Below are 288358 nucleotides of genomic sequence, written 5' to 3'. Positions count from 1 at the left end.
GTTTTTAACATTTTTTCATAAATTTGAAAATTTCTTATTAATGGAATATAGCCTAACTGTGTAACGTAAAATGTATTTTTTTAATAATATGCTTTCTTTAAATGTATATATATATATCTCATGTTAGAATCCATTTAACTGCCTGTAACACATTGAGGGCTGCTTTAATAAAACAAGAGACAAAAAGATCCCTAACGGGTTCTTATAATAATAATTATTTTTGACACCCGTCAAATGATGATAATTCAATCAAAATTGAATATTTTCTTTCTTCCATCTGTGTATTTTAGTAAGTATATATAGCATATATTATGTATATAAACCGTGTGATCATAGTCTTCTCATGAAATTTATTAACCTATACATTTAAAACATGTAACATGTGGTATTTATCCAGACGTGAAAGTGGAAGTTGTTCAACGGTCTATATCATTTTACTTTCATCTTAAATGGGCTAATCATTCTTTTGAAGTTAATCTTTCTTGATCCCGCAGATATCCGGCTAATATTTTAAAATTCAGTTTCACAAGGAACTTTGTATGAAGAAAAGAAAATATACATGAACAGGATGGTGAAATATAGAACATACATACATTTCGTACTTTCCTGTTCTGGTGTTACTTTCTCTCATGACATTAATGACATCAAGAATTTCGAAGTACCGGAAATCTGTGCATGTTAAAAATATAAAGTTTGTCTCGTTGAACAATTTTTAAATCTTCATGGGAAAACCGACATGGTAGGATATCAGAAGGAAGTTAATTGCATCGATTCTTTTCCGATCATAGATACATCTTTCGTCCCTTTTGCTTGGTATAATGAACTTTGCGAGGATCAGGGGAACGGTGAGGGGATAAGTAGTGGTGAGAAGGGCATAGTATAGGGTTAGATATAAGGGGAGATAGGAGGGAAGTGGTAAGGATCCACTTTTAAGCTTAAACGTTCTATGATTGTAAGTTCAGAGTAAACACTAGGTTCTTGTTTATGTTAACAGTTACGTTATACCCTGGATTGGCCTAGCGGCATACTGGCTTCAAACCGGACCGCCGCTTGACCAAATGCAACTTAGCTGTCAGAGGTAGGTGTCGACGGAACGAATTTCTTCTTGTTGCAAAAGGTGTTAGTTTCGGCCGAGTTGCAAAAAGCGCCGCCTGCTTTAAAGGCCCTCATCGTCACCTGTTGGACCACTAAACCGGTGACAATGTATGGCACTGTCGATCGGATACTAGCCGACTTGCTATGAAGGTATCATTTGAAGCAAATTTTGAATCTTGAGACATTCGTAAAGATTCCAAAATACTATCAGAAAATATAGTAAAAAACAAAAGAAAAGGAAAAAAACAAAGGGGAACGGAAAAACCGAACAGAGAAGGTTGCATGTTATAATTCCTGCCTTCCGAATGAGCACAAAACGAATCTTTAAAACCAAGAGATTGCATTGAATTAGACTCGATCATGTGGTACTTCGTTTCTCGAAATTTAATGGAAAGATGGGGGAAACTAGCAGACCGTGCAGTGTACTCGTGACCCGTATTCTAGAATTGTTGAATGTTCTTGCATGTAATCTCTCTCACGGATATTCACTCTCACTCGGGGTATTCTGTAAATCAATAGTACAGATACAAGTGTACAAGATTGAGTATACCCGCAATCTAGCCGGCTTAGAGAATTAGGAAAATTATCAATAAATAAAAAATATATATATATATATATATATATATATATATATATATATATATATATATATATATCCACATAGGCCTATGCTTAATTGGATGGAACAAGGCTTGCTCAATTGAGACATGCAGTCTTCGAGTTGTAATTCAACTTCAAAGTGTTGAGAAACGTTTCCTAATTCTATAATGACCAGTCCGTGAGATTATTTATTTCCGATATGCCATTTCTTCAACACGGACACATGTGCTTAATCTTTAACCTCGCCTAACCTATTTTAAATGGGAAATCTCTTTAAAGGAACATATTGTATCGCCAGGTTGTGAAATGTTAGACTTCGTGCTAACTGAGGCTATAGTTGCAATATTTCGCATGTAAATTCTCTATAAATTGTTCTTCAGCAATGTACAGTAATAAGTTTAAATGCATGACACGTTTTTTTTTATTCTTCCAAGCAATCTGGAATAAAATACAATACGGTGGCCTCTGCTTGTAAGTTGTATTGTGTTTCCTTCCCGAGGAAAGAAATTTGGCTTTGTAAGAATACATCGTTATGTCAAATCTTCAGACAGATGCTATAGTATATTAGTAATCCACATTGAACAGATGAAATTTAATTGTTGTTGTTTTATAAGCTTAACTTTACAGTATATTCAAACACGTTAAATAAACATCTGCTTGAACTGAATCACAAATGATGAGTCTTAGCAGGGAGTTGTTGGTCTTAGGGGACACTTTGGTCTATCCTTTCCGTTAAAAGTGTAGATCTTAATCATGAATTGCAATTAGGTCAACTGTGAAACAAACGGAAGGACCTTTACTGCTAATTATCCAGTTAATTTGTGTTATGGCTTCCCGTATAGGAACCTTTCACAGCCTATACATTCGTTTACTGAATACGAGATATCTAACCTGGCAAGGTCGTTTAGAAATTATTAAAGAACTCCATTGAATTTGTTGACCAATTACTATCAAGCGTTATTTACCGGTACCGATGCAGAATAAGACCGAAATGGATCATTGAAACTAAAGACGTCCTCACATATTTTTACACGATATCAGAAGAGAATTTTTGTTTATTCCTTGCACCAAGCAAAAGTAGTCTACGATGGTGATGTGTGTGTTAGGTGTGCTTACGTATCTGTGTGTGACGCCTTAAAGGCATTGAAGACTCGCCCCAAACCGAGTGCGGCCATCTGAAAAAGTTAACTTTCTGTTGCTTGCAAGTGACGTTTTGTTCGTGTCGCTACAAAATGCAGACAGTAATGAAACGTGATACCTTGTTATCTTTAGCTGGACCTGAGATGTCCATCGCTGTATCGTTTATACACTGTGCTGTGGGTATTGACCGCAGCTGTATGTACTGACTGTACACTATAGTGTTTAATTACCGACGGTAGCAAGCTGTGTGTGCATTTTCTGGGATCGATAGTGGTGTCTAACACTTTTGTTACACCTCATACGAAACTAGGTCAAATTACCGGCATTAGATGGGTTTTTGCGCGAGTCTTCACACCCTTTAACACGATAACTCAATAACTTTATGGTGCGTGAACTTCATATTTTGGCATTTGGATGCCGAAGATCCATTTTATTTTCTACAGAGGTCAAATAAGATCATTTGAAGTCAGCAGAGGTGAATCGGTTCAAAACCTTGTAAAACCGACAACCATTAATCACCGTATAAAGAGAAGATGTCAACATTTCTAATATCAGAGTAATGTTTTTATCCAACCATAACGTAACTAATAAAATGAACTTCACCAAATGGCCGGAAGGAAAAATATGAAATATATAGGGCCTACTCAGTGTAGTGTGGTAGGATGTTTCAGCATAAAATATGGACGATGAGCATGTAGAACATTATAATCTTTAATTTACACCTAATGTATTATTTCCATGTTTGCAGATTGCATATAACACTTCACTGGGGCCCGCAAGATCGCCGTCGCGCCCACCCCACAAAAGAAAAATACGCAACGAAAGCCATTTAAGTGTTGTACATCCACTTACACATGACGTCATCGTAAACACGATATGTAGTAGTTACGCGATATCCATGAGAAATGATGCAAGATTAGGTTAAGAATGACGTGTCTGTGAGCTTTTTTAGCACTTACTTTTGTAAGCTTGATGAAAATGTTCTCAAAGTTAAGCAACTATTAATATACACGATCGTGATTCAGCAAACGTCCACAATTTTTCGACTGCATTTAAGAGAACGAAATAGTTCTTCGCTCACTTACTTGCTAGAATAGAAGGTGCAACTTAACGTGGGCATAGTATTAATAAGCCTAACTGTACAACTAGCCTACTGTACTGTAGGCCTACTACAAGTTTCAGAGTTTGACAAACTGCAACCAGTACTGTATCCTCACCAGCTGTAAAAGTGTTTTAATAAACGATGGAAGTGTGTTATTTTCTATACGATTAGCGGACCATGTTTTGATCTACATGTACAAGTAGGCCTACTTATGCAATGTAATGAATGCGATGTTAATTAAGTCTCTCCTCCATAGAAGAGAAAGTTAGGAAAAATAGTACAAGTCAAGCTTAAACTTACTTGTTAGTATCAAGTGTCAAAGTATTTGATGCATTGAATGGAATGGTTAAATGTATTTCCATTACCAGGAAGTCATTATTTGTCAGGAAACATCGACTACAGACAATCTTCGCAGCCTATTTCAACAGTTCTAGTAAAAATTACTTTAACAAGTATTAGCGATATTTGTGTTACTAAGCTGAGATTGGCAAGAACATAGTGGTAAAGGTACTACATCTAACATGTTCAGACCTCGCAGGAGACACGGCCATCATGGAAGACGGAGAGAGGGATTGGGGCTGGCCCTCCTGGCCATGCAACTCTACCAAGTCGGTATTAATCGGATTCCGCCAACCACCTTAGTTACAATTGGCCTCAATGTTGCTATCTATATGCGTGCTCTCAATTCCTTTTTCAAGTCATTCATTAGACATCCCGGCATCAGTAACATATGTGTTAGCACAAGCCACGTTCTCTACCGCAGAGATTGGCCTCGCCTTCTTCTGGCAGCTTGGTTTCACTTGGATGAGTGGCACCTTTATTACAATATGGCATCTTTCCTTTGGAAAGGAATTCAGTTGGAAAGGAGACTTGGTACTTTATACTTTGCATATCTCATTGCTGTATTTTCGGTTTTGACAAATATTGTCATGGTTGGTGTGAACATTGCTGCTGCTGAGGTGCTTAGTGATGACTCATACCTAGTTAGCTGCGCAGCTGGATTTTCTGGTAAGTCACATATCTTATTTTTCTTGTTTTTTTAATTTTTGCTTTATTGTATGATGTAGGTCAGCAACTTTGAACTTATATACTATGGACTCACTATATACAGTCAGTGTTTGTACTATTACATATTTTGAATATTTATGGAACACAACTAACTCAAGTTGTAGAATTAGTCTTGACAGACATTTCTTGTGAGAGAAAATGTAGAATAAAAATGCAGTTTCAGCTGCCATCAGGAAATGCATTTCAGCCTTCCACAGCGATTTAAACCTGGGCATAAGTGGCTGGGGATTCTTACGTCCAGTGGTTCCAAACCAGGTCAGAAGGTTTCCAAATGTCTTAGATTGTGCTCTTTGCCTGTAATGCTATCTAAAGGTCAACGATGATTAAGTCCAGCTTGCAATAATTTATTAATTTCTGAACTTCCAAATGAAATTATCTCTGACTTAATTTGATTACCAATAACTTTAAATTGAAACTATGTTACTAAGGAGAAATCTCATAATAAATATCAAGGAAGACTTGGATATCATGGGTACCTAAATGTTTATCAACTAGAAGTTAGAATGCATATTATTAAGAAAAGAAATAGGCTACTTAGAATTTTACTCTCTTTTTCAAAATATTTTTGAACAGTATTTATGCAGTTTAAAGTATACTGCTAAATGCCAAAACAAAAAATGGTAAACTTATATTTTCAGACAAAAAATAAATGAAATTAACAAAATAAAAAAACACTTGAGACAAATTTGAATGCAAGTTACCAAATACCATGACAAAACTTTCGAACTACAGTACTTTTCTATAGAAGGGAACCAATCTTATTTACTGTATTGTCTATTTTGGTACAAACACACACTAACTTACCAGCAAGCAAGTTTATGATTCCCATCTTCTATAAGACGAGAAACCATTATACTGTACAGTCTGGACTCAAATCCAACCATTGTCATTGACCTAGGTCATACAGTAGATAAAACTGTCATGCAGAGCATACCCACACAGCTAAGAAAAGTTTAGTTTCATTTAGGAGATATCACATATATAATGTTCCTTCACACACAAGGCGAAAGAATTGATCTAGACTATGACATCATCAAGCCACATGTTTTCATCTTCTTCTTCCTTTCATTACATTGTTTTTGTTTTCCTGTAGGATATCTTCAAAGAAAACAAGATTTTTGTTGGAATATAAAATATTATAAAATATATGATCTAATAATAATATATAATATAATATATAGTATGATGATAATATTTTTGTTGGAATATAAATATTATATCTGTTTTGGAGTGTCGTTCTTCACAAAGATATATGTCATATATTCATTAAGCTAAAGATAATGGTTAGTTTTGAGTATTCTTTATAGCTCTGTCCTCAAATTTAGTGTTTGTATGCATGACCTTTCTCCATTTTGGTTTCTTGACTCTTTCTATCAACAGGTGTCATCTTTGCCTTGAAGGTACTCTCCACTCACTATTCTCCGAGAGATTCCCAAAGAATCATGGGATTTATCAATGTGCCGTCACGATGGGCCTGTTGGATCGAATTGGTTGTCATACAGTTGATCGTACCGAGAGCGTCTTTTACTGGTCACTTAGCCGGGATCCTAGTTGGTCTGGCGTATGTCAAGGGACCTCTGAAAAGTATCATGGATATTGGGAGCAATGCAATTATCAGTATTGGAGGTAAGCTTTATTTCCACAATCTTAATTTCCTTGAGCAAACAGTTTTGGGTAATTTCAAGTATTCAGTCTAGTGGCTAGTGCATTGTTCCAGATCAGGGAATAGTTTTTGTTTTTTGCAATTTAATAGTATCCCTATTTTCTCTTCCAGATGGCTTCCACAATATTGATGCTCATCATAGAGAGGAAGCCAGATCATACAGGTATCAAGCAGGAACCTCTGGGTACTCAGAGAGACACCAAGATGATGATGATGATGATGGGTACAGAGGGCAGTCTGAAGAGGAAAAGATCCAGGAGGCAATGAGACGCAGCAGGGAGACAGGTCCGTAGAACTATTATATAAGTCATTCATACCATTACTGGACATTTAGATTTATATCTAAGTTTTTATGAAGGGAATAGTTGAGGAGAGAATGAGAAGGGGGGAGTGTGGGTCCTCTTTTGCCTTTAACTGCACTAATACATATCCACTGATTCTGGAACCATATGATACAGATGAGAAACAAGTCAGTACACAATATAATGATTAAATCAGGTGTTGGACATACCTTTTGGCTTGTATTAGATATTGTTTGGGGTGATATTAAGCAATTGAGATGATGGTGGAGGAGGGGGGAGTGTTGGGTTGAAGGTCCAGGTCATCAAATTCAGGTCTACTGATGCATGGGGATGCAGTAGCAGAAGAGGGGCAGTAGTAATGTTACTATCATCTTGGCACAGAACCAATTAAATTGAAATGCCTGATGTAGTTTACATAATGATGGTTATCTATACATCATTAAATAGGGCACACTTAGGACAGTGAAGAGAAAAGTTGAGGATTCCAGCTGCAGTATTGAAGTATAAATGTATGGCAGCCTATAAGTGCCATATACTGTTAAATTAATATCAAAATAGGGAGTGTTGGGGAGGGGGGGGCGCATAATTTCAATAGCTTTATGATGATTCAAAGTTTGCTACAATAACGTAAAGTTGGATTAAGAAGTAGATACAGTATCTGTTCTCCAATTTACAGCCTACCCTCAGCGAAACGGCTATCAAAACGACAGTGGTGGTCAGCAGAGAAATGAGGAACCCCCCAGCAGTGGCAGGGATTATCAGAGGCTTTATCCAGATTTATCATCTCATCAAAGACAGGATAATCTCCCATATCCGGAAGAGGATGGCATGCCTTTACCTCACAGTCAAGATGAAATACGGAGAAGAAGATTGGCAAGGTTCGATCAGTGAATAAACAAAGTCTTAAAAGCAGTAGTAAATATGTCAGTGTGATATTAAAGGGATATTCCTGTGGCTTGAAGTTGATGGCTTAATTCAACTGCTGAGAATTTTCTGGTCAAAACCAGATCCCAGTGGCATTTCTGAATGGCAAATATGATATTTAACTGACTTATTCACAGAGGAAGTAACATTTTCATCAGAAAAGAAGTTGAATGTTGATAGAGAGACCCTTGACAGCTAAGCAAACATCCCAAATGAATCAGTTTTCAAGGATAAACAAGGAAATTATGGAAAGAAAAAGAGCTCTTAGCAAACTGCTTATCTACTGCAGAAAGCTGTGTAGGTAAATATTTAAAAGTTACCTGTTAGCCTCTGAAGAAGATCTTGCTAGGATCGAAACATCAGGTCCCTTTTATTTATACAAAAGGTACTGTAAGCATGATAGAAAAGTAAAAGTTTTTGATAACCACTTGCCGATATGACATCACAAACCACCTACTGGGATCCACTCCAAGGACAAATCAAGGGTTTAACCTATAAAATCGGTTTTATTCCATCAAACAATATCTTAAGTTACGGACAAGATATTGTGGTGGAGTTTTCCAACAAACAGTATGGAATATTTTGTCTTTTCTATATAGGTGTCACTTTGTCTGCAATTAGAATATCCCTTTAAAAAACAAATGCTAACCCACAAAATAATAGTAATCTTTTATAATTTTTTGTATCAACTTTTATATCTACATATTGAAGTATTGCTCAGGAATATTAACACATGAAATCTTGTCACCATACTCTATAATTTTCTTGTCAGTAGATTTAGGCGTATTTTGGTACACTATGAGCATACTACAAGTTACTAAATATTACCATAGGATTTGAAGGCAATTTGCAATAGTTTTTAATGCAAATTCAAGTGACTCAGCTAATTTCAAGAATCAAACACTTATTTTCACTGTTAGACTGATCCGTATCAATATATTCATTTGTTGCAATGTTAGAAATGTTGCAAAAAAAAGTCTTTATATTGGGCAAAATATTATATGACTAAATTATTGTGTCCTTAGGTAAGGCATTGCCTCTCTTTATTCAGGTGTATCAATGGGGTCCTGCAAGTTATTTTGTTAATATAGTTGCATGAGAAAGTTTGCATCCTATGGGAATTCCCCCCAGAAGACAAGTAGATGAGTGCACTGTAGTGGAGCAAAGAAGAGGAATTTTGCACACTTGGGTGGATGCATGGGTTGGTGGGTGTGACAAGTTACCAATGAACAGGCTTAAATGTTGTTAAGGAGTGTAAGAAGACCACTTCTTGATACAAAACTGAAAACCTTCAAATTTGAAATTACCATCCAGATTTATGATGCTGCTGAAAAAAAAAGGATCAACCAATGTTTTTTTTTTTCGCGTTTGAATTGAAACATTGCAGTGATTGTTCTTTCAACAACTCGTTAGGGTCAAAATGTTTATCTTGGATAATTTGATGGATTTGCATTAATTTTGTTGTTTTCCTATATCAGATGCTCCACAGAGACTCAGTATGTCGATGTCTTTTTTAATGAATTTGCTTGTAGAAGTAGAGACACACACATGCACAGTTGCACACATATCTGCCCACGCACACACATACATGCACGCACGCCCACCCAAACACAAACGTTCCATACATCCTCACATGCCCCCACACACATGCACAAACAGAAGAAAACAAAACAGAAAAAAGAAAGGCAACAAGTAAATGAAGCTTTTGCGTCCATTTTATTTGCTTTCTCTTCATCACTGGTAAATTTTGGAATTAGGTGCTTTGAAAGCGAAAAAATTTATTGCATTTTATACTTTGATCATCTGGTAATTTTGTTCCATAAAAATGTAATTAAGATTTTGTTGGTTTGTACAATGTAAATATGCATGTAGAAAGAAATACTGTAACATAGCATTACTCCACAAAGGAAGAATGAAAAATAAATTAAACAAGAAAAAATGCAAGCAAAACTCTTTTTATCCAAAGCTGGGATTGCAAGGTACTTTAGTTACAGAATTTTACAGAATAAGCAAACAAAATGCAAACTCCATTGCAGCGATAAGAAAAGAGTAAACATTTGCTGGCCGGGAAATCTTGACTCTCTCTCGCTACTGTATGCTCAATTATTTTAAAAGATCAATTAAACTTTAGCATGTACAAGCTAAGAAAGTCAGCATTTCTATAATACAAGTATAATGTTATGAGACGGCCTGGGGTCGCCACTGTTTGGCTTATACAGTTGTAACATTGACTCACAAGTTTCCTAATAGTCTGGGTCTGGTATCAATTGAAACAAATCATGCAAGACCCAACATACCCTTGTTTGAGCACTACATTTACAACCACTCTGGACTGTGTTTATGCCCACCATGTACACTTAGGGGCGGCTACAGATACTCATTTGTGCCTAATTCTATCCATATATTTAATTCGCGAGTGAGAAGATAAGTTTCTTATTTGTAAAACTTGCTGTATAAATGTTTGTATAACTGTATGTGTATCACAGTCTATTGATACTTCTACTATTGCTTTTTTTTTTCGTTTTTTCCGTTTACGACCTGTGTAAGCCGAATTTCCGAATGTGGACAATAAATTCAATTCAATTCAATTCAGTTCACTAATAGGAAATCCTTGTCTATACCTAGGCCCATGGACAGGAGTTCTGACTTGGAAGGTCACTAACAATTCAGGAGGGGCACAATACTTATACTCGTGAGGGGTTGGGTGGGGTAGCGAGGTGACTCCTGGGGGTGGGCACAGCTCCTTGTGGTTCAGCCTGGCTATGGGCCTGCCTATTCCCAGGAGGCTTATAATTGGATATGTATATAACAAGAAAAAAGTTGAAATTAGTATCATAGAGAAAGTAAACTTTGAAAAGTAAGAAAGCAAATTATACATTTATAATGCTTAAGCTGTAACATGCCATATTCAATATAGAGCAAGAATAGAAAGAAATTAAGAAAAAAAGCTGATAAGAAATTGAACAGATATTTCCAAAGTAATAAATGAATGAAAACTTGACAGGCAGCATCTTTTTTACTGTTTTTTAAGAAAAGATTTGAAAGAAATCAAAAAAATTGAAAGAACAAATGATGAAATATCTGTTTACAAATTGTTCAATATTAAAAGCCTTTTAAGTTATGCTTGTACTGTGGTATGCCAATGGGAAAAAAAGGCAAAATAATGTCAGATATTTACAGTTTTTCAACCAAACCTAAAACGGTTGGAATATTGAATAACTGAAGTTACTCACTGTTTTGCTTTAATCTTTATTGATATGTAAAAACACCTTACCCCATTGGGAAATTTTTTATCAAAATTATACTTACAATTAAACTTGATTTTGAATTCAAACTTAGGCAGCATGTGGAACTGATCTGATCACAGCCCTAACCTGATACATCAGGATAATGACTACTGTAATCATATTGATGATAACAGAGGGCAAGGTCCCTCCACAATCCTCCACCCACCCCCTCCCCCTTCCACTCAAACTTCTCCACGGTTTAATAATTCTTCGTTTTAATTATTCTGTCTTATTATGTCACAAAGGACGAATGAATGAATACAAACAGCTGCAACAATAAACTATGATGAATGAACAAATGAATCTTAACAGTAATACAAGGAAGAATTACTTATATAACGAATTTTTAAATTTGATTTACAATGTAGGTGATACCCAAAGGTGACCAACATATTACCGTAACCTATGTTAGTCACCACTTTATGGAATTTATTGATGAAATGTTTACACTCGAGGGACAACATATTTTTAGTCCAATGTGTTACTTTCTATATGAAGAGACAGAGATACATGCATGTCACTCTTAGCCCTAAAATTTTGAACCGATTTTCAGTAGCAATGGCATTTGACCTTCGACCCAATTGTACAAAATGTCATGCGGTAAAACCTACCTAAGGTATGTACTTTTCAATCGTTACACACCCATGTTCGGATAAGGGGTGCGGCATGGTGCCAACTAGCCCCCAAATATCCAGCGCAGGGTCGTAGCAGTAGACATGTGGCACATTGACGCTTGCATCGAGTCTGCTGCCCCCAGCAACGTATATCTTATCACCGACGATAGTTGCGCCATACGAATAGAGATATTTCCCATCAGGCATCCTGCTGCCTTGAACACACTCGCTCACTTGTGGGTTGAATACCATCACGAAGTTGTCAAAGCCTCTATATACCAGGAAATAAATAAGGTCGTTTAATACAACGGCTGTTTCAATTCCATCACCCTGTACTCGCTCAAAGCTAAACATGGGAGACCAGGAATTATCGGCCGGTTCGTAGACGTGCATAATATCAGGCTCTCTGTAGAAGTATCCATTGATGTACAACTTGTCTGTTTAAAGAGAAAAACAAACAAGAAGAAAAAACAAAGAAAAGGAAATATTATATCGGTATAGGCTAGCCGAATTACTTAAACGAAAAGAATTTCGTAACTGAGCATTAGGCCTGAGATGGTGTAGGTTTTTGCTGAGGTCGACAATCATGTAGAAGCTGTACCTCGATCCGTCAAACCCAACCCATTTTCAACAACATGTGCTTTGCATTACTATTTCTGTTGTGATAAAAAGAGTTTACTTCCGTGCAAGAGACAAAGCTGCCTAGTCAGAAACTGTCTGAAGTTAGCGCAGACTACACTTCCGTAACTTAGTCGTCACAATTAGTCAAATTCATGCGATATCATATCAAAACGACAGGAAGATATATTGAGAGAAATTTGTGTAAGTTTTCGCATTTAAATATGCATGTATTCCCAAATGATAACCCCCCAAAAAAGTATTATTGGAAAGGAAATGGATTCCCGATAGCCGTATATTAATAATTTCAAATGAGTAAATTAATAGAATAAATGGCTTGCTATCACTGGGTCACTGGGTCAATTCATTTCTCCCATTTCTTAGCCAACAAAGTTTTTGCTCTTTCAAGAGTTGCTTGCTAAAGTAATTCCTCATATGTTGCTTCTATCGAATGATTTTAATGTTTACAACATGATTAGCAAACAAAGAAGGAAATGATAATTCGAGGTACACCTTCAACAACTGTAGCTACTGGTTTCTCCAAATAACTTCCTTTAATGCGAGTAACACTGGTCCAGATATTCAACACTGGGTCATAACGCTCGATGTCGTTGAATTTCTTAGCCCAACCACTTTTACCACCGATGACGTAAATCTTCTGACCCAATATCGCGACGCCATGTCCGTGACGTGGTTTGGTCATACTAGCCACCTGAAAGAGTAGGTAATCCAAAATAAGATCATATGAGAAATACAGCAACGTAAGGCTGTATTAATGTTTGTGTTGAATGTCTGTCAGTGGGGGTGGGGGTTAATCACTCAGTTGTTATCTGGGGTGGGTGGGTGGGGGGGGGGAACTGAAACCCCCTAGAAGTATATGCATTTGCGTCCCTGCGGTTATTACTTAGGTAATTGATATCTCTTCATATTACCCTAAGTACCACTATAGTGCGACGATGGGACAGCATCCATAGCTTAATTAGAAGATAGACGACGGGTGTGTGTGTGTGGGGGGGGGGGGGGGAGCTGTGATAAGTGAGAGAGAGAGAGTCTCGTATATACGGGGATGAATGTCATATTTACCTGTGTCCACGTATCTGTTAGCGAGTTATAGCGCCAGACATCCGCCAATGTTTCAGCCATTCTTCCATGATCCACCTGACCTCCGATGACGTAAATGTTATTATTCATAGCGACGGTAGCAAAACGTTGATTCCTTCCAGGGAAGGATGCCAATGCGTGCCATGTATTTTCCATGGGAATGTAACACCATACTTCTCGAACCCACTGCTGTGCATCATCGTAACCACCAACGATAATAATCACCTGGAGAGAAAAATGGTACCAATTCAGTGGGGATGAGCATTAGAGGGCTGGTGACACAGGTGGTTCACATATCAAAGGGCACAATAACTATAAATAGCATGTCACATGTGTAACAGGTCTTTCTTATCACGCAGTCATAAACGTATCACTGAGTAGATTTTGGCAGTTCGAATGAACTCCATTCGAACTTTATGTGTATTCCACAGGCTTTGACGAACATGACGTACACATTATGTGAGTTTCTAAGAGCATCTTTAACGTATATATTCCATATATACACTGTTGAGTCGTGTAAAATGAATAGATAGCTTTAAACAATGGTAGTTACTTATGACGTCACATCAAATAAGTTAATGTGTTTTTGTGAGGAGTGCACGGGGGGGGGGGGGGTAAGAGGTGGTTACCGGGTATCGACATATGATTTACAAGCTTACCTCTTTCGTCATTGAAAATCTAAGCTTCATTCTAGGATCTTTCATCTGTGAACGGGTTTGCACGGATTTTTCACGAAGTTGTTCGGCTTCCTCGATCAATACACGACAAGCTGGATCGTCCAACAATAACTTCTTTGCCTTGACCAAGCCTCTGAAGAGAATCGGCTCTATCAAGGGTAGACGAATGTTTTGCAAGACGAGCGCCGCCAATGGCAGACGTGTCTCGACGTCTTGATGTAACCACCTCCAAAAGCAGTCGAAAACTACTTCTTCTTTCTTCGCGTTCAGTCTGTCGTCTGCGAAATATTGCGCCAAAACTTGAGCTTCGAGGTTAAGGAACTCTTCTTCTTGGATTATTTCGCAGAAATTCACCAAAGCAAAGTTAAACGCGTCTTCGTAAAGTTGTTCATTGTCGAAGATTCTAGCAAAGTTGAGTAACTCGAGACAATTATAAATATCCAATCTCGCACTGAGGAATTTACTGCCGGCGGTAATGACCGGTTTAATCTGCAGGAAACTCGCCGTCTCGAGTAAATCTTGTGCATTTTCCTGATCGATTTGAAGTTGACAAGTGTACAAGAAATCCACCAACAACGAGAAAATATGAGCGGGAACATTACGAAGTGTAATTTCGTTCGCTTTCTGTTCGAGCATATCGCTCGTTAACATGGCGCGAAAGTAGGGGCTAACGGCTACTAAAATAGCTTTGTGACAGTGGAAAACACAGTCTTCGACTTTCAGGATGAGATCTGTGAAACATCCTTTCTTCCGATCCTGGTTGAGAACGCGGAGAACTTCCAGAGGGTAGTTATTTTCGGTGAAGGTACATTCTGCAGGAGGCTGGCTGTTATCCTCCTCCGTACAAAAAATCGACGAACTTACAGCACTTAAAGAGGATGTATCACTTCCGGTGTCCAAACAGAACTGTCCAACCAAAATTTCACTACATGCCAATTCTACAGATTTGCCGAGCAACATCTGCTCCGCAGAACACAATTGATGAAGATCATGCGCGTTAAGTTGTCCCAACTTAATTTTATGTGTGTAGATATATTCTATAACGTCAGAGACGGTATCTGGGTTTACTGTCAGTACCTCGATTTCGTCGCATAAACTTGGGATGGTGTCGAGAAGTGCTCGGAAGTAAGGACTACCGGCGGCGAGGATACCGCGATGACAGTTAAGCTTCCACGGTGCTAATGTCTTTACCTTTAAATCCACCATGTCGTTGCTCTCTCTCATTTCCGAGAGGGCATCAAACAACTCGAGCGAATGTTCTGGGTGAATTGTACCGGGTTTACTGTCGACACCGACACCGCCACTCTCCGTAGATATGCTCCGCCTGAGAAGATCCTTTGCATGACGCCTTGATTTGTGACGCGAACCACTCGTATCTTTGGAAACATCGTTCTCGATACCGGATACAAGAATACTCGGTACGTTTTCTCGGTCGTAGCGCGGTTCAGCCCAAAACCCTGAACCAGAATTGCTGTCGTTCCATGACGGCACGGAATCGTCAGAATTCGATACATCGGCCACATCCGATTTTCTCCATCCTAGGAAGGTCTCATTACCTTCCATAGGTAGGTCCACAGGAATTCCACCAACTGCCCCTTGTAATTCCAAACTTGAGTTGAAAGAATCCGCGGTGTCGGTAGCCATTATTTTCGATGTCGATTGCGTTAAGTCATAATGAAAGTTCCCCGGTTGATCAAGGTCAACAATAGTCGGTCCAGGAAGACATTTGTGTGCAGATTCCGTCTCCGGACTATCTGGAGTGACCTTTGCCCTCTTGGCGGTGTTCCGTTCGCTATCAACATGAACAACCGACGAGCTCCGCTGTCGTCGTACAGAGCTACTGTCGCTAGAATCCGATTCATCCATAGCGTATAGGAGTCTCAATATCCTGAAATAAACGGAGGAAACAGTAATCAAGGTTGTGAAGGTCATTCATTTTATAGAACAGAGAGAGCCGTATACATAGAGACAAGGGGTAGGAGCGGGGGGGGGGGGGGGCACGCCCCCCCCCATTTTTTCCAAAATAGCACTACTGGCAAATAAAATATGCCCCTTTGATGAAGAACTGTGTTTTGGAAATCTTAAGCATTTGTTAATTTTAATATCTTGTTTTAATTATTTACGTGCACCATAGTAGTATTGATACTAACACATCATATATTTTAAGTGATGGCCGGTGTGTATCGGTTTAGAGCATAACGAGTGGTAGTTGTGGAATGAGAAAGTGCCCATCTGATGTTGTGCCCCCCCCCCCCACTTTTTGGAAGCTTCCTACCCTCCCCCCCCCCCTGTATAGAGTGTATTATATAACTCTTACAGAATATACAAAATGGCACCACCAATCACGTGACAGTAAACCATAACGTCGCAATTCTCTCTAGCACTGCAAAGAAATTGCAGCTGTTTTCTTGAATTTTATATCCTAACAACAAATGTCTCCACTGATAGTAACGTCCAATTATATGCGTAACACATTTCCATGTTGTAGTTTCGTCTATTATGTCATCCCAAACTAAGCAGCCATCCTTCTAAGCTCATGGGAAGAGGTATCGAAGGGGGGGGGGGGGTTATGATACCAGACGTTGGTATAATCAGTTAAGAGATAGACCCCCATTCCCCGATTTGTACAGAAAACTATTTAAAAAATACAACATTACCCCCCCAAAAAACATCGTCAGTTTACCTGTACCATCCCTCTAACTGCTCTCTCCATCTATGGTGAACATAAATCCTATAGTTGTAACACGCCGTACCCCGAATATGCGATGGAAGATGTATATCCCAAATAAAACCGCTACTAAATGGTTAATTCTTTAGTTAAATGCATGGCTGGCTCTACGCGATATATCTCAAACTGGAATTGTTCATCCTCCTACAGTATACTGTATAGGCCTATATATGTATATGACATAAGCACAAATTTATCAGATAAACACTAGCCACACAAATGATTCAATTGATAAAATTCCTTAATAAATGAGTAATGTGTTCGCAATTGACATATAAAGTTTCCGTAATTAACGAAGACAATTAACCCATATACCTGTGTTACAAATGTCTGCAAATACAGCCTACTTGTCAGCAAAATACAAAGGTTTGTACTTGGTTGTGGAAGTAAAACTATGGCTACGATTGTAAGGTAGTGCGTAGATGCCGACATCGAAAGGACAAAACAGTTTCCATTCTCAACGCATATGAGATGATGTGACATTTTAGCTTGTAACAAACCGCCTTTTAGTGCACAGGCTAGGCCTTCTGTTGTCGATTACAAATGCGTTTATGTGTGTGTGTGTGCATATAGGCATATCGTGTACAGGACAAGTCCACACAATATGTGCTTAGTCTTAAATGACCAGACATATTCAAACAGGTAAATAAACACGTTAGGCCATGTTTATACAGTTTGTCATCGGGTAGCCGACTCAAAACAATTGCCATTTTGCATGGTCTGGAACCAACTGGAGGTCGGTAAGCTGATATTTACACACGAACTGGTTTGGTTTTAATTCAAGGATTAGATATTCCCTCATAATCGAAACTGAAAACACATACGCAGTGCAACGATATGCCATTAAAACCCGTTCAGGTTGCCAGCTTAACAATGCTTTACTGAAAATCTGGCAAACTGGTTGGAGTCCCTTTGTCCATTGTGGACGAGATTACCAACAACATACGACTCAGCGGTGAATGTACCTTTCATTACCGTATCCAAAGGTTATAATCATTCATACGTACCCGGGAAACAGCACTTAGTAACCGGGTCCAAAATAAAAATAGTTAACCGACCAATCACATTCCAGATACAATCTGACGTTGGCACTTATTACTAACGCAATAAACAGAAAAACTAAAAGTGTATGCTTATAATGATGCCAGTTAGCCTAAATCGCTTCCCTAAAATAAAATAATCGGAAACGATCATGCCAATAACTTTGAACATGCTAGCTAAATTAACAAATTAAATGCTTCCAAAACACAATTTGAATCCACTGAAGTTAAGCTTTTGAGACCGTTGTGGTCTTATATTTACATTGTCTCAGTTAGGTATCTTCAAAATCTAAATCACGGATTACGAACCACATTAGCAAATAAAACGGGAGAACTTGAGAAGGAGAAAAAAAAATCCAACGTCAAAAGATTGACTCTCATGCATTGAACCTACCTTTCAAAATGAGGTTTTCCGATGGTTTAGGTTCTACAATTGTGTACAACGAAAAGTGAAAGAAAACAATCCTTGATGATAACAAAATATTAATATGCTCAGGTAAAGTCACTTGGTATACTGCGATAGACATGCAAGTGCTTGCTTTATTTGATCTCCCATACAGGCATCAAATTTCAAAACAAGAACCCCAGTACATAAAACGTTCCAAGAATTGATGAGTACATCACGTGCACTCATCATCTGACAAGCTTGCTGCGCAACAGTGAGAAATCATTATACGGTCTGACCATTTTAACAGTATATAGCAGATATCCAAATCAACTTTGTTCTATTGATATGATGATCAGATATATCCTATAGCCTGAGCGTCCTAGATAGTGTATGGTGATATAGTAGGCTATACATATGTCATATATGCTTGGACTACAATAGCAACATTTCACCCTTGCATTAAAGAATTCCTCTCCCTTTTTGATAACATATAAGTATGTCATAATATCAGTAATGTTCAAGTTCAAACTGTTTACATTATAGTAGATCAAAACATACGTGAATTTGGTCACCTCTTTGTGTCAAGTCATCTACAGTAGATAGCTGTCTGTTTTGACATTTTGTTGAGTTGGCGCCAAAATGCACAGGAGGCCATTGGAATGCATGCCTGAAATTCCTGATCGCATGCCAAAGATTACTCCATTAGCAGACGAGGAACGGGTTACAAATCTTTTGGGTAGCTGGCTACTCATAAGACGTTTGTTGCAAAGGTCAAGTTCTTAGAAAGATGTGGAAAATTGCGACACAGTTCGTAATCTCGGTGCAACAATGCCGTGATTGTTTAAATCAATGTAGGTGGAACTCCATTTGCATACCATTGTCGATCTTTGTTCGTCAAATGTTTTCCGTAAGAAATATGCTAGAACATGCTGTAATTACGAAATGGTTAGAAATAATAGAGGGGCGGTGGTGATGTAGGTAAGGAGTGAAGACTTCGACAAGGAAATGGTGGACCAAGAACAAATCTGTAGTTTTATGCAATTGATTTCTAATTTACTTCCAGTTGTTCTGATAAGAAAGGATTTCAGACTTTGACCTCTGTCGACTTCAATGATCTTTGCGGCTTTGACGACGAAAACTGTAGTGTTGGTTCACCAATAGTGTGTACCCGTGCACATTTCCAACATAAAGATACTTCAAGCTTTAATCTAGGAATGATCATGTTAACAAAGTTTTCGAACTATGACCTCTCTTGAAGTAGAATGACGAAATCTATATACCAATTTTAAGTCCATACAAGCATTACTTATCGTGTATACAATTAGGTTTTCAGACTTAATGACCTTTGATATCCCAAGTTCCGTTTGCATTCTTGTCAAAGGCAGTTTAGACTTGGGGAGGGGGGGGGGAGCACCTAGGTTCGGTGGGCCCCTCATACACAGAAATTAAGTACACGTGAATGGCCAAGTTTACACATCAAAATCACGTTTATGCATGTTATTGAAACTGACAAGTTATTCATACATATAGAGTTAAATGAGTTATATATCTGACGTAAATACATGTATTCATGTGAATACATGCCAGCAAAATCCAAGTAGGTTTTTAGGTAAGACAAATTGCAAACTTCCGTCTTTGAAGTATCGCATATGTAACGTTTTCAGTTTTTGACCTCTGGTGACCTGGAGTGACCCTTGACCTGCAATAATTTCAATAGGGGTATTTAACTCAGTAATTGCTCCTTTGACTTTACACATTACATTCGTCACCTTCTAAATGCCGCAAGAGCATAGATAAAAGTTTTTAACCGACATGCCCTACTCAGCATATGATAGCTGATAGTTTCTGTTAGCATTCAAATTTTACCAGCATGATCGATTAGATTTTTAGCTTGAAGAGGTCGAATTTCAGCATAGTACTCCCAAAATCCATCTGCAAGCTCTCGTTGCAGAATCTTTCTGTTTCATCCAAGTATTCTAAATCGCCTTAAATCATTTTCAATCCTCCAGATTTTTAGATCATGAGCCGTTTATTTCAACCTCTTATCAGTGCCGGAGCGTCCATACAGTCAGGGAGGGGGAGGGGCGGATGCCCCTCCTGACGGACTCAAATGGACTGCTGGCGCCCTTTCAGTCTTTTACCACTTTTTACTTATTCGCGATTACTGACTTTCTTATTGCGCTCTCATCTACCTATTGACATTTGTCTCATTTTGTTGGCGATGACACCTATTTATTCTTCGTTTATCTGCAAATTAGCAAGGCCTGGAAAGGGTAATTTCCGGCGATCTAGGGAGTATCTTTACTCCAAAATTTCTGTACGCTCCGCGCCAACCTGTGGTGGCACTCCGCTTAGATAGTGTCGAAAGCGCCCCTACAGACCATTCTCGACCCCCCTGACCAATACCCCTAACTCCGCCACTGCCTCTTATGCTGAGACTGAAAACACTGTGAAAAAAGTCATTTCAGTCGTTCCGTTTAGACTTTCCAACAATGGTTAACCTTTCAGCTTTGGGCGGATGTACACTGTCATGGCTCCAATATTGATCATGTCACTTCTCTGAGCACTCCTCTGGTCACGTGTTATCTATTGGTTTTCTTTTTGTAATACAGATTGTCATGTAATATTGGTCAGCAATAAACCTGAGTTCAATATTTCACTCACTGATAATTATAAAGGGGTTGTCTATATGCAGATTCGATCACTTTCATATTAAGTTTTCACACTGATTTTCAGATCTGAAAGCATTGTACGTAGATTTTTCCTTCTCTTGCATAAGTTCCATTCCTGCAGTGCTTGCATTTTGATTAAATATTTGATCTGAAGTAAGTTCTCTAGCTGATTTGTTGGTTAACATGACGGTGTAGGGTTCAATCAAGCATTATGAGTCCATTTCAGTCTGACGGATGTATGATGCTGGGGGGGGGGGAGGAGCTGTGATCCCATGCGATGTCTCTCTTGATGTAGTAAAAGAACACAGGGAGGATGCGAGGAGGGTCGGTCGGTGAAAAGGCGGCCATAAGGGTACTAGGTGGTGGGCGTGAATCAATGCCTACGGCCAGAGGGTCTAACTATTCCTCCTGATAGGCATGTGTGCAACTCATGTCCATTGAATTAATGAAATGCTATTTACCAACGGAAGCCTACAAGCTCCATCAAAAATATTTCATATATTTCAAAACGCCATGTGCTTTACCTCCGGATTTCAGGAAGGATTTTTCTCTGCTGAACCAGCCTATACTGGTGAATTATTGTAGTTGTCTTTCCCATATACTAAACAGTGCATTGTGTCAATGACGCAGTTTCAACGTATTAAGTTCTGTGAAGAAGAAAAATCCCAACAAATTCATGAACCTATTTTTAATGAAACGCACTCATCTGCTTTTAAGGGTGTGAAGACTCGCAAAAATTAGACGCAAATTAGACGCAAAAAGAAACGTCTAATGCCGGTAATCTGACCTAGTTTCGAATGAGGTGTAACGTAAGTGTTAGACACCACCATCGATCACAGAAAATACACACACAGCTTGCTACCGTCGATAATTATACACTATAGTGTACAGTCAGTAAATACAGCGGCGGTCAATACCCACGGCACAGTGTACAAACGATACAGCGATGGACAACAAGGTATCACGTTTCATTTCTGTCTGCATTTTGTAGCGACACGAACAAAACGTCACTTGCAAGCAACGGAAAGTTAACTTTTTCAGATGGACGCACGCGGTTTGGGGCGAGTCTTCAATGCCATTAAAGTTCCTTTGCTTAAGCTATGCTAAGACGTAAGACTCAAAATCCCTGAGTTGGTGAATTCACTTGACCCTGCATGCATCCGTAACTTAACACAGATATATATACGCTGTGACGTGCGCCATAGCTCCCCATTGCATGTGTATGGTAGGTAGTTCCATCTCGTGTGTCGCGGGTATTTAGTACCGAAAGAGGGCGCGTTACCCTTCGGAGAAGCGGCAGGTATTCAGCGTATATGAAGACTCCGTAAATGATTTCATCTTTCTCTGCGATGCTTATGGCAAGCCATATGTGCAATAATTCAATAAACCGAGTTTATCGCCGTTTAACTCTGTTTTTCGTTCGACAAACTCAGTAAATCGAACGGATAACCGTGTTTTTCGCGATAAACTCAGTTTATCGAGCCAAAAGCAGGGTTATCTCGATTATCTAAGATTATCGGCGATAAACCGAGTTTATCAAATGGGAACTATATTTTTCGCTCGATGCACTAAGTTTATCGATAATCTCTGTTTATCACTTCGATAAAATCAGTTTATCGACCGAAAAACACAGTTGTTCTATAATATGGCACGCTACGCAACATGGATTTCAAATGTGTTTTTGTGCATGTGGGATGCGGGAGGGTGTAGGGAGGGATCGGGATTCTAACCGCCCTCTACTATGAGTTAGGTAGGGCATGAACGGCATTGAAGAATAACAAAAACGTGGATCAAGGATTTGATGGAGGATGGTGTGTGGCTCTGAGGTCGTTGCAGCCTACTTCCATTTATAGGGATATAGTTTCCCCTCCCCTCCCCAGAATAAAATCAAAGTTTAGACATGTATTATGATGCATATGCAGAATATAACTTCGGTATATATTTATAGGCCCAATGCGAGACCGTTTGGCCTTCATTCGGCTTTACACACTACTGAATTAACAAAACCTGTGTGAAGGCCCCGGGGCCGAAAGTCGAAACACTATTATTATGTTAGTCTTAAACGTGAGAGATGTGTCCCCTGTCCTCCCCCCCCCTCCAAAGAAATGACGCCAATGCTGGTGGGGGTTGGAACAAAATATTCTCATTTACACAACATGTTACCGGTAACTAAGGCAGTGTGGACGAGACTTAACAACTGGGAGTAATGAAGGAGACTAGCATCTTTACTAAAAATGACTTGAGTTTCTTAGTCATTTCGCAATTATTTCAAAACAACTTAGAATACATCATACACGTACTAAGCCTGGTATTGGGCTGCATCATGATAAGGGCTCCTATCCTCCTTTCTTCGACCCAGCTCCTACCATACCCTACCCCACCACACCCAGTCCTTTGTTAGCTGGGATAAGTTTGAATGCCTGCATGTTACGTAACTCAGCCTTATCTTTCCATCGCATTAGGCACTAACGTGTAACTCTTAACGTGTGGTAAGATTTTGTATATGCGTAAATATGTTATTAAATAAACTAAATAGATTAATAAATTATATCTACATCACTCGCTCCATTGCCACTCCTCCAAGTCCCTCTTTTGACTCCCACATATTCCCCATTGCCTTTCCATTAATGAACAGAGTTCAATCAGTATACCCATCTCCCATAACAAAGAAACACCATAACAACTCCCTGGTAGTAACAGATCACAGAAATTTCCGTTACAGATACGAAATGTTGGTGACCTTTGTCGTTATAAGCAAAGGGATCTATGTTAGCCTGGTACTGCCATATGTTATTTAACATCTGATATGGATTAATAGCTTAATTTGCCAAAAGACAAATCAATCATCATGAAATTTTAAGTTAAAAATATTTGTATCATTTTATTGATAGGTAAAATTTCTTGAATTACTTATTAATCAACAAAAAACACTAAATACAAACTTTTTTGAGTTTCGTATCGTATTCTGTAAGATAGGTTCTATCTTAATTGTCGGCCCAATTCACCGAATAAAGTTGCTACAGTACCCGTACCTGGGTACATCGAATTTAATGTATACACTGATGCCTGAGTACCACAGCATGTAAATGCAGAAGAAAGGAAAGACAGTCATGGTAAGTAAAATATTTCAAACTTATTCTTATTTTTATATCATTGATGTGCTGCATAATCGCTCCCGTTTCCCTCTTTGTTTCCTAGCATAAATTAAAAAGTTCTCAGAGGGAGAAAGTGAGGGAATTTATAGCTTTCACAAACACCGGAGAGAAGACAGCCATCTATTGCCTATCTCAACATGAGTGGCGGCTGGACGTCGCTTCAGACAGTTACTTCCAACACCCTGACCTTTACTACAGAGAACCCAAACCTGCTGTAGACAGGAGAGCCTTAGAAAAATTGTATAACAGATATAAAGGTTCTGTATAAAAAGTAGTTTCCCTTCCACTTTCTAGCTCAACCTAGGCCTAGGATTCGGCTTAGCGCAGAATGTTACACTGTAGTATTGGCCTAGGCTATGTTAATTCCGTAAGTTAGGCCTAGCACAACAGGTACATGCAGTAAACTAGCCTGCCATACATGATTGCTAGTACTGACAGTTCAATTAGTGATACAAACAGCAAGTGATTTTTAAGTTAAAATATTTGGAGCTATTATAGAATATCACGCCACTCGAATACACCTCAAATTGAATGGCTACGTCGAGTTTTCCAAAATATTTCTAGTAGTAGTAAGTCCAAAGGTTTCCCTGCAAGTTGTTACACCGGCTCCGTCGGATAATCAACAAATGCCCTTGCAGTATTATAACGAGAGATCTGGTAGTCATCGTTGTACTGTGTGGACATTGTGCCTACGTGAGACGATGTAACATGGACTTATATGTTGGCGGGGTGTTCTATTATTGTACCAAATATTTAGTGGCAAATTGAATTCTGTGGTTAGCTTGAAATATTTCTTCCCAATCTAAAAATCAAAATTTAATAGAGCTGTAATGACTAATGGTATATATATATATACATATATCTTTAAAACAAAGATTCAGATGTTAACTTCCTGTTGCAAAAGTGCTCAATACATAGAAGTAGAGCAAGTACATAACATAGTTTACCTATACGGTAACTTACAGCATGTTGTTACCTGAGTTTCACGCCTGCATTGTGCGGCGATCATCAGACTACTGGACAATAACAGTTGTGTATGTGACCTTATTTCTTCGTAGCACAGTCGGGCGGTTTGTTGACATGGCAACACTTTGAGATGAGCTCTGTTTTTTTGTTTGTACTGTCCTTGGTACATAAAGATTACCATGTCAACAAACCGCCGACTGTGCTAGGAAGAAATAAGGTCACATACACGAATGTTTATGTCCAGTTGTCTGATGATCGCCGCACACTGCAGGCATGAAACTCAAGTAACAACATGCTGTAAGTTACCGTATGGGAGGTATACTATATTATATATATATAAATATATATATTGATAAAGATATATACATAGATATGTATTATATATAGATATATTTTCTATGGCTGTATTTTTTATCATACATAGTGTAATGTTTTCAGCATTATTATTTTTGTATTTGTAGCAATGAAATGTGTGTATTTTATAGGCTCTGAGCTTTGTTTCATTTGAAGTACTACATGGTACTTATGTACAAAAACTGCTACAGTATACATCTGTGCATTTGTATAGCAATTTGACCATTTTGCATAGCATTTTTGTGATGCAATCCTTGATAAATTATTCCCCACAACTGGCAAATAGTTTCATAAATCTTGTACTGACCGATCAGCCAACAAAGTTGTTACTTGTTTTCTTTACTTTTAGATCCACACGAAGATGACAAAATTTTAGCAGAAGGAGTAGCTAGGTTCTGTGAAGATCTTAAATTAGACCCTGCCAGTCGTACAGTCCTTGTTTTAGCATGGAAGTTTCGAGCAGCTACACAGTGTGAATTTACAAAGAAAGAATTTTTGGATGGAATGGCAGAAGCAGGGTATGTGATATCAATGATGTTCAGACACATCATTATACATACTCATATAGTTAATGTACTGCATGGGTATGACTCAGTGCTGAGAAACTTGGTTTTGTAAGAATCACAAGTTTCCCAACAAAAGTTAGGTAAATGTCTGGCTCGTGGGTTAGCAGAGATGTATCGAGTCATTTCATTTTATAAATGAGTCGAGTGACTCGAGTCTCTACCAGTAACATTCCCTGATTCCAGTCTAGTCACTGTATTTCCTTCAATGGGAAGAGAAATTGAAGAATGAGTTTGGGTCACTTTGCTGTGAAAAGTGAATGACTCTAACCATGAATCAATATGAAACGTGGTGGCTGAAGTATGGGGAGGGAATCATATAAGTTCTGTTGGAAGACCCACCCCCCCCCCCCCCCAAAAAAAATATGACAATACAGCTCTGAAGGTACAATATTGTCATATCCACTGATTATGCAACAGATACTATATTATGAAAGTCACTTTAGCTTAAGTAAAAACTATTTTAACAGAGAAAGCTTAACTATGATCACCTGAAACAAGGCGGACTTAATTATTGCTATTATTATTATTTATTATTATTTAGGTTTACAGTCTTGTTCAGGGCCAAGGCCCTCTCACACGACTTTACAACCCTGGTCATTGGTAACTTGACACACCTACACACCAAAGTGTGCACAATTCAATCAATCTCTCCTGGGGCACCACAGTGCACCACAACCACATGTCCCCCGGGGGACTTCCCATAGGGTGCAGCCACAAACCAGCGCACGCAACTATATTTACAAGTTACCTCGCAAGTCCCAATTTATACACCTGGGTGAAGAGAGGCAATGGAGATAAAGCCTCTACGAGTTTCCTGAGTAAAGTATTTAATGGTGGAACATGTTTTCGAAAAACCACTAAAAGGGTAAAAAGAAAAAAACTCAATTTATGGTAATTTCTGTAAGATCACATGCCAAACATGTATATTTATGTCATTTCTCTTATTCGTCTCCTTTTTCCTTTGAAGGTGTGACTCTGTAGATAAATTGAAGATGAAGCTCCCCTCACTAGAACATGAGCTCAGAGATGCAAATAAATTTAAAGATTTTTACCAATTTACGTTCAACTTTGCAAAAAATCCAGGACAGAAAAGTTTGGGTGAGAAGAATTTTGTTAATTGTCTGATGTAGAAATCAGCCATTATTACCATAATATCAATAATTAATTATGATTAACCAGTTGTAGTATTTGGTCTTCTCTCTCATCCTGCCTTAAATATTACTGTATGGTCATTTCTGTAACCACAATGTTTTTAAAAATCAAAACTACAGGATGAAATATTTCCCGAAAGGTAATGAAGGCAGATTGAAGAACATAGCATGCATAGACTCCGGATGTGTAACCTGATTATTTCCCTTTGGCTTCGGCTTTGAGATCAAAGTTTCTATATGCTGCCGTGTTGGACGAATCTAGCCGTAATAGTAATTACTGACTTTGTAATCCCTGGTCCCCCTCACAAGTTAGCAATGTCGGGAAGAGTGTCTCTATAGTTTTCCCTCTTGGGAAACCAAAAACCAAAAAGTAACTTGAAAGGATAATGGAATGGTACATTTGCCTCATAGTAAGTAGAGGGACACTATTGTTTTGGGTGGAGGTCAAAATGGGGGAGGGGGGGGGGGATCATGATGCATGTGGACATTCTGTGTTTAAGTAGAATGCATCTACATTGGTGGAGGTCAAGGTCATTTGAAATTAACAGAAATAAAAAAAAAATTAAAACTGTTGCATTCACCAAGGGTCAGGAAGTAAACTTCTGATGAATCTATTACATAGCATTCTTATGCCTTATTTTGAAAATAAGAATTCTGTTTCTCTTTCTTGAGGGCAAAAGTTAATTTAGGTCAGCAAATGTCAGCAACGAAATATGAAACCTCATGCTCTGCATATCAGAAAAAGGATTTAAAATGATTATAAATGGATGGTTATACGTGATAAATAGATGTCACAAGTTAAGAACAAAGTAGGTCAAAGTTCACTTGATGGTCAGCATCATCAGTGGTTATGAAGTCTTAAAACATCATTTACACAATTTTCTTTTTATTAGTGAATCAGGTGGAATAAATGTATTCCTAATCTTTGATTGCTAATTCTGTTCCTCAAACTAATAACTGAATTGCTATATATTCGATGCATAGGTGTCCACTTTAAGCGGTTCGATCTTCTTTTTATGGTTTTATTTGTGTTATTAATGTTACCCTCCCACAAGGACCGGTAACAAAATTTGTTCATTTCTCTTGGCGAAGGTTTCCTGTACCCTACATTTGTCGTACAAATATTGCTTGATACGTGAAGGATTGTTTTCTGTTGTGTTTCAAACAAATAACAAATTAAACACAAATTAAACATGTCATGTAAAAGGTTATGAAAGCTTTTTCCCAGGTGTTTCAAGACTAAAGGTCCCCAAAGGAATGTGGTGATTTTATTGATTTTCTGTTCAATACTAAATGTTGGTGATCTTATTCTATTGCCATAAATTTACTAAATTTGACTAATTTTTCCCATCTTTTCCCCAGAACTAAGAATGGCAATAGCATATTGGAAAATTGTACTGCCTGGCAGGTTCAAATTTCTTGAACTTTGGTGTCAGTTTTTAATGGTGAGTACATGAATGTTATGGAGAACAGAAATATTTGCCATCAAAGGTATTGGAAATCTTGTCGTCCAGGACCGGGACTCTCAATAGGCAGCCAGCATGCAACATCTAACCTGCGAAAGATTTCAAATAGCTAAAATTCACAGAACAGTCCTAGCAAACAATGTGATAGAGCAACGATTTATATTTAAAAAAAAAAGTGTGGTCAGATGGCCAGAAGCATAAAATATTGGCTAAAGAGCCACCTCTGACAGAACTTTTATAATCTGATATTTCCTCAGTTTGGCAGTATGTTTTGTAATTCCTTTAGCGTATTAATCAGTATTGTTCAACGTGAAGATCCTTTCATAAAATGTCTCCTTTCATACAAGGTAAACATAATAGGTCTGTTCCCCCTTTAAACCTGTCCGACTGGCACATAATACAGCAGCTAAGTGTTAATTGGATGGATTAATCACACGTTTTCTTTTTCCTCTTCTTTTTTTCATCATCAAAAGGAACACCACAAGAAATCAATACCTCGAGATACATGGAATCTCCTACTAGACTTCAGCAATATGATTGAAGATGACATGAGCAATTATGATGAAGAAGGTAGGACTGCCTGATCAGACACACATGTGACTCTTATTGCAGCTGGTTGTGTCTGTCATGTGATATATTCCTGGCCCTGCAAAGATTTCAGCAAAAATAATTTGACTTTTTTGGGGGGTGGGAGGGATAAATATACCACCACATACACTTGTGTAAATTTGAGAATATCAGGTTTGTTCTCTCGAAAAATATTGATGCAAGCTTTTTAATTTGTGAATGAGACACTACAGTTGAGTTGATAAAACTTAGACCTTCCCCTTGCCCCTCCTCCCATAAATCTTGCACAATCACACTTTTTTTGGATTTGTGTGCTAAATGAAAATGTTAAGTAGCTTAGTATTACATTATCCTGTTCAAGAAAATAAATCAAGAAAAGTTGTGTTGGCCACAGTTTCAGATACATTTTCAAATCATTATTAGTTTGGTTTATTAATCATATTAGAAAAAAGAAAATTTTCAAACTTTCCAACTCCAACCATCAAAATGTGAATTTCAATTAGTCAAGTTCATAAACTTCATTGTTATGGAATTATAACAGCCAAAGGTGTGAAAAATTGACCAAAATCCAACTCCAAAAGCTGCTGTAAGACTATTGTTCATGTATACATTTATTCAAACCAACCTACTTTTAACACCCATTGAAATGTTATAGTGTTTGTTTGTCTGTTCATATGTTACTTTATTCATTTATGTAGGCATCGTGTCAAAAACAAAAAGCTGCAGCATCTGCAAAATCACCTGCAGCAAGGCTGAATCAGAAGCAAATAATAGAGATTATCTATGCAAACTAGTAGTGCCTATTGTGTGGAAATGTGAAGCACGAAAGATTGTACCCTATGCAGCCTAGCTTTAGCCCCCCCCCCTCAGTATTCTACTTTTGACACAGTGTCCCTCGCTTGATTTTATCGTCTTCTTTATGTTGATATATTCCTAATTCAATATAGTTTGTACCCTATGCATCTTGGCTGCAGCCCCTCAGTATTCTACTTTTGACACAGTGTCCCTCACTTGATTGTATCATCTTCTTTGTGTTGATATATTCTTTATTTAATATAGTTTGTACCCTATGCAGCCTAGCTGCAGCACCCTCAGTATTCTACTTTTGACAGTGTCCCTCACTTGATTTTATCATCTTCTTTATGTTGATATATTCTTTATTTAATATAGTTTGTACCTTATGCAGCCTAGTTGCAGCCCCCTCAGTGTTCTACTTTTGACACAGTGTCCTTCACTTGATTTTATCATCTTCTTTATAGTGATATATTCCTTATTCAATATATCTTGTACCCTATGCAGCTTGGCTGCAGCCTCCTTATTGTTCTACATTTTACACAGTGCCCCTTACTTGACTTTTATCATCATTTTTATGTTGAGGCACTCCTACATGAGTTCATTTTCTTTCTTTCTTTGCAAGGTGCCTGGCCAGTGCTAATTGATGACTTTGTGGAATATGCCAAGCCTCTACTTCAAGGCAAGAGTACGACAGTTTGACCCACAGCCTACCAAAGGGAGAGCAGGCACCACCTCAGTATGCATTTGTAGCAATTAACACACAATAGATATTTTGATGTTGTGTTGCTCGGAACATTGATTTTATATCCAGCTTCTTACAAACAAAATCTTGTCACTCATACTCCAGTTTTATCAGCTGTGAAAAAAGTACACAGCTCTTCCTTACAACAAACCTTTGTGTGGATATTTTTATTTAGTTTGACGGAAAGAGGACGGTCGGTTTTTATGCTGATATGATGACCTCACCGACTATTGTCAACTCACTCTATGAAGAAGAGACAGGAAAACTACCAGCCTTGTCTTGAAGCTTTAAAGTGAGCCAAGTTTATACTAGGGAGGCCACATGATATCGGAGGTATACTGGAGTCAGATGATAAGACCGTGTTTAATCGTCATCATCCAGCCTTTACTCGTTTTCTGAAGAATCTACTTTATATTAGAGTAACTTTCTCCTTGGCAGTCTGGAAATATTTTTGTTTGGCTGTCAAAAATAGCTTTTAGAATATTTTTGGAAAACTTTTCTTGCAAAGTATGTTTTTTTTACTTTTGGGAAAGTGGATGGGATGGGAATGGTTGTGATACAGTGGGTGTGGGGGAGATAAGACAAAAACAAAGGGAAAGAGGATAGGAAATATTAATTAGTGCAAAAACTTTGTACTAAACCAATTTTGTAACTATAAGATATAGTTCAGGATTGCTTGTTAGTATTTTTTGTGGGGTGGGAGGGAGGGGGTTCTGGATGCTCCTCTATTTGTGTGATACACTCATAAACAGGCCAATTAAACTGGTTGTTATGGTAACATGGAATGTAGTTGATTTGCTCTGCTCTCATTCACTAAACTCATGAATTCAGTCTTGACATGTACTAACCATTATTTTAGTTTCAGTTTTGCTGTCACATTCTTCTCTGCGTTGTTTTCAAAGTAACATTACAATCCAAACACTTTACAGCAACTTAACCATCTTGTAAAGCATTTTGCAGATCAATTTTTCCTTGCATACTCTACTGTGCATTCCCCCTTTGTGAAATGCCCTCCTAAGTACGAGCAAAAAAAACAGTGATGGGGGGGGGTACATAAACAATACAAATGCTGGAAACCAAGTATGAGTATGACCTCACTTCAAGTCGAATTAAAGGACTTTCATTCGTGTAAAGGAATGTCTATGGTGTCAATGTACAAGGATTTGTGGAGGATCGGTTCCTTTCACATCATTTTTTCCAAAGATTAATAGTGGGATGACTGTATCACAAAAGGGATTTTATTTTTGTGCTAGGTTTCTTTGCAAGGGGTGCTGATAGTGGCTAAATGTAACAAAAGAATAACGAAATCAAAAAGTATGACATTTGGAATGTTTTGTTTTTGACCTTCTATGCAATGTTTTTGTCACTTCACAACTGCAATGTTAGCACAAGAATATTTAGTCTATGAATTGAAATTTGATTTCTGAAGATTTTGACATTTGTTATTTTGTTTTGGATAAGCTTAAGGTTCATGGTTACATATAAAGTTAATTTTCCATAAAAAGGCTGTAGAGTCAATGATTTCCATATAAAACAAACCCTTTAGTTGTTCTATAGAATCATTTCTCCTGCAATGGTTCATGTCAGCAACTTTCAGTTAGGATATGACTTCTTTAAGATTAAACCTTCTCTACATTCAGATCGCTTACATTGAAGGCAAAATCAATGTAAAAATCCAGAGTTTACATTGCACATGACTCAAGCACTGTTAATGTTACTTGATTGTCAAAGTTCAAACAGAAGTTCTTCTATGTATGAGGTCAAAGGTGAACAGAATAGCATTGGTGACATAGTCTAATGTGATCTGTGTTTGATTTAGCAATCTAAATGAGTGAAGCAGGACAGTGGGGAGGGGGGGGGGGTGGCTTGGGTGACGACAATTCATATTTGTCAGATAGTACTTATTAATTAATTGATTGATTTTATCCTTCACTAACCGAGGGAGGTAGGGTGGGGCAAGGGTGACAGCAACATATAATTGACAGATTTTTTCCTTCATTTGTAATGCTACTAGAAGTTTAATTTTGTTTAAGAAGCTAAAAGCTGGCTTTGTTTATTCATCTTATACCATTGGGCATGTGTTAGGAGGAGTGTTGGGGGAGGGGGGGGAGGGGTGGGAATGTTAACCTTTCTATGTCTGTCACCATGGTGTTTCCCACGATGGGCAGTTCATATGTATAGATCAGTCCTAACCACCTGTAATGTCCTTCTTACATCAATCTGTATATCCTACAATAGTTTTTACTTTATTACTCATGCATGGTACTATAGAGTTTTCACTAACATTGCTTATAGCTCAGTCAAGTCTTATTTTACAGTCAGTCTCTGTCATTTATGGTCAGGTTTAGTTATCTTCACCAAGAAACAACCGGAATCTGCAGTGAATTTAAGAAAAAATTAAAGAAATGAAACAACTTAAATGTACAGTCAATTTGGTTTAGAGTCTCAAAATAATGAGGAATACTTAAGAAATGTGAAAAAGGGTTCAAATTTAAACACAGGTGAAAGATATTATCTCTTTATCTTTGTACATCCAAAGAGAATGGTAGGATATTGAAGGACAGGGTTTAGTCTTTGCTGGACAGTATTATTGCTTCCTTATCTGCAAGTCTCTTAAATCACTGATTTACACAACTAATGTCTGCATTTGTACAAAAATAGGGCTCTTTTCTTCTCTCTCCCCTCAGTTATTACTTTCTGGTGCTGTTTTAATCCCCTTGCATGGTATAACAGCTTATTAAACAAACCAATACACCTCACATAGGATAAGAGTAATGTGTTACTGCTTCTTGGAACATTCACCTGATGTAGTTGACAAGTTTTGTACTTGCTGTAAAACTTTGCAGTCTCACATAATGCAATTCCATATTACGGTCTGTTACAGCAGTGCAGGTAGGTATGAATAGACATTTAGGGGCTTTACAATCGAGACGTTTGTTCAACTAGTTTAACTAATTTTTACAAATGACAATAAAGCCTTAGAGACATTGGACATCCTTCGCATGATCTTTCATCGGAAGGGACTTGTTCTGGTTAGCTCAAAGGCTCTTAGTATTAATGGTTTTGGGAATCAACTCATTCCCTTAAAGAAAATTCTAACAAAAAGGGAGCAGTGGTTTCATAAATTTAGACAAAGAAAATAGAGCTGGAAATAGGCCTCATCTGCTTTACATATAAGAATCTAGGCTGAATTTAGCATAGTCATTATCTCAAAAGAAAAGTAACAGGCATAATTGCACGTTTCTTTGCATTTGGGAATAGAAGTTTTGTACTGTTTGCATGTGACATGCTTGGATGGGTAACTCTGAGAAATCTGTTTGGAAGTGGAAATGTGGTTTTGTGACTTTTAAGTTTTGGAAATACAACCAGCTGCTATACAAGGGTTTTAATGGAAATTGTAGTAAACAAATACTTGACTCTATTATGCCTTAGCTCTCAGGGTTAAATGTCTTTTTTGATTGCAAATTAAGGAAGAGGTAACACAGTTGTTGCGTTCATTCAATTATTAGGTATATATAACTAAATGTATGTGCGGGTGTGTGTGTGTGTGTTTATACTGATACAAGTATTGCAGTCCCAAGATTGGATATGTTGATGTTAAGTTTGCGGTTGTAAAAGTTGTGGAAGATTTGTTGATGTCAGATTCACCATACTCAGACTCCCCTCCCTCCCTCCACCATCCACACTTGACCCTTCTTGACCCTCTTCCACACTTGACCCTTGACCCTCTTTATAAAATCCTGGATCCACCCCATGAAATTACTTTGTGGAATGCTTCAGAGAAGCCAAGCATTTGGAGTAATTCAGATAACCTTAAAATTAATCTCCTTGGTACAGTTAGAGTGTGATACTTTCTCGCGATACATCTCATTCAAGATTCCGACCTAACATGGTATAGTTATATTTATTTGTACTTTTGGCATTTTAATTTAATACCAAATCCATTTTGGTAATGACTTGAGTATCAACAGCCTGTTTTGCATTAAAAGCATTAAAAGTATAACATCAGTGGAGTACTATGTTAAAAGATGCTACCTCTACACCCTCCATTGTGGATGTTCATGTGGTATTGAGCAAGGGGTGGGGGATGATGGGGGGGGGGGGTTGAGAAGGGAGGGCTTTGATATTATTGGTTAGTCATTATAGTTTGTAAGTTTTCAGCGAATACTAGTCATAAATCGACTCAGTTGCTGAACGGTTGATACTTTTGCTTCTTCACACATCATGACACCTGAAAGTTTGGCGTGCTCTTATACCAGTGAAATATTAATTAACTGCTCACTGTCAGGTGTGCCTTTGGTAGTTACAAAATGTTCCAGTTTTCTCTTATTTTAAGAACTTGTGTAAGATGGAACAAATTATATCCAGTAATCCTGATTGCATCAAATGTTAAAGTTACATGTTTTCATTCTTGCTGTGATTATGTTTTCTTGAATATGTGGGTGATCATAACCACTGGTATCCAGATGTACTAACAGCATTTGACAATGTTGAGAAATTGTCCCAAATGCCAGCTAGCTGTGTGGCTGTTAGAGGTCTAATAATACACCCATTCTCCCCATAGTCTCCCCATCCTCCCCTTCATTACCGATTCTCCTCCTCATTGTATCTCAATTTTGTAGTTAATGACCAAAAAATTGCACATTATTTAACCTGATAATTTTTAAATGCATATTAACTACCCATGTTCATTGCCCACATGAGTTTATATGATGGGTGTGTTTTGTTCATCATAGATTTTCTGCGTCTGTGTCTATAAATGGCTCAAAATCTAATTGCTATATCATGCATGAATCTGGGTTGAAAAGCTTTTGATCTGATAATTTTACTGTAATCCTCTGTACAACTGGTTTTTTTCTTTGAACACTAGAAGCTAATATTTTTGTAAATGATAAATTTTTTGATCAAATAGATCGGCAGAAGTATTCTGCATTGTTCATAATTGTAATATATGTTGTGTTTTTTTTCTTTTACTTTTGCTCTGTGTATGTATTCTTTTCAGTCTCATACATCACGCGCGCATGATCTTCAAGAAGTTTACCTGTAGGCCAATAAATAATGGTAAAAACAGCTGGATGTTGGGTGGGAAGGGGTAAGGTGAGGTGGGGGAGGTACAGTGCTGACGAAAAGGGCAAATTAGGAAAAGTGAATTACAATTATGTAATGATGTTTTTATATCAAAGTTCTGACTTTTCCTTCCCATGGTGCACCCTTCGCCCTCATCTTCCCATCTCTGTCCCCTCTCCTCTGTTTATCTCTGGCCCCTCCCTTTCACCCACCACCCCACCCCCTATCCCGCAAACTGGAAGTCTCGCCATCTTCTCTCTCTTGCCTGGACCCTCTTCCCGTCTCCCTCTGCGCCTTTCCCCTCACATCCAATTTAATATAACTAAAGTGTATGTATATGGCTAGGCTGTTCTCAGCCACTTTGATCAAAGCGCTTGCGCAAAACCGATCAAAACACATGTGCATTTATATATTATGTACCAACAAACTCGCTGGATAGGTACAGAGACGTTGCCACAGTGGTTTCCGCCTGCCAAATCAAAGTAAACCCCACAAAGTGGAATTTGACTTCTTATGGTAACACACTGGATACATTTACCACTAATTTTGATAGTTTTGTTCCTAGACTAAAGCCTAGTAAAGGTCATGAAGTCGCCAGTTACAACTGAGACTAACGCTAGTCTAGCAAAGGCTACAGTAGCCAGCATATTGACATAGCATTAAGCCTAACGTAGGCCTACCGTAGAGGTCTAAACGAAATTAAACTTTAAAGCAATGCAAATAGTTAAAACAGGAGCATGCGGCAAACAGCGCAATGTTGAAATGCAACAGCCTAGTCCATAAATAACAATTCAATTGTTTAGCCCATATAGCTTAGAAACTTTGCAACAAGGCACTTCAGGTGAGCTAGTAAAACTAAGTTGTATCTATTGTAACTAGTAATACTAGTACTGTAATACCACTAACTAACAGTATCAGTAACAGACCAACAGTCAGTACAACCATGGAGCTCCATGGTACAACAGAGGCTGAGGTTCTTAGGCCTAGAATAACGTTAGGAATATGACTGGAATAAGGCTAGTACTGGGAGGCTAACCTTATACTAGGGAAGTGTTTTCAGATTAATTGCAGAATAAAGTTGAATTTTTTCAGTCTTGTGCAAGGCCAAAGGCCCTCTAGGCTAACACAACTTTACAACTTAATCCCTGGTCATCGGTAACTTGCCACAGCCACACACCAAAGTGTGCCCAATTCAATCAATCTCTCTTGGGGCACCACATCCATAAGTTGCACCCACAAACAGGTGCAAATAACTTTATGTACAAGTTACATTGCAAGGCCCCATTTATACACCTGGGTGAAGAGTGGCAATGGAGATGAAGTGCCTTGCCCAAGGACACAATGCAATGATCTGGCCAGGACTCGAACCTGCAATCCTTAGATCACAAGTCCACTGCCTTAACCACTTGACCACAACGCCCCCACAACGACCACAATACCAGTCAGAGGTCTGATGTTACACCATAGCCGGCAATGTAATCACTTTGAGAACGACAATTCGGAGACGGCCTTACTATAGTCTGAATGCTAGGTCACTTTGAAGACCTAGGCCTATCCTAGCTTTCTCTTAGATCCTGTTGCCATCATATTCCCCATTTACCCTTATAATAGGCCCAGCCTAGTAATATTTAACAAGTCAAAGACATATCCTAGAGTTGATGCTCAGTTTCGGAGTGGGGAGATCTAACTAGGCCTATTCAAAGACCAAGCTTAAGTATAGCTGGCTACAGTAAGTCTGCTTAAGAAGACAAACCTTGGCCAATAAATAATAAATGCCAAGTCAAGGCATGCAAATTTACTTAGCATTCTGTACACGTCTAGTGAAAGTATCCGTCTGCGCGAAGATTATAGTTGTACTGCACACTCGACTGAAGTATTTGAGAAGCTTCATGTCTGCACTTCATATATGATGCCAAAATAGCTTTCAGCATAGTTGAATCAAACATTGCTTGAGCTGTTGTTTCCTTCCATCAACTGTCAGTATACCTCTTATATACCTGGCTGTTTATATTACAAGCTACCATTACTGTATCTGCCACTGTAACTCTCAGGAAAGTGCAGCCAGCATTTAATAGGAGTTGTGACTTGAATCACTCATTATTTTTTTTGAGGCCGCACCACATACGTGTCAAATAAAAATAGCTACAGCAGCTGTAAAATCCTGCTCAGCTAGAAGGAATTCAATATCAGACAATGGGGATTATCTCTGAAGACCAACAGTGTCTATTGTGTGAAGCTGCAGTGCACAAAGGATTATTTCATATGCAGCCTGGCTGCAAGATGCTGCAGCACCGACAGCACTTTTGACTTGACCAGTACCTTTAAGGTTAAGGTGACAATTTTTGTAAGTCTCTTGCCAAGAGAAAAAGACAGTGATTTGAGTCAATGACACAACTTGATTTCGGTACTTAGATTTACTTGTAATGATTTGACTGTGAGATGAGGTGACTCTTGCCAAGCTCAGAGTGAAGGTAACTGAACTATTGCAGCACTGTACTGTATCCTTCAGCCATCTGATGGACACACTTTCATGACCAGTCCTTTTCAGATCAAAGCGTGTGTGAACGATTGAATAGCAAGCTGTGTATGCTTATCATGGGTATTTCACAATGTCAATGTTGGACCATCGGTTTCAAAATATCAGGCACTCAATACTATCAGCTCGTATATGATGTTGTAACATTTGTTAGTTGTTGAACTGGAGTTGAAGACATCTCATATTGTTGCAGCACTCTGCATAGTCTGGTGGAAAATCTCTCCCAAATTGTCACCTCAAGTACTAGCACCACATGACATATTTCTCACTGACGACTAAAGCAAACACTGTCTGTTTGGGGATTTGGAATAGAAAGTCCTGCATAAGCTGATAAATGTTTGACTGAACATGACACATCACTTATACGAGTAGCACCATATCTTTACCTTAAAACTCTCTACTCAGCAGGCTGAAATTCCTGCGGAGGATATATTCTTGGCAATGTTTTACATTCATGTACTTTCAGTACATAAAGTGTTTGAAACATTTCCAGTTTTTGTATTAAAAACACATGGCCTTTTTCAATTCTGTTCCCCAATTTGTGAACCTGACAAGACAGTCTCACTATTGACGTACAGTATGACAGTGGGTGCATTCAAAATTGTAGTGATTATCATTCTTGTAAGCTTGATATCATGAAAATGTTTTGCTATACTATACATGTATAAACCACAGCTTACATGCAGAGGCTGATGGTTATACATTCATGTACAGTATTACTCAACGTGTCTTATTGCTCTATCAGGCAGTATGTATCAAGCTTGCAAACATAGCAGGGTATTTGCACTATTGCAGATACTGAAGTATATGTGCACAGTTGAAAGTTAGGTCCTCTACACAGACTGGTGGATTGATACACTGCTACAGTATAATATGTTTGACACTACAGGTGAGGATGTCTTCAAATGCTGTTGGGTATGCAAACATCTGCATATTGCATTAAATGATGAATTTGTAATCATATTCAAGGCAGAGCATATCATCAACATACATGTGTCAAAAGTTTTTGTTGTACTGACAGCATACCTATTCTAAGGTTGTAGTCGCCACATCACACCAGTAGATGCCACAGCGTTGATTAAAAGTTAATCACTAGCTCAATGTGACCCGGTGGTAAGTGTGCCAGATAACTTTGATGATATGCATGTGAAGCATGTCCGTGTCTATTTTGTACATGGATTACAGGATAGTGTTGCCAGTGTCATTAAATTAAGCTGCATGGATCATCAGCCCATGCAGCTTTGTAAGATTGACCGATATGAGTCTATATGAGACCATAAAGGAGTGAGAGACCTTGCTCATTTCTTTAATCTGAAGTGGTCTTATAATTAACATGGCTCACTGCCAGATGCCAGCCATCAACAGCTTTTTTGTCTTCCATCAACAGGTTTTCATATTCACAACATTGATGTACTGATGCCTCCATAGTGGAAGTTGTGATAAAACCTGTGTTATGCTCATGAGCCCAGTCTGTGGTTCTTATCGGAAGAAGAAACTTATCCTAGAACTCTTGACTTTGCAGTCACTCAGGCTGGCTCAGTTCAGTTAAAGAAAGAGAGAGAAAAGAGAGAGGCCGGCCTGCTGTCACTTAATTCTCTCCCTGTTGTGTAAGGCACGTGTTGTGCTGAACATTTGATACAGGCCCTGTACAACCTGTGGTAGCAAACTGCACTAGTGTATCAGGTCTGACTACTGCTGTTGACAGCTACCTAGAATTATCTGGAATCAGCAAATGCTTCAAGGGAAACCTGTTTTCCTTTCGATACATTTGGCTTAACCACATATACAAGGAACAGTCGTGAAGTCAAGTGTAATTACAGACCACTCTAGAGGAATACCAGTTCTGTTATTCCTGGACCTTCATATTTGCCAAAGAAAGTAGATTCTTGGCTTCATATTCGTGTCCTATAAATCTTCACAAGAGGAAAGTTCTCTCCAAAGACAATACTGTTAAAAGCCCTTGTTGGTAAAACTTGCCACTTTACTTACAAACACTGTCATATGGTATTTTAGTTTTCCTTGCTAATTTACTGCTTTTTTTTGTTTTGTTGTTTTCCCACTTTGTAGTTTGTTGGTTCATAGAGCAATACTACATTTGTTTGTTCCAAATTAACCTTCTCATGATAACATCTGCCAACAGTTTTACAAGGTATTGTAATTGTTTAGAATTTTTAATAAAAAAAAGTCTTTTTTTACAGTTGCTGTTACTGAATCTATGCACCCTTTGTCTATTCTGTGGGGTTTAAACTATTAATTGTAAAAATGTCAGAGACAGACGTAAGCAATGATCCACAGGGCCAAGATGAAGTTCAGGAGGATGTGCACCCATTAGAGGCAGCCAGCAATGACTTTGTTCTTGTTGATGATGACAACAGTCATGAGCCTTTAGAAACTGAAGCACCAGCTAAAGAAGAGGTTGAAAATGCAGCCAGTGAAACAAAGGAGGACTATAAGGAAGAGTATGCAGACACCCACGAGGAACTTCCTGTAGAGGGAGAGGAAGATGAGGAACACCCTGTGGAGGAGGAAGAGGGTGAAACAATGGACGAGGATGACTTTGAAGATACAGCAGGAGATGACCAGAGTGTCAAATCGGCTTCCATGACTCCTAAGGATATTCACAATATGGTTAACGATGCTCTGGACTTCAAGCTGGGGAACTTTCAGGCCCAGTTGCACCAGATGATGTCAGTGATTCAAAACGTCTCGAAGCAGGCTGCGATGGCACAGAAACAGGCGGAACAGGTCGTCAAAGGAAAGGTGGAGGATGGAGAAGCCAAACAGGACGAAGATCAACCTGGCAAAGAGCAGAGCGAGAGAGCCATGAACGTAGATGTCCCTGACAAAGGCAAAGCGCAGCAGACGACAGAAGAAGATGTGACCACGGAATCCAAAAAGAAAGATGCCCAGGCAACTGGAAAAGTTCTGTGGGAAGATGATGAAGAGAAAGTTAAGTGGGAAGAGTACCTTTACAAGGTTTCTTCCCTTGTGGATGTCATGCCACCTACTGCGGAGAAATCAGTCTTAGATGACACCGTGTCTAGTTCCAACCAGAGCTCCTGCAGTTATCTGCCAGCCGAGGGCATAGTCAAGAAGAGTTGGCAGAAAGTTAAAGAAAAGAGCCTCATCGATGTGGCCTCTGTCAGCAAGAAGCAGAATCATCGTTACTATTGGCCCATGGAGGACATGAAAGCCTACGGTTGGAACCCAAGGATTAATTCTGACATGGTGCCCCACATTGTTAAAGCGCAAGGGTCAGGAGGAAAGCGAAGGAACATCTTACCGGAAAATCTGTCACGGCTCAACCACGACATTCAGAGTACGGACGACTTGTTCCGGTACCAGCTGAGGATCATCTCCTATGCGTCTTATTTCCTGGCGGGGCTAGGAAAAATTGTCAAGGGAGAAAAGAGTGCAGAGGAAGAAATTAAGCATGATCTTCTCAACAACTTGGGACAGTGTCTGATTGACCTTTGCGATACTTCGGTCAAGGGCTCCATCTTTGCCACGAGGGGTCGAAGACGGGTGTACTTGGATGCCTTGAAAATAAACAACAACAAGGCACGTTCTGAAGTCGTAAACCAGCCACTTGCCTTTGAGTTATTCTCAGCAGAGTATAAGTCAAGCTTTGAAAATCATCATGTTCATTTACCGGATGGGAACAGTGAAACACCCAAACGACAAGTGGGCGGTAGTGGTCGCAGTGGAGGGGGAGGAGGTAGTGGAGGTGGAGGGGGTAGTGGAGGGGGAGGTGGTGGTGGAGGTGGTGGTGGTGGTCGTGGAAATAATAGCGGTGGTAGTGGTGGGGGTAGAGGAGGGAGAAATGATGGCAGAGGAGCTCGGGCTCAGGTGGGTAACAACATTGGTTCAGGAGGTGGGAGGCGTACGTCTGGACAAAGTGACCTCAGATCACCAGGCGGACGACCAGCTCCTGACAGGAACAGAGGCAACGCAAACAGAGAAGGCAGACAAAATAATGGTGGTCAACAGAGTGGTAGAGGAAAGAGGAAGAATTCTGGTGACCGGAGGGTAGGACAGGGAAAAGCTGGAGGTGGCGGAGGAGGAGGTGGAGTTGGTGGAGGTAGTGGAGGAGGTGGTATTGGAAGGAAAAGAAGGAGAGGGCTGAAATCCTCAACATCACCGAACAGAATGTGGTCCAGCCTCGGCGGTAGCTACCCTACAGATCCTCAAGGATACAACATGTATCCACCCTTGGGGATGGGATACTCCGGAATGGACTTTTCGAGATTCACACCGGATAGTAACGATAACAAGTCGATGTTCAAAGGCTCCTTCCAGAGTGGTTTAGGGGGTGGCAGTTCCTCCCAGTTCCCGCCCTCAACATCATCGTTAGGGGGAGGAGGGTATTATCGCCCCGGTGATGCTGGGTCCTATGTCGGATACATGTCCTTTTCAGATGACAGGTCTACTCTAGCAACGGAAGGGTTTCAAGGGAGTGACGATGACATCAATCGGATGTACTGACCCTTTTACCGACCTAGTTTATCATTTTTAAATAGTAGTACCATTTTTTTTTATCTTCTCTTGTTTTAATAGTCTTCCAGATACTTTACTGTGTTTCATAAACTTGTATTTCAGCAGATCCTAATAGTTTGTACACTTGTGGTCTACACACACTTACCTCAATCATTTCTGTATTAGACATAAAGCCTACTAAGTCTACCTGGCTGTAGGGGTCTGCTTAGTTAACGCTACGATCGATGGCTGATTTTCACAGTTGTGCATAAAGTTTCATTATTTTAACACTGTCAATGGTGGAAATAATTAAGCATAGACAATTAAAGCAGCAGCTGTTACCTAACACAGTTTAATAGGGTTTATATGTTATTTAATATTTGTTATTATTGTTTTCTCATTTGGTGCAAAAATCAAACGATAATTCGATTTTTTTTCTGATCCTCAGAGCAATTTGACTTCACTGAGAGATTGAATTTAGAACCCTCAGAAAAGGAAACTTGTAAACAATTTTTTATAACTTGACATGCTAAAAAGTTTTAGGTCATAACTGCTGTGTGTATGGTTCTGTAACACAGTAGTAAAGTCTGGTGTCTTATACATTGACTTGTGTAAATTACCACTCAGTGAGTCTCCAAGTGAAGTTACTGCACTTCTCGCTATCAAACATGTTGTCTTGAAGCTGGAGGAGAGGGTCATTTATGGCAGACAAATGCCTCCATTCCCCCTCCCTCCCCCTCCCCCTCAAAGAATTCTGATATTACTGATAGTTATTGGCACCATATATTTTACCAATTGCCTCACCCCTCACAAAAAAGAAAAAAGGGAATTAAAAATTCTAAGATTCTTTGTCTGACAAGACAACAGACTAGCCAATGTCGCTGTTTATGTTTAGGTCCAAAAGGGAATGAAGCCAGAATACTTAATGGGCAGAGTGGGGGGTCTGGAGAAAATAAATCTGTACTTTTGCTTTACTAGCACATCCAATGAGGCATCCTGTTTGCATTTGTCATCTAATTTTGTGTAAAAATCTTTGAATTTCAAGGTTTCATTTAGTGATAAAGATTGCTGAATGTATTCTAGTCTGAAATGAAACCTCAAAGGCACAAAAAAATCCATATCACAGGGCTGTGTCGAAACCCTATTTCCACTTGTTTCAGTATTGTTGTGTAAGAGCTTCGGGCCTATAAAAGCAATAAGCTGCACCTGAAGATTGAGAGATTGGTTCTTAATGTGCCCAAGATAAAATTGTTGGCAGTGTTTTGTTATCTTATTCATATTTTAATTCTGGAAGGCTTTGTTAATCTTTTTAAAATCAAAATTATCAATAGACAAAAAGAGGGGAAAAAATGCATAGAAACATGAAAAATGTGCAAATAAAGATAAGACAAAAAAAATTAAACCTTTTAAGAAACAAGATTTCTCTTTAAACATCTTGAACTTTATCTTAATTTGTCATGTTACCTATGCCTCTTTTTCATTGTTCCTATGTAAGGAAACTTAAAACAATGTATGTACAGTTTTATCATTTGACAGTGATTTGCATGTAAGATGAAAGTGCAAGTATTTTCCGATACAGAATTGGGCCTGCAGATTGGCAGAATGTTTAGTGCCGATCAACCATGGAAATTTGCAAATAAGGATTTTCTGTTAATAGATTTTTTTTTTTACCAGACTGGAATATGATCCTCCTTCCAGGTTAAATTTCCCTTGATTTTCCCTCGTATTAATGGAGAAACATTTACTTCTATTTGTAGTTCCCTTTGCAACAGTTGATATAGAAAGTTGTGACATGCCAAAACATTTTTCTTGAGGCAGCGAGATTGAGAAATATTGGTGTTTCTTTTTACTGATTAAAAGTTTGGACCTATTTTGAGGATATGGAGGAAGAAACTGAAGGAAAATGTGAAGTTTCAAAGAAAACTGGCAGTGAACCTCTGTCAGTATTGGACAGCTCCACTTCCACAAAAGCCGACAAAGATAAAACTTTAGAAATTGCTGAAAAACTGCACGAGCTCGAAAACGAGCTGGAAGTGAATTTGTTTGAGCAGTTTGAGCTCTTTTTGAGAACTCGTAACAAAGGAGAGATGAGGAGCATGGAAGGGAATGCGGTGGAAACGGATTTAAAGACGAGAGAAAATAGAGTTCTGTCGGAAGAGAAGGACAAGAGGGGAGTAGAATTAGATCAAATGGAAGTAAAAGAAGCTGTTTGTGAAGAGGAACAAAAAGTTTTAAAACTTGAATCTTCACCGAGGGAAACAGATATTGGATCTTGTGCAGGAGATTATACAGAAGAGAAAGATTATACAGAAGAGAAAGATAGGGGAGTGGAGGTACAAGAGGTTTTGGACAATGGGGGACCAAGTGGGGATATATCTTGTAGAAAAAGAAGTGGATCTCCTATGGAGGGAGAAGAGAATGCTCAGGAGAGTAAAATAAGTAAACAAGATTTGGTACAATCGGAATGCCAGATGTTAGTGGGGGATAACGCTGCCTCAGGAGGGGAATCCCCTCATGGGGAATCCCCTCGAGGGGAATCCCCTCCTAAAGAGAAAGAGGAGGATACAATAGCCAATGCTGAAGGAATAGAAAGTGACTCTGGACTGGGCATTGCACAAGAGGAGGAGAAGGTGGTGGTGATGTCAACGGTAACCATAGAAACCAAACCTTCGGAGGCAGCAGAAGTTGAAGCAGAACTAGAATTGGTGGACGCAGACAGGTATGTTGTATTCACAAACAGATAATTTAATGTTGATTGTGTATTAATGATTGCCTACTGTAGGGGCACTGTTACAAATACACTGAAATTTCCCTGACTCCCCCCCCCCCCCCCCTCCAAAGCAAAGGTAAAGAAAACACTGACAAGATCATAAATATAGAAGGATTTTGTTACCTCAGAAGCAAACCCTGGCTCTTACTGTAGATTGTTTGATCAATTTGATGAATAAGTGATGAAATTGGTTCGCATTGGACTTTTATAAATTCTGTGATATATACAGTATGCATATTCAAATTATGAAAAGTGATCAATGTGCTACTCGGGTGCTAAGCAGGAGTTCACAGATCATTAAAAGAACAAAATAAAATACCTCAAACTAGCTCTGCAATTTGCAAACACTACATTATTCATGATGCTGCTGTCTCGCCATTTGCTATAACTCCATCTCCATCTGTCGTTATGCTTCTCTTTAGTTGATTTAGGTGTGTCGGGTCTGTTTCAGAGTTTCTAGCTATGTATTAAGTCCTTCCTTTGTCTCTCTCCAATCTATTTGTCACCAAGACGACGCTCAATGATTGCTGAACAAGGTAGTCAGAGGTTTTAACCCTTAATCTGCACACGTGGTTCAACAGGACCACGGTGAAAACTAAAAGTAAAACATCAAAACATTTATATACAAACAGGACGATGACACTATTGTTGATATCATCTTCTTTCTTTGAGATCTAAGAAAGCTTGCTTGCTCTCTCCTCTCTTCAGGGTCGAGGTTTTACCGCTCAGTTTTTCGGAAGATCCTCCGCTGTTGACCACTGCCAAAGATGAGTTTCTTCTGTACGAGGGAAACAACTTTCTAAAAGGTTGTAAGTGGTAAGCATTTGCACTTTAAAATTTCAAGCAGTTTCAAAATGATGTAAAAGATACAGAGGGTCTCAATGTTTTGGGTCTAGCAGGGTCTTTGTCATAGCTACCCTTAAAATGTTTGCATGAGAATATGTAGTCAAGGAAAAGGAAAGAAAACAATGCCAGAAAAGGACTAGGAATGATGGATGGGGTGGGTGACGAGATTCAAAGTATCTTTACAAAAAAAGTCATCTTACAAAAATACCACATAAATTGCTCAACTTGGCAACCTGTATATGGATAGTCATTCATTTAAATGCCATGCGTGTATATTTCTACATTTCTTCTAACATGCACCGAAGGGAACTCATACTTTCTGCAATTTCCGGCAGAGTTCATTTTCCTTTCCAAAGTTGAAAATTTGTTAAGGTTTATAAACTACTCTTTATAAATTTGTCCTGCTCAAAGATCGAGTTTTGTAGACCTCCTTTTTGTCTCATTTTCAGCAGTTCTTTTTTGTCCCTCCTAATATCAGTCATTTCTGTGAACTAATCATTACACCTATATATCCTTATCAGGTCTCCGGATGGAACGTGTATATTAACCAACAGCGAAGATGGTGTTCTTCGGCTTTTCAACCTCCCTGGTGAGCTGTACTTCCCCAAGAGCTGGACTCCCGTGCCAGATCTGACATCGGTCCTTAAGATGGTGGAAGGTGAACTAATCTACGACTACTGCTGGTACCCACCGATGTCATCTCTTCAACCAGAAACATGCTGGTAGGTTCATCACGATGAACTCATGGTTTAGTATGGGGTGTCACCTTATGCAAGACGGAATGTGACTTATTTACTTAGAGAGGAGAGGGTGGGAAATTGGGGAGGGTAGGATATCATTATAGTCCAGCTATTGTAGGGATATTTACAGCAACTTTATGCATGTGGTCAACAACTAGTGGTTGGCAAATTTAGCAACATATCAACCTAGGATTCTGATTTTTTTTTCGTTCAACCACAAGCTTCATAATTTTGCATGCTCCAAACAATTTTCAGGTATGCTGTATTGGGACTTTAGTATCAAACTATAGACTGATAAATTTGTTGATGCCTGATAAAAAAAACTGCTTTAATGATGTGAACAATTTTCCTTGCACTTTTTGTGTAAAATTGATTTAAAAAAATATTAGGTAAATATTGGAGAAAACATTGAAAAGCGGCTTGTTTGCCCTCATGACTTGCAATATTGCACATGACTGCTGTTAAACGTGTTGACATCTGACTCATTATTAGGACATTTTGGCATTCTTTGCAAGAAATGAAGTGAGAGTAATTTCAGGCTTGTGATGTTTACTGGAGATGTTTCATGCATGAATGACAATGTCTCTTTGAAATTTTTTTCTTCTTGCAAACAGCTTTGTGAGTTCCTGTAGAGGTCACCCAGTCCACATGTGGGATGCCTTTGATGGTGAGATGAGGTGCTCTTATCGACCCCATAACCACATGGTATGAGACCTTTTTATGTCCCCTGTCGATTTGTATCCTATCCAGACCTAATGAATCATCTAGGCATGCATTACTAATTGGCCAATTTGCATCACAAATGGTTAATAATGATTTTATTTGAATGTTGATTTTTATAATTTCATAATAACCAAACCTTTTCATAAATCTTAACGCAAACATATATTCCATTGAATCTGAGGGTTTGGTGCATGTTCAACTTACTAATGTCAACTTCCAATATTGCAAATATTCCAATTATACATCGTAGACACTGCATGGAAAATGGAGTGCTGTGGGGCTGCAGCTAGGCTGCATAGGGTATTATTATGTAGGCTGTGTAATTCACACAATAGGCACTGCTTCTCTGTAGAGATAATACTCTATTGTTTGGTTCTGATTCAGCCTTGCTGCAGGGGATTGTGCAGCTGCTGCAGCTTTTCCTTTTTGACATGCATACTAAAAACCCTCTTCTCTTTTCCTGTCTGCCAATATTATCAACACAGCCAAAAGTCTCGGTAGACCTTGTTGATACTCCCCAGAAGTCAAGGGTTACTCTCATACTCCTCTCAATACACATAAATGTCTAAATTTGTTATGAATGTAATGGTACCATATTTCTTTTTTTTTCTCGTTCTTGATAGGATGATTTGATCACTCCACATTCACTTGGTTTTTCACTGGATGGAAGCAAACTGTACTGTGGATTTAGCAAACTCATCAAAATATTCGATACCACAAGACCTGGGAAGGAATGTCAAAGCAGACAAACAAAAGGTAAGACAGAGGAAGGATACCTAATTCTACTTCTTCTTTACATTTATGTGACTTGCAGTAATACAGAGTGAAATCATTACCAGAGACTGCTTCGAGTCGACCCATCTACTCGAGGTCACTGCTTATGTTCTATCGGAAGCAACTTTCACATTCACCTTCTAGTCACTTGATTTGTAATTTTAGTGACTCTAGTCATAACTCATTACAACACTGGGTCACTTAAACCTAATACTCAATACATGGACAATCATATTTGTGCACGAGAAACTCCTTTAATTGCAAGTTAGAAATTGCCTTAGATTTTTCAATGGCACCATGGCAGATTTATCAGCTTCCAAAGGAGCACCAGGGCACGTTTTAAAACATTGAAATGGCAACATGTCATTTATCTCCAAAGTGAACAAATGTTTGAACCCTGATAATAATTTGAGAGCGTGGTGGCCAATTGGCTAGTGTGTCGGACTTGTGATCCCAGGATTGCTGGTTCGATTCCTGCCTAAGTTCATTACATTGTGTCCTGGGGCAAGATGCTTTATCTCAATTGCCTCTCTCCACCCAGTGGTTAAAAATGGGTACCTGTGAGGTAACTTGTCATTGGGCGCAGTATATAACTGCAGCCGACTGGAGGGATAGTCTCTGGGACAGGTTATCGTTGACCAGAGGTAATATAATGTTGGTATAGAGTGCTATATCAATCGAACATGATTATTATTATGATAATGCAGTTTTATGATCCAGATAAATATGAGAGTACCTATCTTGATCAGAGGACCGCCGCAATTGTTGCTGTCGGTAGGAGTTGGGATTTTAAGAGTTTTAAGGAGATGAGTTTTTAAGGGCATTACGTGCGAGTGGTATCGGCACTGATGGCTAATTGCCAACTATCCTTCATTGGTAAATTGGAGCCCTGGAAAATACAGATATCATTACCATCTCTGTAGACTCTTTCTGTTGTCATGGAAATCAAAAGGAAAAACCGAGGATCGATAAAAGTAACGATTGGTACTTAAAAAAGTAACCAACTCTTTGTAACGTTTATAGAGGCCAGACCAATCTTATGTTTTTGTGTTTTGCTGTATTTTCAGGTAAACTTGGTGGTCAGACTGGAATTATATCCTGTTTTGCTATGGATCCCAACGGTAAAGCGTTTGCAGCAGGTTCATACTCTAAAACCAGTAAGTACCAACCCTTCAAAAAGTTCATACATTGGATACTTTACTTTATGAAAGAGGAAACAACGTTCTTAACCGGGGAATAATCTGTTCAGCATCGCATCGCAGAATGCTTTACCAAATTGCTATATAAGTGCAGAGATGCATAGCATTCTGTGTGTGTGTGTTGACAGTGTATCATCTGAGACGCATCTATGAGCAAAGCTGTATTGTTAGTTTGTTACAGTGTTATTGCCGGAGATTTTGAGGGAGTTGTTAGCAGTTCTAGCTTTATTTTTGCTCAGTAATATCAAGACACAGTTAAGATTTATAGTTCTCTCATAGTTAATGTACGGTAGTAAAGCCTAGCTGAAGTTCACTGTGTCATCAAGCTGTTATCCTCACCGCTAGCTCATTGCATATTATTGTGTCAACACTCTTCTAGTAACGTAGGTTGTTATGATGTTATCGGTATCTGGTCATAAAATAATGCCAAAGATACTGACATACCATGCTACAGATGGATCTAATCGATTTGGCAAGCTGTCTCAGTTCACTTCAATGTTAAGAAACTGAAAACAGTTTTAATATATTTCTTACTCCATAAACCATGTTACACTGCTGAGTAAAGTAATGATGAGTTGGGAACAGGTGCTCGTAGCCAAACACCATCAAATTGGAGGTGCTGATTTTTAAACACCAGCCCAAAATAACCAGCTTTCCAACTATAAAAAATCTCTAGGTGCTGCATTGTTGATCTTGTCCTCTTGTTAATTTGACAACATTTTATCAGTTTAGTGTGAGAAAGAAGATATTCAGTGTGGTGTTGTTGTTGTATTGAATATTGGTTTGAAATTTGTACAGTCTGGAACTTTTTCGGCAAGAAACTGTTCCTTTTTTTTTAAAGAGTTAAGGGTAATAGGTAATTAGGAAAGCAATTGCATTATGTCTGCACCTTTCAGTTTGTTATAAGAACCATGTTCTGTTTGCTTCTTACCATCCACAGTTGGGGTTTACACAGACTCCTGTCCATCCCCCATAACACTTCTTTGGGGTCAGGCCAGCGGTGTTACCTATCTCATGTATTCTCTTGACGGCTGCAGGATTTACAGTGGAAGCAGAATGGTATGTTACAGAACTTGTCATATATCACTCGGCAGTGTCCGTCCTCAGATTGTTAATTAAGAATTGTTGCAATTAGAGTAGTTGCAGAAGTGGAAGGGAGTCTTGTAAGAAAAAGGGTACTTGTCTGTTATATTGTTGGTAAGAACAAACTCTGTCATCGAGAAGGAAATTGATTTGTTAGCTTAGTGAACCAAATGTCTTTCCCTTTTGCTCTGTAACAGATTTTTAAATTTTAATACAACTTATTCAATTTTTAAAACTTGCCATGGTGCTCCTTTGGAAGCTGATGAATCTGTGATTGAAAAATCTGTGGCAATTTTTAGCTTGCACTTAAAAGAGTTCTCATGCCTAAATATGATTGTCTATGTATTGAGTATTAGGTTTAAGTGATCCAATGTGTGTAAACTTCCGTTGTAGATTATTGCAACAAACCGACAAAGAATGTTTTCCATTTGTAGCAGTTGACATTATGTTGCATCTGTTATCAGCTACTCTAGAACAATAGTTCAGGGGTCAATTTATTTCCGACTTGTTAACAGGGAACATTGAATTCAAATTTTGAAGAAAAAACAACATGTTTTTTTTATATTTTTGACATCACACTTGCTTGCTTCAACTTCTTATTTAGATCCAAAAGAATTTAACTCAAATGATTTTGTCGTAGACTATGTGAACGATTCCTGACAGAGGGAAGTTGACCCGGTCAAATATCATTTCTACGTTGTAAATTCGTCAATGATTGACAACCATACAATTTGCTACAAATAACTGACATGAATTTGTAAACACCTAACAGAGTGGTAAAGCTTGATTTTTTTGCCACAAAAGTGTCACACTCTGAAAACTTTCTCATATTTCCATACTCTTACTTGTTTTCAATCGTTACACAGGATACCAGCATTCTCTGCTGGGATGTCCGTAAATCCAATGAAGTCCTCTACTCTATGGAGAGGAACGTCACCACCAACCAGAGGATGTACTTCGACATCGATCCGTGAGTTCCTTCATATGTCCGTCGTCCATCTTTCCATCGTTTCCTTTATTTGCGATAGTCAACTGTCTTATTACGGTAATTGGCAGAACCATTGTCACTGAAGTCAGTCATTCGATCATCCAGATTGTGTAAATCTTCTTTTACTCTGTTCACAATCAAGTTATTAGTACAATGCACTTTGAAAGCTAGTTTTTGTTATTTTTTCTCCAAAAAGTGCGATTGGGCTTGACGAGTCAAAGGGGGCCATACCGCGGGACCCATGGTCCACGAGGAGGCTTAAGGTTAAATTTTGGTGCCCCTGGGGAAATATGGGATAAAGAATGTTCATATGTTCTTACATGTACAGAAGACTAGACTAGGTACAGCTTGTCGAAAATTATGGTGAGCATGTTCTAGTCGGTGGATGCAGCTTACATTGAAAGTAACTGATCAGCACTGGATATTTTAAAAAAAAGCATCTTTTGTAAAATAATATGATTTTTCAGTCCAAGAAGGTTTTGCAAGTAATAGAAGTTGCACTGCAAACACAACTATCTGCATTAGACTAATAACCATCTTTGAGATGGCCCAACATAAAAGAAACTGCATAGCCATGTAAACTGGGTTTACTAGGAAGGCAGTTTTATCTCTGAGATTTCAACAGCAAAAGGCTGGAATATATTTGGGAGCTCTTAAATATCTGAAAATACCCTTTATCAAGGTACCAGTGTGATTTTGCCTTGAACAGTTTTATCAGATGTTATGTTGACCTAAGATTTCAACAGCAATGGCAGTAATATAGTTGTGAGCTCTTAAAGTAATTGAGAATAAAATTATGAATAGCAGTCAAAAGTAAATTCATTATGCTGGTGATTTTTTCTTTGAACAATTTTATCATGTATTGATATTATTATTATTTTATTTTATTTATTTTATCTAATTTGCAGAGAGGACCACTATTTGGTATCTGGCAACCAAGATGGTAAAGTGACCATTTGGGATCTCAGCCAGGACTGTTCCTCATCCACGAATTCATCTCTTCCTGTTCTTGATCCTCTTGTACAGTTTAAAGCAAACGAGGATACCACTAATGGTGTTAGGTAAAGGCCGTTCAATTTCTCACTCCCTCGTTCTCCTGGGTATTAACTGAGAGCAAAGCCTCCCTGATAGCAACCAGCTAGGTTTAGATATTCGCCTTAGCAGTGAAACATCTCTTTGGATGCTCTTTATGAAAATATAAACCATCGGGAATGAAAAATATTTTTTCAAATTGTATGTGCGCGGTCTCTGCATGAATGTGTGTTGATCTTGTAGCCTGATAGTGTTGTATCAATTGTATAGTGAATAATTCTCAGATAAGAACTTTGTTTTAGTTTTCCCATCAAATCAGTGTTTGTTTGGATTGTAGATATCAATTCTTTTCTTCAGGTAGAAGCATTACATAGTTGCTTATCCCTTTCTTACAGCTTGCACCCTTCCTTACCCCTCTTGGCTACTGCGTCAGGCCAGAGAACGGTATCTCAGCCATCAGCTGGGAGCGATGGAGAGAGCGACGAAGAAGAAGAGGCTCAGAGAGAAACACCAGAGCGCACATTCCACAACTCACTGAAGATTTGGTCTTTATATGTAAACAGGTGAAGTCGGCACTCATGAAGGTCAAAGATCAACTTAAACACTGATGCACAGAGTTGACGATTGGTAACCCGATGATCGACCATACAGTTTGTGTGGTTGGACAGTTGCTGACCGATGATCGACCATACAGTTTGTGTGGTTCGACAGTTGCTGAGTTACAGCCAGGTGGTGAAAATGCTTCTAAAAGTCCACCTGTATACAGCTTGAAAGCATAGATGTTGAGAATGGGTAAAAGGAAGAATAAGATACAGTTATGGGAAGGGGTGTGATGCAGGTATGGATACAGGTGTGTAAAGGGGGGGGGGTATGCAGGAATAGGGAAGTTAGAAGATACAGTTATGGGAGTGAGGAGAATGCAGGGGTGCAAAGGAAGCCTGATTAAGGTATTGAGGAGGGGGAATGGGGATGGAAGGTTCATGAATGAAACACAGAATGATCCAGTGTGTGTAAAGGGGGATGATACAGGAATAGGGAAGACAGGGTTTGTAGTCAAGGGAAGCAAAGGGAAAAGATCCAGGTACCTAAAAACCTTTCTTTACAACTTTATATTTGAAGAAACTCTACCATATAGTAGTACTACAGTAACACTTTGAAACTCCTGCTTGTAATGAGACAACCACCCACCGTTAATATCCTGTAAGGTCAAGGTTGTCTTTCCCATCCACTGACCCCCTAGTGACAATGAACAGCAGACTTATGGCATCTCGTCAATGACTTCAGCACCACCATGGGTTGGGCAGAGGTGAGAAAAAATATGTATGTTTGGAACTGAGATGGAACTCTCATACTTGGTCTGACTGTCTGGACAATTAATAAATGTTAGCAAAATGTTGACAAACCCATTCAGCTTTTACAGACCCCAAGTTTTATGTGGACCATTTTACCCTCACAGAATCCCACATTTGTGTCATGCCCCCTCTCTCTGCTAGGTATCTGTGAGACCCAGGTTCAGAAACATCGTTGTAAGGTGACCTGTACGATAGGTTGCAAGACAGCTTAAAACAGCTGGCATTTAATTACATCCGTTTTTACCTTTTAATTTTGTTTTGGGTTTGTTACGTTGTTACATAAAAATGATTGTGTGATATTCCATAAAATGTTTTGTTTTTTGTGTTTTTTTGTATTTTCAAATGACCTTATCACAGAAAAATAAAAGAAGAAAATGAAAGCATTTATATTGACTTCGACAAGTTTCTCCGTTGTCTTTTGTTTTTCTCAATGTTTTCAAGATTAGTCAAATCTTGTGAAAGTTGCAAGTAATTTCAGAGGCTTCCGTTCTTGTCTGCCACCTCTCAAAACAAATTACAAAAGCACTTTTGATCTTATATGGAACAAACTATGGATATTAAACTCTAGTCTCCTCTCTACCTCTATCCTCAACTAAGGATAAAAATGAACTTCCTGTTTGCCTATTCTTACAACTTCTCAACTCTTAATTAGAGGGGAGGAACTTAACAAACTGCTTAATCTATGCTGTAGAAAAGCCTGCAGTAGATAAATGTAAAAGTTGGAGGACCTGACGTTTTAGGACCTTCAGAGGCAAACTTGAGAAGACCACTCCTATGTTCGAAACGTCAGGCCGTCTAACTTTTTACATTTAGAACTGATCAATGCTGTTAGAATATATAATCAGGGAGTATTTCAAATCCTTTCGGACCATGTTTTGGAACATTAATATAAATTATCAGAAATGCTATGGCAAAACTTTACTCCCAAAGTAACTCTTTGAATCAATTTTGTATTGCTAATCCATACTGTAACCTCTGTGACCATTAGCTGCTTAGTACAATCAAATTAAAATTGGAAAAAATAGAAGTTTCCCAATCTGTTTTCTTTTTCTCATGTGATTGATACTGACATGAAAACAAGTTATGGACGACAAAACGTTGATATAGGATTCAAATTAATTAATCACATTGATTGACAAATATTGTAGGACTTCTTTAGTTTGATCAATCTTATTATATTTTGATTTTTATATCAAAACGACAATGAGATGTATAAAGACAGGTTTGAAAATTTTGAATATAACCTATGAAATGTCTCACTTTCACAGTAGAAAGGTGGAGAAAACAGGCACTCGATTAGGGTTACCGATTTCTCCGGACGTGTCCTCCGTCGAGGCAGAAACCTTGACAACCATGTAGATTATGAAAAATTACAATATACTATTCTCTAGTCCATATATTTTTAGACTGAAGCCCAGTACTATTCCCCCCTTCACTTACCTGTGATCTTACATGAGACCCAGGATGGATTTACATAATTAAAAGAAAAGACATGCAGGGATTTTGGGTAGTTTCGACAAACTATAGTGAATTAATACACACGTATGTGTTCTGCATTCCACACAGTTCCACTTCGTTTAACTTTGGACGATGATCACGAACATTAATATTGAAAAAGGACGTTTTGTCGACCCGTTAACAGTAATAAGTATAATACAACCTCAAGGCTAAATGTGGGATTTTCCCTGAATGAATTAGATTTAAAGATGAATACTTCACCGTGACAAGACTGTTCCACTCGGGATATATTGCATTACTTTCCGTATGTAAATATAGAAGCACTGTAAGTGTATAGGTAACCCCAGTTATGAAATGAGAATGCAGATTAGCTCCAGGTAACAATACGAGCGGGTTGGGCGGGGGGTTGGAGTGTCGCTGGTTATGATCGTTCGGTAACACAGTTATACCGCTGTAGGATGTACGATGTTGGAAAAGTTGAATAAATACATACAATGTTATAAGCTATTATAAATGGCTTTGTATCACCCTATGCACAAAATGCGACAATTTGGATCCTTCAAGTTTCATGCGTGACAAAGATTATCCTACCTCCTTTATTGGATATTTTGTAGTTACTATATGTAAAAGATATCCTTACATGCACGCACGGACAAGGTTGCTAATGATATGTTTGAAAATAAAATGGTTGCATAAAACGAACGAATGAATGAAAAGTGACACCGTTCTGGGTTTAGAATGATGTTGGAAGATCTGAATACTTTGGAAAACAAATTTGGTACCGTGACAGAACATGCGAGAACAATGGTGTTTCGACTTACTAATAAATCACATCCTCAATATAATATGGGATTTGCTCAACTTTAAGATTTAGAAACTTTGGTACATGAACTTTTCAACTTTAAAATTCTCTATAGCCAGCGTCTCTTTTTATTCGTTTGTTTGTCGTTTTTCCCTCTTTGTTAAGTATTATGTGGTTTCTACTTGTTTACAATCCAGCCATACAGTGGTTGAAATATTATCACGAATTATTAATATATTGTCTTATCACTTTGCAGACTGACTCACGCTTGTTGTGAACTTAAAAAAGTTAAGGGCGGTATAAATTACTCCCGCACAAGATTCGATGCATCGCTTAACCTTTCGTTACCATAGATATATAATGAAGGATGGTGCTCTTCCATTATTAAGTGTACGGAAGCCGAAGACTGGATTACTCAAGTTTTGTAGTGTCATGCTTTGGAAGATGAATAATAAGTATTACGTTAATTTCCATCAGAGGTACGGTACTAGTTAAATTTCTGCGAAGACAAAATGATGTAACAGAGAAATATGGTTTTGTTTGCTTCGTTTAAACCATATTTCTGTATATATATCTATATAAATATATTATTAGAGAAAACCAGAGAAATAAGATATGACTCATAATTGACAAATAAGGAGCAAGTTTTAGAAAATATATTGGAATTTTCGGTCCCCCTGGGACCTTATTATATATATATATATAGGCCCTATATATATAGGCCCTATATATAGGCTATATATATAGGCTATATATATATAGGCTATATATATAGGCTATATATATATATATATATAGAATAATACTCTAAAAAGTACGTCTGAATATTCAGATCGGAACGAGAAGAAACAAAATGAATAGGTCATTGCTTGAAGAAAGAAAGAAAGAAGAAAATGAAGAAGCAAAAAAATAGGAAGGTGCTTAGGTTTAACCACAAAAGACTTAACCTGTAAGATTAGTTGAAAAGGTACTTTCCCAGATTAAAGATTCTTGAATGAATATGAAGGGATAAAATAGATATGTTTTTATTTCTTCTTCTTATTTTTCTTTGTAAATAAACCTGAAGCAAACAGTTGCTTGGAGCGCTACAATGGGTTACCCCTGCGGCGAGTGGCAGATGAAGATCAGTTCACAATCTATATCCACTGTAAGTTACGCCTACAATTTTATTGAATTTAAGTGGGGTAAGAGAAGGGCTAGATCTAATGTTTCTTGAATCCGCATAAAGGTGATCTTGGTAATATGGGGTGTATTAATTTATGTTACTGCGTGATCACTGTGGGAAGAGGGAAAGGGGCGGGAAAAGGTATAACATAATGAAGGCCAAATCTCTGTATCTATATAAATACGATTTAAAGAGAAGTTACCCAAGAAAGCATCTGTACAGCCGGGAAATCAACCAAGATGCTAAGATTGTCATATTCTGGGGTCGCAGATTTTACTGGTTGTATTATTTTCTTTTTTTTAACCCTTTTTTCATTCTGTTCCATAACGTTATCTTTTATTGTTTTTGCAGCGAGTGTGCACATGTGAACCCCGCCAGCTATTTCAGCATACTTTCTCTTTATTACATTTTAATTGTTTTACCGTTAAAACTATGTACTTTGCACCGAATTGCTATATTGAAGAAAACAATATATAGATGAATGAATGGATGAATGAATGAAGGAATGAATGTATGAGTGAATGAATGAATGGATGAAAGAATGAAATGAATGAATGAATGAATGAGTGAATTAATTGTAGATTATTCCTCTATTCGGGAATTCTAGACATTACAAACACTAACCGTTAGAACACGTCTCTAGTATACTTTAGTTTTTAAAGAGACTGTGACTGTGAGATTCTTTGTCAAATGTGTATCTCATTTCCCGAAGCAAAGGAACAGATTCTACAGATGATCTTAGCCAAAAAGCCGAAGAGCTAGCTCTATATATACCAGATTGTTTGCATATATGTAACTTCAATAGTAGGCCTATGTATACAGTTGTATACTTTGTTCTAGCCATTTATAGTGGACGACCTAGAAAAATGACTTTTTCTTCGGAAGTGGATTACCATGCATGTGTGACTGTACCTCTTCTCAATAGATAATGTGATCCTACATGTGTCAATCAAGAGGGTCGTCTTTGAATCTTGATCTAAATAAAGAAGTCTGCTTCAACGAACGTCCATTATATCTCACTTTAAAAACGGCCTTGAATCTGTCCTGCAGGTCCTAGAGAGTACAAATTGATTAGTTTCCAAGCCCCCCTACCCGCCACCGCCATTACATACCCTCAACCCATAGAAAACCTCACCCTTTACATTTCAAACTTGCAGACATTGCCAAACTTTTTGCAAGAATAGACCTTCTAGTCTTGAGGTTTCTTATTCCGGCAAAAAAAGATTTAATATTCAGTAAGGTTAAATAAGGGTGCACGGCGGTTAAACACGAATATGATTTGATTTCCTAGATTGCTGCTAGTTGAACTATACCTATGACTTACGGTTTATACTTTTTAAATCTGAATCTCATCACTTTATTACCAATTTTACCAATTCCTTTTTTTAAGGTTTGATGAAAGGTTATCTGCCACCATTTCTTCACGTCATATGTCGCTCATTCGGTTTGCTCTTGCAGCTTCTCTTATCTCCCTCTCATAAATAAAGTTATGCCACAACCATATGCCAACTACACCTCCCATCCATTTCCCCCTCCCCCTCCCCATGCAGCCCAGACCCACCACGACCAACGCTCATGGGCGGCGATCCGTACTTCTGAGTGGGGGGGATATGACCTTGTTGACTATCTAAGCGTAGCGCCACCATTGGTTGGCGCGAAGCGTACAAGAAAATTTTGGGATTTACAAACCCTCTAGATGGCCGGAAACGGCACTTGCCGAGGTTTCCATGCGGCATATACCCAACTTTAAAATAGGGATATCATGTCCGAAATATCTCATAATCAGGATCCAAAATACTTTTTTTTAATTTCGGGTGTTATTTTGGGAAAATTGCCCCTGTCAATCTTGTTTCAGGCGCTACGTTAGAATGTTCGAGAGCTCTTTATATTATTCGATGAAGAAAATGGCCTCATGCAGGCTATTATAGGCCTATACACATGCAATACACAATTACACATAGTTACATTCCTAGGTACCGATTGCTAGGGCATCCAGGTGAAACGTACGTGTATTAACAGGGGCGTCGGAAGCTATTTGGGATTGGTACGGAAGATCAGAGTGTGGCCATCTACCATAATTATCGGGGGGGGGGGGACGTTTGGAAGGTCAAACTACGCTACGCGCCACCATTGGTTGGCGCGTAGCGTAATGGAGAAAATTTTGAAAAAATGCCTCCCAGATTGCACGAAATGGCACTTCCCGAGCTTTTCTTATGTGCATTCTCCCTTGTCTGTTTTTGTACCCGATTAATCTTCTGAAACACATTTTGAAGTATGTTTCACTTTGGTTCTTTATTTTTTGCCTTTTTTTTCTTCTTAGTGCTACTTTTTTTCTCCTTTTTTTTGCGCCGTGAATATTGGTCCGGCGAACCGCTCCGACGCCCCTAATTAAGCATTACCCTGGTAACATGAGATTCTCAGCTGTTCGAGGGAACATGTACGTGTGTAGGCCTACTATAGGGCCTATATGAATACTATGAGGGTGCATATATGTACTATATAAATACCGTGGGCGCAATAATACATTTTGTTGTTATAGGGCCAATGACGCCTACAGTCAACTATTCTTGCTTTATAAAGACGGTTTATTTGAAAAGATCGCACTGCGTTTATGGTAGGCGAGAAATGAAGCTAAAATAGAGCCGTACATTCACGATGATGCATAAATGAAGGCATGAAAATATTCTTATTCCTGGCATTTGGTGGGGGGGATATGGTGTGTTACATCCCCTCCACCCATTTTCATGGGGGGGATATATCCCCCCCATCCCCCCCCAGGATCGCCGCCCATGCCAACGCTTAGTCCTCTATTATCCTGCGAAATTAAGGCTTATCCGAAGAAGAGGATCATAAAAGATTGAATTTAAAATATTATTCCATGCAGAACATATTCGGTCAAAATAATCGTCGTTTTATAACACATTTTACAGAGATCGTTCTAACTGTTGGCATTTACGGTATAGTTTACAGGACGTAACCTGAAATAAATGAATTGCACTTATTCCTTGCTATAGTTAATAAAGTATAAAAGACAGACATCACCATCTTCCACCCGCACCCCTTACTAACACCCCCAAACTTCCTCTCGAAACATGAGGGGGAAACGAGTAAACTGATAAATATTTTACAATAACATTAAAGTTAATAAATCTCACGCAACATTGCCGATGACCTCACATTAACATATGTTACCTCCTCGTTGAATATTAGAAAAGATTTTGCCTCCAAATTGAAAATAGATGAGCGAGAAAATATTGCTGCCAAACATTTTCTTAATGAAAACAGTGAGTCATTCGACTCTCAAGGAGAAAACAGTGTACTGGATGTTTTCCTTACATACAAAATACACCGAACATGGTCATGGAAATAAAGATTCACTATAGTATATACAGCGATTTCAAATCAATAAGTTTGTGTAAATAAAGTGAAGAGTTATACTTTACATCGGTTTATAGAATTACGCTTGACAATGTGACACTGAAACCCAGTATATAGGTTAATAATATCCAAGTTACACATCTTAATTTGTACGCCTGTGTTCAAAACATTTTCTCTGCAGGCAATTTTAACATGGTAAGTTGGCTTCAAAGAGGTGTCTGGCGAAAGAGGGGTCACCTTCTGGTGAAATACTGGTGAGGAACAAATGGGTGATGGAAATAGTGTGTACGGTACAACATACACCTCTCCTTGCAATTGAAATTCGTTAGAAAAGACGTGAAAGCAATGCCAGGTGGGTGTGGTGCGGGTAAGTCACTGGGATAAGGGAATCGATAACTAGAAATTCAGTCATTGGCCTACATATCTTATGAAGCGCTGCAAAGTATTGTTATAGGATCGAGTCCTGCATTACATATATGCAGTAGGCCTATCATTTATTCCTTCATATTAAGCATATGTTTTACGTTTGAAACCACGTGTTATAAATTTATTATGAAAGTAGGCATATAGATTTACAATACGCACGGCCTAGCATCACAATTGTGATCAGAGATATAGGCTCGCGAAAATGTTATCATTGTAGGGTAGGGTATACTGCAGGGTGATAGGTTAACAAAACACTCGCTGAAGTATGTACTAAGAAGTTGTAGTTACGAGTGGCCCACGATCCCTTCCCCTTCACCTGTCAACTGCACCATGACATGAAATTACCCCCACGATAATAGGCATACACACATTCAGTGAGATGTCGATACACAGCGGAAGTCCATTTGTATATCTTAAGGCTAAATACTTTAACATCAAGGCAGGATTACTCATTTCCGACCGTCTGCGTGTAGCGACTATTTTACATAAATTATTGAAACTTGATTCCTTTCTGCTGAGATAATATAAGCGTATACATATACGGTACACCATATGATTGAATATTACGACCTGGAATAAAATGCGGCTTTAAATTATTTTTGCGTTTTGTACATGATATTCTCTGCAATGTCCACGTTCGGTAATAATTTACAATTTCCCACGAACTTGTGTGGGAAAACGCCTCTTCTGTCAGTGATGAGCACATAACATAGTTCAACACAGAAAACTTAATTAACCCAGCTGTAATTTCAACACTTGCCGTGGACTGCACACTCACGTAGCTCTTTCAATGAAGACAATTTCTGAGTAAATGTTTCCTACTAAAAATATAAAAGCATTGTCGCTGTTAACTGAGAAAATGCCAACCAGCTGGTTGATAATTTTCTCATCCACTCTGATTGAAACAGAAAGCAACCATGCGTTCGCCATCTCGTGCCTAGTTCCAAATCGTTCTTCATCAATCAGGCAATTATTTTCCTCCCGGAAGAAACGCGCATGCGTACTGCGTATGGAATTTCTGATATGTCTCAAAAACATGGCGACTTATTCTTGGATGTAATTTGTAAAAACCTCTGCTTAGCGGATCAATAATTTGGACCATTTTCCTTGTGTAGGTCTTCACTTGCGCTACTCTATTCACGACCGATAGTGGAATACAGGAAATACTTTTCGAGAGGAATTTCTCATTGGAGGATTTTTCTAATTTGTTAACGAAAAACGGACGCGATTTGTGGAAAGCTGTCGTCCGTTCGTGAAATGCACGTCCTGCCGGTGTTAAGATTATGAGGATGTGGTTCCAACTTACACAAAAGCCGCAAGGTAACGAAATAAAAGTGAAGTAGATTACTTCGTACGCGTCGATGTAGATATTGCAGAAACAACTGATGTTTCTGATACTAAGCGAACAGATGTATCAAATAATGAGGGATAATAATTGCTCAAATCTTGTATTGTTGGACGTGCTAAGTTAGGATCTCCCTTGAGAACTTCGTTAGAGCAACAGATACGTTGCACATCAATCATGTGGGATACGTAGGCTAGACTACATTACGTTAGTACAAAGTAATGCTCAAGTTAGGCAATATCTTAACCGTAATTATTAGGCTTACTTCGATCAATCTTCAGTTTCACTAACTGCGTTGATATGCATTGAAAGTAAACTTAGATTTCAAGGGAGTAATGATCGCGAGGGATGCCTTAAAACAATATCAGTATTTAAGTAAAATTTTCTTCATGATTTACATACGGCAGAGCTAGGCCTACAGATGAATTATGATTCCTTAGCCTTATCCAGTCGTTACTGTTGATTCAATATATAAGTAAGTTAGGTCTAGGCTAGGCTAACTTTGGCGAGGCTAACTTTGGCCTGCTTATCGACAGATGTAACTCTCATTTCCCTATTTTTACCACCCACAAAAAAAAAACCCTGCTTAATATCCAACTGCTGGTACCTACATTATGTTGATCTCCTGAAGATGAATGATCATTAAGTTCATCATAGCTAAGCTTTAGTAAAGAAAGAAAAAAAACACATTGTCTGAGCGTGCCTAAAATTTGATAAAGGGTCAGTGATAGTTCATGAATTTCTTAACATATTTTCCTAGAGCTCTTAGTTTACATGTTTAGTTTCAGCTATTAAAATACAGCTCAGATTTTCTCCACAGAAAATTGTATATTTGTAACATATTGAATGTGTAGCTAAGTTGTCACATTTAAAGTTCCAGTGAGACATCCATTATGAAAAAGAAAATCATTGAATTATGAACAGCTTAAAAATGTGCATTAGATTAAATGTCTTTCACTATTCTACTCATAGCAGCAATGGATTCAGAAGGAATGGAAAAGGATGATTTAAGACTCAAGAATAAGAGAAATGACAGAGTTGTTATGACTGTTATAAAATGGCTCAAAGTTCTATACACATTAAGAAATCCAATTATTCACTTCATCAACTTTGTAAATCACTCTCTTTTCCTTTCCTATCCTCTTCACATCTTACCATGTAATGGGTACATTCAGTTACCATGTACAGTATTTAAATAGTTGTAGAGAAAATGGGTCAGGTAGAATTGATACAGGGTGGCAGTATATAATGTTATTACAGTGCATTACAAACATTAACATTTATATTGTTACCAAGTTGCACAAATGTTTTAAATATTAATAGAATTTACAGAAAAAAAGATAACTGTTCAATATTATCAGCCAAACATGGCAAAAATGAATAAAAATTAGAGAAATGCAGAGAACTAAAAGCTAAGTTGGATAACCACCATATAGTTTGTAAGGTGTAGTAATGCTCAGCATGGAGGGAAAAGTGACCTCATGTTCCACTGTGTTAAATTATATTAAAGGGATGGTTAAGTTACTACAGCATGTTAAAATTGTTCTGTCTGAAGACTCAATTACATTACCTACAGTTTAGTAGTATTTCAGTATAGCTGCCCAATAAACTAATGTGAGAGGTTAATTAACCTCTTATAATAGCACAATTTCAAATGTTAACCTTGATACATACATATTAAAAAATCTTCTTTCCAATGAACTCTGTGCAAAATGCCCTTGTTTTTTATTGTAAATAGCAGATGAAAACCTATTGTAAGGATCTAATGCACATACATGACTAAGGAAATTTGGAGTGAACAAGCACATTCATGATAAATTCATTTACAACTTTAATTAAGTATTTCAGACAATTTTGTGTGTGTAATTTCTGTACTTTAATTAGCAAACTAAAGCGTTAAGAAAATTTTAAATTATTAATGTACATACATTAACTTACACATTTAAAAACTGTGTTATGTTTGATAGTCAGTACTAATATCATACATTATTTAACCTGCCATTGCCTCATGTCCTCATAATTATGTATGCGATAGGTAAATGTATGGACATTTACTCAAGATCTTACTTTCATGAATGTAATCTGTAAGTTACTTTGATATATAGATCATCTAGTGTCGTTTCAGTAACTCTGAAACAAAGTATTATTAGTAAAACTTCCTTCCCATCAATCGTATGCTTGTAATTTTTAAAAACAATTTGTTTGTCTATTATTTGCTTAATTTTCAAATCTTCTAACTAAATAAAATTCTCATCAACATGTAAAAACACGAAATGAAAAAATTGTAGAAGGAGTAATCGTATCCTCTTGCTATAGATTATTCAAAAGGGACTCATTTTGAAATTACTATCAAAGATATGCTTCACTTCACTTCATATGATAAGTTTCTGAAGCTCTTGATAGTATAGCAAAACTGAACCTGTACTTTTTGAATATCAGTTCTGTTTTATGATTCTGCCAGAAAAATAACATAAACATCCAGTTTTGATTTATGGCAAAATTTATAGAAGCGAAATGCATCATCTAACACAATTTTCTATTAGATGTGTTTGCCGGCCTTTTTTTCATGTGCAAATCTCTTTTAATCAAGTTTATTGTGAGAATCCGTACAAGTCATCTACATCTCAAAAAATTAATTTAGCTTTTACCGTGAGGGGAAAAGCTCTTACCATAGAAGCACTTAATCCTTTGTTTATAAATTAATCTGTGGCATCGACATGCAAATTTGAGTTGTCACAGGTGATTTAGACAAAAAACGGATCCTTTGTTGCTGTAATAAACACAGTACGATATTGTAGAAATCCAAGTTCAGCCGCTAGACTATAGAATTACATCAGCTGAGCAGCCTTGGGTTAGCCTCATTTACATGGCGTAATGAATGCCATTGAAGTTGCAATATTTGGAAATGAGTCAGTGAACATAACAGTCAGTGAACATAACTGCATCATATTTCATCATTTAAATGTAAACCAAGGTGTTTCTTTGTTTGTTTTTTTGTTAGCAGAATGTTGTAGATAATATCCAAGTTTAAAATTTGATGCAACTTGGTATGAAATTTGAAAACTTGTTTATGTATTGTATGCCATTGTTGCTGTGTATCTAGTTTTTGAATACATAAACTGTTTGAGTTTTTTTTGTAAAAATGTAAGTTGATCTGGTATGTCCATGGAAGTCTGGTAAGTTCCAATAAAATGACTTTGTAGAAACAAGAACAAGATAAGGAAAGGAGGGGGAAAAAAATAAAGGTAATGCAAACAATAGAACAATATAAACTATAACAACTGGAGAAGGACAACACTGAGTAAAGTTTTTCATGAAGAAAAGAGGAAGACAAATATGTATATATATATTTCAATGACTACATCTGCAAATGAAGGCATCCTCAAAAAATCTGCAAATTTAATACTTAATCCTGTGGTATGAAATGTCTACTCAGGCCTTGTCTCTTAAAACTGTGCTAAAATCAAACTGAAAGAGTAATGTACTGATAGGGATGCTGTAGGTGTTCTGAAAATTGCATTACACGTGATAGTACAGGCGAGCTGTTTACAATTTCAAATGCCCTCCTGGTATAGGGTACTGTACATGCTAAGGAAAGTAAAGAAGTTACATACCATTCAAGGGAATGTTAATCATATTTGTAAGACAAATACCAACATGGGAGGAGTTGATGAATGAATAAAAAGTATTTACTGTTTTTATATGATTTAATTTATTTCTGCAGTCATTGTAGATGTGCAATGACATACGATGACACTCTCACATGTATGTAAAAAGTCAAGGTGAAATGCCTGAATAAACCCATTTGTCCAGAAACTACAACATTGAACAGTAGGCCTAGATTTTACATCCCATTGGATACATCATAATTTAACAGTTTTTTTTTCTTATACAATTGACACTTTACATGTATTGTTCATAGCCTACTCATGGGCATTTACATTGAAGCTTTAAAAATCAACTACCTTATATTGATTTTATCAGAATAAACGTATTCATGCCAACAGCAGAAAGTGTTAACCCAGCTGCAATAATATATTGTTTGGCAACAAAATGTTTAGAAAATATTAGAGAGCCATAGTGTAATTTCCCGAAAGGAAAAGGCATGTTAACAAAACAACAAGGATGGCAGTTTCCGAAGATAAGAGACGAGATGATAAAATCCCATAGAAAAGAACATTCCATTTCCTCACAATCTGTGGAATGGTCTTAGAGTTAAATTGTTTTGAATGTGGTGTGAACCAAATATGAGCTAATTTCCCCTTCAACCATACCCCTCCCTAAAACCCTATATCTCCATACAACCCTACCCCTCCATACAACCTAATCCCTTCCTATAACCCTACCCTTCCCCACAACCCTAGATCCCTCCCTTTCCCTTCCTTCAACCCTATCCCTCCCTAAAACCCTATCCCTCCCTACAACCCTTCTCCCTACAACCCTACCCCTTCCTATAACGCTACCTCACCCTACAACCCTATCTCTACCTACAACCCTACCCTTCCCTACAACCCTAGATCCCTAGAAACTTTTACTTTATTGCAACAAAACATGAAAAACTAGGATAAAAAAAATAAAAATTAAAAAACATTTTCAAAAAGTTCAGATAATGCTACATCATCTATTGTTCTTCAGAAAACATTGCCAATTGATTCATTTGTAAAGAATATCCCTTTGTTTCATTTGATGTACTTGAAATTTGCAAACAGATATCTGTTCTGAATCATAGCTTTCAAAGTATGGCATGTTTGCAGAAAGAAATGTCGTTTTATGGCTGGGAGTTCCGCTGGTAAATTTTCGAGTTGGATTAGGAAATTAGACAGTGTCTTCCCTTCCATACATACATACGAATTTATATTACATCCTTCGGAATGCCACTGTTTACCATACATATGTATACAGAGACATGCAACAGGCCATTGTTTTTCCCTGAACTGTGCGCGACAGTAACACACACCAAAACCCTCGCTAAATAAGATATATATTATGCATAACAGCTACTTTCGCACTAATAGCAGCTAAAATATATACTCTGATGAAAAACATGTTTTGAAGATGTTAATATACGCGAGTAATACGTCTTTTTCAAGCAGACTGTCTCATTAGTTTCCATTTATTAATTTTGAAAGAAGGAATATGAACAATTGGAATATTTAACTTTAGTATAGATGCATAATAAGGGAGGGCAAATTATAACGACTAGAAAAAGAAAATGAGTCAGCATGGATATTAACTTGGTATATTATGCTCGATGAACATATCTCATGATATATTACACTAGATTCATCCATGTACACTGTTCACAATGATATATTGACTAGTGGGTGATCTATCTACGCTGTATTCTTGAAAATATGAATAATGATGGCTTGTGTGAAACAAAAGGACAGTTTTTCATTCTAATCACTTTTGAGGCACTTACCACATTTTCTTCGATGATTTGGCCGTTATAAATAAAATGTTTATTCAAACTATGCTGACATCATCTGGTCCAAAGTTTTATTCGCTTAGGCCTTCATATTTTAGACTACATACCCTATACTCTACCCGGAAATTCTGAATAGGTTGTATTCTTTGAAGATATAGTGTACTACGTAAACTAGATACAGTATACCAAATTTCATTGTACAACTAACTTAGAGAACCGATGCTACATGTGGCCCAGTGGATAAAGGCTGTGGCATATGAACCAATGAGGCTTCTAGCAATCAACAGGTTCTGGGTCGATCCCTGGCCGGCTCATAGTAAGGTGGGTTTTTCATCCAAGATCAATCTACGGTTTTCCCATCTGAAATGACTTTCTAAATTGAAAAGATTTTGAATTTGAATGCAAGTGGCGAATTGGAATCCACCCGACGTGAAAGTTGTAATCCATAAGCCCTTGCGGGCTTCTACCACATTTGTGGTTGCTCAAGCATCGAAAAAATAACTGCCTGATTATTACTACGACAGATCAAATGGGACCTTGACCAACCACCCTCACAGTCTACCACCCAAAGTGTGTCTATAGCCAAATGTATTATAGAACTTTCAAGATCTGTGTGCATGTATCTTGATAGCCATTTTCATTCCTTCTTCATTGAGGCTTATGAACTACTCGTCAGCCCTTATGATCTGTGTTCGTTATGAATTTAATCATCTTTCAAGCTGATATACAATATATAATGTTCAGTAATATTGACCTATAAATGTCATGATAATTACCAATCGTGTATTTTTTTTTTCCATCCACAGGCTGTCTGCCATACTAGATGTTAGTAGTTTTCGGTCGTGTCCACAATTACTACTAGGTTCCAGTACTAATTGGTTATCTTCATGTTGGCATTGTTCAAGGTATATGTTGCAAGTCCTGAGTTTGCGTCTATGAAGTGCCATACAACTCCGGCCTGTAATGTCTGAAATATGACTTTGAGGTTCTACAATGGGGAATATCGATTTGTATTGGTGGATACGGAAGTTCACAGATGTACAGACTTGGTGCGTCAGATGCAATGGCGTCGCCCAAGCTGCCTGTCAAGTGTCAATTTCATTGCACTCATATACCTTGGTATCCTATGCTTCTTTGCTGTCACTCCAAAAGGTGCTGCTCAAAACACGGTAGCAGCAATAGCGAGTGGCAACACAACCTTATATACCACAGAAATGTATGTAACTTATACCTATTCGTCATTTGCGACTCTACCAGACATCTCAACAGGTTCTCCAAAGAATGTAAGTTGTGAAGGCATTTCAGCGAAAGACATAAGCAAAATCTGCGCGCTTCCCAATAATTGTTCCAATGTGACCGGTTTATTTTGCAAATGGAGGACTGATTATTTGGACCACTGTAAATCCGGAGACCGCGATTGTTCAGAGTGTGTCGAGGAGTTCTTGGATCTCGATGCAAACACGAGAAAGTACTTTGAGGACTACGAGAAAGTTTTAGCCAGATATGACTGTGATCCTAATGAAGAATACTCCATGTGGGAGTGCGATGACTGCAAAGTAAGTTTTTTTTTTTCTTTTTTTTTTTCACTTCAGATTCTTTGCTAAGTTTGTTGAAGAAACATTTAAGATAGACATCCTTGGTATTGTGTTTGCTGTTTATTGGGAGCTTAAATGCATCCCTTTGTAGCTTTGAAGCCGGGCATACTTGTGTGTAACTGGAAGATCCCACTGCTGAAGTTTTAATGTTTTTTAGACCAGTGATAAAACAATTAGTGCAGCACGCTGTATTTTAACATCCATTTTTGTTTCCTGGTAATGACTCGTTAAACACCCCAGAGGCTCATTGGTCCTTGGAGAGGCTGGACTGCTTCATCTGTCATACGAATAATCATTTGGACATTTCCATTAACGGCAAGAACGAAGAAGAATTGATTGGAAAATACGAGGTTTTTGTGCAGTATGTAATTAAGCATACAATGCATTTGAAATTGATTGTTTCTCTGGTTCTCGTATGAAGTTAACAATGTTGTGTCTTTTGTTAGAGTTATTAGACCTTATAAAGGAATGGATTAACAGTAATAGTACCTGCTCTCCTGCTCCACCCACCGAAGATTTTATAACTTAAGTTGAAGCAGTGTTGTGAGATCATTTTTAACTTATTTTTAAAGATGTCTTGAAACCTACAACCATATAGAGGTCACTCTAACCTGCATCAAAAGTTTTTCATGTGAAATATCAAGTTTCTGTACAGATACCCATCCATATAGACACTACTTAATTGTAACTAGAGACTGTTAGAATTCAGTTTAACGTCGTCCTATAGAAGTGAGCCAAAAGGAAATGAAGTCTGAAGGTAATTTGCAGCTTTTTAGGTGAAATCAGATGTAAAGTTATCTTCATGAAACCAAAGAATTGTTCACATTTGGGAGTGCAAGGGGGATCTAATACAGTATTGCACGGTCAAGACTATATATATCTATAATATATATAGTGAAGACTATATATATAGTAAAGACTATATATCTATAATATGTATAGTGAAGACTATATATCTGTAATATATATAGTGAAGACTATATATCTATAATATATATAGTGAAGACTATATATCTATAATATATAGTGAAGACTATATATCTCATCTACTCAGAAGAATGCTGATCCCACAAGGGCTATCATGACCAAAGCTAGTCACTTTAATCATCTGCTTATTAATGGCATTTGATGTATACATATATATACACTGTACATATATGTGTAAGATGTATTTATGCTTATCAGCAGGCTTTTTGGCGTGTTACAAGTTTTGTTCACGGCAACTCTCATAGTTCTGATTCTGAAAATGATTGAACCACAGGAAATGTCCAGTAGGTCACATGATATATTCCATAAAAATAGACATGATGCTTTTAAGGGCTGAATTTTGCCACTGGGTTATATCTTAATTTTTACCGATTGTTGGTAGCTAGGCTTATAGGAGACTTCACATGCTACTTAATGATTACTGCATGCATGCATGCATGCTGCAGGAATGAAATAGCATTAGTGTCTATAAATCTGCAAATGTTTTTAACACCTCCAACTTGAGCAGATATTCCCTGGCTCCTATTTCGTTATATTTATTTCACTCATAGAATTTAATATCATTTAATAAACCCATTAATGTAATGCAAATATGAACCCCTCCTGTATATAATTATTTCTGACCAACTAAAGGACAGACTCAATCAAGACTCAAGACACGAGAGCGTACCGAAGCCTAAAAGCTTTAAAAATTGTTTGTCGGCTTAGTGCCCTACTGACATGTGTACATGTATCTCGTGATGTGGCAAAGATATATATACATAAGAGTCCTCTGCGAGATGTTTCGTGTCTATAATGGTAAAATGCAACTACTTGTGCATTGGCAAAGGTATATTGGGTGTCTATACACAAGATAGCGCTTTTAATAATTTGAACATTGGAAATTTAGTCCTAATTAATAGGCTTGGCGAATGAAATAAATTCATCCAGGGATATATTTGATGCCTGCTCACCATTTTGCACAGTGGTATGACAAGATATATTTGACAATTTATAGGTACAATTTGTCATGTTGGTACTACAGTATTGTATAATTTTGTTTAAAGTATTAGCGTCCATTCTTAAATAGGTCTGCAGAAGACACTGCGGATGTGTTCACACTATGGTAACCTGAATTGAATGGAATAATAGCATGCAAGAGAAAGATTTATAATTCTTTTAGCCAAACTTTATTTTTGTCATGCCAGTTAATAATATTGTTAGGTCTATTACCTGACTTGAGTTGTTGCTGTATTGTTAAGTCGCATCCCTGTAAATAGGGCAATATCTATGAAGAGAAAATGGATGGAGAGAAAGAAGAAGTGGAAGAAGAAGAAGAAAAAGAAAAAGAAAAAGAAAGAAAACCCTGAACGTATGCAGAGAGCATCATTTTCCTATCTCAAGAAAGATAATCCTGTGCAACAGAAATCTTTTGCATATTATATACATACATGTACATAGTATCCAAGAGAATGATTGCAGGAATATCTTGAGAAAAAACCGAAGAAGGAGAACTACTCAAATTGTAACTTAGTCGAAATATAAGACCTATAAAGACGCTACTCTTTATGATATATTATCCAGACCACTGTTAATGAAAACACTCCACGTAAGATTCCGTCGGTGAAAGGGGTATTCGTTTCTTTCAAGTGCAAAGCACTCCCCGACAATTTACTCAAAACCCATAGAAAACAGCTTTTCAACTTTTGACATTCTCAAGAAAGGTATGACATTTAAAACACGCAACTCTCGATGAACGTACATAGCATCCTTTTGCGTATGTCTGAAAACCGATTGCATTAATCTTTTAATTGAATAAGTAAGTGCTTGTTCTTTTCACATTTTTCCCCCCTCTCGCTTGATAAAGAAGACTTTTTTTTTGTCACTCTGAATTGCTATTTATCCAGGTGAAAGATTTCCCTTCCTTCCTTGAGTGTATGGAAACAGACACAGTATTAAGCTAGAGTTATCAGTGTGGACTTTTGTCCATATTTAAATGATGTAAAGGGAGCTAAACATTTTATGTATTGTGTTAGTTTTACATACAATAGCTTGACTTCTCTGTCATAGCACTGAATTTTACACAAAGAAAATTCTTATCATCCTGTGTTGATGTGTCCTCCCTCCCCAATCGATTATTCTGACTATGGGCCTGGTCAAGAGGTAAGGGGGGAGGGGGGGGGAGGGTGTATCTAATCCCTCTCCAATCATTTGCAAGACAGAAACAACAAGAGAAGGGTATCTACATTCCAAAGAAATTTCAAAAATGTACTTTTGTGCTTGAAAATTTCTACGAGAAAAGGAATATCTGAAATAGGGGCATGAGGGCACAGTCAACCAATATGAGTGAACTGCCCAATCAGAACCTCGCTTCTGTGCCCACTCGAACCCCCAGTATGGGAACAGAGGTTATGGAGGTATATAATTGCAAAATGTAAAGGAAAAAAAAATCATCATGATGATTTTGTAGTTGAAGATGTTCATGAAGGAAATTAAAGTTAAGAATGTGGCATTAGCAAACTTATTCTGTGATCATGATTCACAGATATGGTATGTCCGGAAAAATGTCCTGAAAATTAGTAGCATATATCAGGTGTTTTTAAAAAAAGAGGCAAAATGTCATTCAAGTTCTTTCTCCCTTACCCTTCCTTCATGGTACCTCAATCCATCTTAACAGTTATCCTGATTACCTCAATAGACTTAAATCACAATATTTCTTCTTAGTTTTTGTGTGCTGTCTTTTCTCTTTCTTTCGGCACAAGCTGTACGAATACTCACACAGTCTCCAGTTACCTGACTGCACATCGGTAATTCTTTTGGAGAGCTTTTACCATAAATCTTCAAATATGAAGAGTCAATACCATTGATTTGCCAATTTTCCTGCCTCAATCGCCTATATTGTGCCTTTATATGTAAAGGTTGTTTGCTTTTCTCATAGTGCCAATTCATAGTCTCATAGCAAAGAGGAATGATTAAATTGGTTATGAAAACAAAATTGAAAAAGTTAATTATTAAGCAGAATATGTCAGGCAATAAGGAAGTTTTTTCTTTCTCCCTGATGTATAGAGCGGTGTTTTTCCTTTTCTTCTTCTTGTTTGATACAATATTGGCTTAATCTATTTTTATCACATTAATTGGCCTCTCTGGATATCACTTTATGTGAAAATGTTTCTTTTACTGTATTTTAATTGCGAGCAAAATTTTGTGGCTTGAATATGTGTGTTCAATGTATGTGTGTGTGTGTGTGTGATGGGCTGACCTGATATGCATAGCTCTTGTTTTATATTAAAGCAAGTAAGAAAGAGAGAAGATGAGAAAAAGGAATGGAAGGAATTTGATTTATACATTCAAATAATTGAATAACTAAGAAAAGAATTTGATCAGGCCACCCACTGTGAATCCATTCCCCTGGAAGAATCCATAACATTAACCAGTCAAAGTAGAATACATGTCATCAACAATATATCTTTGAGGTAGAAACAAGGGTTTGAGACAGGGTTTTCAATTAACATTGTGAAATATTTTTCTCTTTTAAGATTTGAGGTCCGAAAATTGTCTTCCACCAGAATATCACTGAAAATACTATCTGCTATACATCTTTGAATATGTGTAGCAATAATTTGGACATTAATCTTGCAGAGGGTTTAATGTTATACCAGGTTAACTATTTCCCCAGCCCCTTCCCTCTCCCCCAGCCCCTCCCACTCCTTCCCCCTCATGAGTTAATTAACAGAGGAATTTTATTATACAGTATAAAAATGCTTAATTTGGTAAACTGCATCGTGAAACATTGCTTCATCTTACATATGTATGACCACATTGTAGACCACCAATGTACATGCAGGTACATAAAGTACACTGCATATCATGGTCAATGTATGTTAGTACTAAATTGCAGACCACCCATGCATACTGAACTACAAAAGCACATTGCTGACATACACTGCAGATGACCTCTATGGAAACCATTTTGTCCTTTTTTTTTTGACCAAGCAATTATCTTCTATCCCATCTTGAGTATATTTTGTACGGATTTGTAAATCCTGCTAATCAGGGGGAAGACTTTGAAGTTTAAAAGGTATATTCTCTGATGAGCAATTAAAGTATTACTGTAATTGTTGAGTGGGAGGTTGAAATAATCCAGATGGAATGAAGCATTTAAGATGTACTTTTACAGTTTCAACCGTAAATTTTCTCCCATGCAGTTTGGAAAGAAAGAAAGAAATATATAAATTTCTTCTCATTGTATTATGTAACAAATATATTTATAAATTTCCTCTCATTGTATTATATTTATAGTGAACTCCACTCTCATCTGGTTTTCATTGTTCCAACCAGGTTTTGTAAAATTTAGTTAAATTTATTCATGATTTGCAAATGAGACTATTACATGATCATGTTAGGCTAATATGTAGTCTACCACATACACTAAGTGTTACCCTAAATATCCATACTAGATGTATGTGTGTTCATGTCAGTGACCTTCGTTCTGAACCTTCATCAGTGGCAAGCAGCAAGATTCACACTAGAAAACTTCAGTAAAGGCGTATATAAAAATGGAGTCGAAAAAACGCGCTTTCCTTCGATTGGTAGATTCCGAAGTAAGAGATAGTGTACGGTGACCCGTAGGAGAGGTCACCAAGGGCGCAGTGCTAAAACTATACTTGTGGTGCCTTGGTAGACTAGGAAAGTGCATTAGTGTAGTAGGAGACAGGTAAGAGAGGAGTGAAGTAAATAACACTTACTATGTAAATAATACTACTGAATGTGATAACTACTGTAGCAAATACACCACACTCAATCAAAGATGTTCACTATGCTTTATCTTCATTTCAAAGTATGCAATGAATCTAGCATTAATGTAGTAAACACAGCATCCAGTGAATTATAGATGATGGAGCTTATAGCACTGAAAGTAACTAATGTCATTGCTAGCATATCCTTAATTGTAAAAATGTAAAAACTACTGCGACTTTGCTACGGATAAACGGTAACATTAATACAACGCACAGAATCCAATGAAATCTAGATGGTACCCAGGGGCGTAGCGAGCGGGGGGGTGTGGGGGGGTGTCACACCCCCCCAATAATTTGGTCGCTGTCGGCAAATTTTGGGTCTGTCGGCAAAAGGAGAAAAGGTGAAGAGAGCGGAAGGGGAAGAAAGAAGGAAAGCTGAATAGAGAAAAGGAGAATGGGAGCTTCTTCCGTGCCAAAGTTGACTTAAAATATGCACCAGATTGCATCTAAGGACGTTTCAAAACTAAAAATTTTCCAAAGGGGAGGGGGACACCCCCTCCCCTTAGACCCCTCCCCCATTTCAGTCACCACTTCCAGATCCGTCGGCAAATCAAATTCTCCACACCCCCCAACAAAAACCTCTTCGCTACGCCCCTGATGGTACCGGTTGTAACCATGCAGCATGTGTCATAGTTAGCAGATGCTTAAACTACACTAGATCAGTGAAGAAAATGATATATTAGCTGTGACCTGTTCAGTTTCATAATGTATTTTGAATCTAATATATAATACACACAGAATCCAGTGACATCTACGAACTGGAAATAGAAAAGTCTTAACGTCTGTATAGTAGACCTTACTAATTAGCACATGTAGTGTAAAATGAAATCTACATATTGCTGCATATACAACTGTACAAAGTGCTATAAATATATGCTCATGTAAAATACGTGTGAGCAATACCAACTTGATTGAAGAGTTTTGCAAAAATCAAAACGAAAATGTTCTGTATGATTTTTAGAGAAATGATGACAGGCTATTATTAAATCTAAATATCATATCTAAATATCACGCATTGCTTCTATAAAGAGATCAATCAATCGGATATATGTGCTTTACATAACAACTATATAGGATGAATCTTATTAATGTGTGCATATTAAATCCTCTATATGAGTGCATACTGTGAGCTAACCTTTAAGTTGTGGATAAAAATCAAATGAAGATTAGTGCATATGCATAGTGCAACATGTGCTTTATAATCTTGGACAGCATACTAAATTATTGGAGAAGCTACAAGTTAGTTAAAGATCAGTGGGCCTTAAGGATCAATTAAATAGAAATCCCTTCTAATTGTACTTTTACCTTTATAAATCACTTGAGTTGTAAACCCAGGGATGGCAGAGTCCAATTTGGATTGTGGGAGGTGAAGGGAAAGGGGGAAGGGGAGGGGAGGGAGTTTTCAATCGTCCTCCTCTGTGAAGTCAATAGCAAAATATGTCATTGAGCCTCTTTGAGGCTTTGACAACATCACTGGCACAGAAAAACGTTTCAATGATTATAGCCGGCTACTGTTATGACTACCTTTGTCTTGCTATCATTTTAGGGTTTTTATTCACTGCAATTCTTTAGACTTGGCAAAAAAGTGGGGACGGGGTACTAGGGTACTATATTCCTCCCCATGCAGTTCCCCAGCTCTGCCATCTCTGAACATTGGTAACCATAGGCTGGAACCAACACATCTGCGGTACAATTGTATCTAGTCCGTAAATGATCATTCAAACATTGCATCCTAATAAATGTGTTCCTCTTTGCCCTGCACGCAAAATTAATCCATTTGCAGGGCCCGGAGAAAAATGGACCTTAAAAGTAGATTTTAAGATTTTATGTTGGTTGATGTAAAAACTGTACAGATGGCTTGTATAATTTCCCTCATCATTAAATAAATGATAATTTAAACCCGAGTGTAGAGAGTACGTAAAGCAATAAGAAGGGTGTTGTGCTTCCAATGGCACATATACTGTATATATTGCATTCATGACAAACCCCTTACTTACCTGGAAAGAAACAAGAAAAAATAGAAAATACTATAAATGTCATGGTCGATTCAGATCATCATCTCACTCCTAAAGAAGGCCGATGCAGAAAGGGTTAGATGAAAGCAAATAAAGTGAGATGGATTAGAACCAGGAAGCTTTATCACTTAAACTAGTTTTCACATGACAGGCAAAAAAATGACTTGAACATAATTTTTCTGGAGAAAAGAGACGCAAGGAAAAAAAAAAATAATAATAAAAATAAAAATATGAAGGCCGGTATGGAGTGTTCTTTATGATCCAATATATATAATGAATATTGCTCAAGGACATATAGTTGTCAAGGTTTCATATTGTACAGTGTCTGTTATAATTAATTGACTTCTGTTACAACCATTCTACCATGGAGACAGTGAAAAACAGTATCCTATAAACTTAGACCTTTGCATGTGCTCGACCCACAAATCATGTGCTGCACGCTCTAGTGCCGGTAACTGTTTACGGTCATGGAGCATGATATATGTAGCATAAAGATGGTAGCTGGGATGGTGTCATATTATAGGTAATGCCCGTTTTTTTTTTAGGGGGGGGGGGGAGTATTTGGGATGCAATTGTGGTATTACTTTCTGTACACACATAACTTATTAAAATCCAGGATAATTTTTCATTTATATTGACACTATCTGCGTTTACTAGGCTTTTTCAAAAGGACATGTATGTTTGGTTGTAACCGTGTACACACCTTATTCCTATGTCATAGATGTGAACGCATCTATACATGCAATGTATCTAGAAAACATGAAAATCATTTACATTGAACTCATCTTCTCACATTCTCACATGTAAACCCTAAACATGGACATTGATATGCAAAAAAGTTTGTTTGAATTAAATGCTGACATAATAAAAATTTGTTTCTAAATTTGATAATGAAGACAAGAACATGTTGGCAACTTGTTTGAACTGAATGTCTGACATCAAATTTATGCATCCATGAACAAACGGCACATCAAAAGAAATTAGAATCCCAATACATCTATTAATATACTTCATTTTTATTCCTTGTAACATATTATATACGTTGATCATTCTGATTATAATGTGTCATTTCCCAGAGCATTTGCTCCTCGTCAAATCCATCTCCTTGCCGTGATTGATGAGTTATCAATGTACCGACTATTCATTCCTCTATTCACACTCTGTTTCGTAATCCCTCGTAAGGATATTTGTAATACACAAGCTAGTGTGTTGCCCAAATCTCCTCGGTGTAGGAGAAAGTGGTTTTCACAGCTCCCCAATGCAAGAGTTGTTTTCCGTACGTGCCAACTCTAACAGTGTCACAGCTGTGCCGACCGTTTTTTTTTTCTTTCTCGAAAAACCTCAATTAATTTCAGCCAACTACAGTCGGCCTGCCTGGGCATACATGTGTGCTGCAATGCAGAGATCTGAGAACTGCGGTGTATAGCGACTCATACTTACCGTGGTTTCTCAAATGTCTACGTACACTCGCAGGGCTACCGTGTACAGTTGCGCGAGGAACATAATTCGTAGTTATGCAACATAATTTGCTGCAGTGCTGTAGTCTGTTAGTACGTGCACTGTTGAATGGCTGGGCATGATGGGATTGAGGGGCACTGTTTTTATAGACCCTTGGGATATTGGTTTCATATTTATAGTCAGAGCTGAAGTGCAGTAAATGAGTCCAACTTTACTTCAAAGTGAAGCCATTAAAAGATTTTCAAATCTGCCATGATTGTTTGGATAGACGCTCATAATGAAATGCTTTATGAATAGGCAAGGTTTTTGATGAAAGCAGCTCCATGCATATATTTCTTTAGGATTTTGTCTTTCTTTTTCTTGTAAAAGATTTATTTTCAGACTTGTAAAATACGTGATTGTAGAAGAGGGTGTAATGAACAGTATATTAACAACATACGTTATTGCTTGTCAGCGCATCTGCTCTCTCAGAATAATGAATTGAACAACTTTACAAATGGGATGGATGCATTATCATGCTTCATTGGCATTATGTGATTGTAAATTTTTGCTCTTTTAAAGAGAAAGATGCAGTTTACATTTTGCTTTCAGATTACAGTGCTGTAAACATTGTAAGATAATACATAAAAGTTAAGATGTATAAGTTACTTGAAATGTATACTTTCATAATAGATAACTGATTAAAGGTAAGAATTATGACAAAGATGGTAACAAAAAGGAAAATTGAAGAGTCATAATGGTAAGAAAACTGCAAGGATCATACTTGAAAAACTTTGCTTCAACCTGTATGTAAAGAAGGGTGGTACTTAGTTGCTTTTTTTTTTGTTTTCTTGAGGGGGGGGGGGGGAGAGGATAGTTTAATTGGGACAAATAGTATTTCATATTTTTCAAGATTTAACATTACTGTAGGAGAGAAAAAGTTTCAGATAGTGTCAATGGCTCTCAAGAAAATTAGGGATATATATGTGAGAAAGAAGGGAAATATGTCCCACACTAGAGAACGATCTCCTGAGAAGTAAAGAAGTTCAACGACAGCCAGGTCTACCGTATTCATCACGAATATTGATTCAGTGAAATTCTTTCATGAATCTGCCTCTTAGAATAATGCAATAATATTGCTTCAGTGCTTATTTTCACACCATCAATCCAACTAGCAAAAGAAAAATTAATTTGATTCATTGTATCAGCTCTAAACACAAGAGTAATTTATTTCTTAGAAAGGAAAAGGACACACATCTTATCTCAGCAATTTGAAAGAGAATTGAAAAAAAGATTATTGTTAAAGATGTATGCTCCATCTCCAAGGCAATTTGTCAAGCTGATATCCATACCCCAGAATGGGTCTTTAACCCAAGCAAATTTGCCCATAAAACCTTCCAAAATAAAAAGAATGCATATTAAGCTGCATGTACAGGTATTCTAGCTGGGAAGATAGGAAAGTGCAATTGTGGAGTGAGAGACAGGTTAGTATCGTCGCTCGTAAATTCCCTAACCAGTAATTTTTGGGGAACCAAGTGAACACCAAAAGTTGTCTTGATAGGCTTCAGACAGTTTGAGTGGTGGAATGTAAAGAAGGGCCACGGCAGATAGTGATTGGTTTTTTAGGGTGAACAGTGCTAAAAATATTACCAGCTCACTCTAGGCAAGATAAAGTGAGAGTGACATTGTTGTGATGATGAGATTGGTAAGCTAGTTGCTTGTAAGTTATATTCATATGTGGTAAGTTTTGATATTGTGAGAAGGCTATCTACGGTGACCCTAGCTGCAAATCTGCAGTGAGCTAGGTTAAAGCTATACGTATCTATAGTTGAACAAGGAATATTCAAAAGGGGCTAAGGTAACTTTTCCTGGTTGCAGTGTAGTCCACCTTATTTATGCTATAAAGTAAAATTTGAAAGCAAGATGTGCCATTTCTTCCACATGATGGTGGGAACTTTTTGCCATCTTAATTGTGAATAACCTTTTCTGTTATAAGCATGTACTTAATAATACTGTGCACAATCGCCAGTTTGTAGTTTAATTGATTTGTGCAACTCTAGCGTATTTATAAGTTCAAATCACTCCAAGATTAATGTATTTCGTCTAGTTAAAGAGTTGTTGACAATTCATAATCATGGGCATTAAATATGAATCTAAGAGACTGACTTCGGTCAGCTTGCGGCTTTGATAAGCCAATGATGGCTTCTTTGCGAGTTCCTGCTTGCAGGAGGATCTAAAATGCATACAATACATACATAATTCTGTGATTAAACATTCTATGATAAGCATGATACAACATACTTGGTAAACCTCAAAAGTTGGCTAGATTGAAATTGTAACCACTAATTAATCTCTCTCTAGGATACATTCACCAGCTAGCTAGGTCAGGTACAAAGCCACCACAAAAGGCATATATACTGTATGTTTGTCAGTGCAGTCTCCTTTCTCATGAGAGTAACCCTTTGCAGAGTGATCTTGAAAGCATACAAGAGAAAAAGCTTTTGATAAACTGATAAGCTTATTAATTTATAAAATGCCGGTGAATATATAAGTGTATTATTGTTGTAAGGTCTGGCACAGCTGACATATTTGCTTTGTAGTAGGATTTAGAGACACAGTAATTTGAACAAATGCATTAGAGATGTATGCACAGAAAGAGATATAGCTAGTCAGTGCGGCTTATTGTCACAATTTGGTAGTTTGTTCGACTGAGTTTACTTCATGAACTATAAAACCCATCCTGGCTTAAAAGAATAAATCCATACCATTCAAATTTAATTGTAGAAAGAAGAGAATATTAAGATACAACCACGCAGCAAGCCTTAGATCAGTTGCATTACCAAGTCGAGAGAAATCTTACATTGAGAAACTCTCTTTAGTGCCGCTATCTTAAAGTACGAACAAGGATATGACATCATTATGGCACTTTGTGCAGATTATCTACAGTAGTCAGCGCAGTACTTTTCAAACTAGATTGGATCCTGTTTGATATAAATTATACCTGTACGAGCATAGGCTATGACATGACAAAAGGAAAACAATATGTACGTACATAGGCCCATGTAGTATTGTTACGACTCACTCTGTTAATCACTACTGAAGGCTACATTTTTCATATTCGAAAATCTGTAGGTCGCAAACGTAAACTTATCAGTTCCTATGGCATGGAGCCATGCTTTAAATCTACTTGGTTCCTTCTGTGAGTTAGGACTTTAGGAAAAATCCCCTTTTCTCATGTTTAGAAGGCCTATTTAGTTCAACTAAATGTTTGGAACATCAGTATTTTCTCAGTAGTGACAGCATGGGTATAGTGTATGCTCAGCTGTGTTTACAAAACAAAGTGAAAGGATGATGTCACACTACAAGAGTTATGAATAATTCATGAGTCGTTTTGCACGTATCCGTCGTTGAAACTGATAACAAATTTGCATCAATTTGCAATCGTTGCGGTAACTTAAAAATATGGATTCTAAGTAAACCAGTGTGACATTTCTATTTTATTTTGGATGCTCACAACAGTTTCTATAACCAGGTGGATTGATTCTTTTAAAGTCTGAAATGTTGCCTTGGGTTTTCTGACCAAACATTAAATATGTTCTCACCTACTTGGTGACTTGGCAGCACTCCTAGTATGTGAGTAGAATGTCAACCCTTTAACACAATACAAAGAGTGTTTGTGTATATCGTGCCCTTGTTCATTGAAAAACACTTGAAACCTAAATGGCTTATTTGGTGGACTAATATAATTGGAGCGATAAAGCAAAAGAGACAGGTAAGCTTGTAAATAATAAATACCCAAACCTGGTTGTTTTGGGGATTTTAAGGAAGTGATAATAGTTATTTAAGGCAATTCACTGCAATCCCCTTTAAAGCTGGTGTCATAACCCCCACCCCCACCCTCACCCCACTCCCTCTGAAGCAAATTCATAAATCTTGACTTTAAAGGAACAGTGAATCTTAATATGCCTACTTTGTTGCAAGAGCTTTTACTTTCTGATTTGTATGTTAAGGAGGGTCTTTTAATGCCCTCCTAGCCTTTTTGATTTTCTCTTTTCATTGCATTCAATTCAATATGTTACATGTTGTTGATCCCTCATTCCCCCTTAACCGATCATAAAATGATGTACAACAGGACAATAATATGTATTGTTGTCTTCAACCCTACCGGCACACTTTGTATCATATTTAATTAAGCAGATCATTAACTCTTTGAAGAATTAAGTACACTTTCCATTTCGTAGTTAGATTTCTATATCATACCATTGTCTAAATTTCTGCCTTGGTAGAATTTTTGTTGTTTCTAAAATCAATAAATATTTACTAGTACCTTGAATGATTTCATTCCTTACTGATGTACAGTAGACATACTTCAATGACTGAATGTTTAAGCAACGTCTGATGGCAGTGGTTCACCGAGTCAATACTACTACAGGTAATGTTCCAAACATGTGTTATTAAAGCATGACTAACAAAATTTGTTGTTGTGTAAGACGGTAAGCTTTCAAGGACAATGCAATGAGTATGGTAAAATATTCAAACACCTCATGCTTGTAACATGTATACTTTTGTCACATTACTAGAGAAAATGGAGACCTGCAAGCCTGGAGATATATGGCCTTCACATTTTTTTTTCTTCTTTCTTTTAATTTCTTCTATTGAAATGGCATCGATGATTTTTGCAAGAGAAGTGACATGGTACATTGTTAATTCAATTTCATGATATCAGTTTCTTTCATTTCTTGAATGGGCTTGATGCCTTTAATGTTGTAAACAAAATCAGTTCCCAGGTATGCTCCCATAGAGAACTGTGTTTTCCTTGAGTGGAATGGAGAAATGTGCTTGTGACTCAATATTAATAAAGATGATTGATACTAGGCTAATTTGTATCTGTGCAGGCACGGCATAATTTATCCGGAATTGCGGAGCGAAAATGGCAGGATTTGATACACGGATATATATGTGAACACCAGGCCTAGCTATACACACTCAACTCTACCGTGCAAAGCATATAGGACTACTATTTTAATTTGTGCAGCCATCTTGATATGAATGATAAGATAATACAATGTGTTATTGATAGGAAATGATGGCTCAACAAATATAGATTTATGTAAAAATGAAAAAGAGTAAGAGAAATTTATAATAATAAGGAGTTTTGCCTTGATCGGCCATCAAAAACCTCCTATCTTGATCTTGGTTGTGATAAAGGATGCGGTGTGGCCCAGGGGTCATTGAAGCAGACTTCCACGTAGGAGAAGGGAGAGAGGGAGGGGGAGGGGGGGAGGGAAGTAAAAGATTAATGGTGGATTCTGAAAAATCTTTAGGTTATAAAATATAGGTCTATAATTAGTTCCAATATACAAAAAGTTGTCTAAAAAAAATACAAATACTTAAATTAGCAACTACCACTTAAATTCCATAGCAAAACAGTAGTAACCATAATCAATGATATTAAATACATAGAAAGGAGTAAAATCTTGCACTATACTGAAGAATTAAATGTGACAGAGGATAATAACATCCATAATTGTATTCACCAAATCTTGATTGCAATACATGGGGAAGAAGTGTGTGCCAAACAGGATGTTCAACTGTTTGGGCAATATAAAATAATGTGTTTTATCTTCTTTCTTAATCCCTAACATACGACACCTTTTAGAATGTTACTTTGGCTTTATTTAAAGCTAGAGGTGAGTTTATAAGGGAGGAGGTATTCCTTTATACAGTTTTTTTTTTTTTATACAGTTTTTTTCATATACCTGTATTCAATTGCTATCGATCCTTTGGCATTTGCTATAAATTTTGATACCAACTATAATAAGTATGCACATCCCATTGTTTTATGTAGACTGATATATCGAGGGAACAGTCCTTTGTGAAAATTAATTTATCCTTTGGTTCCAATAAACTGGAAATCTTCTCTTATAATCACTTGTGATCATGCTCTTTATCATCTGTGTTAGAAATTCCTTACTTACTACAGTATAATACTTAGCCTGTAAGGTTACACACATAATTATTTTAATACACTGTTGCTGTACTACTCTGCCATTTCCACATGCGTGCATGCATGGATGAATGGTGGTGCATAATGGCATTAAAACAATTCCCAAGTATACAAACCCGACTAGGCCTTTATGTACACTGTTACACAGGCAATTAATTCTCAGGGTACTTGGTATGCCATGTCTCCAGGGAGCCATTTTCCCGTCGCACATATGGAGGTGTACATAAGCCCCGCTTCCCTTATAACGTTGATTGAGGAGAGCACTGGTTCACACGCTATCTGCGATGTCTGTGTAATAATTTTTGGGAAGAAATGCACACAGTGACTGCTACGACGTGCTGAAACATCTGAGAGCCTGCTTAATCTGCCGGTCGTTTATCATTGGAATGTCGGAAGCTGCATTATGCGAGAAATGAAGGAACCGATATATATCAGTCGGAAAATAATGATATATTTTACAACCCGGTGATAAAAAGTATTGAAAATCAGTGCTCATCTTTGTCCATATATTTGTTTTAAGATTCTAAACAAATCTTTGTGCACAAAAAATTTATCAATCTCGGGGAATAATTTATCCAGTGCCGCATCGGCAGAATGCTACATCTGCCAAATCGGTTCGTTGTATAGATAACAGTCCAAAATGTATGGCAGGTTTTGTAAACAGAAACCATAGTATTTCATCAGAGACAAACTTCAGGACCATCAAAGCTGCTACACAAATAAGAGCACTAAATTATTCCTTGTATCTATCTTTTTGTCTCTCTGTCTGTCTGGCTGTACCTGTTCTCTCATTTGGAAAGAATAGTCCATGAATATTAAATCATTAATGTAGCTTCAACTTTGGAATAGTCCATGAATATTAAATCATTAATGTAGCTTCAACTTTTTTTTTTTTTTTTTTCTTCCTTGGGAGTCTTTTACCTTGTTAAGCCTGTATTGGCTTTTTAGAGGACTTCCCTCCACATATATTTTTGATTATCTGTGGAAAATTAAATAAATCAAATCAAAAACTCAGGAATTTATTGTCAAATTGACCAAGCTACATTTTAAGATAAGTTTTGTAAGTCCTTTCAATTTTTAAGGTAAATATGCTGAAATGATGATCCCTCCTCGCCTTCCCATTTTTTTCATTTGATAGATTGAATCATATTTTACTTCGTGGAGTATTAAATAGGTCATTATTGTAGCTAAATATCGTTTTGAGTTGTATATCACATATACTTATGGTGCAGTCCTATATCCAATTTGAGTAGTTTGGTGTCCCTCAAAATTAATTCAAATTTTATATATTTAATATATTTGATATATATTTAAGCCTTATTTCATCATTGCCAGTGTGATGTTATTAAAAATTAAAATTAGTAAATTTTTTTTCCCATTTATATATCAATCTTCCCTATTTTTCCACCTAACAGTGGAGTATAGAACTGGTCATGTACTAAGTTGTAGCAAATTCATTGACAAATGCAACTCTTAATTTATGTTAATGATCGCAACAATCATTATAAGAGAAGCATAGCTATTATTTTGCTAAAGTTCTGGTGCGGTTGAACATAATACACAAATTCATACCATTGAAGTAAAGTGTGACTCTAAGCTGGGAATTAGCATAATTTACAATGGTTTGAAATGTATTAAGCCTAGTACATTTACATAGATCTACATGAATGTAGATAATTGAAACAATGTTGTATGTAGTCAGTTCTGACTATCACATATATTTGAAAGAATTTTTCAGTTATGTTTTGATTCGTTGATTACTATTCCAAACTACCTAATGATGAAATGTGAGACTTGTAGAAGTCTGTTCAATTTGTTTTCGTATCAAATTTTTTTTTCTTTGGGGGGGTTCAATTTTGGGAATGTGAGTATATGTGGATGGTATTTTTCTATGCTTTAGAATTTGTATTTTGAATGGGCTTGTTATAATACTGAGCATTATCTGTTGTATTTCCATTGCCTAAATTCATGATTTTAAATTTGATCATCATCTTTTTTCTCTTTTGGAAGTTCGTTGTTCCGTTTTGCCGTAAATCCAACGCTGGATATATACATGAATGGTTTCTCTATGTTAATCTGTGTACATTGGATGACGGGCGTGTGTTATAGATGTGAGCATTGTTCTCTGATTCATATTTCATTCTACGGCCTTAATTTATCGGTATAGATATCATTGCAGACCACAGTTATGACTGTCTGTGATTAATTGCACCCGATCATGAAGGTCAGTGTAAAGGATGTTGATGACCAATAAACGAGATGAGGATCGGCATGTTAGCAATGCGCATACAAAAATAAAAGCTGAGCTCCTACACTATCTCGTCACACGCTTTTACGAAAAAGTATTATCATTCCATGAAATCATCTGAGCATATACACATGTACTAAAAGAAATAGTCCACACACAGTGGTTAAGCTAAGAATTTATAGCAAGGGGTACAAGAGGGGTACATAAGGATGGCACTGATGAACTTTTCCAAGGCTAAACTCTTATTGATCAGTTATAAAGAATGGTCTAGTGTTTAAACCAAATAGGGAATTTTTAATTATTGCTTCATTTCTGCATGGTTTTGAAAGGATATATATTAATAACAGAACATAGGAGGAAAGATCAAAGTGTACAATATTCTAAACAGGATGCCTGAGTATAAACACTTCCACTCAAAGCTAATACAAGGCTGATGCCATATATTTACTTCGCTCCTCGCTTACCTTCAAACATGAAACGGATACTATCGTGTTGCACACGGACCTTCTCAGAATACGGTCCTTATTCCAATAAGGTGAAAATGGTCTAATAACACACAGATTGAAACAAATTGGAGATAGAATAAAATTCCCAAAACGGACGTCTAGACACTTTGGGTGGTAGAATGAGAATGATGGGTATTGACTGGAGGGGTCCGGTCATAGAGAGGGTGCACAGTCTGAAAAGGTTACCATTCCATTCAAATGGAGACAGGTAAGCATCATCGCCGGTATTAAGTACCCAACCTAGTATTAAGTTTTTGGGTAACAAGTAAAATGTGTGGCATGTGCGGTTTCTATATCGATTGTCATCTCCCCATCCCTGTAGACATAGTAACAAAGTAACAATTAGGGTTAAAACATTGGCCATGCAGCTGTATCTATCCGGGTGAAGCGAATATTTTTTTTTCTTTACAAGCTGTCTCAAATTTACTGTATCTAGATCTCTATAACATTCCTTGAAATACGAATGCTACAAAAACTTTTTGATTTTATATTATGTACTTTTTATGAATGTGGGGGAGGGGGGGGGGCTATCTGGCATGTGCTGAAGGCACAACATCACCACCCGGATGGTTTATAATCCTCAGTTCCAGCTCATGTTTACCTTCTGCTTGGCATAACTCGGAAATTATATGCAAGGCAGGCCATCAACTGTCTTGTCAAAATTTTCATTTTTCTATTAGGTCTTCACGGTGTTTATAGTACAATGACTGCAGATTTGCAGACCTTGAAAGTTCAAGCTATTAAATACTAGTTTTTAGAGAAGAAGAGAAGGAATTAGTCCAGTTTAGTCCATTTGGGAGATTAGGACTCAGTTTTACTGACGCTCAAAGCTTAAACTCAGTTTAGCCGACGTGATTGTAAAATACCTCAATTTTTTTTTTTCGTATCAGATTGTTGAAATTGTTCAAATATTACTCCGCAGACAAATGTTGTAGTTGTATATATATATGCATGTACACAGTACTGTATAATAGGACTTGCACAAATGTCATTCTGCTATTGGTTGCTGTTTATTGTAGGTGTCGTAGCCTGTAGTATAACTGTTGCTTGATGCTTACTTTGTTACGTCAAGAATGGAATTTTCCGTATCAGATTGTTGAAATTGTTCAAATATTACTCCGCAAACAAATGTTGTAGTTGGCATAGCATACATACACAGAACTGTATAATAGGACTTGCACAAATGTCATTCTGCTATTGGTTGCTGTTTTACATAAGTGTCGTACCCTCTAGTATATCTGTTGCTTGAATCTTACTTTGTTACGCCAAGAACGGAATGACTGTTTAAAATTAACTTCTTTTTGAATATCAGTTTGTGGATTAATTGATCACAAAATGGTCTTAAGCATTGTAGTGCACTTCTTTGTGGTCTGCGTTGTTTATAGGACACGCATTGTATATAAGTAGGACATGGAGATAAAGCTATCATTCTAACTGTATAATAACGGCAGCGCATTCATGATACAGTGTGCATTGCTGTAAAGACTATATCATTCACTACTACATGGCTGATGATACCCATCAAACAGTCAGCTTGTAGATCCGTGCATTAAGTATGAAGGAAAAATATTAAATTTATCATTTCTAATCAACAAATGGTTTAGCATGTTATACTCTAGTGTGCGTTGCTGTAATGACACATAGAATAACACAGTAGAGCTGCTATTAGCCTGCATAGTCCGCTTGGATATCTATGGGTGTATATACAGTCAAAAGAAAATGCATTAAAATAATTGTCATCTCAAGAAATTGTTTATCACCTATATGATACAATCTGTATTGCATGACAAAAGGACGGTATTATCTAGCTGCTTTACGTAAAGACAGCCTGCTGATAGAAAAGTGCAGTGATGAGGAGTGGAGTGGGGGGGGGAGAGGAGAGGAGGAGAGAGGGAAGGGAGGGAAGACAAAAGGGAGGGGAGAGGGAAGGGAAGGGAGAGGGAAGGGAGAGGAGAGGAAGGGAGGAGAGGGGAGGGGAGAGGGAAGGGAGGAGAGATGAAAGGGAAGGGGATGAGAGAGGAGAGGAGAGGAAAGGGAGGGAAGAGGGAAAGGAAGGGAAGGGAGAGGGAAGGGAAGTGAGGAGAGAGGAAAGGGAGGGAAGAGGGAAGGGAGGGGAGGGGAGAGGGAAGGGTGGGGAGAGGGAAGGGAGAGGGGGAGGGGAGCTAGACTGATTGACACTGTAATCTCCCTTCAAGTTATAGTCCTTTTCCTTGTGAATCTACAATTCTGAAACTAAGATTTTCTTACAGTTCTACTCCATAATGCTTTCCAGAACATGGACTAATGCAAAATGCTTTGAATTAGATGTTGATATGGTTTTAATGTATGTGCATAATGCAAGTCTCTAGCTTCTTTATGTCTAGATACAAGTACATGACACTGAAGGTACTATGCTTCACCTCAGTGCTATAATTTACATAGCCTCTGTGGGTAGTAGTCGAGCCTTCTACAGTAGGTTTGTAGTTCCATCTACAGAAGGAAAAAAATAAAAGAAATAAATGAATGATAAAAAAAGGGAAAAAAGTAAGAGGAAATGAGAATCACATCAAGTCAGATGATATATGAAGACCAAAGACAAAAAAAAAGAAGAATCCATGATAGGTCATTTATGTTTTGCATGAGTTGTTTCATTTATGACTCCATCTGTTGGTGTTTTATGCACAATCCAGAGGGTGAATGTATATAAATTATGTCTGGTAGATAACCAGTGTATCATTGCAGAGTGACTCACATAATGGTGGCTACATTAGTAACACCCAAACAATACGGCACAAAGCATTAATGCTACATTACCACTAATAGTCATAACAGACTGTAGGGAAAATTGGCCGTACAATTAGCCAAAGCTCAGTCTGTTATAGCTAGCTAAGCTATACATATATACTTGCATGCAGGCTGCTAATGGCAAGTCAAATGGTTTTAATATCAACAACATAGTAAGGCAGATACAGTACATTGTAAAAAATAGTCACAGTGTTTTAGAAGATTAGAACAAAATGCATGTAGCTTAAAAATAGCCCACAGGAACATAGTCATGACTGCATTTATCTACAATATGATGTTACTTAAGGTGTGCAGTGTGTAAAGATATATAGTAAATGTAATGTTACAAAGTTTACCATTACCAGTAAGCTTTAGTTCACAGTGTATTGTGTGATTTGAGTGAGGCTTCCAGTACCTACAGCTGCCAGGTTCTAGCCTTCAACCAATAAGCATTTAAATTAGCAAGCAATTTCAGACATATGCTTGGATTCATTTGATCATCGTACCAAATAAAGCGGCTCTTTTCCTTAACAATGTCTTTACATTGCAGTTAATCACATATTGCAACCTAAATGAGCAGTGATTTTTAGTGAAATGAAGCAATATATATTATAATATCAGTTATCATTTTTCTTCCTTTTTTTCTGTGGTACCTAGTTGAATCAGTTGAGTTAATACCTCATAAGAAGAAAACAATTGTAGCTTAGGAGGTAGTAGTATTTCAAAAGGAATTTCAGAGGGAGGATTTTAGCCAGCAGATTGGCTTTTTTTTTTTTTAGCAAGTGGCTAGGTCTGTCTATGGTGACCTAATACCAACTTATAATTTTGTTTTCTTGAAAGTTCCATCACAGCTTAAATGGTGTTACATCACAAAGACATCACAAAGGCACAAAGACATCAACAATAACAGTCATCAACATCAACATTAACAACATCAACATTAACAGAGTCATCTGTAATATGGTCCAAAATGAGCTAATTAAGTCAACTAAGTAAGCTAGCTACTCTCATATTTTAACAAGAGTTGTAGCTGTAGAGTATCTTTCTTTCATTTTGTTGACCATCTCATATTTGTACCAAACATTTATGACTATACAAAATTAGAGTTATTGCAGAAGAGCAAGTTTTACTGTGTTATGTATTACATCACAATCATATGCACTGTAACTAGAATTATATAAATTTTCTCTTAACTGATAAATGATTCTACAGAAGGTCGGTATTTTACAAGTTATAACCTGACACAATAAATATAGTATATTTATCAGTTGAGAAAAGACATAGTAACATGTCCAAATGAGACTAATTACCTTCTATTCTTTTCTTTTCCCAACAGTACTTCCAGCATCATAATAAACTCAAAATGAAATTTTATTTTCTATTGTAACTCTCATCTATGACTGGGAATAAATCAAAAAGGAAAATAAACCCTTTGGGAAAGCACTTTTGACAAAATACCAGTGGTTTTAGCGGCTATAACTAATGATTTTTCAGCTTATTTCCTTCTGATATGTATACATACATCAGTGTGTGTTAGGAGCACACATGTAGTCCTATTTACATACTGGATACATATATTTGTGAATTGCAGTCATGTCGCAATTATCATTCTGCTATTGGGGGGTTGGTTCTCTTCCATGGATGAAAGAAAAAAAAAACATTGCAATAGAACGATTGAAACCTGAGTTTAAGACCAAGGCAGGCGGATATTACATTCATCATTGGTTCTAATAAATCAGTCTTGCAGCAAGTTAAGGTTGTCTAGAACTTTAATGGTTTACTATTACTATATGTAGGCCATAAACATGACTAAGATGTAGGGTAATGGGACATTAAGTATTAGATATATACTTACAATCATATTGTGTTAGATGACTTTGTCTTCTAGGGTGATCGAAACTCCTAAATTATTGCTGTCCTCTTTTTTTTTTCATTTAGCAGAAAATTTTAAGAGATGGATGTCCAGTGTCAAGTCCACACCATGAATAGGGTTGATATAAAGTCATACGACACATCTTCAAGGGATATTATATTACATTTGTACTTTGAGTTAAAAGTTAAAGGTCATCATTACATTGGCTCTATTTTGAGCATAACGAACATTTTAGGAAGTTTTCAGAAGTACTTTCCTAGAGGCTTCGGTCCTCCAAATTATTCCCAGACATGAAAGGAGTATTAAAATAGATAATTCAAAATCACAGGATGAATAAATAATTTCCAAGCAGTGTAAAAAAGAAGCTTGTTGAAATTGTAGTTAAGGTGACCATTATCTTGCTCTCTAGCATATTTGGGAGCAATTATTTGTACCCATGATACCCTCGCACGGTCGCACCTTTTTTTTTTTTTTTTTTTTCCATCTCATTTATTCAAAAGTATCATAACATATGGTACACACATGTTTAAATTATTATTACAATTACAATTTTTACATTATTTACAATTCTGATTACTACAATGTTATGTCAGCTCAATGTTACAAAGGAACTGTTTACAAAATGAGAAAAATGTTTCCGAACTGAGTATTTTCCCCCCTCGCTTCTCTTATAAATATATGTGAACATATAAATACCAGTACACATACATAATTACATAGATATACACATATATGTACATTCATACCTAAATATATATACATTCAAATATATGTATATATATACATGCATACACAAATATTAATATGTTACATATTATTATAATAATTAATATTATTATTTTTATTAAAATTTTTATTATAATTATTAAATGTTTATAATTTTTATTATTATTAATATTATAACTATTAGTATTAATAGATAACATAGGTTATACATAAATACAATTATAATCAAATAATAAGCAAAATGTAACTTGTGTTAAACAGATATTCTAAAAGTGGACATATTAGTAGCATATCTAGCATATTTATATGTAAAATATCAGTTCCCTAATATTGCGGGGATATGTTTAAACAGATCTTTCAACATACTGAATCTTGTCTTCGCATTCTTTGTACAACCATTTTTCGAATTTATACAAGACTCCACCTTCATAACAAACTTCATTCTATAATAAAAGTCATTAACTGAAGGAAGAGTTTCATTCTGCTTACAGATATACAGATAATATTTACAATGCAAAATGAAGAAGTTCATAGGGTGGTCCAGGACCAAATTATAACCAAAAAAGAAATCACGATTTGTCAAAATAAATTGTCGTCCGAAGAATAACTGTTCTGCATCTAGCAAAAAACTAGATGTAATATGGCAACTCCAAAACAGGTGTTCCACGCTCTCTGTCTCAATATGGCAAAAATTGCAGAGCGGTGATTCGACTTTATTCATATAGTACAATAACTTATTTGTACCCAATACCCGGTGTAAAAATCGGTCGCACCTATTTAACCCAAGAGATCTATATTTTTACGACTATTTGGCAGTCTTTACGTAGCTAGTTATTGACAACAGTTAAACAACAAAGTTGCAATAGTTTTTTCCCAACAAAAAATGGAATTTTATGGCTTAGGAGGGGTGAGGTGAGGAGGAGGGAAGTATTATGCAAGTAACCAAGTACATATAATTGATCAGATCTCCTCTTTGGCCGATAAAAGGTTTTAAAAAAAATGACCTAATTTTCTAAGTTTTGCTAATAAAACAGGAAAATGAGGAACTTATTGCCATGATACAGCCAACAAAAAGAAACATCTGATTCTCTTCTGACTCCAGCTTTTAAACAGATTATTGCCTTTCATATCGATATTCTTTTAGTTTTGTGTCCTTTGACAAACTGGTATCTTCAGGTTTGAAAGTGGAACAACGTGCAAATTGACCTTTTGGTACTCTTGCTTAATCGAGCATCTTTGTTCTTTAGGTTCATATGGATAATCTTTCATTGTTGTGTCTCTTTGACAAACACTTTCAAGTAAGAAGAAACCTCCAAAACTGGGATCTTCACGTTGAAAATGGAATAAAGGGCAAATTGACCTTCTTGTACTCTTTCTTAAATTAAGCATCTTCGTTCTGTGGGTTTATATTTTCTTATAATTTATTTATTTTTCTTATTTCTTATTTAATTTCTTATTATAATAAGCCAGAAATGTTGCAGATACTGTTTTTTAGCTTAGGTTAAAAAACTCATTTATCCATCTCCTGCAACTGAGATGGCTGAATAAATTGCAATATTACTGTTTTTTTTTCTAGACAGATGCAGAGACAAAGTGTCTTGGACCAAGAATGAAAGAGACAAGAGATAAAAACAAAAAGTAACAATGAATAAGAAGGAAGAGAAACTAGAAATAAAAAGGAAAATTCCCTAGGAAGTTGAATAATTTAAACCTTTCTCTGTTAACCCATGCAGCTGACACAGAAGCTGGTTGCAAACTCTATATAGGGCTGCATGGATGTTGCACTTTTACAACATGTATTCATGACTTTGACACTGTTATGTCTAGTCAATATATGTAAATCTGTGGTGTGATTAAGAAAAAAAAAAAATTAAAAAGGGAATTAAGGACAGGAGGAATAAAAATACGAAAGATGAATGATGACTCTTGGTTTTCAATTTATTAAAACACTACCCAAGAAATGTCAGATGTTATGTATGGAGCACATTTTTAATGTACCATGTAGAGTTGTATATATGTGAATCCAGTTTCATATTCCTTATACTGTGTAGTTGTATGTATGTATGCATTTTAGATCCTCCTGCAAGCAGGAACTCGCCGAAGAAGCCATCATTGGCTTCAACAACTCTGTAACTGGACGACATACATTAATCTTGGAGTGACTCAAACTCGGGACCTTATGATTGAGAGGTACTGTAGTTCAAGCCACTTGTGCATAAAAGCCCAGAGGTTTCCCTCAACTTTTAAGTTCAGGAATATGATATTTTTAGTTGTGTTGTATATGTATACCTTTGATGAACAGCTCCCATAAAGAACTCAAGTACATACATGTATGGGACAAACAGTGTTCATGATAAGGTCCGCTGAACTAGATAGGACCAGTATGACAACGCCTTTGTTGATCTTGAGTGTGGATAGAGAGCCTGATTGATGGCTGCGATGCTATTTCATGGATTTACTTCGCTCCTCGCTTGTAACCTGTCTCCTCACAACCTTAGCACCACGTTCTACCATGTATAGAGTGTCCTGGTAACTTTTTAACATTGTGCGCCCTCTATGACCGGTCCCTCCAGATATTGACCTTCCTTCTCATTCTACCATTCAAAGTATCTACACGTGATTTTTGAGTGGATTTTCTGCCTTCGGATTTCGCCCCTCTTTGGGAACTGAGGATTTAGAAGTTTTCTTCCTTTGAATTATTAAGGAGTTTACAGTCTCTCAACAGCCTGATAAAATCCTTTTCTTGTTTTAAGTGCGGGATTTTAGGGACTGTTTGGTTTAGAGCAACTCCCGCCCTTGGTTCCCTTCGTTAGCGTTACGGGGGTAGCATTTCCCTGAACTGCTTCGTTAGTTCCCGCCTTTTCTTAGCACACACGCTATAGGCAGAATTTTGTTTATATGCCACTTTCTATGAGGTAGTCCTGGGTATAACATATATCTGCTATTTATCCAATGAAGTGATATTTACACATACAAATCCAATAATAGGCATCATTAATTACATTAATAATATGAAATATACAATATTTGCACGTTATTGCTGTGAAAAAACATTATTCACCCAGTTGGGACAATTGTTTAAATATATACTGTGCATTCATGTTGTGCATCAAAGCACTTAAATTTGTGCTGACAGTTTGAGCAGTGTGGTGGACATATATCCTGTTTAAGAACTGTTCATACTGTCAGTAGGAGTGCTTGGAAGCATGATATGAGAAGGCAGTGGGGAGTGGTATTAGCTTTAACTCTTTATCCCAACTGGCTACATTGTTTGATTCATTATTTACAATATTTCCTTCTCCCTCGATTGCTTTCTACCCTCCCGATCGATGTATCCTTAAATTTGAAAATTCCTCTCGTAAAGTTCTTACCTTCGTCTTTAAATCCCTCCAAGTTGGTAAATAACAGAGAGCTGTCATAGGACAACTGATTTGTGCATTTTTTGTCCATAATCTACTTTAATAATAATATTGCACCACTCTACTGCTTGCATGAACTTTTGTTGTGGTTAACTCTCAAGGTCATAATTAGCGACACCTGCGAAAATGGATTTGCTCAAAATGGATCGAGATGAGAGGGGAACAGAGATTAAGACGATATGAGGAACAGATAGAGACAGAGAAAGTTGAATGACTCAGTTTTTCAGTAATTAAATTTTCTCTTTGGTTTGTGTGAGCTTTACGTACAAATAATGTTACTACAGCATCCAATTGTGTATAGTGTGAGATACATCTACACTAGCGTATGCACGTCAAGAAAGCTGTAGCAATGCAATTCCTGTTGAGTATGGGCTGTATGGCTTGGATGGTATGGGAATTAATACTGTGGCACAGTATATTCAAGGTCTTGGAGGTTCAGTGGTGGCATTACAAACACAAAAAAATGGAATGCAGGCATGGACGAGAAGTGCCCCCAAATATGTTTCCCAGTATAGTGACCCCAAATGACATTTATGTCCTTGCCTCTCATATCTTTCTTGATGCCCCTCCCATACTTAACAGTGTCTGGTGAGATTGCTGCTCAAGGTTACGATACCCTTCAGAGAATTATCCCTGAAAGTTTACGTGGGTGAAAACGGACAATTCTAAATGTTTACAGGAGTGAAATGCTTTATGAAACTTGAACATTACTGAGACAATTATTTCCTTTTTTTTCCAGCATATTTTTTTCATAACATTTGATTTTTATTCGAAACAGATCATCATTCAGAAGGGTCCATCAGTTTAAAAGTGATTTTTCTGCCAAAAATGAGGTTTTTAAACTTATAATTGCATGAGTGCCAGCTATACATAATGAATATATATTTTGATACAAGCCATGTGGCTTTTTTTAATGCTACTGGTTCGAAATATAGCCGCCTTCCAGTCCAGTTTAATATTGGTAGTGTCATCCATAATTGAACATTGAGCATTAGGGAAGAAGTAGAGCTGATCTTTCGACCGTTAATTGCCAGCAAATTCCAACGGTACAGTAAATTTTGTAATATGAAATAAAGATGAAGTCTTCTCCTCTGTCTAATTATGCCTTGACTGTACTTGCTTTGACCAGTCATACATCAACTCTCATATATAATTATATTGATAGGTTTTACTACCATGAAATGTCATATTTTTTTTCCATATTAAGAACCCAACTTTAATCAACTTTTTAGCATCAAGAATGGTTGTGCTTAACATAGATCTAGTTTAAAGCAGTATGTTTAAATTTTTCGTCAGGATTTGCAGTTTTCATTACAGTGGAAAATACCTTGAAAAGATCTGTTTGAAATCTTCAGAAATTCTAAACATTGTGTATTTTCTTCCAAACATACCACCCATTGGAATTTAATGTATGGATGCTATTTCTTCAGGGCATGTGGTTAAAGTATCTTGCTCAAAACTTTCAAAACACAATTTGTAACAACTTTATGGATATTTGAGAAGCAACTGTCTATTATTCAGATATCCTGACCACAGTAACTTGACAACTGTCAATCCATACCAACCCATGCAAGAGCATTTAGCATTGTTATGAAATATTTTCAGCTGTGGTCAACATTGTACAATTTTAACCAGGCTAAGATTATTTAATTGCTTCAAAAATATATATTTTTAATTTTACGTGTAATAATGAGCAGAAAATTTTAAATTTTACAATATAGGACACATTCATGATATTCCAAATGTACCAATAAATGTTCGCTTTTTCCATTGGCCAAGTAATATATTTGACATTTCTGATTCACATTTGATATTGGATTTCATAATCCAGCATTATCCGATACCATGCACATTACATGAGGTGAAGGGGATTCTGTAACTTACTAACTTATAAGTTAAGAAATTACCCTCGAATATCACCAGAAATAAATAACAGGTTGCTTTATAGGGCTCTTTTGTATAATTGCACAATTATCACTGTCATGTCTGCTTCTATCTACTATTTTAATTTTTGTTTTTGTCTTTTGTCATATTTGAGAGAGGTTTAATCACGATGTCGGTGTCCATGCATCATTATCGAGTAAAACACCTTTGACTGCAGGATTTCTCATTTTGTCCACTAACTGTGTCACACATTTGCCTTGGAATAATTTATCTTCTTTTATTTGTCCTCCTCACCTATGCTGTCTTGGTTACATAACGGTTGCCAGGTCACCGATGGAATATCACACATTGTGCGGGCAGCGAGCGAGTTTGCCCGGTCAATCAGTATGGACAAACTTTCATTAATCAAAGACTGAGAATGTGATTTGGCCAAGGTTGCATTAAGAAACAAAGTGAGCAAATGGTAGATATATAGAAAGCCTGCCCGTTTCAACAGGCACGGAGGAGGAGGAGATAAAAATTGTAGAACTGTTATAGAATAGCCTACGAGTGGGTGTGGTAAAATTAAGAGGTTATTTGGAATGTCTTGCATCAATTTTGAGCTTTGTTTCTGTCAGTATTGTAAATTATGAACGATCAAAATATGGGGGCGGGGGGGGGGGGGGGAATCTGGCTTAGTATTTGTTGTGTGATTTACCTGCAATTTAAGTTAGTCTCATTGCACATTTCTCTGAAGTAGATTAATAACAATTTGATTTACTTAAAGCTTATATGTTTAATAATGCAATGCTATATTACTTGGCCAGGAAGAGGAAGTGGCCAAGTTACAAGCTTTAATAGATTTCAAGAAGACTGTATCAAATTGCATTTTGTAATCTTTGTGTAAGTTGTGAGAGTAAAGGAATACATGTAAACACATCTAACTTTCACTTAGGAAGTTGCACTATAGGTGCCTTTTGAAAAAGTTAAATTTGAGCCATCATGCCCTCCAATTTAAACTATGGGTGCCCTTGATGCTTGATTTGTATAAACCTAATGTAATGTTTTTGGGTGACAAATTTGATCAAAATGGAGGGAAATTGTTTAATACTTACATAGCTAAGTAGTTGTCTTTTTAGTGAGAAAGGGAAAACGGATGTAATTTTAAGTACCATGATAGGAAGAATGAGAAAACAGCTAAGAAAATGTGTTTTCCTTCTCAATATGATCAATTACTCTCATATATGAATCAAATCTCGGTAAATTTTCAAACCTTTGAGAGGAGAGGAGATCGAACAGGTATTCTACATTTTTAAGTGTGATGCCTTGCATTTCAAGAGGTCACATTATGATGGATTCAAATTTCCAATGGTTTTTTCTAACCTGCATCTTCCGAACTATTACAAAGCCAGTGTTTCAACATTGCACTTTATTTTGTAAAGTCGGTTCTAATAATTTTGTGAATGCATCTAGGCAGTAAATTTTGTGAGGAAATTTAAGTTTCGATTCTCATTTTCTAAGGAATGCATCAGGCTCATGTATGATGGATGTAAATTTTCCATCAACCTGTGTTTTTATGAATATTCATGATAATGGTAGACGTATATATACATCAGTTATACAAAACATTTCAAAAATAGTATTATCAAACTTTTGGCTATTTACTGGCTAGATACCAGTGGATTTTGCCGGTAGCCAGTAGAGGAGCAAGGATAACGATACATTTCAATCAGTACTTCAGTAGACAATTAAGAACATAAAAACATAGTAAGGACAGATTCATGATGACAAAGGTCAAAGGTCAGTCAAAGGATTATCATGATGTTCGTACCTAACCTAGTCCTGTATGACTTTACTATCTGCAAATATAATTATTAGGCTACTATAAGCCTGTACAGTAAATGGTATTTACTTCACTCCTCTCTGACCTGTCTCCTACAACAATAACACACCTTTCCTAGTCTACCTAGACGCCACTGGTATAAATTTTAGCACTGCGTCCCTGGTGACCTCTCCTACGGGTCACCGCACACTCTCTCTTCCTTCCGAATTTACCATTCTGAAGGAAAACGTGTGTTTTACGAAATCCCATATAAGCCTGTACAGTAAATAGTGTATATGTTGTAATGCAGAAAATGCCAGTCAGAATTTGAATTTCGTTTCGTTTTGTTTATTTGGTTTATCCCTTCATGTATAAACACAAACAGATTCAACATAACATAAATTGTAATTACAGAAATGATATATACATGAGGTGAAAGGAAGTGCACAGAAACCCAGCAGGGGCTTGAAGATGTTTGATGGATTAAACCAGTAGAGCTTTTAAGCACTGGCTAAAGTGATGAAATTCTAGGCCTGTATTAGCTGCGAGGTTAATGTCGACTCTAGAAACACTATCAGATGTGTCTGTGTTATTTATTGATTTATAAGCAACTTAGAAGAGTAAGACTGGGAAGAGTAAGAAAGAAAAGAAAAGAGAGACAGAGATGATGAAATATAACTTTGGATTAGAGGATGAATGTAAAAAGAGTGTAATAATGTACTGAACTTATTAAGGTGGACCCATATATAAAATAACAATTAAAAGTTACCTTAATTACATCATTACAGACATGTACACTTGTGGCCACGTGGCTATATCAATCAGTATTGCCAAACTCTCCAACCTTATGCTTTAAAATAACATGGTAACCATTTTTTTGTTGTATATTTTCTCATCATTTATGACCACTGTTAGAGCAGAAATTGTGTGATCCTCTGTAAGTCATGACATTACTGTACTACGGTTATGAAATCATAATAATCACCGTTAAACACCAGAAATCTGTACTTTCTGTGAACTTGTAATTACAAACAGGTACAGGGAATGAATTTGTGTCAAGATAAATATCCACAGAAGCGCCACAACTGGCTGAAAAGAATATTGTACAATTTTTTGGCAAATGTTGCAGTGTGCTCTTTTAAAAAACTAGTCATAGATATATATATATAGTCCTCCATGCATAATTTAAACGAAAATGCTATTCATGAAAGGCTATCATAGGTCAAACACTTGTAAAATCTGTTGACTGCATGCACAATGGGGGAGGTACAATGATAATGATAAGGGCAGCGTTGAGTCAATGCAGCATCAATTAAATGGTCAAATCGATCAGTTCCGTCCAATTTTGCAGGTAATTATCAGTCAGTTTATTGGAAGTAGTATTTTTTTGGCCCGTTCATGTTAGTGTGTATTGTGGATATTGCAGCATAGGATCAGCTTCCTGGGGCACTCTGTAAATAGAAACTTAAGAAAGTAATAGCGGGGTGTGATGAATTTGTTTTTACAATCAAATTAACATCTGCCTAATAAATTTGCACTTTTGGACAATTAAGATGCAATGCACTCATTCACTCAAAACTTAGTCAGGACTTAAAGAAGACAAAAAATCCAAGTATCATCATTGATATGTATGTGACAAGAATTACTCTCATGAACAACTTCCATAAACAGAGCTAAGAAATATCTTATTCGATTTGTGACTTAAGTGAAGCACAAGGTTAAAAGACTTGAACAAGTCTATAAGTATGACATTGTCAAGCCGCACATGTTCCTCAAGTTTCGTTAGTTCTCCAAATGCTTTTGTTTTCTTGTGTAATAGATGGATTATGCAACACCACAGATTTGATAAAACGACTAAACGACAGCCCCTCCAGGCATGACTTTTAAACGAGGATATGTCCCAAATGGAGAGCGAGATTCATTCAAAAGATCTCTATCATATTTTAAGTTAAAAGATGACATTTTGGTTTGTTTTTACTTTAAAAGATGGAAATTTGGATATTTATGGCTCAGTCTGAATGCTATGAGTGGATTATAATACTAACAGCTAAGTGTGGACACATTGTGTTTGCAAAATAAATTATTTCTGTTGAGGTATGCATATAACATAGGTCTGTACGTTGAGACACATACAGTATGTAACAGACTTAAGAAGTGTATCATGCTTGTGTATTTGGGGAGGACATTTTGTAAGCAAAGTAATTTATGTTCCAAACTTTGCATCGCAATACCATGATTGTGGAATTTGGAATCAGTTTAACCTGAGAGATATGTGTTTAATCTCACAAAGATGGATTTTAAACATTTTGATTCTTATTTAATTTTAGCTGTGTCACATGCTAGAATGAATTCCACAAACCACTGGCTTGCTGTAATGTTGAAACTAGTTTGTTCATAGGCTAAACTCATGAGATAAATATATTAGCCACATCTTCTCACACATCTGGTTAAATACTGTGTGGTACATCGTGTATTATCCACTGTCGCTGTACGTGTTATGTCATTCTGGAGCCAACGGTCTTGCATCGGAGAACCTGAACGATAACATTCCATTAGGTTGATAAAGATAGCTGTGGACAGAAGATGACATTACCAGTGATAAAAGAAACAACAAAGAAGAAAAGATGACAATTATACCCAGCAACTTTTGAGTGAAATTGTATCATTTGGTGAAAGATGTATGGACCCCACCCAATGCCTTCCTCATCCCCATTGCATCCTCATACCCTGCCCTCAGAAAACAGAAAAAGGGTAATCCTTATTGAGATATTGAGCTTCAAAAGGGAAAAGGGCATTTAACTTGAAGCATGGATGCTAACCATGTTGCATTATTCCTTTGATGTAACATTATTTTCCATAGATCTGTAACATCCTACTCTTAACTTATTCCTACAAAGAAAGAAAATGCAGGGCAAAGTTTTGATGGTCTTCCAAGACGACTAAATGTCTGTTCCGGCAGATGACTTGTTTGTTTACATCAAATTCAGATTGCATTAACTATTACTACCCCAAATAGTGATAAATTGATATCATCCTCCCCCCCCCCCCATCACTCTGGAGACACTGAAATAAAAAGTAATGTTGGTAGGCCTACGATCCATGTGGCCAAATGGGAGTGTTACTGGCCTATATTACTGTTCTATACATACCAAACCTACACTTCTCCCACAGTATACTTATTGGTCATTCTATCTTTATTTGCTCTATCGTCATGATGGACAACCAAACTTGTGATTTGGTTCGGACAACCAAGAAGTTTGACCTGGTTGTCTGAGGGACAACCAGACAAAAATCCATAAAAGTTTCCCCTGAAATGCATGTATGTATCTAATGGAATCTGCTTCGTAATTACGATAGAGGATTAAGCAGCTCGCATATATATATATCTATATATATATATATAATTATACATAACGTCGCCATTCAATCACAAAGTCAGGCTCAGCCGAATTATATTCAATCATTGTATTCCCCATCTGCTTGTTGTTCGACAGAGTACATGTGCTTCTTTTTACATCATTTCATTGCATACAACATGAATATTCATGAAAGATGCATCGATCCTTTTGTTCATGCCTTAGTTGAGCAGTGACACATGTCACTTGCAACCCCCAAAGGGTAAACCAATAATCACTCGCGGTTTGCTGAAGATTAACTACAAACAAAAATCCCCGGAAATCATGTGTTCACTCTGTTCAGGCTTGTCTTACTTCCCAGCTTTAGCTAGATTCTGCTGCCGTTGTTGCTGCTGTTGCTTTGCTGCTTGTCAATTCATTGGATACACATAGGCTGCGATGATGCTGAAGCAGCTCATCTTGTCGCAGTTTCACAGTGAGTGAACGGGTGTATCATGTAGCCGTAGCAAGGGAATTGCAAAGAACAAACGGCGAAATTATCCGTTTGTGCATCTTAATACCTTAGTTTGGCGGGGGTTTTTTCCATTAAAAATGAAAAATAATAAAAAATTAATAAATAAATGAGAGGAATTTGTATAAATGTATGACTTCAGCGATATTTACTATGCATTCTATGACAGTTTACACTTACATACTTTGGGTTTCTGTCTGTTTATGTAATTATACTACAATAATCTTATGGATTATCAATACGCAGTGCGTACACATCTTCAGAACGTTAGGGAGATACATTAGCATTATAACGTAGTGAATGATAGAAGAAATAAATTGAACAAAAAATAGAGAACAGTCAGATACTTGTGTTTATGTTGAGGAAAGGTTAAACTATATGCAGAGAATAATGCGCTATTGTGTAATAGAATTTCAGAGAAAGTCAAGTACTTTTAAGTAAAAATAAATGCACAATATTTAAAACAAAAAGAAAAATCATATGTTAAAAATAACTAAGTTGATACAAATTTCCTATATATAATTGACTGGCAAACTTGGACCAGTTTATGGTTTTGGATATTATACCTATATGGTTCCAGCTTTTAAAGCGAATCAGCCATGTTCACAAATTAGTGATATGATGTCCAAAATAGGCATATATGGTCAAAAGTTCAAACCGTTTTTTTTGCTACCACCTTAAATGAGTCTGTTTTTCACCACGGAAATTGTTAATTATAGCTGGCATGATCCATTTCAGAGCTCTGGGGAAAAAAAGTGTTGATGGTTATAGAATTAGGTTAAAACTCCTCCTTCCCATGCATTCGACAAAATTATATCAAAGTACGCCAAAGAATTTTTTTGGGGCGGTGCAGATGAAATTGAATCTCTTCAATCAATGCCTGTAATTCACCTGTCGTTTCATCTACCAGCCCAGGCCACAAGTCATCCGTCTTTCTGCCAAAAAATTTACAGGCCAGTGCATGTTCATGATTACTGAAAACTGTTTTGGTTTCAGCTAGGCCGATGGCATGGCTGACTAAGCTCATGTTCATAACGAGCATTAGGACAGATGGTTGAGCTCGATCATGTGAGGCCAATATGGATTAAAAAGATAGGATAATATCTTGTATCAGATAGCTATAGCAGCTCTAACTAGTGGGCTGATGATGATGATGATGATGATAATAATGATAAAGAGGATGATGTCTGGAGGTTATCGCTTTATCGCTGCAGTAGTGCAGAGTCTGATCACGAGGAACGACTAATGTCACAGAAATGTCAAGAGATGACTTCTTGCTGCACACACTTTCACTGAATATGCATATATACCTACACACATAGTATTTCAATTGAATAGTAATAAGAGTTTATGTATGATTATATAATTGTCAAGTATGTAACATCGAAGGATTGGGAAAGTTCAGTAGAATGTTACATTAGATTTGTGGGACACAGGCATCACCTGCTCATTAAACCTGTAGAAATTTGATAGAAAAGGTGTCTTAGTTTCACCGACTACAATCTCGGTTCGAGTATTGGAAACTCATTAGTCTGAGGTTTGGTAAAAATTGGTAACCATACTCAAACAGCTGCAATAAGAATTTATGTGACTATAATAAAACTTTGGGCAACAGTGTATAGACTAAACTTAACAAAAAACAGGTTGTAGTTACTCATGAGTCGTATATATTAGACATAAATTATAATTACGCATGAGTCACATATTAGACCTAAATTCTAGTTACTTGTGAGTCATATAAGTCATAAAAATAGTTACTCGTGAGTCATATATTAGTCAAATGATGAGTAAAGTATTAGACATAAATTATGGTTACTCGTGAGTCATATATTAGACATAAATTATACGTGTGAGTCACATATTAGACCTAATTTATAGTTACTTGTGAGTCATAAGTCTTAAAAATAGTTACTCGTGACTCATATATTAGACAAATTATGGTGACTTGTGAGTCATGTATTAGACATAAATTATGGTTACTCGTGAGTCATATATAAGACATAAATTATACGTGTGAGTCACACATTAGACATAAATTATGGTTACTTGTGAGTCATACATTAGACATAAATTATGGTTACTTGTGAGTCATAAGTCTTAAAAATAGTTACTCGTGACTCATATATTAGACAAATTATGGTGACTTGTGAGTCATGTATTAGACATAAATTATGGTTACTCGTGAGTCATATATAAGACATAAATTATACGTGTGAGTCACACATTAGACATAAATTATGGTTACTTGTGAGTCATACATTAGACATAAATTATGGTTACTTGTGAGTCATACATTAGACATAAATTATGGTTACTTGTGAGTCATACATTAGACATAAATTATGGTTACTCGTGAGTCATATATTAGACAAATTATAGTTACTCGTGAGTCATATAATAGACATAAATCCTGGTTACTTGTGAGCCATATATTAGACTTAAATTATAGTTACTCGTGAGTCATATAATAGACATAAATTATAGTTACTCGTGAGCTATATATATATGAGACCTAAATTATAATTTAATACTGGTGAGTCATTTATTAGACAAACTATATAGTTGTGGGTAATATATATTAGACATAAATTATAGTTACTTTTGAGTTATATATTAGACATAAATTATAGATAATTGAGAGTCATATATTAGAAATAAGTTATTGTTAGCCTTTCATTTCATTTTCAAATTTGTATATAAACAGTCTTGAGTTGAAAATTCATGTCATATAACTTGATCAGACAAAATCAATTGGCGGTCACTACAATTAAATTTCAGATCAATTTTATAGACTTTTGCATATCTAGGAAGAGGTCTTCAATTAGTAACAACATTTCAGTCGTACCATTAGTTTTTCAGTTAACTATTCATAATACGCTATTTAAATCATCCGTTTTTCATGTTGGAGGTTAGTGCAATCCAAGTAATAAAGAATGCAGGCTCTAATTTTGTGATTATTTTAATGATTTTACAGGTTTCACAAAAGTGCGATGGATGCAGACCTTTTGAATATTCAGTAACAATTACTGGTAATTCACACCCAGTTATCCACATGCCCAGTCACAAATATCCATAGGAAATATTCTTGTTTTAGAAGGAATTAATCAAAGATAAATTATTCCTTTGTTCATGGAAGTGCATTTTCATTTGGTGATACTATTATTTATGATAATATGGTGCCATGCAAAGAGACACTATTCCTTTATTTGTCTTCATGACAAGGCAGTTTTATTCATTATTCACAGACTCGATCAAAATTAATGTCTTTCATTCGTGTCTGTGTTTGAGAGAAAACGTGCAAAATGAATCCAAAATTTTTACTACTATGGTGGTCTTTTAAAACCAATTTTGTATAAGGAATGTACTGAAATCTTTCCTGAACCTATAGACTTTCCCCTTCCGATTTTTTTCTTTATGTAATTAAAATTAAAGGATTGTTCTGACTATATTCTTACTTGTAGTGTCTCTATTTCTTACTGTGATTCTTTAAAGCTGAAACAATGTCAGTCGATTCCTGCTTTAACTTTTTTTAAACTACCACAAGTCTTCTCTGATTCTGAGTCCACACTGAAAAGAAAAATGTCCTCCATATATACATTAAAACAAAAAGGTAATTGAGAAAATGTCTTAAAGAAAACCATCTGTCATCTAGCTTCACAAGACACAAATATTTAAAAAACTATAGTTTTAATTTGTTAAGTAAAGAGCAAAAAGATCCTGGTGGTTGGGGTACTTTACAATCCCGACCAAAAATAAAACTTTTGCATGAATTTTAGAAATATTTAAATAATACGGTCCAAGCAAACTATATATTAGTATATAAATTCAATGATGAAGTTAGTTTGCTCCTTTAACTCCTCCATCCAGTGAGTATATATACACACCCAGCAAAGCACACACCTCATTCAGATTGATTTTGTTATTCTCATGGTGGAGTAATTTTGCAGTTCACCATATAATGAAATTAATGCATTGTGACCTGCCAGCGACAGGCAACATGGGATAAAAAAGGCGCAGTAGACCTAGGGATATTGAAATTATGAGTATATAGCAATGGATGCGGTGAAGAGGCAGGGAATTTATCAATGCGAAGACAAATTCATGCTTTTGCCTCGTAAAGAAAAAAGAAGATGAACTTAGCTGATAAATCATAAACGCAAGTGATTGGGACTATTTCAGCAATGGAAGCAATTTTCTACTGGCTAGTATATATATGTATACATAGAGAGAGAGAGAGCTATATCTATCTGTAGTGCTGGGCTTTTGTTAATGGAATGAATTAAGTTTCCATGGGCTTGGCGGCAATCTGAGTCCACTCCGGAATTGATTTACTCGTGTTTACTTCCCCTCTCTCAGCCGAGATTGAAGACTGCAGGCAAGATATGGGAACGGGCAATACGTGTGAAAGTCGTTTTCAAAGGCAAACCTAAGAGAGAGAGAATAAAAAACAATATAAGATAAGAAGGAAGTAAAATATTATGTATTTCTTGTCAGGTAAAAGTAGCCAGATATGTACATGTGTACTAATCAAGTGGAGAGTACTTTTTATGTCAATTTGCATGTCCATTATTAACAGATTCTCAGTATTATATATAAATAAAGATTTAATTTAATTTTTTTATTTGTATTGGGCTTTTCTTTGGAGGTGGAGGGATAGGTGGGAAGGCAGGAGAATAATATTGATTGTATATTTGCAGTCTTGAAAATGTACACTGAAAAAAATATTCAAATTATTTTTGAAATAGCTGGTTGAATTTCCTGGTAGAATGCTGAGTGTTTCAATGTTCACATTTTGTGCCGACTACTTCAGGTTCTGCTCTTCGTCTTCAATTTCCAAAAAGGTACGTCGGTTTTTCTGCACTCCTCTTAAGAATATTACACCATCGGTGCGCAAAGTTTAATCCCGAAAAGTCTCATTCGTGTGACAATTGAGGAGATAAATCCAATTTTAGAATTCGTTTCGGGCACACACAAATTGAACAGCTGTGGAAGAATGAATGTTAGACATCGGACATGGAATTGCGTTCTCTACTTCATTAGCCAAGTGAGAGGGCGACAGATCTTTGTAAAGCAGGACATGGAAGAACTTGATATCATATAAACCAAAAGCAATGTAGGTTCTGTGTCACAGTTCAAAGAGGGTAGAGGATGGCAGAGGTTGGGGGGGGGGGGAGGGTAACAGAGAGGGAGAGGTTATTATGGAGGGAAGCCTTATTGGGTGATAAACTGGTGATAAAAATCTCCATTATTAAGTCTCAGCTATATTTCCTGATTTTTTACACTTCTGTTGGAGAGATCTTTCAACTTAGACTACAGGATATGTTCATTTTCTTGTGTAACGTTGTAAATGCGTCACACACGGCTATTCAAACAACATGGAATCCCAAATTCTGTTTTAAAATCCTTGGAATTTTATATTTGTCCGAAAGTCAATACAAATTACTACATGCAAGAAGGAGTAACTATTGATGACATTAACAGAGCTTATATCTTTTAATACTGGGTTTTATAAACTTGTCCACCAAATGCAAAGATCTGAATTATAAACGATAAGTTTTCCACCTTTCATAGGAATATACATAGTTTTTATATTTGGTTCTACAGTATCATGAAAATATAAAGTTTTCAAATTCTCTGCTCTGTATACCACCAAATCTTAAGTGTTGTCATCTTTCAGTTGTGTTGCAATGAGGGCTCATGATACCGCTAAAGTTTCTATTGATCTCAGAGAGTACAACAGCTCCAGGGGTTCATGCTAGATCTTTATAGCTATTATGGGCACCGAATATCTGATCATTTACTTCGCTCCTCGCTTACCTGTCTCCTCACAACCTTAGCACCCATTCTACCGTGCCTATAATGTCCATGGTAACCCTTTAACACTGTGAGCACCATCCCTGACTGGCTCCCCGGTCATTGCCCCTCCTTCTCATTCTACCATCTTAAGTGCCAGTAAGTTTTGAATTTACTGTCCCTCAGTCTGTTAGATGTAACTTGTATGTCCAAGGAGTTAAATTGGAGAGAAATCAAAGTATTGGCAAAACTATAATCATGTACAAAGCAAGAAAATTATGCTTGACAAGCGGTATGGTATCTCCAGTCACAAAATATACACACAAGATCAAATTTATACTTGGTACGAAATTTGCTCCATTTATATTGTTAAAACTAATGGCTATTAATCCAAGGAAAACTACTATAAGTCTGGGCCTAATACACTCAATGGAAGATGTCTCTATGACATCCTATTCTGCACATAAAATTCTAGGCTGTTGGTATTATTGAACATTAGCAATAATTACATAAATACTATAGTAGGTTAATTTCCAGCTATTTGGGTGGAAAGACTGTTCATACGGTTCATATGGGATTAAAGAAACTAGTAAATAGATTAATGAACAAACAAAGAAATCTACTGGGAGTTACAAGAGTGCTACTTTAGTTCATGAATTTTAGCCAGTTGGTTTAATTAATCTTACAGTGATTTTTGTCTGTTTTACAGATATAGGAGATCTATACTGTAGGACTAGGACATATAGATAAATATATTTGATATTAATGTTACCATTAATGCTCACATTGGCTCTTATTTTCTCATATTCATAGCATAATATTTTGCATGTATATTAAAATAAGCTGGATGAATTAATTATTTAGTTAAATTAAACATTAGTTCAGGGAAATAAAATAGAGTTTAATTTTTTAGTCAAAATTAAGATTGAACTACTGTAGGTAGAATAAAAACTTAAGGTGCCTGTTGAAAGAGCAGTGAAAAAATACGTTGCAGTTTTTGTGATGCTGATATGCCTTAATAGACCAATGCTAATTACGGTTAATAGAAGAATGGAAAGGTTTGTACATAATTGAGGTATGCCTTACTTAGAATTAAGTATATTTGGATGCATAATGATTAATTATCCTCAACTAAATATTGAAAGGAAAATAGAAGCTACTTTTCACTCCTCTTCAGACTGTGCATAGTCTTACATACATATAATTTTTTTTTCAATATTCATAGCAGACTTGTCCTCTGTTGATAGTTAAAAAAAATTGTAAACAAAATTTTGTGACAATAAACAGATCACACTCGACCCTCATCTCCCTTCCTCTGTTTCTTCTTCTTCCCCGTCCTTTGATGATTGCGGTTGATACGATGATCGTTAGAGACTCTTCTCTTAATATACACTTGTTTCTCTCCACAACTTCTTATGTTTCTTTATCAGTGTAGATTACCAGGCCCATAATGCAGCTTATCAAACTCACAACTTATTGCCACATCTCCTCCCTCGTATACTCTATATATGTGTGTATCATCTGCGCAGCATTTTTCGCCTTAGCTTTGACAGCCAACGTGTTGCCGTGCACCTCGATGCATAAAATGTAGTGGCAATAAACACACCATCTGCAGCACACAGTGTAAGTGTGGCCGGTGTACATAAAATGCCTCGGGCATTACGAATCTGTGAAAAATTTGGCGGTTATGCCATCTTGGAAGTACAAGTTGTGTACATATAATTGCCTGTAGTTGATGGAGTATAAAGATATATATATGTACATATATATATATAGGTATATGTATATATAGGTATATGTATATATAGGTATATATATATATATATATATATATATATATAGGTATATAGATATACAGATATAGATATATAGATATATAATAAACTTAAAGTGAACTAGTGAAATCAAATTTGATTGAGAAGCTGTTGTTTTCATGCTATCTGTAATTGTGAACAATTATTTCTGAAGAACATGCAGGCTTTTTTTTTTTAAAGCGTTGACAAATGAAACAGTTTTATAAGCAGTACAAAAAAAAGTATAGAGTGGAAACAAGGTAGTAATGTTGAGTTTGTCAGCCTGATTTCTAGCAATCCTTTGATTGCTTTGAGAAAAGATTCCTTTGAGAATCCTTTGAAAAAAGATTATTTTTCTTTGAAATGTTCTGAATTTTGCAAAGTTAGTTATATCCGAAGAGATGCGACCTGTAAGTAACAGGTATATATATCTTAAAGCTGGAGTGCACATTGACCTGGCTGCAATCTTGTAGTTAATTTCATTCAGAGTAGAGTTAAGGAGAAATACAGTTCATTATAAACATAAACTGTAACTCTGGGTTGGAAAACCCTGTGAACCAAGTTAACCAGGTTCGTGGAATTGTTACGGTACCTTATGGGAATTCTTCACATGAAAAAACAAGAGAAAAAAAATATGAATAAATAGCAGAGATTATAAAAGAGAAAAAAAGAAAGAAAGAAACAATAGGAATGTCTGTTGTTTGTTTGACTGTTATATTCATTGTAAAGAGAGATACCCCTTTTGTATCAGGAGTGGTTGTTTGTCCGCTTGGTGAACATGAGCGGGAAATGACAGACAATATGCGCGAACAACGGAAATAAGCGATACCTTAGGACTATCCATAAATGGTACAGTCATGGTAGACTGTATAGTCCTTAATACTGATCTCAAAAACAAAAAGAAAAACAAAAAAAATGACTTATTGCAAAAAATGAAAATATGATTTAGTGTCACTAGAACAGGTTATAAAAAAAGTGATTGATAACTGTGTCAAACGAGGCTCCCCAGTAGAAGTCATACAGCTACTGAAGATGAAACAGTGAGGTCGCCCTGTTAGCCATGCATAGGTTCAAGATGACTGCTGGAATAATTTGGGAGACTGATTCTGAAATAATGAGCAGATGGTAGATATCACTCAACTATTAATTAAATAGCTCCAGACCGAACCACTTGTGACATTCTCAATGTCATCTTCTAAAACGATCATAGTCTAAGGGGGCATTCAAGTGGTTCTTGTCTATAACGCTTGCTGGTAACTTGGCACGCAACACACCTTTAGTCATTTCAAAGTCCGGCTATATCATATAACTTCTTTCCTCTCTTACGTTTGTCTCATGAAGTGACATTTAACAATCGCTAGGCATAAACTGAGATCGTATAATCCTGTCGAGAAATACTGGTAGAAAGGGTGCTTGAAAATGGTTTCTTTGGTCAACATTTTCTTACTATTTCTTGTCATTGTAATATTAAGCGGATGATTTTTTGCAATGTTGCATTATAACCTTCAGAAAGTGGGCATGAATTTTTGTATTGAAATTATACTACAAGTTACAACCAGTGGTGAATGGAAGGGGGGGAGCTGGGGTTGTGGAGAGGGGCTTACCTGGATGATTGATGTGGATTTACAATAGTCTAATACATGAACCATGCAGTTCTTACATTGTGCTTGTCCAAACAATAAATTTGGTTGTCCAAAAAACTACCCAAATAACCAAAGAAACAAATATTATTAAATACAGTGTAAGAGTGGTGTAGGTTTAATGAATAAAACACCAACTTTGGGCCAGTAAAATCTCACTTTGGGCTGTTGGATCAGAGGACTACCACTATTTTCTCTTTAAATTATTTCAATATTGAACATTAAAGTGATGGAGGGTAATACCAATTTATCATTTTACCTACATTGTGGTATTATAGTTACAAATTGCAATCTGAATTAGATGTAAACAACAAGTCAACCACCATAACCGATTTTGGTTGCCCGAACAGAAATTTGGTTGTCTCTGACCATCTGGGCAACACTTAAAAATTTGCCTTTCCATGAGATTTATATGATAAGTTACTCCATTATTTTATATATGGTTACTTAATTACTACGTGGTGTCTCTTTATTCCTCTGTAGTGACGAGGACACCAGTTATCTTGGTTTTAGATCATGCCTATTAGGAAGGTGAAAATTGATTTCTGCGGTATACCACATTCCAGTTTGAGATGAGCCACGAGCGTTTAGTTATTATGGCTAACAAACATATCATGATGATTGTGTGGCAATTATCCATCAACAGTAAAGTGCTAATTATTTGAGTCTTCGAGAGTTCAGACAATTACTTAATATAACTGTATCATCGAACCGTGCTCGACATTCTTTTCAGCCGTAAATGCATCCAGAGAGGAAAGAGGACCATAAAAAAAAAAAAAAAAAATTTTATAAGGAGAGATAAACCCCTGGCTCGTATAGCGCAGAGGACTGTAGGACACCAGATTTAATTTAAACGTATACAAAAATGGTTTGTCCATCTCAAATCGTGAAATGCATGATTTGGCTGATGACAATGGTTATATTAATTTTGACTGTGGGAATGATCAATAATGTAACATGTATCTATTATCAATCTGTAAAGACTATATAAAAGTGATTTGTTTGTAGCTTGACTAATATAGATCTATATAGATTAAAATATATTCTTTGTACTGACGATTAGTATATTAGAGAGTAATATGTAATACATGTACATGTAGTACATATTACTCTCTAATATACTGATCTTTAGTACAAAGAATATATTTTAATGTACTCTTGTTCCTGTTAAATCAAGTAATGTAGTTATCCTGTCCTGCCTGTTATACAAAGCTAAACACCACCATGAATTTCCTTAAGTTGTCCAAGCTGCAAACTAGGTTGTATCACATAAGTGTAATAGTATATAATGGTCATTTCGTTGGCCCCACTGCTACAAGAACTACCAACTTAGGTTTGAGATTGGGTGGCCATTATGAGCCTAGCTGATCGAGTCAGTGGTATTAAGATATGCCAGATGTTCGGTGCCAGGTAGGCTACAGATGGATATCATTGCTGTGAGATCTGTCAGATATATAGTATTAACCAGAGATATCAATGAGCAGAAGAAATAAAATGTGTACTCTGTATTTTATTTAGGACATCCCACCCAGATTGCTCAAAGTTAATTTCAAAACATGTAATAATAATCTCTTTTATGAAACCGATTTTTAAAACAATTGGTCCTTTGGAAGATGGAACTTTTTCTTTCTTAAGTTGTCTGAAAATGCAAAGTTATCCACCATTGTTGTAGTGAAGTTTAGTAAATGCTATTGAGTGAATTTAATTTTGAAATGAAAGTGTTTTTGTCTTTTAATCAAAGTGTAAAGAATTATTTCAAGGACTATAGTTCACACTTTTTATCAATCTTTATGAATCTAGTTCATCACAAAGTAATGAAATGTCAAACTAGTATATAAAGATTATGTGTGCAAACTCAAAGGGTTACAGCACACATTATTTCTGTAGCAATTTGGCGATATTGCAATGTATTTTAATAGATGATTCCCTGTACAGTTTAAGGTTGCAGAAAAAGATATTCAGTTGCCCTCACTCATTGGATAACCACTATACAGTGGTTTTCCCATAGGACATTCAATGCGTATTCAATAAGTAATAGACTTAATAGTGATAAATTTAGTGAGCAGAATGTAAATGGAAAGTATGATAAGGATAGTACAGTTTCATAACAGATAAATCTCATTATTGATCCAATCTTTCTCATATTGCTATTATCGCAGTGTATGGTTTTAATTTTTTTTTCTTTATCATCCAAATGTTTAGCATAGATCTCCTCATAGAGTACCTCACCTTTACCAAAAAGGCACTTTAGTGTGTTATTTCAGCATTCACAAACCTTCGATACCACACCTATACAAAAAGGAACTTTAATGTGTTATTGCAGCATTCACAAACCTTTGGTACCTCACCTATACAAAAATGCACTTTAATGTGTTATCGCAGCATTCACAAACCTTTTGGTACCTCACCTTTACCAAAAAGGCACTTTAATGTGTTATTGCAGCATACACAAACCTTTCGGTACCTCACCTATACAAAAATGCACTTTAATGTGTTATTGCAGCATTCACAAACCTTCCGTACCTCACCTATACAAAAGGCACTTTAATGTGTTATTGCAGCATTCACAAACCTTTGGTACCTCACCTATACAAAAAGGCACTTTAATGTGTTATCGCAGCATTCACAAATCTTTTGGTACCTCACCTATACAAAAATGCACTTTAATGTGTTATTGCAGCATTCTCAGACCTTGGGTACGCTCGCCTATACATAATTACCTTAAATCACTCCCTTGGCTAATGAGATCGGAACCCAAAGGATCGTCAGAATAAACTCATAGCAGAGATCGCAGCTCTCTGCAGAGACGTGAGAGAACACGGCCAAGTCAAGGGAGTGATGGAATGATGCAATCTGCTCTGATCTTGAATGACCACCTTACAAGGTCAATAAATCATGGCCATTCATCTACAAACAAGTAACCGCATCAAATCTATTTCCCAGAGTAGCTCTTGTCAGACAAGGTCAAACGTATACTCAAAGAGATTATAGGAACCCGTCAGCATGTGCATCAGTGAATCGGATGGTAGCTGACAGTGCAGTACAGTCGAGGGTTGAGAAGCTTAAAGGTTTCATGGGTTAGTAGTAGTAGGCTACTTACTGCTGCTGATAGCGGTTAATTTCTCAGAGGTATTCTCCGATTCCCAGTAAAGTCACATGGGTTTTTAAGAAGATTATATACCTAAACTTAACAGGGTATCAGCTTCTCTAGGAATAAATCAAAGTTGCATTGCTTAAATTATAATTGAAGAAAAACCTAAGTAAATTTGAATGTCCAATTCAGGCCCATAAAGATGTGAATTTTGGTCATCTATTAGCAACAGCTAGCAATAAATACTTGTTAAATGCTTGTTGACAGTTCATCTTGTAAGGTTCTTTGAGAGGATGGTGGTCTTACAAAAGCTGCAGCAGTTTGCAACTCATTTTAACCCTTGGCCCCTGCTGTCTTTGCAAATACAGTGTTTTTTTATTACATATATATATATATATATATATTTTAAACTTCTGATAAATTTTGCAGAGGACTAATTGACCTTTGCTGGGACTGCTAAGCGCTTCCCCCATTTGCTGCTATAGTTTGTCAATCCATTTGGCGAGCTCCTCCCTAGCCTGTGAGCAAACAATTTTTGCTATGTCTACCACTTGATGCTTGCATTCTGTGCTATACATAGAGGCCAAAGAAGGTCACGCTTCGTCCTTGACATTTTGACGGGCTTTTTTTCTCCTTCTTTTCCCTTCTTCTTCTTCTTCTTCTTCGTTTGAAGTTAAAGTGGCATTCAGTATTTTGTTTGCAAATTGTCGATTAAAATGGCATTGCAGTTGTTGTTTCTATCATTCGTACGACTTTTATACACAATTAAGAGTAGTAAGTTGCTTTCAAATCATCTCAAAGCAGAGCCGACTAATTTGGAAGGAAAACATGAAGCTTTTAAGTTTTGATCCTTCTTTTTCTTTTTTCTCACCTCTCTCACATAATTCCAAGTAACACCCCCCCCTCTTTTTAATCACTTTTACTTCATGCTTATTAATTTACATGATTTTTGGGTATTAGACGTATACAAACAGAATACAACTAAATTGCTACCCTGTACTACCTCTTTAATATGGGTTACAAAATCACAAGTACTAAGATGCTCAATTTTTTTACTCTTTGGTGTGATTTTGTCTGCTTGGAGGAAGAACTGTCTTTCGCAAAGGAAATTTGCGTGAGATGGGTACTTGATTAATGTTACAGAGCCAAGAATCTGTCTCGATTTGGTTTGATGATAATATTGAAGAGGTGATCCATCCTTGACGTGAAGAACACTTTGCACATTCCAGTGGTCCGAAGTTAAGTGTTTTTAAAACTTTTTGAGGACTGTAGAGTTGCACCCCGAAGGCCATCTTTCCACACTGATGCAGATGGTGACCCTTGTTATTCTCTGTGCAATACTGGAAGAAGTATCTGGCTAAATTCATTATTTTGTAAACAAAATGTTTAAGAATTATGTTCCATTTCTTAAGTTTCCTATTTGTGGCAATTTCTTGTGTGTTACTATACAGAATGAGATTCAGTGCAAAGAATTGAATAAACTTCCGAGGCAATGCAAAGATTTGTTAGCAACTTTTATATACTGTACAAACAGTTGAGCAACTTCACAGAAACACACACACACAAAATTATACAGACGACTTCTATAAAATCAATCTTGTAATATTGAGAAAATCTTTCCTGTCACCATCAAGAGTAGTATAAGGACCTCTAAAACCTCTGGAATATTCCCCTCCCTTTTCACTGCCATTATTAATTACCTTCCATTTTCACTCCCCTCGAAAGTTTATCTCCACAACCCTTAAAGGGTGTGAAGACTCGCGCAAAAAGAAACGTCTAATGCCGGTAATCTGACCTAGTTTCAAATGAGGTGTAACAGAACTGTTAGACACCACCATCGATCCCAGAAAATACACACAGAGCTTGCTATACCGTCGGTAATTAGACACTAGTGTACAGTCAGTACATACAGCTGCGGTCAATACCCACAGCACAGTATACAAACGAAACAGCGATAGACATCTCAGGTCCAGCTAAAGATAACAATTAAGGTATCACGTTTCATTACTGTCTGCATTTTGAAGCGACACAAACAAAACGTCTCTTGCAAGCAACAGAAAGTTAACTTTTTCAGATGGCCTAACGCGATTTGGGGCGAGTCTTCAATGCCTTTAATCCTCTCATCGTCTTTACGTTCCATCTTACCTCTCCTTTGTGGTGTTTATGTTTGCTCTATCCATCGCTCATTTGTCCAAGTCATCTGTCCATCTGTGACTCTTAATGTGTTCATAGTTTGTTATCATCTGTTTTCATTTTAGTTTAACCTCTGAAGAAGATTCAGTTAGGATCGAAGCTGTCATGTCCCTCTGACTAATTACATATTACAACTAGACTTAAAATGTCAGAAAAGAATGATCCCAAGGTCCAAATGAAGTACTGTAGTCATTGGATGGGTTATCAATAAAAGAAAAAGTTCAGAACCTTGAATGAAATTTACAAACTTCAATACAGATCATAACATTTTTACTTCAGTTGAAAACTATAAAACACATAGGGGAAGAAAGAAATAGATCCTAAACTGTTGTCTTTCGTTTCTTATCTTAAAAAGTTACCAGTGATATATATTCTTAATGGTCAATCTCCTAGTTATATGTCTGATTTGGTGAAACGCTACACGCCAGCTAGGGCATTACGGTCCCAAAGTCATCTTTCTCTAATCATTCCTCGTACTAACAAAGTCACATATGGAGATTGTTCTTTCAGTGCAGCAGGTCCTAAACTCTGGAATTCTCTTCCTCATCACTTGAGAAATGTCACATCTATTGACACATTTTTAAGAAGCATTTGAAAACTTATCTTTTTAGGCTCGAGTATGGGCATTAATCTTATTCACATTACATTGTTTTATTCACTTTACTGTGCTCATATTTATGTATATTTATATTTTTATGTTCTTGATTGTGGTTTATTACCCTGTCTTATATCATGTTTTACTTTTACTGCTGTTGTTATTACTTTTAGGTTTTCTTAAGTTTGGTAATTTTACATTCCAGGTTTTGGTTCTTTTGTACAGTGCTCTTGAGCATGTTTTATTTCATGATAACAGCACTTTAATATATGGTATTTATTTATATTATTTTATTATGATATGTCATATTCAAAATTATCTGCAAATACAGAAAAATATCATAGTAGATGAGATATAAACTCATGGATGTACTTATGTGTGACTTTAAGAAGATTATTGTTAAAAATGCCCTGCTAACTGCTAATCAGGTATAATAACTATTTACATACAAACACATTATTTGACAATGGTAGGTTAAGAAAAATGTGATAATATTTGTGAAGGAATTTTTTTCTGATATCTCTCAATGTCATATGAAAGTTGTTTTAAAATTGTTACATACAATCTAATATAAGGTCTGTTTAGTCTATAATCACTAATTTTCCCAATTGTATTCATTTTGCTGACAGACAGACAGCAATTTCATGACAATATTAACAATGGATTCATCACAATATGACCTATTAGAAAAACATGATCTTAAGTCACATAATGTCCTCTTTATAGTCCTCTTCATAGTACTTATAATATGCAGTATGTTTTTTTGTTGAAAAAGAATTGAAAGCAAATGACCCATTTATTTGTTGAATCATTTAGTGATTTATAATGCCATAAATAAGAGTCTCTGCATACCATCCATATCACAGCAACCTTACATTCATGCAATGGTCAATTATTATTTTTTTTTTGTTGCTCCATAAAGGGTGAATCTACTCTGTATTTTAAAATGCAATAGATCTTGTTATAAATGACTACCAGAGATCCCCATCGCTATCAATGTATTAAATGTGACAAGTCAACATCTTTCCTCAGTAATTTATTTAACATTCAGTTATACCGCTGGAAAATATTTCAAAGAAAAAAGTAAAAAAAGAGATTCGTAGAGTGACGAAGAGAAAAAAACAGGAAAAAAAAGAAAAAAAAACTACTTGTCCTCAAATTGCATCTTGATAATAATCGCTGACCTTTCAAATATCACTGTGAACAAAAGGCTTGCCATTTATGACAATGTGGGTGTAAGCAATGAAATTGTGTGGGTGGTCGAGAGAGAATAAGTACTGCTTGGTATATTCTGTATCATGTATTATATATGTATATATGGTTCCATTGATTTTCTAAAGTGATGTTAATATATGATTCAAGTCTGTTTATTTGTATTGATGCATGCAGCATCATGGGTTAATTGTGACATTTTTAACCATCTAAAACAATGAGAAATATTCCACAGTTGGTTGTGAACCGTGAAGCTAAAAGATACTGGTATAGGTATTCGAGTACAGTTGACAGAATCAAATGTAATGACTGGAACTTGTCTCATCTCTGAAAATGAGCTAGAAAATATGAGTTATGTAGATGGGTAATTTCAGCTCTTAAAATGCATATGTGCGAAGGATTTTCAGTTTGTGAAAATTATGGGAATAAGTAGTACTATGTAAAAAAAAAAGAAGAATTTTTCACTTTAATATCAAATGATCATGTTACAATTAAGAATATGAAGTTAACATTTAGCAAGAGATTTATAAAGGATTGTTATGTATTCAACTGTTTTGAGTTTATTATGGTATGAATATTATCCAATAAATTCCACTTTGTGATTACATTATAGTAGTTTTTTATGGGTTTTGAATTAAAAAGTTGATTAAACCGAAATCAACTGCAGAGGTTATGTTACTTCACTTCTACCTTTATGGTACCTGTTCCACCCTGTCTCCTTTTACACTGTCCCATCTACCTTTAGCTCTTGAGAGTTGTGAGTAAATGAAAAAAACAGGATTCCTTTATATTATTTTGACCAGACTTTTTCCATGATTTCTGTTTATAATGACATCTATGCCAACATACTAGAAAATTAAAAACTTTGAGGTGAATTAATACAGTAAGGCTGTTTACCATGCAAGCTGCAAGGTAAAGAGCCGTGATACTTTATAGCCAGTTTCAGACCAGATTCGTAGCTCAGGACCAAGCTAGATCTACTAAGCAGATCTGCTATCAATTAACATGCAGCAGCTCCCTGGTACATGCATGCTACAAGTTCAACTGCCCAGAAAAGATTTGATCTTTGGTGATTAAAGCAAGCCCTTGGTGCTGCAATTGAGACTAGTTCAGGTCATATTTAGAGACAAGTTTTTTCTCTCCTTGTTTTCCTGTAGGGATGTTGAAATATTTTTGTGACATTCCATTAGAAATGAACCAGTTCTCTATAGTGAAGGGCTTGTGCATTTTTTCCCCCTTTTAACAGGAATATAGGTCATCTTTGTCACTCTTTTGGAAGCAAACAATCTTTACATTTCTTGCAAGACAACATATTACACTCACATCTATGTGAACTCTAGTTGGCCTATGTTATGAATATTCATATGAATATTCATATGAAACTTCTGAACTACAGATTCAGCATTTGGCGATCTCCATTACAGAAAAAATAAAAAATACATAGTAAGAAGTAAAGATAAACATTAAAATGCTTGCTAATGTGGCTTTGACAATGTCACATGTAGAGTGTAGTATTCAGTTTTGTGTGTGAAGGAACATTCAACCTATAATAGTTGTTCATTACAAGTGGAGTGTTAGCTCAGTGGTTAACGCCGGTGCCTTTCAATCATAAGGTCCCCGGTTCGAGTCACTCCCAGATTAATGTATGTCATCCAGTTACAGAGTTGTTGACAATTAACAATTCATAATTATGGACGTTAAATATGAATGTAGGAGACTGACTTCGGTCAGCTTGCGGCTTTGATAAGCCTATGAGGCTTCTTCGCGAGTTCCTGCTTGCAGGAGAATCTAATATACATACATACAAGTAAAATAACTACATTAACTATGACATTGACCAATGATGATAGCTTGTGTTTGATGTTGGCAGCTTCTGCTGAATAAACCCCTATACCTTGTCTCCCTCCAACACATATCAATATTCTCACCTCATGTATGCATTTAATATTGCCTAACATTTTTCCACACTTCTTTCCATTTGATGAAGTTATTAACCACATTAAGGCGCTGCTCGCTGAAAGAAGGAAAGAAAGTTAAACACTGTTAGATCATAATGATTCTCTGTATGAGAAAATCAGTAGCAATGAAGACAAATTTATGATATCGGATAGATCAAATTACATCTTCTGAAGATAGCAGTCCCTTGCCAAAGTGAATTATGTACATACTGCCTTTGATTGCTGAGGTAGCCTGAAACTTGTTCAGTGAATTAACCTTCCAAACATGATTCTATGTGTTCTAGTTATGTACAGTTTGAGTGACGAACATATCTACGCTGGAAAATTCAAGGTAGCACCTGTTTGGCAAATGCGTCATAACATCATAGTGGGGTAGTCTTTGGCCACTCATTCCTTTAAAGGGTTAAGGGTGGACAACATGGTGACATGTTATAAGCCCTCCCTCCCCAAGTTTACCCAGGAGTGAAATGCAAAAAATAAGCAAAGGGTTTTTGTTTATGTGCAGAAACAATTTGTTTTCATAAGGTGAAGATATATATGAACGATGGCCTTTATTTAGTAGCTGATGGCATATTTGGCTCTTTTGTTTTAAAATATAAATCAAACTTGTTGAATTGTTTATTTATTTTATTTTTATTATTATTATTATTATTATTATTATTTTTATTTTTTATATGGTTCTTTTGAATAATGATGAGGCTGATTTGTGTTTTTCTCGTACAGTACTCAAAGTCATTACAATAGTTTCACTTCACGATTTGAGAGTAAGAAAGTTTGCGTGAATACCATGGCTTGGACCGAATGACGCAAAAATTAGAACACAGAATGCAGCTCTAAGGGAAATTACATCTTTTTTTTGATCAACACTTCATTAAATGTAACTTTTCTGTTTAATCCTAAATTGGATGGTTTCATCACATTCTTAGTCCCATGGAGTATAATCATTCATTCCATATGTGAACAATTCTGAGATGGAGGCATTTTCTATTGATGGGATTAACAGCTCTCTCGTGATCATTGCTTTGTATTTAACATGAAAGAGAGAGGAAATACATTGGAAGAGTGTGATTAGGGAATTACATGACAAATGTGGAACATGTGTGATGGATGTGTACTGACAAAGATGGCCCAGTTCTTATTGTCATTCTTTATGCTTCCCTCTCTCCCCTCTCTCTCTCCCTTTGCATCACTGAGATAAAATTTCTCGTATCGTATATAGATAATTATGCCCTAAACGGCGCACACATGATGTGTCTTTGCCACTGACTATTAAAAGGAAAGGAAGGACTTGCTTCAATGTAATATATCCATTCAAGAAGCCATAACAGAGTATGGAAGTTTTTTACTCTATGTTATATTTGGGATTATATTTGTAAGCATTCTCTGAGCTATGTATTTGAACCATATGTATACTTTATAATATTTGGAACCATCTAAGTATGTTTACTGCAGTATGTATTGAAACCATATGTACACTTTTTTATATATGGAACAAAATGTATGTTTATTACAGTAATGTATTGAAACCATATGTATGCTTTATTATATATGGAACCAAGTGTATGTTTACTGTAGTATGTATTGAAACCATATGTATGCTTTACTATGTATGGAACTAAGTGTATGTTTACTGCAGTATGTATTGAAACCATATTTATGCTTTACTATGTATGGAACCAAATGTATGTTTACTGCAGTATGTATTGAAACCATATTTATGCTTTACTATGTATGGAACCAAATGTATGTTTACTGTAGTATGTATTGAAACCATATTTATGCTTTACTATGTATGGAACCAAATGTATGTTTACTGTAGTATGTATTGAAACCATATTTATGCTTTACTATGTATGGAACCAAATGAATGTTTACTGTAGTATGTATTGAAACCATATGTACACTTTATTATATACAGAACCGAATGTATGTTTACTGTAGTATGTATTGAAACCATATGTACACTTTATTATATATGGAACCGAATGTATGTTTACTGCAGTATGTATTGAAACCATATTTTATGCTTGACAATATGGAACCAAATGTATGTTTACTGTAGTATGTATTGAAACCATGTGTTTGCTTTATTATAGTGGAACCAAAGCTCTTAACATATTTGGACCATATATGTAAATATTCTAACATATTTGGAACTATATGCAAATATTCAAACATATTTGGAACCTGATATTGTACCATTTAGAACCATACATTAATAATTTCAAAAGTTCTGTTTACATCATAGTTGAACCCTTAAGATCTCGTTGACCAAGCAACAACCAGAAATAATCTTTAAAATTTTACCCTGTCCCAAGACATTTAATGTTTTTTATTCCATTTTGATATCCCTCAAGTCATGCTAATAATTCTTTTCATTCTATTTCATAAACATTGATTATTACAAAGAAAATGGAATAATAATCATGGGTAAATTTTCAGAATCCTAATTTTAGTTTGGTAGACCTTGTTGCGTGTCATCACTTCTTTTGGGTGGTGGGGGGGGGGGGGGAGGAAAATATTAGGAGCGAGCTATTGGCTGATTTATTACAAGGACTAACAAAACTGATTTGTAATTATAGAATTATACCATTACAATACTGTAGTGTTTATAATATAATACAATAAATATAATACTTGATTACGGTTCATTTTAATAAAAGCTCACATCAAAGGGACTGAAGCAAACTACAAAGAATTGTGCAACTCTGTCTCAAGTGATTAAGTAGAAGCAATGACTCATAAGCAGCATGACCATCCTTGAATTTAGCTAACCGATTGAACTACATACAACCCTAGCTGTCTTCCTAATAAAAAAATATATAAATAAATAAAACTTCCCCATCTCCCCTCCAGATTCTCTAGTTGTCATTCATTTCTAAGTTTGCTGTAATTATCTAGTAATTTGTTGCATGAGAGCACCTTTAACTATATGAGCAAATCAGGCCATGTAAGCTGCAAGCCCAGCTCTATATAGTAAATTCAGTGTGTAGCTCCCTCTTTATATTGCTGGCTGTGTGTGCCTATATATGCAGACTACATAATATTAACATGTAAGTCTGTCTTGAAGAGCTCTGTAAACAAGACATATTAATATTACCTAGCTACATGTGTAACTGTTTAAGGTAGGCTGGGGAAATGGAAGAGAGAGATATAGAGAGAGAGAAAAAAAGAGGCTTTTTTTGATGGAAGATGCGGGGAGAAATGAACACTTTATGCATCCATTTCCTTTAATTAGAGTTACGATGATGTGGTTTTGATTGAAACTATTGCAGACAATACTTCATCTCTTTTTTTTTTTTGAATGCATAATGAATTGTTAATGAATAGTGGCAGTATAGACTGATCTATTATGAGTTCATATCGATATATTCATGTGTGTGTGTGTATATATATATATTGATTGATAATTAAATTTTGATTGATACAAAGTAACAATTGATTTCTGTTTTGTGTCATTTTGTGGTTTTGGTTTTTTTTTCTGGGTTTGTTTTGTTTGAGTACATGTGCAGAGACATCAAGTAGATCTGTATTTTTTATGGAGATTTAAGAGGTTCTGAAGAAATAACTAGAGTTGAAAGAATTGCTGTCCAAGGAAGAAATACATACATGGATCAAATTAGTTAAAATTACATTTGATACGAATATCATTATGTCATTATTATTGTCTAAGACCAGAGAAGGTGTCATGAATAATAATGGAGTGGAGGGGCAAGGGAGGGGAAAGGGGGAGGGGAGGAGAGGGAGAGCTAATATGTTCATTACCAAGAGATAGGGCAGAAAGAGTTTCTGTCACATACCATTTCTAAACATTCTTCATGGATATCAATAATTAAATATCATGTGTAAAAGAAATGTATTGATATTAATTATCATGGTATTTATGCCAAATAAGGAAAACAGTTGTAATTTTACCAAATGGTAGGTAGGGGGGAAGGGTGGTGTTTTCAATTGAGAGCATGTATCTGTGATTATCTAATATGCCAACATGGGAGCATTTACGTGTACTATACAACCACAGGACCTAGTATTCAATTTTTTCCTCCTTTGCTTTGTGATTCCAAATTTATTTCCCTTTTGTCTTACCTGTCTCCCCAAAAACTTAGCACCCTCGTTCTACTGTGTAACAATGTTAGACCCATTCATAAATCTCATACTAAGGAGGGAAAAACATGCTAATACGATAAACAAATAAGTAAATAATTCTCCAGGGCTAAGAATCTGTTACCAAGCTGTCTGTTCGATGACACTGAGGCTTTATGTTTGGGCATCATTTACAAATTACTTGAAATGACTTGAGCAAGTCTAAAGTGGACATGACAGGGACAATAATAGGCTTGTTTCATTTTTCATTTTTTCTTGTTTGATATCTGGTAAAATATTAAAAATATTAACATTAATCATGTAGGAATTACTGTCATTGACTTCATTGAGACATAATTTATACTTGCAACATTTCTTTGTGAATTGGGAAATGGAAAAGGATTTTACCCGTCTGTGGCATGAACATATCACACTGCAAGCAGAACAGCAGTTGCCTGGTGCTACATTTCAAATTTTGACATCTTTTCAGGGAAGAGCAAGAATTTCTTATCCAGCAATTGTGAGATTGATATACATGGGTAATTCTCTGTGTAAGACATGAATCTATGACCATGGTTTGGATCTGTGTGCAATCTCCTTCAGAGTAGGTGATTGGTTGAAGCATCACAAAGCAGAATCGCGAATCTAAAGACCTAGTGAAAGGTACAGTACATCACATTGTTGTGTGCTGGCACTGTAGAATAACCAACACCAGGAACTAGATTTTCTCCATGCATGTATTAGAGATGACATTACTAGTACTGGTAATATCCTGCAACTTAGTGTAAGACGAAAGTTCTTGATCAGAGGAATGCAAACAACACCCCGACATGTTTGTATAATCTTCCCCCGTTTCTGCATTTTGTAGGATTGCCCTCGTACGTGTTGTTGTTATTATGCTGGGTGTGCTTTTGTCCCAACGGTCTGTCACACGCTGGTGCCAAAAGACTCCTTAATTAATCATTTTTTTCCTCTCTCTGTGGAAAAGGTTGAGAGATTGCTCATGGGGGAGTCCTGTAATAATCCGATCTGTCGTGGTGTCTCCATGCGAAACTCAAGGCTAGACTGACGCAAGACTGCTAGATTGTCACACTGCCAACGGAAATTCATCCATAGTAGATAGTGCACTACTAATGCAAAAATGGTTTTCACATCTAATTAAAGAGAAATTAACAATTTCCTATTTCCTAATTTTAATTTAGTTTTATGCAGTGATGTCTTTTTTAGGTGGGGGGTGGGTGGGGGTAGGGAGCAAAAAATCAAGACAGTATTCTGAACATGGACAGACCTTAATGCTGCCAACGACTAATAACATTGACACTATTTTAAGTGAAGTATATATGTTATAAAGAGGAACAAAGTAAGAAATCAGAATTCTTTTCATTAGACATGCACAATTAATCTCTGATTCCAAATGGATGGTCATGAAATGTTTTTGCAACTAGAGAATATATTTGGTAGCTTTCTGATATTACTTTTCATGATTTTGCATTTTTTTTTTTTTTTTTTGGAACTTATCCAGCCATTTCATGCATGGCATACCTCAACCTTGTATAGTCTTTTCCAGACGGTTAGAACTTTGAAGTGAAAAATGAAAGAGGTGTTATTGATGGCTTTCTTTTATTTACCTCTGGAAATGCAATGCATGAGATGTATTTTAATATGTACAGCATCAAGTGGTAGCCTATGTAGAGTAATTATCACAGATTTATTGAAAAATATTTGATCGATACAAAGTATTAAAATGATTTTTTTCGAGTCATTTTGTGTGTGTGTTTTATTGCAAATAATGCAAATGTATAATACATGCAAAGATTTCAAGTAGATATTAATAGGGATGTAAAAGGAAAAACTACTAGGGTTGAAAGGAATTGTCAGTTGAGGAAATCTTAAACATTTTTCAAGTAATTGGAATTACATTTGATATGACTATAAGTTTTATACATTGCTGCACAAAAGGAAATTAGTGTACATCTTTGCACATGGATAGTTGTCCAGTTTTCATAACATTGGCTGCAATGTTATATAGAATATATTATTCCATGGTTATATATAGGCTAGTCAGTCTTCCATGATGGGACCTTTTTTATTACCATTTGCTGTAAACATCTTTCAGAATCAAGACTATAATTTGAAATTGATTCCCTTAGTCCTATGACAGTTCTAAATTGTCAGTGTTTTGATACAGTTTTAGACCGACAGAAACAAACTGCGACCGTGTAGCTAGGAAAGCCCGGTATGATACAACCACATCATATCTTTGTCCTTATGCGGTTGCAATTGACCGTACATGGTTTTAGTGTGAGCATTGCAAACATGCTACAGTAGCTAACATTCATACTGTAAAATGGATGTACGCCATCCCTTATCTTTGGTATAATAATCTCGGTTTTAATCGGTAGTAAAGTGCTTATAACTCAACCAATGCGATGTCTCGTGTTGCTTACGTATTGTTTCTTAGAATGTCATCTGTTCTCAGTAACACTACACAGAGCGCAGATTCCAAGTCAGGTGAATTCCCCTAAAAAATTCACGGTTGCAAAATTTTCAGTAGAAGGGGTTATGAAATAGGTTGTTGCTACTGTGCCATTTAGCAATTCAGAGAGCTGCTCTCAGCCGATAGAGTTTAATTTGATCATTGCTAGCAGTGTACGAATGAAGACCTGAGCATGAATATTCATGCTCTTTACCATTTGTATGTACCCTCGGAAACAAAACTTTTCATTTTCTGAAAAAAACTTGAGCATATATCCAGAACGTTTATCTTTTAATGCTTTATGTGAATGTGACAGATCTGTAGAAGAAAGATGAGTAACGGAAATCAAAAACAGTTAAAGCAGAACCCATGAACTGAGAACAAACAGAAGTCAAACAACAAAACATGCAACAAACCAAGAATCCTATATGTTTTTTATTACCATATAGCATTGCACATAATGGCATCAAGTATCGTACTCATTCCGATATTACAGATGATAACAATTTTTATTTTGGCAAATAAATGTGCTGTTCTTTCTCACATGTATGATCAGTCAAGTTATGTATGGTAGGCTACTGTGTATGATCTATTTAAACCAACTACTAACATTGGCTCTCGTACTCCAAAGTCAGGTTGTTAGAGACTGAACCAGCGGTGTTTAGAATAAGTCGTGTGATTTTTACATTTAGCCAGTGAAGAATTAGACCACTTCCTGTCGTGTACACCCCTGTTTCAACCACACATAAAATATTAAGAGCATATTTTATCACAATCTTGCACTTTAAGCCAATTAAAGACCAGATTTATAGTCTAAATATACCTCAGAATGCACCATTTGAAATCTAAATTTTTATATTTTATTCCTGGGTTAGATCTCCCAGACACACCCTCCCCCCCCCTTCAACAATCACAGGGCCACATCCCCTCCTTTAATAAAATCCTTCATTTGTCTCTGGTCCCCTACCTTCATCAGTCCGGAGAATCTTAGAATCCCCCCCCCCGCCCTCATACCCAACTCCATCCCCCATCTTCACCTGTTCTGTTATTTTCTTTCTTTTTCTTTAGGGTTACTAGCTTTGATAAACATTTTTTCCAGTTTTTTTCTAGTATCCCGTATATACCATTACTGCACTGTTTTTGTTTGTCTATGTATATGCAAACAATTTTTAACTGAACTGAACTGAAAACCATGAAAACTTGTGTAGCCACTGGAATCAACCAGTCATGCTACGATAATATCAAAGCATTGTAACATGATATTGAATAACAATAATTCATTATGTAACATGTGTGTATATATATATATAGTCTAATGTAAATTGTGTACGTATTAAATGTATCATACAGGAAGAGAGCAATAGAGAAATATAATTAGTTACCTGAGATCGACGCAACCCGAGACGAAATGGTTTCTCGGGAAAACCTTCCGTGGTGATCTCAACCCAAATAATCTGCATTCTATAGATTCATCTTTTTCATTTGTTGGTTGGTATATAGCCACTCATTTCCTCCTTAATAATTGTCCGGATCGATGAATTATGATATCGCGTAATTGGCGTGCATGTACCACGGATATCGTATCCTGGGCTCTTGCTGGGTTTGAGCCCGTGCAAAACAAAACAAGTGATGAAAACAAGATACCAATGTGATGAGAGGCGATTGCGTGTTTATAGAATCGGTCTCTTTCTCATCATCTTCACGTTTCCGGAAAATACACCCTCATGTCGGAAGTTTGTCTCTTCCGATGTGCCTCTCTGGAGTATGAAAATTTGATGAAGCAATGATCAAGATTTGGGAGATTTTTTTTTTTTGGAGAGACTTCATGTTAAAGCATTTTAATCTTTTTATAGTTTGGGGAAAAAATGAAAAGGCCCAAATGGTTAACTCTAACTTACTCTCCTATAAGACTGCTACATTCAGTACCTACAGTATACATCATAGCATCTTAAAATGTACATTTCGACTTTAATAAAGTATGATTTTGGAGAAAAAAAGTTGAAATATAACATATCACACACCTCTGAGACTGACAGTTTTTTAAACATTAAAAGGGCAAACGGGTGGGATCCTGACATATATTACTTATCTTAATTAATCGCTTCCCTGTTGTGTCTCTGTTAAGGTCAAACCACTTAACATGAACCGACTGACATTTAGGACACATACGGACAAATTCCATCCAAAACTTAATAACTGTAGGATGTCCCAGCCGTTGGAAGTGTATAGACTACAAAGGAAAGGTTGGTGAGAGGCTTGCATTGGATTATTCACTATCAGTATATCCAGTTCAGTAACTCTTGTATGGAATATGGAATATGGAATATTGGCAGACAGCAATGGGAGGATAAGTGGCCAACTGGTTCACCAGCTTGGAACATGTGCACCAATGAATTCATGGCTTCATGGGGGGCTCTACCAGGTTTTAAGTGCCGAAGGCGCATATCCTCTTGATTGCAAAAGATCTAATTTCATCCAAGGTGCACCAAATGTGCTGCTTGTTTCAAGGCCCCAGTGCCTCCATTTGGATCATTGAAAGGGAAGCATCAACTAATTTAGTTGCCCACTTGTTACATGTTAAACTTTGGACACAAATACCCCTACACAGAAAGTGGTGTGGATTTTCACGAGATTCGGGGGGATTTTAACCCATGTTTGTATTATATATCCTGCTTTCTGAGGTGTTTTTTTCATTGTTATATATTTGACAGTAAAATCCCATAGAAATGTAGTTCGGAATTAACTTCATTAACCTTCATTTAATGAACACAAAAAATTAACACAGTCCCTTAGTTTGATCACTTGCAATCTTAGTTTAAGTTCTACTCGGTAAGTTTGGTAAAAATTACTTTAATACCAGGCGTAAGGTTTCAGTAGTTCATAAAATGTTCACATCTTCCACTACAGAAAAGTAAGAAGGAAAAAGGAAAAGAATGGGTTGGACGTTATTCCAACACCTTTGTATATGACATGCAGGTAGTTGGCCTCAAGATTTGTGGTATATCCCCAGGGTGATGAACACCTCAGATAGTATGTTAGAAGCAGAGGTGAGAAGACCTGCCATATTTTTAAATGAGGCATCGGGGCAAATCTTGTAAAAGAGATGTGTCGTTAGGATTTTCTTGGCCCCTCCGAGGGGTTGATGTGGTAATTTCTGGAGAAGTCATCTAACTTAGCATTTGCCTTCATTGACTGCAAACAAACCAGGATTAAGAGAGAGTATTTTGTTCTTTATGTAAGTTTTTTCATGTAAATTGCCTCAAGGTACACTCACACAGATCAGTATGAGAAGTATGAAGAAGCCATGATATGAGAGGATAGTATAGAGTAGTGCTAACATTCCAAAATTGTTCCAACTGGGCTAAGAATAGTTACTTATCAATATTCATGTTATTCATTTTTGCATTAGAAACATATGAATATTTATATTTTGGGAGTGTATAGTAAGTCATTGCCCCAGTGGTGATTCCAATTGTACATGTACATAGTATATATATAGAGATATCTGATTACTAAGCTCTGGCTACTGGTATCAAATTAGAGTGTTATAATCAGTAAATGCCTCAAGCAAAGACAAGTGCACCTGTGTGACCTGCTATAACTTACAAAAGAGGCCATGGAAGTCTTATTTCTTTCATGAAAAGTGATGTAACATCTTTTATAGAGGGTAAAGCGTTTATCAGGAATTTCCAAGATGTCCTTTATCCCCAGATTGTCTTTATTTCTGTACTTCCTCCTTCATAAACCTATTGACAATATATTTTTGTTCTAAAATTGGATTTTAAGCTAAGAGTCATATTTACATAACGAAACCAGACTTTGTTAGCTCATTCGCTGACAGGATTATGTTGACGGACAGTTCTGAATTCCTTCCAACAGATCATAGGGCTGTAACCTTGCTAGGAAAAATTGTACCTAACATTTGGGACAGGCAGTGTAGGTATAGCGTTCTGTTACAGTAGGCTGCATTATCTGAAGTGTAACCACTTGCATGTATCATTGCCTAGGTCTTCACCAAAAAGACCCTCAAAACTACTTGTATCATTATCCGCTCTGGCACATGTATGTCTCTTATTATATTCTTGTTGGGCTTTTATAAACTGAAAACCAGATCTATAGGTTTAGGAACAGTTTAGATGGGATGGGAGCATATTTACTTCGTTCCCCACTTACCTGTCTCCCCACAACCTATGCACCGCATTCTACCGTGTCTAGAATGCCCTGGTAATCTTTTAACATTTTCGCGAAAATTTTCCTAACTCCGAAAAACACAGTGAGACACTTTGTGGGTAGAAAAATGAAGGAAGGCCATTAGGGCCAGTGAGGGTGTACAGTGTTAAAAGATTACCAGGGCATTCAAGACACGGTAGAATGCGGTGCATAGGTTGTGGGGAGACAGGTAAGTGGGTCACTCGTAAATATATAAACCAGTAAGTTTTATAATATCTGTGAGTTCAATGGTTGATGTGTTAGGTAGATCAATCACAATGCTGCATTTGGAAAATATCATCAAGTCTTCCAATCCCTCTGAAGGTCATATCAGTGTAGCCCCCCTCTACTTCCCCCCCCCCTATTTTTACATATTGTCAGGGGCTAAGTTTGTTACAAGTATTTTTCCTGTAAGTTTGGACCTTACACTACAAGCTTTTCCAAGACATTGAGATGTGTCACCTTAGACATTTAAATGCCTGACCTCTTAACGGAATCACTACTTGAGATTTCTTTGAATAGTCGTAAGATACCAATCCAACCTCCATTGAATCCCCCTTCTTGGACTAATTGTTATTTAATAGGACATGACTAACTATAATTTCTGGGAACACCTTTTCAAGGATTTGAATAGTAAAAAAACTATTAGGAATTTTGGATTGCCAATGTTTCTGAAGACAAATAAAGATGACCTTTGAAGGATAAGAAAGGATCATGCTGTCTTACATCGTATCTGGCCTCTTCATGGAAACACTACTTCACATTGTTTACAAATTGTCTTCCCCACCCCCACCTCCACTGATCCTATTTTTGCATTAATTGTTGCTTTTCCCGTAACACAAAGATTTGTTTTGCTCTCAGACGTTGGAAATGTTAAAGAATGAGAAACTTGACTTCTACATGAGAGCTTCAAAATTCTTTCTTGGAAATGCCTGTAGCCTAGCGCTGCGGTGATCAATTGCTTCGTTTATTTGTTTGTGTTTGTATATTGTTGTTGTGATTTTTTTTTATTTCTTCTGTTTTTATTTTGGTTTCTTGGTTTGCAGGCCACGAATGGTTACTTATCTGTATTTGAAGAATGATATCTCTAATTACACAGCACATTAGAAATGACAGTTAACTGTTAAAGGTTTCTATTTAATACATTTTCAACTTTTATTATCTATGTCGAAGCCTATGAAGTTAATTTTCCTAAACAATAATTGCATTATCGCCTATAACAAAGGTAATTTTCTTTTTTTAATAACGGTCTTGAAAACTTCCTTAAGGCTTTCAACCCGATTCCTTCATGAGGCTAGAGTCATAAAACGAAATCAATAGTTCAGCTGTTTACCTATATCTAAGTATTTACTCTTGTAATAGATCAGACTGATACACTTTCCAAGTTAAAGTCTTTGTCAATTAAAATTATTGTAGATCTGTGACAGCACTGTAATCATTGTTAATTGATTACATCCAAAATCCAAATTAAAAAAAAAATTAGGTCTTATGCAAATATAATGAAGTTACTTCTTCATCATTAGGGTATCCTGGACCGGAAATGTGCATAGTTGGTTCCACAACAATAGATTAGTGTTTTGCAATGGGTTCTCACGTTTTGATGTCACTACGATATTTGTCCATTCCATTTGATATTAGTATGAAGACTGTTTGACCGTCTCCTGTTCCTTCTCCATCCTTCCTCCGCCCCTCCCCCCCCCCCTCCTAGGTATTGGCACTGTGTATTTAATACACCAGAATAAGAACTACTCTTTGGATGCTGCAATCATTTTAACCTGGGTATATATGCTATTGACGAGTCACTCCATTGACAAGTCACTCCAATCTATGGACGAGTCACTCCAAGATTAATGTATGTCGTCCAGTTTACAGAGTTGTTGACAATTCATAGTCATGGATGTTAAATATGAAAGTAAGAGACTGACTTCGGTCAGCTTGCGGCTTTGATAAGCCAATGAGGCTTCTTCAAGACTTCCTACTTGCAGGAGGATCTAAAATACATACATACATAACCTACATAGGCACCTACATATACCTATATAACCTACAAATATAGCTACAACTTTTGTGTCATTGTATATCAATATAATGCCAACAAACACATACTAAACATACTTAATTGACTTATCATTACTAAAATATATTTCCGTTTTTGTATTCTTCCTTATCAAGGATATTTTGCTCAGATTTGAAGAGCCACAGATTTTGTCGTCTGTGCAAAGCCATGTTTAACAGGTATTGGCATGGATGAATGAAATTTATTAAGCAAACTAAGCCTCAAAAGAGGGAAACTGTTGACTTAACCCTAGAGGACATGTGTAAGGTAGAATGCAGTGCAAGGAATATCTAGACGTTAGTCTCTCGTCTTCGCCATCGATGGCTGGGTAGTGCCTCTGAACAATCATAGAAATCTTCCGCAGGCTATAAAATTACAGCAATAATTCACAACTGATTTGATAACGGGGGAATATTGCACTCAGAGAGTATATCAGTAGCAATGCCATGAATTATTCATTTTTTGAGCGGTCCTTATTACTTCCGTTTTGGATGTAGCAAAGACCTTTTAGCCATCACTGGCAGTGCTTGATGTGTAATCAATTCTGAATAGTGCATAAAGAAGAATAGCTAGCAGGTTTGTTACGTACATACGTAGGTAGGTAGGTACGCTGGTTGTAAGGCGGAACATGGTGGTGGTACTTATATACCATCTGATCATGCTGATGGATATGATGCACACATCAGCTGAGTAAGTGAAACTTGGTGATGTACACAGACAAACCAGTTGTGGCAGGAACTGTATATATATATATATATATATGTATATACCTGAACGGTATTCAATGCGCACACTGAGCGTATGTAATCAACTCTTTGTAAGTTCAGGTTATTAACTGATTATGATATTGATATTGTGTTAAAGGTCATTTGAAAATATGTTTTTTTTCCACTTAGTTTTCACTGATACTGTAAATTAATGAAAACTGACAATTTAGACCATTATGGAATAGTCAAACTATCCACCCAAAAGAAATTGAACGAAATTTTGTTTTTACCAAACTGAATATTAAATTATCAAAGTTTTAATGATTCAATTAAGTTTGAACACATTCGCCACTAGCACATTGGATAAATTTACATTTAAGCACAATTAATTAAGGGCTACAACAAATAAGAACTGAACAAAATAATATAGCATATTTTAAAAACTAGCAGAGGGGGCAGGAGTTGTTTATCACAAAGATCTCTATTATATAAAGGTAAAGATGGTGGTTGGGTTTATGTCTCCTTCAAGCAATACAACTGATATCCACAGTACATGTTGGTATGACCATGATAATATAGTGCACGTACAGATTGTGACTTGTAAACTTTGTCAATAACATCTGGTGGAGGCCAGCAGTTGCGAGCTTGGTAGTGGGTATCATCCTGGGAGCAATTATCACCGTCATACTAAATCTAAATCGTCTCTGTCATAGAGAGCTGCTATTTCTGTCAGCTAACGGATCCGATTTTAGCATGCCAAAAAAAAAAAGATGCCGATGATTTGTCTCGTTAGGTACACATAAATCGCAAGGAATTTATACATCTCCATCCACATCCGATTGTTGAACCGGTTAGTCCAGGATAGGACCCAGGAGAAAAAAAATAACAGCACATCCGCACACTCTGCGTATAATGCGGTCGTAATGTTAAAACCTGTTTCATGTTTTTCACTAGTGCCAGCAGCCTAACAGCATGCACATTACCTATATATATATAAATATATATATATACTACATTTGCCCTTATCTCCTGTCCGGCATCAAAGGAGAAAGGAAAGCAGAGAACGAAGTGAATGGATTAAGACGTGGGGTCGAGAGGTCGCCCAGATTCATTGGCGGTGAATTTCGGTGGAATGCTTGGTATTTATTTGGTTGTGCAACAGTGGTAAATTTTTCCCCCACGTAAAATGACGGCACATTCCTTGCGTGTTATAACACAAATAGGGGGAGAGAGAGAGAGAACCTTACAGCTAGTTTATTCATTTCTGCCGAGACTCTTTGTGAATGTCCCTTTAGTCTGACAACTCGTTCACGGCTTCATCATGCTGTTTAATGAATTGAGTTCATATATATGTGTGCATTGAATACGGAGAGACAGAACCGACTTTTTAGAGATATTTATAGTGAAAAAAGCTGGAACAATATACATAAGACTTATGTAGTTTTTTATATATATGTATATATGTATGATTATCTGCATGTCCTCTTGGTAGCCCCAGGTTAGTCAGTGTATGGTTTCGCAGACATGACCGGGCATACTTTTCATGAAAGGCAGGAATGTAAGGATCAATAAAGTTATAGGAGGGGATGAAAAAAAGGGTAATTAAATTCTAAATTGGAGAATTTACATTTTTATTGAAGAAGTGGTATAGTTATAGTACCAGAATATGAAGATGAAATATATTTATGTTAAAATGTTTTTATCATTCTGTTTTATAAATGAAACAAGATAGAAGCCCATTGAGATGTGTCATTGCTGCACTGTCATTAACATAATCAGTAGCTGTTACAAAATACATATAGAGGGAAGAAAAGAAGAAGAAGTTAAAAGGTCACATTATCCTTAGGCACTTCTCTTTATTCACCCCCTGAGGTGTGCTGTTCTCACCTTGTCAAAGTGCCGTGACACGATGTTACCCAATAAGTTTTTTATCTTTCGAACATCTGTTATACTTGTTTGATGTTTCATGAGCATGTGTAACATGAATAGCCATGTAAGGATGGAACGATCCAGTAATAGCATGGTGTATGAATATGCATGGTACTTGGTGACCTGTACAGTTTTGCCTTACTACCGGTATGATAGCACAGGGATAACATCAAAATTACATGAATATGCATGGTACTTGGTGACCTGTACAGTTTTGACTTAATTGCTCTGATAACACAGGGAAAACATCAAAATTACATGAATATGCATGGTACTTGGTGACCTGTAAAGTTTTGACTTAATTGCTCTGATAACACAGGGAAAACATCAAAATTATCAAATGTTATCCTATCATTTTGCATGGTACTTGGTGACCTGTACAGTTTTGCCATACTACCGGTATGATAGCACAGGGATAACATCAAAATTACATGAATATGCATGGTACTTGGTGACCTGTAAAGTTTTGACTTAATTGCTCTGATAACACAGGGAAAACATCAAAATTATCAAATGATGTTATCCTATCATTTTGCATGGTACTTGGTGACCTGTACAGTTTTGCCATACTACCGGTATGATAGCATATGGGATAAAACATCAAAATCACATAAATATGCATGGTACTTGGTGACCTGTACAGTTTTGACTTACTACCGGTATGATAGCACAGGGATAACATCAAAATTACATGAATATGCATGGTACTTGGTGACAGTTTTGACTTACTACTGGTATGGATAGCACAGGGATAACATCAACATCACATGAATATGCATGGTACTTGGTGATCTGTACAGGTTTGCCTTAATTACTCTGATAACACAGGGAAAACATCAAAATCACATGAATATGCATGGACTTGGTGACCTGTACAGTTATGACTTAATTACTCTGACAACACAGGGAAAACATCAAAATCATATGAATATGCATGGTACTTGGTGACCTGTACAGTTATGACTTAATTACCCTGATAACACAGGGAAAACATCAAAATCACATGAATATGCATGGTACTTGGTGACCTGTTCAGTTTTGACTTAATTACTATGATAGCATAGGGAAACATCAAAATGACATGAATATGCATGGTACTTGGTGACATGTACCGTTTTGACTTAATTACTCTGATAACACAGGGAAACATCAAGATCATCAAATGTTATCCTATCATTTTGCTTTCTGTCATCACCACGAGGCCCCGCATTCCCTTCCCTTTGTCACACAAATTGTTTGTGTTCATTTGTGTACTTCCAGCAGTGGTACATAGAGTCCAATAGTGACTGTACACAATATATGAAGTTGGCTTTATAATGACACTGCAGTCAAATAGTTGGTTTTTGCTCATATGATGGTACTCAACATTTTGTTAAGTCTTTGCAGACATTTTCCTTAAACTGTCAAAAGAATAACAAATTGTTAATGCTCATTTGCAAGTTATGTTTTCATAAACACTTGCAGTCGTTACTACATAATATTGCATACTCGTCACTATAGGTACTTACATTAAGGTTGGCTTGTGTTGATACTGCAGTGTTCTTATTGTGTTTTAGTCTATTGTTATTGGAATCAAATCGCTTTAATTATGAACCTTAAAAGGAACCTGTTCTCTCACATGATAATGCTTCTAGCATTTATTTATTTTAAACTTGTTTTGAAAGAGTTTTACTTTTAGCCATCAAAGAATCTCAAATTGTTATTATGTAAAGTTAGTTTATAAAGAATTCTAGCAGTGGTACAATATGCATACTGTGCACAGTGCACATATTAGATGGCTTAATGGCACTGTGCATTATCTTAGTATATTCAGTGGTCTGAATCAAATCAGCTGTGTCTTTCTTTAAGAACCTGTTCATTTGTTATTAGAAACATGTTTTGAAATAATCTTCTCTTCTAGCTTACAGTCAAAGAATCTCAATTTGTAGCAGTGGTACGATATGCATAATGTACAGTGCACACATTAGATGGCTTAATGACACATGTGCATTATCATATAGTGTATTTCGTGGTATGTGTCTCTCTTCATTTAAGAACCTGTTCGTATTGCAGTTATTTGAGACATGTTTTGAATCATCTTCATGAAATTGTCAAATTATCTCAAATTGTTTATTTGTTTATAAATAGATGGCTTAAGGACATGGCATTTATCATAGCTTAGTTCTTGTTGTCTGTCTGAATCAAATCAGCTGTTTGTCTTTTTTTAAATTTTTTATAAAGAACCTGTTCATATGCAGTTATGTGAAACATATTTTGATATAATACTTCTTCTAGTTTGTCAAAGAACCTCAATTTCTGACAAAAAAATATCTACTTGTACTTGTCAAATAATGTACAGTGATGGTTGATAAACACTAATTCTGGCAATGATGTAATACATAAATATATGCCCCGTACATATCAGTTGGCTTAATGACATTGTATTACTTATCATAGCCATCTGGATCAGTCAGCTTTCTGTCTTTGAAGGAACCTGTTATATTCATATGGCAATTTTTAACATTTATTATGTCAAATATATGTTTTATGTTCTCCTTCTTGCGGTGAAGATCTACCAAAGTGTTTGATTGTGAAAGTGTTTGTGAACGCCAGTGCCTTCCAACCATAAGGTTCCCTGTTCGAGTCACTCCAAGATTAATGTATGTCGTCCAGTTACAGAGTTGTTGACAATTGACAATTCATAGTCATGGACGTTAAATATGAATGTAAGAGACTGACTCCGGTCAGCTTGCGGCTTTGATAAGCCAATGAGGCTTCTTCGCGAGTTCCTGCTTGCAGGAGGATCTAATATACATACATACATTTACGTTGTATTTAAATACTTCCAGCAATTTTACATTCAAACTTTACCCAGCACATATAAAGTTGGCTTAACGACACATACTACACTATAATTCTGGTCCGAATCAAGTCAGCCACATTCTTGTCTTTGAAACAAAGTTCTCTTATGAAGATCATGTTCAATCATGTTCGACATTTCTTATTTCAAGCACATTTTGAAATGTTCTCGTCGTAGCATTTAATGCATATACATTTGTGTTACAATACTCCCAGCAGTGGTATATTAAGCATATAGTACACTGTTGTACTTATAATGACACTGCTACAGTGTCCCTATGTCTTTGAATTAAGGGGAAAGGTCTGTCCTGTTCATATGATAATGAACTAGCCAGCAGACAGCCGATACAGCGGGTAAGCATGGATGAGCCACTTACGATGGAGTTGGTCATTAGAGCGCCAATAAACTCTCTCATGCATCATATCCTTAACAGCTGTTCATCAGCGATAGATTTTACACCCAGCGTCCACTCATTGCTGTTCAAAAAAAGAAGTCTAAGAAGGAGACAAAGAAGGAGAGAAAAGTTGGTTTAAAAATGTGCAGTTTCTTTTGAGTTAATTAGAGATTCTAACCTGTACTGGAAAAAAAGTTGTGTAAGTAATGATAGTTGATTAAGAAATGGTAAGAATACATCTCGAGTAGATGAGCTTGAATAGTCCAGGCTTTATACCTAACAATGGCACTGTGCTGCTAACATAGGGCTGGATGAGGATTTGTTTACTTGTTTGTGATTAATGTCACTTCCCTGATAACATTTTTCAGATTTTTATCTCGCACATACACGAGAAGGTTTTAGGGAAGTCTTGTATGAAAACATTTTAGACCAGGAAAATATCTCAATCATTGCAAAGGTTTAAAATGTTATTGTAAATACACAGTCAATACAGCAACAGGAATAAACACATAGCTCTGTCAAAGGTTACATTTAGCATAGTACAGTCCCGTCATAATGGACCCGTATTAACAATTTTTGTATTAGTTGATGTACAAGTTCATGTTTTCAGCTTTATGCTAATATTTTGTTAATTGTGATGATCAATGTATATAATGAAAAATTAAATCAAATTGCAAAATGATTTTTTTTTATATCTCAGTATATTAAACAATTCCCACTACTAATTTGTGTAATTGTGTAGCATGAGACAATTATATTGCAGACAGACAGCCAGCCATAGCTTGGAAATTTAAATGGTCAGTATTATTTTGGGAAAGGGGTGAACATGGAGGAATCAAATCTATGGTCCCTAGGCTGTGTATTAGATTAGTATGGTTGTTTTGCCGTTTAGATGCAGGGACCAAGTTGATAAACAAAAAAATAGCAACACAAAGCAAGTTATATTAAACATCCACATTAAATATCCAATTTCAAAATTATATTGTCTCACCGCACGATTATCGTCTCGGATTCTCCATCCCCTCACCCCCCCTCATCCCCCTTCACCCCTCCTGCATTGTTGCCAGATGATTAATGGTACTGTACCTCGTCTATCAGTTTTGCCAGGCAGTGCAACTCTGCAGCTAAGCTACATGCATGCCACTTGTCGAGAACTGGACTTAATCATGATAAGGTAAACATGTGAGACAGCTAATGTTGTTCCCCAGGAGCTATGAATTTAGTCGAGAGGCCTAGGTGTTGGTACAGACATACTCACTATCCACACTGCGTCTGCCTCTGTTGTACTAGCGGCCGTGAGTGATCTGTGCATGGCATTATAATGTTTCGCACAAGCCAAAAGAAATGGCGGGCCTCTTCCTCTGAGTAGAGTATATATATATCTATACTAAGTTAGGTTTCTAGATTGATTTCAGAATGGAAGCTGTAATTAGGGCAGTGGATTCCAAAACAAGAGTCTAAGAAATGTTGGCTTTTTTACCACCACCTCTGACTCATTTGAAAAGTTTAAGATATAGAGAAGTGGTTCGAAAGATTATTGAAATTGATGATATATAAGGATAATAGTGTATGAGTGTGTGTGAGGAGGAGGCAGGGTGGGTGGGGAATGAAAATCAACATCTTTGTTGCAAATTAACCCTACATCTCTCATATCCCGTTCCCAAACTGACGTAAACTGTTATCATTCCAAACCGTTTCGTACGATGTTGTCATTGTTGGGTATGCATGTCTTTATTCACTCTAATAGTTGGAGTTTTCTGCAGGGTGTCATGCACATAAATTTCTTCACCTAAACCCCCTTCCCTTCATTTGCATCATGAAAGGTCACCTATAAATGCAGGAGTGGCATATTCAGCCATGAAAGGATGAGTTTTGCCAGGAAGTTATTTCTTGATGACCGTTTAATCAACCACTGTTAGTATGTATCTAGGTTATGTTACTGTATAGACAACACCAAGATTATAGCAAAAGTTGTGATTTCAAATGACACACAAGAAGTTTGCAATTTTTCAGAACTTTTAATTAATGAAAATTAACACATGAATTACAATGATAACTCAATTAAATGTCACATTGGCTGCCATGACAACATCCCTTCCTTTTGTTGGAAGTTCTGTCTAAGTATCTAACCAAAGAGAAAGGAAGAAATAGCTCCTTCTCGGTACCTGAGGAACTGAATATCCTTATAATATATTCACATGATAGTTTCGTTGAAGCCAAATATTTACTTTACATTAAATCCAGTGCAGTCCCATCTCTATCTACTTTATGACAGGACTGTATTCCTGAATAGAGACTTCTTTGAAGCTGCTGCTGCCTACAAGCAGACGAGTTGCTCCTGTAGCGTAAAACGTGTAAAATTCATCATCATGAATTATTCATGAAAGAGGTGTATTTTGTCACATGGGCCATGGGAAATATTCATCCAACGTAGCTCTTTACGGATTCTCGTCTCGCCTTGCGATCTGTTCAACATGTATTCAATCACAGGTCCGTATACTACCGAGTTTCACATTTAAATTTGGAATTACTCCAAGGATTTGCGTTTTGCTCTCTGCTGTCAGACTGTTTCTGCCAGTATGCCAGCAGTATTATGAGATTGCGAAAAGGAGGGCAAAGGAATGTCAAACGATAAAACACGGGCAAGTCACGTCGGTGTCACAATTGTGTAAAATAAGGTAGCATCCTTAACATAAATAGTTATACACACTAATATTAAAGGAAATAGGTACTTTCTCTGTTAAGATGGTGCAATTACTTTTGATTAAAGTCCAAATCTAATTCAAAAACTCAAAACCCTAATTTGGCTGGAAAGAAGAGATTTCTGTTTAATTTTTGATGGTTTTAAAATATGCATGTCTTAAAATTGAATTTGTATTGAGTCTTTGAAGGTCATCAGTTTTAATCCCAAATTTTACCATGCTATAAAAACTGCTAGATATTTTCAAAACAACTCTCCAGGAGGTTTTGGTCCTCAAAATTATTCTCAGACATTTAGGATTTTAAGAATAGATCATTACATGTCTCAGTGTGGATAAACTACTTTGAAGTGGCAGTTAAATGCGTGTTAAATTTGAATATTGGTGAGCATTATCAGACTTTCTCGGCATATTTTGGGGGCAAGACTGATGGCCTGACCTTTAGAGCTGTATTTTCTGATGATTTGACATGCGTCTTTTGAAAATATATCTGGGTAACGAAGGAAATAAGTTATACCCAGAAATGTAATCTGTAACTTAATCCACTCGTAGAGCGTAACAGGAAATAAGTTACATCCAGAAATGTAATCTGTAACTTAATCCACTCGTAAAGCGTAACAGGAAATAAGTTATATCCAGAAATGTAATCTGTAACTTAATCCACTCATAGAGTGTAACTAAGGAAATAAGTTATACCCAGAAATGTTAATCTGTAACTTAATCCACTCAAAGAGCGTAACTAAGGAAATAAGTTATATCCAGAAATGTAATCTGTAACTTAATCCACTGATAGAGCGTAACTAAGGAAATAAGTTATATCCAGAAATGTAATCTGTAACTTAATCCACTCGTAGAGCGTAACTAAGGAAATAAGTTATATCCAGAAATGTTAATCTGTAACTTAATCCACTGATAGAACGTAACTAAGGAAATAAGTTATATCCAGAAATGTAATCTGTCACTTAATCCGCTCGTAGAGTGTAACTAAGGAAATAAGTTATATCCAGAAATGTAATCTGTAACTTAATCCACTCATAGAGCGTAACTAAGGAAATAAGTTATATCCAGAAATGTAATCTGTAACTTAATCCACTCATAGAGCAGAACTAAGGAAATAAGTTATATCCAGAAATGTAATCTGTCACTTAATCCACTCGTAGAGCTTAACTAAGGATATAAGTTACATCCAGAAACGTTAATCTGTAACTTTATCCACTAAGGTGACAACGGAATTATGGAAAAACATCAAAGCTTTGACATTGCAAATATAAACCATTATATTAAATTCCTGGGACACAAAGTTTCTTATTTCGGATTAAATTTCATATGTCACTTGTAGAAAGTAGTCAAAGGGTTGAAACCATGTATATTATATATGTAGATTGTGGGTTATCCAGTCAGAAGCAATACTACACGACTTGGTCCCAGTGTTACAACCAGTCGTACAGTGCAACCTAAACTAATTTCCCTTTAAATTAGTAACTTGTAAGATCAAACCAGGTCAAGATGTCATGCTTTTAGCATTTGTGAGGGTCGTAACCTCTCTCCGTCTATGGTATTCTTTAGATTCCTTAACTATATCATATCTAGGTCATAGGTTGAGTTAATGTGTAGCAGAGTTAAAAATATCCAAAGGTAATGATGATAGTGTTAGTCATAATTATTATGATGCCATAGTATTAAATACATTTCTTTACCAGCAATATTGTGGGTGTTGACATGTTCGTTCCCTATGTGTGATATGTTTGTTCCAGGTGGGTATAAAATTGATTCATTGAAATCACAGTTAAAATTGAATTTCTATTCAGAATAATTATATACCACCCATAATCTGCTGCCTCTCTCTCCCTCCCTATCGTAACTTCATCCGCAGCAATAATTGCCATTTTTCTTTTCTCGCCCATAAACCGCTAATCCTAAAAATTTTACGAAATCCATCGCATATCATAAACGGACAGGTTCTTAAAGAGAACCCGCAGGAAGTAGAAAGAAACTGCGATCACATTAATTGGAACGATTTTTTCGTAGGAATAAAAAACACTTTTGTCCTTTATAATAAACTGCCAATGAAATCGGTGTTACATAACTGAAGCAAAAAGCAATCTTGTCAGACACTGTCTCTGTGAAACGGGATAGATGACATCACCATCTGTTCACCGCGGCAACGGCTTCTCCCGTTGACCTTTCAGGCATCGTCTCCGACGACGAGGTGCATGTGCGATATTCTCAGATTTTTGTCAGCATGAAGTAGACCCCAGGTTAGTTTCATGTGATTTATTAGCTTCTCTTAAGTTATGACTTTCTGGAGGCCTCTTTATACTTGTGTAAATGTGCTTCCAGTTGCGCTCACGGGGAAAGCAGAAAGGGCGGCAAGGTGTACAGTATCGTCGTATCCACAGGCAGGTTCAACAGCGACGAGATACGACGTTGATGTTGACGACGACGATGATAATAATGATGATGATGATGATACAAGACAAAATATACAAAGAGCTACACGGAACACAAACAGGCAGATTCCATTAAAAAACGAAGGGGTAAAAGATATTTTGCAGTCTAGGCTATTTTATATCAAGCAGGTCGGATTTTCCCACTCGTTTGTTAATTTCTCCATTTTTTGAATATTAATTGTTTGTGACTATAATTGTGTCTTTGCTCTGTCATCACTTTTAGTTAATGAAATTTATAATCTTGTAATTTCAATTCCATACAGTAGTAACCCAATGTATCTGGTGATGGTATGATCAGATATATATGGATTTTACTTATTTTCTAAAATTGTACTAAACTGATGATAAAATGGCCAGGATAGTTCAAAATCAGTAACAGACATTTCTTTTAATGTAACAGAATGTCAAGTTGGAAAATTCAAATTTGTACACATCGCAGGGAATAATTTATCCATTATCGCATCACAATTGCTTTGCAAAATGGTCAAATTGCTATAACATTTTAAATATGTATAGTAGTTTTGTTCAAAGGAACCAAAGTATTTTATGAGAGTCAAAATTCGGAGCCTTCGAAATTTCACTAAATTGCTCCCCGGACATGTGAACTGCATTTTAATTTCTAATTAACATAGATATGATTGCAAATTTGTGACTAACTGTTTGTGGCTCCCTACCTAGTTATATGGTAAAAATCAGGTTGTCATAAACATTTCAACACCTTAACAAATATATATTACAGACCAGTATAACTTTGCAGTGTGTTACAGTTCAACATAAAGTAGATTATCAGTGTATTGTTTTAACTATAGTTTATTGTATAACAATACTTTCATTGTATTTGATACCAGTAAATACAATATAGTTCTAACTTTGTGAAATGGAATTTCCTGCGTTTCCAGTAAGGTATGCAGGACCGTGCCCAGGGTTTTCTATGGCATGGTACGTTCTCTGAAAACTGTGAACTTATGTTATTGAACACAGCCCTAGCAAATGCATCTATACATGTATCATCAAGGATGCTAACAGATGTAAAGTGATGCTAGATTTTGTAGCCATATCAATTTGTTTCGTGGCATTTGATGTGACAGGCTTTTTAACATCTCCTGTAGTATGAAAGACCATTTTGAACCCAGGAACATGTGGACCCTTGAAATATGCACCTTTTAATATTATACATCCATATCACCTCCCATCCGTTCCCTGGGTAAAGGGACAGTGATGTATTGAGGATAGTGTGACATCAATGCCATCTTGGCTGTTTTGTAGCTGTGCAACAATACCTCAAAGTATACATGTTATCATAACATAATCAGGACAGTATGACACTGTAGAAAGTGGTGACGTTAATCGCATCCTTAAAGTATACATGTTATCATGACATAATCAGGACAGAATGACAGTGTAAAAAGTGTTGAAGTTAATAGCATCCTCAAAGTATACATGTTATCATAACATAATCATGCCAGTATGACACTGTAAAAAGTGGTTAAGTTAATAGCATCCTTAAAGTATACACGTTATAATGACATAATCAGGACAGAATGACACTGTAAAAAGTGTTGAAGTTAATAGCATCCTCAAAGTATACATGTTGTTAGAACATAATTAGGACAGTATGACACTGTAGAAAGTGGTGAGGTTAATAACATCCTCAATGTATACATGTTATCGTACGGCAATGATGACAGTGATTCAGACAGTGTATAAACTGAAGACCTTCATTTCGATCGGGTTCTGTCTGTCCTGAAGATAAATGTAAGTATCACTTTGCAAGAGCATTGCCTTGCAATCTCTTATTAAACATTTTATGTTTTAATAAAAGTGAAGGAGTTTGCAGACACTGTCCCATAAAAATACCTGTGTGACATTTTCAGCAATGTTTACTGCTGGAAATTCTATGCAGCAAGCAGTTTGTCAGAACTAAGTTTTGTTGACTCTTGAAAATTCCTTTCATTGCTGTTTACAACTGTTGTAGGGGTAAAAGATCTTTCTCTTTTGGCATACATGTTTCTCGTAATGTGTTTGGCTTTTGCCGCAAATTTAAAGAAAACTTTGCAGTTGGGGTAGGTCCGGCAGGAGGAGGTGATGGCCAGTGACCCGTAGGGAGGGTCAAATTTACATACCATGAAAATTTGAAGAGCTATAGAAAGATTGCTTGCTAGCGGTCATATTTTTTTCAATTTTCTTGGACTAATAACATCGATCAAGACTAAAATTCTGCCAATTGTCACCCTTAATGTTCAGCTTAAAGGAGCCCTGAATATATCATATAGGGTTTATACCAGTATGAGCACTCTGACCAAGATATATATTCATAATTTGCACGTAGTTGGAGATCCTCGCAATGTAAAATCTAGAGCTGAGAGTTGGTTGAAATCTTCTGACTGCTTATTAGTGAGATATCAAATGTTTACTGCTATCTACAAAGTTGAGATAGTGTTCCAGTAATTTCATTTGTAAAAACTTCAAAGTTTTATGTCACTTAGTTTAGGAGACACAAACCCAAACCATCATTATTTGATCAATGTGATAGAGATAACAACTTTCCACAAAGAATCAAAGTAGAAAAACATTTTGTGTACACTGAGTGCCCCTTCAAATGCCCTTAGATCATGTAGTGCCTCTTTTCAATATTAGAACACACCTTCACTAATGCTCTGTGTCCCCAGAGATATAATCTACAGGTTATCAACAGCTATAGTACACCATGCTCCGAACTGCTGGGATGCTGATTGCCACAGCTCACTGTTTGCAGATGAATTTGGGAAAACAAACTTCCAAAGTAGATTCAGTGTTTCTTATCCTCAGTGAACTCTGACCAGGTGGGTCTAAATGGAGAAAAGCTGTGGCAATGGAAAGAAAGAAATTTATGATCTGTTGCCCTTATGGCCCGAATGATTTACCATAATATCACTGTGACCGCCCATGTCAGCATTTTCGTTACACAAATGTAAACACATGTGGCCCAAGATTTTAATGCAGTCCTATACTTATATCATCCCCTTTTTACAATTCCATGGAGGAAACTTCTGCTTCTTTATTCATTGCATTGGAAGGAAATGACACAATTTTGCAAGCTAGATCAGTAAGACCGAGAGAAAGATACAAGAGCCAGGGACCTAGGACAGGCTAGCCACGAAAGTAAAAACAATCCTAGGCCTAACGGTCGTAGACAAAAAAGAGAGATTTGATTGGCGCATGATGTGTTGGGAGGGGCTTGCAAATTTTAATTTGAGTTTGTAGAATCTACGGACTTGTAAAGAAAACTGGCGAATTTTTTTCAGCCAAAATTTTTAACGACAGATATAACTCAATAAAAGATTGATATGAAAATTGCATAGAACGGTGTCATTTTCACTGAACATTTAGTGCAGTAAGCTGGAGAGGTCGAAGTTTAATTTTGGCAAACACGTACTGAGACGAACTGAGACTGGCCTAACAATCTCACCTGCCGAAAATTTACACTGAGTATTTAAAATTTTGAAATTTTGAACAAGCAAACAAAATTATGAACCTTTTTACAAAACTGTGTGAGACCTTGAAATTATCCTAAACTGTCACAAATATTTGTTCTCTGTATGATCTCTATCATAAATAGGTAATGCATACCTTTCAGTAAGCAAGGAATATCCCATTTTTTATCATTTTTCATCATTTGTACGATGCTTCTGCCTTCCTTCCATATTTGTCTTTATTCCAAATATTACATTTTTAATCATTTCATATGGAATAGGATCCAAGTAAGGAGCGTCATATTAGTCCCAGCTTCAAGTGCATAATCCTCACTTTTTGCAAAAGATTTCCGGGAGGAATTCAGTGAATCAAGAGTAAATGCAGACTATTAACGAGCGATTGCAAGGTGCTGGAGCATCTAATCAGTAACGTCTACAACTTCTATTTAAGAATTCAATCTGGGAGTTTGAACAACACGATCAATTTCGTTAATCATAGCAGAGCTGTATTAAATCCATCCATAACATACTACCAGTGCTGGTTTATTTTCCTAATCCTAAACAGGGCCGTTTGACCTCCTTGGCGAATTAGAAAAATATTCCGACTCACTCTCGTAATCACCGAGCCATTTTTTTGCCCTTCTCCTTCTTTCTTCTTTCTTCTTCTTCCTTTTTTTTTTTTTTATATTTCCCATTCCCGCAACCAATAGCTTAAATCTGAAACCTAATGCCTGTTCTCTGCTTTGTCATGTTTTGTATTTCCTCTGCCTCTCTCCCTCTGCTCCGTTGCCAGCTGCTAACAAATTTCCGTACTCTTGAAATCGGACTCCCATCAGCGTAGGCAAGCGGTCTAGCTCGTAACAGTGCCTAGCTAGGCTTGTCTGTCAGTGGGCATAATGCTTGTATACTTCTATCCTCTTTCTGCTAGCGATAATGCGAGATATACGCGCACACACGTTTCGGTGTACACACACACACCGCAACGCATCTTTTTGGGGGGTCTCAACCGCCGTTACAAAGGACGGGGAAGAATGACAAATTCCCCGCACTGCAGCAGCACTGCGGAATGGCGTGTCCTAGCCGATCGGCAGAAACTGGATATTAGATCTGGAAATTGATGGCCTCCATGATAAAGGTACATGAGAGGCAATTTGCAGGCTGGTGAGATAAATAGCCCAGTGCCGCTGATTTTAGAACTGATGTCTTTATGGTTTTCTTGTTTTTAGCAGCGGCAACGGCAGGCAGGCATGGGCACTCCACTTTATTGGGTGCACTTTGTATTAAATATACTTGTCGTGGCATTATCAACATTGTGAAAAGAAATTGGAGTGTAGTATAAAGTATATTGCACAAAGCAGTGAGAATAGCTTTCATAGAATAGTGGTAGTTTAGGGATGTTGTTAAGTTGTGAGCTTTTAGGTCAATAGAATTCCATATATATATGTGCATTGTTGGTGAAGATATGATTTCCTGAAGGTAGGGGTGGGGGAATGTTGGGGGGGTTACATTGAAGGAAGGAGGAGAACAGGAATGGGTAATAGATGTGTTAAGAATGAAAAGTTTTGATATGGCGCGACAACGTTTTGTATGACATTTTCCCAACTTGTGTACTTTTGAGGCCAATATTAGATTACTCTTACTAATGTATGTTACCTAGTTGAAAGTATCTTCACATAATTCCTATGTCGACAGATTCAGGTGTTGTGAATGCCAGTTTACAGCCACATTGGTAAGATGACATTTGGAAGGAGACATTTGCTTGCTGTGAACCATGTTCACATCATGTCTGGACAGTGTCATTGCCAGACAAATATAGAGTTGGGGTGGAGGAGGGGGCAGCTATAGTGTTTAACATTTGAGAGGGCACAAAATGGGAATAATGCGAATTGGTGTCAGAAGTGCCATTGCGAGCACAAAGCCATGTGGGCATGGGATCAAGGGGCTTGCAACAGGGTCACCTGATGGGGGAAGGGGGGTTAAGGGGCAAACCCAACTGAAAGCTTTGCAGTATTCGGTTCCAGAACTTATATCAGCTTTGAATCTGCAGAATTTTGGAGGTAATCGTAAGTATAGAGTATAGTCAGTTAATTTACAGCCATGTTGGTAAGAGGAGTTGAAGAAGACATTTGCTTGATTTAAATCAATGTTCATCTCATCAAGCCAAAAAGTTGGGCTTCTTCTTCCTGAGTAATTTATTTTGTGCACATGGCAAATTTCATGGCAATTGTGCACATCTTACACTGTTTGAATCTCTGTAGAAATTCCATATGTCATGGCTTTAAAGCTAAGGAACTGTTTTCACTCTCATGTCATATGTCATAGCTCGAAAGCTAAGGGATTGTTTGTCACTCTCATATGTCATGGCTTGAAAGCTAAGATTTTCACTTACATATCTCTTGGCTTGAAAGCTATGGGCTGTTTTTCACTCTCATATGTCATGGCTTGAAAGCTAGGGTTTTCACTCTCGTATATGTCATGGCTTGAAAGCTAGAGATTGTTTCTCACTCTCATATGTCATGGCTTGAAAGCTAGGGTTTTCACTCTCGTATATGTCATGGCTTGAAAGTTAGGGTTTTCACTCTCATATGTCATGGCTTGAAAGCTAGGGATTGTTTTTCATTCTCATATGTCATGGCTTGAAAGCTAGGGATTGTTCCTCACTCTCATATGTCATGGCTTGAAAGCTAGGGTTTTCACTCTCATATATGTCATGGCTTGGAAGTTAGGGTTTCCATTCTCATATGCCATGGCTCGAAAGATAAGGGACTTTTTTTTTACTCTTTAGATCTTTTATTTTTCATCACTATCAGGCCTACAATTTCACAATTTAACCATTTGCTATGGAATGCAATTGTGTAAAAAATATGCTTGTTAAATCAAATCCCAAATGAACACACAACAGCTACTGTATTGATTTTGATGTTTATATTCTTGATATTCTACTGGCGGAACAATATGCTTTTTTTATTTATCTCTTTACTGGCAAACGGAAAAATCCCCTTGCAATTAAGCAGGAAAGTGCAAGTGCTTTTTTTGTTCCTCCTCGCAAACAGTGCTATCATCCATTGACATTAAGCCTGCCGTGAATAGCTAGCCTGAATGTCGAGGCATAGCTATAGATACAGCATCATCACATTACTATACAATCCCACAACGTCTGTTCAACGTTCCACTCATCGATTATTTGTAATTTTATGTTTGAAATTCAAAGTCCTCTTTAATTAAGTTGCAGTTTCTATTGTCATCAATCGTACCGATACGGAACGAACGAAGCTCTAAAATTTCCACGCAACGATGCAAAACTCCCCATTTCCAATTTTTATTCTATTTTTTTTCCGTCCCTTTTTTTCCTAATTTCTGTCTTTTGAAATCCTAACCTCGATGCAACAATACTAACGTATGCTGGCTGCATCTACTGATAGCATGCATACATGTATACAACTAACGATATTCCAGCAGGTCAATTAAACTGTCTAGTTAATTCACATTGCAGCGATAGCTTCATTGGTCGGCCTGCAAGCTGTGCACGGTAAAAAGACTTCCCGTAGCGTTGTGTCATTTGCTCTCCGAGCGGTACATTTGTAAAGATTTCAGCGGTGGTACTAATTACTGTTTAGTTTTTGAGGCCTTCAACTTAGTAGTAACCTCTCTGTGTGTGCAGCAAGTTGAGACAGAGTACCTTAATCAGTTTAATTTCATGTTATTAAAGGGATATATAACATATATATATATACATATATTTACACATAGTTAAAAAGAGAAAAGACATGATGCAGTGCTATCTACTATAGTAGATTGTATCAAGATTTAAATAGAATAGAGCTCGGTCATTAGCATGCTTATCATAGAGGTATGAAATATTACAACAAATAATAAATAAATAAAAATAAATGATGATATTATGTTTCATCCGGAGAAGCAAACTGCTCAGTACAGGTCTACAATTTAACAATTTTAGCCGCTTGTTAGAAAATGCCTGTGCATAGAAAATGTACTGACTAACATCAAATTTGCACTCTTATATATTCAAAAACTACAGGCACTTAATGAGCCAGTAATTAGTGGCATGTATATGCCTTGGGTAATATTTGATCATTTATATGCCACATTTTTTATGATTCTTTGTTTTTTTTGATATCTTAAATTAATAATATATGAACTATTGAAAATGTGTGTCACATCATTTTGCCTTCAAAGGATATATTGGCATAATTACACTTTAAGTAGCACATGTAAAATAATGTTTCTTGTGTTTTTTTAATTCTATTTTAAAATTACAAATGGCACCTGTGCGAAGCAGCATTTTATACAAACTCAAAGAAACTGTAAAATAAAATTGTATGTACATTTTTTTTCTCAAAAAATAGTTTTACATGCATAACTTTTTGCCAAGTTGAGCTGACCCTTTAAGATATAACAGCTATACGTATTCTGATCCAATTATGGTTATGTTTGATGATAACAAAAGTGATTAGGGAATAGAATGCACAGTCGACCCAGTCACAATTATTCACTCCAAGAAAGAAAAAGCGCTAAGCTTGTCTATAAACCTGTCATGTTTAGTAGCTTTAGATCTTCATTCATATGCAAACCACACAGGAGAGATGAAGAGAGAGAGAGAAAGGGAGAGCAGTAATAAAATTAAACAAATCTGTGTGTGCACATGTATCATGACAATTAGAGGTTAGTTTAATGTCTCCCTCTATTGACATGTATTCATGTGTACATGTATTTATTTGTGCCTTATAGGCACAAAATTAGTTGTGATAAGTTTTTAGAAATTGTTTTGATATATTAGAGAGTTTTACTATCAGACAAGGTTGTTTTTTATATAATGCTTTTTAATTAATTCATGAGAACATACCATTTTAATGATCTTTGGCATATTGATTAAAGTGACTGGACTACCTAGTTTAACACATAGACCATTAGACAAGTTTTTCAGATCTATGCAACACAAATCTAAATAGCAAAACATAAGAATTTGATGGCCTGAAATAACTTGTTCATAATGCATTTACAAACTTGTCAAGGACAAATGGTATTGAATGTGTTATACAAGGGAGTGTGGTTGTTAATATAGAGTTAAAAGAACATGTTTTGACAGAGTTATTAGAACTTATAAAACAATCAGATAAGTATACGATGATGCCTGCAATGAGTAGCCGACATATCATAATCAATTCGATCTTCAGAGACGCATTTCAGAGATTTAGTATATTTTAAAGCTGAAACATTTAGAAACAACTATAGAAACATTAGCAGCACTCAAATTTTTTCTTTTCTTTGGCCTAATCATACAAATCAAGACTAAAATTCTGCCTGAAGTAATTACTGGCATTTTTTCTTAATAAGCTGTTATTGGTATTTATTTGGTGTGTCAGTCATAAAATAAACCATTGATAGGTTCAATACCACATGATTTAGCAGTCCACACTGACATACAATGACATAGATAAATCTATAAGCCAGTTTGACCATTTGATCGATTTTGAAAGTATGAATTCCTTTAGATGGTAATATAATTTTGTTTCTGCGAAAACTACAGTTCTCATCATGTAGTCTTCATGAAAAGCAGTGGTTAATTTCCCACAGCGATTTGTAAAATCCTGGTCCTTCTTCATCGATGTTAATATCGTTGATTTTAAACATCAGTCAACAGATCATCTGATCAATGTGAGAACTGAGTAGAGGGAAGAGGCAGGGGAGAGAGAATAGCCTCATCCTAGGGGGGGGGGGGGTTTCAAGGTCAGGAGCAGCCTCTCAGTGTTTATTTAATTACTTAAAGCTTCTATTCTGAATATTTCGCTTGTCTGCCTACCAATATTACAAACAAAAATTTAATAGTTTGTTTTTGTCTAAAAATGGTATTGCTAACCTGCAGGAGCCGTGCTTAGCACAGCTCGATCAGGCTTGTCACACTCTGACCCACATTGAATGGTTGTGTTAATCGTTGGTGAACTGTTCCTTTGGTGTGAAATTTGTCTTGCATTTTAGTTTGGATGGCCTTTACCATATTATCTGTGTAAAAGATTGCATGTGAGCAATGAATCTGTTAAAATGGATTCGATTCATTTAAATGTTCATTTGGTTAGAGAATTTTGTATGTTATCCTTTATACATACTTCGCTCCAATTAATTGGAACCTTATTTGTAGGTGTACTTGTCAGATTTAGAGAAAATACTGAAAATTGGGAACCAATTGCAGATTGAATATTACTACTTTAATATTGAAAGTATGTCTTTCTGTCATAAAAAAAACAGACCACTTTTGAAACAGAGACCGAGGTTAACAACATGGATAAGAAGAAACATATTATATCTTTAGACAATTTTATGTCTTTTAGCATTTCTTAGAATACAACTAATGCTCTTCTGCAATAAAGTATTCTTTCATTTGTCTTCTTGATGAAAATTTCATTTTCGTGGAACAGAAGTATCTTCTCCCACCACCTGTCTATCCGCTAACCCTCCCCCACCCCCACTCTCACCCCTCCCCTCCTTCCCACCTAAAGTATATAACCTGTCAATCAATGATGAAAATTTCTCTTGGTACGCTTGCTAACTATCATAAAGAAAGGAAAACCCTTAAGATTGTCTCATGAGGTTAGTTAATCCTATTAGTTATGCATTCTTTTCAACCTGTGTGGTTCTACATATATTTTTTCTTCTCTCCCATTCCTTCCCTTAACTTAACTCATATTGTGTACAAACCTTTGCTTCTATCTTCATCCAGCCCCTCCTAACTCAATCTTCAATAAACAGAGAAACAATTAGAACCTCCACTGGCCTATTCACGCTGACACAATTCCACTTGTCTCTTCTTCATAAAAACAGAAAAGAGAGTCAAAGTCCCCAGTTTTAATCCGTTGAGAATTTTTTTGCCGTTACCATTTTCTTCAAGAAGAGAAAAGAAAGAGGGGAAGGAAAAAAAAAAACACACAAAAAAAATCGCTGGTAGAAAATGTCATCAAATGTTGCGGATATATATGTTTGTCGTAACTCTGGCATTCGTACACATCGAGTTTCACTGCCCAGAGGCCTACTGGGATTACGAAATATCAATAGAGAGTCTGGCTGCTTTGTTTGTGCACAAAGCTATACCCGTGCCGGCATTTCATCTTAGATAGTTTTTTTTCCCGTAAATGTCGGCAAGAGATGAGTAATTTTAGGGGAAAAAAATTCAAACTAGGCATGTAATAAGAATTTTCAAAACAATTAACCTTTTGGATTTATCTATGTGAGGAGGATGTTAATGGGAGAGGCAAATCATTTTCTTTGCCTATAAAAGTTACAGGGTAATTCACATCGTAATGTTAGAGAGATCTGAGAGACGGAGAAAGAGAGGGAGAGAGACAGAAGGAGAAAACAATGAGAGATGGAGAGATGCTAGAGCCTTTGACTGCTGCTTGAACAGTTGCCATGGTTACAGACATCTTTCATCTGTCAGTTAAACTATTTTTGTTGCCAAAGTTTTGCAAACATTTGTCCAAAGTCTTAAGTGTGTCGTGTCTAAATAAATTGCAAAATTTCTCAGTCTTTCTAAGTCTGTGTCCCATGAGTTGGTAATTTGAACATTTGCAAGCACCAGACTGAATTTCTAGGGTAAAATTATAATATTCTTTGATACTAACATCCTTATAACAACACAGTTCACACACTAACTGTTCACTTCCATTTCAAGTAACCGCATCAAAATTTGGCAACTATTTGCATATTGCTAAACACTACTTATAGAAAACTAGTTGGGTTACAAAATGTCTGAAATGGAACAGAATCGTAATTATTTACAGATTTGTATATCAATTGGTGAGAAATATAGCTAGGAGTGTGTTAACATTTTATTAATGTAATCATAGTTTGATCAAAATCTTGGTAGGATTGATACAACTCTTTAATAGTCCAACTTCAAACAGATAATTATGGACACAATTCCACCAAGTAATGGCTTTAACAAATTTAAGTCAAAATGTGTTGTCACTTGTGTGAGAGTTTTACAACTGACCAGGGACCAATTTGTTACCAGAACCCCCCCACCAGACCGCCTCCCTTATTGTCAGGCCTATAAGGGACGTCTCATTTGACTTTGTGGGAGATGAGCTTCCTTTTTGTGACATATCAAGACTACAAATGATAAGGTTGATTTAAAGAAACTTGCTCCACCTGCATGCCCCCCCCACCCCCTCTCCATCTTACATTCAACATATAACATGGCCGTTCCTTTGCGATCTGTCAACATTTATTGCACACCTCAATATATGTTTTCACAAACTACATCTTCATACCGGATTTAATAGGTCATTCTTAGAATATATTGCTTGTGCTCTACTATCTGTCTCTGCTGCTTCTTCAGCTCTCCTGCTTCTTAACTATACTTTAAAGCTTCTTTCTTCTCCTCAAGTGCAGCCAGAATGCATTCACTGTTAAATGCCACTGTCAGTGGAATGAACAGAACTTTGAGACTGCAGCAGCTATTCATTAAAAGAAGACCCTGATGTAAGAAATAGTTTAAAAAAAAAAAAAAAAATCCAAAACGAGGCCACATGTCAGCTGACACACAAACAGAACTGAAGGAATACTTGTCTCAGCAGGAACTTCCGAAGTACCTTACTTTAAAGAGATGTGTTGAGGACTAACCGCAGCCGGTTAGTCAATGTGTCTTGGGATATATTTCCTCATATGACTGAATACAAGAACATAGGTATTAGGTGGTAGATGGGTATAAGCATTAAAACAGAGTTTAGAGCTATGGTTAGATTCAGACCTTGTTTACAACATTTATTCTTAATGTGTTAGATTTATGTCGCCAAGGAGCTGAACTTTCCATGTATGTCAATCCATTAAAACAAAACAAGGGAGAGAAAACTTCCCGAGAGCAATTTAGTATTATTTAGGAATCAAAATAGAATTTGAGATTGATTATTGTACAAAAAGCACTTTCAACTTCTGTGGGGAAAAAGGATTTAAACATCTTCTCCCTCCTCCCACCCCCTTCCACCTCTCCCACCCCCTTCCACCTCCCTTGCCTTATGCTGTCTTATTGATCATTTGTTTCTGTACAGAGATCTGCTCACATTGGTCCATATTTAAACTGAGAATTTAGATGTTTTTGAATGAAAAATCAGTGGCATATTTATAAGACATACCCACAGCTAACTACTGTAAGTATGATCTCCAAGATGAGGGATATTGTCCTTTTAGTGCAAATTGTTTGATCATACACAATAATGCATGAAATACATACATACATATGTACATATTGACCCGTGTAGATATATATTAGTCAGTGCAAAGAATATGCTAAGCACCTTGCTTGTGCATTGCATGTGTACACATCAGTACAGTAATTGTCCAAGATAGAACAATTTTAGCAATGACCATATCAGGGAATATTTAGTGTTGAAAGTTTGTGTAGTAGATTTGAAGGCTCAGAATTTTATGTTTGTTATAAAGTACTGCTGTTCGTCTGTTAAAAAAAAACCCTTCCTGCTTGATACATCATTGGAAGCATATTGCAATTTCACCATTTGGCATAGCATTTAGAGATGTGATACTGGATACATGTGATTTCCTGCGTAGTAGTACACGTCATCATCTTGTTTCTGTTGATTGATGAAGGATCAAAGGTTTGCAGAAACAGTGCAATACCTTCTGTAGAAACCTTATATAAATAATACATTTATGAGTGCTCCGTTAAAATTAGCTTTTTCCATTTTTTTGCTTTTTCCTCATTTGATAATACTATACTGGATAGTTGACATAAATAAAGCTAAGTAAACAAATGAAGTTGAATTGATGGCCTGTGTAACTTGTATAGTTATCATATATTTCAAGTATCAAGAAAATATTTGAAAATTAATATTTTCATCCTTGCCTATTATTGACAAGCTTTCGTTTGAAGAAGAAGAAAAAATTATCTGAGAAGATAGTGTCTTAATTAGTTTGATCAAGCTCAGTTTAATTCTGAGAGATAGTTTGGGTAAAAACTGTCAGAAATTTGGTGAAAAAATTAATTGCAAACAGTTGCTTTAACTTTCTTTGACTATAAGAGAGATGTGCCTTGAACATAAAGTTCATTGCAAGAAGCCTCTGAATAAAGATGAGTGAAGCTCGAGTGAATGGCAAATTAGTTTTAAGTAATCTCCTTAAAGGTAGACGGGACCATCGAAAGAATCCGTTAAAAGTTCTTTTTTCCTTCCTTTTTTTTTTCTTCCTTTTTTTCCTTTTTAATCTTTAAAATAATTTTTTTGCAGAGATTAATAGTTGACAACTGCACTGAATTGTTGAGGATGATATAAAAAATGTGTTTGTGGTGTAAAATGTCTGCATTAATAGGTATTAAATCAACATCACTGGTTTAATTGCTTGCTTTATTGTCATGAATTGGTAGATTTTTAGCAAATATTATTTGTAGTAAGCATTGACAATGATACCCATATAACAGGGAATTAGTTATCAAGGTATCCCCTAGATGGAAATTGGTACACAAATGCAACTATGATGTGTTTGTGTACAAAACCATACCATTTTCATAACATTGAAAAACCCTAACGTGAGAAACAAACTTCATGAAAACTCAAAACCTACTACACATATATGTGAACACTTAGTTGAGGTCACCATGCGTGATCGGAGATGATGGAAACAACTTATTGCAAACTGGCGCAAATGCTGAGTAGAGGGGAATGGGTGATAATAATGGATCACCTGTCATGTTTAAATTTGGGCTATATACATCCCCATCCTACCCATCTGGCTATAATCATGAATGTATTGTTTAACAATAATTGGTGAGCAAGTTACATTTTTACATATATAAAGGCCCGGTCACACTACAGCGATATTTTATCGGAATACGGTCCGATATTTCCGATTTTAGGCCGAAGAGTGAGGTTTGTGGTAGTGAATGTAATGAATGCAGTGGAATATTCGAATACCTACTCCATACCTGAGGGGTTCTGGAACGGACTACATTCTGAAGTGACGTCACATCCAAAAACGATAAAAATCGGAAGAGAAATCGGATAGCTATCCGATAAAAGGAAACGGAGTCAATATCAAAAGTTAGGAGAGGGCTATTCCACATCGGAATGGCTCAACAGATAGCAAATCAGGTCCTTTATCACTGTGGCTAGAAGACCCGAACGAAAAACAGGCTGTTTCGATTCCTCCGGGAAAATCGGATAGTATTCCGATAAAAAATCGGTATAGTGTGACCGGGCCTTAACATCTGGTAGATTACTTGCATTAAATTTTCTGGCTAGATGCTTGAACATTTCTTCAGAGATCTTGAAAGTTGGTGATCGTAAAAATTCCAAATTGTAAAAATTTTCAAATTGTATTGTTAAATTGGCAATTTTTTTTTTTTTTTTTTTTTGGGCTGCTGCAACAAATGCTCTACAAGAAACTTATGAAATTCCTTAAAAAATGGGAACATCCAAAAGGTAGAAAACCCTAAGGCCAAGAAATTCATCTACAGTTTCAATTTTGGATTCTGGAATTAGCATGAGCATCAAAAAGATCATGCAACAGATATGACTCAGATGAAAGAAAAAAAGTCTAATCAGGAAAAACTATCTACACTAGAAAGGTCTCAAAGGTAGCCTACCTTTACTCTTTGTTTGACCAGCAAATTATTCTTTTCTACTTGTATTTGACCAATAAATGATATGCCTACATCCACAAGGTATTGCAGTCAGTTATACAGTCTCACAGTGCAGTGCGTTCACTGCTATAACAGTTTTCAACTTTGCTTTAAAGTCACAGAGGAGCGTAAAATAGGGATGACATCATAGCAAGATAACGGCACTGACTCGTTTGAGGAGGCAGGGAGTTTACCTCGATCATCTGTGTGACACAGTTTAGTTGAAGCATGAGTATTGATTAATGTTCAGGAAAGGAGGAATGCTAACTTTAAATTAACATTTTAGATCAGAAATCTGCTATCTTGTGATGTAACAATCTAAGGAGGAACATGAATTCCCAGTCTGTGATAATGTGATAAACTGCAACATCAGTTGTGGATGATTGGACTGTATTTTCTTTAATAATAATTTTGTCCTGAGCACTTTTAAGTTAAGTTTTAGTTTAGATAGCTATTGCCCTTACAAGCAATACACGAACAACGTTTAGTCGAATCCTTCCTTACTAGTTTTCCTGTCAATTAATCATTAATAACTATCAGTTAATAGAACTTTCCTATATCTACCTAGAATAAACTTACTCAAACTGGAAACACTGTCTTCCCAATTTGCTACAAATTTCTATCAAGTTTTCCATTACAATGGCTGTACACACTCATAATGTGTTGAAATGTTATTATCAAGCTTATAATGCGGTGGTGGTGTACGTATGTGATAAGATGCTAGTGTGAATCAGTGGGGGTGTCTTATTTGCATACCAACATTTAATTAGGTGAAATATGACAAGATATTAAAATTTACAAATAAAATTGAAAGTTCACAGACAGGAAGTGTGATCAACCACTCTTTGTCCCACTTTTTGTTACACTTTTTAGAATAAATCTTAGCGCTTATTAAAGCGCATGGCGGCGTTCCACATGATCAAGGATTGTTACAGTACTGTCTATTGTAAATTATTTCCATATATAATCCATAGGCAGATCTCCTTCACTAACAACAACATCTCCCAATTGTAACTTATTTATAGTCATAGCTGGTCTTCATAACCACCACTAATTTTGTGGAATGTTCATTATAGTGTGGTACAAATAATCACCACACACAGTCGCCTTGGTATCTACAGGCTGAGCCCCCAGCTGAGGCCTAGCATGTCCTCATATGAATGACATTTTAAACTGCGTCCTCTGAGGGTAAGTGGAAATTTGTGCTCACTAGTTTCCTGCCCTTTATAAACAACAAGCGAGCGAGTCCAATCAATTCGATCGCTGACTCAGTCAATCTGCTGAAAATTACATCTTGTTTTGTCACATAGCAGCATCGAAGCTACATAGTGTGCCCTCTTGATTCCAACCACGTGTCATCTGTCTGTTTGTCTATTAGTCTGTTTGTCCGTCCATCAGTCGTCTATGCATTCCTCCAAGAGATTGATTTATCTTCATAATCTGTAGGAAGTGATCTGTTAAATGGTCCATGTGTTTTATCATGTTAGTATTTAAATTTTGGATTAACTTTAGCTCTTTCATCTAGTCTTGTATTTTTGAGGCCCCTATAGTATTTAAATAGCCCAAAAATCAGTGCTGCTGGGGCATACCAAAAGTTTGAAATATATATTAAAAACATGAAACCCAGAGGAGACACTGAGGCCATTGGGGGTACCCTTTAGAGGTACAAAAGGAGAATGCCCCCTGGCAGACAACTGATATGTCATGTCAGACTTATCATATTTCAGTAAATTCATGAAGTAGTACGGTTTGAACCAGTGTTGCTCTCTAACTATTTCTTCTCAGAAAGGGAAAACAAATACCCCCCCCCTCTCCTCCTCCCCCATTCCATTAATTATGAGGTATCTTTCTTTGTTTACTTTTGTTTTAGAATGTATTGACAGAGTACCTCCTTCCTATTTCATGCTTGACATATATCTCCAAATAAACATGAAATGATGAAATAAAAGTGCAGATGTTTCTCATGTTTTTTTGTTATGTTTTTGCTTTCTTGACGAGGAGAATTAATTAGCATTTTAGGAATTTCTTTGGTTCTGCATTTTGAGCAGCTGGTTGGTTTTTTGCATACCGTCATCTGTGGTGTACCAGAATATGGGCATTAATTTTTGTTGTTAGGTTTATCTTGTTATTTAATACAGAATCAGTAGATGTGTATAAACACCATCCAAGTAGGGGGCAGGGAAAATGGGGGGCTGTCCACAAGCTAATGTTTTTGTGGAGAAGAGTTATATGCCATCATGTTCACAGAGATCTATATATATGCATTAATTTAAATATTTGACAGAATCTAGAGTGAATTGAATACTTTATGAATATTCCTTAACGATGTACAAAAAGCTACATTAATTGTAAGTTTGATCAATTCTGTTGCTTTTAATATGTGTACACAAAGTAAAGGATTCCTATACATGGTGACCACTAGAAAACAAAGAGTAATTAAAGACAAATTAGTCATCTCATAGGCATTGATATTTAGAGAGATCATGGAACAACGAATTTCATCTTTTTAAGAGTAATACCATGTGGGTGCTTTGATCACATGGCTAAAGGCAAGAGACTTTACGATCTAAGAATCGCATGTTCAAGCAAGTCCCTGGATACAGCAATCTCCATCTCCCAGGTGTGTAAGTGTGGGGAACCTGTTAGGTAACTTGTAAATATAGTTGCATGTGCCGGTTTGCAACTGCACCCTATGGGAAGTCCCCCAGGGGGCACGTAGATGTGTCCCCAGGAGCGAGCGTTTGAATTGTGCATGTCTTCGATCATGTGAGAAAGGCCTTACCTTTATGCAATACTGTTAACTTACAACTTTTACCTTTATTTCCATGTTAAGATCTTTGCATAACCTTTGGACCTTCAAGAAATAAATTCTTGTTTCCATATTATTAGAGGCAAAACAGGTAAAAGGGGGGGGGGGGGAGGGGAAGGGAAGGGAAAATAAGATTAAATTAAAAGAATGCTACGAGCTGGACAATTAGTGTGTCAACAATCTCTTCCTCCTACAGTAATATTTAAAATAAACACTTGATGATTTCTTGGAATAGCAGACCAAATTCTGGATATACTACTTGAAAATGGATACAACGTTGAAATGAAAAAGCCATAATGAACAATGCAGCTATGGTCAATTTCCAGAGATTTGGTACATCTACATAATGGTGTCACACGGTCTGGGTTGTGCATTGTAAAATGTGACTCGGATAAATAATTAAGCACTTGCTCTTAATTTTCGATAAAGTGCTCAACCATCAATCATGCTGTAATATTTCCATCAAAAACCCTGTGCAATATCACACTACTTAATATACCAGAGATATGGTTGGGTGTAAGGCTGCTCCAGATATGCTGATTAATATTAAGTAGTGTGTGATATTGACATCTGTAGCAACTTAAAGCTTTATGATGCCAATCTAACAAATAACCAGATAAGTCCAAACCACTGGTTATCATTATAAACTCTTGACAGAACATTGCAAAGTGAGACGATTTAAACTCTCGTAATATTCGCTCTTCACACGTTATTGAAGGCCAAATTAATGCCTTGTCATCCGTAGATTTGGTTTTCATCGGGATGTGAATTAAACGATTTGCAAGATTTCATCAGTTTTCATGGGAAATGACTTTTTTTCTCTATGAATAATGCTGATATCATTTAATTAATTTGGCCATCATCTTAGCCTGTAATTGCAATCTAATAAAACTTGGAAGCAAACACTATGCGTTGTAGCATGATAAACCTTGCAGGCATTCAACATCAGTGTGTTCATCATTTGCGCACTCAATTAATCCCCCCCCCCCCCTGCTCGATTGCAAACGGTTACCCTTTTAAGATAAAAAGACTGGGAAACAATGATATAATAAAACTCTCAACTCACCTATCCCGGAGTCTGGTAGACCGTAGGGGCGCCACAGATGCCCTCGCATCTACTTCTCTCCACTTCTTCCTGTCCTCGGCCTCTCGTAGGGCATCAGGCAGTTTGAGGCCCGTCCACTCTGGGATGTTGTCCTCCCATATTTTTCTCTGTCTGCCTCTCCTTCTTCCTCCCGGTACCGTGCTCTGCAGGATCGTCTTAGCCAGTCCTGTCGATCTTGTGACATGGCCATACCATCTCAGTATAATAAAACTATTAATGCATATATTGTTTGCAAATGACTGTTGTGCTACTTACAAGTATTCTTGTCCAAAGGACACATACGGTTGCCAAAAGGTTCCTGTGTACAAAAAATGCTGTACACTGTGGCACTTGTATGACTGTGCCCATGTTGCTGTGCAATAACGAATCAATTTTTCCCGGGAAAAAATGCTACTAAGTAACTAAAAATCGAAACTGGAATATGAAGCCTACACTTCCATTTTGTTTATGATTTATGTTTTGTTGCATATCTTCTTGCTAGGAGAGGATTACAGTCTTTCTGTTAATTCCCATAATATTGGTAAAAAAAATAAAGAATTAGACATTTTGGGGAACCTTCAAAGTTACATCTGCCAGTAAGATGGAGTGGAAAACATCAATGTATACTTATATTTCCTGAAATGACCTTATGTTTCAAAATTTACTACACAATTCAAATTTTATTTGTGTCAAAAACTGTCTGGCTGGCAATCTTGGCAAACTTGGTGATAATTGAATTTCAGTTTCAAATAAAAATGACATGCATTGATTAATAATTTCACTAAGTTTGGTACAACAAATTTATCTGACTGTTTTCATTATCTCTTTTTTTGAAACAGAAAGCCTACGGAGACTGGCTATGTGCTACTCAGATTCCTTATTTTTACGAGGACGAAAATGGAGACGAGACCCAGGTAGATCCATGCGAGGAGTTTTGTGAAAGGACGGAAGCAAGATGCCCTTACTTTTTGCCTCAAAAACCCTACTGCGGACAGAGAACATTTTTCTGCAGCGGTAAGATTTTGTTGAAAATGTCCAGTCTTTCTTCTACAGCAGTGGTTCTCAAACTTTTGTAGACGACCGCCCCCTTCGACCATCTTGAACTGTCCCAATAAGAGGCAACCCATTCAATATATCCAATATTCTTGTGTGCAAGATATCATTATCTCAAGAGAAATATGCAACATGAGTATGAAATCTTAAATATAACCAAAATGCCATAAAATAAAAGTTCAAAAGAAAACTTGACACAATAGTGACAAGTACTTATAGCAGTACGTGGTGCACATCATCACACAGCTCATGGTTATGCGATTCTTCCTTCTAGCAAAAAAGTCACAACTTCATTCAGGATGTTGTTGAGTCTGATGCAGAGTGTGGGGTCTAATGAAAATGTGGGGGGGGGGGTAAAGGGGAGGATGACTTGCCTGTTGTCGCTATAACAATTTGGCCTTGTTAACATTTGAGAACACAAGGTGGATCAGGATCTTGGTTTTCACTCTGGAAGACGGATCCACATTTGAGAATGGACAATGGATCAACATCCATCTGAAGAGGGTTAACCAAGCATGAGAAGGTCTCAACGATGATCCACAAATCAATCGTTCCTGCATGTCTGTCTGTCAAACCATTTGTGTTTAGGGCAATCAAGCGACTGGTGGTTTAGGGTTGATCGATCCCCGAGTGTCCACACTACACTCTTGATCGCCCTTGCAGAGGGGGGTGGTCATGATCCTCCTCGAAATGGTGATCACAACTGTGAGTCTGATCCCGAGCAACGGTGGGTATCAGATTCTCATCGCGTTCTCAAGTGTCTACAAGACTTTTGTCCATCACAAAGGAATACGACCAAAACATCCTTACAATTATAATGAACATTTCACAATATTTTTGTGCACATTTTTTATTTAAAACCTTCCCTCTTGCTTGAGCCATCAATCATCCTCGCTAGTTTTCATTAATGAATGTTTTATACGATTAATTCAGTGTCACAAACAATTACTCAAAGACTTTTTTTCTCTTATGAGTGTACAACAGCTAGTCTTACAGAACTATTGCCAGTGATGTCAGACAATAACATATATAAGCTTGTCCAGGCCGTTTCAATGTTCTCAGCAAATGAGAAATCCTTGTGTAACAGTCCAGTTGTCCAAAAACTTGGAAAGCCAATGATACTTTTTCATCATTTGAAATAAACTTTGAGTAAAGTGTTCTGAATGGTTGGTTGGTCAAATTTTGAAGAAAAACAAAATATTGTCACCATTGATGAAGGAGATGGTGGTGGAGGGGAGGGGGGGGCCTTAAACCCTCTCGAAACCATCTCGAAAAACTGATACAAACCATAAGTTTAATCAGCTGGTCATAAAAGCACATTCTTTTCTCTTTCCATCTTATCTTTGCTTCTTTAGGGCCAAGAGAAACTGCGAGATCGAGATCTCTCATACAACAAGAGAAGAAAGAGCTTTGTTTCAGATGTGATTTCTCAAAGGAGGGGAACATATCCATGAGTGCTGAGGACCTGGGTTGCCAAAGTAACATTGAAGTCATAAACATTACATCCGCCGCCTCTTCTGGGGCGGTGGCTTCATTACGTCTTCATCACACGGGGAGCATATATGCAGTCCTACATGCGCTAAACTTGTACATTCTTGTTATGTGGACTATAGCACCAACGGTAGTAGCGGGAACATGAAACGCAGTCTCATAAGGAAAACCTCTTATGTAACATCTTCATACTTTGAGCACCCTTGAGTGTGTAGTCACCGACAGATATCATCGTCTGAAGGGATAATACGCACCTGGATCGCTGCTGCCTTTGCCAGATCTGGGCATGCAGGACTGAGGGGGTCTCACTGTAACCTGTTTTGTTTCTTGTTTAACGCCCGAATGGGACACACACCTGTCCAGGGGACGAAGAAAATCCTAGAGACAAAAGGGCCTAACGAGGGCCGAAATTTTAATGTGTCACGAAGGAATTTTGGAACAAAATGTGGAGGAGTCAGATCATACAAAAATTGGTGCTTTCTATGGACGTACGTAGAGGAAGCTACTGTTTTTTTTCCCCACGGCGTTGCCACCAGTCCAACGTGAATTAAGAGTGCAAACAGAAACTTCTGGACACCGTCAGGCTGAACAAAGTAGCAGTAGACATTTCGTTGCCTGTTGCTACCAAACAAAAGGGATGACCAATAATTAAAGAATGGGAACAAAAGCTGGTGAAGATTCGTGCACAACTTTTTACAAAATGGATCAACAAGTGTTTCAGGTTTGAAAATGCTTGCTTTGAGAAGGAAAAAAAATGGCGATGGTTGTGGCCTGACCTCTCTAGTGGTTGGCTTTCTTGGGTTTTTTTCTTTCTTTTTCCTCTCGTTTTTTTATATTTTTGAACATTGTAATGTTTGGGTCTGTAGCTATTGAGTGTTCTTCTTATAACACACGGTTCTTTGTCGTATGATACCAACACCACATATTATTATGATTATTATTATTATTAACATCATCATTATTATTATTATTATTTCTATTTAGTTTTAGTACCTACCGTTCCCCCCCCCCCTTTTTTGCCTTCTTTATAGTCATAATGGCTTCCTTATTAACCTGTAAGTTTAATACTTAGAAGTGACAGTGTATTATGATCATTCCCGACATCAGCAGAAGTGTCGAGAGGGAAATAAGTGTACCATAAAATAATTAAGCTTTGACGAAAAATAGTTGAGCAATAACATGCAGTATATAGTCTGCTTGCATAGTGACAGGATGCATAGAAGAGGGCTTAGATGATAGAGAGGGGCAGGGGGTGAGATGCAGGATGCATAGGAGAGGGCTTAGATGATAGAGAGGGGCAGGGGATGAGATACAGGACGCATAGAAGGGCTTATATGATAGAGAGGGACAGGGGGTGAGATACAGGACGCATAGAAGAGGGCTTTCATGGTAAAGAGGGACAGGGGGTGAGGTACAGGGCGCATAGAAGAGGACTTAGATGATAGAGAAAGACAGGGGGTGAGGTACAGGGCGCATAGAAGAGGGCTTAGATTAAGATGATAGAGAGGGACAGGGGGTGAGATGCGGGAGGCATAGAAAAGGGCTTAGATGATAGACAGGGGCGAGGTACAGGATACATAGAAGAGGGCTTAGATGATAGAGAGGGGCAGGGGGTGAGATGCGGGAGGCATAGAAAAGGGCTTAGATGATAGACAGGGGCGAGGTACAGGATGCATAGAAGAGGGCTTAGATGATATAAAGAGGGAAAGTGGGTGAGGTTTAGGACACATAGAAGAGGGCTTAGATGATAGAGAGTGGCAGGGAAAACAGTTTCATGGTAAAGTAAAACTTTTGATGTTCCTCTTTTTTTGCCAAAAAAAATAAATATCTATGACTCACACTTATGACATGTTTCCATTGAATGGAATAGTGTCACTAGGGGAAACAGAAAACATCTTCAGACAATTTATGTCAAGTTCCTAACAATTTAATCGAGAGCACAAACAGCATATACTCTTTCAAGTTTAACAGCTAACAGTAAAATTTTTGGCTTTTTTTCAAAGTAAGGTTTAAATTAATAATATACAGTTAGGCAGTCACTGGTCTTGAAATTTAATATTTTTGCTAAAAATTTGTTTTAGACAGTCTACTCCTAGGTGAGATTACCTCCGTTCAGTGCCATGGAAATAATCAAATTAATTCCCCATACTTTGCTGAAAAATGATGTATAGCAATATTTGTGTAGAAAACCTTGGTATTGCCGGTAATTTATTGTAAACTAAATTCATACTCCACAAACCTCAAAAACTGCAAAAATCAAGCAGAGTAAATGGGGTTCTCCAGCCCTGCTTAAAATTAATAGAGGGCGCCACCATATCGGTCCTATCTAGTTCTGCAATACTTGACAGGCTGCAGTTTCTGATTGCCGTTCATAATTGGACCGTGAGTTGATTACTATAGTAGTGTAGACAATTTCGTTCGTAATTATTGAATATGAGTTCTTTTTGGAAGTTTCATGTCGAACTAATTCTTCTAAGCAGCTTAACTTGTGTTTTCAAAAGCGCTTTGTTCATACAGCCAAAGTGCGTTAAGTTGAACCTAGTCAATCACGCAGTGTGTCTGCATGGGAGATCTTCTTGCGTGTCCATAGGCTTGTGAATGTTTTCACACAAAAGTGCTACATGAATTCAGAGATCTGTAAACAATTCGGATTACTCAGGAATTAAAGACCGATTTGACAGCGCCCTCTATAGAAAATGTTCCCCGAGGAAGATTGCAAAAAAAAGCTTATACTCTCAGCAGATGTCTGTCTATTGACATACATTTGTAGATCGTTGTTAAACAGTTGTTACACATTTATCAGTCTGTATACTATTTGTGTGGAAATGTTGTATACAGTTACTAGTAACCTGGTGGTAACTTTGTAGAGTAGGGAAATATCAGCTAATCATACATTAAATTTGTAGGACACAAACTTTCCTATTTTGAAAATCCCCCCCCCCCCCCTCGTCCAATGTCAGTGGAGTAGAGTCTCAACTAAGATGGTATCTTCTGTATGTCATAAAGATCAATGGGTTAGTCCAGTCATTTTTGTGGTGGCCAATGGGGATTTCTAGCCATGCCCTAAATCAACAGAGGGTGCTCTTCATATCATTGGTCCTTTCTTGTTCTGCAGTCTCTGAAATCACTGAGAAGTCCTTTGGTAAATATCTGACAGACACTTGTGGGTAAAGTGCTGCACATTCTCTAATTCACACAAAGAGTAACATATTTGAGATAACATAAGTTTGTTACCTACTCATAACTTGCACATTTTAGCATTTTAATATCATAATTTGACATCTAGCAGATATGGTGAGATTATTTGTTGGCTCTATACAAGCGGATATGAGGGCGCCCTCCAAAGAAACACTAACGATGCCAATTAAAGCATTCAACTCTTCAGTTACTTTAATCTTAAATGTTTGTAATATCTGTCACATTCAGTGCTGCAAAACAAGTAATTGCTATAACACAATTTCTATTTTTTTTGCAAAGTAGAAGCAAGTGTTCTAGATTCATTTTGGGGGGGGGGGTGGGGAGGCTCAATTTTGGATCATTACATGTGATGGATAGTTATCAAGATAATTCATACTTCTATAGAGAAAAATTAAATGCTAAATATTACAATGAAATGAATATGAAAGTTTTGTAACAGTGGCATACACAGACATTTTCAAATGCAATACTACCGGGGCTGACCAAGACGAGCTCATACAATGAGGGTGTACTCAACTACTACTTATACTACTACTATCTATATCATGACAGAAGTAAGTCTGTGAATCAGTTTTGTCTTGATTTTGACATAGCAGACAGTAAAGACTTGTAACTGAAGTGGATCGCGTTCTCATGTTTTGGCTAACAGTGACGTATATTAGCTCTCAATAGCATCACATGCAGCCATGGTAATGATATTGAAGTACATTCATGGACTTACAAATGATTGCAGTTGTTGAAGCATTTCACAAATAGATCAAAACTTTTCGTCAAGGAATCTGAAGAGTATGATGCAGAGAAAAAAGGAAATAAGGAAGGCAAGATATAGCTGGATGTCAAATTCCATTTATTCTCCACAAGTTGTTTTTTTTTAGCAAAGTACATATAATGTAGCAATATATATATACATGCATTTACTCGCACTAGAAGCTTTACTTTCATCACATTGCATAGACCAGCCTTGTAGAAATGAAACTACTACAATGAGGATGACATCATGTGGGGGGGGGGTCAGGTGGGGTGGGCATTGGGCATTGGCATTACAAAGACATATAGAGAACAAGTGGAGGGGGAAGAGAGAATGTGCAGGGGAGGGGAGAGGAGGAGGGAGGAGGGGGGGGAGATTAAATGTTGCTTTAGATACGTTAGATACATCGAACATACAAGCTGGCATTACTGCTGTCAAAGAATTATAAAGTACAAGGAATGTTGGTTATGTTTGAAGCTGCTTGAAGCTATCTGTATACAACCCTCATGTATGGTGCAAAGCTTACAAGGGAATACAACCACATATACTTCTAGGGGTACTTAAATCAAGGAGGAAAGATCATTCCCCCCCCCCACTTCACCACACCACCTGGACAGAATATGTAACATTGTAGTCTACTCATGGTAGTTGCGCCTCACAAGTGAAAGCTCTAGGCCTATACAGCTACCTACACAGTGTTGTGCATGGTACAAGTATACTCGGTATTACATATTGATGATATAATTTTGCTTCATCAAACGATTGCACATCGGACCAGAACTTATCTTCTAAGGCACAGAACTGTCAATCAATGTATTGATGTTTTGGGTATAGCTTAGATTCCCTAATATTACTGAATCTTGAAACTTCAACTTTAGAATGCTTGTCAAGCTTAGCAGCTATACTACCCTGCTCAACGACACTGATTACAATGATGCATGATAATGATGATTACGATAATGGTCTTGCTGAGAGAAAGGAAAATGATAGATTTTAAATGTTAAAACACCAAAATAATTGATTAGTTTAGCCCATAAACAATGAAGATCCCTAATTATAAGATTCTATAAACGTTTTGGTCACAAAGTGTTGCACCAGAAGAAAAAAAAGTTTGAAGATTGCCCCCCATCATTTTTGTGTGATACAGTTAAAGCCATAAACAATGGTCAACAAGTTTTACAGATATTATAAAATGATTTATAATATATATGCATTTTTTTTATGTTGTTGTTCTATTTCCCTCTTGTCTTCTAAATGTGAACATTTAATCTTTTATTCCTATTCTTAAGTTATGTTTTTTTTTATGATTAAATATAAGTTACCTATTGTGGCTTCCATGTTATAAGTTTTATCTCCTTGTCATATTTTTTATTACTATTACTTTTTATCTGTATGTATGTTTCCTTTAAAACATCATATCCACACCAATGGTTTAAGTGTGTGCTTTCTTATATATTTTTTTTCCCTTTTCCTTTCCGTAAGTTTGAAGTCGCAGTTGGTGAACGAAAAACATTTAGCGTAAAAGCTTTAACTTTAAACTTTTGTATTAACGAGAGGATTTATATTTATTTCTCAATATGTTTATGTTACCTTGTAATACCTTTGTTAAATTGTATCTAATTAGCATAATTCACACACCCGACTAAATATCATCCGTTTCATGTACTCTCAATGATAGTATTAATTGAGAGGTACTTGCTCATGTGTGCAGTATGAACTACAGCGAATGAGAGATAAAATGAAGATAAAATGTACCTTACTATGCGGCAGCCATTTTGGAAAGGACTGTATAGCTACTGACCTTTCTATATAGCTATATAGCAATATATATAGCTATATAAAGCTATATATAGCTATATAGCTTACAATATAGCTTACAATATAGCTCTATAGTTTACTATATATAGCTTACTATATAGCTTACTATATAGCTAAAAGAGGACTATATAGCTACTGACCTTTCTATATAGCTATATAGCAATATATAGCTATATATAGCTATATAGCTTATAATATAGCTATATATAGCTCTATAGTTTACTATATATAGCTTACTATATAGCTAAAAGAGGACTATATAGCTACTGACCTTTCTATATAGCAATATATATATAGCTATATAAAGCTATATATAGCTATATAGCTTACAATATAGCTTACTATATAGCTCTATAGTTTACTATATAGTTTACTATATAGCTAAAAGAGGACTATATAGCTACTGACTATACTCACTCTTAGTGCACAACCTGGTTTTTGTATCCTAAGATTTAGAAAGGTTTTATTTCTTGCTACAACCCTTCCCCCACTTCCCAGGGACTTCTTCTTCTTTCTCACACAGATATCTAGATATCTACTATCTACAGTAGTATGATGACTATAGTAACTGGCTATTAGGTTTATAATGTAAATCCAGTCTTGATATCATCAATGATTCCACCACCACCACCACCTAACTGCAGACATGAGATTTATATTAGATAACATGGATTTCTACACAAACAAGTTCAGGTAACCTTGGGAGTTATTATAATATGTGTGAATGAACAACACAGATGTTATAGGCACCTATTACAATATATGTTAGTCAAGTTGGTATTACTACATTAGGCTGTTCATATGGTTATTACATCACTACTACTAGCTCTAGACAGGTGGATTATTTCATGTCCAAAGCTCAGTTTGGTATAGATATTACGTAATGTTTAATAGTCAGTCAGAAAGTCAGTTATTACATATAAAAATAAGATTAAAGAATGCCATTACATCATGATTATACCCAAGTGGGTCATACATAGCATTAGGTCAGGTGGACTATTACATAATATTTATCTACTCTAGTGGGTTTTATTACATGATGTTACTATTCAACAGGTTTGCTTATTACATAGTGTGGTTTACCCAAGTGAGCTGTTACATAATGTTATCTTCTCCAGTGGGTTTATTACATAATGTTACCATTCAACAGGGTTAACTTAATTATTACATAGTTTTATCTATTCACGTGGGGCTATTATATGAAGTTACTACTGAAGTGGGTTGCTATATATATTGACATTATTAAATTATTACAAAAAGAGGGTTATTTTATAATGATCATACTCAAGAGGGCCTTTATATGTTACATATTACTTAAGTGGAATAATAACATGTAACTCAAGTAATTGGCACTTTGAAATTTGCTTTCACATAATAATTACCTTTTATACCTGGCATTAAGGGGGGGGGGGTCTTTTTAACCTCACACGAAAAACCAACAGTAAGTATTAGGGAAACCTTGTGTTTAAAAGCTAATTATAGACCAAATTCATAGTCTAAATATGCCCCAGAATTCAACATCTGACATGAAAATCTTTTACTTTTTTTTTCTGCAGGAGGGAGGGGAGGTGGGAGAAGAGTGGATCCCAAATCCCTCTACCACATGGGCTGCAACCTCCTTAAAATATCTTAGTCTAGGGACAATTTCTCTCAACTTACTTGATTGGAAATATATACAAAAACAGTCTCTTACAAAAATCATCTCAACCAAAAGATATATGTTGTCATTGAGTGGAGGGGGGGGGGGGGGCTAACAATACCACTGTCCCACCCATTTACAGTGGGAAAACTTTGGAGGGGGAGAGTAAGAGGAGGGGGAGGGGCAATATAGAACTAACACCATGTGGTGATGGAATGACTGCTATGTGTTAAAATGTTTTCAATATCAGCTCCTAAATCTCTGGAATGAGGTATAAACCAATATCAATGAGAACTATCATGAAGATATGACTTATACTGGCACAGGTAGTATCTCTGCTACAGGGAAAGATTGAATGCAAAATAAATTCAGATTCGGATAAAAATATTCTCCACACGTCATTAAGAAAAATATTCCTCTGGGAGGCGGGGTAGGAAATTGAATTTTATCACCGTAAATTTCTCGGAATAAATTTATTAGGCTATACCACAGAGCATGCCCACTGTAATCTTAAACCTGTGTCACTCTTTATAAATGTGTAGGTAAATATTCTTGAAAGTGATAAACAAGATCGTTATAATTGTAGAGCAAGAATGAACGAATTTCTATAGAAATGGATAAAAAAATCATGGCAACGGATGTGACACTGAGAAATCATTGCTTTGTCACTTCTTTGTGATGACAAGAAAAATCATGATAATGTGTTTAGTTGTATCAGTGACTCTACCCTCCCTCCCCCCCCCCCCCCCCAACCTCCATCATCATTGGGGAGGGAAGTTCAATCAAGGGTGTTTGGAAATCCACCCCTCTCCACCCCCCCCCCCCCTCCGCGTCCTTTGAATTCCAGTGCAAGTCACTGATCTTTTCAACAGTTTTATTTTGTCCTTGAAAAAACTTGTCAATTTATTATCATATCAATACCTCAAGTACCACTTGCCCATTGACAGTGAATTGAAAATCACATATATAATATCTAAGAAAATCCTCACCAACTTCCTCCACCCTCCATAAAAATGAAATAGTTGCTGTTGTTAATAGGTACATTTGATGCTTGGCATGCTCAGCCCATAATAATAGTGTTTAGGCTTCTAACATTCAATTTCAACGTGACCATCATCAAAAAGTATTGGTCAATAATATCCTAAAGACCATTCAAAGTTAGTTTCTCACAGCAGTGGTCCCTCGGCACAGGTGCTTGGACACACCAGCAATGTTAAATGGCTACTGACATGAAAATTTACAAACACAGTGCGTATATTTCTAAGATCCTACCTTAACATCAAAACATATCTCATGCTTGATTGAGTGTTAACAAACATAGTAACTTATTTCTGGTTTTATTGGATTTATATTTGGTCTGAAGAAAAATAAGTGCAGGGACAAGGAGGGAAAATTCCCTTCATCTTATTTGTAAGAAATTTGAAGTGTTTTCTATGAATTTTCAGGGCAAAGAGAGAGAGAAAGAAAGAAAGAGAAAAGAGTTTATAGTGAAGGTTTCGGTTTGATATATATAAATGTTTCTAATAAGTACAAAATATTTCTTTTCTACTTGACTTTGTAAAGTCGCTCTTTGAGTTTTTTCGTTCTTTTTTTCTTCTTCGTCTTCTTCTTCTTCTCCTCTTTTAACTTTATTTCTTTTCTTCTGATTCTTCTGAAATTGTGTGTAAAAAATGTAAAACTTGTATAAAAAGAATAAAAAAAATGAAAAAAGAAAGAGGGAAAAAAAAAAAGAGATAAAGGAAAAAAGAAGCATCTTCATTAACGAGCTGGTCTCCTGCCTATATGTTCATAATTGGACTTGTAACATAATCTATATATAGCCTTTCTATCGTAGTATTAAAAGTACACTTAGGTATCTATATATATATATATATGTATATACATATATATATATTGTCTGCACTTTATGCATGCTCTCTCCGTCACTTTCGTCATTAATTATTGAGTGGTACACGTGTGTGGTTCGTCATTGTTTATTATTAGTCCATTTCTCTCTCTTTGGCTTTAATTTTTTTTTTCCTTTTTTTTTCGAATCCTTCACTATCCAAGAGAAATGATGGCTGTTTGTTGATTCTTCTCATAAAACTCGTGAAAAGGGAATCGAGACTCTCAAAACCATCTTGGGGTGTAAAAGAAATATCGGTTAGGAGCTTCCATGTTTTCCTAATATCTTTCATTTTTGGTCTCGGCAGTTAATCTTGGTTTGTTGAATATTCATGATGTCATGAGCAGCCATACCCAATGAGCAGCCATATCCACACCCTCGCTGGGCAATATCCGTGAGAAATGTTGTAAAGGATATATGTGGTGGAAGTGTGTTCTTATGTTCGTGGAATTAGGATGTATCCTTTTTATTAAATCATAAGTGTGATAGCATGGTGACAGCCATCGGATGATCATTAAAAAAAAGAAATGACAGATCACAATCATGACACATTAATTAGATTTTCATGAATATTCATGAAGGTGAATAATTAATATGAACCTGCAGTATTGTCATATGCACTACTGAAAATTGATTAATCAATGTTCATCATTCTTGATCAGAAACATAACAAGTTTAGATGTATTATTTAAATATTCATTAATATGGAATGACTTTGTCATATTTTAACAACAAGCATCGATTAATCAATGTTCATCATTCTTGATCAGAAACATAACAGTTTTAGATATATTATTTAAATATTCATGAATATGAATGACATTGTCATATTTAATAACAAGCATTGATCAGTCAATGTTGATCACAGTTACTCACAAACATGACAGATTAGATCCCCTTTATGAATATTAATCAAGATGGATAACATTGTGCGCCACTCATTGGTCACAGAACATTCAGAATAAATGGTTCATGCATATTCATCAAGGTTGTAAGCAACAAGATTGACCTTTTGTAAGGATTTGAGGATAGATCAAGGAATATCTTATATGCTGGGCGGATTTAATCTGATGTATACTGAGTAAATGTCTTTTCAAATTTAAAAAAAAATGTTTTCCTGATGAGTTCAACATGTGAATCACGGACAGGAAGTACATGAAAGAAAGAATTTGGTCATGACTGATTTGATGTTAATTCCTCCCACAGTTAAATAATGAATAAATGAATATTCATAGATTTCTGAGCTTTGGTATTCATATCATTTTGTTCTTCTCTTGCAATATTTATTTACATATCTCTGTCTTTGAAAGAGTTTCCCCCTCAGAGAAATATGTTACTTTGGACTTTTCTGCTATTACATATATATATATATATGAGATAGTCTAATGAATTTTAAAAATTTGAATTGTGATTTTCATACTGTCCAGAGGTTCGTAAAGTCGATACTAAGTTTATAGGGGCATTCTGTTAAGACATCTTGCTGTTACTCTGCCCTTCATTGAATTACCTTGTGAGTTTGGCCGTAGAAGAAGATTCTGGCCATTTCTAGCAAGTGTATTAATGTACATGCCCTGATTGGCTTTTTAGTCAATAAGTATGAGAATGTTATCATTAAAATCAAATTACGACAGCTAATAATCTGCTATCTGCTCCTTTCCCAACCCCCCCCCCCTCCCCTCATTGATAATATCAAGATAAGAAATAAATTAGAGGCTGGACTATCCGCTACTGGGGAGCTATCCCCCTCCTTCCCCCGCTCCCCATATCTGCGCCTTCCACAACCTAAAGTTTGGTCCATGGACCCATCCCAGTTATCCACTGGTGGTATCATTGGGTTAATTTATATCCACAGATTCTCTGAAAAAACAATTTTACAAAGCATATATGTGTTGGGATGTGTGCCAGTAGACTTATGTACAGATATAGTGGCATTATAGGTCAAAGGTCAATAATATGCAATTTTTAAAGAAAATTATCAGTCTTGATTTTTTTTTTTGGTGGAGGAGAAAACCAATTATAAAAGGTGCTTTCAGTTAATTAATCAGTTTATTAATTTCCAGTGGTGTCTTCCAGATACCCCAGCACGATTACATTGTCATGTTTTTTTTTAAATATTTCGTTGAAATTTAATGGAATATTGATGAGAGTGATGTGTTTTCATGGAAACTTTAAAACAAATGGTTTGAAGGTACATTCTTGCCAGTGATTAAAATCATATCAATAAAGGGAAGGATGAAAGTCAAGATAAAGTGGAGCAGTAGGGTTGGGGATTGGATGCAATCTAAGGATGCACAGTTTACTATTTGAATTGGTTTACTATTGAATCATCATTTTGGGGTACTACAAGTTATATTGGTAAGGCTTGCATTTATCACTCCTATCATTGTGGGTGGTAACTGGGGATTGATCATACTAGGCACAGATACTGGGTATGGTAGGGAGTGAACATCCCCCCCCCCCAGATTTCAACCCCAACAAAATCACCAAAGCACAAATGTAATTCATACCCTAGATATGCCACAATGCACCATTTCACATACACAACTCAAGGCAGGACCCCCAAATCCCCTACCTATGAGTTGGCTTCAAGACCCCACTGTGGGTCATACCCGCTTCCTTTGTAAATCCTGGATTCTGCTTACCACAAACTCTACATTCAAAGCTGTTTATGCCCGTAAATGCATAAAGTTTGTACTCAACATTCATGCAAGGTCCAATTTATACTAATACCTTGGCTATTCAATAAACAGACTTTGTAGTTACTCATAAACTACTAGCTTTATCAAAATGGCTGCAAACTGATTTCAAAAACATGTTACACAATTTGTTTCTCTCTATTTTGTTGACAGTTTTAAATGTCTTAAATGGTCTTTATAATTTTGGATAATCTTCATCTTCACAAGTTGCCATAGTAACACAATTTGACCAAATCAGTCTTTACTGAATTTTCGGTGACATCAGGCTATGATCCTTTTGCTTCAGTTAATAATATCTGTTTGGTAGCAGATACTTCAGACCATAATGTTGGAAGTAACACTACTTCATGAAAAAAAAAGCAATGAAAATAATGGAAAATTCCATTTCCATTTCTGAGAGCTATTGTTTTATTAAAAAACACCACATGGTTGCTGTATATCTATTTCAAATTTTAATGAGCAATTTTATGATAGTGCTTTAGGGTAAAGATGAAAAGAATGTACCTGGGAAATAATCAGTATTTATCAAAGACAGTGTTTTTTTTTATAATATAAGAAATTGGAGATATATCTTGGGATGCATCTGTTTTGATTGCAATGTTAACATAAATTATATTAACTGGGTCGTGTAAGTGAAGTGTTTTTTATCAAGAAGTGGTGATTTGAAATTTTACAAAGGAGGAAGAATGGAGACTTATGTTCTCCCTAGGCCCATACGATACCTCTTGACTCAAAACTAAAGGTACACATGTTACCTTGAAACATTTTGGTATTATTGAAATGATTTAGCCCCCCTAATTTTGCTCTCTGATGGTCAGTACCAGACTACAGAGTTTAACAAGTACTTGTATATTTGGATGTACTTTAAAGAAAAGCAGTATTTGTGTGCACCTAGAAGAGGGGGATCAATGTTTCAATGAAATGTACGAAGGGATGTAATCTAAAAAATGTAGCATTGAGATGTAATTTATTGGTATATTAAGACACTACATGATATTAATCAACTCTGGTTGTTGTGAAGAAGTGTGAGAAGAGTTTATTGATTCTCCTTACACCTCTTCCCGTTGCCACAATTTAAGATGTAATTTGCAGAGGATTGGAAGGAGATAATGATGGTGAGCTAGGCCATCTTACTCTGCCGTAAAAAAATGAGCCAGTATAGGATCGTACAGACATCCCCTCGTATTCAATGTTTTAATTGTACTTTAGATAAAAACATAGAACTCCACCAATTATATATATATTATATATATATATATATATACCAATTACATATCTATATATATATATATATATCATCTTTATCATCCAGCCTAATTAACCAACTATGAAATGTTCCTTTAAACCTTTCCAATGACTCATCCAGTGTAGATGGACAGAAAGAGGGCAGGCTTTTGGTATTCCACTGTCAAAGAGATTTGCATGCATGTTGAATCCATAATAATGTGACACCATCAGATTGTCTGCACAATTAAACCTAGTACTATGTTATAACTAAAACATTGATATTTTTTCCTTTTTACTATATTCTTCATTCATTATTTATCCCATTTTTTTCCCTCCTTTCGTTTGGCTTTTTAGTTGTTGTTACATCTGTAGAATTGCTGAGAGATATCGGCACATTTGTAAAAGAAAATATTCTTCCTCATAAATCACAATTCTTGATCAATTTTTATATAACTGTTGTAGATTATATATATATATTATAAATACATATTCATTTCAAGAAAGTGTAAAGTTGTATGGACAAAAAATTTCAAGAGTTAACAATTTTCTTTTTATCAATGTTGCACATGTCAGCATGTTATTTTTTTTTATTATTATTTTTAAAGAAGCATGTTATAAATGTTGGTGTTTTTGTAAAGAACGCAGTTGGAAGTAAAAGCATGAATTGATATCGGTGAAGTATTAAGTTGATATCCTGAGTATGAATTAATATTGGTGGAGTATTAAGTTGAATTTGTGAGTATGAATTGATATCAGTGAGTATGAATTGATATCGGAGAAGTATTCCGTTGATATCCTGAGTATGAATTAATATTGGCGAGGGATTAAGTTGAATTTTGTGAGTATGAATTGATATCAGTAAGTATGACTTGATATCTTTGAAGTATTAAGTTGATATCCTGAGTATGGATTGATTAACTCTGAAGTATTATCTTCAATGGTAGAGTATGAACTGATGATATCATCAGCGATGTTATTTAGTTGATTTAGCCTGGGAAGGGTCATATATTCCCCTCCACATAGCAAGGCAGTTGAAATCGATTGAGTGACCAGCACTTTGTTTTTCTACATTTCCAACTGACTTGATCTAATTATTATGCATGCCTTGTCTACAGTCACTTAATTTTTTCGATTGATTATTAATTGAAAGATTTAAAAACCTTTTGAAATACCAAAACCATTTGTGATGTCATCATTATTTCATCAATGTTATATCGTCATATTTCATTACTTGATTTTACTGGGTTTTTTTGGAATTTTTAGTATAGTGTGTAATTGAGAAGTACAATGTTACTCTAAATATTCATGTGAGCAATCCAATGCATCATGTCAAATTTGAATATGTATGAGACATATAATTGAAGAATATGTATTACTGTATAGGCCCTATATCGTAGTGGATGGAGTTAAAATAGAGCATAAAAATATGTGAGTTAAATAACTTATGATACAGCAAGTGGTTTCTTTAGGAACCATCGATATGTATGTCCTCCTATAGGGAAGTTTTTTTTTTTCCTTCAAAATAAAGTCATTTTGCTATTATAGTATCAAGTTTGGAGATAGAAACCAACTTTTGGCAAATCCAATGAACAATGTATTTCACCAAAGTTATTGCTACTTGTTTTGTAGACGTTATACTTTGCAGCGATAAAATCAATATTAACACTCTGTACGAAGTTCCACTGAAGACAACATCAGTTTTAAAAATATCAACAATTGTTTTCTCTTCAGATCAAATGTCACAAAGTGAGAGACCAAGGGATTTGCCAAAAGTTGGCATTGTTATTAATTTTTTTTTTTTTGAATTAAAAAAGTTGATACTAAGAAGCAAAACAACAACAACAAACCAAAAAAAAAATGATAAAAAAAAACTAAAATAAAAAAATGTTCTCCCATTTTTTAAGCAATAGGTCACGGGTGTGTTCCTTTTTTTTTGTTTTTTTTTGTAACATCTTTTAAGCTGTATGTATTTATGATCTGTGGTGCGTATAACGTGGTTACGACGCTGCCTGACCAAATTTATTAAGAACCGTGACGAGGAAGAAGATGATGATTATGATGATGATGATAATTTTGTTTGTTTGTTTCTTCTTCTTCTTCGGTTCTGCTATTTCTCTATGCTTGATGGAACTGTTTTTGTTTCATGTATATCATTTAAAGAACAAAGAGTCAGGATGGACACTGCATGTGATATAGATTGGTAATCTAAGAAAAACAATTGCTTCTCTTCTTTTTGTCCTCTTTTCTAGTTTTATTTATATTTTTTATACTTTACTTGTTCTTTTGTTTGGGAGTTCCCCCCCCCCCCGTTTCAGTGGTTGTGTAAATCGGTCATAGAAAACTGAACGGGAAATTAAAAAATTTAGAACATTCAAAAAAGAAATTGTTTGTCTACGAAAGGGATTTAAACCGTCGACTTCAGGCAGTCTCCCCTTAATTCAAAAGTAAGACACAATATGAATATTCGCAACCTTTAATCTGAGTGACATATTATAAACTGTCTAAATACCTATCCATAGCTCAGGTCAGGTTTTAAAGTAACAGTCACTGGTAGAGAAAAGGCCTTTTACACCGTCCCGACCCCCCCCCACCACCCCTGAGGTACCACATTACATGTGTATTGGGATGTAATTCCACTGAAAACTATTTCAAATAATAAGGTGCACCCATTTCCACCCAATTTTGTACTCTCTGAAGTCAATGCACTACAAGTGATATATTTATTACAACATATGTCTGTATGTATATGTAGATAGAGGGAGAGGGAGGGAAATTGTTCAGGAATATTATCTTGAATATTATCTGCCCCCTACAATACCAATTTTGTTTTCCTTTGGAATATTCTGACATATTTGAAATGTTCAGAAACAACACAAATTTCAGCTCAGTTCACCTAAACACTGGCCAAGGTATATATGCATAAACTTTATGTCATCAAGGTACCAAATTTGCCAAAAATTTATGTCCTTCATATTCCACGCGACTTCAATCTTTGCACTTGGACGAGGAGGAGTACATTTGTAAGTCTCAGGCTAACGAAAAAAATTCTGTCACGTCATATTCTCTGAACTCCTCGACAATTGGCACAATCTATGCAGATGACTGTTTAGCTTTGAGGGAGGCACCTTCTCAGCCAGTACATGCTCTCAAGTAACGGTTCATGATTTACATCGCCAGCCAGCATAAACAAACCAAGTGCTGGCAGGGATGCGTAATGTAAATAACTTTGGGGAGCCATCTAGTATAAACGGTGCAACTCGGAAAAGAGAAATAGCGCAGAGACATTTTGAAGAAGCTAAAATAAGCGTATATCTATCTCTGTCATGTCCGAGCTATTTCCGCTGGCGGCAGCTGTTGGGTGAAATCTGTTTAGACGATGTTCCTCTCAATTGTGTGTGTATAAATATATAAATGCTGTACATATTTGTACATGTGATTGCATCATTTGGTCGTGCAGGTTTTGTTAAGGTTTACCCTGCAGAATGAATGTAGGAATTTTTAAAGCATTTTAATAGTCACAGGAATGAAAATTTCACTTCAGTGAAGGATGTTTCAGATGTCCAGAAGAACACAAATATATTTCAAATCTGTAAGATACCAAATCTTGATAATTGATGTATATTTCTTGGCCAAACACGAGGGAAAATTAAGTTTGGATGATTTTAGGCAAAATATTAAATATCTTGTACACTATTTATAAAGATTGCTATTTATGAAAATTGTCATTTGAGTGGAGGTACCCAGAGTAAGACTACTTACAGCTCTATAAGTCATTTAATAGCTTTATTGATCCAACATGTTCACCAGTGAGATAAGCAATCATCTTTTTTTCCAACAACATATTAAACAAAAAAGAAAATAAATAATAGTAAAAAACATACAATGGTAAGATATCAAAGTAAACAACAATTATTCTTTACCCACTCCCCCCGCCCCCCCCCCAAAAAAAACTTATGAAAAAGGAACATTATGGTTTAGTACAAAATATCTGGTGCATTATGCTACTTTGCTTTAAACTCTTGTGAACATAGCTAGTTTACGACATCCAAGCTCGATCTGTGACCAAAATATAAACATTAATAAAGCGTAATATTGCTGTGTCACAGTACTGCTGTTGCCCTACATCTGTAAGATGTTTAAATCAGTAACTTTACATAAAACGTGAAGGACACTTCAGAAACTCACATTGGTGAAGCTATTGAATGTCTTCCCATTTCATATCTCTCAGAAACAAAGAGGCTTTTTAACCAGCAGGTCTCTGCCGTGTCACAGCAGTATTCAAGCTAATTACAGAGAGATTAATTTGTGGATCCAGGTAAAGCAGAGAATGAGCGTAGAATACTCTCGAACCAGACAGGAGAAGGAAATGAAGATCACTGCACAGGCACTGACAGACATTGGTAGCAGGCTGGTATGAAGGATCCACTATGGGCTGTAGTGTTTATAAGCTACTGAAGATATGGACTGTTTTTAGTGAACACTACATCTTTGGGTAGCCTTTGGTAGCAGGCCGGTATGAAGGATCGACTATGGGCTGTAGTGTTGGGCTACTGAAGATATGGACCATTTTTCGTGAACACTAGCCTTTGGTAGCAGGCCGGTATGAAGGATCCACTATGGGCTGTAGTGTTAGGCTACTGAAGATATGGACCACTTATAGTGAACACTAGACATTGAGGATTATATTCTAATTAGCCTTCTGAATGCTAAATACTAGTGTTGACAATCTAACCTGACAAGCTGACAATCTATTTACTAGTTAGCCTATTTTCCTTTTTTTTTTTTAAATATCTGTGGCGATGGGGTGGGGGGGGAGAAGGAGGGGGTTAGTCTGATTACAAAAAACAATTGTAATAAATAATATAGTATTTGGGGCACAACACAGAAAGTACACAACAAAATCTAGACTTAACACTTCACTGTTTTTTTCTGCATATATTTGATTTTGCATTAATCTCAACAAACAAATATAAAATATTTTGCTTTGATTACTCTTTGTTATGTAGAGTCGTGCGGTAAACTAAATGTTATTCAACCATCAAATAAAATGCTTTCACGAAACAGAAAAATTAATAGCGTAGAACTAAGACTAAAAGAAGAATAATTAGTAATAACCTATATTAAAATATATTGGGGATTTATAAAGTGCAGACATATACACCTATAACGGTGCTCAAGGCGCATCACAATATAAACCTGGTCAACAATAACCTGTCAAACATAGAGACAATCCCTCCACATGGCAGCAGCTAAACAGCGCCCAACTGACAGTTTATCTCACAGGTCCCCATTTATACACTTTGGTGAAGAGAGGCAATGGAGATAAAGCGCCTTGCCCAAGGACACAACATAATAATCAGGCCAGGACTTGAACCTGCAATCCTTAGATCACAAGTCCACTGCCTTAACCACTTGATCAAAACACTCTCACATATTAAAGATAATTAAAGCAATGTGAAACTAAAGCAAGGTTATTTATTAGAGGCAAGATTTAACAGAAATAGAAAAGTTAATACAAGAAATTATCACAATAGTCTTTTATTCACTTCAAACAGGCCTGGATGAGGGTTGGGGGGGGGGAAGAGGCAACAGCCCTGGGGCCAGGGTTAATTAGGAGGGCTATGGGAAATATGTGATAAAATGACAACTTATTCTTATTTTCATAATATTTTTTTGAGCCGGTGACATTTCCCCAGGGCCCCGCAAAGTACGCACAACAGAAACATTTGTGACAACCAATGTTGGCTGCTGGCACACTTCAATTGGGATGAAATCAAATGTATCCATTTAATTATTCAAGTAGTTGATAACGCGAGAGACCCTTGACATAAATTTCAAACTGTGGTTTCTTTTTAAACAGTACTCAATATTTTTTACTTTCTTTAAGGTGGTTCGGTTTGTTTTCCCTCAATTGATGGTACACAGTTTTTCGAAAAACAGGGGTTCCAAAATGGCCAACTACCATTTTAACTACAAACGGATATTTTCTAAACAAGCAACCGTATTATTGATTTCTCAACTTCACAAGAATCACAGAAGTCTTATCACTGCTATGAAACGGTATAATCTGTTATATATAACTGTCACTTTCGGCTCTAGAATTGCTAATGACTTTACACTAAATAATGTGTTGAAGCAGTTTTACTTTGTAGTAAGAAGACGCTGACCATTTTCGTAGCACAAATGTACTCACTTTGATGACAATTTTCAGATTTTAAGAAATGGATCAGGAATCACCTCTCATGTTTTCACCTCTCAGAATCTCATTTGACTTACAGAGCTGATATTATCAGAAATTATGAAAACACTGCACATTTCTATTTCAGAAGGATTTCAGAGAGAGCCAAGCGACAGCCAGAAAAACTTGCTGCAATTAGCTAATAATATTAGGACCAACAAATCCCGGATGAGATGCATTTGAACACCCCAAAAATGATGCCACAAATATGAGCTAGCCCTCATATAGGGTGTCAGGGGCTACAACATTTTTCATACCACTTTTGACAATATTTAAAATTAAAGAGCAAAATGTTAATGTTTAACTTTTATCTCAAATATCTTCTTTACATGAAATTTGGTTAGACAAGCAAGGCTTATGATTTATGACCTGTTTCTACCTACATGGAATTAAAAACAAACATTGAAATATTTATGAAAATAGACTCAAACAACTGTTTTAAAGAGTCACCAACTTGTGGTGTTTACAATTATTCATAGCACCATTTCAGACTTATTAGTAAGGACCTTGTATTAGCACTTTTGTTTATATGAATCTAGAACCAACACTGCCTATAGAATATTAAATAGACCTTGTTTAACACCAGTCATCAAAATTCAATAAATATTAACCATATGATACATTTCTGGTATTTGTGAATAACAAGTTTCCTGCACCTAATCCCTATATCAAGTTATACACCCAGCACCGACCTAGTGTTAATTCCTTTCCAGTAACGTACAGTGAAAGGGGATTCTACCACGCAAATATTGAGTATTAAACTGCTCAAACAACCCACAAGTATTAGTACTTGCGAACTAAACTATAAAACCAAATGCTCCACAGAGCGACAGGATACATAAACAACGAAGCTCTCCAGCCATGCCCAAAGTCAACAGAGGGCGCTATCATATCAGTCCTATCTAGTGCTGTTAAACTTGACTAGTTGCACCTTCCGACAGCCGATCATAAAGGCACAGTGAGTTGATCAATAGTTCATTTAGTTGACAGCTATTGTTCTCTTGAAACATTTTCAAAGTTTCAATTCTGATAATCGTTTTCAGCACCGTAACTTATTACATGCAAACGTGGAACCATGAACAAGTCAATCACCCAGCTGGCTAGCTTGTATACAAGTTCACCCTTTGTGTTCACATGCTTGTGAGAGCATTCACATGGTCATGTTACTTTGAATGATCTGTTAACAATACAGATTATGCACATTAGGACCAATATGACAGGCGCCCTCTGTGGAAATGCTGAAAAAAAAGCCCCATAAGAATGTTTTCACACCAAAAACTGTACAAGGCAACAACACACATGCCCCATTTGAATGTTCTAACACAAATTACTCTACATAGCAACACCACACAACACCATCCCTGAAATGCATATAATCATACTCAGCACCATACAGCAGTGCCATACCTTCATTGTGCTACCCAGGATTTAATAGTTATCAGCAATTTTCACTAGAATGGTCTTTAAAATAATATGTTAACATTCATCAGCCTTCTCATATATTGCAAAACCCTTCTTACCTTTTTTTTTAAATTTAAGCAGCACTGTCCAATATGTGTGTGAATATGTTACACTGAAACGAAACATTATTAGAGGATACTCATGCATACATATATATTGATTTTACATGAAAGAACTTTAGTTAAATATGAAAAATTAAATATATCACCTGGCAGCTATGAAAATATCAGTATTTAATTGGCAATGTTTACAAGTCATTACTGTCCAACTTTGAGTTTTGTCACACCGAATGCCTGCTAAAATTTGTACTCACCATTTATGAGCATGATAATCACAAATTTGCATGATTCTTCTACCCAGATTCTTCTAAAATGTCATCATTTTGCCAAAGTCTGCTCACAAATGCACATTTTGTAGTAAAAATTATGAGTTAGTTTTGGACAATGATTGTCATAAAAATATAAATGCATTCAATATTACCTTGAATATTACGGAATGTGAGTTAAACTCTCATCTCTATGACAATTTATAATCACATGCTTACAACCAATAAAACATCATAACAAAAACTTAAAAAAGCTTAACATTATTTTTTAAGGATTTAGGGTATAATCACAATCACTGAGAAAGTAACATAAATTCTTTGATCCAATGTAAATAAATATATGTAATAAGAATAACCCTACAACAGTAATTCATTCTTTCATCACCACAACTGCTTCCATTTTCTGAACCAGCGGTCCACAAACTTTAAGGCCCGGGACCCAGGGTCTTCCACAAAGACTAGGCCACGCCCCTACCAGACCTGCCAAACCTACAGACGATTTGTTGACACTCCACATTTTGGGTTTAGAACTGTCTTTTCTTAACAATCACATGCTGTGTACAGTTGTAAAAAACCCTCGATAGGTGCGTCGGTATACCCGCTGACGAATATCCAATATTACCGAGTATACCGGAAATTACATGAGGAACAAAACAGACCTTTTTAAGGAAATCATTTCTCCCACAATTGATGTATCCTACTGTGTCTATTTTGTACATTTATTAGTATTGATATTATCGTTAAGACTGCACATCATATCCACATTGTATGGTCAAATTTTCTGGGGGTTTTTTGTATGGTATTTGTCCATGTTTGGGGGGGGGAGGGGTGTTTTTACAGCTTGAAGAAAATTTACAAAAAAAAATATAGAACAAGAAAGAAGAATAAAAATGGAAAACACAAAACAAAAAGACAATGCACCACTAAACTAAAAATTAAAAAAAAATACTTTCAGAGGGCATTCATAAATACCAGTTCAGTATCTTCCTTCTAACTAAGGATAAGATTGCTAAGTGGTGGCTATTTTTCGAAATTTTAATTTTTCAGCTTATTAGATAATATCAAAAGTATTAAATTCACCTGAGAAAAGTATTTTTTCATACTGAACTTTGAATATCAAGAGTTAGACCCTATACTGTTCACGCACTACATTGAATACCTCCATTATTATCTATCTCAATCTTATGTACCATACACCACTCCTATGCATGTTATGTCCACCTTTTTTTTTTCTTCTTTACTTAAAAAATTTTCCCCAAAACTTTTTCTGCCTTTTTGGAAAATTTACATATTACAGTCGTGAGAGGGATATCATTTATCGTGGCTTAATAATTTTTTTTTTTTAATACACCAGCCAAATACATCACTTTGTAATAAAGTATGTCATGCTGATGCTCACCTCAATGCCAAAGGATTAGAAGAATTATCTCACACTTGACAGTGCAGGGACTGGCCACTTCCTTTACAAGAGTATGACAGTCCCAGTAAATTTTACATGGTTGTCAGATTCTCTGAGATCTCCATTTGGACAATCAAAACCAGCTTTGGTAGTCATCCTGTGGACAACTAGTTCTCCATATAGATTTTAAATTGCATTGTAACTAAATACACCCAAAACAGGTAAAATGATTAAACTGGTGTGTCACCTTCCATCATTTTGAAGATACCTAAACAATACAATCATAGTGGTAGGCCTATTAACCACTCAAAGGGGAGATTGTCTGGGACAACCAGAAAATAAGTTGCCCTGGCAGTAGCATAAAGAAATGTAACTAATGTCCTAGGAAGGCATGTATATGATATTTACATTGCATACTCAGAGTTGTAGGATTCCTGACCATTGCACAATGGTACAAAACAGTAACTACAAAACTATTGGGGAAGGGGAAGGGAGAAGGGTGGATGGCGGTATTAGGTTTTGGCAGGAGTATACACTATCTGACAACATCTATATCAAACATAGCAATAGTTGCAATAGTTTCTTGCATCCAGTTTTTTCTGAAAGATTATCACTTACAATAATTTAAATCCTGATCTCTGGTTTAGCACTAAACCTCAAATCGTTATCGTCTTAATCTAGAGGGCAGTAAGCCCTGAATGCTAACAAACCGTCATTGGACTCCAGGTTCAACTGGACGGATTCCCCCGCAGCCACAAAAATGACCGATCCACGTCTCAGGGAGAGCGTTTCTGAGATGGAGCTAGACGTAGCAGTCGCACTGCCTCTGATGAAGAGGACGATACTGCCACTGTCGTATGCACCTAGGGTGTGGTTTCTAGTCTCGGCCGGTATCTGGAAAAAAGAAAATTATTTTCAAAAACTGATGAGGATGTTGTCAGCAAAGTTCAAAGCACTGAAAGAAACCAAGGTGTGACTAAACTGAAACAAAATCGGTGGCCTTGAGATATGTTTTAAGGATTCCATTGAAGGAAAGAAGCAAACATATTCACTAACATTTAACAGAAGAAAAGACTGGGGCAAATTCTAAAAACAATCCTCTCAAGAAAACAGTTTGAGACTTAAATTTAAGAAACATTTACCTCTACTTTAGCGATTGCAAAGTCTGGTATGGCAGGATTATAGATGGTGACGCAAGGATCGGAGGGGTCCACATGGCTGTCAAAGATTCTCTCCTCTGGTGTGCTGGTGATGTAGGAGAGCATCTCACACAGGGTTGGTACATCCTTATACTTGGCTGTCAGACCGGCACGCACCACATTATCAGAACAGGCCATGCACTCTATGCAATCTGAAACAAGCAGAGAGATGTCAAGAAAATTCTTCGGTATCGGGATGAAGGAGTTTAATCTTCAGCAGATACTGTCATTTACATGTCTCCATAGGGACTTGTTTTTTATGCGTGCACTGTTAGAAAAACCCAAACTCCATTCAAATATATGCAAAGAAGGATAGGCTTAGTCTATCCACTAAGAAACTGTGTTAGGCCTTAGCTACATTGTTCATATCATTATTACACAGTTTACAGATGTCATACAAAATGGAAATATATTGTGCTTACCTCCAGACATATATGCATGTGGTTCATTAGCTTGTAGGAACATGGCCTCACCAGGCTTGAGTGTCATGACATTGAAAAAATAACTGACGAAAGATCCTGCGTCCCCCGGATACTCCTTACACAGCCGCAAGAAAATCTCACCATCCACATTGGAAATATCTTGGCCTTCATCGACTGTTGAAACAAACAGGAGAGAAAATCAAATGAAATAGGTACAGTATATGAGGCAATGCTGGAACACTCACTGTTCACATGGTTGGAAAACCTTACTGAATTTGCTGTTAACATGGTCGCTAGGATCGGAAATTTCCTCTGACGTTTGCAAAACAGACAAATGAGCACCACAAATAATATAAAAGGGTATTTTACCGAGAAATATAAAAGTCCAAAACTGCTGTTTTCTCTTTTCACATTAACCATCTTCCTTTTTTCTCTCATTTTTCTACTTTTCATTTATTTTTATTTACCCCCTTTTTTTTTTGGCAATAAATTCCCCCAGATTCATGAATATCCCACGATCATGGTTTGGATGGTTCCCAGGGATTTTTCCAACCCTGACTGGTCTATATACATCAAGCAGGTTTCAATATTAACATCTCTACTAACAGCACACAATATTGACCCCATTGGGTAAGATTGCTTACGTGAGCCATGTAGAATTATTACAGATTTTTGTATCCAATGGAAATTCGAATGGCCATTGCTGCTCTAATGATGGAGCCAGTCTTACTATTGTGCTCTAATCCTAATCCTTGGTAAACCGGCCAATGACCATCTGTTTATTTGTACTTAATCCTTATTGGAGCAATCTGAGTGATAAATTATACTTGCAGACTCAGAAGGAAAATCTGATCCACCCCTTACCGTTCCCTCTTGCCAAACAACTTCCTTTATGATCAGTACAAATGTTAAGCAGATGACGGACAGAAAAGCTGTCAAAAAGCAAGCAAAGTTTTGTCTATAGTTCTAGGTTTTGTGGATCAAGATGGCATGTTTGATCCTTCAAACCGCACATTAGTATTTTAGTATAACCTTAATTATACTTGACGATTCGTATTTAAAACTTACATACCCTCATCCTCTCATCCCTCTCTCTAAGCTATTCATACACATACAATCCAACCCCCCCCCCAACCCAGCCCCCTTCCACACACCTTTCACATTCGTCAAAATGAAATCTTGAAAAGTACTAATGAAAAAGGTTAGTGACAAATTAATTCTACAAAACTGACCTAATTTCTGGAAACGCTTTTCCAGTTTATCCAACTGTTCACTGACCAATGATTCATCTCGATTCATGAAAGAGGTAAAGCTCTTCTTGAGGACTGCCTTGGCTGAGTCAGAGGTTCCTTTAGGGTCTGTCCTACATGCCTCTTGTAGGGCCTTCGTCTCCTTCTCACCAACGACCGTCCTAAACTCTGGTATAGCTGGATACAAAGGTTGATGGGGGGAGGGAAGGGGGAGGGGGAGGGAAAGACGATTACTTAACATCATAAACTTTTGAAAACCATCACAATCAGGGATAGTTAGATGGGAGAGACTGATTAAAATCTCTTATAAATTTGCCAAAGTTAGAAATTCTTTTTTGTAATGATTGTGTATGGGAGAGACTGGTTACAACCTCTAATAAATTTGCAAATTATAGAAATATTTTTATATCATAAGATATGAGAATAGACTTAAGCTGCAATAAGGCTTATCATTTTTTTTACAAGGGCCAGAGAGACGCAGGTTCTCACTGCACCTAGATTCAGAAATGTGTAGGTTTGTCCTGTAGGTTGGTCAAGCCTAAGTGCTTAGGGGTACGAACATCCGATCAGTACAAGATTCTGGGCCAATCTGTTTTGTGGTCAGGTTTTGGCCCGTGGACCACCAATAGAGAACCCCAGGGCTAGGATGTGTCAAAATGTAAATGAATGTAAATGGCATGTATGATCACAAAGTCATGTGCTGATGAAACCCATGTTCGGCAAATACATCATCACCCAAAGTATTTCACTATGACAAAAATTCTTTTGTATTTCTGGACACTGAAATTTCCTCCGCTAGACCTATTTTAATAACGTTAACTCTAGATTACACAGACGTGACCAACATCATACTGTTATTAACAGATAAGTTCAAGACATCTTCGAGTGCAGAGTCAATTTACTCTCAATTTTTTTTAATATGTTTTTTCATTTATTAACAGCTAACCTGTGCAATGCTAGACTGCAGTGTATTGAATGAATTGCACCAACGTATTTAATTAGAGACACAATGTTACATAGAATAAGAACACTGCCATGCTACTCAAACATTTTTTATCTAAAAAAACTTCCATCGTGCTGGACAAAATATCCAATTAATAGTTTAAAACCTGTCAAGGAATTATGAGGAAAAGTTATTTCAACAAAGACACTTGGGCTTACCTTCCAAGAAATGAACGATCTTTGACAATCTCTTAAATCCGTTCATACCCTCGAATGGGGTCAGGGCGAGGGCCATCTCTGGCTTATGGTTGTCGTCTACATAGATATCTGGATGTTTAGCGTTCAACTGTTCTGCGTGAGTCTGAAGGTTAATAGTAAGAGTAGAGTGGTAATACAAAACCTGATGTAAGTTAGTAAACATTTCTAAGGGAACCAGCAGGGGCATGAGACCGAGAGGAAACCATAGTAGTGTGAATGTACATAAGAAACTTTCAATGTAAAAAAGAAATAAACTATTTCACATGAATGATTCAGAGGTTGGTAATTTTGGATGAGAAATTTGGCAGGGACAGGGGAGGACAGGGGGGGGGGCACTAGTCAGGTTTCTTTTTTGGGCACAGATGGTGTAAAGTTTTTATTAAAAGATTTTGAGGTACTGTTACTTGGACAATAGCTGGTTACCTTTCATAACCTAGTACTGTATGGAAGTAATGGAAGGCGGTAAGGTTAATGTTATAAATCAAATAATAAAAGGAATGGCGTAAGTTTGGACAACTCATGATTTACTCTTTATACATGGTTCCAATGATTTTCAAAAAATCAGATTCCAGACATTTTTTCAAGACCGAAACATGTGTAACGTTTACTATGAAGTGTCTCAGTTTGATCAATTTCAATTTGGCTCTCAAGCCACACAATAGAGGGCGCTATCATATCGGTTCTATCTATCTATTTCCACGAAACGATACAGTGAGTTGATCACTGGTAGTATATACAATTTTGTTTGTTTTTCTTAAAGAAGAGATTTCTTGAAACAAATATTTCATACGTTGCAAGTCAAACTAATTGCTTTAAGCACCTTACGTTATTTTTTCTAAATTATTTGTTTTATTTGTCTAAACTGCACAAGTGGAACCTTGAACTAGTCAATCACCCAGGGTGTCTGTATGCAAGGTCACCCCGCATGTTCGCATCCTGGTGAGTGCTTTAACACGATCATATTTACTTTGATTTAGAGATCTATAGACACTAAAGATTACGCACTTTGGGACCGATAGTACAGCGCCCTCTGTCGAAACAATGGAAGCCCAATTGTAATCCAAGTCGAAGCGACACATGTACTGTACGTTACAACAAACTGACGAAACAACATTCTAAGAGAGCTTGCAGAGAAATGCAGAAAGTGGTTAACTTTACCTTATTTGGATGAGCTTGGATGGAAAGTGTCTTGTTGATTGAAAGAACCTTGAAGAGATAAGGCAGCTGGTCGTTGAACTTTGATCTAACCTTTGACCCCAGACAGTCGGGGTGCTCCTCTACCCACTGGCTTAGCGTTTTACCTGCATGTTCCGAGCTGGTCAGGATGCTGTCACCTTTGACATGGGTGCCCATCCAAAGCTGTCGAAAATAGTTAATAAAGAAAAGAAGTTTGACTGTTTCTTTCAAGTCAAATCATTGCTTGGCTACAGTATGAGACTAGTCCACATAAACTTCCTTGAGAAAGGTAGTAGTATAAATGTATCATTTATCGGTTGGCTGAAGTCGATTGCGTTTGGAAAAATGTTGGAAACTTTTCTGCATTTTTAGGTCAAAACCAAAACCTCATAGCATTTGATAAAAGGATGTATTAGTTTGACGAAGGTCATATGCTGTGGGTTTATTCGACGACAGCAGAGTGAATGCGATCATGGCAATTCTACTTAAATATACTTTTTGGTTTTGCTTATAATATTTAACTCACTTTTTCACAGAAGAAAGTAATATTTCTACACCAAAATTTCCATTTTTATGAAATTCTAAATGCAGACAACATTAACAGCTGTACCAACATTCCATAGGTATCATATTTCATAGATGGACATGAAGAATATATTAAGCAATGCTTCTGAAGAACATCTGACCATCAAATTCAATTTGAGAGTGTTGAGGTAGAGTTCCAAAATGCCATCCAACATGGTCTGTTAAAGTTTGTTCTCGTTTTGTAATCAACCTTACACTGGTTACAGAAGCAGTTCTCTTACAATTAAAATAAAAGGTGTTCAGTCATAGGCCATACATATTGTTAACAAGCCTCTGCATTAGTGTCATATAACCTACTGGGAAAAGCCTTATGATAACCTTCATATATTCAAGTGTACAGGCTGACATTAAACATGTAAACGACACTTTTACCAGCAATATACCTACCTGGAGAAATAGCCCAACCTCAATGTTCACCAATTGTAAAACTTATTTGCATCTATTGTTGAAACTTCTCACATGTTATCAAACATGTATCGTGTCTGGCATGAAATGTCAAAAATGCACTATATATATATATAGTATAATACACAAGGGAATCTGGTAGGGAAGGTACAACAATTACATTTAATTCAATGTGTTTATATAGAGATTATAGCGAATTGCAAGAGTTGTGCATTCTCTGTTTCCATTGGTTTATGTAGATGGGACTGGGATCATAATTACCTCTGCATAAGTCATGTCATCTTGAAGTTCAAATGTACTGTCCCCTCCTTGTCGCAGTAGTGCTACTTCACTCTTCGTACCGATACTGCCCCACGCGTTGTTCTTAACTGCGCACTGGAGCGTGAATACTGCGAAAGAGGGCACAACAAAACAGATCGATAAACGTCATCCCTTAAGTCAAGAGCTAACTGAAGGATGCATTGCCTAACGGTGATAAAGATACTGTATTCATGGGTCAGCTAGACAATCCGTCAAAAAATGATGAACGTAGTTTGTGTTCAAAAGCTGCAAAAATCCATCGCTATTTTAAATCTCACATCGATGAAATATATATAGGCCTATGTTAAGGTCCGACTGCAAAATTCAATTTAATGTTCCACAATCATCTGAAAGTAAGGAAGGTACACTTGTATAGGGCCCTGATACTGTGACTACTTGTACAATAGTATTATTGTAATGATGTGCATGCCTGAGTGCATTCCCTTTCCAGGTGCTCACTACTATTATGTAGTAGGGAGATAGCATGCAGCCTCATGAGAGTTACTGTTAATATATTCAGTTGCACACAGACCTCCTTGTTAAGTTGTCATTTGCCCCACCCAACCTGCAACTTCACTCTACAAACTTACAATGAAATCCAGCTCAAAATTCAATTTATTTTAGCTGGATTTCAGTGTCAGTTTGTAGAGTTAAGTTGTAGGTCTGGCCGGGCAAGTTAGCTGTAACTGAAACTCTTAACTTGAACACGACAACTTAACAAAGAGGTCTGTGTGCAACTGAATATATTAACTCTACTGAACATTGCTTGACTTTGAATATTAGGCACTAAAAATACATTTTTAATTGATTGAAACTTTATACACTTGAGTTAGCTTAAAAGTATGTAGCTGAGGTCATGACAGCACTGTGCCTTTGCACTTAAATATCAATACTATGGCTAACTTTGGGGCATCTGTGGGTAGCCTCACCTTTGACATTGTCAAAGCAGGCATAACTTAGGCCCTTTGTTCGGCCTTAGTTATTTAGGACATAGGTCTAGGCCTACACAAACTTAACACTAGCAAGTAGCAGTGCCCAAGTAGGTTCTACACAAAAGAATTAGCTCGGTGATGCCTTTTTCTGCACTATTCAAAAGAATTTGAGTTACATTTGATCGGGATGAACATTAAGAAGGTTAAAATACAAAAACAATTATGTCGGCCTAATAGTAATAATAGGTGTGAGCCTAAGTAGTAAGTTAACCTAAAGTAGTAAAACTTAAAAGAGAAAAATATTTAGCGTTAGTAACTAACTCTAGTAGTATAGGCCTAGGCTAGTACTAATAATTATATCGTAGCTTAGCAATGCTACGAAGAAAGGCTATAGCTGTCCAATGTAGCAAACCTTTTGGAACAGCCATAATTTCGTGTCTCAACTATTTCTGAAGATCACGAATAATGTCAGTGCAGACGTCAATTGTAGATCAAATGAAAACGATGTATGCATCCACTGACAACGACTACGCAATATATGAATAGGAACGGGCAAACCATACCAACCAGGGTGCACACGTGTGATGTTTGTCTTTGCCGAAAAATACGAAGTCATGGTACGGAAGAGTACAGATGCCATTAATAATCAACGCAATAACATATGAAGAGAGTGGAAGGTTTACCTAATGAAACAATAATAAGGCCTCTACACGCCACACTAGTTTGACAATCTCTCGTATGCCCAGCTGTAGTTGCGTCATTCTATTATGATCGTCTGCTAATACTGTTTTGCGGGTTGCCGATGAAAGCGACACGTAATACTTCTTTGAAGTTTTTGTTTGTTTTATAACAAAAAGATGACGAAACACTTTCCATTGTTTCATTTGTCGCACTGCGTAGTACTCCGCACGTCATTGCGGTTGTTTCATAAGTCCGGTTTACAAGTTAACTCTATTGAACCATCTAGTTTACAAGATTTGCGATGTAACAACGACAATTTTGACGGGTTTGTGGGAAATTCAGTGAGAAAAGTCCAGATTTCGAGATTAAAACATTTCAAAATATCGAAATACAACGTCGAGATTACGACATTAGCAGTCAGAGTACAAGCGCAGACCCAGAGTCAAACATATTTTTTTTAATTGAAAGTGGAAATTTTCGACATTAAATAGATAAATTAATCGGATTCTTTGGTGTTAAGAAGGTGTTATAAGAATGTGTTAAGATTCTTTGGTGTTAAGTCGAACTTTGAATAGTCAACTCGAGATTTAGATATAGAACGTCGTAATTTCGAACACGTCGTGGACATTTTGAAATAACTTTCTTACTCAAAACGTCGAACACTGTGTTTTATCCATCGAAATTGTGAATTTTTATAACGAAAAACAGTATACATATTCATCTGAAAGACAGAAAACTGATTGAAAAATTATAAACATGGAAGAGCAAATGGTCAGAAACATTTGACCTGCTATTTTAGAAAAAGGGTTTTGTGTTTCTGTTCTTCACTTGGTTTCGAAATAACTTTGTTCCCCATGATTGCACTACAGGCCTTTGCCTACCTCAGTGTTTGAGAAAGTGGTCAGATGCTGGGGTACACACTCTCGTCCGTCGGATGGGGACGTTCAACGACGGTCCCGGGAGCAGGAATGGGAGCTAATTCACACCCCTGCCTCTTTATCCTCTGAACATCTATCGAAAAGAGAAGGCTTGAAAAAAAAACCGGTGTTCATACACCATCTAACACGGATAGGGTCTCGAATAAGCTACTGTAAGGCTTCATGATCCTTGGGTCTCTCATCTAAACTATTTGTGATGGCATTTGGGTAATGTAGCCTTTACGTTTTCATTTTTATATTTCGGGTTAAATCACCATTTTATTTTTCAGTTTATCTATCCACATATTCTCGTTTGCAAGTCAGAGTAGCATGGCAACGACATTTTAATTTAATCTGGATAAAAACCAAGAACTTACATTTATGCCCAATTTTTCGTTTATTAGGTCAAAACTAGGACTTATTTCAATTGAATAATTTCTCCCCAAACTTATGGAGTGTGGGTAACATCGGAAACTCATTTCCTACCTGGCAAAGGTACTTTCAGAAAGTGGGGGCATTCCTTTGAAATGAGCTATTATGATAATCTTGAGACATTATTCTTCCATTTGTGGGTTTCAAACATGGCATAGATGGCTGTATTAAAGTCAGAGAAGCATGCAAGCAACATTAGAATGAAAACTAAGTTATATGTTTCGCTGATAATTATATCTTCTTTGGCTGTTCCTTTTATTTTGTAGTAATATCGGGTAAAAACAGGGGGTAGGAGCCGGGGCACGTGCCCCCCCCCATTTTTTTCCAAAATAACAGAGGCTTAAGATATCCAATAGACAGTTCTTCATCAAAGGAGCACATTTTATTTGCCAGTATGGCACATTTACTAAATAAAATGTACCCCTTTGATGAAGAAATGTCCATTGGATATCTTAAGCCTTTGTTAATTTAATATTTTATTTTAATTATTCATGTACATCATAATAGTATTGATACACATCATATTTATTTAAGTGATATGGCTGGTGTGTATCGGTTTATAGCATAACGAGTGGTGGTTGTGGAATGAGAAAGTGCCACTCTGATGTTGTGCCCCCCCCCCACTTTTTCGAAGCTTCCTACCACACTGGGTAAAAATTAGGCTTTTTTCAAAGTTTATGAAGTGAGGGAAATATGACCTCAGTATGTCATATCTGGTAACAGTATATTTAATAAAATGGGGACAATCCTTTGCGCTATTACAATGCAAAACTTGACGTCATAATTCTTACTTTGGCGGGTTCGCAAACTCGATCTCACTGATTGTGATGTGTGAAAGTCAAAGAAGCATGAAAAAGGCCATTTACACCTTTAACTTGAATTTGACAATCTTACACCTCATGAGCCAATACTGAAGTGACATTTCTCTCACTAGCCGGGGAAAAAAGAACAATCATAGCATGGTTTTATTGTCTTTTTATTACACCTTATTTTAATGAAAAACATTAAGTGTAAAAGAAAGGGTGGGGCAAGATATACTGGCTATGCTCCAAACTACAAATTTTACTGGCCAAACATCCCATCGAATTCAAACTTACTTATGAATCAGAAACCTTCAAAACAAATTTTATCAGTAAGATTTTTCTATCTTTAATTACCACAATCAGTCCTTTTCTACATCATTGACCAACATTTTCATCAAAGATAAAAATGTTTCTTGGAGTCATGGAACAATATCATCGACAACACTGAAAATCTACACCAGCATGTCACGTTGGGCGCCAGCATCGATGTTCTACAGAGGGCGCCAGCATCGATGTTCTACAGAGGGCGCCATTCAAGAAAAGGAGTCATCTCCATACATACTTCCAAGATGACGACGACGATGTATATATTATGATAGATAACCTGAATTAGGTTAACGTACCATTTTGAATATATTATATTCCTATACCAGACGAATTGCCTTGGTTACGAATTAAATCATTTTACAAGTATCAACTCTGAAAATAAACCTCATCCCTCACACGTTCCGCCTAAGAGGAACAAAGCTGTCTGTTTCTGACTTGTCACAATCACTCGCAGGCTCGTTCAGTCGTATCTGAACTGAGTTTGATATGTAATACATAAAAGAGTTTACATGCCTTTCTTCACAGGTCGAGACTGATATGTAATACATAATAAACTTAACATATGCAATACATTAAAAACTTTTATATGCAATACATTACAAACTTTTCTATGCAATACATAACAAACTTCTCTTGCCTGACACTTAGTGTATACTAAGACTTATTACATTGGTATTGTGCCAGGAAATTAACTGCATTTAGAGGGGTCTTCACAGGTTGTTACAAAAATGTACAAAACTCTTTCTTTTCCTTATTTTCTTCATGCAACCCGTTGTCCAAGTTTATAAATAAATACTGATGATACATGATGGCTTAAGCACCACAGCTCGCTGCTGTAAATAGTTGTTCCCATACATCAGAGAAGGATCGTTAAGATATTTCTACCAGCTATAAAAAAAACTTACAAATCCATTTATGTGCAGCATTACTGTAGATGTTTTAATAGTTAGACATATCAAATGTATAAAACAAAACAAAAACAAACGGGAAAAAAAAAATGAAGTCATGCACATACCTTACAATAAAGAGGCATGCCAAGCATTTCTCTTCTTTGAAACAAGAAAATAAAAATGTGATATATATAGAAGGAAAAAAAAAAATAATTACTGCTCAACTACCTAAAAGCTAAAGATTTTTTTTTTCCTAGACAAACTTGTTGTTTTTGGAGACAAATTTGTCTTGTAATGCTATAATTTGCTTTTCTAGACATAAAAGTACCAATTTGGATGACATTTAAACACACCCTAAATATAAACGAATTTACCTTTGGCTTCCGGTACGGTGGCCAACTCAGAACTTAATGCTTGTTTTTATGTTTTTAAGAAAGAACGACAGTATGCAACTTCAGAAGGACAACACTTGTAGGATGAAAAAGCCTTTGTGGAACAAATTTGCTCTTTATCAACGATGTGTCCTTGCATCCGAGATGCGAACATTTCAAAAGAAGGCAGGGTGGATTACTCCAGTTATGTTTCAAAGGTTTTATAAATAATTGTTTTGAGTAAGCTAAATCATTTTGTGCATCTTCTTCGGCAGAGCAGCAATAAAAATTCTACTAGCAACTACGATAAAGGGTAATATTGGGGAAAGAAAGCAACTTTTAAATAAGAACTGGATACAATAGTTTCTGTAACAAACAAATAAGTGAAATATAACAAAATATTCAGGTAAGAATGATAAAAAAATATTCTCCTTCATCTCACCCTCCCTACCACAAAACCTCCCATGTGACCCCTCTCCCGCCCCATTGGACTGTACAACCCTCTCTGCCCTCAAAATAATCGAATCCAACTGAGGTGCTTTTATAGAAAGAACACTAAGAAGAGGTTAACCCCTCTTGTAAGTTTTGTTTCCTTTCCCACAAAAGCAACAAGTTTGAATGAATTATGATAATTATTGATTATCACATTATACTTTCAAATCCATCTTAGAATTATTTATGCATCACCTCATCTGGGTTGCATCTGGGTTGACTTATGTCCAATTGCTCTTCACGGGTTTTGTAAATATTAATCATGTTGTCTAAGAAAACATCTTACAGAAGTTATTTGTCCCCCATCTGTACTAGAAATGTTCTCTACGGTTCTCCTCGCATACAAACTTGGCACCTACTGAGTCTGCTTCTCAGGCTTCCTGCCTTCAGTGTGGTTGAGTCGGGCCGGTCGAACTGATCGCCATTTTCGATGGTTGCCAGCCAGAAGCTGTAGGAGGCGGCATAGTAATTGCATTTGCCGTCGTCGTGGCATTCGATGAAGGGGATGGACCTGAAGTCTTCCAGACATGATCCTGGGGAGGACAGCATCTGTCCGGAGCCCTGGGCACCAGCACCCGTTTGCTGTGTATGAAAGAAAAGACGAAGAGTTTGTGAACAACCTCTGAAATGTCATCTGCATGTTCAAGGACTTCTCAAAATGAAATGTATCAAGATGCTGTGGTTAAAGACAGTGGTAGAGAGACACCCCCAATGCTCTCATCTCTCTTTAGGCGAGAAGGCTTAAACAAGTTGGACTGAAACAGAGGTAGCATTAAAATTGACAACAACAGAGTGATTCCAAAAGTGAATAATATCAACGTTGGGACTGACAAAATTATTGAAAGGGAGAGTGAAGATCTTGCTGTAAAACTTGGAGAGCTGAACAGTTGTCCTCTTCAGCAGTTGAATTATTGTTAGTGAAATTGTGTTTTACATCTTTCTGTCCATGCAGATAGTCTACCAAGAGAAGGTCTGGGTGGGGGGGGGGGGGAGTTTGATGAGGGGGTCATGTAAAATGGAATATATAGATAATAGGCGATACGGCAAGTAAACAATATTACCAGTTTTAATTCCTTATTCTGAAGTTAACTTTCACAACTTATTTGTATTTACTGATGCACACCCATCTTCTTATAAAATTTATAGGGGACCCATGTGATTTGAGTATTAACCGAAGTACTCACCATAATAAAACTGTAACCGATCCACAGAGGAGACCAGCCATTTGGACAATCAGGAATGTTAACAGACTGACTGTGGACCGCTACCACTCTGGACGGGATTTCACATACGATACATTTACTGATATACGGCTCGACGTTCTCACTCGGGATGGGTTCCATGGACATGGGCATGGGCTCTGGGGTAGACAACCAGTAGGAATACCCATTGCGGGATGCCACGTGACACACGTTGTTGATGTTGCAGAACATGTGTGGCATGGTACTGAATCTGGTCAAACAGCTTCCGGGGGAACCTGTGAATTGTAAACGGTTCATTGATAGGATGGATGACCTTAAACAACAATGATCGAAGGTCTCAACAAAAAAGGGGTGTGTAATTCTGGAGTGGGTTATCTTCTTATTAAAATAACATAACCTTTTATATCTGCACAATAATATCCTTTTTTTTAAAAATTTTGTCAAGTTGGCACCTGATACTGCTGTAATGCTATAATGGGTTGAACATATGGGAAATGATTATTGTCATTGGATCAGTTTTATTCTAGACATCCATTTGGTCTTCTTCATCCCAAAATTTGTTTATCACTTCCCAGTCAGTTTTCTGTTCTTGGTTAACTTTGACACCGATCTAACATTTGACTAGTGTTCATTTTCATGCTGTCTATGACGGTATCACCCATAAAATGTAAGTAAAGACGATACAGCATCTTGTAATCTCGAGGACAACTATACATTAATGTGATATGAACCTCATTATACATCTTACTGACACAATGTGTCATACATTAATCCAAGGAACTAGCACGACATTATAAATGGATTCATCACAAAGTACAGAAATGTGATCCACTACCTTGAAACAATGGGATCTAAATGTAATGGCGATCCATCAAATATTGTAGGAAAGTGATCCATCTTTTTATAAATGCAGAAGTGAGCAATATTCCAAAAGTCCTCGACTTACCAAGATCTTGTCCAAATCCGTTCTCGTTACCTATCATGTAGAGGAAGCTGTAACCGGTCCAAACCTCGCTCGTACCGTCGGGACAAGTAGGGTAAGACGTTGTCTGGCTGTGTCTTGCGATTAAGAATCCAGGATTAGGAGAAGGTGAGCCAGGAATACCCGATGGTCCCGGATCACCGACTTCACCAGGTATACCTCGTGGACCATCACGACCTGCAAGGATGTTAAACCAGAAAGCCAACCCGCTTTATAGTGATTCCTTGCCTTATTAAAAAGTTTATACTGTGTATGGAGAATCATCTGATTTGATAGAGCAACTGAGGAAAATGTGTCCTGAAGTCAAGTACCAGAACATCAGAAAAGGGTTCCAGATAACTTGATCATTGCAAAGGTATTGCCCCTCTGAGAGTTGATGACAGATAACAGTCATTAGTGGAAGTGGAAAACCCACCTAAAAGAGTACAGGTGAAATTCTGATGCAGCAAAGCCACAGCAGAGATATGATTGAGTTGAAAGCTTACAAGGTTCCAGACTTTGACCTCTGTTGACTTCATCAAATGACATTCAATCAGCATCATATTTGGACAAGTATTTGGACAATATCTGTCACTTAACATACTTGGTGAAATAACAAGCATTTAAAAAGGGCAACTGTAATGGGATAAGTTCAGTGTTCTGTGTCAGATTAAATCCCTGAGGTCTTGAATATTGATAATTCAGAGCAGTTTTAGACATTGTGCAGTAATTTCTGACTAAACTTATAAACAAATGACATCTTAAAACAGCATCGCAGTTAAACCTGTACCAATTAAGTATGGTGAGAGCATGGACGTATACCAAGATAGTGAGAGCTATGAATTACTAATAAGGTTCTTAAAAATACAAATCATTCTCAATTTTGTAACAACAATGCAATTAAGATCTGACCAATTATGTGCTTTCATGTACACCTTATCCTTGCACAAAATGTCATGCTAAAACCCAAAGCTTATTACTGGCCACTCCCTAACTAAGAAGAAAGGTTTGCAGGGATTCAATTCTGCTAATCATAAACAACCATTTACTTGAAGCGGATTAGAAGTCTCAATTTGAATTTTTTTTAATCCAGCTACAGTACTTTTCAGGTTTAAACAGCCCCCCCCCCTTATCACCCTTAAGTGACCTTTGACTTTCACAACGAAATACTGGGCCCTTTTACTCATTATAGGAAAGTCATATGCCAATATGACATCTGATGAATCTGTTTTATATCTGGAAATATCATATTTACATAGTTCAAGTTCTAGAGACCTTAAATGAACTCTAACCTACATCAAATTGGTATACAAACTATACAATACACAAGGCTATCATACCATGCATATATGAGCTCCTTTCATGTTCTGGAGACAGCACTTTTGATGTATTCACATTTTGCCCACTGCTGACCCCAACAGACCTTTGACCTCCACCACACTCAATAGGGTTTGCTGAACTAATTACAGGAAATCCACATGTGGTAGGCAGTACAGTTTGTACAGTTTGCACGCGAGAAAAAGAGTATTACAAACAACTTGGCCAAGACTAGCTCCTTTTCAGTACAGCTCTCTGATTTGAATACGCCAAGGACTGCTGACCAAAATATGTGTTAGTATTCAAACAATTTATAATGCAGCTTCAGTTACATCACTGATTTTTCTTTTTTTCCCTTTGAGTTTGTCACTTTCACCTTGTAAGTTTAGCCAAGGTCAGTTGTTCACAATAACACTTTGAATGAGAATTGAACAGAAAATGAACTGACATTTGAAGAGAAGTTGACAAGTGATAATTTTGATGGAATGATGACTAATGGACTTGCTTACCTGGACTGCCTTGTTCTCCAGGAGGACCAGGTTCTCCATCTATGCCATTTGAGCCGGGTGGTCCTCGTGCTCCATCTGTACCCCTACGTCCATCTTCTCCAGGTGGGCCAGGAACGCCAGGCTCCCCTTGGGGTCCTTCTGGTCCAGGTAAGCCAAAGCTACCAATTTCCCCCGGCTCTCCTCGCAGAGAATTAATGTCAACTGGTGGACCTGTTCCAGCAAAATTCAACAAAATTCTGAGATGTTTGTGTTCTTTCAATACATCAGCATTCACTATCGTGTATTTCCCTTCACTTCCTTTTGTCGGCCATTTCCTATTTCTCTAAACCAAGGCTGATCAAAATTTAATTAAGTCTCCAAGGAAGAAGTTTGAAAAGGGTCTACATTTTGGTCGCTAAATGGCCAATCTTTAAACCACTCTATAAGTCTGTGAACACATGCTTGCACATGTACGACAACAGATCTTAAACATGTACCAAGTTCAGGTAATTGGATTCAACTTATGTCTTTTAAACTGTTTCATCTACCTGCCTTCATTGAATGACCCTTTGACTTGAGTCATGAAAAAGAGTCATTTCCATCAATTTTGATCCAAAAATAAGACACAAAGCGAGGTAATGTCATTCAAAGATAGGATAGACAAGCAGGTCTAAATATCATTATTTCAATGTGCAAATCTTTAATAACTTTTTGCTGTTGCTTTTTCAAACTCCACTTCCACTTAGCCTAGACCTACCAAACTGTTGTTGCCAAAGTACTTAAGCCTAGCCTCCTTTGCATATATACGAATCTGGGCTGAAGCTATTAACACCCATGACTATGACAACTGGTGAAACTAAAACTGAGAAGTCGACATCGAGCATTTTTGAGACAAATAGGTGAATTTCTTTGAGATTGTCTGAGAAAAAAATAACTCAAAATAGTGTGAATAAATGATGTGAGAATTGGAACATTTGTTATGAGAGGCGACAGCCATTTGAACTCTGTGTCCAGCAATCACCTAGAAGAACCCCAAGAGAAACTTACCAATGTCACCCTTATCTCCTTTGTCACCAGTGAGGCCTGGGAAACCATCCATACCAGGAGGACCAATTTCGCCCGGTCTGCCATCTGCACCTGTTTCCCCAGTGGGACCTTCTTCACCTTTGCGTCCCCTCAGCCCTGGTACACCAGGCTCACCAGGTTCTCCGGGAGGACCCTGCCGAGTTAAAATAGTCAGCAAGAAAACATGCTAAGTGATCATTCAAGAGGATCAAAAATGGAAGGCAGAGATATCAACATTCCCCCCAAAAATGATCAATTTTGGCCAGTCGATCAGATCGATCGACTACCTCTTGTTTGCTAAGATACTGAAAACTGAATCTTTTATCAAAAATTAATTGATATACGGTACGCGCTCATTCATGTCTTATAACTTATCATTGTATTACATAATACATACATGTCAAGCAGAGGGGGTAAAATCAGTCATATTCCTCACATTCAAACATCAAATTATATTTTACTTATGAAATAACATGTCTTGAACTCATCAAACTATCAAAAGTCCAGCAGATTTCATCAAAATAATTTCAAATGGGCAAAAAAAAAGTACAGTGTTTGTATCATAACCTCATTTGCATATTTACATATCTAATTAGCTCAATTATAAAAAAAAAATTATAAAAATTAAAACCTCATTTCAATACCTATCTGTCAATACTTGGGTCCCTATTGACAAAAATGAACAGATTTTAAGTAATTACAATGTGTAAATAGTTTCCCCAAGGGACAATGATATGACAGGAAAATTGTCTATAAGGAGTTAAAGTATTAAAACTAAACTGTGACAGAATGATATTGAATGGGTGTATAAGGAAAAAAAATTTTGTCCTGTTTCTTATTTAACTTGTACCAAGAATTCTTCCCTCTCTCTGGGACAATTCTTGTTTCGGTACTTAGTAAATATTGCAATGAATCTCATCTTGTTGTTTGGATCAGGTCACATCTAGCAAAGATCACCACTGCAGTGAAGCAGTAACAGAGATCGGCATCCGACACCCTCATGGTGTTGAAAGCAGAGATTAGGGATTGATCCCCCATACTGATATCATACTTTTGTTCTACGAATTGCAAATATGTCAATTGTAACTTGAGATAAGCTGCTATGTGGCACCTCTTGATGGTTGTCGGACATCAGAAATGTGAGTAGGATGTTTTCGAACAACTTGCCGGATTTGATCTGGATCTACTTTAAATGCACCTTAGCTCCTGCTCACATCTGAGAATGCAAGAAGCATATGATACCCCAAGGGCGACTTATTTTGAGTGTCACTAGCTCACGTAATGGGGATCAGACCCACAATTGTGATCTCCATCTTGGGGGGATCAGAACCTCACAGGATCAGACCCACAATTGTGACCTCAATCTCGCGGAGGATTCGGACCTCATGGGATCAGACCCACAATTGTGACCTCAATCTCGCGGAGGATCCGGACCTCATGGGATCAGACCCACAAAATTGTGACCTCCATCTCGCTGAGGATCAGAACCTCACAGGATCAGACCCACAATTGTGACCTGCATCTCGCAGAGGAACCGGACCTCACAGGATCAGACCCACAATAGTGACCTCAATCTCCGGGAGGAACCGGACCTCACAGGATCAGACTCACAATTGTGACCCCTATCTTGCGGAGGATTCTGACCTTACGGGATCGGACCCACAATTGTGACCACACAATGGCGGTCATGATTGTAGTGTGAACACTGGTGGGGTTTCACACGACCTGAGATCTCTGGATACTTGCCCACATCATACACTAGAGGCAGAGCATACAGTAATACTATAACATAAACAAAGGATTTGATTTCATTGCGGCCTTTCCCTCTCCTGCGTTATGCTCACCTGGTCTCCTTTAGGTCCAGGTACGACAGGTGGAATTGGTCCAGGTTCACCAGGACGCCCTGGTTCACCTTTCTTTCCTTCTACTCCAGCGAAACCGAAATCACCTGGTGGGCCGTCTGCTCCTGGGGATCCTGGTTTTGAAAAAGATGAATTCAAAAGGAATGACAAGCAGTTTCTCCCATGATGGGATAGACACTATTAGAGTGTTGTGCATTCTAGATCCAACAGTTATTAAATAGTCACAGAGTTTGCAAACAATATCCTGCAAATTTATGCAAGCATATAAAGGAGTCTCGAAAGGAATTTGTTTTTAATAAAAAAATTCATCTAAGGTGGCACTGACTTTTGAGCACTTTGAAAGAATATCGTATGAATTATTACAAAATTATCATGGCTGGCAATATTAGCTACTGTATATATGTAAATCTGAGTTCTCACACCAACATTTATCTGTAATAGACAGCGACCAGGGTTTTCCTTAAACTTGCTGTTATCTGATAGGGGGGGGGTGGGCATTGCATCAGCAAATGGATCGAAACAATACCAATAATATTACAGATTGCAAGGTATCATGGCTTCAGTTCACTGGTTCATGCTACTCCAGTTTTTTATAGACTCTCTTTGATCTGAATTTTCATGAAACATCAAAACAAAAAGAGTCAATACCCCCCTTCAGCCAGCGTTAACCATTTTCTTCTTAACACATACCATATTTTTCAATAATGTAAATAATGATAAAATCATCACAGATTTAGATTACTTTACTGAACTACTGTTGACCATTCACTTCAGTTCATATACTATGGCAAATGTCTATTCCCTTCATGAGTATAGCTTGCATGAAAAGAATAGTCAAAGATGTAAATAAATGTTTTAGTGAAAAACATCTCTTGCCTTTGTTTTCATCCTTCAATATATACTTGTTTTGAACCCAGATGGGGGGGGGGGGGTAGGTGGGTTTCCATCTTTATCCTTAAACAGGTTGCGAGGTTGATGATCAATCGATTAAATGTGGTTTACTCTCTCTATGATAGTTAACATATAGAATTAAGTCAAACAGTTTTCTGTTGACATGTATCGATGAATACCATACTACCGGGTTCGTTACGATAAGTTTTCTCTTGGCACAAAGCACATCAATTTCTTCAAATCATGATCACAATTTTTCAATTCCACATCAATTTCAAATCATGATTACAATTTTTTCAATTTCATATGAATGATAGATAATCACACTGAAGGAAACCAATGCAAAATCTCTGGACTGTATTCTCTCTTACTATGAGCTTCAGAGAAGGCTCCTTTTTTTTATGGTCCTGGGAGTTTTTAAAGCAATTATTGTTAAGAAAGGAGATGATCTTAATATCGATGAGTAATGATATATAGAAAAATCTGTCTCACCTGGTTCACCAGGGTCTCCAGATGCACCAGGTTCTCCTGGAACTCCAGGACGACCCTCACCGGGGAAGCCACGTTCACCCTTATCTCCTCTCTGTCCTGTGAAACCTCTGGGTCCTGGTATACCAATGTCTCCTGGAGGTCCTTGAGGCCCATCAGCGCCATTATCTCCATCCGCCCCTGGCTCACCTTTGGTTTAGAAAACAAAACAAATATAAAAAGGAGGAAGAGAATAAAAAAAAAATGGAAATCAATTAGATTACTTTTCAAGTTCATAAGTTTTTCTTCATAAGGTCAGTTTTCACTTGGGTGGGGTGGGGCTGGGGTGGGGAAGGGGGTAAGCTCTTGTCTGCCGATGGGGAACTTAATAAGTGGCCCCCCCCAGGGGAACTTGAACAAGATATGATAATGAAGCAGTTCATGAAGTATCCATTCTGTAATCAATATATAATTTATAATCTGTAATCTATACATGAAGGTGCAGATATACCAGAGATGTTCACCGAGTATCTAGCGTAACTCATCACTAGGATTCCCATTGAACCAATTTCAGTGTGATTTCGGCATGCTTTGACACCATACTTTCTATTATGAACACAAACTAATTGACCCCTAACTCTACAATCCATTATTGGTACTGTTGTGTTTTGTAATGAACCTATTCACTGATTACAAATTAAGTAATCTGCAAGTGACGTGGGAGAACAAAAACGTTCATTGTTTCCGGTGCCGAAACATATTCTCGTAGTGTGGTTAAGCCATGCATGTTAATATTCATGAACTTGTGCACACAAAAATGACGAGGATCATCTATTGACTAGTGCGGCAATATAAAAAGGAAGGTACCAGGAATCAGTTATTATGTTGACAAATTCTTATTTAGTGATGCCCAAACATATTCAGAGTGTGTCTAACCATACAACATTAATATGCACAAACTTGTTATCATGTTGATAAAGTCTATTTAGTGATTGAGTTTCTATGCCCAAACATATTCATAGTGTGGTTAACCATACAACATTAATATGAACAAACTTGTTACCATGTTGATAAAGTCTATTTAGTGATTGAGTTTCGATGCCCAAACATATTCATAGTGTGTTTAACCATACAACATTAACATGCACAAACTTGTTACCATGTTGATAAAGTCTATTTAGTGATTGAGTTTCGATGCCCAAACATATTCATAGTGTGTTTAACCATACAACATTAATATGCACAAACTTGTTACCATGTTGATAAAGTCTATTTAGTGATATAGTTTTTATGCTCAAACATATTCATAGTGTGGTTAACCATACAACATTAATATGCACAAACTTGTTATCATGTTGATAAAGGTGATTTAGTGATTGCTCATTCATTAATCTTCACAGCATGGGAACTAAAACAATCTACTCATCACAGGGCATCTACCTAATAAGAATGACATTGATTCAATCAGTGGTTGTTGAGATATCATGTTTACAAGCCGCCTTCAACAATTTCCCATAAAGCCAACTCGACTGCATAGGTTTCGACGGATGCCAAAGCATCGGAACCAAAAACTACATACCGTTTAATCCTGGAAGTCCTTCGTTACCGGGGGGACCAACATCACCTCTCTCTCCTGTGAATGAGATTGAAACAACAAAAAGTGTCCAAACAAGCAAAGAACTTGAATTTTTAACACCGAATTTGTACACATCCGACAATAGAAAACACTAATTTGTTTCCGTCGACCAGAAAGCCTGGTTTTGAATCCCTTTCCCTTCAAAATGTTTATGCGGTCACCTGTTTTGAAAGAACCACTGATAAAAATGTAAAAAAGGAATACTGAACCGAACCGTCAAGAGTGGTTCAGCTCTCTTGACTGTTACAGAGGTAACTTGCAAACAGGCACTTGTGGATACCAATAAAATAAGTAGCTGATAAGGACTGCAAAAGCTGAGAAGATAAGTTTCTTATTTGTAAAACTTGCTGTATATATGTTTGTATTACTGTAAGTGTATCGCAGTCTATTGATAATTATACTATTGTGCTTTTCTTTTGTTTTTTCTTTTCTCTTTTCGTTTACAACTGTGTAAGCCGAATTTCCGATTGTGGACAATAAACTCAAATTCATTTTCAAATTCAAAATGGAGGTCCTATTACAAACTTTTTTAATATCCGCCATATGTGGAAAAGCCACGTAGATATTCTGTCAACCCGGTTAAATATTTTCTCTCCTACGGTCTAAAACTGAGCAAACAAATCAATTTCTGCCACAGACTCCCTCATTAACAACTGTCAGAAATGAACAAACACAAGCTACATGGCTTAAAACTTTAATAGATAATTGCAAAACACTTTGCAAACTTACAAACAACTCAACTTTTTCCCTAATGAAATGAGTGAAGCATTTTATAATATTAGATTATTTTTAGATTCAAATCCCAGAAATGGGTATTACCTGGGTTGCCTTGTTCTCCTAGTTCTCCCCTTTCTCCTTGGTCTCCACGTGGTCCAGGAACTCCTACATCCCCTGGGGGTCCATCTGGTCCAGGTTCACCAGGGGTACCATCGTTTCCTGTCCGACCTATTGGGCCTGGCTCACCCTTCCCTCCTTTGTCACCTCTGCGTCCAGGCAGACCTAGGCGGATAAGTTTAAGAACCACATAATTACTTTCCATTCAAGGAAATAGAATTTTCACAAAACAGTTTTGTTTGCGATTGAAAAACATTGCATAAAGGTAGCTACTCACCATCCATAACAAGCAACCATCTTAACTTCCATGTTAGACTTCCAAGGTGGGGAATTTCACACAACCATTCCCACCCATCCCACCTCCCCATCCCCAGCAACAAGCAAAGAACAATGTAACCACACCAGGACACCAGGAAAGTAGCTGTATCTGTCTGATGCTTTCTTTGCAATGTTATCTTAAATTTATGCTACTCCTACGGTGGGAGGACTTTTTATACTACATGCATGTTAACAAAATCGTGACCGTTATGTCCCTACAGGATATGTTAATAATGTCATTCGGCACCCGCTTATAAAATTGTTCGACTGACAAATCGCCCGTCCGTCTGACATCCACCTTCCTGTTGATATCAACTCCCATCTTCTTCACTGATTTATAATCATATTGGTAAAGGCAAAAGGACTAGTGATTTGACGATTGGGAAACAGATGGCCCTTGCCAGATCATTACATCATATCCAATACTTCTCTTCTTAAGAAGGGGGGGGGTATAATTGTGGACCTGGAGAGGTAACTTGCTGGGCTGCACCCTATGCCATTACAAACCAAGGGAGAGCTCTACTTGGCACACTGCAGCACCTTGGAAGAAAGCGACTGCTTCGAGTTGTACACACTTGTTTATACCAGCGGTTAAGCTGTTGTAATGTCACAACCCGAGAATGCCTTTATTATCCTGGTAATATAATATATTTAATTACGGGTTCAGTCTCATCGAATGGTCTAACCTTGTGGTCCTGGTTCACCCGTCTCCCCATCTGCTCCTTTTGCACAGATATCACTGACCGTGTCGCCTGGATCTCCCTTATCACCCTTTTCACCCACAACTCCGTCACTTCCCTGCAAGGACGGGGAAAAAAAATGACAATCAAATTTTCTTTATACTGTTTCAAAAATGTCAACATGCCTGGAAGTTGATTAGTGAAGAGTTTCAGAAACATTGTCCAGGATGACTGCTATTAGATTAGAGTCTATCCTCCTTAATACTATACTCAATGCTTTCTCATCTCAATGGTTACACTCAATTAGCTCAGTGGTTAACGCCGGTGCCTTCCAATCATAAGGTCCCCGATTCGAGTCACTCCAAGATTATATGTATGTCGTCCAGTTACAGAGTTGTTGACAATTGGCAATTCATAATCATTGAGGTTAAATACGAATGTAAGAGACTGACTTCGGTCAGCTTGCGGCTTTGATAAGCCAATGAGGAGGTTAGATTTTATCCTCCTTAAAGGTTAGTCAGTTATAGGCCCCAAATAATAGCATGTTATAATTGCTAGAAGTTTTCAAAAAATACTTTCCTGGAGGTCTTTACTCTCCAAATTGTTCTCAGACATTTTTTACGGAACCCATGAGATGATCAGATGTCCCAGTGAGGAAAATTTTCCCGAAGGTTGTAATAAAACCAATTTCAGAATTTTGACCAAAGGTGACCATATTTGAATATCGAGCATATTTGGAGCCAATATAGGATACCTTCATACTAGATAGACTCTATGGGTGATATAACATGGTTTGCCATATTCAGTTATTTTTAGATTTAATGTTATCCTCATTAATACTAGACTCTAATATGATGTTGATGTTGATAATATGTTGATACTGGCTGTTGATACTGATATTGATACTGATAATTATTCTCCTCCGTAAATGTCAATGGTTAAGACTCAAGGTCACTGAGAATATAATCATAATAATAATATGAGTATGGCCTCTGACCAATATACTCCTGACAATATCACATACACCCAATGCTTACACATGACTAGTGATCAACTTTGGTCATCAAAAATTAAAGATATACCACCTTGTGATGGAGATCATTACCAACTAACATGACCATCAGATGAAGAAGAAGTCATGCTGGGGAGTGCCTTGACCTTTAAGTTCATCAATTTTGACCCAAATTTCATAACTTGCTACAAGTTTACAAAAATATGTTAAGTTTACAATAGTATGTTCTGGGAGCAACTGGCCTTCCAAGTTATTCCCACACATTGAGGGGGGGGGGGGGGTGTTTAGTAGAACAATGAAAGGTCTCAGTGAGGAAGATATTGGTAGGGTCAAGGGTCAAAGTAAAATGCTTCCTGAAGTTTGAGCATGCGGTGACCATAACCTGACTTTCTAGCATATTTGGTGGCAATATTGATCACCTTTAAACGACCTTTGACATCATTTTTGTGCAAAAACGAATAAAGCCCCCCACCCGACAACTTTGATGAATATCAAATTGCTCAACGTACGAATAGTGTTTCAAGTAAATGAGACAGACGGATAGTCGAACAGACAGACAGACAGACACATTGAATTGGCAACAGTTCCATTGGCTTGGAAAGCCCTTTCAGCTGGTGTAGAACAAGGAGTTGCCTGATCATAGATACCACACAATAGGTAAGGTTTTTTTTGAGTGAGTGTGTGTGTGTTTTTGTTTTCCATTTCATAACTCATTCTCCTCAAAAAATTTGATCATATTCAAGCAACAAAAACTTTGACAGGGATATGTGAAACTGAGGTTAAGGACAATACAAGCTAAGATAAGAAAAAACATGCTTACTGCTAATCCAGGGACGCCAGGTTGACCACGTGGGCCAATCAATCCTCGGATACCATCCGCACCCTGTGGTCCCGGAGGGCCTAGGTTTCCCTTCATTCCTGCGACACCAATTTCACCTTTCACTCCCTTTGGTCCTACATAACAGAATAGGTCAAAATATTTTCCTGAACCAAAGAATTAGTTCTTCAAAAGAAAAAAAAAATGCTTAACTCTTGTGCTTTCTTCGAATTCCTTAAATCTCAGATGACTTTTCACCTTCACCAATAATGAAAGCACCCTGGAGCTCAATAAGAAAAACTTAATAACGAATATGAAGTTAATGCAAGCTGCACAAGGTAAGCTATCATTTTACAGACAGAGGCATCACATACACACATACATGCAATCACCATCACACATGGACTCCTTTTGCCCCTGTGAAGGAATCAAACCCCCCACCCCCCCCCGCCCACCAAACCCTCTTGCTCTGTCCACTCACCAATCGCTCCCATTGGACCAGGTTCTCCTCGTGCGCCAGATACGCCGGGCAACCCTCGTGGGCCTATCTCTCCCTTATCTCCGGCGATTCCTGGATCACCTGGATCGCCATTCTTTCCTGCTACACCAGGTTGCCCAGGTAAACCTTGGAGCCCAGGCAACCCGATCGCCCCAGGTGCACCTCGTAATCCATCCTCCCCTGGTATTCCTGGGTCTCCTTTTTCTCCCCGAAAGCCAGGAGTGCCTGCCCGACCGGGTTGTCCATCTGCACCGGGGAAACCACTATCACCTTTCTCTCCCTTTTCACCATCCTGGCCATTCGTTCCAGGTTGACCAACAGCTCCTCTAGCCCCTATAAATAAAGGAAAACCATCCAATCCACTTCTAAATAAAGAAAATTCATCCATTTCCACAGTTAGTTATACTATTTGAATCAATGAACCAATATACTACTGATGATGTAACAGACACTCTGCCTCCTAATGCACCTTCATTACATTGGTGTAGTTTAGCAGCAGCATGTATGGTAGGGTTTAATTCCTACATGGAATATTCTTAGTCTTGTAACGCTGGATGATATCAACGAATAAGGACAAGCATTAGTAAAACAGACAAGTTTCAAAGTTTCCAATAAGATGCAGAGCTTTCTCATCATAGTTCCACAGAAAGATGCTCCTTTCCTGAAGGAAAGATCATATTTGTCTGTGAAATCATCAATCAGATATGTGAAGGGTGTATTCTGGCACAGTTATTTCCACATGATAACATAATCTAAAAACCCACTGTAAATACAAATTCCTGGTTAAGTTTCAAAAACAAAGGGAGAAAAAAAGAAGAAGAAAAAACACCTCAAACAAAAAGCAGTATGGCACTTTTAGTCTCCCATGTATTAAGTATTACAATACTACAAAATCTGACAAAACCCCCATTAAATGTTAACAAAAATTCACATACCTGGTTGACCCGGTTCTCCAATAGGGCCAGGTGGACCATCCGCTCCTGGTGGACCTGGTTCACCTGGATCACCTGCTTCACCGGGTTCACCTTAAAGAACCAAATTCAAATCAGAGAGTCAATAAATACATTCTTTATATATTTATATATATATATTCTTCATAACATATATTCTTTTTATATTTTCATATATATTTTTATATATATATATATAAATATATATATTTATATATATAAATATATATATATATATAAACAGTATATATATATATATATATCCTTATACAAAATAATAATTGGCAATCTTTTACAAAAGACGAAGACAGAAAATGGGGACAAACACTGACGACACTTTCAGCCTTACCCATAATTGGCTTTTATCAAACATTCACCCTCATCAAGGATTACTGAAACTTTTCATGGGGAATCCATAGAACAAGGGATGAAATCTCATGGAGGTCACATACACAGACAGATACACACACACACGTCTACCCACAGCACCACCACTGCTCAAATCCATTTTGCATCCTATAAGTACGTATCAAAGATATAATCCATTCCAAGTAAATTGCGTACCATCTTTTCCAGTGAGTCCATTGACGCCATTTTCACCTCTGGGCCCCCTGGGTCCTCTATCTCCTTCTCTACCTGGTTGACCATCGACTCCAGGATCGCCTGGGTCTCCTCTTTCTGAGGCAGTCCCTGGCTCACCATCCGCTCCTGGGGGTCCATCTCTGCCCCTTGGTCCTGCATTTATCAGATGTGTAATAAAATAAACAGAGCTTTGATAAAATACCATTACATGACATACATAAATATTTTTTTCCCACAAGGTCGACTACTATTAATTCTGTTCGAAAATATTGCAGGAAATAATAATAAAACTAGAGCACCAATGGTGCAGTGGCTCCAACCGTTCAATATCTGAGTTGATTCGAATATTGAATATCGAATATTGTTCCAGCGAGAATGTACAGTCTAATATTGAATTAGTTAATATGTCACCCTACCCCTCCTCTGGATGACCAGTGGTTCACAATTTTGTTTATCTTCTTCATCTGTCCCAACAAAAACAAGGTAAGGTATTCCCCTCCGAGTATGTTGCCAGAGATATTGTACGGACGCAGGCCTGGTGCACCCTATTACAGACTGCATATTTGCCACCATCATAGTACATAGATTGCATTATACATATAAAGCTTAATGAAAACAGTACCATTAGAAGACCTGTAGACATATAGACCAACTGCTTTCACTGATATTTACAAACTTACAACTTCATATCAGTTGGAATGTAATATTCAGTGTTCACTTGAGTGACACGCACAGTCCTGTCTGACTGACACAAGAGGTACTACCGATCACATGCATTCCAATGTTACTAACATTAATTGGTTCGACATCCTCAATTAACTGCCAAGAACATGTGGTACTCTGGGAAAGAGGAGACACATTTTGAAGGTTTTCACGTAATGTCCTATAGTGACCCCTATATGACCTCTGAACTTCACTTCCCGGTGGTCAAAATATAGCCCAACATCCAACCAAAAATGTGTCCAAGTTTCAGTAATAAGGATTGCTCTGGGAAAGAGGAGATACATTTTGAAGGTTTTCAAAAAATGGACTGCAATGACTTGTAAGCGACATTCGACCTTAACTTCCAAGTGGTCGAAAAATAGCCCAACATCCACAAACATTGCGTCAAAGTTTCATCAAAATCAACCGAAGAATGATCATTCAATGATCATTTTACAAACTGTTTTAAAGACCTTAGATGACCTTTGATCTAAAATCCTTGTACACCCTGAAAGAAGCACTACCCAAAAACATGACCAACTTTCAAGAACATGTGGTCTTCTGGGAAAGAGGAGATACATTTTGAACATTTTCACATAAAGCATGTAGTGACCCCTAAATGACCTTTGACCTTCACTTTCTAAGGGTCAAAAGTAGCCTAATATCCAACAAACATTGTGCCCAAGTTTAATTAAAATCCATCAATGAATGAGTGTTCCACAGCACTTAAACAATTGTGCACAGACAAGATAAATAGACATATATCCAGACAGAAAGATAGACAAATCAATAGATACAGTAGATAGACAGAAAATTGATACATATAGAGACAGACAGATAGATAGATAAATAGACAGATAGACAGAAAGGTAGATAGACATGTAGATAGACACACATAAAGATAGACAGATACAAAAGTTAGACAGAAAGATAGACAGATTGATACATAGAGAGAGAGACACAGACAGATAGATAGAGAGACAGATATACGGACAGACAGATATACAGACATACAGACAGTTAGATACACAGACATAAAGATAGACAGATTGACAGATACAGTAGATAGACAGACAGGCAGATTGATACATAGAGAGATAGACAGATAGATAGATAGAGAGAGAGACAGACATACAGACAGTTAGATACACAGACATAAAGATAGACAGATCGACAGATACAGTAGATAGACAGACAGGCAGATTGATACATAGAGAGATAGACAGATAGATATATAGATACACAGAGAGACATACAGAAGACAGAGCAGTAGATAGACAGACATAAAGGTAGACAGATTGATAGATACAGTAGATAGACAGATTAATACATAGAGAAACAGACAGTCAGATAGATAGATAGATAGACAGACATACAGATAGACAGACCAGTAGATATACAGACAGAAAGATAGACAGATTGATATATACAGTAGATAGACAAACACACAGACAGATTGATACATAGAGAGACAGACAGACAGATATATAGACAAATTAACAGACAGACAGAGAGATAGACATACAGAAAGACAGATAGATATATAAGAAAGAAGGTGGTGGATCAAAATAGCTCAACCCATTATAGCTGCTTTGAGCAAAAATCAAAATGAAACTGTTTCCATGGACGATGGCAATTTAAAAAATTGATGCAATCATGGCTCCTAATGAACCACAAGCGGGCAAAGGGGTGTGGCCCATGGAGATATTTCCCATGGGGCTTGAGGTTCTCATGACCCTATTAAGAAAGGCCTGATGTCCCTTACGTCAGGCCATAAAAACACTAACTAGTTGTACGTTGTGGAGGTAGCATACACGTTAATGGGGCCATCTTGTGATTGTATATGTTCAACACAAGCAGGACTATGCACATGCAGAGCTCTCTAATCATACGATCATGTAACGTAGTGGATAATTGTCACATTCCTAAATCACAGGATTAGATACGTGAGTAATGTATCTCGTACCGTATCCCGCAAGATTTGGTGCGCACTCCTGTGCTAAACTGTCACTTAGTGCAAACGAATTGGGGAATGTTAATAATTCAATCAATTACAATCTTAATTTCAGTAATATCCAAAAAGGGTCTCTCTCTCAATATATATATATATATATATATATATATATATATATATATATATAAAATATTGAAATTGTAGTGAGTTGGAAAATCCAGAACAGTGAAAAGCTTCCAGCCTCCATCGGGATTCGAACCCGGGCCTCTCACTTTAAATGTGGACACCCTAACCACTAGGCTAGGGACGCTGATTTTTGTATGTCCAGAGGTTCAAAACTGGTAAGGAAGGTCGAATTCCACTGTAGGCGTTTGTCACCCGTATCGAACCATACTAGTTCTGTTTTGGTGACATTACTCTTAGAGATCAAACACGATGTGAACCGACTCGAAATCATTTGTGATTCCTAAAGCCGGATCTCTGTCTTATGACCACAAGACAAAGTTGATTGTAGAGATTTTGAGGAAGATCAAACTAGAATGGTTTAAAAATCCCAAGGAGTGTAATCACTGAAAAGGCAATGAGAAAAATTCCCATGTGTGTTGTTCAAGCAATGTGATGAGCAATTAGTTTCTTGACTTCCATTGAGAAAATAAAATAGCCCTAACCTGTGGGCCCTTGTGCTCCTTTTTCACCCCTCTCGCCTCTTTCTCCAATGGAACTTAATCCTGGCTCTCCTTTTGCTCCATCACGTCCAACAAATCCATCGAGGCCAGGTTCACCTGAGAAACAAACAAAAAAACAGAACGAGAGAGTTAATCTTGTACTAACTGTGATTCATAAAAGCGAATCCAGGGGGGACTGCTTGGATGAAGCTGAAGGTGGCCATTTAATACATTTGGTAGAAACATGCTTATGCCATATTTATATATTTATTTATGTGTATTTATATATATATTTATCTGTAGCCACAGTGACAGGATCTTCCACATTGTTGTGTCAATCCTTATAGGGAAATATGACACCAGTATTCAGGAGAAGCTGCATCAATGAAGTCTGAAGGTGGTATATTACGATAAATAGGATTCCACTGTGTCGTCACCTCTCATGTCCCCAAAGGACCTTGGGTCTAATGTTTAGGTTATTGTCACACCAAATTCATATATGCAAAAATTTCACGAAAATTGGATATAAAACAGTCAGGAAACGATATGGAAGCTCTAGCCTTTCAACTATAGTTAACAGATGAACGAACAGACAGACAGACAGATAGACGAGTCGACTTGACATAATAGCTCCTCCACTAGTTGAGCTAACTAACTTGAAGTGATAGTTAAAGCAGGTTCAGATTCCAGTGACACTAGGACATCACAGAGTTTACAAAATGTCTCCTTTCAACTCCATGGATTGTTGAGATTAAATACCTTTTTCACCGGGGTCACCATAGGCGCCATCTTCGCCAGCTTCTCCTGGTGGCCCAGGATAACCTCTCTCCCCTCTCTGACCTTCCCTACCAGGTGCACCATTATTACCTCTACGACCTTGTTCACCATTCAGACCATCCAAACCGCGTTCACCCTGCATGACAATGAAAGAATTAACCCAGTTATAAGAGAAAGTTGGCAGCACCCCAGAGGGGAGGGGAGGGGGCAGGAATCCTGGGTAATACAAAGTGAAACTATTCCCTGCATGACAATGAAGGAATACCCGGTTATAAGAGAAAGTTGGCAGCACCCCAGAGGGGAGAGGAGGGGGAAGGAATCCTAGGTAATACAAAGTGAAACTCTTCCCTGCATGTGTGTGAGATGGAGGTGGACAATGAAAACAACTGGTTTCTATGCTATGATGATGATAATAACACGGTCAAGGAGACACATAGCCTACCGTGTGTCTATGTGTTTGAGTATAAGTGTACGTGACTATATTGGCCAAAGCATACACCTTAATGAAAACAACCTGTACCTTTTCTCCTACAGGACCAGGATCCCCCATGCCACCCAATGGTCCGGGGAGGCCTTGAGGTCCACCGGGACCGGGATCACCAGGTACACCAGGCGCTCCCTTAGCACCGGTCATCCCTCGAATACTTTCACCCTCCGGTCCTGCTGGACCAATGTCACCCTTTTCTCCCTGAAGACCCATGTCTCCATCACGGCCGCGTGCACCAGGTGGACCTGAGTAATAATAACAATCGCAGATATTTTAACGACGCTTGATAAGCGATCACAAATGTGGGAGAAGCCCGCAAGGGCTTATGGATTACAACTGACACGTCAAGTGGCATCCAAATCAACATTTTTAAATCAAATTTGGAATCTTCTCAAGTTAGAAAGTCATTTCAGATAGGGAAAAGCGTAGATTGCTCTTCGATGAAAAACCACCCTTGCTATGACCCGGCCGGGTATCGAACCACGGCACCTCCCGATTGCTAAGCATCATTGCTTTAAATTATCCCCGCTTCTCGGCTGCAGCACCGGAAACAGAAGAAGGTGAAACATCGTGAGAGGCAGGCTTGTCTAAGCGTTGTGAGTACCACTAACTAACCATGCATGTACTAGTATCTCTACCACAAAAAAATAAAAAATACAAAGGAGTACAAAGCCATGAGGGGGACTCAAAGTGCAGATGACTGTGCTAACGTGCCTGCAGTATGAGCATGGACCTCACTGCAAATCTGGAGAGTTTACTGTATGAATATTCATCAGTGATGATGTCATCATTTTGGCTGCCAGAGCTTGTATGCGAAAGACAGAAATTGCCAAAGAGACCGCTATCATTCTCAGAAAGTAAACCGAGGTTGGAAACCTCTGGATATAAAACTTAAATGATGTTGTGACAACTTTGCCATGATTCTCTGCATCTGTTATAGTCATACCTTCCGGACCCGGTTCTCCACGCAGTCCACTACTGCCCTTGGCCCCTTCGTCTCCTTTGGGTCCCTGTTGGCCATTCTCAATCACCACAGTATTTCCTCTGGGACCTTGCAATGAAGTGAGGGAAGAAATATAAAAAAGTAGAACATCATTAGCAAGTAGTTCAATCAGTTTTTGCCCTTCAACCGTGCGAGAAAGCACCAAGTGACGAGCGTCAAGTGGGACTGAAAATTCCATGGGTCTGTAATGTTATTGAATATTCATAGAATCTGCACCTGGTAATTATTTGCTGTGCATTTGCATATTGGTATATATGTTAAAGCATGTCGTCTACTCGTCTTTGCCTCACCCTGTCTCTCTATCTGTCAACACGTAATCTTGGACATGTCGTCCTGTATCTGTCCTGTAAAGCATGACTATGTTACGCAATCAAATATAACAAGATGCTCATACTAAACGTCGACGGTGTTCTACTTGATTGCTTAAAGAACTCATATATTTAAACAAAGAAACATGACAGGGTCGCACGCAAACACCAAATGAAAACCCATTCACATGTGTGCTCAAGTGACGAAACACTGCTATTCCATTTTGAGATACCGTTGTTGATGATGACGACAGTCTTGATGCAAACTATAAGCTCATCTTCGTTTTTAAACTGACACCCTCGGATAAGAAACAGGTTAATTTGATTGGTTCTTCCTTCCTTGACAAGGACTAGCAGTCCCTCATTCCACATATTCACATTATTTCAACGATGCAACCCTACTGATGCAACAGCCTTTTTGGCAAAGCAAAACATGAAATATGTATATGCCTACTTTGGGGACTTTCATATCGAGGGCCTAGGGACCCAATTGAGATCAGGGCCCAACAAGTTTTTCAAAAGTAGTTTTTTTGTCTGGCTTTTAGTCCTGAGATTTTGGTAGCCCGATAACATTTTAAGAGAGCCCATCCAAAATTTGTAAACATCGTTAAATCTATTGGGACCCATATAGAAACAAAATACACTGTGCACAAATCATAATGTTATTAAAGTTGTCAATTTCTGATATTTTCCTGTGATGATTATGGATAGAATCCATTGCATTACTTGGCAGTAGGATTCTTAATTTTTTAAATGAACGATCAAATTCTCCACCATGTTGATATGCATGAAACTGTGCGCTAGCGTTTATTTAAGGGAAAAACACAAGCCTATCCTTCCCGTTCTTCTGTTGTTTTTTTCTGTTGATTTTGTTACTCTGTTTAACGTTCTTCACTTAGGCTGCATATCTCATAAAAACTATCATCAAACATACCCGCAAGTAATAAGTAATAAGGAGCCACACACCCGAGGCAAAGGATATTTTGAGCACCTGCTGATTGAATATTTCAACATGACAGATGGATATATGCCCACGTAGAATTTTCAGAGCTTTTATTTGACCATAGATTGTGACAATTTCAATTTATAGGAGTTGGTACATCCTTAAGTGTTCAGTCCCCCAGGACTGGGTACAAAATTTTAAAGCACTGGCCCTTCAAGAACCTGTATTGTTTCCAACCCCATGGAATATAAACTCATTAATTTGTAAGGGATGACAAATTTCAACAACTTGGGCAAGTCCAATGCCATGTTATTAAGCAATAGCCCTTCAACTGAAAGATGCATAGACAGTGAGTCAGTTTGACTGCAGCATTTCTGTGATGGAAGTGCCACTGGTCTTTATCAGCTGTTGCTGCAAGTGTGTGCTAACTTCAACCTTTGCAATACTGTGTTTCGCCAATCTGGTTCTTTTATATGTACTTGTGTAAGTTCCTGAAGACCGCCCAAGCTATAAGAATTATATTAACTAGAATGCAAAATGCATTGAGGTTTCCAATGACATCACTACACTTAACCTCTGCTTATTCACTAGAAATATCTTTTATAATATAAAAGTCCTGAACCATTATTTTGATGTACAATTACACTATGGCATGATAAACACAGGTAAGTCTACTGTACCTGGCAACACACACCATCAAAAACAGTAGTGGTCTGGTACTCAATGTGATACATAGACACACCAAGTAAGAGAAGTATCCATGATTCCTACCTTGAGATATTATGTTTAAAGGTTTTCAGAGTTTGACCTCTGGTGACCTAAAATGAATTTTGACCTACACCAACAACAACAGGTTTCTTGTACTCAATATGACAAATCCATATATCATGTATGAGAAGTATCCATGCCTCTTATCTTGAGATATCCTGTCTACAAGGTTGACAATTTTTGACACTTGGTGACCTCAGATGACCTTTGACCTCCACCAAAAACAACAGGGTTCTTCTACTCGATATGGGGCATCTGCATGCCAAGTATGAAAATATGGATGATTCCTGTCTTGAGATATCGTGTTTGCAAGCTGGATGTCACACACACATACATACACACACAATCATGACTGCATAGGTTTTTCTTTGTCATCGAAACCTAAAATGGTTCTAACCTTTCTCTCCTTGAGGACCTTCGGGGCCAATCATTCCCTTTTCACCCTTTGAACCTTGTACTCCTGGTTGTCCTGTCCCTGCTTCACCCTTGCTACCCGGCAGTCCAGGATCTCCAGAACCACCAGTTTCGCCACGTAGACCTGGTGCACCTTGAGCACCCTAAAAGAAATGTATTAGAGATGAATATGTGAAAGGAGTTTATTTAATAAATGGCAAATATTTCCAGCATATAACTTTTAAGAAGTGACACAGAAATGGAAATCAGAATTGGAGTGGGAGGGAAGATGAGGGATTGCGGATTTTGGCTCCCATAACAAAAAGTTTTCATTTCAACAGACGAAAGATGTTTATAGTGTATTCGACTTGAACGTGATGGGATCTTGGGAAGTAATGATATAACAAGAACTGATTGTCACATTTTCATGGTTACTAACGGGAATCTGTATGTTTCCAATTTTATACGTGAAACATTCGTCAATGTTTGTACAAAGCAGTAAATATCTTCCGCACCGATGATACAGTCAATTGTAGAGTAGGAATTAATCAAGGCAGACAGAGTAAAGGAAAGGTGAGATGGGGTGGGGGAAGGGGGAGGGGGGAGAGGGGGTTGAGAGGTAAGGTAAGTATATCCTACCTTGAGATCTAGCACTTGTTCAGGTGTACAGTCAGTTCCAGGAATACCGTCAGCTCCTGACAAACCGATTCCACCTTTTGGACCCCGGGATCCCTTATCTCCCTGCATGCCAATGGGTCCTGGTGGACCTACGATGCCAGTATCTCCTTGTTCTCCTGGAATACCTGGATCTCCCTGGTCACCTTTTAGCCCCTGATTTAATCACAAAATAAGAACATAAAATAACAATTCAGTGCCTATCGGCATTAACGCTGCAAACAAGATCTTCAAATGATGGCCATTTGTTGACTTTAATGTGATCAGCAAGTTATTAAAGTTTTCACACTTTGTCAGGTGTTGCTTGCATTGCATTGCATTAGTACATACTCACATGCATACATATCCACATACTTATGTACACACACACATATGTACGTAGATATGTAAATACACGTACATACATGCAGATGCCATGAATCAAACCCTTTCATACACCAGTCAGCTTTGTGATTACCTTGCCACACAATTTGCTCAAATTTCAAAATATTGTAATTATATGACTAATGTAGAGTGCAAGTGAGTTAAATTTGTCACAAGAATTAAGTGAAAACCAGAAAAGATTTGTATTTTGCAAGAACAGCCTTCCTTTATGACATATAGACACAATTTTACCAACTTTCAACTGGCAAATCCTTTAACCAGAATGCAAGAATGCATTTTGGTTTCGAGGATGTAACATGAGCAGTTTTCTTCATGAATCTGACGTAATGTATAGTGAGGGTGTACATGTTTACAAGGGTTTCACGATTTTACCTCTGATGACCCCAAATGACCTTTGACCTCCACCCAAACAATAGGCTTCTTAAACCCAATGTGGTACTCCTACACACTAAATTTGAGGTCCTCCCAAGCTTTCCTTCTTGAGATATTGTGTTTACAAGGTTTTCACAATTTGACCCCTGGTGACCTCAGATGACCTTTGACCTTTACCAAAAACAATAGGCTTCTTGTACTCAATGTGGTACTTCTACACACTAAATTTGAGGTCCTCCCAAGCTTTCCTTCTTAAGATATTGTGTTTACAAGGTTTTCACAATTTGACCCCTGGTGACCTCAGATGACCTTTGACCTTTACCAAAAACAATAGGCTTCTTGTACTCAATGTGGTACTTCTACAAACCAAATATGAAATTGTTCTGACCTTTCCTTCTTGAGATATCGTGTTTACAAGCTGGGCGTAACAAACGCACTCACACACACACACACACATATGCCATCATTAATGCCAAGGTTACGATTATCATCGAAACCGATAAGTTGTTCAACGTTACATGACATTGTTCATATACTGTGAAATATTTTGAGAAAATGGCCAAGTTTTCCACCATTTGAGATAACCCATTGACACCTTGAGCAGTTCATTTCCATTTGAGATAACCTGTTGACCCCTTGAAGCTCAGAGAGAGAAACCCTTATAGGAGGAGGTTTAAGTGCAGGTTTAATACAAGAGTATAAAACTCTGAAGCAGATTTCATTAATCTGTATTGGGGGGGGGGGGGAACAATTTGTTGTTTTCCCAATAACTGATGGACTTACATTAAGACCAGCTGGTCCAGGCTGTCCCTTCTGTCCACCTGGTCCCCTCTCACCATCGCTTCCAAATTCTCCCCTTGCTCCAGTCAAACCTCGGGGGCCTACCCTTCCTTCGGGGCCTGCTTCTCCCTTCTCGCCTGGTTCTGGAATTGGACAATCTCCACATGCTTCGCCCTGAGGTCCTATTTACATGAAGACAGACAAAAAACAAAAACAAAAAAAACTCCCTCTAACTTCACATTAAAGTCTGTTAACATTATAATCATCCTTATCTAAAGGGTAATTCTATTATAATAGTTAGCGCCCTTTGTCTGTGGAAAGACCATACAGCAAATGTTACTGAATTTAAAAAATGGCATTACCTTGATCATATGTGTTACTACCCATACTGATATTATAATAACTCAACCATACCTTGTTGACTCAAATTAGTGCGTATTCACTAAACTGAACCATATGTGTGTTACCCAAACTGGTATTAACATCACCAAAACACATGTTTCTCCTTTTTTTTTTCTTTTTTTTTTTTATCTTACCTGGATTTCCATTGACACCATCTTCACCCTTCTGGCCTGGTAAACCAGTGAAGCCTCGGTCACCCTGAGGTCCGGGAGGACCCGGTGGCCCCATCATACCAATGACACTAGCGTCTATACCTTTGATACCTATGGGAGGAATGAAGACAACCAAATACTGAAGTTTTTCTCCAACTAATATACTTTTAATTCAAAATCATTTTAATTCTAACATCAACAAACAAATGCTTTTCTGCAATCATGGTATTTCAATATCCCCACCCTCCCCCCCCCCCCCAAAAAAACAATAGTTAATTTGAATGAATTTCAAAGGATGTAAAACCTTACCTTTCTGACCCTTGTCACCAACAGGCCCTTCAGGTCCTGGAGAACCATCCCTACCAGGAGCACCATCCATACCCTTGGGTCCCTCAAAAGAGGTACCAGGGGCACCTGGATTTCCTCTTGGACCTTCCCTTCCTGGTGGTCCTCGTTCCCCTTTCTCTCCATCAACACCGGGAGAACCTGGAAAGATGACATCAACCATAATCCAATTTCCAACGACATGCCCATCATTATCAAATAATTACCACATTATCAAAATAATTACCACATTATCAAATAATTACCACATTATCAAATAATTACCACATTATCAAATAATTACCACATTATCAATAATTACAGTGACAAAGATGAAGTGTGCATTCTCTTGCTTGTTTTGTTTTTGCACATAGTTCACTTTTAATATTTTGATCATGATGGCAAAAATGATGAGGCTCACAATTTGAAAAGTGTTTAAAGTTTGTGTAAACATTGGCGATTATTGAGAACTTTACTGTCACCTCATCAATCAAGGAACAAAAAGGGAAAAAAAAAAATCAAACTTAAACTGGGAAGGTGGAGGGATCAAGAGCAACATGTGAATTCATTCTTTTCAACAGAAACACAGTGTAGACCACACGTCCACCTTTTACCTTATGATGTGCAGTGTCTATTCCCTTTCCAAGGGATATAACATCATCATGGTGAGTTAATTAGTCTTAAGATATCTCAGAGATATTAAGAGGACTGAAGTTGAGAATCCATCAGGTCGTTTGGTTGCATAGATACATACGTAGAAGAGTCAGTCTTGATAATTTATCATAATTAATAAAAAATAGTTAACAATTTTTGTATTTATGATTGTGACCTTTCAACATTAAATCCGATCATCTAATCTGCAGGGGCTACGCTTTTCTACTCCTTACATCCTCATCTGTTTAACATCTGTTCAAATTCATCAACATTCCAATAAGAAAGTGAGAACAATGTGTTTGTACTTCTTACAAGTTTGAGGCTGTTCAATGAGATGCAACAATGGGAACTACTAATCCTCTGACCTGACCCCAGGGAGAAGGAGTGGCAGAAAGATGGGGTGGCAGGGAGAGGGTGGCAGGGTGAGGGTGACATGAGAGGGTGGCAAGGAGAGGGGGTGGCAGGGAGATGGGTGGCAGGAGAGGGTGGCAGGGAGAGGGGTTGGCAGGGAGAGAGGTGATAGGAGGGGTGGCAGGGAGAGGGGGTGGCAGGGAGAGGGGGTGGCAGGGAGAGGGGTGACATGAGAGGGTGGCAAGGAGAGGGGGTGGCAGGGAGATGGGTGGCGGGGAGAGGGGTGACAGGAGAGGGTGGCAGGGAGAGGGGTTGGCAGGGAGAGAGGTGATAGGAGGGGTGGCAGGGAGAGGGGGTGGCAGGGAGAGGGGGTGGCAGGGAGAGGGGGTGGCAGGGAGAGGGGTGACATGAGAGGGTGGCAGGGAGAGAGGGTGGCAGGGAGAGGGGGTGGCAGGGAGAGGGGTGGCGGGGGAGGGGTGACAGGAGAGGGTGGCAGGGAGAGAGGGTGGCAGGAAGAGGGGGTGGCAGGGAGAGGGGGTGGCAGGGAGAGGGGTGACATGAGAGGGTGGCAGGGAGAGGGGTGGTGGGGAGAGGGGGTGGCGGGGAGCTGAGTGGCGGGGAGAGGGGTGGCGGGGAGAGGGGATCGCAAGGAGAGGGAGGGGTGGCAAGGAGAGGGAGGGGTGGTGAGGAGAGGGAGGGGTGGACAGAAGCAAGACCAAGAAAGGAATATGATGTACACATCTTTCTTTGATGGTCATAAGCAGACAGTACTTTTACCACTAAGAAGTTCAATTGTGTAAATTACACATTTTATGAGACGTACAGCCAAGAGGTGAGGAGGGAGGGGAGGAGGAGGGAGCATCCAGCAGCTTAGCAGAGAGAATTGCTTCCCGCCACCATCCTCAATATTGTGTTGTTTATATGAAACCGAGCTCTAATGAAATTCATTGGCTTTATTTCAACACAAAACCCACCATTTGAAAGAGCTGTGAAAATGCCTGTCAGTAGGACATCTGTTTTGTATTTCAAGTGAAAAAAAAATAAAAAGACTATCCTGGATGGTTCAATTTTTTTGTCTCTCCTTTTTGATTGAAAGTTACTATTTTTTTTGTTCTTAAATGTTTCCTTCTACAAACAGTAAAATGTTTTCCTTTGGAAACAATATATTATAAAGAACTGTACTCCCTTTCAATGATTTACTGGCAATTTTATAGGAACAACATTCACAAACTGCTTTCATACCGTAAAAATAACAATCACACATCACGCAATAACGGTTTGTTGGTATGTTACACTAACCCGGCCTGGCTTTGTTCCCTGACTTCAATTGAAATGCCATGCCATATTTTTTTCCCCCCGTACATAACCTAAACACACTTTTATAACTGGCATTTAACACCTCATCAGTGTTTCGGCATTAATAAATAATCAACGATGGAAAAGCTATGTAATCCTGAGGGTGAGTCTCTGGTTCAAATCCCATTGAATTCGAAACCTGTCGCTTCTGAAACTAAAACTCTCTGTGTTCTTTGATCACTCCTCCTCTTGCTTCAGATGCAGAAGTTGAACTTGAATAAAACGTACCATCTTCACCAGCGTCTCCTTTGTCACCAGTACCTGTTTGGCCTGGGGCACCAGTCTGTCCTTGGGGCCCTCTTGGACCTGGTTGACCCTGCATACCCTTGATACCTGTGAGGAGTAAGGAAAGATGGGTTACTTTACCGACAGAACAACGAGAATGCAGAAACCTAATGCAGAGAACAAACCAACTTTTCAACGCCGCTGAATAAATTCTGATAGAACAAGTATTTATGGAGGAGTCATGATGTCTTCCAGAAGTACCAGATCCAAATTAAAACCAGAATGAACAGTATTTTGAGAAGTTTTGGGAAGAAACTGGCAAAACAATAATTATGTTTGTTTCCACATGATTCCATCTCAAAAACAATAACATTTTAGGTGGAATGGAAACTTGTTCGGCAGGCAGAAAATTTGCCACGTTTGTGGATAAATAAGCCGCTGAATAAAGAAAGCTCGGGTAAATAATAAAATAATCACAGAATGTAACTGAATAATTTATTGTCTAAATCTGTGGAGCAGTCTTGAAGTCTAAAGTAAAGTGCTTTAAATTAATTAACTGTGTAAGAGTGAATGTGGTGTGTAATAGTCTCAAATACGAATATAGCCTCTTCCCTTACCATGGTCTACTCTCTCCTAATACCTCTCATCAGTGGCGGATTGTCCACACAGTCAGGTAGGCGTTTGCCCCCCCCCCCCCCTGACAGACTCAAGTAGACTGCTGGCACCCTTTTCAGCTTTTTACCACTTTTTACTTATTCGTGATTATTGACTTTTTTTATTGCGCTCTCATCTACCTAATGACTTTTGTCACACTTTGTTGGCGATGACACCTATTTATTCTTCGTTTATCTGCAATTTAGCAAGGCCCGGAAAGGGTCATTTCCGGCGATCTAGGGAGTATCTTTACTCAAAAAATTACTGTACACTACACGCCAACCTGTAGTGGCGCTCTGCTTAGATATTGTCGAAAGCGCCCCTACAGACCATTCTCGCCCCTCCTGACCAATACCTCTAGCTCTGCCACTGCCTTTCATCCCCATTACCAATATCTCCAGCACCCTTTCTAACACACCTGCTCTCTCTTCCTCAACTCCACAGGATACTAAAAATTAAAATGTTGGTACCAATGTTTGGACCTTTACATACTAAGTCAATGCTTAGCAGTATTAAATGCTACAATTTTACAAATGAACAAAAAATTTTGATGCTTTGGTTGGAAAGGTAGGTGTAGAAGATCCAGACTCCTAATACTGACCATGAAATATGACAGTATGTGTGTGTTGTGTTGTGTTTTTTTCCCCCTTTTTTCTTAAGTTCCTAACACCAAAATTTCTTGTCATGTTCTTAACCAGACACTTTTATATTTGCATATTAACATATTGATATCAATGTATTTCACATCAGCAACACATTACTTACCTCTGTTGCCTTTCTCACCCTGAAAACCAGTTGGCCCAGGGGGACCTTCCCGACCCTGTGGACCTTCTGGGCATTCTTGATCTTTGTCACTTGTTCCAGGTGGTCCCTGAAATTTCATGAAGGGAGTGACTAGGGTTTAACAATTCATCTTGTGTGTTTTTCATCCTATGATATTACGGATCCAAAGGTTGTACCTAACAAGATTTCTTAAATATTTCAAGTACAATCTAGTTGCTCCAAACAATAATCGTAGTATAATCTATTTGCTCCAAACTGTACTCGTAGTAATCTATTGGCTCCAAACTATAATCGTAGTCTAGATGCTCCAAACTATAATCGTAGTACAATCTTTTTGCTTCAAACTATAATCGTAGTACAATCTAGTTGCTCCAAACTAAAATCGTAGTACAATCTAGTTGCTCCAAACTATAATCATAGTACAATCTAGTTGCTCCAGCTATAATCGTAGTACAATCTTTTTGCTCCAAACTATAATCGTAGTACAATCTAGTTGCTCCAAACTATAATCGTAGTACAATCTTTTTGCTCCAAACTATAATCGTAGTACAATCTAGTTGCTCCAAACTATAATCGTAGTACAATCTAGTTGCTCCAAACTATAATCGTAGTACAATCTAGTTACTCCAAACTATAATCGTAGTACAATCTTTTTGCTCCAAACTATAATCGTAGTACAATCTAGTTGCTCCAAACTATAATCGTAGTACAATCTAGTTGCTCCAAACTATAATCGTACAGATACACAGATACAAAGCAAAAAATGAATACATTTAGACATAACAATTAACTGGGCCCCCTATGTCAACTGGGACTTATGCAACATTAACTGGGCCCCTATGTAACAACAATCGGGCCTTATAAAAACATCAACCAGCCTTATATAACATCAACTGGGCCCTATGGATCATTTAAGTAAGGCCTTTGACTGTTAATATCAATATACGTTACTTACAGGCGGTCCTTGAGGTCCATCTCTACCTGTGGGTCCCACATCACCTTTTTCACCCTAAAAATGAAAGAAAAGATAAAAGTCTGTCTTCTTTTTTGGGGTTACAAATAGTAAATCATTTGTTATAAAAAAAATACAATTCCTCATTACTTAACCACCAATCATATTGATCTCTTTTAAACATATATTTTAACCCATGCAAAAACTTGTAATAATGTTGATGGTTTTTATCTAAAAGCTTTTTTTTTTAAATATCAAGTAAGGTCAAAGGTAAGAGAAAACTTGACATGTAAAAAAAAAAACCGAAAACAAACATGAATACTTTACATCTTGTAGCTTTCTTTCCTTCACATCACAACTGCATTTTGGCAATATCATTATGGTAAAAGAAACAACGAAATAACGAAATTAAGTTTTTATGTTCTTTTGGTACATCTTGTCCACTTTTCACAGAACAGATTATAACCACTAAAGCAAAATGGAGGGTTGCAAGCAGTGTAAATCTTTAGCTGGGATATCTTCTTAACCACTTTATTGGTTTTGAAAATAACTGAAACAAAAGTCAGTACTACCTCTTATATTTCAAAATTATGTGTCCCCCTTCCCTCTCCTCCCAACCCCCCCCCTCTTTCCTCCTGCACACCAGAATTCGAACATGTATCAAAGACATTGGACGGATGGCTGATTTATAGACAATTGTTGCAGATCATCTATATCTCACCCCCAGTGATTCTGGTCATGTGATATCCAAAGATCAACACAGGTCCTCCAAACTTCCATAAAATCACAGCAAAGTCTGACTGAGTTATTTTTACTGAAGAACAATTTTTTGTTCAAAAACCTGGTTTATACTAAAAAACAAACAAATACAAAATTGACTTTTTTACTTGTCGTGCCCCAGCCTATGATAGTCATAAATGAAGACTCTTTCTAGTGGATACCTGATATTAATTAAAGATCATCATATGATGAATGATATCTTGTTTTTTTTTATACCTACCTCAGCTCCATTAAATCCAGGGGCCCCAGGGTTACCATTTAAACCACTGTCACCCTTGGCACCAGGGTCTCCAGGAGCTCCATCTTTTCCTCTTTTACCCTGAAAAAAAAAACATTTCAATAGTTTGCATATTCATTACCAAACTGCTGTTCTAATTAACTTATTAAATAACAAGAGTCTAAGAAATCACAGTAATCAATATCTGTAAAGAGAGTTTCATCATGTTATGTTAGTATTTTTTGGGGGGGGGGGGGGGAAATGTGATGTTACAATGATTGTTCATCTGCTTTAACTAACACGAGGACTAATTCCCTTATGAGTAGATCCCCCCCCCCCCACGCCTCTACACAAGCAATCGCTGGTAGCATGTGTCAACTTTGTCCATGAACAGTGGACCTGTGTGCAAAGTTTTGTTTAAAAGCTAAAGATGCAGATGTTGCTTCAGTAGTGAAGAGTATAGGAGGTTTATTCACTATTTAGAACAAATGCAAATCGAAGGTCAAATACTGCTAATACCAAATAATTACTGCAAAGGTTTTTTTTTTTTTTGGGGGGCTAAGCAACAGGTGTGTAGCGAGGAATTTGCCAAGGGAGAGGCAAACCTGTAGGAAAATTGTCAGAGCCGTAGATTCGGCATTGGAAACTATCTAAGCGTAGCGCCACCATGGGTTGCCGCGAAACGCACAAGAAAATTTGGCCAAAAATGCCTCCCAGATCGCAGGAAATGGCCCTTCCAAGGCCTTGCAAATTGCATCTAAGCATTTTCTATTTGAAATTACTAGTGATATCATAAAAAGGTACCAAAAAAATATGCTCAAGGGGGGGGGGCGGTCATCCCCCCTTGGCTACACGCCTGGTAAACGAGAATTTTTTTTTTTTTTTAATACAGTGATATAACAGGAATCACCATTGTTTCTTACCATTCTGCCTGGTGGTCCGACCATTCCTTTACCACCCTTGTCACCAGTATCTCCTTGTTGACCCTGCGAGTGAAACACCATAAAACAAAACATTAAAATATGTATCAAATCATCTTCAGAAGCTTGGATCTACCGGATAAAAACCATTGTCGGTAGACATGCGAGAACAGCGTATAGAGTACATAATCACTTGGTAACAGCAGTGGGACTAAATGATGACGCACCACAATAAATGTTACAGGAGGAACTTCATGAACAACTTCTATGTAGACAAAAAAATTGGTAAAACCGTCGGGGGAAAAAAAAAAAAAAAAAAAAAAAAAAAAAAAAAACGTGCAAAAACTGTAGGATAACTTTTGACAACATTGAACGTAAAACATACACTTTACAGGCCAGCTATGATAGTCGTGCATGTATAATCCTTGGTGATTGGTAACACCACTTAACCATTTAGGACTAAATACCATGGCCAACATAGCAATATACATCATCATGGTGGGCATCATTTCTTGTGTGATTCTGGTAAACTGAAGTAACAGATCACGATTCCAGGTAAGTGGTCTGTTAATTCAAGATTAGAATCACCAGAATGGAGCAAACATCCCATACACCATGCCGCTATTGAGGGGGTAGTACTATTTTAACCTACACAGTGCTTTTTGCTGCAATTAGCAGTTTGCAAACAGTTTCTCTCTCTCTCTGGGGTTGATAACTGACATCCCGTAAGACCCTAAAAATCAAGTTCAAATCAGGGTGGTAGTGGGTCTTAATAATAATGACTGAATTTATCATAGAATGAATTTTTCTTAATACTCACTTGTGGTCCTTGCGTGCCATTGTCTCCCTTCACACCACGTACACCTTGTGGTCCCTGAGGAGTAAAACAAAACTCTTTGTCATTTTCAAACATTTCCTACCCCAAAGGGACAATTAGTTTTAAAGAATATGTCAAAGGCTAATCTAGGTGGCTGCATTCCACTTTGCATATATTGATATATATTTTTCCATTTTTGTTTTTCTTAGAGATGAAAGGTGCAAAGTGGGGGGGGGGGGGTATTAGGAGAGCAGTGAAGGTTGTTACATCACTATGAGAAATCAGACGATGAGGCCACTCACCTCTTCTCCCTTCGGTCCAACTTCGATAGTTCCTGGCCCGTCGTGAGGTATCGGGCCCTCGCAAGATTCTCCTTTCTGTCCCTCTGATCCAGTCTCACCCTAAGTGATGATGAAACAGGTGAAAATAACTGATTGACTACATAAAGATTATGCACCAGGGGCGAGAGAGGGGGGTGGGTTGTTGATTGGCATACCTGTTTACCATGACACCGTTGTAATCATAACGCAGAAGACTAACGAGCCGCTTTCCTCTTGATTGTGAATGGTGCTAGTCTCATCTGAAGCACCAAATGCACCACTTGTGGCATCCCTAACATTATCGGAAGAACCACCGGTAACAATTTATGCCCTCGTTGGGCACGTCACTATTATTTACCGTGTATATTGAAATAATGTGTGGCTTTCCCAGTCTACTAAATATTCCATTTGTTCTCTCTTTTTTTTTGTATTTTTTTTTTGGAGCTTCTTTTAGGAATCCATGCTTCGCAAAACAATGATAAACCCACTATAAGAATTTCAATAGTCCAGTCTACACATTTTTCAACCCTTTTGACTACCTATTTGACCTTTGAGAGTTCTAAAAGTCTTTCATGCCCAAAAATGACATTTTCTCGTTTTTTTTTTCCGTTTTTTTTCTGGTCTTCTTTTGTTTATAGTGATACCAGGAAAGTTTGAAGTGAACATACATTAATGAGAATTAATTCTAATGCATAGTTTATTTCATATCATATGCTCTACCAACATACGATTCATGCTCCAAGAATATCATCAAGCAAGGGCGTAGGAACCGGGGGGGGCTGGTGGGCGCCAGCCCCCCAGTGAAAAATGTGGAGGGGCGGAAGTATCATTCCGCCCCCCCGCTTCGCAAGTCAGAAAACCCCTTTTTCATTTCCAAATGAGAAAAAAAATCTCATTTGGAGCACCAAATTGCATCTTAGGCCAGGTGAAAATACAAAATTAAGTTTACAAAATGGAGTGGGTGTTGAAGTGTGCTATATTGCACCAAATTGCATCTGAGGCCACCTGGAAATGCAAAAAATTCCAAAGGGGAGGGGGACACCCCCTCCCCCAGGCCGGCCATCAGTCTTCAGCCCCCCAACTCAAAAGTACCTTCCTACGCCACTGTAATCAAGTCTGTACATGTTTTGCCCTCACATTTTACCTCTTTTCCTGATAACTCAATCTGCCCCCCCTCTTATCAGATCATTTAACAGACAAATTGATGTATATTTAAACAAATCTGTTCCTGTAATATTACACAGTTTAAACCTTCCACGGGTCATTAACTTACCTTTTCACCCTTAACTCCATCAAAAGCCACGTTTTGCAAACCAGGGGGGCCTGTTCTACCTTTCTCACCTTGAGTTCCCTGAAACAAAAGCAAAAGGAACCAACTGATTACCAATTTCTAATATTAACTTTCTGTTGATTCACAAACTGGAATTTTGACCAATATGACTACGTCTTCTGTTTCCAAGGCTAGAGACCTCTACTAGGAAAGTGTATACAGGAATTGTCCCTGCAAAGTTTTTAATGCTTCTTAAATTGAAAGGGGGGGGGGGGTTGGGTATGGTCTGACATTCTAAAAATGTGTGTAAAAGTAAGCTGGCCTGACGTTTCGATCCTAGCAGGATCTACTTCAGAGGCTAAATGACAAGTAACAGTAACAGAAGGGACAAAAACACGCACAGAATACAGAGAGGTTAATGAGCACGGTGAATTTTTGCCTAAATATGTGTAAATATCATAAATGACATTATGGTGATAATTACTATTTTGCTATTCCAGAGTATTTATTGGCATGTCATTGCACGGCCCTATCAAACAGCCGTCTTAAATTGAGAAAACGGAATATCCAAATGGTAAAAAATTAAAATTACAATCCTTTTCCCCATCTCACCCACCCCTTTCTTTTATTTTTTGCTAGATTGAAACAATTGGCACAATCCAAGAAGATCAGCATTATCTTTCCTAGCAAAGTCCATCAGAAAGGGTAAAGCAAGAGGATAATAATTAGTCCATCAGAATATATGCTGTGAGTCCTAGGTGGTATATCTACAACTTCTCAGAAAGGGAAGCTGTCCCTCAGTAATAAATTTCTACTTACAGGAGGACCTGGATCTCCTGGCAAACCAGCTGGACCAGTTGGGCCTGAATCACCAGGTGATCCCTGCAAACAAGCAACACAGAAATAGAAATAATTAGTTAATATAAGAATATAGACAATAAATGTTCTCTAAAATTGTCACAAAGCCCTCAATCTAAAAGATCTATGTGGTTTGCAATATTATGGCTTATTCAGATATAGTAAATTGTGTGTTCCCACTGTCCAGCAAATTTAATGTCATAATGCATAATGCTACCCCAACCATCTCTGGTGTGTCTTTGATGGAAAATAAGAAAAACTTTTCCCGGGAAATTGTCTATCCTTTAACCGTTCTCTATGGTACCACCCAATTGTGGCACAATCGATGAAAACTAGAGCTTTATTATTCAACCATAGAGCTTTATAGAGCTCTACCATAGAGCAAACTAGAGAGCAAACCATAGAGCAAACTAGAGCTTTATTATTAAAACCATAAATAATTTTGATACAAGAATGAAACATGATACATAAATACAAGTTATTTCTCTGAACCTTCCATCTTTACTCATATTTTGTTATCTTTGAAAAGTACATTTGGAGTGACCTTCAAAATGTCTGATATGTAAAAGTTGAATAAACTGTAACTGCTATAAGTCAGGCAAGCATATCCTGACATGAAGATTTGAGAACACCAACTGCGAGCAAACTGATTAAACCATCCTTCAATCCCATCCAGTTTGGCTTGAATAGGCGACCCATTTGTCTCGCGACTGAATTCTATTTCAAATCATATTCAACTTATTCAATACTGACTAACAATTGGCAATAAAACTCATACTTATATTAGTGGGATTTCCATATTCCAATCTTCTAATCCCAACTCCCCCATGAAACTCTATTCAATAATCCTTTGCAGGGTTATTAACAAAAAAGAAAGTTCAATTGCCTTTTCCAAGAACTTTTCCACAAGAAACTTTGAATGAAAACCGATTCAGAGTTGTTGAGTTACAGAGTTGTTGACAATTAACAATTCATAATCATGGATGTTAAATATGAATGTAAGAGACTGACTTCGGTCAGCTTACGGCTTTGATAAGCCAATGAGGCTTCTTCGGGAGTTCCTGCTTGCAGGAGGATCTAAAATACATACAAATACATATACATTCCAGAAGTATCAATTTCTAAATTACTTTCTCCATTGATATGTTTTGGTGATAAATTTTGTTGACTCTTGTAAAGAATTTGACAGATGAAGCTTCCATTTTTGAAGACATTCTTCTTAAGAAAGAAAATTTGCCTAAAAACTGTGCAGCATAGGTCACAGCCTGCTTCAGTCATACAAAAGTAACCAGCAAAATTTGCTGAAATTTTTATTATGTGTGCGGAAGAATTGTTATGGGTACTGATAGTATCAGGCAGCCTTGTTAGTTTAAAGTTAGTGTCCATTCTCATCCTCTTAACTAGACTGCAATCTTTCTGCACTCCTACTCGTGGGTTTTTAAAAAAAAAGAGTAAAGATCATGTACTCTAATTGTACTCTTCATCACTGTATACTGGTACTCAGAACCTTGTTACTCATAGTCCGACCCGGGCGCAGTAGCAAGGGCGTAGGAACCGGGGGGGCTGGGGGGCACCAGCCCCCCAATGAAAAATATGGAGGGGCAGAAGTATCATTCCGCCCCCCCCCCCCCCGCTTCGCAAGTCAGAAAACCCCTTTTTCATTTCCTAATGAGAAAAAAATCTCATTTGGAGCACCAAATTGCATCTAAGGCCAGGTGAAAATGCAAAAATATATACAAAATGAAGTGGGTGAGTTTAAGTGTGCTATATTGCACCAAATTGCATCTGAGGCCACCTTGAAATGCGAATAAAATCCAAAGGGGAGGGGGACACCCCCTCCCCTTAGACCCCTCCCCCAGGCCGGCCATCAGTCTTCAGCCCCCCCACTCAAAAGTACCTTCCTACGCCACTGCTTGTTACTCATAGTCCGACCTGGGCGCAGTAGTGTACTCTCACTACAAATCATCTAGTGTCAGATATACTTCTTTGCGGCGCTGAAAGCAGGACTTCCAAAATATATCGGGGAAAGATTTGAAAATAATATCTGATCAATAAAGCCAAACGGTGTTTACCGGGACTCCTGTGGATCCCTGTAGACCCATGGCACCTTTGATTCCCTTCAAGGTTTCTCCGCTTTCTCCTGCCTCACCCTGAAAAATACATTAGACAAACATTGTTTGTGGTATTTATAATGATAACATTCATGAATCACTTTATTGGTAAGTCTATATGGCCAATATGAACAGACGTGCATAGAATTAACAAGCCAACTCGAGAGCAACACATGTACAGAGACGCACTCACACACAAACATACAGATAGTCACAATTATAAAATGCTTACCTTTTGCAATGAATCTACATAGCAAACATATGAAACACTTATTTATAGATTTTGTTATATCATTTTTTTCTTCTTGGTTCTACTTCTTTTTCATTTTTTTCACACCTTTTCTTTTCTTATTTTTTTTACTGCTGCTTCTTTTCTTCCTTGTTTTCATTCTGATTTTTCTCCCCCACCCCCTCCCTCCTCTCCACCCCCACTATTTTGTTTAATATGTTTTTGTGTATAGACATTCACAATGCTTTATCCAACCATGGTAGTATCCATCATGGATGTACAGCTTTATTGTAAGAAGCATAAATCTGTTGCTGACCTCTGAACAGCAAACAAACATCACCACTGTCTTCATCGGCCTTAGTTGCACCTGCGACTTGTGACAGGTACCAACGATCAACATTTCTGATCATTATCACTACCTGCACAAGTTTTTGAAAGGAAGGCCACTCTTCCTCTGGTCCCCGGCATTGTTCCAGTACCACCGGAAACCTAAGATAACCATTTGCACCATGACTTCCCTATACCAATAAAGAGCATTTCCTGTCTATGGGTACAAACGTTTGGGGGGCTCTCTCAACCCTCAACTTGAGATAAAAGCTTGTTCTATACTTAACTCACAAAACAAATACAATACGAACACACAAAAGGAAAATAGATCACATCCCCTTTTTCTATTCCTTTTCTCTTTTCATTTTGGAGGGGGTGGGGTGAGGGGGGGGTAGATGGAGTATGTGCTGGTTTTTGTGTATACTTTGATGAGCTTTAGAATTATATATACTTTAATAAATAAGTCTGCAATTCTGCACCCTGAAATGTTTTGAATCAAGTTACTGGCCATACAATAAATACAATAACAAATAGTCTATCAGTGCTATTTTGGTTTTGCAAACACTCAAAACTTTGAGTTTAAAATCCTAGGCAATACTATCCCTCAAAACAAATGAAAGACAAAGTTACTCTCATTGTTAATCTAATCATTAGGAAGGGATCGAAAAAAACAGTACGTTTAACAACAAAGTTACCTTCAGGATGAAGACGTTCAGACATAACAAAGAGTAAACTGTTAGCTGGGATGAAGGAATAGGGATTGAGATGCCTTAGACTGGGGGATCACCTAGAGAGTAACGTCATGCAGGGATGAGCCTGGGATAAAAAACATATCACGGAACTTTGCAAAAATTGCTGTAAAGGCTCCAGTTTGCGTATGCTACAGTGTGTTAGGATAACAGTTTAATAATAGTTTGGGATATCTCTTAAAATGGACTCAGATTTTCCTTGGAGGAGTTGTCCTCATTAATAGTGACGGCTGGCTTTGCTTCTCCTCTAAAATGCAGTTTGTGAACAGTGATAAATTATCTTGCGATTGACAGATGCTATGCTGATGCAGTTGGGAGGGTTATCAGGAAGAAGAAAAGTCTATTGACAATTTACCTTTTGACCTCTGACACCAGGCTGGCCCTGCCGTCCAGGCACACTTGAACCAGGAGGGCCTTCTGGACCTGCTTCTCCCTGTAAGAAACCATGTAAGAACATGACAAGCAGTGTATTTTTGAAATTTTACTTGAGATAACTCGATGCCTTTCACATCAGGCCAAGTACGATCATTCGCAAATTTTTGTATTTCCTTTAATAGCAAATAACATGCTACGTGACGTGTTCCCTACGTACTATACCCTGCTACAACACTGAGAGGCAGGAGGTATGGGACCTATGACTGAAAGTAAATCAAGGAGAGATGGGAAAACCTCTGTTAAAAATATAACTTAATTGGGATATTCTGTTATAATATTTGCACTGCATGACAGAATTTAGACCAAGATTCCTCATCGTGGCTTCCGTTGGTAACTAACCATGCCAGACTTAGTGTGTCCAGGCCATGTCAAAATGCAAGTCCCAATAAGTGGAGAACCCTCCTATCCGATACTCCCTTCATATCACTGAAAAAAATTGCATGATTTTCCATAACTTATGTAGAAGCTTTCAAATGTCCTCGACCTTTGTACCATTGCACCTAGGCTTCCCTCCTTCAAAGTTCTGCTGGGCCATTTGCCTAAGCCACCAGCATGTACAAAGATTCCAGGGCCCTGTTAAAAAGAAGTCCCCACATATAGAGAACCGTGCGGTATGCCTTCATAGGGTGAAATAGATACTAAAGTGCATGGTTTTGACACAAGTTATGTGGTGTGTTATGCAGAAGCTATTAATTGTTCTTTACCTTTGTACCATTGCATCCTGGCATACCATCTTCGCCCGGTGGGCCATTGTCTCCTGGTTGTCCATGGTCCCCCGGCCTTCCAGGCATACCAGGCATTCCACTTTTACCTCTGAAGCCCTTTGGTCCTGTAATACCTGGTGAACCAGGGTCTCCCTAAAAATAGTAGGTTAAGACAAATATATTTCTGTTTAACATTCATCGCAATATGTAATATATAACCAGGTGATACACAATTAACTACTTTTGACAAGTATTTTACATTTATAGCACATTGTTCTGAAAATTGGTGATCATGAAGAAAAATTAGCAAGGTTTGCTGCAAAAGTGTAAATATATGCATTCATACATACAAACTGGACATAATAACTAGGCATCTCCATACTTAGGGAGCGAAGCACCCCGTCAAGCCCGCAAGGGTTTTTTGTTCCGCTTCCTTCACTTCATGTATTATTCACTACTACTTCATGTTATTTGTAAACGTTTAAATGCATGTTGTGAAAAACAAATAAATGAAATGAAATGAAATACTAAACACTTATATACATCCTAACTCAATTTCGATCTCTCATTCATTCTTGGTCTATACCTGACATTACAGTCCAACAAACACTGTCCTTTGCAATACCAATTGGACTGTCAGTGTACACATGGACACATTCCCATATAATATGTTTTTCTTCCCCACACATGACTAACCCCCAAGTTGTTAACAACTTAACATGACATGTGCCTTTTGGGTTCAATCAACAGGCACATACTCAGCAATGTAGATAAGGATCAATCATCAAGCTAAAATGACCCCATACTTGTCCCTGTCCTTTCACCTAAGTTCTAACCATGCCCCTCTCCATCTCAACTCCCTTCTACTATAATCCCTACACTTGGGTGAGGGTACAAAGGGTGGCCATAAAGTTCATATTGGTTTTCATACTTCATACTATCATACTCGACGAGTGTTAGCTCAGTGGTTAACGCCGGTACATTTCGATCATAAGGTCCCGAAATCGAGTCACTCCAAGATTACAAAACTTACTGGTTTATATATTTACGAGTGACCCGCTTACCTGTCTCCCCACAACCTTAGCACCGCATTCTACAGTGTCTAGTATGCCCTGGTAATCTTTTAACACTGTGCACCCTCAGTGACCGGTCAAATCCGCTCAGTGACATGGTAGAATGCGGTGCTAAGGTTGTGGGGAGACAGGTAAGCGGGGAACGAAGTAAATATCAATGTATGTCGTCCAGTTACAGAGTTGTTGACAAATGACAATTCATAATCATGGATGCGACATGGACGTAAAATATGAAGCTAATTAGAGACTGACTTTGGTCAGCTTGCAGCTTTTATAAGCCAATGATGGCTTCTTTGCGAGTTCCTGTTTGCAGGAGGATCTAAAATACATACATACATACACACATAAAATCATACACACATACATACTTGGTTCAGAAATGATCAGAGCATTGTTGCAATAATTCCAACATACTGCCCTCTATCAACTGAATCTTGTAACTTACTTCAAATCCTGCATATCCTTGCAATCCTTCAGGTCCAATTTTACCGGGTGGACCAGGGTTTCCAGGAAGCCCTGGTGGTCCTCGTATACCCTGCAAAGACAAACAAAGAAGGATGACCTTTTCTTCTCTTCCTATAAAATTATTAATCATATTTATTGTTGGGGGGGATATTGGGGGGGGGGATATATTCAGTCTTACTACTAAATTTAATTTTCTTAAAAATTACCAAAATACCACCTGATGATGATATGTACGGAACAAGGATCCGACTCAATCAATTCCATTTTAAGCAAACAAATCTCTCAGACGGACACAGTAGTTTATACAATCCAATAATCCAAACAGCAGCCTGCAACAGAAAGGTTTGGCTATCTCAATTCAACCAATTTCTCTATTTCAAAGATGATTATTTTGATAACTTATGAATTTCCTCCCAGTCTTTCTGGCATTGTTTTTGTAATCCTGTCTAAAGGAGGTCTTGGTTTACCGGGCTAACAAACTAAATGATTGTGTGTCATAATAACAAAGACATATCAGATGAAAGTCACACCAACCAGAACAGAATTATTACTAAAAACCGGCCAAAAGATCACAATCTATCCACAGTATCTAGGTAATACTTGCTTCTAGTAGTAGAGATGAGCAGAATGACTAATAAACAGATCAAATATCTATCCTCTAAACTAGGTAGTATCTATCACGGTACTGTACTATTGAACTGGTTTGTCTCTAGGTAAAGATAACCAGACCATTGCAATAACTAGGCAATGTTCACTAATTATATATATCCAACACGCCCAAGTTTAGTATCATTTACTAAGGAAAGGAACTTACATGTCTCTTCTCTATTATTGCATTATCCTATCTAGCCCATAAACTGGTACCTTTAAGTACTGTGCCCCCCCCTTCCTCCCTCCCGGCTCCCTCTTCCCGGTCCATTCCAGTCACCTCTTCCTTCTGAATCTATCATATAGTTAAACAGCCTGTATCTGGTCACATAACATATAATAGTAGTGATGAGATAGGTTAGAGAGGAGTGCAGATAGTACATGTACTGTAATTTGTGTGTCACATCCCAGTACAGGCACCGCTCATACCTTCTCTACTTTTGGAGGTCATTGTCCAGAATGTGACATCATCATATATTAAGTGAATGTCTTTCTGTGGAATCACTTTTAAATCCCTTTTGGGTGAGAAGAGAAGCACTTACCCTGGCAGTAAGTAATACTACAGGCCTTACCACCAGCTTGTGGAAATAACACTACTGTACCCTAAACATACTTTGTAGATCATTGTCTAAAAGTTCAATGCCTCAGAATATAGGAAAAGTACTGTCATATTATCAATTACAGACGATGCAGGTGGTGGTGGAGAAATATGTGAACCTATTAAGAACTTTTGTGTTCTTAGTGTGAAGTGAAGAAACTGATGTAGCAGATGGGAGAGTCACATATGAGACAGGTGGAGCCATGAGGAAGGAGGAAGGGTGTGTGGGAGGAACAGAAGTTGCCATCCCGATGTGTTTACAACCGACCTCATTTAATGTTTACCTCAACAAAAAGAGAGTCGGTTATCCTTCATGATGACGTTGTATACAAAGACCTCTCAGCTGGTCATAAAACTACAGAAAACATATTTTTTAACTACTAACTACTTGTGATTCATCTTGAAAGGAAATCATCCACCAAAAGAAAAAAATGTTACAAAGGTGAGAGGAATATTAACCTCTACTGTCCAATTCAACTTAACCAAGCCCAACAGATTATTTCTACTTTAATATATTGTAGGATTGATACCGGGCAAATGTTTGAGGAGTTTTCCTTAATGTCCCAAGAAAGGTAGCAAAATAATAAAGAATCACCAAATTTAAGATAAATTTCTAATTTTATATTGCATACATTCATGATTAGTAAGAGTTTAAAGCGTTTGAAGAAACAAAGTAAAAACAGCGTGTGGTTTTCATTATTGCACAGATTTAAGTGTTAACACATTTTGTTGAAGCAGTTTTGAAGGTCCCGAACTTTGTTTCATACGTTAACACGAATGGTTCCTATGCACAAAAACTGTTTGTACTATTTACATCTTTACACACATAGAAATTGGCCCATTGGCAAGGACATTTTAGAAGAATTATTCCATGTCTTTTTCAAGCTCTCTGACCAAGTGACCATCATTCTATATTGTGGGCGGTCACACAATACAGTACATATTAACCTACAGTACAAGTCTACAAGTTAAGCCTGTATTATTTGAAAAATCTGACTGTAGGAAGTTTTTTCTTTCTGTTTGCAAAAGTAAAGTAATTTCAGGCTCATTTTGATGGTTTTTTCACTTATTGCACAAAACATCTTTCCCACTATTGTTATTGCATAAGAGGAATTTATACTTACATAGATAAATGTTTACTCAAAGGATTAAAAGTTTTGACCTTGCTATAATTCTGAAATAGTTCAAGGTGGCAGTGGGGAGATAACGCTTGGTGGCCAATTTGACCGTACATGGTCATACTACTACCACAGATTCACTGATGTACAGTACCACCTCTCTGCTGAAACGATGATTGGTACTTCGAACATCGACAATTGAAGAAAGTCAAATTCGAATGCTGAAACCTGATCAGCTATGATTATTGGGGATGAGGGTGGGAGATGTGGGTGGGGGATATGGGAGAGGTGGGGATGAGTAGCACTTGTTCCTGTTATGTCAAGGTTCTACAGGTACCTAACAAAGATAAATGTATTTGTACTTCAAGCATGCCTCAAGGGAGGTAGCGAGGAGATAAATGGGCGCCTGGTGGCCAAATAAAGAGTAAATTTTGACCAAATTGGCCAAACTATATATAGCTAGTCAAAAGTCAATTCTGTATGTACAGGTTTCTCCTCTATTACTGGCACTTGTCTCTGTTTAGAGAGTTAAGGAAGGCTTAATTGATGAGGGTGTAGGGGGGAGGGTGGTTGGGAGCAGTGCATATGAATGGCATAACTGTATTGTCCAAGTTCTACTCAGTGGCGAGCCTAGACTAGTTGGCACACACGGAGGATCCTCCCTTTGTCACCCTGTGCAGGGGATCGTCATCCTGGGAGTGGGGGGTCTAAGGAGTTTCCCCTTCCCTTTTGAGAAAATTTTGTTTATGTAAGGTGGTTTAGATGCAAAATGGTATAGTACTGTACTGTATCTTTGTCAAAGTTTTGAACTAATTACACAATGATTTACACAAAATCGGGAATTTTTCGTTTAGGTGCTGTTATATGGCAACCCCCACCCCCAGACTGGTGCCCTGGGCGGACCAACCCTGCCCTCCACTTAGTATGCCACTGGTTCTACTACTAACAAAATGTACTTATACTTAAGCATGCCTTTTAACAGCAATATAGTCTGGACAACAACGACTGAAAAGTGTGAATGAACAATGAACCAAGTCACAACTATCATTCCAAAATCAACTTGCACAGAATGCATGACGCCTCAACACAGACTATGGGGTAACAAACAACTTTCCTAGATGATTTACAAGAAAACAAATTCATGAATTCACGAAAAATGACTTTCATGAAAGCCTGATGATTGGGAGTTAAAATAAACAAGACTTTTTTTGCAGTAGAAGCATTTTACACTCCCAAATGGAGTATTAGAAAGTCAAGTGTAGAGTATATACTATTCTCAATGGGAAAAGAAGCCTTTATTGCGCTGCATCGGTTTCTATCGTTGCATAATCCAACAGATGAAATCCCCTCAAGGCAAAACAAACAGGGAACAAAACTCAGATTTGAGAAGTAACAAAGAAAAAATTTTCTCTTCTGTTCGAATTCTCAGTTGACTTTTTTTTTATACTTTTTTGATAAAACTGAGAATTTCTCTTCTACAATATGATACAGAGAGCTGATTGAAAGCTGACTTCTGGCTATGTCTAATCTAACACTTTAAAGAGCTGCTTGATTAATTTCAAATTTAAGTCTCCCCTCAGACTGATGACACTTGCTGCTCCAATTTGGAAACTTCACAGAATCTCCAAATTTATAGCTCCCTCACCCAGGGTAAAGAAAAACTCTTTACATAAACCATGGAACTATGAACAGATAGCTCCATGCATAAACTTACATCAAAATCCAAAGTGACAACTACTGGGAGTCTTTCAAGTAACAAAAGTTTATTGATATCTTCAGTTAGGCCCTGTTTACGTAAGACCCCCCAAGCATGGTGTTGAAACCCTCTGGCCTGGTGGTTCGATTTGTCGGGTAACGACAGATCAGACCTCATGATTTGAATCCCGCCACTGTGCCACAGATAGCAACACTTCATATCGCACGGATCATGGTTTACCCGCTATTCTTTTAGTATTTAAACCTTAACTTCCATGATCGTGATATTATCTGATAGTAAGGGCAGGGCGATGGCGACTGATGTAAAGGCTAGGAAGTTCAAAATCAATTGATCTTGTTTTGAGGCTGAACACAGGAGCCCAGGGTCTGATCCGTTACATAAACGCAAACTAAGTGTTTGAGTGGCATGATCAATGTTAGTTGCTCATATTTTTTAACAAGGATTGTGTCAAAACACAAACACCACTTAAGTAGTCCTCTGTGATGGAAACCAATGTCCACAACCAATCACCACAGGAGTCCTAGCTGAGCTGAGCTGTTTTTTTTTTGGTGCAAAATAAGATCATTTTACATTTAGTTTAGTGTTATTACATCCACAACTGTACACATACGCATTACAACTACTAATGGCCCTGATTGATCATTGGCATCAGTGTGCTGGGAATGAAACATTTATACGAGAATGAAATTGAATGATACTGTAAGAACAGTATTGCCTCTAAATCAGTAATTACCCGGCACATGTTTTTGAATTGCCTTTTGATAACAACCACTAACAACAGGTGGATGCAGACCTTAATAATGACCCTTAGAAATTGAGATGTCTGGTGGTACCAAGAGGTAAGAAACATTTCATCAACAGGTTCTTGAATATCAAGAAAACACAGACAATTGTCAACATATACTGATTTAATTACATACTCAAAAATATGTCAATGAATATTTAGGAGCTTAGAAGTGAACAGAAAGAGTTCCAAGTTTTTATCACACATATAGGAGTCAACTTTCAAAGTGATCTATAGCCAATCTCTACCATATATTTGAACTCACGAAAAAGGCAAAGTGCAGTTACACCCAGTACCTAGCTACTGTACACTAACAGTAATACAGGCGCATACCATATACTTTATTAGTACATCTACATGCAAACCTACCTCATATTCCTGCCCCTAACAAATGTCTCCGTAATTGTTCCTTTAAAGGAGTTTGGAGGGAATGAAGTTCCAGGAAAAAGACCAACTCACCAAACATGTTGATTGTTTGGATATCTTTTCACCTGATTTCTATGACACTACCTCAGATATAATTTTAAAGCTAATTACTAATTAGAAACATTTATCATCTGTCAATTGTCATGAAAGGTGATATCCCATGAGCCAGTGGAGAACCCTACTGTACCTCTCCCATTGACTAAACAATTACTACATGGAGATAGTTTATCTTCTTCTTCTTCTTCAAGCTCTTCTCTTTCAATATTGGATAAATAATACATCGACTTTGTTTCAGAACAATTACAACAAGAACAAGCCATTGCGTGAAAGTAACTCCTGAAGCCCAATCTATAATCTAGTCATATAAAAGTAGCATGCAAATGTATAGATACTTAAATATACCTGTACTGTAGTCTAGTATAGCTTCCTAGATCTGTATTTTACCTTTTTGACTGAAAACAACTCTGAGTTACACCTTTAAGATTTATAGCAATCAACAAGTAGACATCTGGAAGATCATTTCAATCTTGTTCAACTATATGATCCATGTGACCTCACATCCACTCCCTATATTATAAAACCTGCAATGAATGACATGTCATCTGATATTTAAACATACAGGTAAAGTCATTCTTGCTACCACCTGAAATCAATATGAGTCAAATACCAGTTCAGGTTAGGATGATGTATGCATTCCCAAGATAGTAATTACATCTGACTGTGTGGAGTACAAATATACATCTACAATTCAGTAAGGACTGGAGGAGTCACATTTTACAGTCAGACAAGAATAATTCCCCACACTTCCAATCTGTTCCAAACTTTGTCAACAAGACCCAAAGTGAATGGAAGAGGCATTGAATCATTCTATGCTAAACAGCTGACCCTTGATTCAACCGTTTCTATAACAGATAACTTTGAAACTGGAAGGATTTGCAAAATTTTCACATTATTCCAACAGTGAGGCCTTGATGTACCTAGAAACATTCAGACTCCAGTTGGGGAACCTTACAAATGCTCTGTTAATTTCTTCTTTGTTTTAAAGACTGAGAATTGGTCTTTCCAGTCCTGATTTGATAAGAGCTCAATGGTTACCCTTGGGACAACAGGTATCCCAACTTGTGTACTAAGGTTGGTCTATGTTCACCAGCAAGATGCTTATAATTCAACAAGTTCAATGTCACAACTGTATCACATAGATTAAGACCACTCTTTTATTCTCCTGGTCATCTTCAGTTAGCTGAAATAAACTATCAACACAATAGGGTATGTCCTTCCTGTTTATCTGGTCTTAGGGGTAGTGTTTAGGTTCACCTGGCGAGAATCACTACTTTAGCATTTTCCCACTGGTGCTTCTTTTGTTGGCTGTTTTGTGCGGTCAGGGATTTATCTTAAGCTTTGTTTGCTGGACAGTATAAATTGATGCAGGGAAGCTTTCTCGAAAGAGTTACTCCAGCTTCGTCTTTGTGACACTCTTGCTTTACATTTTAATCTTATACTGTACTTTACTTCATTAATTTACATTTTACTTTATTACACAGTACTGTACTGTTATCCATCTATTCAGAATACATTATAATAGTGTTGGATCTCTACAATAATAATATTACTGGAAATCTTACTCTACTTGTGTTGTGTTTATTATGCATCCCCTGTTACAACTGTATGGTCTCATAAGTGTGTGCATAACTACTATATTAATGCAAGAAAACAAAATATTGGTTTTGTCTGGTCTGGTGAACTACATCACAAGATACTTCTTTACCTGTGGGTCATTACCTGAGGCTATTTTACCTCAAGCTATTTATTTTAAATCTTGAACAAACTGACCATCATACAGTACAACCATTAAAGATCACCGCAGATGAACAGGAAATTTTGTTTGGCAACCTGGGTCATTTACATTCCCCATAGGTTTCACAATCCAGCAGTTAAGGACTTAAGAAAGTTAATAAACCCAATTAGTACACCTCACTTTTGTTCAATTTCATCGCTTTAATAGCTCTGGTGTCCCCTCCATTTTATGTATTAATACCAATCGTATCCTGTGTGACACAGGATACCATTACCACCCAACCTACAAGGACTCAAGGGCTACCTACAGTACCACTATACCACGTATGTACTAGACACTACCACCCATGGAAGGTACCAAGGAATGACCCGCAGAGTTTATTGAAACTAATTTAGATTTTCATTCATCAAAAAAACCACACACATTTGTTGGAAATGAACTTGTGGGTATCCCCAGAGTTTCAATTACTCAATTTGCCCCTTGGTCAAGTGGTCTGATTTTTTTGTCACCGACCTTGATTGACCATTATCTGCTTATCAAGCCAAATACCCGGAGGGTAAAGATGACTTGATACAAGACTACTGGCCTGATTTATTATTAATATTAAAACATTCATGTATCTCATATTCAGGTAGAATTTTGCATCAAAAGCTGGTAAAATTACAGTTATTCAACTTAATTTTGAGATGCGCTCCAGAAGATCCCCGAATATAGGCCATCAGCTGAAGTTCAAAATGTGGCTGTAAAATCAGTTTCGTTCCAGCAACACCGGGTCTAGATTTTTAATGCATTTTGGGGTAGTTTAATGCATCACAAACATTATATCAAAAGTTCTCCAAAAAATTTCCTGCAGTATTTTTGTAAGAAACCCTTGAAATTGGGTGTTATGTAGACATTACGTGCTACGATGCTATGTATTAGGAACACATGTGCTAACGTTAGATTTGGTACAGTGGTGCATACATACCACTCTTTTCTTATATGTTAAATTACGACTGATATATTTTTTTTGTATAATAGTTGGGTCATGGTTACAAGAATGGTGGAAGAGGATTCTGGTCTAAGGGTCAGTGAGGGTTGTTTTCAGGCATTACAAGTTGTGCCCCCCCCCCCTCCATTTTCGCTAAAATGGTAAAAAATCACATTTTCAACTTTGAAATATGAAATACAATTTTTGCACATTATAACTTAAGGGTTTTAATTATAAAAATGTACCACTTTTAATAAACTCAGATATAATGCTTTGTAATAAATCAAATATTTTTAGATTTTCCCCCTATGTTATGAATGCATTTCGTCTGTGCATGTATGCGTAAATATACACATATAATGAAAAGTTCCTCTCCATAATTGTTACACTCCCCATCCAAACTGTTTTACAAATGCGACCCCCTCCCCCTCTACTTTACATGTAGCTAAATCCCTAGTTACAATGAGATGTACCAATGCCCCAAGACCAGTGAGCTATTTCTTTTGTATAAATCAATATATAAGTTGGCACACTAAGACGTCATGGCATATCGTAGATGTGAAATAAAGTTATAGTCGGTATATATCCGTTACCTTAGTACTCTTTTTACAGTCTCTTGCAAAACTAGGTACTTTCTCCTTGTTACTGAAACGACATGTTTATATTTCGTATTCCTGCAAAAAGAGTTTCCAAGGGAGTTAACGTATAAAAGAAAAGATCGACAAGGTTTCGAATGGTATTTTGAATAATAATAGTTCTATATTCTACAAATAATATGAATAATAAAGGTGAATGGTACAAATAAGTGAATAACGAAGACAGTTAACTTAAGCCCCAGATATAGCGAAATAATGTATCTATTAAGACTGGGTCGATACACTCAATGGTGTAGTAGAGCTGGGCCTTTGCGATGATTCAAGATACAGGTTCTTCATCAAAAGGCGCGGCGCGGAATTAATAAGTGATTAAAAGTTCATCCAAGGACAGTTGTACTAGTCTTAACAGTATCCACTTCAATTCACTGCGTGGAAGTCAGATATGGTATGGAAAAGGGAAAGTCTATTCCGTAGTAGAGGTGAAGATAATTAGATGAAATAAAAGTCACTAAAGACTTGAATATCCTTCAGTCAAAACTTGAACAGATGCACAGAACATATTAACAATATGAATAAAACAGGTAACGAAATGTTACGGCAAACAATAAAGAACTGTGATATTGGAACAGGGTCAGGGGCGATGGTTCCCCAACAACAGTATATAAACCTTTGACTGGTTTCAGGACGCGGTATTTGCGTCATCGTCACCAGTAAATGTAGTTGTGAATATGCAAGAGGTAAAGCATGCCCATAACACCCTCCTCCCCCTCCCATCCCCTCTAAAAAAAAAGTGTGATTTGAAGAATATGTGGATATTTATCAAAGGTGTCTGGTAGGTAGGGTAATCTACGTAAAACTACTAATAGCTAAAATGAATATATGAATAAGATCATGTTTACTGGTTCCTTTAAACTCTGGGGAACAAAATAATGACAACATGACTTTGAAAAAGTTAACCCTCTTCACAAACTTCAAACTTGATTAAAATTTCAGACTAAGATATCAAGATTTACCACCATCACAGTTCATCCTCCAAATCATCTTCCCCTGCATCAACAATCTCAACATCTTCTTGGAAGTTGCTGCAATTTCTATATTTACATAGGTCTGGACACGGTAGTTGTGCATTCATTCAGGAACATCTTCCTTTAAGACATTTGCCGACTCTACAGCTACTGCTGACACACTGAAGCAAAACATCTGGGTCAGGTGGCTTCGTCATCCAAGTGATTATAAGGTCATCATTTTCAAGTTTACATCCATGTCCCTCTGGTGAGAGTGCATCAATCCTTGGCTGCAATGCCCTACTGTGAATAGCAGCCTGGTTGGTGCAGCGCTTAACATGCTGGATCAGAGCATCTTTTGTTGGTGGTAAACTCTGCTCTGAGGAGGAGATGAACAGAACACCTTGTACCATGAAATTGGATATTTTTGAGTCTCACATTTTATGATGGGGTACCAATATAATTACAATTCAGCTAGAAATATGTTGCAAATTTCTTTAATAATTTCAATGGAAAGATTAACCTGATATTGCATCTCAAAGCGTTTAGAGAATTTTTTAATTTTCCTTGGGGGAGGACCCCCATATTCCAAAAGTCCTAGATCCACCCCTGAACACTCAATGAACCACACATTGAAGAGAGTACTTTACCTTTCAAGATCTGTATGTCTTCCTTGTCAAGAATTGTATCTAGTTTCTTCAACATAGAGAGTGGTACCTCACTTCAATGGCAACACGGTCTTTTCCTCTAATATTCATAAAATCTGGGCTCATCTTTTTTCCGCTCTGCTGCTTGTCGAAGCAATACCTTAATAAAATGAAATAAAAAAAGCAAATTGTTTTGCATTTTCTGTTGATCAAAATGTAAGTTTGAACAAATAAGAACTAAGACAATTTTATTTTTATACCATGTGATCTGCTCATCTTCTATGGACAAACAAAGACACATTCAAATTTTGCAAACCAGTGTCATGCAAAAAAGAATTAAAACAGGCTTTTTTTGACAGTACAGTACATTATCTCTTAATGTTATGGTTTAAATTATACAATGGTAGATTATATCTGTTACTAATAATAAAGGAGACAGATACTTGTTCATTTTGGTAAAGCTAGACAGGCTGACCATAAGACCTTGCAAACCTAACCTTATTGCACCTTTGTTACACTTATTTTTCTAACTAATATAATATCTCTATCATTCAAATAAAGGGCCACAGTAAGAAAACTATGAAGCCTGTATTTAACTCTTAGGCTAGTGCCCCAGATGGAGAATTTGAAACAAATTTCCGTTCCTACCACCTTATAACAAAACAAATCAGATGACCATGCCACTAAGTAATTATATTATGTTCAGGTCCTGCACTGTGCCCTTTGACTTGGATTCTATCCCTTAAGAGCTACTGATCTTGCATTATGCAACTTCTCTTAACACTTCAACTATGCCACAGAAGTACAAGTAGAGTCGTGTAGTATGCTTAGGCTTACCTCCATCGAAAGTCTCTGCCTGCTGCAGCTTGTCCCGTTTGCAACGCCAAGTAATGTATTGTTTCTTTTCCCACATATAATAAATTGAACAGGCAATACACCAGAGCTTCTGCTTGGTTTCCTCGATCTTTTCCGTCAATTCTACGTTTAAAATCATATGGGGTCTCCTCTGGAACTGTCCGTTTTCTTGCAGCAATGTGCTTGCTATCATTGAACCGCCTGTAACACTTATCGTGGAACCCCATCATACTATGCTGTTGAACACACGCTTGATCGTAGTAGGCCATGGAGTAATCAGTAGTACGGCGATATCACTGTCTCCGCCGCTGAGATTAAGCCAATCTTTAGCGCAGGAAGTAACTTTATTCCATCATTTATTCGTCAGTGCCTTGAATGCTTCAAATTTTACAGATTCAATGTGCACTGAGCACTGTAGATTTCCGTGTGTCGGAGACTGACTAGCGCCCGTGGGAGCCGCCATGTTTGTTGTTTTCTACAAAGATTGCACACAGAACTCATGGCTCATTGGACAATTCATATCACATGGTACAGATATCTCACTGGCGCACAACTTTTGAACGTAAAACGGCGGGTTTCTTAACATACGCAATAAAAAATATAGTTCGATCTTTCGAGCGGAATTGCAAAAAAACTGCAGGAAAGTACATGGAGAACTTTTGGATCCTTAATCTTAGTTAATTTATGTATTCAATGCTGTAGAGAAATTTTAGACCCGCAGTTGCTGGAACGAAACAAGCGAATTTCGACCTTCAGCTGATGGCCTAATAAGTAAAACAATGATATCAACTATTTTATATAAGTTTTGAAATGTTGTTCACCCCTGTGAATCAATCTTCTGTAGAAACTATACTGATTCATTAAGGTTCAACTTCAAGATGAGGACAGGAATGGATACAAAACTGTACAATTATCAAGAATGAAAAGCTTCCTAGGTGTGCAATGAAACCAACTCGTCAACAAACTGTAAATCTGGGAGACTTTAAATGTTGCTAGGCTAAATGGTTAATACTTTGAATGAACCACTTAAGCTTAAATGGCCATCGGGCATGTTCAACAAGATGATAACTGTGACAAATTATATGCTAAAGGAAACTAGGATTGCCCAGACATCTGGACGTTTGATTCCCAAAATAGCCAGTGTTTTCAATTTTATCATAAAATATCAAACTAGCCTCTGGGATTATTTGCAAGTTATTGTCACAGAAAAGCCTTAATAAAACCGTTTTAATTACTCATTCAACTTGTCCTGTGTCATGATATTTTTGTGAAAACGTCCCAAAACAACTGTCACCAAGTCACCAACCCTGATCTGATAACCTTTAGGGTACAGAAAGAGATACCACTAGTTAAACACAATCTGTACAGACAAATCATTAAAATTAGTGATGATATGGAAAAAAGGAATTATTACCAGAACGTTCAGATCTGTTACCAGATGTGAAATGTTGACCGAATTATTAGAAATCAATGATGGACTATGACCTAATTGTCGACCCTATTTTCTTGTTTTTTCCTGCCAGTGTTTTTTCAACCTGTTTGTTGCCATCAATTCCCCCAAGAGCTGCATAGGTACTCCCCCCATACCACGCACTAGCAAAATCCCAATCAAAACACCAAACTGCATAGCAAACCGACTGTAAGTCCTGTTGTCCTTATCCCCCAGCAGCTGATCTCAGACCTTGAGGCCAAAGTTTGAAAAAAATATCTTACTTTTCTTGTAAAATTGTCGGGAGTGTCCAGATAGTTTTTCATCCTCCCACACACAGACACTGTTTAAAACATCTATCCCATTTCAAAAAGTTTTATTACAAATCATAAATTATTTCACAGTTTCTTACCCATAATTATTTGAACCATAACTGCCCTGAAACAGGTAAGTACAGTATCTAAGGAATGTGAAACGATATTTCTTCTCTTTTTTTGAGATTTTTTGCTTTAGATTTCTGTTTCAGAAATGATTGATGACTAGTTGCCCAGACATCTAGGGATACTCAGAGAAGCTTAGACCAATGGAGCCTATTTGAAAGCCATTATCTTTCCATATTTTTCAACCACCCTCCTCTTCTTGACCCAGCTGTTTTCTTTAAAGCTTCCACAAAGTCTTCAAGTAGCAGTCGAAATCATCTAAAAGAACAAGGGGTCACCTATAATATTTCACATATCCAGGAACAAATACTTTCCAGACAAAAGAATTTAAAGTCAGCCTGAATAGTTTCAAACTTTCGAAATGAATTCTTGACTGTTAAGAAAAAGTTTAATTTGATGAATGTTTACTGTTTCTTTTCAGTTTCAACTTTGTTCCTTTGGTATCAAATATCAATCTTGATAGTTGTTGTTGTATTGTAGTCGTCTAATTCTTTTCTTTTCGGCTTCTTTATCCCTCATGGAGATTTAAAGTCTGAGTACTATTAAATGGAAGTGCTGGTTGGGGGGGAGGGGGGGGTGGGGTTCCAAATGATTATAGTTTCACATGTATGGTCCACAAATTCCAACTTGGACCACTTTATTGCATCTCGAGTGAGGAGGGGACTTTTCATCAGTTTCTTGTGTTTTGCAATTATCAATCATATGTATCTACGTGCTATTGAGCGCTTTCTTCTCTGACACAGGCAGCAATAGAATGATCAAGTAAATTAGGGGTGGGCAACCTTTTTGAATGAATGGGCCAGATCAGAGGAGTGAAAAATTGACTGGGCCGCACTAACCAACGACGCGACCTGCTGTTGATTCCGAGGACTTTCAGGCAATTGGTGTGTGTACTTAATCTGTATTCACAAAAACATAATGTCAATACAGTACAATTGATCATTGATGGGGATAAAAGGCCTACCTGACAGCATCATTAGTTCCGATAAATTCTAAGCAGCTAGCTTGTTTCTTGTGATGTAAAATATATTGATGTTTTTCCATTTTCTTGAGACATCTCACCGGCCACAAAAAAATCACCGGCGGGCCGCATGTGGCCCGCGGGCCGTAGGTTGCCCATCCCTGATGTAAATGTAATAAAGTTGCACAGATCGTGCTCATGGAAGTATTCCCAAATATTAAGGATAACCAATTTAAACAAGGATTTTCAGGAAAGACTTGTCATGTGATGATATGGGAATGGCCTGTAGGGGCGCTTTCGACACTAAGTGGAGCGCCCCCCATAGGTTGGCGCGGAGCGTACAGAAATTTTTTGAGTAAGATACTCCTTAGATCCGCCCCCCGACTGTATGGACGCTCCGCCACTGATTCCCCCCCCCCACCCCTCCCCACTGCTTCTCATTCCTTGTGACAATGTTCAATCTTCTCCTGAAGGATGAAGTATTTAAATCTTACCCTTTCTCCTTTTGTTCCATTGCATATACACCTTGATGAAGTACAGCCTCTGCATGTCTGTAAGAGGGAAAACGACGAAAGAAAATATTTTATTTAACAAGAAATCAAACACTGGAGTGGCCTCTTAAAGATGAATAATAACATTCAACAAACCTTGGATGACTTCCAAATAGATGTCTGGTTAAATTGTTAAACATTCCTGGGACCAAAACTTTTTTTTTACTCAGTTACTGGAGTTTTAACTGTGTTATTCCGGATACGTTTATGGGACTATAAAGCCAAGCAACGAAGCATCGCGTAATGGAAACTTGATTTACCGAGAAGTTACCATCCTTAGCCAACGTGCAACTAGACATAGCTCCAGAAACCACTACGTTGTTAGCTAAACATCACTTCAGGAAGCTATGAAAAAAAACTTTTAGGTTTTAGTTTGGATTTGTTCTGGTGGTACCCTATTAATTGGTACTCAAATGTTAAAGGAATGAAGTGGTACTTGAAATTGAATACTTAAAACAGGGAGCTGCTACTCTAGAGTCGCAGAGCTCTCCCTGCTTATATAACCTTTTAATCTATCAAATGAGCACAATGACAAAATTAAGCAAATGCTCTTCAAAAGTAACTGAGTGAGAGATTTAAGACCAGTGCAGTGGTTGCAAACGGTGATATTTTTTTTATAACCATTGAAAATGTGATGACTTGGAGAGAGGATGGTAAACTCTAAAGACTTGCAACATGACAAAAAGACTAAATTAAAGTTCCACAAAATTGAACATAATTTGTTTCAATGAAGTTTCATTCCAAATCAGAACTATTTCATATGTTCTTGAAATTTTGAAAACTTGAATTGCAGGGAAAAACTGCAAAATGCATTAAGTATATCCAAGTTATTCATTTCAGACACTGAAAAATGTTCTAGATTTCACTGTTTTCTGCTGATCTTGACTACAGGGAAACCATTAAACACTTGCTTAAATTAAACCACAATTTTCCAACTTTTTCTTGAGCTCATTAAGCTGAGATCAGGCTCAGGACTGTGTACACGCAGCAATCTGCTCCTCAGGTCCCCCCCCCCCCCCCAAATTCATCTGTGAGCCACTTCAGATAAAGTTTCTTCAACCAGGATACCAGCAACAAATGCTTGCAGGTGTAACTACAGGAAGAGAGGTAGGGTTATGTTAACTGAACCCTTGGATATCCCCAGGTCAGTTGCAAATTAGACTCAATTTGGCTGCAGCCTGCAGTCATGAGGAAAATTTAACAATTTAGTTTCACACTAACTCCTGGAAAGCAATTCCTTGTCGATGATAGAAAGTAAGAAACCTGTTGCAAGAATTCTACATAACTTGTCAACTAATCCAAATTGCCATACCACCAAAGATAGGTGTATGTAAGTACTGTATCTCAATATATTCCAGATGTTAAAGTAACTACTGTATTACTAGAGTTAGCCTTCATATTGTCAAACTTTATATAATCTTTCCTCAATGTTTAAAAGTGCATGTATGTGTAGAAAATGGAAATGACTGATTCACATACAGTTCATCTTTCTTTGTTAGAAAGTCAGAAACCCTTTTTTCAGTTATTACTTAAATAGTACCATCAGCAAAAGCCTTACTAGTTGCTAGTACCAAAGATGCTACTGTACAAACACCTCAATACATAAGGCACCTGTAGACAGTAATAGCATCATAGACATATACTGTAAATCAATACAGCCTTCAAAGAAAACAAATACGGCTGAACAACAGCTCGTAACTGTTGAAAGTGCATACATCTGCACAGAATATTATTAACTCACATAATTTAAAGTAAATTATAGTTAAATCTTTCAAACTTCAAAACTTTGTCAAAAGATCATAATTAGGTTATATCATCAACCCACAAAGAACAATGACTGGCATTTTTGTCTTAAATGTCATGGGAATTAGTCAATTTTTTTTCTTCAGTCCTATGATGCAAAAGTTTGTCACAATCCACAAATCAACATCTCTGCTGAAGTCTCTTCATGGCTTGGGTTTTACCTCACCATGTCATTAGAAACATATGTCTTCATTCAAACGGTTAAAATATCGGCTAAATATCAGTTCAATGAACAGCTTAGTAAGGTACTGTATGTTTTCAATCTAAATACTGTGTGATGATAATTGTCCCACACATTATACTGTATTTATATCTGTATCTCTCCTCATCGGTTCCCTCCCTATCTATATCAACATGAGCTACCACAAAAGTCACTAAATCCATATGGCAACGTTAGACAGACGACATTCATCCACAAAAAGTTTATCTAGCAGAGGACAAATAAGGACATCTGCTGCCTAGCCAGCACTCCAGGAGGGTTTTTCTTCCCTTCTGATCTGGGTGTGTTATCCGATTACAAAGCCGGTTGAGAGAAACTGAAACCATTAGGGCAGCGAGCGTAGCCGGAGGGTTAACCAGTCCCTACTTGACCTCGCCGACCAATTCATAAAAAATAAAAAAATTTCCCTCCATTTTCTCAGTTTCCAACAAAACTTTAAACCCGACAGGTATGTCATAAGTTCGCCAAAGGCAGGTCACAGTTTGCGATTTTAACACCCTGTCGTAAATGAATCCATTCATGGCGAGACTGGTTTGTGATTATCGGTTACATCAACAGAAGAGGAGTTTCTATAATTCCAAGGCTATGAGGATTGAGTTGAATGTCAAAATCTCACCAAGGTCATAAGGCAAGATGAATCCTCTGCTATCACAGCTCTAGGGTGAATCCATGATAGTAACCATGGCAACTAATGAGATGCATAGGCTCGCTCTATAAAAACACACATACCTACACATCACATCAGTCATTGTTCCAAACAGAACTGTAATGCTACCCTTAGAAAAGGTACAAAGGTACAAACAGTATTACTGAACCCTCCCTAGTTTGTGCTTTACAGACTTAGCTGGTTGCTAGAGTTTATGTTGGGTTGCATGTGTGTGTGCTATGTGGATATATTTACGCAATGTCGATTACAAAATATCTTCAATGGCTATTTTTGACAATGCATGAAGTACAGTAGTTTTACACAAGAATGATGCACTAAAAAAAATAATTACTGAAGCATGTGGTCAAAGGTACCGCAAAAATGTTGCATTGAAGAAAATACTACTTTAAATTAGCAACTCTCAATGCGGAGAGAACAATCAAAGGCCTACTCTGAGATGAAAAATCTTTTTTCAGAATCAGAGATGTAGGCTTCCCATAAAATTCATAGATTATCTCAACCTATAACATTTTCTGATCTTTCTCAAAAAAACAAAAAAAGTCAGCCGGACGACTCACTTTGAAGATGGGGTGGGGGAGGGAAGGGGAAGGGTACTACTTCTTTTCCACTGGACATTGCTATTAACCAACTAACAAAAACACAAGACAACTTTTAGACCTAGGGCTTGTTCTAGAACATTTCAAAATCCCGGGGTTACTGATGAGTTTATCAAACTTTTCCTTGATTGGGCATTTCCTCAATAATGACACCCACCTGATATGGTCGGATCTAGGATCATTGTCAATGGCGATCTGAACTTCCTGAAACGTTGTTAAATTTTCAATTATTTAAGCTACCACCACTCATGAACATGGGAAAGAAGTGAAAAGGGTATTTAACAAAGGAAATGCGATCTATAACAACATACTGCTGTGGGAACATCCTGTCTGGTTAATTCTTTTGTAACTGAATTCTTTCTCACATAAAGAACTTTGCTGCATATTCATGAAGTGCTTCACCGAGGCATATATATTCATATCGGACGAACAGAGCAAAACACACACATTTTCTTAAACTTTCCCATATTCCCATGTTTTACCAATGAATTTATCCACTAGAAAGATTGCAGGGCAAAGCATAAATACTAGATATTGGTTTTGATCAACACTGTATTCCTTCTTTAAACTTCAAAGGTCAAATATTATGGACACTTAATAATTTATGACAACTTTCCTTCACAAAAGTTTAAAAAAGAAGAAAATTAACTTCTTTTCAAGAGCCATCTAGTCCCTGTAAGTGCAGTTGATGATAAAGGTTAAAGGTTAACTGCATACTTGTGAATATATAACAAAATTCCCCAGCAGCAGACTTGCCTATAAGTTACAGACATCCAAAAAGGTCACATTTTTGGCTTCCAGATCTCCTCCCCCCCCCCCCCCTTAACAGTCTTTGCTTACTGTATTTTGTTTGTGGATGAACAGTCATTACAGTAAATCATTTCATCCAGCCTTCCACCCAGACTATCTATATATGCTATAAATTTTAAAGAAGGAATTTGGCTGCCTTAGAAAAGGCCAAAAGATATTGAACTTCATGGTACATGTAATTGACTGTTAAAACCAACTCCATTACCCACAAATTTATCAAGATGAAACCATAAGCAGCTGCAACAGATGGGCATGACTTATATCATCTCATCCAGACCAAAACAAAATTAATGCCATGAGAAAGTTTCAAGATAATAAGTCCATTTGACCCATGCATGTGTGTATTCCTATATTTACCAACAATTCCCTTTTTCCTCCAGATCTTGGCATACATCTCTGTGAGTGTGGCTTTCATCGTAGAATAAATGTACTGGCAGGATCATTAATTTTATCAAACTGATTAGTAATCAGAAGTCATTTAATATAATCATCACTGAAGTGCTTGAGACTTGAAAGTGACCTGGTCCTATATATAAAAGTCGCGTTTTGTTTCTTCGGATTTTGGTCGGTAGGCTTCAAACTTACTGGGTAATACAACCTTCTGAGTCAAGAATCCATCAAATTTAGATGGCAGAACCATCAACCTAAAGCACCAGCATACACTACTTAGACAATTTTATCAAATGGACCACTACAGACAGTAACTATAATGTTCCCAATCATTTCTCAACTATTGGTTGCCCAAATTCCTTTCACAGTAAATGTTGGAATTCATTTTTGGAAATGAAACTTGAATAGTTAAGTTAGAAAAACTGAACTGACACTAATTTATTGATTTCAGAACTGAATATTACCGAAAAAGATATCAATAATAATATCAAAAAGTCAAAAAGGTTGCATTATTCAAATTTAAACTTTCTACCACAAAGAGATATATATATCATAAATATATAAAATATATGATTAGTGATTATCATTTCCTAATCTATCTGGAATCATCCATTTTAATCTTGAAGAGGAATATTAAATATTGATCCCTTTGAACAGGAAATATACTTATACTGGTTGAGAACAGATCTGATTTCATACTGATCATACTTAAAGCTTTCATACCAATTGTACTTACAAGCTTGCATACCGATCATACCTATATAAACTTTCATACCGATCATAATTACAAGATTTCATGAATACTGATCGTACTTACAAGCTTTCATACTGATCATACTTACAAGCTGTCATACCGATCAGAACCATACAGGCTTTCATACCCGTCATACCTATATAAGCTTTCATACTGATCAAACCTATATACAAACTTTCATACCAATCATACTTACAAGCTGTCATACCGATCAGAACCACACTGTACAGGCTTTCATACCCGTCATACCTATGTAAGCTTTCATACTGATCAAACCTATATACAAACTTTCATACCAATCATACTTACAAGCTGTCATACCGATCAGAACCACACTGTACAGGCTTTCATACCCGTCATACCTATGTAAGCTTTCATACTGATCAAACCTGTATACAAACTTTCATACCAATCATACTTACAAGCTTTCATACCAATCATACTTACAAGCTTTCTCACCGATCATACTTACAAACTTTCATACCTATCATACTTATAAGCTTACATACCGAACATACTTACAAGCTTTCATACCGAACATACTTACAAGTTAAAAGCTTTCATACCAATCATACTTACAAGCTACAAGCTTTCATACCCGTCATACCTATATAAGCTTTCATACTGATCATACTTACAAGCTTTCATACTGATCAAATCTATATACAAACTTTCATACCAATCATACTTAAAAGCTTTCATACCGATCATACTTACAAGCTTACAAACCGATCATACTTACAAGCAGCTTTCATACTGATCATACTTACAAACTTTCATACCAAGCTAAAGCTGCTTACAAGTAATTTCAAATTTTGCATTAATTGTGGAAAACAAGAGGATGCTTTTGCTTTACCTACAGTAGCTACCTTGTTTATAAATTGGAGTCTTTGGCTTAGTTGGTTATACCATGGAGCTATAACGATAGCTCCATGGTTATACCCCAAGAAGGAGTTAACTCTTGGGGGTCAAATAATACTCAAGGGACCAAGAATTGGTTCATCATCTGTTATTCAAACTTGCGTACATCCCTCAGGTACCTTGTCCAATCCCATCATAAATTAAAGGCATCCCAGTGGAATATGAATCATCCTGTGTTCCTAAAGTGGGCACAAAAAGCTGTTTGTCCAAATTGTACATTTGTGATACAATTGTTCAGCTTGTCACAACAGATGGGGGGGGGGGGGGTCTTGGAATGCTGTTCTCAGACATATATACAAACAAGATCGAACGCCAACATCCTGAGAGATAAAAGGAAGCGTAAACGGTAAACCACCCAAGGGAAGAAAGGGTCAGGGAGGAAGTAGAGGTGGCATGGGAAGCGGATGGGGAGGAAGAGAGATGAAGGGGTTGGAAGAGGAAGGGAGGGAAGTGGACGGGGAAGAAGAGAGATTAAGGGGAGTGGATGGGGAGGAACTTAGGAAGAGAGATGAAGGGGTTGGAAGAGGATGGAAGGGAAGAGGATTCGTTAACTAGCTTGGTATTTCATTACCACTGTTTGATCAGAAGAAAACACGTATCAGTTTATACAAAATAAATCTGTGTGCAGACACAGCTTAAATTTCTAAATTTTATAAATTCATTTTCAAGGGTAAAATTATTGTGCAAAGTATATACTGTTCTCTACATTATATTCTAGCAGGAGAATTTACGGGACTGTCCAAGTCATTTGAGTTTTTCACCTACAGCTAAAAAAGCTTTTGCACAGTTGATTCATACAGTAGTTATACATGATGTACAGATAGGGTACAAGTCCTTACCAACAAACTGCAGCCAAACATTCCAATGTAATAATCACAATATTGTACAAGTATGAGGAAAGCAGACTGTGAGTTAACGAACCAAATTTAAACATGGCACCTGGAGGTGACCTTTGGGAGGTTTGAACAGTTACCCCTAGTGATATCAAGTCTCCTTGCATTGGTTAACTGGAGTGATGTACTGGGAAAGAAGGGTAGAATAACAGCTGCTGATGCTGAGATATTATACTACAGTACCATATATATTATATATATATATACCAGATAGTATTATAAGGAGAGAGATGTTGAGCTACACAGAGAGACAGGTTAGCAGGTTACATTTGAGTGTTAGCTCAAGGAGTGTTAGCTCAAGGAGTGCCAAGGAGTGTTAGCTCAAGGAGTGTTAGCTCAGTGGTTAACGCCGACCGTGCCTTCCAATCATAAGGTCCTGAGTTCGAGTCACTCCAAGATTAATGTATGTCGTCCAGTTACAGAGTTTTTGACAATTCATACTCATGGACGTTAAATATGAATCTAAAAGACTGACTTCGGTCAGCTTGCGGCTTTGATAAGCCAATGAGGCTTCTTCTCGAGTTCCTGCTTGCAGGAGGATCTAAAATACATACATACATACATACATACACACATACATACATGATACATACACACATGCATTGACTGTACAATGACAATAACCATGTAAATGTACAAGTCTCTAAAATGTTCCCTAGATCCACTTTTTGGTTGACGATTTTGGTGATAAGAGTTTGAAGGGATTTTTATTTGTGGGGTTATCGTATTGGAGAGCAGCATTGCATAATATTATCTGTTATTTTTTCCCTGTAATTATCTGTAATTCTTTCGACAGGGCCTCTTGTTCCATCTAAATACTATCATATTTCATTTTCTTCTTTCCTTATGACTCCTTCCCACCGGACCACAACCTCCCACTCCCCCCCAAAAAACACCCAGTGGTTGCTTGCCTTGATAGAAGATGCAGAATAAGCTTTCAAATAGTGTACTTATTCTGTTATATTCAATATATACATCTTGCAGAATGTTATATCAGGCAACTACTACTTAGAAACCAACTCTTCAAAAATTCTTCCAAACAGGGTGTTGTGTTCCTTAGATACCACTCACTGCCTTTACACCACTGTAGAAGACACAAGGCCAACGAGGGGGGGGGGGGGAGGGGTAAGGCTATTAAACTATCATCAGTAAATCAGAACAAAACCATTCAATTACAGGGGACAAATTTACTCTTAAAATATTGTGTAGCAGTTTGGAAGGCTTATAAAAAAATACAGCTATAGATATTTGGGTAAAAAAAAACAACAAAGCTCATATTCCTGTCAATGAAAGTTTTGCATATGGAGATCCTTTTTGAAAACCAATGTGACTTTATATTATAAGCATTAAGCACCTGACCCTACTGTACTTTGTATTGAAAATTCTCCGTGGGGGTAATTTAACGATGACAAATTCTCAGAGGTGGGGAGTTCAATTAGTTCTGGAGGTTGTGTTTACATTTATCTTACATCGCCTTCCTCTGTGCAGACTCAATACGCATAAACAATCATAATCCTGTGTTGTAAAAACAATACATATATACATTTCCTCCTTCCAGAAGTTGTCTGCCTTTGATAGCCAGTAAAAAGCAATTTCCACCAGCAGAACTAAAATAAAATCTATGAAACTCATTTCATATAGTACTAACTGTAAAACTAAACAATTTCCTGCAGATGTTTAATTGTCCCCCAATGTACTGTTCAACTGCAGAGCCTGGTATGTGCACAGGAAGAGGGAGGGTCAGGGCAAGATCAAGGGTCGGGGTGTGTATTGGGAGGAAGTCATGGAAAACTACTAAATATTTTGTAAAATATTTCACCTTTTCAACTAGGCCTGTTTTCAACCACATTTCCACTAGCTCTACATTGGAGTTGTGACAATAACTATATATGATACTCCTTCCTTCCCAAACAGTATAACATAACACAAGCTGCTAGATCATAAGATCAAAAACATAAATTTTTCAACAAGTAAGACATTTTTAATTACGGCTGTTTGGGAATGTTAATCATGCTAGTTATCATCCCTCCCTCCCCACCTCCCCCCCCCCTTTTTAAGTTTCTGTATTGTCATGACATTGAAAAGCTGAACGACATGTTGTATACCTTTTACCCACGGGAGGCAAGTAACAGGAAGATTCAATTTTTATTGGCCTTTGTCTAAAAGGTTGCCAAACAAGGAAAAGCAGTTTATGAAGAGGAACAGATACATAAAATGGTTTCCTTCAGTTAAATCCGAAAATAATATTACCCACAGGAATGTTCCCATCCATGAAAGACTAGTTAACTAATGAAGTAATTAGACCTGGTTTCCAATTCTGATATTGCCACTTTGCATGAAGCGTAGGCCTTTCACTGTTGAAGATTCAGCACCTTGATTTAAAATGAGTGACAGCAAATGAATATGACAATTGTCAATGCTTGCATTGGTAACCTGGTACACATACAGTATAGTTCTGATGGGATAGATGGGGGCAGAACCCTTTCCCTCATTAACCTCTCCCTCCCTTCCACCCCCCCCCCCATTTACCCTCTCCATTAACCCTCCCCATAACGGAACAAAACACAACAACTCTTTACTAAAGACATAAGGGTCGACCACATATATGTACACTAATCTCCCCAACCGTTTCCCACGCCCATCCCCTCCCTTCTTCCTCCACCCCCCCCCCTTCTCCAAATTGCAGATTTTAGGTGATTGAGCAACAAGAACTTTACATTGACTTTCTCTTCTCTTGGACTAATGCTAAATTGTCTATGCTGCACAAGGGCTTTAGGCACTATATTCACATAGGTTCAAATTGAGGCAACTGGTTTACAGGTGTATGAGAACATCAAAAATGTTTTATTCTCAAGTCTCAGAAATGGAATAGCATTAGTGCTTGATGGTTTATGTAGGTCCTGAAAGACCACATGATAAATTAATGGTTAGAAACAACAGTGGTGTACAAATTCACTCTTGCTTGTTTTTTATAGTCAATGTTTTATTAATAATACAAGCTTGTGAGTAGAATAGGTCTATAGTAGTGTGACTGTGACCTCACCCTACATGACTACTGCTGGAATGTTGACCCTACACACCCAGGGAGTCTGTACTAAAACAGCATCCCATCCCTAAGTCTAGATGGCTTCTGGAGATCAATTCAAAAAATATCAATTGGATATCCCCAAAAATTATATATACATTTGACCTTGTACAGTTCATATACTGTATGGTGTAGCTCATGAGAAAGAAAGCTACTGTAGGTAGTATTAACAAATATCAGTCACAATGGTGCCTGGATGTTATTGTACAAAAGATGATGGTGATGGTGATGCTCTGTGACACCTGTCTACCAATATGAAACATGGAATAGGGTGCTCAGTTGCTGTAATTTCTGAGGCAAAACAATTTGTTAGAGTTTTCTGTAACTTCTTTTAATAGTGGTGTCTTTGCCTTGTCTTTGGTCATTGCCTATAGTCTTTTCTTACTGGTATAATAGCAGGGGGGGGGGGGGAGGCTCATCCAGAGAGCTGTACACACCCAAGTATCGAGTTAAATTAGGATTTGGGTCTGAACAAGACTACCAGGGAGCAGAAAGATGCGACTAAATGTTCAGCAATTCTTAGTTCTTAAAATACCTGAGTTGATTCATGTTTTGGTGATATACCAGCAAATAAGTCTGTGTGACCTATCCTACTGTGGGATCTTTGGCAGTGACGAATTAACAGGTTTGGCTAGCAATCTTAGTTCTATTTATGGTTACATTACAAATTCAAATCATACCTTTCTAATCCAGAATTCCTATAGAGTTCATGTTAGACTCTTTGCTACAGCATTGATATATTGTCCACAACTGTTTGTGACCAAAATCGTGAGTTTCACCTCCATCCATGGGGCTTACATTTTTAACACCAGCCCTGGATTAACCCACATCTCAACCATAACTTATCTACATGGAACCCAGTATAACCTCACTTTCCAATATTAGAATGTGAGAACAGCTTACCTAGAAATGATGTTTATTACTTACCTATCACTTATAATCCTTCAACCCCCTATGGTACTACCCATAACATCCTTGTTCTCTTATTGAGGTTTAGTTTTTGTGATGCAATCTTCTTTTTTTCTTACATTTGTGACTATATGGCAAAGTAATTTCCTCCCTAGTGAAAAGTTCTCTATGTCAACATCTGTCACAAATTCAACTCCTACACAAAGACATCTGTCCTAAATTACAAATACATTAAACTGATTTATGGGTTCATTCCAAGTAAAATTGAATTTAATTGTACCATGTTTCCTTAGGAGACCTTTCTGATTTGGTGATTTTTTATATGGTTTTTAAAGCCAACTGTGGCAAAAACAAGTACTGAAGTTAAGTATACAAAATATCAGTTTAAAACAGGAATCAGAAATTTCATTCAGCTAAAAGAATCACCCATAGGAATAAAACACAACAAGCCAAAAGGTACATAAATACTGTATTCTAACGGCTGACACTTTACATCAAATTTTGAGTCACAGAAAGTTCACTGAGACATTATGGCATACTGCCAATTCATTTGGAAGTTGGATGTGCTTGAAGGAGGGGGAGGTAGATGGGGGTGGGGAGTTTGTTGTCTGGAACCTTGGTATTTTTAACATATGGTGTGTTTGATTAGCACCCATGTGTGTGTTGTGTTCATACCCTAACGTACAGTACCTGTTAACAATACCTTACATTTATTCTGTGGATAAATTTTACACCAGATAAACATCATGGACTTTAAGGAACATCACATGTTCAGTACTTTTCAGGGATAAGTCTATGTACAAATTTACAGGTGTAAAACTGGTGCATAATATATCAGTTCGTAAGCTTAACTATATCTATATATCATGTTACTTATAAATAACATTTAATATAGGCCCATTTGTAACTACTAGTGCTATTTTATGATGAGAGCCTACAGTAAATGACTTTACATGAGAGAGATCTTGTAACTTGGTCAACGGCATTTGTTGCGGTGACTTGTATTGATCAGCAATTAAGCGTAGACTTCCACACTCCAAAGCGGCAGCCTACCTTACACTGTATGCCACAACCTTAGACCTTCCTGTATTGCCTAGGTACTGGGTACTAATATGCACAAAGGGCATACCTTGGGACTTTTGGTGTTCACACTTAAAGAAATATTCCTATGAAGCAGGACTACAGACTTGTACCCGGGGTCACTCACCCACATTCCTACCTGACACTTAAGAGTAGATGAAAAACTCATCAAAAAAATGTAGATAAATAGATATTACTATCCATAGGTATCCAAAAAAGAAAAGCTTCCTTTATCTATAGACACCACAAATGGTTTGTTATAACAATTTCTGGCTTGTATTGCAACAAATATTTGAGATGATGAAGATTTATTTATGCTCTCACACACTACGAAAGCATATTTAGTATATAACAATACAGGTCTTTTTTTTTAGGTTACACCCAGTAGCAAGGAGCTCCATGCTACTTGCCAACATCTCGGGACTTTGCAAGACCACCTATGATTTGTTTACATACCTCCTCACGGAATGCTGGGCCAAGTAAATAACCAGTATTAAATATCTCAACCACTGTGACCAACTCAAAAGTAATCCTTTTTAAGGTCACCGTCAGGAAATGGATGGCCTCAAAATATGCTAGAATATCAGATAATGGTCATCCATGCTCAAATTTCAACAAGCATTATACTGGCAACTCTAAAACTGAAGATACATATTTATGAAAAATTCCAATGCTAAAAATTTGTGGCCAAAACTAAACATGATCTTTACATTTTGAAGAGCATTAAGCTGATAAATTGAGCAACACAAGTAAAATTTTATTGTATTTTAGTTGTCCAAAGGATGTGCTATTTTATAAGAACAAGAAAAGTTAGGGACTGGGGTACCCCATGTCTTCTAACAGGGAAGGCAGGGGTACTGTAAGTCAATGCATCATCTCCTAAAATGCAAAGGGTTTACACAAACTGGAAGAGATGATGAGAGAGGGATGATAACAGGTAGGAAGGGAGATACAGGGGAGACAAATGTAGTTACAGAGTGCTAGCTTTAGTGTGCCAATTTGCATGCTTCTAGGAAAATCTTCACCTTTCTGTGGGTTTGAGGAATGGGGCAGGGATTGGAAGGGGGAGGGGATAAATTGGTGCAGCTAACTTTGATCTCTGTATTTCATATTTTTTTGGTTCCTGTTTGAATTCCACTATTAAATATTTCCTTTTTTAGGGGGGGTAGGGATCCATGTTTCAGAAGAAGTTCAATGAAGTCTGTTTCTGTAATTTTGAATTTATGTATATATTATTTATCTATAAAATGCATAATTTCCAAAAAGGTGACCTTTTTCTGGTAGCACAGGTCTTTGTTGCTAAGTCACCTGCTATAGATCACACCAGGAAACCACATGGTAGGCCTAAGGCTAATCTTCACCATTATATAAACCCCACCAACGCACCTGTTCCTTGGCCCCCAGCATGAGCACCCTGTGCTTCCCAGGCTGGATAATGCTAAACCTTCACCTTGAAACAGGTTAACAAATTCTCAAAAGCCAAAAAAATAAGTTACCATTGCCCTTTCTGTTGAGCTTGCCGCAGACGGTATCCCGATTTGACCTTATCGAAGAAAATGATTTCTACATAATAAGGACTAAATGAGTAGTATTAGAAATAGAAGGTTTATAAAAAGATTTTTCATGATTACCTAGCACAAGTGGACTAATGACCCAAAGAAGCATTTTGAAGAAAATGGGTTGAAAGCATGTAAACAAAACTATCTACAAGACGCTTTTTCCAAAACGTGAAATAATCTAGATTTAGCAACTATTGTGTTCAAGATGAATTATATGCAAGGTTTCTATTTATTTATTTCAGTTTTCAAAATTCACCTCAAGTGTACTTAAAGTCTGGAATGCTCATTATGGCCAAATTGACAGCCTACTTATTAACTAACTAAATTAACAGGCACTGTAGCCTAAATTAGACCATGGCCATAGCTCCAAAGCCAGGTAGTGAGGGACCCTCACACAGTTTAACTAAGGCTAGGCCTAGGCCCACGTTATGGCTCGGTACTTTACATAGTATATGAGTTTTCAACCAGGTCTACATAGCTAAAACTGGAACGTCAGTGAAATACTCGTACAAATTAATTATCTTAACTTTTGCCTTCATTGAAATATGTATTTTGTCCATTTCCTCCACAAATTTAAGTCACTCCCGCCGGTACATCAGTCAACAATCGGCAAAGTTGTTTGCCGAGCGCGCATGATACGCACAGAATACGTCATGGCTATTAGACATACAGTTCGGGGTGATTTCAGCCAAGAAAGTTTACAAAGGTTGTATATTATTCATGAGAGAGTTTGATATACTATGATTGACAGTAAAGATGACCCTTTGTGCCCATATATGGTGTGATGAATATTCATGACTAATTATGGGCGACCTCATCTAGCAGAGTTGTGGGCTCTGCTAACAAGTAACATGGCGGGCAGAATATTGAGCCCGTCCATTTTTTAATACTCCATTATTATTATTAAACAATGTTTTCTTTCAAAAATAGTTGCGTGTTCTTTCTACATGATATAATGGGCTATTTGCAAGCTATTTACGAGACAATTACGTTGTAACGTAACAAATAACACCCTTTGTAAATCGTATATGGTTGTTACTTCGATTCCTTGTTGCATTCACGATGCAAAATCAAGGGCATGCCTAAAACACTAACAAGTGGTGAATTGAAGCTTAATTTCAATTCCTAACTTACTGTTACAAACATTCAAGGTGGGTAAGACTGATTAGTCCTTACACTATCTTAAAATGAAAATAATCTTAAAAATCCACTGTGAAGTCTTACATATAGAATAGTAATAATATTAACATTGCGATCAACGAAATATTCGTACTACCGCCTGACACAATATTTCCATGGAGGTCAGTAATTCGTCATGAATTATATAAAACAAAAACTAAAACATCAAAATGCAGTAATTAATCCCCTTCCAAATAACAACAAATTTCTAGTAAAAAGATGTGAGATTACAAACTTACCGCAGCGTTTGTCAACGTTATCCAAATGAAAAGAAAGATGAGTAAACTAAGCACTACGTGCCTCGTTAGAACTTCTCGAAACTTCATATTTTACAGCTTTAAAATATTGCTCTTCTGAAAGAGTCTTAAAGAAAGCAGATTTGCCTTCGCTAAAATCCAAAGATTTTAGCAGATTATTTCAATTCCAGTGTATCATGCAGGTAAAATAAAGACTTGACTGATTGTGGACCCCAATTCTATACGCCGCACACGGGCACCGAAACAGTGAAGAGCAGTGGGTAATGCTGAAACTTTCTCTAAAGAAACTTTGGTAACGCAAAGGTAGCACGGCGGATGAATCGTTATCTCATGAATATTAATAGTGTCGCCTTTGCGCTAGAACAAAAAAAGGTCGACTCTGACTGCGATTTTTATGATTGAAACAAAAGAATAACACCATAATAACTGGAAATGGCCAAAAAAAGTTGTATTTAGGGAATAATAATCATGATGATTAAATGAAATAATTCCATATGAACAGTTTAGACTGTAAAATTGAAAGTAAAAGTTTGTGTGACACGGTCGAATCTTGTATTGTACTTTTCGTAACAACAGGAATTACAGGTAAGTGTACAAACTTGGGGGATTGGAACACGATCAGCGAAACACAGTCCACTATATACCACCTAATGGCCGAGCGGAATCCAGACGTTTCGTAAAGAAAACACAAAAAACCAGGCCATTGACGTAAAGGAGTGGGCAAGAGAAGGATATGAGTAGGCGTTTGAAACTTTCGACAATATCTAGGTTGAAAAGTTTTTTGTCAGATCAACTAATCATGGAGTATAATTTTGCTTCATGACAAAAATATAGCGAGATAAATATACAATCAACCAGTCTAGTCAGTGTAGGCTCGCTAAAATAACAGACATTTTTTATTGTCCTATTTGATGTATATCCTGTTTATATACAGATCTGTTCTAAAATGTCTAAAAAAACAACCTGTTTAAGAAAAGTTAATTTAAATAAAATCTTCCTTTCTTGTCTTTCATTTGCAACGGAAATTTGGACTTTTGACAGGTTCAAAGTTAATGTTATATAGGGGTTTGAAAAATGGTTGTGGATCAATCCTGTTAGGATCACTAGGATAATAGACCGCCATCTTTGCGTTCATTCTCACCTAAGCTGTGGAATTGTGATATTTCAACATACCGTATACCTTACTCTGATATCAGATTAGGCAAATCCTATCGTCAATCCAAAGAGCTGCCTTTTTATTTAATGATGTTATGTCGTCTCAGCTGAATCTAACAATATATAAAGTATACCGGAACATCACAGTTTTTTCTTTTCTAAAGTTCGATTGAGAGCCGATAGTAGTTAAAATGTGAAAGTAACAACCCTCCCCCCCCCCCCAAAAAAACTTCCAGCCTGCACTGGGATTTGAACCTGGGCCTCCCGCTTTATATGCGGACACCCTAACCACTAGGCTATGGACGCTGATTGTATGTCCAGAGGTTCGAAACCGGTAAGGAAGGTCGTAATTCCACTGTATGCGTTTGTCACCTGTATCGAACAACACTACTTCTGTTTTTGGTGACGTATTTGCCCTACTCTAGAGATCAAACGGCATGATGCTATAACTAACTCGATATCATTTGATTCGATCACAGGCATGTTGTCAAGGTATTACTGTCGCCGAATTAGATAAGAAAACAACATTTGTGTAGCTGTCTGAAGAAATAAAAAATACTATTGTACCTTTTGATAAAGGTATATATTGCTTACTGCTCGCCAAAAAATATGTATGAAGTGAAACCAACTCAGCCTATAAGAGGATTAAGAACGTTTCAATACTCAGTGACCCTATCTGTATGTTTTGGAAGATACCTAACTTAAACATTGAAAGCAACATTTACTGGGTTATGGGGATCAACTTTATGTCCAGGGTGTTTGGTCCCGGTTGTTATAGTTGTGTTGCTAGTGCAGAAGGTTAGAGTTCAGAAGTTCAGAAGGAATCCATATATCCATATATAAGAGTCCCTACTCATAATCGTACTCGATGTAGTTATTGTTCCCGCACTTATACGGTTTGTACTCGAACCCGGCGTACTCAGCAAAAAGTACTAATCATGATATCGTGCGCATTGATATGTACCGGTACTCGCACTCACATATCTTTGTAATTGTACTCAGCGAAACTAATTTAAAATCATCCCTGTCTACTCTTACGCAGGAATCAGGATATTGTACTCACTCGACAACACTGCCGCATATATATATGAGGAAGGCTCCGATCCAAATCACATTGGGAGCTGGAGATTTTCTCACGTCTTTTTCCAATCCATTGCCATATTCATAGCGATAAAAGCCTCAAGATGCAAAACTCACCCAGATGAAGCAGCTGATTTAATACGTGTCTATATTCGAATTAATACGTGTATGATTCGAATTAATACGCGTATATGTTCGAATTAATACGCGTATATATTCGATTCAACACAACCATACAAATTGGCCTTCTGATTGGCTGATAATATACGTGTATACATTCGATTTAATATGCGTATATATTCGAGTTAACACGCGTATCTGTATATAACATGGTACCGTATATATATTTTGTCCCACAAGGTATACCATACTCGCGTGTACTACAACATTCGACGGCTTCTGCTAGATTTGGGAGACCACAACACTATGCTTAATTTAACGATTTAGTGTGTAAGTCAATGGGTAACTATACCATTTTCATCAGATAATATGGATCCGTTAGCATCAGCTTGCCTCGCGAATAGCTTGCGTGACAATACAAAGCTTCTCTACATAGGCTAATATATATATATATATATATATATATATATATGTAACCTGTTTGGTAGGTCAGATTGTGCTAATCCCCTCCAGCTGAACGGATGAATTACGAGACTAGCTGAGCAATCTTCATGATGTTTCGTCAAACGAAGATTCGAATCAAATCCCCTGGAAAATCGTTGTAAATTCTAATAAATAACCTAAACGCGAGAAGGAATGGAGGATGCGGGGGGGGGGGTGGGGCGACTTAAATACTACTGCAGTTCACCCCCATTGATGAATCTTTAGTAACTTTGTGAGCCCTGCAAACCCTCAACATGAAAAGTTATCATTCTTTCGTGTCCAATACCCGAACCATTTAGGGGCGGTGTGTAGCTCGGGCACAAGGGACACGTGCCATTCCATTTTTGTGTTTTACCTCACAAGTGCTTTTATCATGAATTACAAAGTCCTCCTCTTTGATAAAGAAAAACACCCTTTTGGTTTCGATGATAATCGTAACCTATGCATTCATGATGGCGGATGTGTGTGTGTTACGCCTTGCTTGTAACACGATATCTCAAGATGGGAAGATTGAACCAATCTCATATTTGGTGAGCATAGGTGTACCACATCGAGTAAAAGAAGCCTATTGTTTTTTAGAGAAGGTCAAGGTCAATTGTGGTTACAAGGGGTCAAATTGTGAAAACATTGTAAATACGATATCTCATGGAGAAAAGCATGGATCAATCTCGCATTTCCGTGTAAAGGAGTACCACACATTAAGAAGAAGAAGCCTTTTGGTTTTCGTTGAGGTCAATATTCATTTGAGGTCATTAGAGGTCAAAATGTGAAATAGTGCTCCCTGTAACGTCGGTGCAGCGTGGAGAAGTGCTCCCTGTGACATCGGGCAGCGGTTAAAAGTCCTCCCTGTAGCGTCAGTGCCCCGGGTAAAAGTGCTCCCTATAACGTCGGTTCAGCGGGTAAAAGTGTTCCCTGTAACGTCGGTGCAGCGAGTAAAAGGGCTCGCTGTAACTTCGATGCCCTGTGTAAAGTCCCCCTTGTAGCGTCGGTGCCCCGGGTAAGAGTGCTCCCTGCACGTCCGTGCAGCGGGCAAAAGTGCTCCCTGCAGTAGCCTCGGTGCAGCGGGTAAAAGTGCTCGCTGAAACTTCGATGCCCTGTGTAAAAGTCTCCTTGTAGCGTTGGTGCGCCGGGTAAAAGTCCTCCCTGTAGCGTCGGTGAAACGTAACAAAACAGTACAGTCAGGAATTGGCATAAAACCCAAAGCTAAATGCAACGTTTTATATACAACAAAATAGTACGGAAATATGGAAGATTCACTGACGCAAAACGTAACGATGCTGATGTTGTTGTACATTATAATATCTTGTGAACGATGAAACGACTTTGAGGCTTTTGAATTGAAGTAGGAAACCTGCGGCAATAATGCCATATCTCACTTACACTTTTACGTATAGGGTCACTGGAAGAGGGAGTGGGGGTTGAAAGGGGAGGGGAAGGGTGGGTAGGAGATGGGGATGAGGGGAATCGAGAGGGGAGGGGAGGAGTGAGGAGAAGAAGATGGGAGGATGGAGGAGGAAAGAGAAGAGAGATGGGGGTGGGGGGGGTGGGTGTAGGCGGAATTTGCCAGAAAACGTAAGAGTAAGGCTGATGAGAAACTGTGTAGCACAGCAAGTTCGTGGACAATTGACCTGATTGATACCTTATTTTCCAAACAAAATTTTGCATTTTTGAAGAAAGTTGCAAATTGTTATCCGGTACTTCATAACTTCCATGACACCAAACTATATACGGTACCACACGCATAGGATATTCGTATTTGAATGAAAACAAATATGTCAAGGTTAGTCATGAAATCTGAAATCTCTACTCGGAAGAAGCTGAAGAATAAAACTAACAAAAGTAATAAACAAATACTTTGATCGTTGTATAGACCGTTTAAAAATTTGATTGCTATTTCAACCTCGAAAAGCAGCAAATACGTGGCCCGATTGAACAGCCGTTCGAAATGCGGAATGTTTTAACTATGTTATGAAAATAATTATTTTATCGGGTTTTCGCACGTCAGAGCAGGATGCTGCAATTGGTACTTGGTCGGAAACTAAGTGTGAGCATGCAGGGAGCGTGAGTTACCTGACTGGGTTGGGGTGAGGGGTGGGGTGGGCGCTTCAGACCTGACGAGTGGGGTAGGTATGGGGGGGGGCTGCCCGACCTGGCTATTGTTGCTGCCTTAGCGTGTGAGCTTTGCTTGTCTATCGAGTTAAAAGTTATAAAAGAAGAAACAAACCCAAGCATCACCTTTAGCTTATACATGATAACAACTGTTGAGAAGTATGACTCCTTCAAATATCTACAAGGAACACACTCCTCTTGTTTGGGAGATCTCGGGGTTTAAATGACATATCCTGGGGTTGCGATCATTTAAAATGGATGTAATAAAGTCATGAAGTGTCACTAGCATGTGAATCCTTTTACTTCTCCAGTCTGTCTTTTCTTTAAAGGTAAATAAGTAAACAGTACAGACATTGAAACTTGTGGCTGGGACAGGATTTCAAAAGTTGAATGTAGACGTGGGCAAGGGGTGAGGGGGTTTTCCCCGACAGATTAATGCAGGGGCAGAGGCACATGAAGGATTTTTAAAGAAGGGGTGGCGCTGAGGTAGGTGGAGACCAGTGGCGGAGCGTCCATACAGTCAGGGGGCGAATGCACCCCCTGACGGACTCAAATGGACTGCTGGCGCCCTTTTCAGCTCTTTACCACTTTTTACTTATTCGCGATTATTGACTTTTGTATTGCGCTTTCATCAACATATTGACATTTGTCACATTTTGTTGGTGTAATTTGGCGATGACACCTATTTATTCTTCGTTTATCTGCAAATTAGCCAGGCCCGGAAAGGGTCATTCCCGGCGATCTAGGGAGTATCTTTACTAACAAAATTTTGTCCGCTACGCGCCAACCTGTGGTGGCGCTCTGCTTAGATAGTGTCGAAAGCGCCCCTACAGACCATTCTCGCCCCTCCTGACCAATACCCCTAGCTCCGCCACTGTCTAGGGAGTATCTTTACTCAAAAAATGTCTGTACACTCCGCGCTAACCTGTGGTGGTGCTCCGCTTAGATAGTGTCGAAAGCGCCCCTACAGACCATTCTCGCCCCCTGACCAATACCTCTAGCTCCGCCACTGGTGAAGACGATACTCGTGTAGGTAGGTCCGAACCCCCACCCCCTCAAAAATGTTTTGTTAAAGTTTCGATGTAAAGAAGAAAACTGAATAAATGTCAACCTTCGATATTTTGCTCCACCACTGCCTCTTGCTTGCAAGTAAGAAACTCACATCACTCGGAATGAAATTTGCCAACTGACTTGCCAGAAACCATAAAGTTTATAATTGTAAAATGATCCAACTTTTCCAGAAGTTTCGAATCGCGTGGTTAACGAAGTTCGCCACAATGCGGTTTAGGGAAATAAATAAAATATGGATAAAAACATGGATGACCATATCACTGTTCCTGCTGACTGTAAACAATGACTCATACACCCACAATGACGTAGATTGTGACTCGTACGCAGGTGCGACGAAATGTACATCTTACGCAAACAGTGGCGTGAAGAGGATTTCAAAGGTGGTTGTAGGGGTGGGGGGGGGGGGGGGTTAGGGATGGGTTCTAAGTTACCCGACTGACTTTGAGGTAAAATGCAGGAGCCATTATGGAAGGACCGGAGACGAATCAAGGATTTATAGAGGAGGCTCTCTGTGATCCTGGGGTCGTTGAAGTGAGACAGCTCCCATTTATTAGTAGATATGGAGGTCCTGCCCAAGAAAAGAAAAAAATAGACGTTCAGACGGCAAATGATGCAATCTGAGACTAGAAATTAAAGGTATTAACGCAATGTTGTGCCATAAAGTACACTTGGAATTTGTTGAAACAGATAAAGATGGTGGGGTGGGGAGGGGTGGGGATTACATCCGGGATGAGTGATCTAAATCTTTCCGACTGACGAAGGAGGTACAAGGGGCCATGTAAACGATTTTCTTTTTATAGCTGCTGACTATTATTATTATGTAAACAATTTCATGTTTTTCGCTCGGTCTTGGTGTCGCCGTTGGTGATTATTTCACAGCATTTGGGCCTCAGACTGCCCCCTCCCCCTCCCATTCTGAAGTCCATGTCGTACCCATATCTTACACTTATCCCTCAGTTTTGTGAAACCCTCAAAGTCCCCACTTCACCACTTCATAAGTCAGAATTGTAGCCCCTTTCTGGTGAATTAAATACACCCTTTCTCATTTTCGCGCGGCGATTGAAATATGCCTCTTTTTTTTACAAAATTAAAAGAACTTGTTTTGAAAAGTCGAGCAGTCTGAAGTATTGATGGTATGGCTCCAAATTGCCTAGCAACAACAATATAGGATTCGATACTTTGCTTGGTGACTCACGAAACACCACGCGACGCTACAGTGCAGATACATAGAGATGTAACCTGCAGATAACTCCAATTGATTACACTACGGTTATAAGGTATGCAGGTATAACATAGGTCCATCTAGCATACCATCCAACCATTCCTATTCTTCAAACTGAAATTTATCATGTAATTTACCTTTTTTTGAATAACATCCTGTTCGTTTGAATGAAATATAACCCCCGTGATATATGGTAACAAACTTCAAAATGTAAAATCACAGAGGAATTATTTGCCCTTCTTCCATTGACAACTTTTCTATAGCAATGTAGTCAAAGGTTACGGAAATTATACTTGCCGCATTAAGTGAGACCATGGAGGTAAAAACAGTTTTTACCTCCATGGTGAGACCTATCATCTGTTTGGCTGTAACTTTGTGTGACTGCAACCGCGCCATATAACATTTATATATGAATGGATATCCACCAATCTTAGTATAACATATTTGATGTTTGCTTACAACAACAGCTGATCGTATTTTTTATTTAAAGAATTATTATAAAAAAAAATTTGTTCCGCATAAGATTTGATTTGTTCAGGAACCTGATGTCTTCTTTAAATGTGAGACTAAGGTAAGTTCGGCTAGATTCTATAGCAATGTGGACACTAAAAATCGCGCAAAAAAGGAGAAATTCAAGTCAGTTCAGTCAATTCGACAAGGATAACTTTGACGGAAATTAAGCAAACTAAATGGCTGGGACATGTAATGTGATCTACACCGTCTCAGGCTATATATTAAAATAGACGTCGTACTATTGTACACTTAGTATTAGTCATTGTTCAATATATTGTCGGGATATATATATATATATATATATATATATATATATATATATATATATATATATATATATATATATATATATATATATATATATATATATCATATACGTGTGTGTGTGTATAATGACGTCAGAAAGCGATTTACCCAATCCTTTCCTCATGTTCTCGCTTTCGTTTACTCACCCTCAGCGGGTGCGTATACTATTACCGTCGTCCCCCAATGGTTGCGACCCAAATCACCTGTTGACCATATGTCTTGTGGTCATGGTGGACTTCCGCTTAAAACTACCGTCTATATTATACCGCAGTCTATACCTATGATGTTATCTCGTACTCTGCATACGAGTAAACCTCAACGGAGTTGATTTCACTGAAGGTGTCAGAAAGATTAACTACTTCGACCTGCTTTACTATTAGTATGTCAAGTTCTCCGTGTATTGAATTATAAGATCCGATGCATAATCAAGTATCCGGTCCCGATCCCGTCGAATATACTGAGTCAGAAGTACACTACTAGGCTACTAGTTAAACGATTATGGGTATAAAGGGGGTGGGGGGGGGGGGGTGGGAGGTGATGTGGTTATATTCGATTATGGTCCCAACCCCATTGCAAGCACAATTTAACAAGGTAGGCTATAATGTACTGTTGAACAAAACTGGTGTTTACAGGCCACCTGCAACATACTGGCGTTCGTGTGCGGACCGGACTGATGGGATGGAGGAGGCCATGGTACACCACCTCCATCGTTATTGGGGGGGGGTGGTTCAGTCGAAGTAGACCACTCCTCCGTATAACATTTTTCCCATCACATAAAAATTCACAGTATTTCGTACTAACACAACCATGTGTTCAAATCTAGTTATATACCTCATTTATAGTCTAAAGATGCCTCAGAGTGCACCATTTGACGTAGAAACGTTTTTACCCTCACCCCCTCCCCTTTCCCCTCCCACATCACTCTACATTGCAGTGCACTTGAGCGGATGAGCGGCCATGCCCTGTCACATTCTTTATCAAATCCTCGAATAGTCTCTCGCCCTGGTTCATGCTTCTACCTTAATTCGTCGGGAATATTTAGAATCCTCACCCCCGCCCCCCCCCCCCCCCCGCCCTACTCAATTTTTGATATGCACGCCACTGATACTTGGGGACAACGAGGTATTAGGGGCCAATGATGAACTCTTGTTACGACGAGGGAAGAACCAGGCGCTATTCATGACTCATGTCACAAAACGCGTATAGACCTACAATAAGCACATTTTTATTATGGTGTGTTTGAATGCAGTGGAGGGTTATATGGAGAACATCACCCCCAACACCCCCTCCCCCAACACTACCACCAATCCGCCCACACCATTACTCATTCCGTTAAACCACAAGTGTTTCACAGAAATTTCAAGTTCTTGACATGATGACATTTATCACGTTGTCTAAGTCCGTGTTTCACTCTATACAGGAGTTTTTTTTTATCGTAAACAAGCTCTTTTGACATGTCACGTGTCTCTTCTCTAATCTACTCCCATATATTAACAACAAGGTTTATTATAATGATAGAGCTAGATTATGGATCTAATATTTCTTGTGGCAAGGTCGAAGTTCCTCAAAGACTAAGTGAATGCTCTCAGAATGTAACAAAAGTTTTGTCCTGGCTAAAGACAATTCTCAAGCACCTTTCAAACAGCTGATATAGTGATGTACACCCAACGTAAATATGCACTAGATAATGCAATAGCACTCTACAGTGTAGTGTTATATAAAACGTGAAGCAGCGCTACAGCAATTTTACCAAATCTCTCCCCCCCCAAAAAGTCTTTTTTTATCAATGAAACGTTTCCTCTTATATTTCCTTTCCAACTTGAAAGACAAAGGTTAATAACTACAATTAATCTTTCGATTTAATCTTCAATATTTCATCTTATAACAGAAACATTTTTCCATCACTGGACAGGCGGGCCGTAAAAATTTAGGCCAAGGCCCATAATCTACTATGATGATTAAACACGGCGGCCCATCGGAACTCTCCACCCCTCAGATCCCAGATTCGATGCTCATAATCAGATAATATATGAAAACTAGCTTGGACAACGGACGTCCAGGTCGTCAAGCTCTGAAAACTGTAGCCAAAGTTCCCGACGTCTAAAAAATTCCCACAACCCACCGAAAAAAGTTTGCGACCCACTTTTGGATCGCGCCACATAGTTTCCGCTGCGAGTTGGACAGGCAAGCTGGAAATAAGCAAGATTTTTCAAGTTTTTATTTCATACTCTGAATTGAAATTTGGCAAATCAACTTTCTGTCCTATACGTCATTACAGAATTAGAATCGAATTTCATCGACAAATGTATATAAGTCAAACTTCAATATTTATATAAATATTACTTCTCTGACGATTTGGCGAACAAAATGGAAAATGCCGCTTTTACGTTTTCGTAAAGGAGCCAAACATGATTAAAAGTGTTGGGATCGGAATATTTTAGGTCAAGTTTATGACGGAATACAAGCAGCTGGCTATGCCCTTCTTACCAGACCGGAGTATTTTGGCTATACTGAAGTCGTCAAGAGGCAAAGGTCATATGTTGTTGACGACCTCTTTATAACAGATATTCATAAAGCAAGATAAGAAATGATAATAGCACGCAGGACCAAAATTGTGACAACCTATAAGTGATCTTGAAGTAAAACATAAATAATCGAAGGATGAGTTACAGACGGACAGTTTTATGGATAGGAAACTATGCACCCACCATAAACACTAAACAGGGTATAGAGGGTCGGAGGGGGGGGGGGGATTGGAGCGACCATCGGGCAAGCCTCTGATTTAAAAGTTGCAGTGGCCAAATCACAGCAAGTGCTGTATCAATCAAAAGGAAGTAAATGGAAATACATGGTTACCATAGCAACCAGGTTAAAACGATGTTTGTTCCGTAAAGTATTAGACTGATTTCTCGTTACAATTTCGAAATGATAGTTTCAGTATTTTGTAGAACATTAATAATCACTGCCATAGGTCCAGGTTGTATATTAATATTACACTTTTAATTTTGTAGAAATGACCCATAACAATCTGAGGCACATCATGTAAAATGGCTGAACTACTTAGTCTAACACAGAGACCATGGTACCATGAGTTCCTCAGATGTAGCACACAACACTATATAGAAAGACATGACAGTTTAAGCCTCAAATAACACATTTACAATGCGTAAAACATTTCGCAAGGATAAATGGCGTTAAACAAGGGTACTGTGTTATTCACATTGATATACCACCATGGATGAAACTTAGACATTTAGGCATGCACCGAGGAGCTGACGTCATCATCAATGGACATTCCTGCATGGGATTTGCATAATTTAAATCGTTGAATATCACACACACACAGATATATATATATATATATATATATATATATACAAATATATATTACGATTTTCATTTACACATATATATATATATATATATACACAAATATATATATATATTACGATTTTCATTTACATATATATATATATATATATATATATATATATATATATAAATATTTATATATATATATAAATAAATATATATATATATATATATATATATATATATATATACACTCCTTTATGATCACCGTTTAACGCAACGTCTAAGTCCATATAGATAACTGCAAGATGGTGCGACATGATAACAACTTGACGGGACGGGTTCTTAGTATACGGTCATGGAGGTTTTACCTCCATGGTACGGTCAGTTACATTGACAAAAGGAAGTAACAGATAACTTCGGTCATCGCATATTTGATTTGGTATCCGTCTAAACTAAATCGGCACACAATGGGAAGCGAATATCGGTTACCGTTCATGCATAGGCTACTACAATATACATAAGCTCGACCTTTGACGACCGAATTATCACAGTAATTGGTATGAGACTAAAGAGAAACCGATATATTGTCGGTTATCGATTGCTTTTATCGCCAATTAACTCACCTTATATGACCTAGATGGTTTGAGATATGGATAACTACAAGTTGCGTGTGCGTGCTTAAAGCTGTACATATTTCACCTCCATTTTCTTTTATTCCAAGCCTAAAGGTACCATACCACAATAATTAGAGAAGTGTACGTCCACCTGAAATGTTGACCATTGTCGGAATATAAATTATAAATGGGCCTAATAAAGTTAAATTTTTCTTTAGACAGTGTTTTGCACTCATCATCATTCCTTTCAATGATTTGGTTATTGACAAGGATGACATTATGTGACATCAAATGTAAAGGTCTAATTACAAGGACAAATGAATGTTCATATAAGAACAATTGCCCTTTAACGTTACAAAAGGCAGCTAACCATTTCTGCACGCACTTTCCCATCTAAGATAGGGCAGCTCCACATATTCCTCATGTAGCTCCCCCCTCACCCCCACCCCATCTAACCAGATGGCAACTCCCCCTCTTCCCATCGCGTAAGGTCCCTCCTCCCAATCAAACCAATGGGCGGCCCTCTTTTTCCTCGAGTATCCCCCCCCCTCTAACCAGAGGACAACTTCGCTTTTCAAGCGCCACCTGCCAGAACAGGACAACGCCCATCAACTTTTAGTTACATAAGACATGTACCACGATTTTCACACCTGTTATAAATAGCAATTTCCCGGATAGTGAAGACAGGTACGATTTCCTAGGACGGTATATATATATAGTGGTTAATTCAGCCTAATCACCTTTTCTCACGGATGAAAGGTGGAAATTATCGATGTTTTACATCAGATAAACTTGTTCCGTTTGGTCTTAGGAAAACTAAAAAACTTCCTCAGACTAATAAAGTTGTAA

General features: G+C 37.3%; 7 protein-coding genes and 1 long non-coding RNA gene across 10 annotated transcripts; 4 read left to right on the top strand and 4 right to left on the bottom strand.

Moving 5' to 3' along the window:
- The first annotated feature begins 3712 nt into the window (after positions 1-3712).
- LOC139974755 (rhomboid-related protein 4-like) lies at positions 3713-10895 on the top strand. The gene is made up of 4 exons (XM_071982152.1): positions 3713-4945; positions 6386-6631; positions 6780-6953; positions 7647-10895. Exons 1-4 carry the CDS (start codon positions 4459-4461, stop codon positions 7859-7861), a joined length of 1122 nt encoding a protein of 373 aa, XP_071838253.1. The 5' UTR covers positions 3713-4458; the 3' UTR covers positions 7862-10895.
- Positions 9592-18572, bottom strand: LOC139974752 (kelch-like protein 24). Of its 2 annotated transcripts, none has more exons than XM_071982142.1 (5): positions 18354-18572; positions 14174-16079; positions 13497-13739; positions 12927-13125; positions 9592-12232 (listed from the first exon to the last, which is right to left on the bottom strand). In XM_071982142.1, exons 2-5 carry the CDS (start codon positions 16055-16057, stop codon positions 11793-11795), a joined length of 2766 nt encoding a protein of 921 aa, XP_071838243.1. In that variant the 5' UTR covers positions 16058-16079; positions 18354-18572; the 3' UTR covers positions 9592-11792. The 2 variants fall into 2 exon arrangements, with proteins under 2 accessions (XP_071838243.1, XP_071838244.1); XM_071982143.1 differs by lacking the exon at positions 18354-18572 and adding an exon at positions 16875-18315.
- Positions 18573-23977: 5405 nt separating this feature from the next.
- Positions 23978-31415, top strand: LOC139974849 (DCN1-like protein 2). Its single transcript, XM_071982324.1, has 7 exons — positions 23978-24132; positions 24218-24431; positions 25844-26012; positions 27028-27158; positions 28574-28656; positions 29151-29247; positions 30662-31415. The coding sequence occupies exons 1-7, from the start codon at positions 24106-24108 to the stop codon at positions 30736-30738; spliced, it is 798 nt and encodes a 265-aa protein (XP_071838425.1). The 5' UTR covers positions 23978-24105; the 3' UTR covers positions 30739-31415.
- Positions 31416-36218: 4803 nt separating this feature from the next.
- On the top strand, positions 36219-54750 carry LOC139974754 (telomerase Cajal body protein 1-like). Its single transcript, XM_071982150.1, has 11 exons — positions 36219-36364; positions 44721-45579; positions 46339-46446; positions 46998-47198; positions 47831-47921; positions 48563-48695; positions 49781-49870; positions 50853-50971; positions 51862-51965; positions 52892-53044; positions 53411-54750. Exons 2-11 carry the CDS (start codon positions 44741-44743, stop codon positions 53580-53582), a joined length of 2010 nt encoding a protein of 669 aa, XP_071838251.1. The 5' UTR covers positions 36219-36364; positions 44721-44740; the 3' UTR covers positions 53583-54750.
- A 5946-nt stretch (positions 54751-60696) lies between these two features.
- Positions 60697-172117, top strand: LOC139975102 (uncharacterized). Its single transcript, XM_071982730.1, has 4 exons — positions 60697-62916; positions 69176-69925; positions 166218-166392; positions 167787-172117. The coding sequence occupies exons 2-4, from the start codon at positions 69344-69346 to the stop codon at positions 168068-168070; spliced, it is 1041 nt and encodes a 346-aa protein (XP_071838831.1). The 5' UTR covers positions 60697-62916; positions 69176-69343; the 3' UTR covers positions 168071-172117.
- Positions 172118-186819: 14702 nt separating this feature from the next.
- On the bottom strand, positions 186820-198607 carry LOC139974773 (mannose-6-phosphate isomerase-like). Its single transcript, XM_071982187.1, has 8 exons — positions 198438-198607; positions 197055-197182; positions 195786-195986; positions 194589-194730; positions 193410-193604; positions 192178-192351; positions 191699-191907; positions 186820-191450 (listed from the first exon to the last, which is right to left on the bottom strand). Exons 1-8 carry the CDS (start codon positions 198451-198453, stop codon positions 191229-191231), a joined length of 1287 nt encoding a protein of 428 aa, XP_071838288.1. The 5' UTR covers positions 198454-198607; the 3' UTR covers positions 186820-191228.
- Positions 198608-201015: 2408 nt separating this feature from the next.
- LOC139974750 (uncharacterized) lies at positions 201016-275789 on the bottom strand. Of its 2 annotated transcripts, none has more exons than XM_071982138.1 (38): positions 275504-275789; positions 260342-260398; positions 245840-245929; positions 244322-244474; positions 243538-243615; positions 241839-241916; positions 239728-239790; positions 238912-238989; positions 237621-237719; positions 237322-237375; positions 236505-236567; positions 235585-235683; positions 234588-234641; positions 233615-233720; positions 232199-232303; positions 229595-229771; positions 229268-229396; positions 228735-228913; positions 227160-227351; positions 226525-226684; positions 224052-224156; positions 223139-223350; positions 222601-222754; positions 221845-221958; positions 218503-218673; positions 217924-218013; positions 216971-217321; positions 216493-216626; positions 214667-214778; positions 213648-213827; positions 212772-212825; positions 211217-211402; positions 209816-209946; positions 207954-208125; positions 206928-207137; positions 205087-205299; positions 204123-204415; positions 201016-203520 (listed from the first exon to the last, which is right to left on the bottom strand). In XM_071982138.1, exons 1-38 carry the CDS (start codon positions 275588-275590, stop codon positions 203263-203265), a joined length of 5241 nt encoding a protein of 1746 aa, XP_071838239.1. In that variant the 5' UTR covers positions 275591-275789; the 3' UTR covers positions 201016-203262. The 2 variants fall into 2 exon arrangements, with proteins under 2 accessions (XP_071838239.1, XP_071838240.1); XM_071982139.1 differs by lacking the exon at positions 275504-275789 and adding an exon at positions 274613-274660.
- On the bottom strand, positions 254586-257711 carry LOC139974756 (uncharacterized). The gene is made up of 3 exons (XR_011795538.1): positions 257000-257711; positions 256166-256322; positions 254586-255894 (listed from the first exon to the last, which is right to left on the bottom strand). It is a non-coding gene; the product is annotated as an uncharacterized lncRNA (long non-coding RNA).
- Positions 275790-288358: the final 12569 nt, after the last annotated feature.

This window comes from Apostichopus japonicus, chromosome 10, assembly GCF_037975245.1.
Source record: "Apostichopus japonicus isolate 1M-3 chromosome 10, ASM3797524v1, whole genome shotgun sequence".
Lineage (NCBI taxonomy): Eukaryota > Metazoa > Echinodermata > Holothuroidea > Aspidochirotida > Stichopodidae > Apostichopus > Apostichopus japonicus.
This window is presented reverse-complemented; position numbering and strand designations above follow the sequence as displayed.

Bases quoted from the DNA above. Each gene is read 5' to 3' on its own strand.
- LOC139975102 (XM_071982730.1), top strand. From the start codon at position 69,344: ATGACTTTGAGGTTCTACAATGGGGAATATCGATTTGTATTGGTGGAT. The intron at 69,926-166,217 runs GTAAGTTTTTTT...TTTTTGAAACAG, and splicing joins GGGAGTGCGATGACTGCAAA to AAAGCCTACGGAGACTGGCT. The intron at 166,393-167,786 runs GTAAGATTTTGT...TTGCTTCTTTAG, and splicing joins GAGAACATTTTTCTGCAGCG to GGCCAAGAGAAACTGCGAGA.
- LOC139974754 (XM_071982150.1), top strand. From the start codon at position 44,741: ATGGAGGAAGAAACTGAAGGAAAATGTGAAGTTTCAAAGAAAACTGGC. The intron at 45,580-46,338 runs GTATGTTGTATT...TCCTCTCTTCAG, and splicing joins GAATTGGTGGACGCAGACAG to GGTCGAGGTTTTACCGCTCA. The intron at 49,871-50,852 runs GTAAGTACCAAC...TACCATCCACAG, and splicing joins AGGTTCATACTCTAAAACCA to TTGGGGTTTACACAGACTCC.
- LOC139974750 (XM_071982138.1), bottom strand. From the start codon at position 275,590: ATGAAGTTTCGAGAAGTTCTAACGAGGCACGTAGTGCTTAGTTTACTC. The intron at 207,138-207,953 runs GTAAGTTTCTCT...TTGCTGGAACAG, and splicing joins AGGAGATAAGGGTGACATTG to GTCCACCAGTTGACATTAAT. The intron at 204,416-205,086 runs GTAAGTCGAGGA...TACAATTCACAG, and splicing joins CGGATTTGGACAAGATCTTG to GTTCCCCCGGAAGCTGTTTG.
- LOC139974849 (XM_071982324.1), top strand. From the start codon at position 24,106: ATGCAGAAGAAAGGAAAGACAGTCATG. The intron at 24,432-25,843 runs GTTCTGTATAAA...CTTTACTTTTAG, and splicing joins ATTGTATAACAGATATAAAG to ATCCACACGAAGATGACAAA. The intron at 27,159-28,573 runs GTGAGAAGAATT...TCTTTTCCCCAG, and splicing joins TCCAGGACAGAAAAGTTTGG to AACTAAGAATGGCAATAGCA.
- LOC139974773 (XM_071982187.1), bottom strand. The intron at 195,987-197,054 runs GTAATTATGATC...TATTTTCGACAG, and splicing joins ATGACATGACTTATGCAGAG to CTTTGGATGGGCACCCATGT. The intron at 191,451-191,698 runs GTAAATGTTTCT...TCTTTTTTCCAG, and splicing joins TTGCAATCGCTAAAGTAGAG to ATACCGGCCGAGACTAGAAA.
- LOC139974752 (XM_071982142.1), bottom strand. From the start codon at position 16,057: ATGGATGAATCGGATTCTAGCGACAGTAGCTCTGTACGACGACAGCGG. The intron at 13,740-14,173 runs GTAAGCTTGTAA...TTTTCTCTCCAG, and splicing joins GATTTTCAATGACGAAAGAG to GTGATTATTATCGTTGGTGG. The intron at 13,126-13,496 runs GTAAATATGACA...CTACTCTTTCAG, and splicing joins TAACAGATACGTGGACACAG to GTGGCTAGTATGACCAAACC.
- LOC139974755 (XM_071982152.1), top strand. From the start codon at position 4,459: ATGTTCAGACCTCGCAGGAGACACGGCCATCATGGAAGACGGAGAGAG. The intron at 4,946-6,385 runs GTAAGTCACATA...TTCTATCAACAG, and splicing joins CTGCGCAGCTGGATTTTCTG to GTGTCATCTTTGCCTTGAAG. The intron at 6,632-6,779 runs GTAAGCTTTATT...TTTCTCTTCCAG, and splicing joins TGCAATTATCAGTATTGGAG to ATGGCTTCCACAATATTGAT.